Raw genomic sequence first — 230,991 nt, forward strand, 5'->3', positions numbered from 1 at the left:
CAAAGTGCGACCAGGAGCCAAATGCAGTCCTCTAGTTTTTACCAAAACTACCATGAATACAGCAGTGGGGAACGGTTCAAACCTGTTTAAATGCACACTGCTGAATGTTCCACTGCATTTACCACCAATCAATATCCCTGGTTTAGACAATGAATTAAATATGATTTTACGCTACGGGTATAAAAGACATACACAGATGTATTAAAATAAATTTAGCTAGCAATAGTTTCAATATTAAAGTGACTAAATGGATCTCTGTATTATGGTGCCAAAGAAGAAAACTCTGAGCATTGAGCTTTGCCCTGCCAGTTTCAGAGAGATCAGTCTGGCCCAGTTTAGAGTAAACATGCACTTCCACAAAGACCTTATTACATATTTTTACATCCGTTTACGATAGGCCTAATGTTTATTCTGCAATTGCTGTTTCACCAATTAGCAACAGAGCTGTTAAATAAATAAAATGGAGAATTCATTATTTCTGCTGCTTCACCAGGCGGCCCCTCTGTGCTCTTCCAGAATGGACATATTGCTAGTCCGCCCCTGGGTGAGTTCTACGTTTAAGACTCAGGAAATGGTCATGGCACACTTTGGTGTGTAATTATCTCAGTAAAACATTTTCAATAGCTACAAATGCTGTATTGCCTCTTGAGCTTCTTCAGTATAAACATCATCCCGTCCTGGCCATGTGCTAAAGCCTCCATCAAAGGCCATGCCCCGCTGGGAGCTCTTTTGCTTGTCACGTGAGAAGAAACTAAACCTAGAATAAAAGAGAATACAAGACTGTTAAATAGAGAACCGAAAAAACCTGCTGTTTTTTGTTGTTTTCATAGTTGTGATTCATATTTGTGCAGTAAAGATCAGTCAAATTAAGAGCCGGCAAATGTTGGAACGACAGATACACTAAATAATAGAGGCATCCATTGCACATTTCAGTTAGTATCAGCACAGATTTCACACAGTGTTAAGATTTCACATCGAACATGGAGTGATGTTAATAGATAGCTCAATCAACCAATTAAAATCCTATAAAGATAAATTACGACTAGCAATTAGAGTACATGCAGTTGAGAGACATAGGGACAGACAACCCAGTGAAATAAAGTCATACAAGAAGACTGAGACGCCTGACTGGTTGTAAAGTGGGGTCATCAGAGATCAGACCAGACGCTACCATTGGCATAATGGCTGTGAAGATCCTATTATATAGAGGCAAAGACAGACAAACAGAGAAGACATAGAGAAGAATGACTATAAAACTGAACGTAACAAATCATAACAAAACCACCATTAGACTTTTATTGTAGCTAATTGAAATATTGCTTTCAAGTGTTTGGTTTTCTATTATTTATCGAAGTTGGTGATCCAAACATGTTTTTAATGTGCTCTTAATAAGACTGAGATTAATGTGCACAAAACTATGAGAAATTCACAACTACGAACAGGGCATTATGAGCAAGAGTGTAGGAAGTCACATACAGCCGTTTAATTCCTGACTCTGGCGGGGCAGAAGAAATTGGGTGACTTCTCATTTCAGGAGAGGGAGTGTGTGTAGAATCAACAATCTCTTCTTCAGTCTCGTCACTGAGAAGTAAAACCAAGCCCAACTTTAAAAAACAAAACTATTCCGAACTCTATGTATACAAAATAGAATAATGCACACCTTTTATAGTAGGCGAGTTCCTCCTGTAGCATGAAGACTTTGGCCTTGAGCTCATTCCTCTCATGAAGGACGTCCCGTAACTCCTGCAAAGTGAACCGCGGTCGATTGGGGTCCTTTGGGTCCAGTTGACCATGTTCCTCTTCACATAGTGCCTCCTACGAAAACAGGTCCTTCACAAGATTAGAACGAAGAAACAAAAGGTGCAAGGAGATCAGAGTAACAGAGAGCACAGCAGGAGATTCAAATACCTTGGTAAAATATTGGAACACACCAGGCATATCTTCATTGTACATGGTCTCCTGGTGACAAAGATTGAGCGCAAGCCCAGTTCCAAAAGCTTTTCAGTGCACTTTTATCATATAAGCTGATCACGATACTTTATTTTCAAACCATATTTGCAACTATTTCACTCGAGCACACACTACAGCAAAAACAAGCTCCATACCATAACTTCTGTTGTTAGTGTAAAGATTCTTATTGAGATTTAAGGTTAAGGTGTTATTGTCCCTGCAGGGAAATATCTCGGCCAAAATACAAGGGGAAACTTAATATGCTGTTGCACTCAAGAATGCCTGGGTCTGTGAACAGCGCAGTCCTATTCACACTGTTAGGTCCCATGCAGATTAATATCACAACACGGCAGTCCACAAAACCATGTACCGGCACAGAGATACAGTCTGCCGTTAGTGACACAACAAACTGTTTTGCCATCCATGACGGTGACTTCACCATTACCCAAAATAACACTGCTTCTTCCTCCTCCTCCCCAGAATTGAGCCCTTCTGCAGATTCGGGGAAGGAGCTCGGGGCAGGGTCATTTCCTCCTGAGGGTATGTCTGAGGTTCCAACTCTGTCGGACCAGCCCTTAGCTTCTGTCACTGCGCAAGCTTTACTTAGCTGCAGGGTTAAGACACAGGTGGTTATCAAACTGGTCACGACCTCCTAATTCATTCATCCAAGTGCTCAGACGGACTGGGCTGTTTGTTTGAGTTGAGGAAGTCCAGAGATGATGACTGCTACTTTAATAATGTGTTGTTGCCGTAGAAATCCGCTACGGTTTAGGGTAGTAGCAAACATCCTCCACATTAGCTCAATTTAAAATGTACAAAGAAGAGCCATGGGAACATTTCCGTTAGCTGCTTGTCACTTCTGGTAAATATATCTAACAAACCGCAGTGTATTTATGTGTTTATTATCATGAAATTGACCAGACTTTTTTATTCCCTAATCAATTGACAGGGGCCAAGCCTATCCTTGGTTGGCCCAAACTCATGCCTTGCTATGTACAAAAAGTATTGTATAAGATGGTGGGTCCTTCCGAAAAGACATGTTTTTAAAATCCAAATAGACAATATTTTCTGTACCGTAAGTTTGGTATATTTTTTAACTGCTCTGTGCAATAATACTTCTCAAAATCATCTGGGGGCTGGGGGATATAATATAAAAAAACATAGGGATTTGGCCCCTGGGCCTGACATGCCCTACCCCAGCTATAATAGACAGTGGCTCAAATGGTCGATTACGTCGCCTGATAACCAGAGGGTTGGCTGTTGAATCCTGACTGCGCCTCCAGTGTTTGTGTTCACTGGTGTATGAATGAAACCATTAATGGGTTTCAGGTTCTGGTTCCTTGATGCAAAAGCACTTATACGTATTAATGAGGTGGAATGGCCCTTTATAAACCATTAAACGTAAGGGAAAATCCCGTATAGAGTCTGTAACAGCAAAGTTAATATCGCTAACTCTAGAAAAATAAAAAATAATTTTGTGGGCCTCTTTTTTTAACATAAAGATTGGTGTGACTGAATGACGGACACAAACTCACACACTTACCTTGACAGAATAAGTTTCTGTCTACTTCCTTGAAACACATTCTCATTCAATAGGCACACTGCGTAGCATTTTGGATTCTACTATTGCCATTACAGGACATTCTTCGAATGACCAGCAGTTTTGCCGTATCAAAGAATGGATTTGGATGAGGATCTAGCCTATTTAAATCTAATATTTGACAGTCCTAGTAAAAAAGGTTGCCAGTTTACCTTGATAACATTCAGTAAAAAAATCTAATCTTGTGTCTACTGTGAGTAAACAGTGATTAACACAGTGCAAACACATCCGGTGAGCTTTGACCTCCTGTAGTGTCAATGCAAACTGTCTATAGATTTCTGTAAAGACATTATGCCTTGTAAAATATATACTTCTTAAAGCCCATTACCTCTGCTGGTGAGGGAGGCAAACGTTTGGGCTCTTCCGGGTCCACAGCTGGAAGGCCTCTCTGTAGATGCTCCCTTAAGCGTGCAACTTCCTGTCGAAGGGCGCTGACCTCCTGTGACTGTGTCTGAGCTCTGGCCTCTAATTCCACCTTCTGTTCAATCATTGCTTTCCCTTGAGTCTCAACCACTGAGATTTTGTGCCGAAGATCATGGTTGATTTTCATAAGACGAGACTGTTGCTGCTGGAGCTGTAAAAAAAAAAAAAAATTGTTATTATTAGTTTTATTTTTTACAACATTTGAATCTTAAAGTTCCTTACTGCCTCAATGTCCTCATTTTTCAGTGTAACCTCTCGGTCTTTGGCACGAATCTCATCTCGCTGCTTATCTACTACATCTTTCAGCTTCTTCATGACCTGCCGCTCTCTTTCTGTCATGCCTTAAACATAAACAAAGTGCACATCCAAAGCGTTAAAGTAATATCCCTTTGCCTGTGTAAGATGTTCAGGTGTGTGTATGTGCAAAGAATCCAATCGGTTCTGCAGTCACTAAGTTGTCTATGGCGGCTCTGTGTGTGAAACTAGTGTTGAAGCCGAGGAGTCAGTCCAACACAGAGCGACCATTCTTTGAGCGTTCGGCCGGTGCGGTGCATAACAATTTAAAGTAAAAACAGAACATTTAAACAGACCTTTTACTATACTTTCATAATGCAGTATAATTAAGATATTGACATACATCATTTAAACGTCCACTTGACAACAGGTGTCTGAAAACTGTCATGCCCACCCTCATGTCTCTGCAAGTCCTCCTCACTCAGAGGGTCATTGTTGGAGAGGTTAGTGAGGAGTGTTTTGTTCTCTTCCTGCAGCTGAGCAATTTGGGAAAGCAGGTCTTGAGCCTCCCCTCTCCAGACATCCTCGACTAGCTCCAGTTCCTGTATAAGGCAGACACAAATCTCATCTTTATCAAAATGTGGTGCATTTGTAATTGACTCTGTGCATAACTTTAAATCATAACAACGCCGCCCAAGAAGTGACGTCCTGTTTCGATCCAGCACCCCAAAATAAAAGCACACGGCTCGTCTCGTTGATTAGTTCAGCGAGTACTTGCAACATGAAAAAGAACATAATTAAATACACACATTTTAAGTGTTTTGTCTGTTAATGGGCAGAAATAAAGTTGAACTAGAACGCTGTAATGCCATGTGAACAGCCTCATTACTTAATTATTTATTTACATTTTTTTTGTATCATTTCATTTTTTATTTCTGTCAATGTAATCCATGTAATCCATGTAATTTATTGCATAATTTGGGGAGGTGGTGGGTCTTATGGGGGAGCATACTTGTTGAGTTTTGTCTTATTTCTGTACTGTCTTTCTTTTTACATGTGTTGCGTGTTGTCATGTCTTGTGCATGTGTGGCTCTTGTTATTTTCAGTCAATGATTGAAAGGACCCCCTAAAAAATGAGATGGCAATGGACAACATAGGGAGGGAAAGGAGGGGTAAGTTGGCAGAACTTACAAATGCCCTAAAAAGACAAAACACACCTTCCCACATATTGACGCCATACCTGTCAACAAGACAAGACAACTTACCCCTCCTTTCCCTCCCTATGTTGTCCATTGTCATTTTGTCATTTTTGTTTGTGGAATGTATAAGTTTGTCTTTTATGTCTGTTATTGTCAAATAAAAAAATAAATAAAAAATATAATGAATAAGGTGGTGCTTTTATTTTGGCGTGCTCGATCGAAACAGGAAGTCACTTCGTGGGCGGCGTTGTTGTGATTTGAAGTTATGCACAGAGTCAATTACGTTCACAATATTGTTATTATTGTCTTGAACCAAATAGTGTGTGTTTTAAGTCAATAGAGCGGCAGTTTAGCCCTAATAGGCTGCGTTCATGTGACGTCACAACATTAGTTTAAAATTGAAAACTGAAAACTTCATGGCCGTAACTATGGTAACTGGCAAAATGCTGATTTTTTTTGTCTTCCTTTTTGGTTAATATCTCATACACTGCTCACAAAAACTTAGGGCACACTCAAAAAACACATCCTAGATGTAAATAAATTCGATTTTTCGGATGAAAATCTTTATTCATAGTGTAGGGCAATGTGTTGAGAACAAAATAACATAAGAATGATGAATGGAAATCAAATTCTCAGCCCCTGGAGGTCTGGATCCAAAATTATAGTCAAAATCAAAGTAACAAATCAGGTCACTGGTTGATCCAAATTCTGTAGAAATTCCTCAGAACGAGTCTGTATCATCCTCAGTCGTGTGTGTGGCCTCCACGTGCCTGAATGAACTCCCTACAACGCCTGGGCATGCTCCTGATGAGACCACGGATGTCCTCCTGAGGGATCTCCTCCCAGACCTGGATTAGAGCATCAGTCAGCTCCTGGACAGTCTGTGGTGCGACGTGGCGTTGATGGATGGACCGAGACATGATGTCCCAGATGTGCTCTATTGGATTTAAGTCTGGGGAACGGGCAGGCCAGTCCAGAACATCAATACCTTCATCATGCAGGAACTGCTGACACACTCTTGCCACATGTGGCCTGGCATTATCAGGCATCAGAAGGAACCCAGGGCCCACAGCACCAGCATATGGTCTTACAATAGGTCTGAGGATCTCATCCCGGTACCCAATGCCAGTCAGGGAACCTCTGGCTCGCACATGGAGGGCTGTGTGGCCCTCCAATGAAATGCCTCCCCAGACCATCACTGACCCACCACCAAACCGGTCATGCTGGATGATGTTGCAGCAGCAGAACGTTCTCCAGGGCGTCTCCAGACTCTGTCACGTCCGTCACATGTGCTCAGGGTGAACCTGCTCTCATCTGTGAAGAGCACAGGGCACCATTGGCCAATCTGCTAATCGCTGTGTTCTCGGGCAAATGCCTATCGTGCTGCACGGTGTTGGGCAGTAAGCACCGGCCCAACTTGTGGACGTCGGGCCCTCATACCACCCTCATGGAGTCGGTTTCTGACCGTTTGAGTATCAACATGCACATTTGTGGCCCTCTGGAGGTCATTTTGTAGGGCTCGGGCAGTGCTTCTCCTGTTTCTCCGTGCACAAATGAGCAGATAGCGGTCCTGCTGCTGGATTGTTGACCTCGGTCGGCCCCCCCCCAGGTCTCCTGGTGTACTGGCCTGTCTCCTGGTATCTCCTCCATGCTCTGGACACTGCGCTGGGAGACACAGCAAACCTTCTTGCCACAGCCTGAATGGACGTGCCATTTTGGATGAGCATCACTCCCTGAGCAGCTTCTGTGGGTTGTAGATGCTCCTCATGATGCCTCTAGTGGTGAGAACACTGGACAAATGCAAAAGTGTTCCAAAAATACGGTACAAAGGATGAAGACAGGGAAATGGTCTGTGGTCACCACCTGCAAAACCATTCCTCTTTTGGAGTGATCTTGCTAATTGCCTCTCATTTCCACCTGTTGTCTGTTTAATTTCCACAACACCAAGTGAAGTTGATTCACAATAAGCGTGGCTTCCTAACTGGACAGTCTGATATCCCAGAAATTTGACTGACTTGGAGTTACATTGTGTTTTTTGAGTGTGCCCTAAGTTTTTGTGAGCAGTGTATATATATATATATATATATATATATATATATATATATATATATATATATATATATATATATATATATATATATATATATATATATATATATATATATCTCATAACATATCATTACTGGGAGAATCTACATGAAACAAAACCTGTCTCAAAGTTCAACGTCTCCACATATGAACACATATGATATGAACTAACCAAAGTGGTGACAATGTTCAAAAACATGAGCGTGATGTTGTCCAGTAGAAAGGACTTTCAGACATAAGAAAAACGTGGCAGGTTTGTAAATCCAATCACCAACAAATACTGATAAGGGAAAATATTTGTCAATTTTCGTTTTGGAGATTTCTGTATTTGGTCCCATCCCTCCACCTGACATGACATTCTAGCTCGTGAACGCAACCTTTTGTTTTAGTTTAGACATTTGGAAGAACTATCACCGACACTAAAATATCCAAGAAGTCCACATCCTCATAGATGCCAGTAGACAGTGATGCAGATTCCGCGGGAGCCCACGGCTGCGTCGGCCACCACAGACATAAGCAGACTTTGTTAGTCACATGGCACAAGGTTAATCAGTCAACTGGCAACAAGTGCCGTCTCTGTCACGAGAGACTGACACATGCACTTCTTATAGTGGAGTTTGGGCTGACTAAGTGCACCACACTCAGGGGAAACTCAATGCTGTACGCATCGGTGCAGTCCCTATATATACTAGGCTATGTCTTCATCCTAAAATCTCCAGCTTTGACACTTTGTTTCAATATTGGCTAGTGATACATGTATTAAACCCACGGCCTAACGCATCCAAATGAATGCAAGTGTAAGGAGTGGACTGTTTAGACTGTTTCATCCAAGTGTGTCGGACCTTTCTGTGCTTCTTCTCCCTCTCCAGACGGTCCATCCTCTCCATTCTGAGTTTGTCCAGCTCCAGCCGCAGCTCCTCGGTTTCTGGGCTAATGCTATTGCGGCTCACCATCACCTCCAGGATCTCAAGAACACGCACAACTTTGGGCATGAGACGGGACAGCGCCTCGCACCCATACTGGTCAATGATCCGCTCGAACTCCTGTCCCACCACGGCCGCAATGTCATACACGTCCATTACCGTGAGGTCGCCCACATTTTTCTCTAGGGCTGACCCCGAGTCCTCCATGGCCACCCCGCGTCTGCGCTACTGGGGAAAACCTCTGTCCAAAGCAACTTACTTCCTCTGGGAGAGACTTATTTGCGGCAAGTTACACAGGTATAACTGCGCCTTTAAATCCTCCGTCCAAATATCGATTCATGACAAAAATGCGACTTTAGTGTGTCCATTAGAAGCGTTGTAAGTCCGCGTTGTTTATATGATAAATATCGACGACGTCCCATCAAAAGCGTATTTAGTTGGGCCCACTTTTGACCACTACAGCCATTCGCGACAAAAAGCGACACATTGTCACATAGTCCTTCCTGTCAGACCTTTCAAAGTGAATCGTGTTTTAAAGGCGTGCAGCTGCCCATGACTGATTTATTCCTCTTTGGTTCAGGTTGTGCAGCAAAATCTTCGTATGTCATCCAACAACAATACAAAACACCACAAAACACGTCACGCAGTGTGATTTAGCCCATTTAGGCCGCACTTGGGTTCCGGAGCGAACCCCTTTGAAAACCAATAAATAATACGTCACGTGCTCCGGTCTAAATTACATATGGCGTGTACTACAAATATACCAAACCAGTTTATCTAGAAAGCCCCCGTGTTCGCAACTTCTCTGATTTTCTCCAACTTGACTCTTTCCCCCCGGTCCGTGTGGTGACATCGCAGTTCGCATTGCGCATGACGCATCAAACAGACAGAGGAGGGCGCTGTACGCTGATTAATAACAACCTCTTCTTGGATGAGAGACAATTTATTTATTTGACTGTAGGTATGATAAAAAGCAATGCGAAACAAGATGTACATTCAATTACAAAAGCGCGTAACATTTGAATAGATCAATAAATACAAATAATCAAAAGGGGGAAAGTGAGTTCCTCTTTTATGAGTGATTGCCTGATGATTCCCCAGTTCCAGATTCACCTTTTTTAAACTGCAGGAGAAGAGAAGTGAGATATAATCACCGTCGAGTTAAAAAAGGGTAAATGTGCTGCATCAATTAGTATTAGGCTACAACAATACTTACTGCATTTTTCAGCAAGTTGCCTGATTTGGTGAAGATATTTGGTTTTCGAGGTCTCGCGCTTTCCTTGCTGTTCTGGACTGTGGTCTGAGACGGCTGTGCATGAGACTGTGGTTTTGGGGAGTGAGGTTGCGCTGAGCTGTAAATCTGAGAAGGTGTGTACAGCTGATCAGGCGTGTAGTGTTGTGACGGGGCGTACGGCTGCGATGGGACGTAGGGCTGCGATGGGACGTAGGGCAGGGAGGGGGTATAGGGTTGTGAGGGAGTGTAGACCTGAGAAGTGGAGTAAGTCTGGGCAGGGTTATATGCCTGTGTCGGCGTGTATGTTTGTGGGGGTGCGTATGACTGGGTGGCTGAAGGAGAGGGAGTCTGAGTGGTTGTAAAGGGATTTGTCGGAGTGCTCAGTTGTGGCTGAGTTGGAGCATGGGGCTGCAGAAATGCTGTGGAGTCCAGTAAAGTAGGAGGTGGTGGGGGTGGGAAGCTCTCCTCTGGTGTGTTCCCTTCTGCCTCAGTCCCACCAAGATTGTAGTGTCTTTTCCTGAGCTCCCCCAAACGCACCCGCTCCTGCTCCAACTCATTCTCAAGCTGCAAGACTTTGACCTGTCACCATTCACAAGGAAACGGCCATTTCAGAAACATTTTTTGACATTTACCAACATTATTCAAGACACTAAAGCTTCACTGCACCTGTGCCTCCATCTCCTCCTTCTTCAGCTTAATCAAAGACATGCCAGAGAAGTCCATTACACCTGAATATTGAAAACAATAAAGTATGACTTCGAATACTGATCCTATTATTTGCCTGCCTTAACTGTCCATACCTTTATCACTAATCTGATTTTGGCCGTGTTTGGTGGAGGTGACAACAACAGCTGCCATGTCATTCACGTGCCGTGATGCCTGCTGAAGTGTGTGGAGTTTCTTGTTGTTTCGGTCAGATTTTACCTGAAAATAATGTTCAGAGTTCAATTATAAAATCCACCTTGGAACAAAAGGAACAATGCTTATTTTTCCTCTGTGTTCATCGAATTTTTATGCAACAAGATAAGTGTATACTCTCAGTGGGACTTTCCTGGTTAAATGAAGGTATAATGATGATAATAAAAATGAACTGTGTTGGAAAAAGAAGATATGAAGATATGAAAATGCATTGTATATTTTTAAGTATAAAGGGTAATTTTCAGTTTATCTTTTCTAAATATACACACATGATATAGGTCTGTTATAATTTGCCCTTGTACACTGATACACACTGACCAATTATTGTTCTATAAAGATACAAGGCAAACATTTACCTCGTCAATATTTGATAAAACATATATATATAAATATAATGTACCTTTGAAGCAGCAACTAACTGAGCTGTGCTGGCAGCAATTTCATGTGACGAGGCAATGAGCTCTTCATAAGTACCGCTCTCTCCGACAACTCTGTCCGCTGACTCTCTGTAAGACAGAATCATTTTCTAATTAAACAAAATGACACCATGACTATGAAATCTTGAAATCAGTTGCTGTCATACTTACAGCAACTGAGTGGCTCCCCAGCCCACAGCCTTAGAGGCGGAAATAAGGCCCTCAGTCCAACGAGAATTTCTGGCGTAAAATTCCGGAACAGACGCGGCCCCCTTTAAAAAAAAAAACTAAATCAAAATCTGTTCTTTGATTGTAGGATTCGATGCTGTTTACACATAAAGACAATTAAACTAAAGTTAAATGAATGTGTTTAAAAAGTGGAACAATGTCAATATATGTACAAACAATGTGTTAATGACAATGAAAGAAAGTTATATATACTATAATATAAGTTATTACTTACCCGACCCCCTTCCACAATATCTTTTTGTAAATCTGTAGAAGCAGTCACCAGCATATGAACAGCCTGGGGAAAAAAGTCAAGTAAATAATTAAATATGAAAACATCACAAAGCATATAAAAAAGACTGAGCACTCACCCTCATTAAGTCCGAACAAGATCCGAGAATACTGTAATATTATAAAAGCCTGGTCAGAAACTTTAAAGTTACGAGACTTAACAGGACGTGACTTCTCTGTACCTCTGATTGACCTCCATTTTAATGCCGGAAGTATCTTTCTTGGCTTGCGAGAGTATTTCCTGAGACAGAGATTTTCACAGAGAAAGAGGTTTACATGGATTCAGGCAGTGCACTGTTAAAATCAGAGGGGGGGTCTTTACATCCATTCGTAGCACAGCTTCTTCAATCGCAGTCGATGTTGCAAGCATTTCTTTATCCACCAGGTTTCCAAGTTCTTCTTGTCCGATATCCTGCCCTTTTGGACGCAAATCCTAAACACAACACACAGTTGAAATTACATGCAGACGTTTACTTATTATTATTAGTTCATCTTACGTGTCCTATTTGAATAAGGCGCTGCACGATGTAGCGTATTGCTCCAGGGTCTGCTCTCGGAAGACTGGCCTGGCTCTTCATGTCTTTTAAAAAGTTAAGGCAGTGAGTTGCACATTCCCTACAGCTCTCATTTAGGTCTGCATGAGAAAAAGCAGTATTATTGGTTTGTAAACATGATTAGAATCCCACTGAATACAACAATGTATATTTTTTCCTATAGATGTTCTTACGATCAGCGTGGTCAGTGGGAGCAGAGTGAGACGTTGCTGCTCCATTTACTATAGTGTCAGCGGCAAGGTGTGAGAACTGTGTGACCGCTCTTAAGATCCCACTCGCATCTGAACACATAGAGCCACTGGATTACTTAAAAAGACACAGCTATATGCAGAAACTATTGCTATAAATATAATATTAGCTATAAACAATATTAACCATTTCTGTTTCCAAGGTAAACATGATGGCTCTGCTGCATCTTGTCAATGGCAGCCAGAGTGGTTTGAGCTCGGTTAATCAAGTAGTCTGTAAAAGAAAAATGATATTAAGGTGTTAAATTGCTTGTGACAAAGTTATGCTTTTAAGTTCTGTGAATATTATTTCACCAGGAGAGCTGATGCAGCGCACGTGTATGGGGTCGTCCACTTTGGCCATTGCATCTAATATGATGCCCTCAGCTTCCACCACGGCACATTGCAGCAAACCAAACTGTTCGTTTTGCAATTTCTGCGTCAGTTCACTTTCACGATAAGCCTGCACAAACAAGCTTGTTAGTCACTTGCCATAAAACGTACAGATTTGCTATTTGCAGTACCTGCTGCTGTATCTGTGCCTGAAGGCTGCTCAGCTCCGTGTTGTTTCGCTGCCTCTCCTGCTGCAGTGAGCTCTGATGGAGCTGTGATTGCTGTCTCAGTGAAGTTAACTCTGCGTCTTGTTCTCTAACAGAGCGGAGTAACACATCTTTTTCAGCTTGCAACCCTGCCAGTGTACCGCTCAGCTGGGTGCCGGTCTGCCATTTTAATAGGATAAGGTTACAGTATTTTATTTTCAACATAAATAAATGTGCTTTTGACCATTACCCTCTTATTACCATTTCTCTACTCTGCAGGGCAGTATTTGCTTGTGAAAGTTCTGCTCGTGTGGAGTCTAGTTCTCGTTTTAGTCTGTCAATCTCTAGTTTCTGCTGTGCATTAATGGAAAGCTACATAATGCAACAAAAGAAATTATTAAATACTTTCTCCATACGAAAATGCAAAGAAGAAGCATATTTCCTAACTACCTGTTGCTGGAGCTGAGCTTTCAGAGACTCGATCTCTCTTTTCAGACTGTCTCTCTCCAGGTCTACTGAGCTTTGCTGCCGTTGAGCATCTTGTCTCACAGAGAAAAGCTCTGAATCTTTCTCTCTCATTGACCGTAACAGGGCGTCACGCTCTGCCTGAAGAGCTGCCAAACTGCTGTTTACCTGAGAGCCTTCCTAAAGACAAGACAGCAGTGCAGTCAGTACAAAGCAGAGGAAAAAAAACACATTTTAACTTAAAGTAAATATTTAAGGTAATTTGACACTGAACCTTTTCTTTATTTTCAAGAGTGCTTCGTAGTAGAGCCAGCTCTGCTCTTTGCTCCAGCAGTTCTTTATTGAGATGGTCAACTTCCGCCTGTTGTTTACTCATCTGATGACCAGAAAATGTGAATTTGAATTTGTTTTTGTACAATACTGAAATAACTTTCTTTTACCGTAGTTCCTTTTTCTAATCGCAAATTTTCCACTTCATTTTCTAGATGTTCCTTGGTGTTCTTAATGTCATCATAGTCCCCTTTTGTACACGACAACACCCTCACTGTTTCTGCGTTCTGAATAATTAAAGAAATCACAATGAGTGCAGAGCTGAGTCAGACAGAATAAAATGATTGAAGCAAAAGTTAACCCTTTTCAGGAGCTCGGCGTGACTGGATACCAACTCGGCATGTCTTTCTTTAAGTTGAGCAAAACGATGCTCTGCTGCGTGAGCTCTGCCTGCATTGGAAAAAAAACATTACAACTGTGAACTAAACTTATTATTCAATCTAAAACCAACAACTGGTTTACCGTCTGCCTCTTTAAAGCCAATCTGTGCTCCAACATTAACCACATTAGCACTGCGCAAAGCCTCCACTTCCATCCGCAGGTGTTCATTTTCCACCATAGCCATCTGTTTCTGAGTGCGCTGCTCCTCCACATCAGATTCCAGATGATTTACTTGAGCCTTTAACTCAAGTACACACCTTTGGGCCTAAAATGACATATTAAGTGATTAGTAAACACCTAGCATGACAACGCATGTTCACACGGTGTGGAAAAGGTTTCACCTCAGACTTAATGAGCTGTAGCTCTGGTTTAAGAGCTTGTAGCTCTTTTTTCATCACGTCATTCTCTGTTTCCGTTTCTTCTGCTGGAGCTTCAGGTATTCCCATTTGGCTCAACAAATAGTACTAAAGATATTGTAAGAGTTACCAAAGGATCCGTAAAAGGCAGTGAGGTGAACCTTGTGCCTGTCTGGACACTGACCTGTGGCATCTCACTGTATTCAGGCTGCTGCTGCTGCTGCTGCTCCTCCTCCTCTGGACGGCTTTCACCAGGGGTCAACACAACAGGCTTCTTATACTCACCCAGAGAAGCTGCTCGGAGGAAGTTTGGGGGCTCCTGAAGGCAAGATTTAGAGTTTGTATTTGTGTAACAACAGGAGATCAACCCACTCTGTGTACTCCAGTTAGTGCTATATGATTTTCTACTCTCTCCACTAAACCTCCTCTCCTTCCCATAAACACTCCTCCTTAACATTCAGTCATCCAACATAACTAAACTACAGCACAATTAGTATAACTGTGCATTGTAAACATTTGAATATATACTCACATCAGGCAGATCTGGGATCTGAATAAAAGTTTTGAAGAACTCTATCTCTCTAGCTCTGTTGAAGAACGCCTTGAGGCTGCAGAAAACATGAGAAGAAAGATTTTAAGAGGAAATTGTTCATCAACAGCATCATAAGTATTTCCTTTTTGTCTGGGGTTGCCACAATAATTCCATGTCATCTTGATTTGGCAAATCTCAAACCTTACTTAACCAGCCATATCCCTGTCACGGGAGTGGATAACCGAGGTGAACAATGTCAGAGACAATGTCCGCCTTGAGTGAGTGTGGAACTGGCTTTAAAGGCAACTACAGTCCCAGCAGCTGCCTCGCTGTGTTAAAGCATCAACAATAATAATGTCAGTATTTACCTCATGAACAGATCACGGAATCGCTCTCTGTGTCCAAGAAGAATATCAGGAGCAATGCCTTCAAAGAAAAGCAAGAATGACTCAAACTTCATTATTACTTTACTTTACTTGAATCTGTCGAACATATTTTAAAGGCACTTACGGCTGTGAAGTTTAAACATTAGCAGAACAGAAAAGTGGTACAGAAAGCTGCAGTCCAAAATAAGAGGAATCAAAGGTGTCAATCTACATTGACCAGCAGCAGTAGTGGATTTGGCTCCATTTGCATCCATCTGACGCATGGCTTTAGATTGACAGGCAATTTTGGGTCATTATTTAGTATGGAAATGTCTTTACTTTTGGATGGATATTCATAGCTAAAATACTTACCAGTATCTGCCATTTTAAGAGCAGCATCCATGTAATCCAGCAGTTCATTTGTTATATCCAGCCTATGATTTAGAGCAGACTTGTGAGCATACAGCATAATAACTTCTAAATCAGGTGAATTCCAATCACACTTACACTTTAGTCATGTCAGTTCCTGATAGTCTGTCTAAGGTCTCGTCTGTGGCTTCGAAGTTTGCCGGAATCATTTTGTACTGTCGGGTTAAGTTCTGCATTAATACACATTTTTCGAAGAAAAATAAAAAAGTGTGGGGAATTATATTTCAGGGTTTACCTTTGTATGAAATTCAATTTTGTGGCACAGAAATTTGGCATATAATGCCACAATGTGACCATATCGATCATGCAAGTTTCCCTGAAAAACAGTTCTTGTTAAAAGTAATTTCATGTGTTTGCTGCCCCAGATCATTTCTCTTTCCACTCACCCAAAGCACACCCATGTCTTTCACTCCTCGGGTATGTCTGCCAGAGTCGATTACAGCCTGTAGACAAGAGAAACTGGCTTTACAAAAGCACATTTGTATTCTATTTTTCAATAATAAAAGATCCACATTCTTACATTTCTGTGTCCATCCCTGAGCACCTTGTGCAGCAGATAGCAAAACTTCCAGCTGATCATGGAGTTACTAGACAAAGGCAAGTTGGAGACGTAGGACCAGAAGGTTGTGGCTCCAGCCTCTTTATGAGATCCCAGAATTATGTCTTTACATTAGTCAAGATTCACCAACTTCATTTTACAAATTACACTCCTGTTAAAGCAACAGGAAGGGGTTCAGAGGGACACACATTTGTCCCGATAAAACACATATCACGATATGATACATATTGTGATACGATATATTCAAATGCACAAAGTTTTATTTACCACGAATGAATCGAAAAAGAAAGCGCAAGTTGAGTTTCCAAAAGTTAAATAGTAAATATACAGTGAGAACCATATGTTTACATATACTTCATAAAGACACAATTGCATGAACTTGTAGTTAATGAAAATGGTGCTGTCAATGGACCAGCAACACACACAGTTTCCTGTGCCACGAACTTTGTTTCTTTGCTGACTGCAGTGATGTATACTGTGGGAGCCTGAGTACTGTACTGTAGGTAAAAGCCCTTTTTGTGTGAATGAGTGTGAATGAGTGAGAATGAGTGTAAATGGGGGTGGAGGGAGGGAGGGAGGGTTTTTTGGGTTGGTGCACTACCTGTAAGTGTATCTTGTGCTTTTATGTTGAATGAATAATAAAAAATAAATAAATAAAAAAAAAAGTAAAAAAAAAAAAAGACACAATTGCATTTTTTTCTCACTATATAACATGAAACCAGAATTTACGTGTATTTTTTTTTAGGTCAATTAGAATTTTAAAAATGCGAGAGATGGAATTTTCTATACGGTTTTATATTACTTTTTACAAAACCAAAAGTTTACATACATTTCATTAATGTTTGGTAGAATTGCCTTTAAACTGTATACTTTTGGGTCAAAGGTTTTGAATTTCCTTCCACAAGCTTCACAATAGTTGGGAGGAATTTTGGTAATTTCCTCCAAACAGAGCTTGTGTAACTGAGACACATTTGTAGCCATCTTGCACATGCCTTTTCAGCTCTGCCCATTTTCAACTGGACTGAGATCAGGACTTTGTAATGACCACTTCAAAACATTGACGTTGTTTTCCTTAAGACACTTTGTAACCAGTTTTGGCCTCATGCTTTGGGTCATTGTCCAGTTGAAAGACCCATCTGCGCCCAAGCTTTAACTTCCTGGCTGATTTCTTGAGATGTTTCTTTTGGAGTAAGAGCTTCGTCCTGGCAGAGTTCCCTCTCAGCCCATGTCGGTACAGCACTTATTTCACTCTGGATAATGACAAACTCTTACCAGGTTCAGCATCTTCACCAGGTCTTTTGCATTTTTTCTTGGGTTGATATTCACATTTCAGACACAGCACGTTCATCTCTGGAACACAGATCTTTCTGATCTGTATGATGACTGGACATTTACATCAATGTTTGAACTAATGAACCTGAACCTTCAAGTGTCTTGAAACATCACCCAAGGATGAACCAGACTTGTGCTTCCAAGGACACGACATCGTCATCTGGGCTTTCCCAAAGTGTTTATGTCTCTGTATGCGGCCCGAATGTTTTTACACTCCATGATTCTGTCTCATATAGAGTATTGTATAACCACATGGTCACTTGCTGCTGGTATAAGACTCAAACCAATAGAGTCTCTTTTTTAAAAAGCCATAAAAATCTTGGACAAGAAACCATCCTTTCACCACTGCACTGTTTTAGAGAAGCATCATTTACTCAATTTTGATAACTTCATTAATTTTAAATATGGTTGCCTTGTATACAAAGCATGGACTTGCTCCGCCTCCATTGCAGGATTTCATCAAACCAAAGTCTGTTAGTGGGATGGGCACCAGGGCATCAGCTCGAGGAGACTGTGAGGTTCCACACAGGAGAACCTCCTTTGGACAGACTGTGCTCTCTGTAAAAGGCACCAAGTACTGGAATAGTCTCCCTTTATCAGTCAGAGACTCCAACTCTGGCCACTTTCAAAGCACGTTTTAAACTGTGGCTAAAGGAAAACCAGGCCTGTGAACACTTTTAGTTGTTATTGCATTTATTGTGATTTGTTGTCACATTTTGTTAATTGTAAATTGTAAATTGTGTATGTGCTGCCTGCCGAGGGACTACAGATGGAAACTAGCATCCCTGCTATTGTTATTTACAGTGCTCATGTGCAGCTGTTCATTAATATGCATTGTCCCTATCAAATAAATAAATAACTAAATAAATAAATAAATAAAGGCACAGTAGTCTTAGTGTATGTACTGAAAAAAAAAATTGTTGAAAATTCTAGAAATATAGAAATATCTTTTTAAATTCTAGTTGACCTAAAGAAAATAAAAGTTAATAGTGGCTTCATGTCAGACAGTGAGAAAAAAAAATGCAAATATGTCTTTTTATGAAGTGTATGTAAACATATGGTTCTCACTGTAAATCAGTCTGACAATGAGTAAAGCGTTTTGAAAAGTGCAAATGGCTGAAGCCTTTTAAAAGTCTGACTCTCTTGTTTAAACCAGCTCCAAAACTGGCATTAACAATATCAAATTTAAGTCAAAAGCATTTGCAGCCGACTATTTTTCTATAATTGAGTTGAGAATCAAAGAATATGTCATAGTTTCTGGTATGATGCACACATCACAAAGACATATTGTGATGCAAAACGATATTTTGTCCCATCCCCAGTGTTGCTGTTGTTGTTTTTTATGTGACAAACATGTTCCTTAATTTCTACACAGTTCATGACAATGCACATAAAGGATACTGCGCACATATTTCTCTTTAGGTGGTACTTCAGATGATGTGACAATTTTGGTGATGCTCTGGAGCTGGAACAGGAAAAGCAACACATTACTGTACAGTAATAGGCCTGCTATGGTGTCACTGTTTTCCCTGAACAACAGCCTGTGGATTATCATTTACTGAATAAATAAATAAATAATAGCCTAATAACAAATCAGAAATCTTTCCTACGGCTGTTGTTTTGTAAAGAGCCCAAATTTCACCGACCTGACCTTTTCTCTCTTTATCAATTTGGTTGTTCTCTAATGGATAACACACCTGGAGCCGCGTTTTACTAATTCATCCAAGTAAGAGGGTTAATTAAAAAAAAAAAAAAAAAGTCGCCTACTCCAATTTCTTGCAAGGCAGATAGCGCAATCTCTGGTTCAACATGTGTCCAGATGCAGGCTCAGAAAATAATAAATTGCCAACCAATGATATCTGATGTGTTGAAAAGTAACCTGATCTTCAAAAAGCCTGAATAATGATTTGTCCTACAGTGTCACTGGTGCCCATTAGGGTCAATTGGATTCAGATGTCTCTGAAGACCTACCTGTTGCTTGTTGAATTGTTCCTTCTCCGCGGCCAAAGCCTTTTCTGTCTTCTCTTTTTCGGGCTTGTTTTTGGCCTTACTCATGGTGACAGCGCCGGTTTGGCCTTAATTCAAGGACAATTAATTTTATTCCTTGAAGGGCTATGTCAAGAAACGACTAAATCCACAACAGCCAACAAACCCAGCAAAAAGATTTAACGTAACAAACTTCCTTCGTATCACGTCGCCAAGTGGTGAAACTGGAAAAACAATTGAAGGACAGTCAGCCCTGCCAGACAGGTTTCCTCCTTACTCACTCTGGGCGTTTGTATTAAGGCAGAGACGATGTAAAAGGTTAGGCTACTTTAAATGATGTTCGTCAATTTAATAATCTATTAAAGGCAATGAAGAAAAATTATAAATGAGAGATAAAAAGAAATCATGATTGCTCCATCTCCTACATATATATATATATATATATATATATATATATATATATATATATATATATATATATATATATGTATATATATATACACATACATACATACATACATACACACACACACATATATATATATATATATATATAGTTGTACTCATTTGAATGATTAATTTGCAAATATACATACACATTAGAATATTAGAATATTACATGAAATCGATCAAAATAAATAAATAAGAGAAATGTCAGTCCTCTGAAAACTATGATCATGCACATTAGTACTTAGTACATTAGTACAGCCTTAATGCGGTTGTGTGGCATGGAAGCTTTCAGCCTGTGGCACTGCTGAGGCGTTATGGAAGATCAGGATGCTTCAATAGCTCCTTCAGCTCTTCTGTATTGTTCGGTCTCATGTCTCTCATCTTTCTTTTGGCAATGCCTCAAAGATTCACTATGGGGTTCAGGTCAGGCGAGTTTGCTGGTCACAGTAATCCCATGGTCCCATGTCCAGGATCTGTCTGTGTGCGGAGGCTCTTGATGCTCTGACTCCAGCCTCAGTCCAGTCCTTGTGAAGGTCCCCTACACGTTTGAATGGCCTTTTCCTGACAATCCTCTCCAGACTGAGGTCATCCCTGCGGCCATACCGCCTTTGCTATGCCCAATCCCGTCAGATCTTGGAAGCTAAGCAGGGAAGGGCCTGGTCGGTACTTGGATGGGAGACCGTTTGGTAACACCAGGAAGCCTGGGGTGAATGTGGTGTGTGAGTGAGTGGTTGGTGGTGGTCGGAGGGGCCGATGGCGCAGACTGGTTGCCTCGCTTCCGTCAGTTTACCCCAGGGCAGCTGTGGCTACAACAGTAGCTTATCACCACCGAGTATGGAGTGAATGAATAATGACGACAATGTAGCGCTTTGAGAAACTTGTTAATACAGGCTTGTAAAGCGCATTACAAGTGTAAGGCATTATTATTATTATTATTATTCCACACTTTTCTCTTCCACTTAACTTTCTATGAATGTGCTTTGATACAGCACTTTGAGAATATCCAACTTCTTTTGCTATTACCTTTAGAGGCTTTCTCTCCTTATGGAGGATGTCAATGATGGTTTTCTCCACAACTGTCAGGTCAGTGTTATCCCCATGATGGTGAACTACTGAACCAGACTGAGAGACCATTTAAAGTCTCAGTGATCCTTTGCAGGTGTTTTGATTTATTAGCTGATGAAAGGGTGACACTTTGAGTTTACAATATAGTCCCTTTTTACAATACTAACATTTTCTGAGATTTTGAATTTGGGTTTTACAAGCTGTGATATGATATGATGTCTATATCATATATTAGTTTCACATTTTTGGTTGAATTACAGAAATAAATGAACTTTTGAACCATTTTCTAATTTTCCAAGTCTCACCTGTATATCAGTGGTGCCCGTGGTCGTTGGGGCAGATCCCAGGAAATACATCAGACATCTCGGTCCAGATAAGTGCAGTTCTAGGAACAGCAAAGATACTGCGTTGAACCTTCAAGCTCCCAGGCCTCTGGTAGAGGACCCGAGCTTGGAGGAAAAATAGACTTTTTTTCCCTCTTATATATGAATTTATTTATTCATCATTTTGACAGTCTTGGCAGGAGCAGAAATAAATCGTGGGTTAAGTGGCTACTGTGTAATCCACATGTGATGACATTAAATTACACTAAATGTTGCCCTTGGAACACCATGGAGGCAGTGCTCTTTAGTCTTTTAAGTCACACCCCAAACATCCTCTATTTTCTCTCACTTTGTTATTTAGTTGAATGGTGACTGTCAATATGAAAAGAAGCGGAGAATGAGTGCTTTTCTGTAGATGTCCATTGTTCAGAACTGGTTATGTCTGATCTGAGCTCCTTAATCAGAAGCAGAAGCAGAATGAGAAAAGTTCTTATTGCCATTGTTTGAGAACAGAATCACAAACTAGGATTTTCTTTTTGTACAATCGTGCAACATAAAACATATACCACAGATACAAAAAAGCAAAAAACTATCCCACTATAAACAAAGTATGAAGAGATATGCACAGGCCTTTCAGTGCCTCTGCTGTTCACACATTGATCTTGGCTGCAACAAAAAAATAAATATTATTATTACAATGGCAACAATATTGATGAGCAACTATTACATGTTGATATTATTTGTGCATTTTTTTTTTCAAACAAATAATAAGCTCAAGACTTTAACCTGCTTGGTATTTTGTGGGTAACACTTTCAAAGTTCAACTAGATGTCATTATGTCGATATTCACACCCATAAAACAAATATTTAAATGCATTAAATGGTACCAAATGCTGACAAGCTGCTATATACTATAATCAGTGTCACAGCTGCCTTGGACTAGGAAGTGAATGTGCGCCCCTCCAATCACCTCCACCCACTCACACAACACATTCATAAGCACTGGGTAAAGTCTTGCCTAAGGACACACCACAGTTTACACCGTCCAGCAGCTAACTTAGTCATGTAATGTGTTCATGCTATTCACTCCTGCATGACACAATCTAAATGACCCTGAACACACACACATTTGTTATTCCAGAAAGTATGTTGACAAACCAGAATGTCCCTTCTGCCCTCCACACAAGCTGCAGCAATGAGGATAAGGGAGTTCTGGAGTTGTTATACTGTCATAGAAATGGATATTGATTTTCTGGTGTCTCTGTGAACTTTTTTTTGTTCTCACTACCTTCTGCAGACAGACACAACAACTCTGCTAAGGTTTGCTCCTGTTATTGTGAGTAAGCAAGTTCAGGCCTCTCATCTTTCCACCTGCTGTCTCCCTCGCCTGGTGAACAACAACATTCCACTTTCCCCAAGAAGGTTGACAAGATTCATATAGTTTGTAAGTAAAATGTAAGTAAAATGCACTTCATTTCTCTTTTCAAACTGTGTAAATTCTTTTTTAGTGTAATCATGTACCTGAGGAAGATCTGTGGTAATCAGCAAAAGTGTCTTTATGAGGCAAATGATCTCTTTGTGCTTTGCAACAGACTCATGTTTGTAAAAAACACTGGGCCTCATTCATGAAAGGTTCTCAGGTACACGTTTGTTCTTAAGGCTGTGATTCTTTAATCTCATCCCCCATAATAGGCAAATCTCTGCACCTGTTTTCTTGGACCTGGTGAAGATGGGCAATAGCTGTGGTGTTTAGTTCCTTGTCTCGATTCTTTAGTTTCAACCAGCAGTTTCAACTATTTAATAAATCAATGGGTTGTTGATGCTCTCCTTGTATTTACAAAGAAGCCTATTGAATAAATGCATAATTTGCTTATTGGGCTGTTCAATCGCCAGATACACGCTCATGAGACATTATTAAAAATGTAGCATTTTGATAAGAGAAGAGAAGAGAAGAGAAGAGAAGAGAAGAGAAGAGAAGAGAAGAGAAGAGAAGAGAAGAGAAGAGAAGAGAAGAGAGCCTTTATTGATCTCACAATGGAGAAATTTACTTGTTACATTCAGCTCTTAGAAACACTCAGGGTGTGCAAATAGGCAGATAATGTTTGAAAAATAAACAAAACACAATTGTAAAATAGTGTTTTTTTATGTACAATGACTACCAAGGACTTTGTGGGGACTAAAGTATAAACAGTAAATAATTAAGTAAACAGACTATAACAAAAAATGTAAAATTCTCATCTTCAAAGGGCCAAAAATAAACTATGTTTGAAAAATGTCCAATAATTGACACAATTTAAATCTGTAAAATGTGGGGAATGAAGACTATTGATGACTATTGTCATTGGAGCGCTCAGACTCTGTCAGCGAGCTCACAGACCAAATCCCTAGAAACAGACCTAATGCACTTTCAGAAAATCAGTTTAATGGGAGCAGCGCATCATCACCACCAACAACATATTTTAATTGTTTTAGTCTTAGTCTTTTGACAAAAATGTAATTCAATTTCAGTCTAGTTTTAGTCAACTAAAATTTGCATTTATAATATTCATTTTAATCATATTTAATCAGGTCCTCTGCTTCATGGAGCTGCTCCCAAATGAACAAAGCTCAGAGCTGATCCTTTGGCAGTGAATTTACATGATATGAGGCTCTTTCAGACTGTCAATAGAAGTTTGGATGATTTTAGTCTCTCCTTTTCATTTTCATTTAGTCTTATTTTAGTCGACAAAAATATCAGGACATTTTAGTCTTAGTTTTAGTCTCATGAAAAACTTTTAATTTAGTTTTAGTCGTCAAAATGATCACTGCACCATCGTCATCATCTTTGACTGCACAGGACGTCGCTCCTCCCAACCACCAGGGGGGGTTTGACTTATCGTGAGCGCTCTCTCGCACTCACAAAAAAACTACAAGGCGTGCTCAGCCCAGTACGCCAACTACAGCGCCTACTGAGTCCATAAAATGAGCTTCTGATAGTGACTTTAACCATAATAATGCGAGAAGCTTCACTTCGCAATCAGCAGTTTTAGATCGGAGGTTTTGGGGTATGTAATCATTTATTTATATGGATGTATCTTTGGTTGGAAACCGTAGGCTACATTAGCTTGTTTATTAGCTGCCTTATGTGCTAATGCGCTAATGTGGGCTAATAGTGACAGCTGCTGACCGAGTTGACGAAACCTTTACAGAACCTCTACGAAATAATCATGAGTGCGAATTATGATGAAGAAATGACCAGGATTTTATTCTCTCAAGTGAATATTTACCTTGATTTAATCGTTGTAATACCTCCGCTTGCATTGATGTGTCATTCACTGTATAGATGTGCCAGAAATCCAGTATTGTTGTTATATAATGAATGAGCTGGCTACTCTTCAGATCCGTTGTTAATAAATATGCGTTTATTAATTTTGCTCAAGTTCCAGCGGTTGCGTGTGTACTTGTTACTGCCCGCAAGTATCATTCAGTGACTTACTGAAGGTTGATGAAGTCGTCATAAAAGGGTGTTCAGAATATGTTGCAGGGCTTCCAAATCTTCACTGTCTTTTCCCATGCTGAAAGGTAAAACTGTTTACGTCATGACATGCACCAATCCGCATTGAGGAGATGCGAGAATTTAGATTTTTGTAAGTGGTTTATACTTGGTAATCGATAGTCACATGGGCCAAAACCATTCATTTTCAAGGGAAGTGTGGTATTTCGGGCACAAAACACGGGACAAATGGGACAGAGAATGAGTAAAACCAAACGAGAGAAATCTATTGGAACATGGGTCCAAGGGCTGTAAACTGGGACTGTGCCGAGTAAACTGGGACTGTGCCCTGTAAACTGGGACTGTGCCGTGTAAACTGGGACTGTCCCGGGTAAACTGGGACTGTGCTGAGTAAACTGGGACTGTCCCCGGTAAACTGGGACTGTGCCGTGTAAACTGGGACTGTGCCGTGTAAACTGGGACTGTGCCGAGTAAACTGGGACTGTGCCGTGTAAACTGGGACTGTGCCGTGTAAACTGGGACTGTCCCGGGTAAACTGGGACTGTTCCGTGTAAACTGGGACTGTGCCGAGTAAACTGGGACTGTGCCGGGTAAACTGGGACTGTGCCCGGTAAACTGGGACGTCATAATCTATATCCAGTCTGTTTACAGTGACAATTGCATTATTTATCTATACGCCTCTATAATTTAACCGACTGTGAGATATCTCTTCTTTGTTTTCAGGTATTCTGTTATGGCTACTACTGAGATGGAATCTGGTTCTTTAGATAATAAATTGGAACACGGGCCATCAGACTTAAAGTATGACTCTGATTCAAAGTATCCACTGAAAGTGCTTTACTGTGGAGGTACAACACACACCCTAATTTTTGAAAATGACACAACTATACATCAAGCAGCGCAGAATATTAAACCTTTTTAACATGTGCTTTCCTACCATTACAGTGTGCTCGCTGCCTTCAGAGGTAAGTCATCGTGTTTCAGTAGACGTTATTTGAAAGTTCTGAACAGCAAACTGTCTTTCTTATGAATTCATATTTTTTCATGCCTATTTAGTACTGTGAGTATATGCCTGAGCCAGCCAAATGTAGACAGTGGCTTGAGAAGAACTTCCCTGATGTATTTGCCAGGATGACAGTTGGTAAGTGAAGTTTTTATTCCAGTTTAGTGGTTTTCATATAAGTGCAATGATGATGTGAAATAGTGCGGCATGAAACACACTAATCTTCAGTGCTAGGCAAAAGTTTGGAAACACTTTTTCAGCTTATCTTTATTTTCAACACTATTTACCTTGGTATTAAGGGCATTAAACTATGATTGAACACATGGGATTATGCAGGAAACAAAATTATTCGAAATTGGCACCCTTTATTCTTGACATTTTGGCAATGAACTTCATAAGGCAGTCGTCTGAAGGAGAAGAAGAAGATCTTTATTTATATAGCAGTCCTGTAAAGTGAAAACCATTTCGGGTGACTGTCAAAAGTTTGCAAAGCAGTAATCAAAGCAAAAGGCGGATAATTTGAAGAATCTATTTCACCTTTTTCTGTTTAAACATAATTCCATGTGTTCATTCATGAATGTGTTCATTCAATGAGAATTTGCAATGGAAATAGTCATGAAATAAAAGAAAAAACAATACACTAAAAATTCAGTTTGTTGAAAAAAAAAATGAACAAAAGCTCCCACACACCTTCTCACTCTTTAAGAAATGTATTACTGCTGCAACGTCTCGGTCAAGCTGACCATGACCAAGCAGACTTTGTTGGAAATGCGATGTGAAGTGATGCACTTAATTAGTAAGACATTATTTCATCTGCTTTGCAAACACATCCACAACGGCTGTCCCTTACCTTGGGGTCACTGCTTATCCCATTTTAACTTAGAAACTTAGAAGGCAGATAAACACACTGTCCACCGCCGTGTCCCGTGAGGACTCCTGCCTCAGCGATAGCAAATCCTCCTCGCTGACTTTCAAAAAACGATGCACATGGTCCTTATCTTTCTGTTTTGTGACATCCATAATTTAGCCTTGTACTCTGTTTGACAGAGGCAGAGCCATGTTGAGCCAGCTCTGGCAGAGGATGGTCACGCAAACACACCGCTACTCAAACGATTGCGCCGTGAATACATTGTTGTGTGCATCTTGAAAGCACTTAAAAAAATGGCCAATATGAAAAATGAGCAGCGGGCTGGATTAAATTGCTTGCGGGGCTGGTGTTTGCCCAGGTCTGCTCCAGCGTGTCCTGGTCTTCCCGGGGCCTCCTCTCAATGGAATATGCCCGGAACACCTCCCCAGGAAGGTGACCTGGAGACATCCAAAGCAGATGCACTGGTCAACCTCAGCTGTCGTCTCTTGGTGTGAAGGAGCAGCGGCTCTACTCCGAGCACCTCCTGGGTGACTGAGCTCCTCACCCTAGCTTACTCTCACCACCGACCTGGAGAGAGAAAGCCATCTTTTTCCGGTGTAGAACCATGGCCTCGGATTTGGAGGTGCAGATTTTCATCCCGGTTGCTTCACACTCTTCTGCAAACCGCCCCAGTGCAGCTGAAGGTCCTGATTTATTGAAGTGAACAGAACAACATCATCTGTGAACAGCAGAGATGAGATCCTGAGTTTCCCAAACAGAAATTGAGGAACAACATGCACCAGCTCTACGCTGGTCCAGCGTATAGAGCTCGTCCCGTATGCTGCGACTGGGGGCGTAAACCGCACTTGCTCCTCCTGAATCCCAAGTGCGACTATCGGTCGGATTCCTCACTACAGAACACCCGTATAGACCTTACCAGGGAGGCTGAGTAGTCTGATCGCATTCTTTAAAAAAGATTCCCAGTTTGTGAATCCTTTCACTGGCAATGGATGTAAAACTCCATCTGATTCTGACAATAAATATGGGTATAGTTATATTTTTACCCCTATTGTTTAAAATAAATTTGTTTTGTTTTCTGTTCTACAGGTTCCTCAGCAAATGCCCCCAAGCAGGAACATGGTACTGGGGATGTACCTCCGGCGGGTGAAGAGGAGGAGAAAAAGAAACAAAAAAGAGGTTCCCAATTTTTGTTGGTTATTGTGGCAAAAAGTATGTCTGTTAATAATCTGTTTATAAACAGCTCTTTTTTGTTAATATTTCTTTAGGTGGGAGAGGACAGATTAAACAAAAGAAGAAGACTGTACCTCAGAAAGTTACAATAGCTAGAATTCCTAGAGCTAAAAAGAAATTTGTCACACGGGTGTGTGGACTGGCGACATTTGGTAAGTGCTTAATTTTCTGTTTTAGATTTGTGAATGTTATTGTGGACATTATTTAGCCTGTATATAAACACTCTCTTCTAGATATTGACCTTAAAGAGGCTCAACGATTCTTTGCCCAGAAATTTTCTTGTGGTGCCTCAGTTACAGCAGAGGATGAAATTATAATTCAGGGAGATTTTACAGATGACATTATTGATGTAATTCAAGAAAAGTGGCCTGAGGTAAGTCACACTGTTAAAACTTTACATTTTAAGATATGTTAGTCCAACAAATTATATGTTTTCTTTGCGTCAAGCTATTACCAATTCCAATGATACGATGCAGTTTCAGAGAAGTGGCCATTTCCATTCACTAACAAATGCATTTTTGCAGGTGGATGACGACTGCATTGATGACCTTGGTGAAGTCAAAAAGTGAAGACCAAATATGCACTTTCACGAGGACGTGACCTGAAAACAGCAACAACCTGGCCAAATGTACACATTAACTCATTTTATGGCTTTTATTTTCTATACATAAATCAGGACATGGACTCTAAGTCGTTATTTTTTAGTTAATTCATAGCTGCTTTCTCTCTTTTGCCAAAGTTGTGGTATGATGTGAATCCCTTTCAAATGTTCACTCAAAACTCTAGGTTAATTCATTTAAATTTCCCTTACCCTCAAGTTTTATTTACATGAATGCCGTGTGATGCTTGTTTTTCCCGAAACTCTCAATATACCCATGAGTCCACTTGGTTTTCCAGAATAATAAAGTACGCTCCCAGTACAATTTACATTTACTCTTGTTTTTATTCACCTTACGGTTAGTGATTCTTCCCCACAGAATAATTATGATTGGGTGTGTTTGTCTGACATTGTTTGCATGTGTGTTATCACAGAATCCAGAGAGGTCACCTGATTCTGCCTATCTCTATTTACACTGTGCAAAGCATCATTTTACTGATGTACTTTAGTGCTATTGTTCTTTGCAGATTGAACGATGAACCACACACCGGCCGTAAAGTGCTGTGCTTTTGAAGCTCCTATTTTGGATCAAGTCCTTCCTCCTATACTGATCATAGAGTTCATGTTTGGACTCCTTGGAAATGTTGTTGCCTTGTGGATGTTCATCTTTCACATGGACATTTGGAGGCCTAACTCGGTGTACCTTACTCATCTTGCTGTTGCTGACTCGATAGTCCTTTTCTGCCTGCCTTTTAGAGCTGACTACTACAGGCGAGGAAAGAACTGGCTCTATGGTGATGCTCTGTGCCGTATCCTGCTTTTTCTGTTGGCAGCAAATCGAGCTGCAGGGATCTTCTTTCTCACAGCTGTGGCCGTTGATCGTTACTTCAAGATCGTCCACCCGTTGAATCCGATCAACCGAATGGGCCTGGGCTATGCTCTCTGGGTCTCTCTGGGTTTGTGGGGACTGATATTTCTTGCTACTGGATACCTCCTTGCTGATGAGCACTTCTTCTACAACAGCAATCGTACACAATGTGAAAGTTTCAACATCTGCATGGGTTTCAGTCCCCTCTCTACCTGGCACAATACCTTTTATGTCATTCAGTTTTTCTTGCCAACTTCAATTGTTGCCTTCTGTACCATACGCATAACATGGCAACTAAGAAACAGGGCTATTGACAAAAAAGGTAAAATCAAGCGGGCTGTTCAGTTCGTCATGGCTGTGGCTCTTATTTTTATAACTTGCTTCTTTCCCAGCACAGTATCTCGTATTGCTGTGTGGATCCTCAAGGTGTGGTATGATGACTGTGTGTACTTTAAAGAAGCTAATTTGGCATTTTACACATCTGTGTGTTTCACCTATTTTAATAGTGTTCTCAATCCTGTTGTGTACTACTTCTCCACTCCTGCATTTAGCGGTACTTTCAAAAAGGTTTTGTACAAAATACTGGGAAGGAAAGTCAAAGATGAAGAAATCTCAGCTGGCAATGAGATCTCTACAGTAGACGGTTGAAGGCGGGATATCCAATGGACAATGATGTCACTTTGTATAAAACACATTTTCTTCAGTTTTGTTTTGCTTAATAAATCCAGCTCTTGCTTGTTAAGGTGAAAAGAAACTTAATTGGGGACGTTATTATTTTTGTTTTTTGACTTGTACGTGTTAGTGTGCTCTGTGAAGAAGAAAGTCTTTAATTATTTTCATATTTTTCTGATATTTATTGATGAATAAGAACACACAAAAATCTTTTAAGTTTTTTTTTTTTTTTACTGATTATCAATTATTATTGTTATTATTATTGAAAATGATTATTGGTTTGATACTCTAGCATCTTGTGCCCGCTCCTTGGTCTAGTTTTGGACCACCATAATCTTGAATAGGTTGTGTTCATGATTTAGAATGTGATGTCATATTGTCAGATGGAGGGCAGGGCCAATACAACTCTATGGGAGAAATACAGAAAGTTTTTGTTAGAAATCTCCAAAACGAAGATTAAATGTTTTCCTCATCAGTATTTGACAGTGATTGGATTCACAAACCTGACATTATTTTTTTATGTCTGAAAGTCCTTTCTATTCGCCAACATCATGCTCATGTTTCCGAGTTCGTCACCACTTTTGGACGCCTTTATGAGGAAGTAATTGGACATTAGTTCTGTGCTGACAGAGGAGACAATGAACTTTGAAACCGTTTTTGTTTTATGCGGATTCTACCAGTAATGATTGAGATATTAACCAAAGAGGAAGACAAAAAAAAGTCTGCAATTCGCCAGTTACCATAGTTACCGTCATAGCATTTTCAGTTGCCCTCCACCTCAATTTTAAACCTTTACAATGTTGATGTCACGTGAACGCAACCTATTCATTGTGGATGTAATCATTTTATTAGGTATGCCAAATACGTAATTTAATGTTTATTGTTCAAGCTAACATGTTTACTTCACAAGCTGTCATTTCCACAGAACAATCCCCAAACATTAAGATTAATGTCACTGTTCAATGAAAGTTAATGTTTTGGTATATTTAGCTGTGAAGTTTTAGGAATATGTAGAGAACTTGACTTTTGTGTAAATAATAAAACAAGTGATGTATTACTGCAACGTGTCAAAATGTTTCTAAAATTACTTTTTTGATGTTCTTGGAAAATGGGCCAAATTTGCTCTTACTTGAAGAATCCCCGTAAACGAGTTATCCCGGTGCTCCTAAAGGCAGCATTTGTTTCCAAGGTGACGTCACTGGGCTGGGCAGAAAAACATGATGAAGCCAAACTAACGGAGGGAGATACTGCTACATGTTACGGATTCCCAGTCTCTGATATTACGAAAAGGGCGCAAAGTAAGGTTTCATAGTATATTTCAAATGTAATGTTTGGTATTTGTAATTTTGTGTCATGTCAGTATGCCTTCTCTTCATCCGCCCATCGACACTGTCGGTCCTGCTAATCCGCGGTTTGTTAGCTCGGGAAAGAGCGCATTCCTGTTTGTTTGGACCATTATTTCAATTGTATTTTCAATTTCAAAACATATTTTCATCATTCTTTTATAAACTATACGGTTAATAGAAGAAGGGCATAACAATATGTTGACATACATTTGTTGGTGAAAAGTATATTTTCTGGTGTGTGGACTGTAGTTAATTCAGTTTAATTGTATCCTCACGGTCGGACATCCGGGAATTTTAAACCCCCTTCACCTGGGCTATGAACATGGATCTATTAAAGGCGAGGGGGAGCATCTGGCTGCAGCTCATTTCAAATGTATTCTTCTGAAACACTGAAAAGGCACCAAGAGCCCCCCACACCTGCAGCGCAGTGGAGGCGTCACAAGACGAGCTACAGGAAACAAGGAAGGGGCAAACGAGGAAGTATCCGGACAAGACTCGCAGCTAAGCCACACATGCCTTCTATTGTTCTGGCTATTGGACGTTCACTGGAGAATAAAACAGATTAACTGCTCTTCTCAGAAGATGGTGTAAGACTGTAGTGGAGCGGAGGGAGCTGTGCAGGAAGAAGAGGAAGGTGAAAGAGCTGACGAGTGCAGGACACCACGCTCTGAAACGGGGACAAACCCAGGAGTTGCTGCTCCATTTCAGAGGATCAGAGGAGCACTGAAGGCAGCCAGCCAGATTTCTTATGGGAGCTATGGTTTCCTCTACCTCCAAAAACATGCTGGTGGTCAGGTTGGCCACAGAAGTGGCGCGGCTCAGTTGCAGCAGCTCAGGACTAACACCTGAACACAATTTCATTTTGCGGTTGTGCAATGACAAATAAAGCACTTACTTTCAAGACAAAAAAACACTACATCAGCATCACAACAAGACTAAAATTTAACTAAATTAGGAAACTTTAACTAGAACTTTTACAAATAAATATAAATAGTATAAATTCTGTGCATTTTTCAGTTTGCCAAAAAAGTGTCAATCTCAGTTCGATGAAGACTCTAGTGATGTTGCGATATAGTGTGACTTTTTGCGATACGGATATTGAATAACCTAATATCGCATTATGATAGTTTTTGCAATATATTGTGCAGCCCTAGTCAAAACGTCTATCTGTTGTCAGTTTTGGTCTTCACAAAACTGTAAATTATAAGGCAGTCGATATTTCAAGAGGATCTGAATGCAGCCGACGGAGAGTCACACAGGAAATTACTTCGACTTTACTGCGCGGATTTCGTTCATGAGTCTGATGGTGGAGGGGAAAAAACTGTTCTTATGGCGGGAGGTTTGAGTCTGTATGGATTGTAGCCTCCTGCCTGAGGGGAGAGGGATGAATAGTCCTTGTCCAGGGTGAGAAGGGTCAGCTGTGATCTGACCTACACGCCTCCGGGTCTTGGAGGTGTACAGGTCCTCGAGAGATTGGAGCCCACAGTCAGTAGGCGTCGCTTATCGTAGTGTAACAGTTATCCAAAGTGTTCCCCTCTCTGGTAGTGCATTTAATAAACTGTCTGTACTTGGGTAGTTCCTGTCTCAGGTTACCCTTGTTAAAGTCACTAAGCACGATAACAAGAGAGTCCGGGAAAGTCCGCTCCACATGCAGTACCTGCTCCGCGAGTGTGCGCTGAGCTACGTGCACGTCTGCGTCCGGTGGGATGTAAACGACAGCCAGAATGAATGAAGCAAACTCGTGTAGGGAGAAAAATAGTTAACAGTTAATGAATAGATATTCCAGAGCAGGAGAGCGGTGTTGGGAGATCACAGTCACATCAGAACACCAGCTGTTGTTGATGTAGAAACAGACCCCACCGCCTTTGTTTTTCCTGGAGAGTGGGTCCTTTCCGGTCACTCTTTTGGTTGATAGATCGACTAAATCCGCAGCTGACTTTAAAAAAACTGGTCCGTAGGGGTGATAGACCTGATGTTCAGTAGCTCTTCACAGGTGTAAGAGCGGACACACAATTAACGCACAAAAATAGAACAAAGCGCATGAGAGCACCAAGGCGCCATCTTGGAATGTCAAATAAGTTAAATGTCTGTTGTTAATTTTATACCACATATCGACAGTATGTATAGCCTACTTATCATAAACTATTTGGCAGTATATTTGTGTAGCTACTCCTCATAAAATCAAATAAGTGTAGTTGATAACTGACATGCAAAATCTTTGAGGATAATAATGGGCAATGTTTTCCCGTTTTGTCTTTTCAGGCTGGTATGGTGGATCAGCCAAGTCTTTATCAAGCCATGTAACTCATAATTCATGGAAAAACAGGAAGGACCAAGTGCCATTGGGAAACCCAGTGGGCTCAAACCCCCAAGTAAAATAGCTCGTCCGCCTGGGGCACCTACAAGGACATCTCCATCCTCTGGTCAGAGTTACTGTATTTTTATCTTGTTTTATGTAATTGCAAAAGTTTGCCTTTAAACATTCATGAAGACCTTTTTTTCCAGGTACATCTAAGCCAGGTCCCTCTGAGAAGTCCCCTGCTGGTTTGACGTCTCCAACTCAAGATGCCACAGTAGATTTTCAGATTGGGGAGAGGGTCTGGGTCAATGGTAATAAACCTGGTTATGTACGATTTATTGGAGGAACACAATTTGCCCCTGGTCAGTGGGCAGGTATTGAATTGGATGAGCCAATCGGGAAGAATAATGGTTCTGTGGCGGAGGTTGTGTATTTTAAGTGCGAGGATGGTCGAGGGATATTTACTCGACCTTCAAAGTTATCAAAGACTGCTCTCCCAGAGAAGGAGGCCAATGGGGGTCCCGCCAGCCCAGCACAAGCAGGCTCTGCTCCAAATGAACCAGTACCTTCTGGCACTTCCTCAACTGGTAACAACCACATGATGAAAAACATTGCAATGATTTCTGTGTATGCATATTATTGTGACACGCCTTTGTTTTCAGCTCAGGGATCTGGCATCAAGACGAGCAGCACACTAGCTCGAAAGTTTGTATCGAGTGAGTCTGTTTCCATTCTGTCAGATCCAGACTCCATAAAGAAGACCAAGCGGGAGCTGAGATTAGGAGACCGTGTGCTGGTGAAACATCTCAATATATCAAGCCTATACCTGATTCTTTTTTTTTTTCTTTTACAAACAATGAGAGGGGGAGCACATACATCCAAAATGGTTAGGAATGAGTTTGAACCACAACTAACTTTCCTGACACATTTCTAACGGTCTAGTACGTCACAGGAAAGGGTTTGACAACTTTCCGGGGGCAGTACTGTCATGGTAATGTAGTGGTACTAGTACTGGTCATGTTCAAACAAAAAATGTTTTGGATGTTTAGACTGAAGCAAAACACACATTTATTCCATTACTATATAAAAAAAAAAAATCTGGTATAAGGCCTTTAAATCTTTAGTGCTTTTGTAACTTCAAGTTCTCTTGTGATTATTATGTTTTCGTTATTGGTTTTGTTAAGGTTGGTGGAACTAAGACTGGTGTGGTGAGGTTTCTTGGTGAGACAGACTTTGCCAAAGGAGAGTGGTGTGGAGTGGAACTTGACGATCCTCTCGGTAAAAACGATGGAGCTGTGGCCGGGACCAGGTATAGAAACGGTCATTTGGATAAAGTTATGTACATTTTGTGTTAATAACCTGTGGTTATTTTAGGTTCTTCCAGTGTTTGCCTCGGTATGGTCTGTTTGCCCCTGTCCACAAAGTTACGAGAATTGGTTTTCCCTGTACAACTCCTATAAAGACAAAAGCACCACGACGGAAATCAGGTGTCATAAGGAGTCCCAGTGCCTCCTCTATCAGTTCAATCAGCTCTGCCACTTCCTCAATCAGCGGAAAGCCGAGCAGAGCTGGACTGGTAATTACTATTACTTAATTAATTAATGAAATCTTAACAGAAACCACCAGGTCAAAACTTTGTTCACATGTTTTAGCTGACAGAGACATCGGCACGGTACGCACGCAAGATTTCAGGTACTACGGCATTGCAGGAAGCTCTGAAGGAGAAGCAACAGCACATTGAACAGCTTTTAGCTGAGAGAGATCTGGAACGATGTGAAGTTGCAAAGGCCACAAGCCATGCAGGAGAGGTGCAGCAAGAGATGGTTCTACTGAGGAAGTGTCGAGACCAGGTTGGACTCAAGTTGCCACAATTTTAAGTTACCCTAATTTTGGAGTGCAGTAATCATAAGCATTCTTCACAATATCAAATGTTGTTTTATTTTTAGTATGCCATAGACATGGAAACAAAGCTGGATCAGCTGCGCTCATTGGTTGAAGCAGCGGACCGAGAGAAAGTAGAGCTGCTCAATCAGCTTGAAGAAGAGAAAAGGTAAGTTATCTGTCCATATTTCTCAATGAAATATGATGATCTGATATAAAAAATACTGTGTAATCTGTTGTACAAGGAAAAGCTATTGAAGGGAAAATCGTTGTGGTTGGTGGAACTAAGACTGGTGTATTGTTATTATTTCTCTGTTCTCGTGTCGGTGGGGCTGTTTAATTTGGGAACTTTTAACTAAGAACGGGGTAGGCGTTTATAAGAGTTGTTTTCATCCTACTCCCATTCTTCATTGCTTTTATTGTATTCGATAAATTGTAGCTTTCTTTGTTATGCATTACCATGAAACCCGAATGAATCAAATGAAATGGATTAAATGCATGTCTTTGACAGGAAAGTTGAGGATTTGCAATTTCGTGTTGAAGAAGCTTGCATTACCAAAGGGGACCTGGAGGTAAATCAAATTCTACCCTCAAAAATGTTTTTGCTACAAAGTCAAGCACATACGAGCGATCACCGAATGCTTTGGTGAAAGGTAGGCGAACAGCTGATGAATCCAGGCCTCTAACGGTGTTTTATAAAGTACCATTCTGTTACAGTGCAAGGAGAGCAATGCCCTGTTTGGGAACATTCACTACCAGCTCCCACAGTAGTTGCTCCCTTTCCAGATCATAAATAATTCACATATTGATACATATACATAGACTCAATCTTTAACCTCACAGAAAACTACATGCAATATATCATGGAACTATTATTATGAATTGCCCATCACAGTCATTGCGATCGTTCGTATGCTGTACTCTGTTAATGGTTTCCAAAATGTTTACTTCTTCAATCCTGTTTTGATGATTTCCATTTTACTCACATGTACCCTCACTGCATTCATTAATATCTCTTGTTTTAACTTCATCTGTCAATCTTTTTATTATTCCATATTTAACATTTAGGGCCCGATCTTACGTAAATACAGACTGTAGACTAGACTTTTGCACAGACGGGGCACACAGTGTTCATACCTGGCGCAGTAAGTGGGCTACACAGACTCCCTTGGCCATGTTGTGCACAGCAGTGGGCCCTCCCCAAGCACTACCTCCTACTAGACTGGAATATTTTCCGCTACTGTACATGCGGGTGTTTTGATCATGTTTTTGCCGTGTGTATTTACCCCACACTCTTTAATACCGGCGCTAGAGCAGAGGTCACAAAATGGTGGACCTCCTGAAACGTGCGCCAACCTGTCCTTAGATACAGACTTTGGACCTGACCGTAAATCTCCTCAGTCGAGCGGTCGCTTGGTCAGTCTCTCTCTTTCTCTCCATCTCCCTCTCCCTCCCTCTCTTTCTTTTAAAAATGTCTTTCTCTCCATCTCCCTCTCCCTCCCTCTCTTTCTTTTAAAAATGACTGAGGAAGACTGAAATACGGCTCACTAGACTTTTAGAACAGCAAAGACCCTAATTATCTGATTAAATATGCACGCGGGATTGTTAACTGCAAATAGCGCCAGTCGTTCCCAATCGTTTTCTATAAACAAAAATTAGCAGTGAGCAGGTCTGACCCTGGACTAAACCAGGTCTAAGCAGGGTTAGGGTAAAACACAGCACTGCATTGGCAACATTGTGTAAATAGTAAAAAATTGAACAGAATTGAATGAGAACAGTAATTATTATTGGATTTAATAAAGTCTTAAAAATCCCCATATAACTGTAAATTAACCCTGTATGTTCTGGACCTTTGCTTGCCTTAATTTTTTTTCCCATTTGGACCTCAATGACACTCGAGCCTGACCATCGATATATTCGGGAGCTGGACAGTGTTTAACTCACAGTGGGAGAAATAGCTTGTAGGTTGTCCTGTTTGTATTTATTCATTTATTTGATAGGGACATGTGTGAACAATAAACATGTATCACACTACAACATTTATAGCCAAGCCTAATTTGCAATGTCCGTCCCTAGAAGGGCTTTTCAAATTCCCACAGAAAGTACAAAAAATACATTTACAGTAACATTAATTAATTAATTCTGACATTGCACAAAGGAAGTGCATTGAGTGCAGACTAAAAATGATTGCATACCCCCCCAGATCTAAGTCCTGTTTCAGCTCAGGAGGCAAAGAGTTCCAAAGTTTAGCACCCTGGACAGTAAAAGCTGACTGTCCAAAGGTCTTTTTTCTAACGGGTACTTTCACATTTCCATTAGCAGCTCCTCGTGTGATGGAGCCCACTGATCGAAGTGGAACTATGAGCCGTCTGAGAACATCAGGGGCTTGGCTGTGCAGACATTTGTACATTAATTTTAAGTTACAGAATTTAATAAAATTTTCAAAGTTAAGAAAGTTTAACCTCTGCAATACTCCACAATGGTGCGTCCTGACAGATGTTTTATCTAAAAAATTTTAATGCTCTATTGTAAATCAGTCTTAAAGGCCTGATTGTTGTGGCTGTTGCCTGTGACCAAGAGGTTATGCAGTAACTAAGATGAGAGAAAATCATTGCATGCATAAATACACTTGCTGCATGAAATGGTAAACAGCCCCGTATGATTCTGAAACTGTACAGGTTTGATTTGGCTGTTCTTGTGATCTTTTTGACATGACTTTCAAATGTTAGATGGGAGTCCAAGATTAGGCCCAGATATTTAACTTCTTTAACCTGGGCAATGCCTTGACCGTTTATTGTCAGATGCAGTTCTTCCACGGGGTGTAATCTGGAAGCAAACAAACGGACACTGTCTTACTCAGATTTAGTGTTAGTCCTGAGTTTTGAAACCACACTGACACAGAGTTAAGGTGTTGCTGCAGCTGCGCAGTAATGGCTTCAACACTTTTGCCACTCACAAAGACCACTGTATCATCTGCATACATTTGGAAACCTGCGCCCGGACAGATATTTGGTAAATTATTTATGTACAGTGCAAAAAGGAGAGGCCCAAGAATTGATCCCTGGGGGACACCTGTTTTCAGTGTTTTGAAGGGTGACTTTTCATTATTAATTATTACACATTGTTGTCTATGTTCCAAATAAGTCTTGAACCACTGTAATGTTGTATTGTCAAAGTTCAACTGGGATAGTTTCTGTAAAAGTACATTATGATTGAGTATGTCAAAAGCTTTTTTTAAATAAAATAAAAAAAAAAACGCTCCAACTATTTGGCCTTTGTCAATTGCTTGTTTAAGTTGTTCAATAAAATAGCAATTGGCCGTTTCTGTCGAATATTGGGTCCGGAATCCGAATTGCAGAGGATGCAGTATGTCATTGATCTGTAAGAAAGACATTAGCTGATTGGCTACAATCTTTTCCAGCACCTTAGAAAAAATCGGCAAAATGCTAATTGGTCTATAATTGCATGCTAGATCTGCCTTTCCAAATTTATATATAGGTATAACCCTAGATTGTTTCCAGTCATTTGGAAATTGTCCCTTTTTAAAGGAAAGATTTAGCAGATGAGTGAAGGGTTTTGCCAGTATTTCTTTATTTCTTTTAAGAAAGGAAGTGTCAATGTTAAAAAGGTCTTTAGCGTGACTATTGTTTACTTTTTCTATGACAGCTAGCACCTCTCGCTCAGTTGTTTGTTCAAGAAAAAATGCATCAGTTAGATTATTTGGTTGCTGATACTCTACTCTGGTATTCAAATCAAAGCAATCCGACAACTCCTGAACCGATGATGTAAAATAGTTATTAAGTTCCTGGGCGATGCGCTTACTATCATTTACAAACTCTTCCCCGATTTTGAGTTCACACAGGTGGGACTGCTTTCCTTTGGGTTTCACAATGTTGTTAATTGTCTTCCACATTGCTGATGGATTTCCTCTTGCCTCAGTAATTGCCGTGATATAAAAGTTGCTTTTAGCAAGTCTCATATCCTTTATCACGCGATTTCTTCGGCTCTTATATAAAACCATGTCAGTGTTAAGCTTGCTTTTAATTCGTCAGCACACGTAGCACACCACGCCTCAGTCGACCCCATCCATCCATCCATTTTCTTCCGCTTTATCCGGGGCCGGGTCGCGGGGGCAGCAGTCTCAGCAGAGATGACTTCCCGATCCACACACACCTCCTCCAGCTGTTCTGGGAGCCTTGCCACCGAGGACCTTTCTCACCACCTCGGTGACTTCAGCCTGGGTGATGGACAAGCCCTCCTCCGAGTCCCCAGCCTCTGCTTCCTCATTGGAAGACGTGACGGCGGGATTGAGGAGATCCTCGAAGTACTCCTTCCACCGCCCGACAACATCCCCAGTCGAGGTCAGCAGCCCCCCACCCGCACTGTAAACAGTGTTGGTGAAGCACTGCTTCCCCCTCCTGAGGCGCCAGAATCTCCTCGAGGCCGATCGATAGTCCTCCTCCATGGCTTCTCCGAACTCCTCCCAGACACGAGACCTCTCAGCTGCCTCCGGAGTCCCACAAGCCAACAAGGCCAGGTAGGACTCCTTCTTTAGCTTCACGGCATCCCTTACTTCCGGGCGCCACCACCGGGTTCGGGGATTGCCGACGCGACAGGCACCAGAGACCTCACGGCTACAACTACGAGCAGCCTCATCGACAATGGAGGAGGAGAACAGGGTCCACTCGGACTCCATGTCCCCAACCTCCCTCGGAATCTGGGTGAAGATCTTCCGGAGGTGGGAGTTGAAGACCCCGCTGACAGGGATCCACCAGACGTTCCCACCAGACCCTCACAACACGCTTGGGCCTGCCAGGTCTGACCGGCTTCCTCCCCTGCCAGCGGATCCAGCTCACCACCAGGTGGTGATCAGTTGACAGCTCAGCCCCTCTCTTCACCCGAGTGTCCGAGACACGCGGCCGGAGATCAGATGACACAACTACAAAGTCGATCATCGACCTCCTGCCTAGGGTGTCCTGGTGCCACGTGCACTTGTGGACACCCTTGTGCTCGATCATGGTGTTCGTTATGGACAATCCGTGACCAGCACAGAAGTCCAATAACAGAACACCACTCGGGTTCAGATCGGGGAGGCCGTTCCTCCCAATCACTCCTGTCCAGATCTCACTGTCGTTACCCACGTGGGCGTTGAAGTCCCCCAGTAGAACAATGGAGTCCCCAGTCGGAGCACCATCTAGTGCCCCTCCCAGGGACTCCAACAAGGCCGGGTACTCTGCACCGATGTTGGGCCCGTAGGCCGAGACAACGGTGAGAGACCTGTCCCCAACCCGAAGGCGTAGGGACGTGACCCTCTCGTTCACCGGGGTGAACCCAACACGTGACGGCTGAGCTGGGGGGCTATGAGCAAACCCACAACATTGCTCCTCGGATCATTCGGGCACTCAAACAACCCCACCACGTTAAGGTAGCAGTTCACGGGGTTCAGTCGACCCCTTCTTTTCTAATCAATGCTCTCAGGCTTCCAGAGAAAGCACTACCGCACCGTTTCACGCAAGATACCAACTTCGTCTCGAACAACGTTGTCGTTGCGCCAGGCGTAAGATCGGGCCCTTAATATTGTGTCTCACTATTTTTCTAATTTTGTATGTGAGCTTATAATACACCATTTACATGTTTTGCATTGGATTAAATATTTGCCATTTTACTTCTTCTTTTTTTTCACCTTGTGACCTAATTACATAACAATTTAGACAAATGCTACAGGACTCTGGAGTGCTTTCTGATTCTCTTGTGTCATGTCTGTGGTTTGGCATGCAGGTGTTGCATTGGTGTCTGTTCTCCTTTCTTCCTGCTTTCTTTTTACTAACAGACGCAGACGAGACTGGAGCATGCCCACGTAAAGGAGCTAGAGCAGAGTCTGCTTTTTGAAAAAACCAAAGCTGAAAAACTCCAGAGGGATTTAGAGGATTCTAGGGTAATGTTGACAGTGTTACAGCAAGAATGTACTTCTCCAACACCAACATTATTTTTTACTAGCTGTAATTATTTTTGGTTTACTTTGAGTGAGTTTATAAGCATTTCTAAGACACATCACACAATATGATAACAACAAGTTTGTAAACTAATCAAAAGTACTTTCTAATACTTTGTTTGCTCTTACAAATGTGCAGAGAAACATAATAGATTATTGTTTATTAGATAATAAAAACAAATATCTAGAGTAGATAAGTGTTCGCTGAATCTGGAAAATGCACTATACTTAGTTTTTGAAGTGCAACTAAACTGCTCAAGCTTGTTCCTGGTATTATTGTGCAGGTGGCCACCGTGTCGGAGCGATCACGCATCATGGAGCTGGAGAGAGAGGTGGCCGATCTGCAGCTCAGGCTCAGGGCTGTTCAGCAGCAGGAGGACGCAGTGTCCCTTTCTCAACAACAGATATGTAGCCTCAAAACACAGGCACAAGCCCAAGAGAAAAAGGTCAATTCTAATGACAACATATGTAATTTATTAATGTATTATTAATTTATGATCAGAGAGACCTACCAAAGAATTTGAAATATTCTGTCCGTAAAGGAACAGGCTGCCGTTTTTCCACACTGAGATATGTTCTTACATGAGCTTAAGACGAGTTGATGTGTACCTGTCTGGTCTTTGTGCGTGCGCTCAGTCACGCAAAAACACCTAGCATGTTGTTAGCATTTAGCATCTCCTCCTCTCCTCGTGGATCCAAACATGGGTGAAGTTAGAAGCGACCAAGCTCTTCCACGTTTTCCCTATATAAATACAGTTGCATGAGTAGTTACACGATCCAAGTATAGCCACACAAAATTAAGCATGTCTAGGAGGATAAAAGGTACTACATTGTACGGCGTAATAACACCTTAGGAGCACATCGACGTCCGCGCAGTAAAGTGAAGATATTACTGCGCACAGTAAACAGGGAAAACGTGGAAGAGCTTGGTCGCTTCTAACTTCACCCCCGTTTGGCCCCATAGAGGAGTGGAGGAGACGCTAAATGCTAACAACATCTTTGGTCTTTTCGCGTGACTGAGCGCACACAAAAAGACCAGACAGATACGCATCTCAGCTCAGGTAAGAACATAGCTCAGTATGGAAAAACGGCAGCCTGTTCCTTTAAGAGAAGTGTTTAATTATGAAGTATATAAATAAACTAGTCGTTTCTTCTGAAATGCAGTTAAAAACGGTTTGGATGTGAGGAGAGATTTTTCAATGAGCGGCTTCCTGCTGGCATGTTGTTTTAGAAGGCAAATCGAGTGCTCTAGTGGATATTTTGAGTATTGCATCGTATGGTAGAGATGGCTGATAAAACCAGAATTAGAAACAGCACATGATTCAACGATTCACTCAAAGTGGAACAGCAGTAGAGTCATATTTGCATTTTTTACTCACGCATCATTGTTTTATTTACATATCAGATTTGGGACCCTTTAATGCAGGCAACATCAAATGGTAAATTAGGTGTCTTAAAAAACAGTTGAGGAAACTATTAAATGATTTGGGTGGTTCATCTGACATTATGGCCTTGTTGATTTAGTGTGTGTAAATGTGACGATTAAGCCTTTACTTTGCTGTGTGATTGTCAACAGATCAGTGAGCTCAGTGTTGACCTGGAGAGCAAACAAAAGGACCTTCAGTCCATGCTTCAAAATAAGAGTTCACTAGAGCAGCAATTAACCAGTTTGGTAAGAACCCATACCACAACAGACACATTGTCACTGCATCACAATAACCTGTAAATAACAATCCCTCACACTTTTTATGCTTTGTAGTACTATTTTGTGCAATACACTATTACATAAAACTGGATCTTCCAACACTGATAGTCACTGACTCCACACCTTTTGGGCTTATAATACATTGTTTTGTTTTGTCACATGGCATTGAGAAACTAGATTCATTTAAGAGGTTATTTTTTGAAGATGTCTCACATGTTTTGTAGATCCAATTATTAGCTCAAGGTAAAAGAATGTCTTGGTCTTCCTCAGAGTCACACAGATGTTTGTTCTTTTTCAGAGGAAAGAAGCTGAAGAAAACAGGAAGACAATGCAAGGTTAAGAGCGGTTTCATCTGGACTGGACATGTATTTGATTTTGTAGTCTATTGTCCTTCAAGTTTTTTGTCTTGGTGTTTTTTGTTACTCAGAGCTGGAGCACAGTGTCACTCAGACAAATAAAGACTACAAATCCTTGAAAGAGGAGAGCCAGCGCAGAGAGAGTGAGCATAAGATCCAGCTGACAGATGTGAGTACAAACATACGTTCATACATGTATCATAGATGTATGTATGCACTTTATGAAGTTAATTACAAGGTATCAATGTTTCTGTGATTTCTATGATGATATATCTTCATGAGGCGTGATGTGCAGAGTTCTCTCATTGTGCTAAAGATTGTGAAATTGTTGAAGCATTTTCAAGTCATTTCATTGGAAAGAAACATTTTTAAGTCTTAATTCAAAGTGATCTACACAAGGGCCCGATTGATTTTTGGGGTTATACTGATATATATATCCCGATATGAAGTCGGCTGGCTTGGCCGATTGCCGTTTTTTTTTAATCTCTTAAATCGACCAAACATTTATTATTGTAGTAAAGGTTTTGAATCATAGAAATATAGCTAATAGAGGTCACCTGATGTGGATTTTTTTAAAGGCTGATGCTGATGTGCACCGCTGATGCATTTTTATAAATGGTCTTGTCTATAATCCTGTGTATATGATGCTTCTTAATGTGTTGGTGCTGTATGAGGGGCATAGCGCTGACATTCATGTTTAATAGGTACTTCAGCTTGTTTGAAAGTCAAAAATCAGCAGATCTCTTATGGTTCCGAAATTATACGCAAAAGTCTGCAACATAAATATATAAGCTTATATAAACTACTTTTCACCACGATGTTTCCCTGCTCTCCTGAGGCTTAAAGGAATAGTTCACCGTTTTTACATACTGAGATATGTTCTTACCTGAGCTTAGATGAGTTTATACGTATATGTCTGGTCCTTATGCGTGCCTGTGGAAGAGCGTGGTCGCTTCTAACTTCACCCCGTTTGGAGCTATAGGAATACATTGGGAGAGGCCAAATGCTAACAACATCTTTGTTGTTTTGCGTGACTGAGGGCACGCACAAAGACCAGAAAGGTACGCATCAACTCGTCTAAGCTCAGGTAAGAACATATCTCAGTCAAAACGGTGAACTATTCCTTAAAGAGGTTGTGGGGACTAAATTAAAGCTCTGACTGAGCTCTTTCCAGTTCAATAAACGGTCACTTTGGTTCGGGAGATAAAAAAACATTTATCTACATGTGTACAGATTGCTGGTTTTCAAATCTTTTTGCACGACGGTGACTTCCCACTGATTGTTTTTTTTTACTTCAGATAAATGACAAATATTCCTGGGCTATCTTGCATGAACAGCGTGTTTGAGATCTCCCCACAGTGGTTCAATGATATTGAGGTCAGAAGACTGAGTTGGCCACTCCAGATCCTTCACTTTATTCTGCTGGAGCCAATGACAGGTCGACATGGCCTTGTGATTTGGATCGTTGTCATGTTGGAACGTCCAAGTGCTGATGAGCGTAAATTCTAGTATGTTTTGATAAGCTGCTGCATTCATCTTGCCATCAATTTTGACCATGTTTCCGTTGCCTTGGTAACTCACGCATCCCCAAAACATCTGCGAACCACCTCCATATCTCATATGGCCATCTCAGTCTCTTGACCTCAATATCACGGATCCACTGTGGGGAGATCTCAAACGTGCTGTTCATGCAAGACATAGCAGGAACTTATAGGAACTGGAGGCTTTTTGCCAAGAAGAATGGGCTGTTTTACCATTAGATTATATACAGAACCTTCTCCACAACTACCACAAAAGACTCTAAGCTGTCATTGATGCTTAAGGCGGCAATACACAGTGTTAGGAGCGGGGGTGTGTAAACTTTTCAACAGGGTCATTTTGGTATTTTATTTTGGTGATTTGAAAAAGAGTTCACAGATTTTCTTTTTTTTTTTTTTTTTTTTACAATAAATTGCTTCACAACATCACTGACCACGAGTGGAAAAAAAAGTGTTTCAGTCATATTCTTTGAGAAATGGCCTAAAAATCCACCAGGGTGTGTAAACGTAAAGACGGTTGAGAACCTCTGACAGACTGTGTGCACATTTAGCGGGAGGATGCTCTTACAGCTGCTGCCTCCTGCTGCCTCCTGCTGCCCCTGCGGCTCCAGGACGTGATGTAATTCTGCTCATGTCAAAATGTGCACTCTGTGTGCAATAATGTCTGGTGCACACATCACAGGATCTTTGTCCTGTTTTTTCTGACCTCTGTCAGATACACACTCAGTTTTTGACCCCATTACATTATCATCTTACAAATAGGGTATAAACAATAACAGGTTTAGCATTTTGATGCCAAATAGACATGTTTAGACTATCCATGTGTGTGACAAAACAAGACTGTGAGGTCGAGGTCTAGGAGGAGCTTATTCTGACTTACATAATGGAAGTGTCAGGCTGTTTTAACGTAAGCAGTGAGAGAGTCGACGCTCCACTTCTTTCACAGCTGTGTATGACGTTGGAGGAGAGCTAATGCTTTATTGATGCTCCACTTGTGGTAGCGAGCATGTTCTGCATCTGACATTAGAGAGACACTGCTGGTGTTTTAAAGGCACTGTGGATTGACTGACTGGAATCTGGCACAAGGGTGAGCTTTGGGTTATGGACGTAGCTCTGCATCAGGGTTACTCTGCAAACACTTTGCTCCATTACCAGGTAGGACACTCTTGCTTTAGTACTCAGTTCAACAAAGGTATATATTTGTGTTTAATGGTATGTTTTTTCCCCATGGGACTGAAGATGACAATTAGCTCTAAGCTAAATCTGGTATCTAGTTGCCTCTTCACAAATATGCTTTGACCATTCAGATAATCGGATAAATGTATAGAGAACGAGTTAAAATATAGAGCCTAACTGTTCGGTTACATTGAAGCTTGTGTTCATGAAGATTGTCTCCTGGAGAACGACCCCGGTAGTGGCTTTGCTCTGGGTTGTGTGTGGTTGTTGTGACAACTTTCATATATGTTGTAAGAAAGACTATGTTGATTGTAGGCTTCGCAAGTGTTTTTCTGTGTGCAAAATGAGGGCGATTGTTGACAGTGTGAGTAGAGTCCGATAAAACTGAGTACGGATAGATCTGTTGAATTGACTTGTCGCACACGTCAGTCATTGACGGGCTCTGCATGTCCCGTGCAGAGCCTGGAGCGCTCCAAAACAGAGCGACTCCTGGCACCGCGGCCTGTCCAGTGATATAAGCATGTGCCGCGAAACTGTCATGACATTACATAAAAATTAAAGTGAATCCACATTTGGTACAGATTAGGCCTTTTAAAGTTACTAGGAAGCGTTACTTCCAGTTCCTCTAGTTGCATAATAAGTTCTACTTTGAACCTCGTTAAGATCCAACCATGCAAAATGTGATTTGTTTTTTCATTTTTCAGCTGTTTTCAACGTTTGATCATTTTTTAGGCATAATTCTTGCATATGTAACCAATTTTCAGCCTACATAAAAAGGCTTTGTGCTATTTGTTTTTCAGCTCCATGTATATCCATGCATTTTCTCTTTGCAGCTTGAAGCTTTGAAGCAGCAGAATGCTAAATTTAAGGAGGAACTTGTTCTATCAAGGGAACGGAGCAACTCTGAAAACCAGCGCATCGGAGTGCTCAGCAAGGAAATGTAAGACCTCCCAATGAACAACGTGTATTTTCCGTGTGTTCGACTCACATGCGTCATGATGACAAAAGCATTTACTGTTTGCTGTAGTTTGAAAAATTATTCTATGAACTGGATTTCTATTAATGTGTTGTTGGACAAAATAGAATAATATATTTAATCTGGAGGAACACATATTCTATAATTATGTAATTCAGCTGTTCAACTCGGTCAAGTGCAATTCTATTTATTGTTCAAGTAGCAAAATTATACGCACATCACCAGGTGCAAAGCTACTACAGTGAACAGTGAAAAAAACAGCACACTTACTCCAAAATCTATTTATTCAAAGATAATAATTCCTAAAAATTGGAAAAAATACATGACATGTGTTGTTACTGCACCCAACAATTACTGTGAGGTTTCAACAGTAAAAACTGATCAAAATAGGATTAGCCCGAATGTGAGATATGTGTATTTGGATCGGTCTTCCTCATTGAGGCTATTTATAGCTCAGTGTGTAGCAGTGTGTATGAGAGTGTGTGTGCTTTGTCACACCCCTGAGTCACCAAAGCACTGCTGTTGTGGATATTTGATGTATCATTGCATTATGTCATCATTTCTCACAAATAGGCCCAGCAAAACGGTGTGCTTTGACGTCTGATTTATTTATGAACATGAGCAGCGTTGCTCCCTTACAGCAGCTCATCCATCCTCAAACTGTCCCTCCCGTTATGTAACGGATGTACCTCTCCTCCTTGGACCGCCTGGCTCCAACATGGCCGCCGCCTGCACAGTGACATCACACTAGTGTATGGCTCCCTTTGAGACTGACAGGACTTAGAGCTTAGCTTTGTTGTTGGAATCAATTGAGCTTTTGTGCACAGTGAGAGCTGTTTGCATTAGAACTAGCACCAAGTACAGTTTGGTTCTTTTTGTATTTGATATGCCTGTAGCATAAAACATTTAACAAACTGGTCATCGCAGTCTCTCATTAGAAAGTATTTAAATGCAAAATAACCCGAGAGGGAAATTCTCTACTGTATGCAGGATGTAGTTTAGATGTTAAAAAAAAATCCCCTGAACATTAATGTCCAAAATTCAACAACCATATAATGCAATATTTCACTCAAATTACCAGAATTACCAAGTTTCAGGCAGGCTATCATGACCCTGATTTGCTGATTGATTTGATCAATTTTGCAATTTCGCTTTTAACCTTTTTATAACCAGGGGCTTTGGGTGGAAACTAGCTATTAAGATACGTATAATCTGGTGCAGTGTCTCTGAGACACTCTGTCTCTGAGATAAATGTCAGAGATAAGGTTTATTTTTCTGAATGATATTTATTTACAATGGAATATGTTGTGAATTGTTGTAGCAGCAGAGGTAAGATGCCAGCCATATAGTACAGCAGAATATAGAGGTGTCAGTGCAACGGTGAAGTACTACGGCACTGACACCTCTGAGCCAAGTCAAGTTAGGGCTCAGAGTTGACTCTTCTGTAGCTGCACAGTCTTTGCCCTGAGGCAGTTGTAGCGCCGCCATGAGGGCAGCACGGAGTAGAGCGAGTGTCCGGAATGTGCTGAGGCTCACAGTAGAACTGATTTATTATTGCACAGATTATAATCTGTTTTAATTTTTAATCATTCTTTCTTGTCCAGTGAGGAGCTCAGGATGGCTTCCCGGAGTTTAAATGAGGTGATTATCAAATTGAATCAGCAAAGAAGATTTCTTACTGTGACAGTAGTTTTGCTTTCAATTTAAGTGTTTTATTCATCGTTTTAAATTAGCTTTTGTGTGTTTTAGCGCAATGAGGGCCAGGACAGAGAAAATGGAAAAACAGACAAAGACAGAGAACTGGAATCACTAAGAAATGAGGTAAACTCATTACTAACTTTTTAAAACTTTTTTTTTAAATTAACAGGTAGGTATTCAGTCAGTTTATTGATGAACTTAACTTCCACTTAAATCCCTAAACTGGTTCAGATTGCTGTGCTGCGTGGAGAGAACGCAGTGGCAAAGAACCTACAGTCAGCGGTGAAGGCTCTGGAGAAGGACAAAGCTGAGCTGCAAAGTCGGGTTTGCGGTTTGGAACAAAGGCTCAGGGGAAAACAGGCCCCAGAAGGAGAAGACCAAGATATCAGTGCAGGTCAGACACGAGCGCTATAATAATGTGCTTTGTAGAGCTTTTTGTCACCTTAATTATGTTTGTTCAGGTGATGCAGCTTTTCAGCTGCTGAAAGAGGAGAAGGAGTTTGCTGAGGGCCAGGTAAAAATCCAATAAAAACAAAATAGTGAATGGGGCTGTTTTTCTAACACATCTGCCTTTTGTCAGATTAATTTCCTAAACAGTGTCATCGTTGACCTTCAGCGGAAAAACGAGGAGTTGAAGATCAAACTGAAAAAGCTGGCTTTGTCCGAGTTTAATGGAAATGATGACACAGATGGGTATGTACATAATGTGTTTACTATGGAGTAAATATTTAAGTTTTAGAGCTGATATTGATTTGGCCACATGATAATTCAGCATAATTATAATTTATAAACCTATAACGTCTATGTTTTTTGGCAGAGGTTAGCGCTCCTGCTGGTCAGGGCCTTTCTGAATGGAGTTTCCTTGTGCCTTGTTTAGATTTCCTCTCATAAATACATGTGCTATAGGGATCCCTCTGGGGCCTTGTCTGCCATTTTTGGAAATCTTTATGGGACTTGTGGCCAGTTGTTAATGAATGGGGATTGTTAACTGATGAGTCTGAACCCAACACTGGGTCTCAGAGATTATTTCTTTCAAAATGTATCTCCCGAAAGGTTTCCTTTTGAAATGATCTGGTGAAAAAATATAAAAATTTTAATGTGGGTGTTAGCGTGTGATCCTAGGACGGGGGGCTCGTGAGCCGCCTGATTGGGTGCGTTTAATGCGTAAGAATTTTACATATTTCCCACAAACTCGCTCAAACAATCCAGTCCAATCCTACAGAGCCTGTTTCTCCTCTTTCTAAAACACGTGAGAGTCCATCTTCCATATCTCTCTCTCGGTCCTAAAGCTACACACAGGTTAAACAACAGTCAGGCAGATCGTGGCACTAGGAACAGTCTCTGTGCTCATCAACTTTCTGATCACACTTTACTTGATGAAATTTTGCCTCAGATTCACAAAAAAAGATATAAATTAAAGCCATTGCCTTTTTTTTTTCACTGTTGTTATTTATTTATTTGACAGGGACACTGTACATTAATTAACATTTCTGTAAATGCACCGTAAGTAGCCAAAAGGCTATTTTTCATCCACAGTCTCTGGACAGATGTAAATAGTCTCCCTAAAACAATAAAAACATTCAAGGTCAGTACAATAATATACAAAGTAGGACACAGTCACTACATGATACAGGTCAATACAAATAGTACAAACCGTGTCATATGATACATATGACATATACAGGCTGGGGTTAAAGACAGTTTGCATGTGGACAGCTCTCTGATGTTTGCTGGGATGGAGTTCCAGTCTTTGGCCGCAGTTATAGAAAAGGTTCTGACTAAAGGCACTTTGTCTTAAATGGGACTATGCAGTCTCCTCGAGCTGCCCCTCTGGTCACCCGCTGTGAAGATGTGATAAATGCAACAAAAAACTGAAGCTCAGATGGGGCAGACACTGAACAGAGCTACAGGCCAGGGGCAAATCAAACAAACGTACTCCAGCACTAAAAAAAATAATGGTTAATAAATGGATAAAATGCTGTCCCAGTCTGAGTCGAACAGCAAAATCAGTAAGCTACTACAACTTGTAAAACATTGTGCACACCAGACCCCCGTCTTTGTACAGTCATTTTACACGATATCAGGACCTTTTTGATTACAATGATTGAACGTGAATGAAAAAAATACATAAAGCCAGGCATTAAGTTACAGTTTATTATGATTAAATATAATACCTTGTAAATGGTCGGTGCATTTGAGACTCATCACAGGATCAAAACTGAAAACTTCAGCTCTTGGACTCTGACTAGTTAGTCACCCCTATAAACTATGTTTTTTGTTGTCTTAGGATATTGTTGTAAGAACAATAGTTTTACAAAGACAAAATACATCCAATGTAAGTGAAGAATATATCTGATCATTTAGATTTGATGCGGTCTCCAAGCGGGAGAAGAAGATAACGCCGCGTCTCTTCTGTGATATCTGTGACTGCTTTGACCTCCATGACACAGAGGACTGTCCTACTCAGGCCCAGAGCCCCGACTCTGTCCCGCACACCACGTACCATGGAAACCCCGGTGATGAGAGGCCCTACTGTGACATCTGTGAGGCTTTTGGCCACGCCACAGAGTCATGCAACGATGACCAGACCTTCTGAACTGCAACACCTCAGATGTTTTTTTTTTTACAATATTTATACATATCATCACTGTCAATAATCCTAATCCTAGTCTTTGCCGAGACTCTTATCATCTTACTGCACTTCTCCAAGCATTGGCGGTTTACCAAGCAGGATGCTTGTCCAAATACTTATTTGGTGCAATATTATATTTTTAACAAACGTGATCTGTCATTTGCACTTGTATAAATGTTTGTCAGAAACACTAGTATTACTGGTATATTTATTGTGTTTTGGGGTATATTTTTATAAGGATTAAAGAAAGCACTCGCGCTCCTTATGGCATAAAGGGAAAACGAACACTTAGAGACACTGCCATGAAGTGTGTACGTTTAACTAACTTTATTTAGAGTCAAAATTATAATTTAAATTTTTACCAGTGAAAAACTATGACCACAGAACTTGACAGACTTGTTTCATTGTGTCTTCATTAGACAAGATGCTACTGTAGCACAATGAAGATTTTTATTTACTCGCGCTGACTAACCAGGAACAGAATAAGCTAGAACTGCGGTACCATATGTAGACGGTCGAATGAAACTCACCAAGATCAACGAAACCTTGGTTTTGCACTGTCCACTTTAACTTCAATATCTTGGAAACATCCAGCGCTTTAATCAGTTCTAGATAAGAAGGTGCACATGACGCTACATTGTACAGCAAGTTATTTCCTAAGCACAATATTGGATCATATTGAATCTCATTTAATTTCAAATTAAGCAATTGTAAATTGTTTAAATATTTTGATGAACTTTTACACTGTGCCATAGAAAATAAACAGTTTATTTTATTTTTCTCACCTGATATTGTACTAATGACATTGTACTTTGTAAGTCTTATTGGCAATTTTGCTTGTGCGATGTTTTATATGTAACCATCTATAAATGGTTTGAAAATTGTAAAACATTCTGATGCTGACTTGTTTTGTATGTTTGTCTTATAAATAAAAAGAAAAATATTTGTGAAGTGGCCATATTTACAGTGTCCAAAAATAAAGCCTGACTTGAACCCATTCTGTATTTGCTGCCACATCTCGCTCTTCCACGTCCTGCTCTGTGACACAATGGAAAACACACATTTACTTTATCCTGACATTGCCCTGTGTGAATGTGGCTTAGAGAAACTGATCAATCTGCAGCGTGCTTGTGAGAAGGGGATCAATTACTCCGATTTGGTGTCCAAACTTTGTCACTCGAGGGCCGCGTATCAATATTTGCCAAAGATGGTGCTCAGTGTAGTTAAACATTCACCCGTGTGCATTTAAGAGGGTTAAATCGTTATTTAGGTGATCAACCATAATGCAACTGTCGTACAAAAAAAATGTGTGGAATTATAAAACTTACAGTAAAAAGCACCATCTCTGGAGATGTGTGCAGATTCAACAAAAAGCCTGAGGGTCACCCCAAATTTGCCCGAGGGCCACATTTGGACCCCGGGCTGCACTTTGGGCAGCCCAGCTCTTCTCTGCTGAATGAGCAGCTATTTACAGATGCATAAATGAAGATACATACTCTCAGCTCTTTTGTGAATTTTATTAAGAAAACAATTGGACATGATAAAAACAAACCACTATTGATGGAATAAATAAGTCAAACCAAACCATTATTCTGTACACAATCTAAACTGAAACAGTATGGTCCCATGAAAACACAAGATTTTATATCTCACAGCTCTTTTTAACACATTTATGAGCAAACGAGCAATTGGCTCAATCAGGTGAAAGCTACAACATAAGTCCTTTAAAGAGAGTACATAATGCTGTATATAACTGTTATGTCAATACGTAGCATTTTAAGTACCAGCACTGCTGGACTGGGAATGAGGTATATGCTAGTCCATCCTCTAAACCAAAACAGTTCTCTTATTAGTTCTTTTCTCTCCATCCATGTATGTAGATTTTCTGAGATCTGATCCGAAGAGGTTGTACATGCTATTCCTTACAAACTTCAAGTAACTTGCTCTTAATGTTAATGACAGATCCACAAGATGAGACATGTATTGATTCGGTCAGTAGACAGCACCTTAAGGAAGATTGTTAAAAGTTTGAGCTAAAAGACCGGATGCTTAAGTGAACAGACAGGTTTTGGTCAATTGGAGGTAAGTCGTGTACACAGAACCCTTTCAGTGATCTCTGTGTTAAACTGGTCATCGTTATCGCCAACAAGAAATGTCGGTTTCTACTTTAAAGAAGAGTTAAAAAAAAGTGCTGCTTTAAGTAGAAAAGGACCATGCATTAAGATGGTAAAAGTGGATCATGGTAATAGTGTTCAAAGTTTCATTCACATTAAATAAAACAAATGTAGTTGCATCATGAGCATTGTGTACAATTACTTAAGTGATTCAGATTATAAGGCAAAAATCATGGCACCAAAATGTACTTGTGTCAACCTGCTTGACCTAAAATGTATGTTTCTTCATAGCAACTCAAGGCACGACTTAGGACCTAGACTATCTATGCCTGACTTGACTACTTGTCCGATGTGTTGTGACCAGTGGCCTCATAGTCCTTATGTACAAACCACCAACTCAATAAGACAAATGACTGGAGAAAGATTCCATGGATAGAGAAAAAAGATACTACAGCAGCAAAAATCTGTGATCGATTGCGACTTACCATAACAGTGCATTAACCCTCCTGAGGGAAAAGAAAATTATAGAAAATAACCCTTAACATCTCCTAAACAGATAAGACTGGGGGTTCCCCACGCATAGATCTGTGACCAGGTTAGCCAGTATTTGAGCCATAAGCATCAAACTCTCTCGTCTCAGGGCATGGTCGGACTCACCCCTGCCCTAACCTCACTGATGCAGTCGCCCGTGTGGGATCCCCAGTGTTAGAGTCTTTGTATTTGCAGGTCATTGTTGGTCTGCGGTGCCTGGGCCAGCATTCAGAGCTTCTCTTGGCTTTGTGTGGAGGAGAACTGGAAGGAAGCACAGAGGGAACGGCAAGAAGAGGTAATATCCATTCTCCCTCTGGCAGAGGAGTGTCTATTTGTAAATGTGTGGGGAAATGTCCAGCCTGTATTTGAATTTGGGTTGAAGGGTGAGAACAAAAAGGACAGTGAGGAGAGCAGTAGTGTCCATTAGCCCTAAATTACCTCGGGTTAATGGAAAGAGGTACAGAAGAGGATCAAGACAACGTGAGCGCCCAAAATTTAACAATCCTCATAGTCTTGAGATGAGGAATCCAGTTTGGTTTTCTTGCTGGGTGGGATGTCGTCATCTAGGTCCTTGGAAAGAAGAGCACGAAAACATTGTTAAACACAGCTGCTACCACATCTTCTTCCACACAGAACAACAACTAATTATATCTTTCTCTTTCAATACCAGCTGCTGCCTTTACACCTATTGTTCTTTTACCAGTAAAAAAGACAAAGCCCAGATGAGCCATCATGAAAAAAATGATATGTCTTAAAGTGTTGATCTGTGGATATAGTAGCATTTGCCTATATAAATAACTGATAGAATTTGATAGGATACAAATTAATCTCAAATTATTGTGTAATGCCTTTCAAAAGAAATAAGCCAATATCTACATTATTTTCCATCCAAAAATGACTGTAGCCAATGTACTTTTCTGAATGATGGAAATCACACCAAAGACTCTCATTAGGTCAGTAAATACGATGAACCTGTAAAGTACATGTATTAAAAAAATACTAAAGTTCTGTAATTGAGAACAGTGATTTCAGGGCACAGTTTCCCCATGTTTACCTGAGTGGCTTTATTGTCTGAAGGGTCTTTATCCTCCGAGGACAAACTGTCCCTCTTAGCACTTTGTGCCCGGTCTATGTCTGAGATGGTCTTACCTGAAAATTAAATACTGAGTTATAAAAGACATTCTTACATTATGCACAAAGAGACAATAATAGTCCCTCAAACACAGCCCTGTGTCTTTGCTGACACTATGTGGTGTATTGAAGTAACTGCATATTGCATGCATATTGAAGTAGGCTGCACAATATCAAAACAAACTTGTGACACGCGATACAGGTGTGAAACATTATAAGGACATGTAGTAGTTGTAATTTTTCAAACTAATATAAAACTTAAAACAGAACTTTTGCACATATTTTTTGTTTTAGGCTGTAAAAACATGTGTCGACCTCAGTCACACAGAAGACTTTAGTGATTTTGTGATATATTGTGTCATCATTTTTGTAAAGTATTAAATGGAAGCATGTGGAAATGTCATGAAAGCATGTTAACATTTCGTAAAAGCTGCACATGTTAATGTAATTAACGTGTGTATGTAATGTACATTGAACTCGGAATAAACAATCAATCAATCTTGCAATAAGGCCATTGCATCGCCTAATATTGCGATACATTATGTTTTGCGATATATTGTGCAGCCCAAATTGAAGCCTGTAGACTGACCCCTCTTGCTGTCAGGGCTCTGGTCACTTTTAGTCTCTCCGTTGTCCCGATGAGACATGAGGGTAGACTCTGGGGCAGGACTGGTGCTACAACTGTTTTCCTGCTTCACTGGGGATGAGTCAGCGATGGAGCTCTGGTTGCTGTTGTCGTCTAAACACAAAGACCAATCGTATAAAACCTAGACCAGCATTAAAGAGTGCGTATAGTAGACGAAGGATTATCCACCATGCATGTCCATCATGCCAGGAGACGAGCTGTTCTCTGGAGTTGTCACCTCTGAGCCATACTTCTCATCTTTACCTTTTTTCTTATTTTTATTTTTCTAAAATGGAGAACAAAAAAGCAGTTAGCACACACATTTTGTAATCATTTTTTTCTAGCTGGAAACTCTTAGAGGTGGCAGCACTTACATCATCTGATTTGGGCTCTGTCACAGGTACCCACTTGTAGATGCGAAGCGACGTATCACCAACTGTCACCCATTTCTTTTCCCTGTGAAAACAAGGCAAGGAGTTCATTATAGTGTCTCTAGGTCGGCACGGTCTGTGTGGATTATGCATGTTCTCCCACTAAAAACATGTACAATAGGCACGGGGGGATGAGAGTGTGTTTGAGAGTGTGCGTGTGGCACAACAGCTGGAAATAGACCCTACAATCCGGTGTGGCGTGTTTACATGCATGAGTCCCGTGTGTGTTCATGAACATGCACTGTCCCGATCAAATAAAATAAGCATATCTATACATTTTCAAAGCACAGGCATTATAGGCGACATGAAAATCAAATCAGCACTTGAATTAGCTTTTATAGGGAAGAAAAACATTGATAATGAATTGCCCATAGTAGTAATTTCTGTTTTATAGGCTTAACAATTGTTAACGCCATCAAAAAATACAAATCACAAATGTTTCAGGACAAAAATATCGATAGAAAAAAAAAAAAACGATCCCCATAAACTATCTCGAACCTTACAAGATTTAGTTATAATTAATTGCTAAATGAGGTCTCGCCAACTTATCCCTTAACGCGCTGCTTCCCAAAGCGGGGTCCGGGGCCCACTGAGGGGCCTCAGAGGCAGCACTGCAGCCTGAAGCTCGTCTTCAATACAAGTTTATTGAAAAAGTAATAATAAAGTTTTAAAGGAAAATCGCATATACTGCTAAAATGTTAGCTTTAAATCAGTATTTAGCCTGTCGTCTTTTGAACTGGTTACATTATATTAGATTTTAAGCAATACAATCTCACACCTTCCTCTGAATAGAACACATTATTATGGTTATTATGGTGGTTGGGTGGGCGGGAACTGCTTTTAATCTGTAAAGCACTTTGTGTTACAACCTTGTATGAAAAGCGCTTTATAAATAAAGTTTTGATTGATTGATCTTTGGGGGCCTCGTTGGATCTTCGGTTCAATAAGGGGCCCCAATAATCCGAATATTGGCAACTTCAGCCTTAACAAAACAAAGGCTGCAACTTCATTTTTTGTAATTCTTTACAGGTTGGTCCCTCAACAGAAACTTATCTACAAGAAAGACACCACTTTACCAAACTTTTCTTTTTTTTACTTTTAACTTGTTCAACACAAATAAAGGCGCCATGGTAAACATACGGCCGTGTCTAATTCATCGTCCTTATGCTGTCAAACCATGTACAGAAGGGTCTTTAGAGTTAAAAGACAGTCAGTACTTGTTCAGCCAGCCATGCACTTCAGAGGCTCACTTCCCTCTCCCAACCCCCACCACGTAGTCCCTTTCAATTAGACCCACAGGGCGACTCAAAGCGCTTCATTTAAAACTCAGACGGACCGTACTACTCCGGCTCGAGAGCGCCGTCCTCAAATTGTCGAGAAAGTGGACGTTTCGGCGCGCACCAAAGCCGCCGCTGCCTTTGAGCTGAACAGCGCGCAGCAATGGCTTCATGTGACTGCATCGAAATGGCTTCTGGGTTCAACCCCGGCCGCTAGAATCTACAATAAAACCCGAAGTGTGAACTGGATGCACGGGCGGTATCAGACCGTCACATCACTTGGGTGCCCCGAGCGCACCTGAGCCGCGAGTACATCTGCCGTAATTTGCCCTCACAAATGTCCTTTCTTTAAATTCATCGCTCTCCTTCTCGCTCCTTCCCTCTCCTCCCCCAACAAGCAAGCCTTCTCGTGTTAGATATGCCCAGTTTTTGTCTATTTTCTTACCATTTTCGAACTTTCTCGATAGCTGCCATAACCCTCTTGATGTCATCCTTCGCCCTGCTCCGGGTCTCAGCTCGCACTGACCTGCCCGACATTGCCGCGGAGGGTATAATATTTTTAAAGCTCGCCGGCAGTTCAGACACAATGAAAACAGTAGAGCGCACGGAGCCGTCACTGCGCATGCGCGGGTGGAGAAGGAGGGGGTGGCGGTGGTGGCGAGGGGGGCGATGGGATGAGGGAGGAGAGGGACCCCGCTGCGTATGCGCTGTGACTGGAGAACAAAGAGCTGCAATAGAGCCACACTGGAAATGACTGTTCTCCATCAGTGCAAACTTTGCGTCCAAACCTTTTACGCCGTTTCGTAACTTAATGTGGAATGTGTGATCGGTCTAGCGACTACAGCCCATGAAAGTCCCCATTCTTCTATCCAGGAGCCTCACAACCTCTGCCCTTTGGAGCATCAACCAGCGTCTTACATTCGGATCAGTGTAATGGACAGAATAACGAGTGTGTTTCTGGGTTCAGATGCTATGTTAACATCTTAATTTGTTATAGGGTATTTAAAAAGCAGTACTAAGTAACGTGTTTACCTTAATAAATCCGTTCCGTAGTCCCTGTGGGGGTAATACAAGTGTTTATGGGATGATTGGAGGGTCTTTCATCTCCCCCTGGTGTCTCTGGCCAGAAAACCATGTTTGCAACTTGACTGCCACCGGTCCGGAGAAAGCAACACACACTAATGTAATCACGAAGAAGAAGCTAACATGCTAACGGGCAAAGCTAACTGCGAGCTAACGTCACTTTAAACAGTATTTACAGCCAGGTTTGAGTGAAAAAAAATATTTCCATTGTATAATTGGGTGCACAGTAACCCTCTCTCCCTTCGCCTTTCCTGTCTACTCTCCAAGACAATTAATAAGTTAAAAAATCGTAACTTGCTACTACACCTGCAGTTGCGCTTTTGGCCTCTAGGGGGAAGAGTTACTTAGTACTGCTTAGAGCACATTAGACTTTTCCCACCAGGAAAAAGTTAACACAAATCTATTTACGGTTTCACTTGCAACCATAATTATTACTGAAGGCTGCGCCCTGCATGATTTTCATTCTAATCTTGATAGAACCCACAGTGGTTGCTGTGACCAGGGCCGAATTTAAGTAAAATGGGTCCCAGGGCTAAAGTTTTTTCAGCCCCCCACCCCCCCATAATCAATCAATATTTACATACATAGCACCTTAACAACATCTGTACATACTGTATGTCTGTCTGTTGGATTTCTCTCTCTCTACAATGAACACGCAGAAGTAATTTCTTAAACATAGCACTAGTTTTAAAAAAAATGACAAATTTGTGAAGGAAAAAAAAAACAGTTTAACATAATGAGCCCAGTTTGAGCTCCGTGGCCCTCGCGGTAGAACCTTTGTGATGGGGGGACACATTCAAAAGGGGGGTCTGGGGGTCCTCCCACAGAGATGTTTTTTTATTTTAATGGTGCATAGACCTGGTTTATTCTCGGGTAAAAAATAATCTGATAAATGTGAGGGAGTCTGCAAAGAGAGAGGGAACTAGTTTACAGCCCGCACTGAGCTCACATGTTCCCCCTTCAACCTGCTGGGGCCCTGGGCTTAGCCCCTGTAAACCCCTTCATGAATCCGGCCTTGGCTGTGACATCATCTGCATGTCAGAACTTTTTCTCTTCCTGTGTTCAACCTGGGCCATTTAGTTCCCACCAACTTCGATAATGTTCTAATTTTCAATGTGGCCAATCGAATAGTGCAATAAAGTTATATTTATTTAGAGAATGAGATGATCTCCATATACTTGCGTACAATTTGCTTCTAGGCTATATCCTATTCTGGCCTGCACAATAGTCTTTATCGCCAAATTACTGTTAGGTGACACAGATGCAACAATTGGTATTTTTTAGGTCTTGTTTTCACACAATTCCATATAAAAACCGCGTACAATTTGAATTAAAAGTATTGCGTTGAAATTGTTAGTAAAATATCACAAGACCTTTGTTTTGATCAAACTTAATTCGTTTAACGCACTGCCCTCTTGTGGAAGGTTTCAGAATTGCAGACTGTAGAGAACAAAGTGTTCCTTTTGCTCTCTCGAAACACATTTACGGCTAAATCATATATACGTTTTACTTTTGTCAGCGTTATTGTACAAAACGAATATGTACAAAAACAAAACAATAAATAAATAAAAAATCGTGTGCGTCGCTTCTGCGTGATGGATCAAACGTCATCATTGTGTGACACGCGAACACGCAGCAGTTTGAGCTTCAATGTTTGAGCCATATTTCCCCTGGTAAATCTTTTAATACTCTCATGTGGTAAACACCCGGTTTGGTTTAAGTGAGTTAAATGTCTGTACCACCCGTACATTGAAATAAATCTTTATTTGAGGCGCTACAATGCTCTGTTGATTCAGTTTTATTTTCAATAGCTTCCAGCTACAGTGAGTGACCACACCTGAAGTTTGCAGTCACTTTACAAAATACTTACATAAAGTAGATCTTCAGAATGAACAAAGAAGGTGAGTCAACATCTGGATCTATTAGGTCAATTTCCTCCTCATGCTCTCCGTTTCACTGTTTTTGTTTATGTAAAATGTAAAGGATGAGTTTCTCTCACAGTGGGCCATTTTACGAATGTCAGTACATGATGTGTGTGATTTGCTTCATCCAGAGTTGGTGGGGTATTTTAAAGCCCAGATACTGAAAGACCCAGATATGGCCTCTGCAGTTGCTGCCATTCGGACCCTGTTGGAGTTCCTGAAGAGAGATAAAGGTGTGGTTTCTTCTTGTCTCTTAACATTGTCATTTGAACTTAATTGTTTAAATATGTAATTGCTGCCGTCCTCTCCAGGTGAAACTATCTTGGGTTTAAGAGAGAGCTTGACAGCTGCCACTGACTGCCTGACAGGAGTAGACTCTTCTGTCGCTGTGTCATCAGGAGGAGAGCTGTTTCTGCGCTTCATCAGTCTTACATCTCTGGAGCACCAAGTTAGTCTGTGACTAAACATGTCCATTTACAAAGAAACAAAGTCTGCTGTATTGTCAAATCTACAGCACTTAGAGTCGCCTTCATTTAAATAACAATGTCTACAAATCTTTTTTCTGTCAGGATCTCTCTCGATGTAAGAAAGTTATGGAGGAGAGAGGAGAACTTTTTCTGGAAAAGATCTCAATGTCCAGAGCAAAGGTTGCTAAACTGTGTCACACATTCATCAAAGATGGTGCAGTAAGTAACGCTCTATAACTTATGTGTTAATAATGCAATTTACCAGCCACGACTGGACTGGACTGTTTTTGTATTATGAAGCTGATTGTTTGTTGAGACTCCCAGCTCAAATGTTTCTTGTTCTTGTTAGAAAATTCTTACTCACTCCTACTCCAGAGTGGTCCTTCGGGTGCTGGAGAAAGCTGCAGCTGAGAAGAAACGTTTCTCTGTGTATGTCACTGAATCACAGCCTGATGCAGCAGGGTACGAGAACAAAAACTCTAGCTCCATCTTTGCTGTTACTACAATGTTTTCATTTATTTCTTTTTTTATCCTCTTTTTTTCAGACGACAGATGGCAGTAGAACTAAGAAAACTCAATGTCCCAGTAACGGAGGTCTTGGATGCAGCAGTAGGGTGAATTGCGTTATATATATTTGTTTAAGAGATTCAGATCAGTGTTCCTAAACTGTTTGATTGTTTTGATCGTAAGCCTTATGATCAATGCTTAAATCAACAGATCTGTGAGCAAATACTCTACATATAGTAAGATGGGGTCAAACTGCTACTTTGCTTAAATGTATACTTTTATTTGGGTCAAACAAAGCTTGTCATGATCTATGGAAGGTCCTGAAGCTAAAACGTGTGGAGCTGCTGATTTAGACATTTATTGTATTGTAACCAAAGCACGCTGTAGTAATTACATTTTGCTTTTGATAGATATGTATTGGAGAAGGTAGACCTCGTTATTGTTGGCGCTGAAGGTGTAGTTGAAAGTGGAGGAATAATCAACAAGGTATAACATTCAAACAATTGCATGTGTTTAGACAGTATCCCAACACGATACATTTTGTCTTTTTTTAGATTGGCACTTATCAGATGGCGCTGTGTTCCAAGGCTCACAATAAGCCCTTCTACGTTGTGGCAGAAAGTTTTAAATTTGTTCGTCTTTATCCACTAAATCAGCAGGATGTGCCAGATAGATTTAAGGTAAGGGCAAATTTGAACATGAACGCCTGAGTGTCAATGTCTTTCTAACATAGTCTTTATTCCAACAGTACAAAGCAGATACATTAAAGACTGTACAAAATCTGTCTGAGGAGCATCCAATGATCGACTATACTCCTCCTTCACTCATTACGCTCTTATTCACTGATCTGGGAGTGCTCACGCCATCAGCTGTCAGCGATGAACTTATTAAGCTCTATTTATAGTATCACAAGTTCTCCAAAATAAAAAACATTAAAAGTGCTTTGAGAGAATTTGTGTGAAATTAGTCTTCTTCGTCTGAGCTGCCACTTGACTGTTTTCTTTGGCTTTTTGACTTCGAGCGACCGGTAATCTGCTTCTCAAAGTCCTCTCCGGTGATTTGTCCTTTCTTCAGTTTTTTCAGGAGGCGTGTGTCATTTAAAAGTTCATTCATCTCTTCCTCATCAACATCCGAGCCCTGCAAAAAAAAAAAAAAAGACCTTGAAGCTTCCTTTTTCTTTTCAAAACGGTGTAAAATTGATGTACCTCATTATGCTTCCTCTTGGCTGCCTTCTTTTTCCTCCGATCAGTCTTGTTTTTCTGCTTTGACCAGGCTTGGTGTTTGACAAAGGTTCTCCTTGTCTTCACTTGGTTCTTTCGCTCTTCCATCATCTTCTGTCTCTGTTTTTCTCTGTTCTTATCTTTGTACTTTATGGTGTCTGTATCTATCTCTGTTGCAATGAAGTCAGGCAAGGTTTTCCCTCTCAACTCCGGCATTTTGGGCAGACGAAGAAGCGCAAAACCATGAGCTAGAGCTGTAAAATCCAGATCTAGAAAAGAGACCTGAGGTAAATATCACTACAACTACCAGGTTAATGTGCAGTATTTTACCTTTTACTCTGAAAATGAGACTACATTCATGTTTGGCATAGGCCTGAACATTGGAGACAAAGGCTCTCATGCCTCTTTCAAACATATCACGATCTGCTAGAGCCATGGTCTTTACTTTAGGAAGCACATCAACCACATCACTTATTGGAGGCATCTGTTCTAGGGGACACTAGAGTGGAAAATATATTACAAAATTGCAGTTTTAATCAGCACTTCTATTCAAGGTGACAAATTCAACAGATAGCCCAACGTACTTTTTGGTTGATGGATAGGAAACTGACATAGGACTCCTCCATTGGCAGGAGAAAGACCAATGCATTTCCCTGGTTCCCAATCCGTGCAGTACGTCCACACCGATGTACAAAAGCACTGGAATACAGTTGACAAAATAATGTCAAAAATTAAATCTGTATTCACGATGTTTTGTAGTGCACAAACTTAATGACAAAGTTTAAATACAACACCTGGCATTGCTGGGTGGGTCGTACTGAAGCACCCAGTTCACCTCCGGGATATCAATGCCTCTTGCCATGACATCTGTACAGACCAGGATCCCACTGACAAACCACGTACAAGAAAATAATTCATTGGCCACAGCGAACAGCACTTTGTCTTTTTACTAAACTCACCTTTTTAAATTCCGAAAGTTGGAAAATATTTTATTACGCTTGTTTTTCATTTTCCCATGGATGCACTGGACATCGACCTTTTTAATAAGAGTCTGCAATGCACGACTGTAGTAATCCACACAGGCACAAGTGCTGAAGAAGAAGTCATTACAATGAGCTCAACGCCAATGACAATATTTCCTTTGACAATCGTTAGGAGAGATATAGAAAAACACACCTAAAGAAGACCAGATTTTTTTCATGCTTGTGTTGCCTGAGGAAAGCCACCAGATGATTGAACTTCTCTTCTGGCCGACACACCTGCGAGACAAGATGTTTGCAAAAGGTTTCAGGCCAATAGACTTTTGCTTCTGTAAAATGAACTTACGGTGTAGTAGTTGGCCAATCGTGAAGGGGTTTTCTGTGTGTGTGAATCTGCTACGCCTTTTTCCTTGACGGTGATCCGTACAGGGTTCCTGAGACCTGCTCTCACCAGCTTCTCCACCTCCTGCGTCTGGGTAGCTGAAAACAAGCCAGTGCGCCGCTGTTTGGGTAAATAACTAAGAATAGTGTTCAGACTGGGAAACACAGAAAAGAGACAACGGTTACTTTTTGATATTCTTCCCAGATCAGCTTTAGCTATATTTCGATTACATAAAAAGTAAGTTTTGCTTTTTGTTTACCTTGTCTCAAATCCCATGTCAAGCAGCCGATCAGCCTCATCAAGGACAAGCACATCAAGAAACTTCATGTAGCTTGCCATGTCCAGGCCATCCCCCTTCCTCCTAAACATGTCCTCCAGACGCCCTGGAGTTGCTACCACAATGTTTGCCCTAAGAATAATAACTATTCATTAGCAGACCTTTGTGGTTCAATTAAATATGGCAACACTTCCTACCCATGCGCTTTGAATTTCTCCACATCTTCTATTGGGTTAGTACCACCAATGAGCAAGATCTGTCTGTAAAACAAAACCAAATAGTAGAACAAAACAATACAAAACCCAACAACCGAAAGGAAAGTTCTACCAAGTAGGCAAAACTTACGTAAATTGAGGAAAGCTCTTAAGGAATGTCTCCACCACTTCGCTGATCTGAAGAGCAAGTTCTCTTGTGGGAGTGATAATAAGAGCACCAACCTGAGGACAAACATTGACTGTAAATAGGACGACCGCAGGGGCCAACCTTTGCATTGAACGGAGGAGCATTTTTCAGCAGCAAGTTTCTCACTTAAAACTAAACAAATCACCAACTTTTCATTGTATGCATGTTTACCTTTAATTTCTTCATCTCTTTCTCAAATCAACGACAGAATTCACAACAGGCTATTTAATAGGATATACAGGTGCTCGTCATATAAGTAGAACATCATGAAAAAGTGCATGTACTGAGTTTATATCATGTATTAGTTTCACATTTTAAGTAAATGCAAAGTGACCTATGTCAAGCCTTTGTTTGTTATGTTGATAATTATGGCATTTTTAAAATATTCCCATTTTCTGAAATTTTTTATAGGCTGTGAGCAATAATAATCAAAATGATAACAGATAAAGACTACATATCTCACTTTGCAGGTAATTAGTCTATCATATTAGTTTCAGTTTAAGTTGAATAACTGTATAGGCTAAGTTGATAGATGAGATTCATGTTATGACATTAAGCATCATATTTGTCCACGACACACTCAGACACATACTTCCTTATACATGTATATACATTCACAGACACATACTTGCATTTTCTTTAGCTTTTCTTCACGCTTTAGGAGCAGCTCTATCATCGGAATGACAAAAGCGAGCGTTTTTCCACTTCCAGTCACCTGCAACATAACATCGTTGATCACTACGTTCTGTGCAATTGTTGACATACGGTGCTACGTAAAAATAAATTACCGCTTCTGCCGCCACATCTTTGTTTCTCATGAACAGGGGGATACAGGTAGCCTACAGCAGATATTGTTTAATTAAAGATAATGGTATGTCTAGTTCAATAACCACGTTACTTTGGAGTACCGACCTGTACGGGCGTCATGTGTGTAAAGTTGAGTTCCTTAAGTGTACGTAAAATGTTGTCGTTAAGTTTTACAGGTAAACTTTCCCATGTCCCGTCCGTTGTGTTTGACATTGTAAATTTTAAGCACAGATTTATGCTAAAAAAACTAAAAACCTCAATCCACGCTGTTTTGCTCCGTTGGTGCGCTGGTGTTTAGCGTCCGATGGAGCGTGATGAGCGTGGATGGTTCCTACTAGTGGAAAAAGTTAAATAATCATTTGCCTTCGTAAAATTATTAACTATTTTCTCACATTGTAATATCATATAGTGAATTCATTAAAAAAATATTTTTTTTAAAGGGTCGTAATCGTAAATATACATTAACCCCTTAGCCATATTTGGCTCCGCCCCCATTGTGTCTGCATCTCCGGGGCCATAACTTTCGCATACAAATACTGTCATATGTTTCACCTCTAAGCGTTCAGTGGACTCTCAGCAACACATTCATCCCCTCCAATTTCAAATCAACAGATCCTACCTCAAACAGCAAGCCACAATATGTCAATTTGTCATAATTTGTTGTACATATTTTGGTCAGTGACAAATAAATGCTATTGTGTAATGTTTTTGGAAAAAATGGTGTTCATTTTTAGACAGGGAATACAATTTTGTGACCCGATATGTCCCTATGACTAAAATACGTAATTTCTGTAAAAAAAAAAAAAAAAAAAGAAAAAGTAAAAAATTATTATTATTTTTTTTTAAATTTGGCACAATTTGACACAGTTAGATTCCGCCTGGACTTTTTTTTTTAATAAAGCATGTATAACTTTAGTGTTTTGACCTACTGATATTTTGTTGACTGCAGGGAGCACAGATTATATTGATTATTTCCATTTCTGTTCTTATTTGCTACAGCACAGACAGAGAAAGAGCATTTTTAGGTGCAAATATGTGTTTTTCATTCAGGCGGAATTTTGATTTTTCTGTTTCAATCTAATTTTTACTTTACTCATTTTTTTAAATTATTTTTCACTGAAACAAAAAGTCCCAAGGATAAAGTTTATTTTGGTACCAAGATTAGCCATCTACCCCTTGTAGAGGCTGAGTTAAACCCAAATAAACACATGTATAGCATTTTGGGGGAAAGGGCCCTAAACAAGAAAGGGTTAATAGTGCATAATAAGTGTATGTTTCGGATTGTTGTCTTGCTGGAAGGTGAACCTCCGCCCCAGTTTCAAGACATTTGTAGACTCAAATGTTTTCATCCAAGATTGCCCTGTATTTGCCCCCATCCATCTTCCCTGTCCCTGCTGAAGATAAGCCACCCCCAGAGCCTGATGCTACCACCATGTTGGGGATGACAGTGGGGATGGTGTGTTCAGGGTGATGTGCAATGTTACTTTTGCGCCAAACATAGCGTTTTTCCACATGTTTGCTGTATCCCCCATGTGGCTTCTGGCAAACAGCAAACAGGACTTCTTATGGTTTTCCCTTTAAAAAATGGCTTCTTCTAGCCACTCTTTCATAAAGGTCAGATTTGCGCAGTGTACGACAAATAGTCCTGTGTACAGTTTCCCCCACCTGAGCTGTAGCTCTCTGCAGTTCATCCAGGGTCATCATAGGCTTCTTGGTAACAGCTCTGGTCAGTGCTCTCCTTGTTAAGTTCAGGAGGACGGCCAGGTCTTGGTAGGTCACAAATGTATTTATGAAAATAATTGCTAATAAGTATTTATTTCAAAACAAATTAATTTGGAGTGTTTAATGCACCTGTCGTCCTTACAGTCATATTTGATAATCGTATTTGTGATATACACATATTGTTTATCCATATACATTTGCTTAATTTTAGCTCCAATGGGCTAAATTGGGGTAAATGTTATCCAATTGAAAAAAGAAAAAAAAAAACTCACCATGAGAGCAGTCTCTACTATTGCCATGAATTCCAGGGGTTGGAATATATATATATATATATATATATGAAATTTTAGCAAAATCTTTGTGACTCTGTTTTATTCTTTGTTAAAGGTGGGGACGCTAGAGTGGGTTGTCTCATGATCGTAAAGTCGCGGGTTCGAATCCCAGCTCCTGCAGGTGCATGCTTCACCCACATTGCCTCCAGTGTCTGCGCACATTGCTGTATGAATGAGATTGTGAATGGGCTCCTGGCTGTGCTGCGCTTTGGGCCTGATGAAGGTAGAAAAGTGCTCAAATCAAATAACTCGGCAAAATGACATGAGAATGGTATCTACATCCAACCATTCTGCTATACACAAAATATGTAACTGTCATACTTCTCTTACTTCATTCTAAAAGGCCAATAAAAAAATAACTCCATAATTACATAATATCGTCTTTATTATGAAACATGGGGCCTTTTCCCCGCAACCATTACACAGATCAGTTTATTGGACTGTTCTAGTCACACAAATTGGATGCCGTGACCTGAGTAGATAATTAACTCAAGTTCACTTTGGATTGTTAATACAAAACTGGAGCATATTTAATGAAATGTGTCATTACTTCCTTTGACGTTCACTTTTTCACTTCTAGACCTGTCAAAATGTTTACATGTCACTTAACATACTCCAGAAACAAATTTAAAATGTGTACATGAATAACAGAATTTAAAATTCCAAACCTCAACTAAAGAACTCAAATATAAGCAACAAAGCACACAGCAGTCATCAGGGATTTGGGATCATCTTCACCAGCCCTCATCAATCAACATGTAACATCTCAGCTCTGCTCCACTGTTGCGGCAAAAAAACAAACCCTCTCCCTCTGTTCCAAATCCAGTGTTGGGTCTTTTGTTTGGATTCCTACTGTTTGGTAGTAGGTTATATGGATGGAAATATTTGTTTTGACCTGACACAATTTTTTTCTGAACAAAGGAGACATAGATTTTCAACTTATAGCATTATTTCCCCCAGAACCAACAACAAAAAAACAACTCTTAGAAAAACCTCCTTTGAATTATCTTATACATTTACAAAGAGTGAAGAAAATTATGTGACCATTGCACAATCTGAACATTCAGCGTGGTAAAGAATCCAAACCATATAAATTATTCGTAGAACACTTAAAAAACAAAAAAACATCTGAAAGGATTTTGTTGACTATTGGGGCATTTTTAATCAACTTTGCTGACTTGTGCCTAAAATGTATTTATAGAACGAACTGGCTATAATTGATGTGAACTATACTTGCACACAAAAAAGAAAACAGCCTTTGAAAAACAAATTGACAACTGACCTCTATTTGCCTTTTTTTCTTTTTTTTTCTTCTCCTTTTTACAATTAAATGGCAATGACAAAATGGCAAGTTGGAGCAGCAGCCTTTACCGAAATTAACAGCCAGTCTTGTTTTGCAGAGAGTAAATAACAATCTTCATGTTGAAACACAGTCGGTGCAACATCCGTTTCATTACACCACTCGTCGAACTTCAAAAAATCTCTTCAGATAGTAAATCTGTCCAAGTGTCATTGCAACTAGAACAAGTGCTTCAAAGAAGGACCACAAGACCACTCTGCTGTTCGTGTTGTCATTGACTAGAGTAAAAGAAGAAAACAATTACAATGGAATCAATACGTCGCATGCATAGTTTCTCCCCAACTTACTTGCTCTGTGTATCCTCTCACGGACCTCCATGTACTCCTGCTCATGCTTTACCGCCGTCATGGCAACTGCTAACTCATTGATCATCTCCTCCAGCTTGTTTTGGTGAGCTGGAGAGAATTTATGTAAAAAAACAAAAGACAACACATCATCAGTAGGGTAAAACTAACTAATGATGGTCTAATCCCAGCCCACATTCCCTATTAGTAGGTGAACAATCCAAAAGCTTTCTGAATTCTGCTTCATTATCAGGAAGAACCGACATCTTTCTATCATTGTAAAGCAAAGATAGGAAGAGAAGACTTCGGTTCCAATCATAAATCTAAACGTGTAATAACGGCTTAAATGACATGCATGGAAAATTAAAAAATGCTGCAAGTATAAAAAAAATTGGAATCCGGTGCAATAAATGTGCAGTTTTCAAACTAGCTCTGCTAAATGATGAGAAAGCACACATGGTTAGACCAAGAAAGCAAGAAAACCAAGAAAACTTAACAGTCCATTCAAAATCTAAAATCAATCTCATAACACCAAGCCCTCACACCCTACCATCCCAGCTGTCGTCACCTATAAGGGATAAGGGATAAGAACACCCAGAGCAAAGTCAAGAAATAGTAGAAAGGAGAGAATTTGTGTGAGGAATGTGTGGTTTTAAAGTTTGTTTCATACCCTCTGTCTCCATATCCTGGCCTTTGGGGGCTTCCCCAATATCAATGGTGAACATGACTATCTTAGGGGTCATGGTGGACATCTTGTTGCTGAAGCAAAACTTGTAGGTCCCATCCATGTGTGCTGCCACAGAATATTTCCCACTTGACTCTCTGTCTCCTTTATAGATCTGCTTACCATCTGGCCCAGTTATCTGAACGAGAGAAAAATAAATATTAGTAAATATAGATCTATCTCAACGTTATTTATCAAACATTATAATAATTTAATATACATTTAGGAAATAAGCTACATATGTTACAGTTACGGCCTGTGATACATTAACATATGGTAACTGGAATTAAAGCCACTTCGTGCAGATATGCACGTATAAAACCACACGCCGACATGTTTTTAAACTCTTAATATTTCTCAAATGAAATAAATTAAATACTAGTTGACCATCGGCTGATAACTTAGATACACCTGTCACTTCCTGTATCTAGCATTAGCAACAACAGAGCGTTAAACTGTGTATTGGAAGTTACATATTTCTAATTTCATAATGATTTCTATAAAGCACAGCATTAATACTTTGTAAACTGTTTGTATGATTAAGCTAAATCACGAAACTGCATAACCAAGCTAAGTGTTGCGTAGACCTTACGTGGCTAAGCTAATACTAGCAACGGCCTTATAAAGCTCATTTGCGAATCTTTTCAAGATAATGCCCCATCGTTAACATTTTAAATCACATCTTTAAAACCCCTTACCTCAACATCAATATCTAGGAAACCTCCTTCGGCCACTTCAAACATCAGACCCATCTTGGTGCCAGAGTTGACCCGCTCGTAGAAACACTCTTCGGCATGGGCGTCTATGCTAACAAAGTAGCCCGATGCAGTAGCACACAGGACGGTCAATAAAATACACAATTCTGAAAGAGTAAACATGTTTAACGCGCGTTACGTTTCTGTACAGTGTAAATGAAGAAGTATCAGTGCCGCAGTAGATCCTGCAGACTAACAGGTTACGAATTGATGTGATAGAGTAAATGCAAAGGGCAGCCTCTCTGATCCGTGCTGCTCTGTGGCTATGCCACGTACGGAGTAAACGGCAGCTGGGGAGGGACAAAAAACACTAGTCAAAAATCAAGGGGAAAAAAACGATGGACAAACATCGAAAAGTATGAACTGTGAGGACACTGGAGATTAGAGATGAAAGGATGAAAATAAACCAGTTGTCAGTATCTTAAAACTGTAGTAGTAGCTTAATACAATTTAACCGAGGAAAGGGCTGGTTAAACAAGGCCTGTTCAGTTTCCCTTTCTTTACAGATGTAAATGTTTGTGTGCATTACCCGAGCGGTTGGGGCAGTTACTGACTATTATTTATGAATTTTCCTGCTGCCTGAGTCAACTCATGATCATAAAACAGTCTTACGTTTCAACACAATTTTACGAATTTCGAACACATAATTTTATCTTATTCGACTTAAGGCTAAATCAGAATAGAATTGTCGCATTAAAAATAAAATATATGAATAAAAAGTGCTGGAAAAGGAGCATGCGCGCAGTGAAAGTCAATGGCCAGTTTAATTCTTCTGCCTCGGTTCTTCGCAGCACCGAGCCTGTGCATTTGAGTGTCTGCGGCCCAAACCCCGACACCGGCGGCCGTGGCCGGTGTGAATATCTAAGACACCTCTTGTCGCATGTTTGGTGACGTCCAATAATCGACACGATCGACTCGCTCGGAAGTCTCCAGGGCCGAGGCCTTGAGACTTTTTGCAGCGCATGTTATTGCTTTTTTTTGTCGGTGCGCTCGTTTCGACCCGTTTGGCTCGGGTGTGGGCTGATGAAGCACTTCAGACTGTGATCAAATCTGAAACGCTTGGAAATAGCAAACCGCTAACGAAGCTAGCTGAAGTGTGTAGTAAAGCCAGCGAGCAAGTGAGCAGCAAAATGACATCCCGGAGGTAAAGAGACTGTATGAAAAGTGTCCACTGATATTAGCTGCTCGCGCTAACGCAACTTTCCTCAGCTGATTGGAGCTAAGCAAGGAGGCAAACAAAACAGCAATTCAGCTTCTTACAACGATGCGGCTATTTACAACCAGACCCACTTCACAGCTAATATTCCCCGGCAAACTCAATCGAGAGCTCCGCAAAATGTTTATTTTTGTATACAATACTTTGTACGATTCTTCCTCTTGAGAGCCACTAAATTATTGCACAAGTGTGGTTTGTTGGTAGAAGAGCGGCTGAACTCAACAGAAGATTTTACTGGCTCCATGTGTAGTGCTCTATGGTAGTGCTCTATGGTAGTACTCTATGGTAATGCTCTATGGTAGTACTCTATGGTAGTACTCCATAGTCTTGTCTGTTAACTATGTTTAGGGGGGGGGGAAACAATGCATGGTTATGTTCAGACTACTTAAAGCTGGGTTAGGGTTAGCCTGACTTTTTGTTGTTGTAGAGGAAATGTATTTGTTTCACCTCAGAGTATGTTGTAATCACAGCAGAACACAGACTTTGTTGCAAGGTCAAGTTTTATTGAAGATAGAAGTAGAATCTAAATTAGAGCCATTTATTTTGAGGGTGGTCCCCCTGCTTCACTTTGCCACTGCTCAGAGCTCTACACAGGCATGAAACGTGCATATAATTACATTCTTTGAACAATACAGACACAAAGGAGGGGTTGTGAGAGCAAGAAACACGTTTGGGCCAAAACAAAAATATGTGACTGAACAGGAGAAATCAGGTCCCCCAGCTTTAAGTAAATGTAATAATGTACTTGCAGAAATGTGTAAGTACCCTAAGATTTTTTACCTAAAAATGTGTTCTCTGTTAGATGGTTTCACCCAAACATCACAGGTGTAGAGGCGGAGAACCTCCTGCTAACTAGAGGGGTGGATGGGAGTTTCTTAGCCAGGCCCAGTAAGAGCAATCCCGGAGACTTCACCCTCTCTGTGCGGTAATTATTTCATGAGTTTTCAAGTTTTATATCGATGACTTCCCTGTTTGTTCAATAGATTTTTTTTTTATAGGAATAACTTAATTGTTGTTTTAGTCTAATCTGTTTCAACGTACAACTAACCAACTCCAAGTGAACCCATATATATTTTCCATGATTATTTCAGGCGAAATGGCGCGGTCACTCACATTAAAATACAGAATACTGGGGACTATTATGACTTGTATGGTGGAGAGAAATTTGCCACTCTGGCTGAGCTTGTACAGTACTATATGGAGCATCATGGGCAACTTAAGGAGAAAAATGGTGATGTCATTGAACTGAAATATCCTCTTAATTGTGCTGATCCCACATCTGAAAGGTAAGTGATAAAGAGTTTATTTATTTGTTAGTGGAAAGTGTATAAATGGCTGTGTTTTTCTGCCAGATGGTTCCATGGACATTTGTCTGGTCGAGAGGCTGAAAAGCTTCTAACTGAGAAAGGAAAGAACGGTAGCTTCCTCGTGAGGGAGAGCCAGAGCCACCCTGGAGACTTTGTTTTGTCAGTTCGAACTGGAGATGATAAAACAGACACCACTGATGGCAAACCCAAAGTTACACATGTCATGATCCGCTGTCAGGTGAGAACCACTTTTGTGTTGTTTTGTAAGGATTCTTGTTGTATCCTATCCATTTTATATTTCCCTCTTGCAATATCTCTAACCAATGTTATTTCACTTTTAGCAAGACTTGAAGTATGATGTAGGAGGAGGTGAGAAGTTTGATTCTCTCACAGATCTAGTAGAGCATTACAAGAAGAATCCAATGGTGGAAACGTTGGGCACTGTGTTGCAGCTAAAACAAGTACTGTACTTTTTATTTCAAGGCTTATACAGTGTAATCAAAACAACTGACTTTTTGCTTCCATTCTTCTAGCCGCTAAACACAACCCGAATTAATGCAGCAGAGATCGAAAGTCGTGTTAAAGAACTGAGCAAACTAGCAGAGGCGACTGACAAAGTCAAACAAGGGTTTTGGGAAGAATTTGAGGTGAGATAATACGGACAATTATAACTGCGATACTTGCCAGCGATTTAATGTTGATCAAAATGGTCTTTGTTTTTTCTTAAAAGACTTTGCAACAGCAAGAGTGCAAGCTGCTTTATAGTCGCAAAGAGGGTCAAAGACCAGAAAACAAAAACAAGAATAGATACAAGAACATTTTGCCATGTGAGTGCACAAGTCATTATTATTTTTATGATTATTGACTATTACAATTGAAACATCCAATGATTTCCACAATGTTGCTGTGTTATAGTTGACCACACGCGGGTGGTACTGACCGATGGGGACCCGAACGAGCCAGGCTCTGACTACATCAACGCTAATATAATTATGGTAGGTATGAAAACCCCCACAAAGCTTGTTATGTAATTAGGTCTGAATTTGCAACAAATGTGTCAATATACAGTAATCTCAAGTATCTGAAACCTGTTTGATTGTATTTTTAGCCAGAGCTGGACACGAAGTGCAACAGCAAAATGAAAAAGTGCTACATTGCCACTCAGGGCTGTTTGCAAAACACCATCAGTGACTTTTGGAGAATGGTGTTTCAAGAAAACTCTCGTGTTATTGTTATGACGACAAAAGAAGTAGAACGAGGAAAGGTGAGTCAGGAGACGCTGTTGGTGCTTTAATTTAGGAGAAAAACTGTATGTAATTTAAAGTGGTTTGGTCACTGGTGCAACTCGATATTGTTATTAACAGAGCAAGTGTGTAAAATACTGGCCAGAAATGTCAGCTCTCAAGGAATATGGTGCCATGCGTGTTCGTAATGTCAGAGAGACGTCTGCACATGACTACATCCTGAGGGAACTCAAATTGTCTAAAGTTGGACAGGTAACACAGACCGGTCTATAAAGCTTTGTCAAAGTATGTCCATATGAGCTAAAGTGCATCTGTGTGACGTTCAGGGCAATACGGAGCGCACCGTTTGGCAGTACCACTTCAGGGCCTGGCCTGACCATGGAGTTCCCACTGATCCAGGAGGTGTTTTGGATTTCCTGGAAGAAGTTAACATGAAACAGGAGAGCATAATGGATGCTGGACCTATAGCCGTACATTGCAGGTACATGGGCACACAGGAAGCGGAAATGTTTAGGCCTAAATACAGGTACAAATCACAGACATGTGCTTTATGTGGAACAGTGCTGGGATCGGGAGGACAGGAACATTCATAGTGATCGACATACTTATAGATGTCATCAGAGAAAAAGGTAAATTGGCAATAACTCAGTATTATACTTATTTTGTTCTCAACCAGAATGGACTTCATAAATCCTGCATGATTTTTTTCCTTTTAGTTAATTTCTTTGAAGTAAATCAATGTATGTAACAAATAAGGATCCTCTCTTGTTGTTCCAGGTGTAGATTGTGATATTGATGTCCCAAAAACCATCCAGATGGTTCGCTCACAGCGTTCAGGGATGGTACAGACTGAGGCTCAATACAGATTCATTTATATGGCTGTACAACACTACATAGAAACACTGCAGCGGCGCATAGAGGAGGAACAGGTGTGCAACAGAATCACGCTGCAGTGCATTTTTTTTAAATTATATTTTGCTGTTTATTTATCATCATCATGCATGTTAACATTTACAGAAAAGTAAGATTAAAGGGCGAGAATACACCAACATTAAGTACTCCTTGTCGGATCTGTCTGGAGGAGAACAGAGCCCTTTACCCCCTTGCACTCCAATACCAACACCGACTTGCACAGAGTAAGTTATATACACAGACACATTGAATATTGACAGGTGAAACTGTGTTTTTATTATATGTGTATTTTTGCAGAATGAGGGAGGACAGCTCAAGAGTGTATGAAAATGTTGGCTTGATGCAGCAGCAAAAGAGTTACAGATGAGATTTATACATTTGACGCTCATGCTCTTTCAATTCCAGGTACATATTGTGTTCTCATCATCACTCCATAATCTGGATTGGTTGTTAAAGAATTTAAGTATTGGGTTGTGTTAACTTGTTCTGTTACCTCGTTACTCTCCTGGAAAAAAACTAACACGTTACGTTCTGTGCTACTCTATTATAAGAGTAGTGCAATAGAGTAATTCCACAAAGCTAAGAATTTGTAAAGCTCAAACACACGGCTGTGCACGCACAAGTGTCTGCTCTGCAGTCGCCGCGGCCGTGCTGTCTGAGCTACTGGAGCAGGAGAAATGGTGAAATGGAAAATGAGATGAATAGGCGTTGCTATTTTTACAAAGTACTAGATTACTTGGCCACACAAAACTAATGCGTTACATTACTTTAAAGTTTAATCGAAATCGGAAACGTGTGTTCTCAAAGCATTAAAGTGCATTTCCCCTAACACTGAAGACCCCCCTAGTTTAGCCAACCACGCCTTGTAGACTGAGACTTGATACGTAAGACATGAAAACAATAATGGACAACACAGGACCAGGGACTCGCCTCATTTCACGTAAGCATTTATGTACGAATCTAATATAAACCACTGTGACTTTACAACAAGCCATGGAGGATCCCCTCAACTGCACTCTAGGCCTTTTTCTGTAAAATGTGCATCATCGGGGCTACAGACAGCATACACTAGTCGAGGATAAACTGACAACCTGTTTGCTCATCTCAATTTGTTTTGTTATTAACCAAAGGATAACTACTCAGATTGTTTATAGACCGAAGTGTGAACTTAAATTGTCTGTGCCAAAAACAGATTATGTAATCCATGATTTCAGCCATTTGGTCTCTATTTGGTCCTGTGAGCCTTTACTTTTGTGAGAGATCTTATTTACGGAGAGGATTTCACACACATACACATACACACACACTTATATATATATATATATATATTTTTCTTTTCATTTTAATAACTAAATGAAGTATTTGCATTGTTTTGCATATTAAGTGATATCTACTCATCGATTCCATTTTTGTTTTGCACAATTACATTCTCAAACGGACGTGAGACTGTTGCCATGTGAGGGTTTTGTTAGATGTGGCTTTCATCAGGATAGACAGTATCTGTTTGTGAACCATTCCTGAGCTCAAGCCGAATGTCCTTACTGCTGTGGACTACACTCTGCAGCATACATTTACAGCAACGCCTTGACCTGGTGGGTTTATAACAAATCTGCTCCGGGTACAAATGGAGGTATCCAGGAGGAGCACACTTTTACTGTATTGTGCATACCATTTTTTTTTTATGCTTGCACTCATTAGCCAGTACACGCCAAAACACATTTTTTGTGCATATTTTCATTAGTATTTTTGTTTTGTTTTTATCATTTGCCTTTTGTATGCTTATGTCTGTCTTGAGCACCACTTAAACTTCAAATCACTTGCTTTACCTGTGTACATTTTTATAGATTGAGGACTATGGGATGGCTTGACACAATAGTTGAGGTAGTGCATTATTACTGTTTTCCGACTAGACAACTTCCTTAGTATTTTAAGTTGTATGTCATTGTGGCCTGAGTGTAATTATCTTCTATTAAGCCTTCATTACTTCTGCACATGTATTTGTTATCACTACGCCTTGAAAAAGTGCAGTTTTGCGTCTTAACTTGCTGTTTTAGCGGTGGCTCAATCCCATAAACATGAAACATGATGGAGAAGCCACTCTTATCTGCCTTGAGGGACTTTTAGGATTGAATAGCACTATTCTTTAAAACAGTATTTTTCTGTCCAGCTTTCTCCTACTCCAAATGGTTGTCCCTCTAAATGCTCACCTGTAGAAGGAAGCTGGATTTGTTCCTGTCTATAGTGGAGTATTCCCTGTTGTCTTTCAGAGTGCGGCGGGTATTTGCTATACATTTTTTGGGTTTTTTACTAATTATTAAAATTGGTTTGCATTTACCTTGTAAGTAATTTAGACGTGTCGATGTACCTTCTATGCATTTGCTCATGTGACCGCTGTAACACTTTAATGTGAAACCTTTCATCACAACATCCTCAGTAGATAAAAGACAAATGGTGACCACGATGCATACAAACTCTATTTTTTAACTTGTATATTGTACCTGAGAACTTGGTAGGGACGAATGTACTTACTAAAACATATCTACTTGCCAATAAGATATACTGTATGTTTATTGCTACAGCTTACTCTCTGTGACTCAGAGATCACCTCTAAGTCTAAGAGGTTTATTGTAATACTTTCAATGCAGTTAACCATGTTAACTTCCTTTAAACCAATAAATGGCTAGTTCTTGCCAAAATCTAAATTGTATTCTTTTTTTGTTTTACTGTTGTATGGGCTTATTCATCCAAACTCAAACAATGGGATTGGAAAGTCATGCATGTAGGAAGTCAAGAATACAACATGAATGCACTTGCTGTAACATGGGAATTTTAAAATGACAGGGCAGCCTTTTATCAATTTAATAAATACCGTTAAAAGCATCTAACAATTCCTCCATTGTGAGATCAACAGAGGCTGTCTTATCTTAAACTTTCCATGTTTGGAAGAGCCCTGTCTCATTGAGGCTTACATTAAATGCCAAAGGTCAAAAGTCGGCCTATAATAAAGGTCTATAATAATATATTGAGGTAAAATTACTTTGTTTTTGCAGAAATCTTTGGACTTGTACAGGGAGTTCATGGACACAGCAGGGACTGATATTAATGATCATTTTTGTAATTCATACATTTTCTTTTTGGGTGCAACTTTAAAGTGTAATGTTAATAGGAAAAAGTGGCTCCTGCCTCCACAGGGTTCTGTGACATCATCGTTTTCTAGAACCTGCAACCCAGCAATGGGACACATGGCCTTGAGGAAATGCATTTACATGTGTCAGTACAACTACACAATATACATGTAAAGTTAAATTTAGTTTTTTAGTTTTGACAAAGACTAAAATGAAATTGACATTTTATTTTTATTTAGTTTAATTTATTTGAGCACCGACATTTTCCTAATTTACAAATTAACCAGTCACAGATGCTCAAAAGGAGTAGGCTGAGGCAAGAAGCTCATGAGCGCCTACCCCACATTCAGCATAAACATTTACAATTCACAGTAACACGTGAGGACGTATCCACAACCAAGAAGAAGTTTGCACACACAAAAATCTATTCCTAAGTAGACAAGTGTCCTCAAGGCATTAACATCAGAAGAACATGAGATTAAATGACTGGAACGCACGGACTCTGCTTACATTTCAAGTGCTACATAAATGTTTGGTCCACCCTTGACTCGTGCTAATATTTATCCATGATTTGTTTTTGTAAACTCAGTTTGGTGAAAGTCCTTCAGACACTGAGGGGCCACAAGGGGGCGACACATGCACTAGTTGCACAGGTTCTTTCATGTAGCTGGACATAACCCCCTGTGGACATTAACTTCAATGGGATAAAAGGATGCGGCTCCAAACAAAATGATGCTCGTTTTAATAGTTTATCAGAGACATGGACGTTTCTCATTCACTGGTCCGCGGTCTTCGGGATGCTACATTTAGTAAATAATAGAATTATATAATATATAGCACTTAATTGCCGAGCACAGCAATCCTCTTGAATCTGTATTGTATTACACATAATAAGTGCAGCTGTTTTGCTTAAGGCCAAATAAAGCACGATGCGCGTGAATGCGAGCGGTGAATAGTCGTGTTTTCAATCTCATGGAGGCAAATTTGCGCCAAGCCAGAGCGCCGTAGTGTAAATTCTAAATTGTAATCGCTGTTTAGCCCGACAGCAAAACCACCACAATAACATTACTGTATTTAGTTCGCCTGAAGATGTGGCATCACAGTTTTGTCTTGTGTTGATTAGATGAGAGTGGAAGGATTCAGTTTAAGTGGAAGAGAGAGGCGGGGGCGGAGCGAGGCTTTACTACAGCGCTGGAGCCGCGGTGCAAGAGTCCAGTGCAGGATGCTGAGGCACAGAGGCACACATCTGTCACTCTGAGGATCCACAGCCAAGCACGCATCTGCAGACTCCAGGTAAGACTTCTTTCTTTTCTCTAACATGCCAAGAAATTAAGCCTAAACTTATAGAGTCGAGTGCAAATGAAGTTTAGAAGCAGTTATGGACAAAAAAACAAAAATAAGTTGAATTCATTAATACACATAATGTATTGGCCTGCCCTTTGTTGTGTTATGCATGTCTATTCCATTTTACAAAACTGAATTGAAAAACAAAACAAAAACAAAAGCGTTTAATTTGATTTATGCAAAACGAATATGTATTGGCCAATTTACCAGGGTTCATAAGGGATAGATTTATTTACTACAAGGCTACTGTCAGTGCCCTGCACATACTGCGTACATATTGAATATTGAAATCACATTTTACATCATACGTTTCACCTCGTAGCATACCATACCAGCTTTAAGGAACTAACATTGGGCTCCAGGCTACCATGTTCACAAAATCTTGGAATACGCTACAATAAGATACAACTGCCATTAGTCCGACAATGCTTGGTCTACACATCCATGAGCATAAAACAACTGTAAGTGAATGTTTTTCAATCAAAGCATCCCATGAGGGAATGAATAGTCTAATAATTGCTAATTCAGGGCATCTTTCACTAATGACTGATTCTTTATCTTACTGTAGCAATAGATATAGTAGCAATAGTATGTAGGCTCCACACATCATGTTCATTCTAGTCTATGAAGAAGACTCTGGGCTAAATTAATAGCAGTGCGATCGATTTGCAACATGCACAAATAGGCCCATAGTGAGTTCTTGATTGGCTCTTTTATCCTTTGCCATAGAGTTATTGATTCCCACTTTTGGTTCCCACGCACCTTGTGAGGCGCACTAATTCTCTCCATGACCATTGGGTTAATCACTCTTATGGATGATGGTGCAATTCTTGGACAAAGATTGTTCAGTGTGTGGAGTGGTGCTGACTGATGTGGTTAATGTGATTGGGTTTTAAAAAAATTGCGCAAACTCCACACTCTTTGCTGCTGAACTCAGGGGGAAGCATATCTATTTTGAGAAAAGGATGCTATTAGAGATAGTCAATATTTGGCCTTAATTCAGATTTAGTTTCTAATCATTCTTTAAATCTTTTAGTTATGGGAAGACTGTTTGGATGTCAGCAGTTGCGTGAAGTAAATTGGTAGCCATAACCAAATCCTAAAAGGAAAATAATCACACGAAAGCCTTGTTTCCACCTTACCCTATAGGTCTGTGTCTGAAGTGTTTCCATCAGCCCACTTTACTGATAAATGGTACTTTTTATAGACCCTGCCCCTGTCCAGATCATTGTTGAGCCAAAAACAGCTTTAAGTTGCATTCAGACCTAGCGCGGCTCTCGTGGCAGGGGCGGGTAATCGCTGTGTACTGTCACTGTGAAAAGTGCACAGACGTGCGCTTAATTAGGCGGCCGTGCGTGTGGACTGTGGACTGTGCACGTCAACTGTTTAGAGCAGCTAAGGAGGAAGTGGAGTCCAACACACACAACAGGGATGGACACAGGAATTTGGAGAAACATAACCTTACCTCTACTACATCATAAAGAGTGAAACGGAAACACCGCCTGATAAGAGGAGGAACAGATTTATGACAATGCAGCAGCTGTTGTATGAAATGCCTTTCCCGAGCCCAGGCATTCGGATCAGAGGAACTTTGTGTTTCAATAAACGCATGAAGACTCGCGCACAATAAAGAGCGCTTCTGAAACACTGAAGAAGCACCAAGAGCCATCCACACCTGCAGCACATCATAAGAGGCGCAACAGGAAACTGCGTTGGAGGAAGAGGAGGTGGAGCTGACCAGTGCAGGACACCACGCTCTGAAACAGGGACAAACCCAGGAGGCGCTGCACCATTTCAGAGGATCAGAGGAGACTGAAGGCAGCCAGGTTTCTTCCGGGTGCTGCGGTTTCCCGGGCCTTCAAAAACATGCTGGTCAGGTTGGCCCACAGTGGTGGCGCGGCTCAGTTGCAGCGGCTCAGGACTAACACTTCAACACTAACGTTGTACAGTTGAACAATGACAAATAAAGCACTTTCTCACTTACTTAAATGGGATTTTATTATGACATGTCTGTTGGACAGACAGGTATTGCACATTCCAAACCACACCTACTGAAATAATGAGAGGCAGGAGGGATGACAGCGTGGTGAGGTCTGCGTGAAGTCTCATGTGTCAGAGGGAAGTAAAACTATTCCACTGTCTCCAAAGCACAAGCAAAGAATAAAGAAACCATTTTCATTCACAACTTAGTGCTCAGTAACAGCGTGTGCAAACCCAGAGTTTCTTTTCATAATCGCACAGCAGCAGTGGCTCCTCCTAAAGTGAACACATGCGAGCGACTGATTGCAACTGTTTCAAGCAACCAAGGTTTTATTTAAATAGCACTTTACAACAACACCAGGAAGACCAAAGTGCTTCACAGAAAGATAAAACAATTTAAAAACACAAAATTATTGCATCCTAGACAAATGGAAGCGGTAACACGATTCAACCAGTTTGGTGTGTACGCACCTTCACACCGTCCACAGAGACGAGCGTCACAGAAAACGATGACCTACAAGTGCAGACGCACGGCTTGTGTGGATTAGCCTGGTCTTAGCTCGTATACTTCCCACTTTCGGTCACTCCGCTTGTATTTGTATTTGATGTGTATGTGTGTGTATTTGTATGTGAAGATTTGAAGCATATCACAAACCCATGACGTTTCACACATTATTGCACACCTTATTTTTTTTTATTTTATTTATTTATTTACACAGCTTTGTCCCACTTGCAAATATATATGTTATGCACCCGTTCCTGTCAGAACAAGCGAATTGCGTCTCTATTTAAAAGATAGTGTCAGAGCATGAGGTCAATACTTTAACTAACCCAGGTTGAGAAAGATTGAGGATTTTTTTCTGTCACCCACAGCTTTCTGAGAGGATGTTTGCACATGAGCACCAATTTCAAATCAAAATGTACAGTGATTGTCTTCCTCCCTATTCATCCCTGCAGCTGAGGCACTGTGGCCCTCTGCACTCGGGAATTGTGGAGCAGATGTGCCAACACACCATGGTCACTGGAGCACCATTTACACACACGCACGCACGCACGCATGCACACACACACACACACACACACACACACACACACACACACACACACACACACACACACACACATCGCATCGCGATAAGCCAGAAGCCACAATATATCACTTAAGTCTTCATTTGACTGAGATGACACATTTTTTTGCAAACTTTGCCAAAAACAAACAATGCATTGAACTTATAAATGTGTAAAAGCTCACTTTTAGGGAAATGATTTTGTGAAATATCGCAATATATTGTTATCGCGATATTGCACAGCCGTATCCCATATCGCAACTTTCTTCAGTGTGGTTCAGCCCTCGTAGGTAGATAGACAGGTTTCCTCCAGCCCATACTCTGCACAGATGTTCCTGTACACTATACCAGCCACTTGGTTATGGCGCTCCATGTAAGCTTTCCCTGCCAGCATCTTACAGCCTGCAGTTATGTGCTGGATTGTCTCAGGGGCCTCTTTGCACAGTCTACACCTGGGGTCTTGTCTGGTGTGGTAGATCTGGGCCTCTATTGCTCTGGTGCTGAAGGCCTGCTCCTGTGCAGCCCCTTTCACTGTGTAGTTTCCAACCCTGTACCTCAATTATAGAATCGCTAAAGACATAAAAAATAAAAGATTCAAATTATAAGTATTGGAAATACATGGGAACTGGCTCAACCAAAGGCTCAAAACACGTGAGAGTATCAGCCTTAGAATAACTTTTTAATATAAATATATAAGCAGATTATTGTGATCAAATTACATGTGCACATGGCAGTGGTAGTGTGATAATAATGTAATGCACTTTCATAACATCCATCTAACTGCACTATAGCACTTAGACTGCACCCGCCTCCACTTTTATAGTAGCTTTACATCATGCTGTTTCCTGTTTCTGAGAAGATACTGATCTGCACCATGCTGATACAGATTCTTTAAAATAACTGCCTTTTGCTTTGATTACTGTTTTTCACCACCTCGTAATATATTTGACCTGCCATTTCCAATCATGTCAGGTTAAAAAAAGGAATAAATTATGTTACTGCAAGTTACTGCAAAACATGTCTTAACCAGAAAATATACCCAACAAAAATGCACTATTAAAGCATAAATAAATTAAATTACTTAAATATTAAACTCTATATAACCCAGAGTACCTTAAGACCCAAGTGCCACAGTTGGAGAACTGCTCTATTACATTAAAGCAGAAGCGACCTACCTACCTACCACTCCAACCTGTTCTTAGCATCGTCCTTTTCAGGAAAAGATCCACCTGAGGTCCTACGTATCCAGGAATTTCTGCCCTAACCCCTCAATCTCAGGCTAAGGTAGTCCTCTCATTGCAAAGTAAAAACACTCAGCATAGCTTTACTACAGCCACTCACTCCGAGCAGAGCGTTTTTTTTTCTCTTTATTGAAACAGCTGTGCAGGGGAGCAAGAGGAGGAGTGAGGGAGGAGCTTATAATCAGATCGCCTTGGACAGTGATGTAGCCTACCTGAACGCGTTCATTGAACGAAAGTTCATGAACGCGTTCATATTTTGGGCGAACGTGAACTGAACGCACCGGATTACTGCCTGATGAACGACACCATGAACGCGTTCATTCTGGTGTCCGTGAACGGCATTTCCCGTTCTATTTACGTTCGTTCATTATGGTGCCATATTTCTTATATCGGTGAATATAAAACCCCGCTGCGCCGTCAGAGTTTACCAGCGTCTAAACTCTGGCGGGTCCACGGTGTAGCTCGCGCTAGCTCCGCTCCGCCCCCGCGGCCACGGCCCGACTGTGTCCAGTTCTGTGGCGGTGTTTATGGCTCTGGCACAGGCCCTAGTACACCGGTAACCAGCGCGTCCGCACAGTGCCCGCAGCAGCCACAGTGTGAGGCTACGAAGCGAGTTTCCCTTTCCCTCTGCTCCGCGGTGCGCACTCATTTGCATAAAGCCACAATGTGGAGTTTTTTAACTACAAATTAGCTCCTAAAACAATTTTATTCACATGATTAGTTTACCAAATTAACACACATGCAATTCAATATTTGTAGCCTAATTTTCCACTAAGAATTTTCCAATTAAACTAAAAATAAAAATAATAATAATAATAATAATAAAATAAAATATGATTAGCAAAGATATCCAAAATCCACTCATAAAACAGTGACAGGCTGACATGAAAGAGCTGCATAACACTAAGTGAGGAGGCCATAATATTTTTGACTCATGGCTGAAGTCAACTTTCTCCAGCTCTCCCAAGGTTGGCAAAAATGCATCTCAAAATACTTAAGATCGTTGCTTTAAGGGGGAAATATACTTCTCACCGTTTTCACCCCGATCCGTTTTCATGCCTGAATAATAGCTTGCAAAAAAAGAACTATGAACTAGTTCATTTTTGGAACTATGAACGAACTATTTACTTTAAACAATTATGAACTATGAACGAACTAGTTCATTTTGAACCTTGTGAACTGAACTTTGAACTAGTTCATGTAGAAAATGAACTTTCCCAACACTGGCCTTGGACAATCAGGAAGTGAGTATGTTGATATTTTGTTTAAAGATGTCTTTGACATCATTACTAAATACCTGGATAATACCCACTCTTCAATAGAGTTTACATGATTAAACTTCCTGTCCTGAAGTGACAGTAGCTAATCCTTTAAACCCAGAGAAGTTCGAAACAAAGTAAACGGGAATGTACAGGTGAATATTAGAATCGTTCAAAAGTTCATTTATTTCTGTAATTCAACTTGAAACTTGAAACAATTTTTTATATATTTATTTATTTGTTTATTTGACAGGGATATTGCGGTTCAATATAGTACAAAACAAACTTGAAGCTAATGCGATTCAAAAGGAGTTTATAGCTAGGACTAATTTTCAACTCCAGTCCCTGGTGTTGAATAATAATAATATATGATATGAACTCATTAATGCAAAGTGACATATGTCAAGCCTTTGTTTGTTATGATTTTGATGATAATGGCTTAAAGTCCATTTTCAAAATATTCAAATTTTATGAGATTTTTAATTTGTTTTTTTTTTACAAGCTGAGCCATAACAATCAAAATTATAACAAATGAAGGCAATACATATCTAATTTTCAGAGTTTCACCTGTATGCAGGCGGCACATGGAACTGCAAATCAACTCTACTTGTTTAAATTTCAGTCTTCAGTCTGATTTATGTGTGTTCTAGTCTTTTCATGCGCCCTAGTAAGAGTGCTATAGAGCAGTGTTTCCCAACCAGGGTATGGGGATCTTTAGTAGGGGGTACTTGAAACTGTTTCAGATTGGAAAAAGAACATTAAACTGAATACCATAGATGATTATTATGAAAGGAAAAACCTGCTGTCGCAATAAAGTGGTTTTGAGAGTATTATGACTTTATTTTGAACGCACCACCTTGGCTTTTACTGATAGGTAGTAGATTCAAGTGATTCCTAAGTAATCTAACAGCAACACCCTTGAGGAACGCAAAGCACTGCAGGGTCCAAATGGTCCGAAATAAGACAAACATGGTTGGGAACCACTGCTATAGAGGGTGCTTTTCATTCTAAACAGGGCCCTCAACATTGACAGTTTAAAATTGCCATTCATTCAGCCTCTTTGCCATGCTCTTGCTATGCTCTGACATCACTTGCCTCTATTGTTGGTGGTCGTGCGCGCTTCTCTTCCATCACCAACCCCCGGAGGCTGTGTGTGGCCCCGGTGTGGTCCTCACACTGGCTGTAAACATGACGAGGATCAATACCAGGCCATGCCTGTGCTGATTTGTCATTATCTCATCAGTCCCTCCCCATTGACAATATCCCTTGAGTCACATCCCATCACTCACTCAGAAATAGCACAGAGACCACTGGATGAGTATGGTTTCAGTGCCTTGCCTGGAGTGCAGGAAAATGTGTTGGTGGGGTTTTTTTGCGCTTACTATAGGGGTATAGGCTCTTAGGCAGCTATTCTCAGATGGCAACAGCAGACACTTTTTAGACATTGCACTCCCACCTTTTTGCTAATCTTTGCATACTCTTTTCTAAGTGCAGCCTCTGTATTTGTGATTTGTCTATGGCATCGCATTGGTCTAAGTTTAGCCCATCTTTTGGCCTACATTTGAATCATCCTGATTTTTGTTCTTTCGACCACGTGCTTCATACTTTGTTGTTATAGTAGTCATGATCAGTCAAGGTTTTGCTAATTGTCATTTAAAGTCAACTTGAAAATTACATGTTCTGGGGTGTTTATTTATTTTTTGCCCTTTTATTAAAATGTTGAGGTACATATTTACGGGTTAATGCTCCCACAGAGTCATCAGACACAGGATAAAGGAGGTGGATATGCTTCTCGGCAGAACTAAGCCCATAAGCTGCTTCCTGACTGGAGTGCTAAGCCTTCATGGAGGGCCATAGAGACGTTTAGGAGGATGATGGAGCAGCGTGAACCCATGCTTATATGTGAATGGGTGAAAAGATGAAGCTTGTGATCGATGCGACGTAAGCAGGGAGTTCTCTCTCTTTGGCAGCTGCGGGGACACTGATGGTGAACAGAGAAAGAAGCAGTGGACATGAGTGTACATTTGTGCCTAATTCAGAAGGGAGCGTACAGCCTCCTCAGGGAATGTTCTGTGTACCGTAAATAACTGGGAAACTTGCTTTTGTTCAGTGGATGTAGCTTCCCAAAGTAGGTTTCCTGAGATGACTAACCACATTTTAAAGTCATGATGGCTGTTTGTCCAACGGGGTTGATAACACAACTTCACTTTAACTTGACCTATCGCATTCATATGGTTTGCAATTAAATATGATTTTGACACAGGACAAGAGGTGGAGCGATGGGTGACATGCCAAGAAAATCATATCACACTTTTCTTTGAGCCTCGGTCACAACTTATGTGCCCTTAGAGACTTTATATTGCATTGAAGAGGTAACCAAAGAGATCAACTGCTTCTGACAGTTCACACTTCACAGTATTTTATATATTGTATCTTTAAATCTGTGAAAAGCATATAGAGACTCTTGTTGCTTCTTACTGCGCAGTGATTTGCAACTAATTTTTAATGTAATTTAATTTATTTAACCAGGAAAGTTCCACTGAGATTAAGAATCTTTTTTTCAGGGGTCCTAGTCCCAGAGGGACTACCACATGTTTTAGTGGTAGGGGAAACCGGAGTACCCGGAGGAAACCTACGCAGACACAGGGAGCCTCCACACAGAAATGCCCCGTCCAGGTGGGAATCGAACCCGGGACCTTCTTGCTGTGAAGCACAAGCGCTAACTGCTGTGCTACCATGCCACTCGCATGAATGGTGTCAGAGCGGCGGAGAAGGAGGAGGAGGGAGCTGCGCATGAGGAAGGAGGAGGTGGAGGAGCTGACCAGTGCAGGACACCATGCTCTGAAACAGGTACAAACCCAGGAGGTGATGCTCCGTTTCAGAGGAGCACTGAAGGCAGCCAACCAGGCTGACCCACAATGGCGGCGCGCAGAATCAATGACAAATAAAACGCTTAGGCCTGCCTACCTACTTACCTACTTACCTACTTACTTACTTACTTACTTACTTACTTACTTACTTAATTACTTACTTACTTACTTACTTACTTACTTACTTACTTACTTCTTAAACTTATCATACTGTAACTCCATTTTGCTAACTTGGGCCTGGGAGAACCTCTGCCCATCCACTTTTTTCCGTGGCCCCCCCGGCGCTCTGCATCATTCAGTGTTCACTGAGTGAGAATGAACCTGTCCTCTGCCTCTAGCAGGACAGAAACTGTTGGGCGGCTTGCATCGTTGTCTGCAGCAGAACCTGCTGCACATCTGATCTGTCCAGACATGTATCTTGACCCTGACCCTTTGTGCACCCGTATGTGGTGAAACTTTTTCTTTGCCCAAAGTATCAGAAGTGAAGGTATTGGAGAGTTATAAAATTAGGAATGGGTTTCAGGAGCCAGGTGTGCGGCCATTACTCTCGGCCAATTCCACGTGACTCTCCGTAAAATGCATTTCTATAGGCCCATAAGAAGTATGCAGTCGTGCTCTTAGGCAGACCGCTTGGTCTCATGCAGCTAAAAAGCCTTTATGTCCTTTTAGTTCATGTCAATTTGCCATGCTGTTGCCGTTGACCATGTGTGACAGACCTCCTTTCAGCACTGGCTTTCGGGGGACATGTCATTTTAGATTAATGTTATTCATAGCACGTCAAAGCTTTTACTCAACACACATTGGTTTATTTAGCAGCAGAGTTAAAAGGTCTAGCTTTAAAATAGAAAATGTTCATAAAATGTGTGTCTTCCTGATAATACCTAGTGTGTGGTTGATCCATCTCTTCCACCCTCACACACGCACCTGCCCCCAGGGGTTATTCTGCCTCTGTCGCCGCACCATGAAGCGGTGAAGATGGAAGCACCATGATGCTTACACCTGTGACACTAGTGAAGGTCAGGGAGCGGTATTGTCTTGTGTGATCTTGTATGCGATGAATTAGATATCGAACATATGCAGCATATTGTAACTTTTTTCAGATAAACAATATGGTTGTAGTATTTTCACTGCACTGAAAACAATAATAATAGTGGTCACCAGACAAAGGGACATGCCTGACTGTTGTCATAAAGACACAAATACAGTAGTAAAACATCAACTTTTATTATGGTCCCTTCAAAACATGCACAATCTTCCAGCGAGTAAAAATAAAGTATAACCTTAACTTAAATGTCAGTAAAGGATAATTCCGCTGTCGCTCTAACTCACACATGGAAGAATAAATCCACAATGAACTGTCAGAATAACATGCTTGTGTATTAATTGGTGGAGGACGAGAGCAACATACTAGATAATAAATGCAAACATAACACTTGAAAGAGAATAAAATGAGTCTACACATGGTTTATTTGTGCCAATGGGAAAAAAATAGATTCTGCTGTAATCCAAAGCTATTAGTCAGTACCTACTCTGACCCTCTTAAGTACACAGAGCATCAACTATTCACACTCTTATATAACATGCAGTGGTTTACATGAGAAAGCTCTGCTGCCAACTCAGCGAAATGTCCATTGGATTGTACTCATTCAGTAATTACTTCAAGTCTCTGTTCTCTTTGCCTTAGTTCTTATGTTTCTACAATCAATACAACATCCTGTGTCCTGCAGCCACACCTCACATTTTCATTGAAGTCACACAATCCTGTTTATAGACACCGCTAACACAGTTGTGAATGCTGATAGTGTAATAAATTTAAACTGGTTATAATGCTGCGCGCCTTGACTTGCAGATTACCATAAAAAAGTGGTATATAGGGGATCGGCACACTGCAAGTTACACCCAAGGGAGTGAGAAAGAAGCCAACAGAAGGGGCCATGAGGTGAAAATGGGGTTAATGTTGGTATGGTGTGATTTGTAAGCAGGTGACTTTGAGAATCAGATAGTGTCATGTGCATTAATCTACTGTTAGGCAGCAATGCTGAAGTAACATCACAGCCACCACTGACCCCAACATGTACTTTACCGACATGTTGGGAGTCAGTGGTGGTTGACGGTCCGTAATCTTTATTGCTGCATTTATGCTTGTTTGTTTTTTATCCAGGGGTCTTTGGTTTGGGATTTTGGAATGCAAGGTTATTCATTGACTCACCAATATCCTTAGTCACAATCTCTGGTTACATGTTTACCTTTTTGTGGCCATAGATTTAAATATTGTTGAATGGACTGCTAAAAGAATAACTCAATCACTGCAATCGCCATAATATTGGTAAATGGTAAATTGTCTCAACTTATATAGTGCTTTTCTACCTTCATTAAGCCAAAAGTGCTTTACAGCAAGGAACCAGTCACCCATTCCCAGTCTCATTCATACACCAATGTACACAGACACTGGAGGCCATGTGGGGGAAGTGTCTTGCCCAAGGACATAACGATAGTGTGCATCTTCTGGAGCTGGGATTTTTAACCCCCGACCTTCCGATCATGAGACGACCCACACAACCATCTGCGCCACTGTGTGTGGTTTGCACTTCTCCCCGTGCCTGTGCAGGTTTCCTCCGGGTACCCCCAGTTTCCCCAAACACTGAAAACATGTACAAGGATCAGTGAGAGTGTAATTGCGAGTGCGAGTGGGGGACAAAGGATGGATATTAGCCCATGGCTACAATCCGGCGTGGCACGAGTCCCACGTGTGTTCATTACATGCAATGTTCCGACCAAATAAACCAACAAATATATATATTTATATATTTGTTCATTTATATATATAAATGAATAAATGAAACAAAAGCTGGGAGAGATACAGTTGGTCAAAGAGGCGAGAAAGATGATTGACAGAGACCTGTTAAAAATAATACCCACCCGCAGATACCCGCCATACTGCTACTTTTGCACTGACAACAAAACAGTGGCACCATCCTCTTGTTTCTTGCATGCTCCAGTTAAATCTGCAGAGAGATTTTAAGGTCTCAGCTCGCTCTAAATTGTGAGTTGTCAGCAGGAGCTAGTGCCTTCAAGTTAGAGGTGGAAAGCCAAGGTCAGGTCCTTTCCTTCTAGTCTTGTGTCAGAAGATAATGAGTGCAGTTCTTCACAGTGTCTTCAGGCACTTATGGAGCAGACCTGATTTCAATTAGTAGCCTTTTTCTATGGGCAGCTGTGTTACTCAAAAGCACTTGTTCATGACCAGCAGATGTTTTGGGGGCTGTATTGTCCAGCGGCAATGACACAGCAGAAGGTGTGGCTCAGCTGAAGCTATCATGGCTCAAATTAGCTCACATCAGTCATCTTTCCAAGCAGCATCTCCGCACTGCAGTTAGACGGACCTCACATTCCCTGTAGCCATGTTTTACAAGCAAGTGATGCACTGCTTTCAGCTCATGTGTGTGACTCTCTCTCATTGTGTTCACATGAGTTGACATTGAGGGTTAGCGTTTGCATCCGCTCACATTTCCATCAACGAACAATAAACAATGCAACATCAACGATCATGTAAAACGAGCTCATCTAAACCAGTATTTTCTACATGTTCTATATAGCCTCAAGGATCATAGCTCAAAGCGTTGGACAATTATGCATGAGGCAAATTTAATACCTCTGTGCAATCTTAGCATTTTCTGTGATTCTTTTAAGTAGAAACATCAAACAGATGCTTATACTGAAGTTCATGTTATGGACTTGTTTTTAAATGAACTCCTTTCATCATCTCGTAAATAAAGGTGAAAAATGCACCAAATTAATTAACGCATTGAAAGCAGTTTTACACAAGAAATAATTGGGGGAAAATCTTAAAGGAACAGGACACCGTTTTTCCATACTGAGATATGTCTGTGAAAGCTCTCAGTCGTACAGGTGTTGTCCATCCTCAGTGAAGGTCTTTGGGTCGTCTTCTGTACTCAGTAGTTGAAGTCTCGAACGTTTCACCTCTCATCCAAAAGGCTTCGTCAGCGAACTAAGGTTCAGTGCAGCCTGCAGCTTAGATAAAGACCACAGACATACTGAGATATGTTCTTACCTGAGCTTAGACGAGTTGACGCGTACCTGTCTGGTCTTTGTGTGTGTGCTCAGTCACGCAAAAAGACCAAAGATGCTGTTAGTATTATGCCTCTCCCAGCATATATTCCCTATTTAAATACGACTAAGCGAGTAGTGCATGATCCAAGTAGTTACACAAAATTAAGCATGTCGATTTTCTAAGCGGATAAAAATGGGTGCTATATTGTTACTATATTAGGAGCACTTCAATGTCCGTGCAGTAATATCTTCACTCCTACAGAATTCTGAAGATATTACTGCATGGATGTCGAAGTGCTCCTAAGGTGTTATTACGCCTTACAATATAGTACCCATTTTTATCCGCTTGAGACGCCTATGGCATGAGCCTTTGGACTGTGAGCTATGTGTGGCCCTTTGCATCGTGTTGACAGTATGAATTTTGGAGTAGCTGCATAAAGCTGCTCCACCTTTTCGGCAGTGGTTTCATTTCATCAGGTTCAAATTTCAAAATGATTTGGAAAATAAGCTACCATAGTGAATTATCACCAGCTGCCTCTTTTTCAAGTCAGCAAACTAAAATTCTCAGATCTCCCCTTTAATTGTTCTCCTGACCTCCATGGGAACTCCATGATCATCTTTTATTTATCGCGTTTTCCATCCTCATCACTGCATTATGTATTTTCCCATAGCTTTACATAATTGCAGTAATGCTGTTTTCTGTTTATGGCAGTGGCTGATGTCTCCAAATGTTAGAATCCCACTGTGCTTGACCTGTTACTGGAGATGGCAGGATTTTTGCATCTGTCTCTCACTCTGTGTGTGGCCTGTGTTTTGGCTCAGGTTTTGAAGATGATGAGTATGTCTGCCGGGCCCCCGGGGACAGACCTCACTGATGAGGAAAAGGAGATCATCAACAGTGTGTTGGCCCGCGCTGCCATGATGGAGGCCATGGAGCAACAGAGGATTGAGTAAGATAACATAAACTGAAGAGCCCTATCATAACAGTAAAACACAGGACTGCATCACAAAACAATCCTCAGGAATCAGAAAAGGTTCAATAAGTTTATTTGCTACACGTTTTACACAGAATGACCTCCCTGATGCTGACCTTTGGATTTCTGCTGGACATGAGCAGTCTGATTTGTGGATGGATTACTTACTCATTAATTCATGTGATTACACAATATAACTATAATATATATTCCAGCCTGTACTACTTTGTCACCATCTCACTTTGAACATAACTGCCTTTTTTCTTTACCACACACCACTTGTGAGTCCAGACATGTGTCAGGACTTATAATGATCAGCCTGTATTTGGCAGGCGTCTGTCCACCCGGCTTGATAACATTAAGAAGACGGCGTGTGGGGATGGCCAGTTGCACTGCCTCATGTGTGGAGCAGCATTCGGACCACAGGGAGTCACAGCCGTCCTCTGTGTGCACTGCAACAAAGTAGGTGTGCAGTCCCAACACATGCTCATTACAGCACATACAGTGAGCTCCACATGTCGAGGTTTCTATAGAGGTACAATCACATGCCAAGCCAACCATCAGTGAACTTCTTCTGACAGACTCTTTCAGGTCTTATGTTTCCCCTTCTGTCTAAGTAGTCGCTACATTGTAGTGTGTAACAAGGTCAAGGGTATTATTTTGTCAGGTGTAAAGATTATATAAATTAAAAATAATATACAGTATTCTAGAAATATTCTCACAATGTGCATTATCATATAAAACGTGCAGTGATTTGTACTTATCCATTCATTTTTCTCTTTTTCCAGCACATGTGTAGTAAATGTGGAATATACAACAACAGCCCAAGCTCAATGTGGTTGTGTCGAATCTGCACTGAGCACAAAGAGGTAAGAAAAATACCCCGTTTCACAATGGTGCTATTATTTTCTGAATGAAAACATTTTGAGTGTTGAGTTTCATTTGCTGTGTCGCATTTCACTGCTCATTTATCTGGAAAACGATCTTTGCGTTGATAGCTCTCATTGTCTTCCCTTATTTATAAAGTTGGCTTAGATCAGTGGTTCTAAAACTGCGGTGCATGAACTCCTGGTGCTTCTTCAGGTGGTACTCAGAGTGGTCTGCAAAATTCAACTTTATTCATTTTAAGATAATTTCAATTATGCTTTAGAAATTGATTTAAGTTGGGTGTTTTTCTGGTTTAGATGTGATTTATACCCAGTTTAGACGTAGTTTAGTCCAATTTATGATTGGACTGATTTTATCTTGATCTAAGTTCGGTGGCACCTGAAAGGTCAAATTTTTACTGAGATGGTACTTGGTGGGAAAGGTTGAGCCACTGGTTAAGATGAAGACCTAAGATGATATAAAATAAAAAAAATATCAATATCATGTTTTGGTAAAGTGGTAGTCATGTATTTATGATTTAAATTAGTAAAATGCTGATTCCCTAAAAGCTGAGAAGTGTGTGCACTTACAGTTGTGCTCAAAAGTTTACATACCCTGGCAGAATTTTAGATTTTTACTGTTTTTCAGAGAATATGAATAACAACACAAAAAGGGTTTTTCCACACATAGTTAGTGGTCGTGTGAAGCCATTTATGGTCAAACAACTGAGTTTACTCTTTTTAAATCATAATGAAAAAAGAAACTGAAATGACCCCGATGAAAAGTTTACATACCCTGGTGATCTTGGCCTGATAATAAACACACAAGTTGACACAAACAGAGTCTAATGGTTACTAAAGGTCACTTCACCTGTGACATTGTTTGTAATTATTGTGTGCATAAAAGGTCAGTGAGTTTTTGGGCTCCTGACAGACACTTGTATCTTTCATCCAGAGCTGCACTGGTGTTTCTGGTTTCTGAGTCTTAAGGAAAGCAAAAGAATTGTCACAGGATCTGCATGAACTGTATAAAATGTAAGGGTTATGAAAAAGATGTCCAAGGTACTGCGAGTATTAATCAGCTGTGTTCAAACTCTAATTAAGAAGTGTATGATGCGGGATTTTGTAGAAACCAAACCAGACAGGTCGACCAATTAAAAAAATTCAGTAACAACTGGCAGGAAAATTGTGGAGGTAAAGAAAAAACAGGTAGCTTCAGCTGAAATACAGGGCGAGAAAGAAAAATATTTGTAGCTGTTTCAAGACGCACAATAAGGAGGCACTTGAGGAAAAATGGGCTGAATGGCCAAGTCGCCAGAGGAAAGTCATAACTTCACAAATCCCACAAAATATCCGCTTACAATATGCCAAACAGCACAGAGACAAGCCTCAACATTTCTGAAACAAAGAACTGGGGTATGTAAACTTTTGATCAGGGTGATTTTGGTGGTTTCTTTTTTCATTATGATTTGAAAAGAGTAAGCTCAGTTGTTTGACCAGAAATGGCTTCACACAACCACTAACTATGAGTGAAAACAACGTTTTGTGTTATCATATTCATATTCTCTGAAAAATTTAAAATTCTGCCCGGTTATATAAACTTTTGAGCACAACTGTATATCAGGAGGGTATGTCAGATATCCTTGTTATTGTCTTCTAGGTGCAGAAACGCTCAGGTGCTTGGTTCTTCAAAGGTAGAGAACAGCATCCTCTCCCAAGCCCCCTCCCTCTGTCCAAACAACGAGAGTCCATGTCTGAGTCCAACTCGGCTCCAGCTGACGACCACAGACCACAGGAACAGACCGCTTATCATCAACAACCAAGTAATGCACTTCTTTCATCATTTAGTCAACGTGAAGATGCTTCAGCAGAGCTTGACACACTGTCACACAGACATTCAAAAACATGTCGTCCATGCTTCACTGCACCCGATCACACATAACACGCGAATGTCAAAAGTTTCATTGTTGTGGGCGCTGCCAAACTACAGCAAATGCCTGTCATTGTTTGTTGTTGCTCAATGCCAATCTGGGAACCAAAATCATGTCTTTTATTTTCATATAATGTTTGACAGTGACACAAACTGACACAGCAAACCAGAGATTCTTATGGTTTTTGGAAACTCTCATCTCTCAATGATTGTGTGCTGTTTTCCGCATTGACAAAAAGTTATTTTCAAACAGTCTGTAAGTATCTAATAAGTATTGGTTTGTGGAAATTGGCAGCTGACTATATTTTGAAATGAAGTTGCACTCTTTCTATTGATGACAATGACACATTTCAAAATGTTAATTTCCCCCGTGTGTTTCGGAAAGCAGGCGATGTGAGAGCTGGAAGCTGCATTATTGTGGGTCTATTGTGTCTCTCCATGCAGAGTCTGGTGCTGAGCCACTGACCACACAGTCCTCTGGATCAGAACAATGGGAGCAGACAGGAAGAACAACAGTTGACAGCAATAATGAGGGTCAGACCTGTCCAGCGGCGGTAATGAAGATAGAGGGACATGCATTAGCCTCCAAACCTCCGCGGGCTAATGCTCAACAGGCTCCCCACAGCTCAGGTATGTAGATACACTGTCCAACAACCAGCTGCAGCCTGAAACAGCACCAACACAATACAAATGTGAAAAGGATGATGTCAGCAGATGGAAATTAGATTGTAACAATAACATTCTCATGGCAGCAGGTGGACATGGGGCTACTTCTAGTTGTTGTTAAAAAAAAAAAAAAATGACATTCTCATAGTAGATACATTTGAAGTAACACTTTTTCTTAGAATTGGGCGTGGTTGGGATTTTGAACCAACAACTTTCTTACTTTTCATTGCTCTTAATACTAATCAAATATCTAAACACATTATTTCACATTATAAATACAGTGTATAAAATTAGATCAAATGCACGATTAAAAATATTTAATGTACAAATAAGTTTAGACTTCCAAATAAGATTTTAAATAATCTATACATTTGTAAATGTGTGAAATAAAAACAGAGACAGATACTTAATTGATGAATGAAACTGGAGTAGCTGAAGGAAACCTATGCAGAACATGCAAACTCCAGACAGAAAGGTCCCGTCCAGGTTGGAATCAAACCCGGGACCTTCTTGCTGTGAGGCACCAGCGCTAACCTCTTCTCTACCTTGCTGCCCATGAATGCCGTCTTGGACATTCAGAGGTTAATCCAAGAGAAAGACAGTTAGGTTCAGTGAAACAGTGAAAAGTCTTACTCTTTACTTTTTATATGAACATTGATGTTGTAGTTCCAGCTTAGATCTTCTTCCAGGTATTGAAATACTTCTTGTTGTGTTACAGATTTGGTAAACAAATGGTCACAGAGGGAAAACGTAGTGTCAGTTCCATCCATCCATCCATCCATTTTCTTCCGCTTTATCCGGGGCCGGGTCGCGGGGGCAGCAGTCTCAGCAGAGATGCCCAAACTTCCAGCTTAGATCTTCTTCCAGGTATTGAAATACTTCTTGTTCTGTTACAGATTTGGTAAACAAATGGTCACAGAGGGAAAATGTAGTGTCAGTTGTCGTGGAAAAAACACCGCAGACAGTGGCCGGCTCCATCTCATCCTACACTCCTGCATCCCAACTTACACCCGTGGCCAACATCCCCCCTGCACAGAAGCCTTCTGCAGAGACGACACAGGATGATGACAACGAGTATGACTCGGACGATTCCAGTGAGTAACATTATTGCTATGATGCATGGGAAATGAAAGTGTTCTCCTTGTAAAGGGGTAAAATATATATGCAAAATTACCATTATAGCAACAAAGGCTGTCTCAACCAACTGCTGCTGTCTGAATAGCAATAGCACGGCCACATTATCAGCTGATAACCTATTACTGACTTACTGCTGCTTTTGTTACAGCTACTGCTACTGTTACCGTCGTTATAATCACCAAACTATTATCATCAAACTGCATACGCCGCACACCCACTATTTGTTAATGACAGCTGTCACTAAAGAGATACACGTAAAATATGTTGTTATCCCTGTAAGATGTAAAAAAATCTCTCATGAGAATTCAAAGACATATTTCCTCCTCAGATGTGCTGTGTTGTGCTTTGTTTTGCAGCCACTTTGGGATCACTGGAGTTCAGCCTTCTGTATGAACAGGAAAGCCACTCATTGCAATGTTTTATCATCAAAGCTAAGGTAGTGTGCAGTAAGCAGTATAAAATGATGTGTGAAAGTTACTAATTTTTTAATTTATGAAACAGGGTTTGAAACCAATGGATTCAAATGGCCTCGCTGACCCCTATGTAAAGTTACATCTCTTGCCAGGAGCAAGTAAGGTAAAAACATACATTATTATATATGTTTATACTGTATCTGCCGTTGTTCTCCTGCCTCCATTTAGCTCTATATTAGGCAGTCTCTTTGGCATGGCAGCCCTATCCTCAGCATCCATCTGAGCATCTATTCAGTATTCCTTCTTGTGATTCGAGCTTCTATGACTTGATCTCCAAATACCTATTATACACATCACTAATTTTTGTGCTTCTAATCCATTCCATCGTGAGGAGAATGGATCAGCCTAATGTTTCCTATAATAATTCTCAAATTGTTTTCATTGCACTTGCTTGTTCCACCTGGCTGCCCCTGGACTTTTTAGATATTTGCCGATTATCTATCGGCAACCAGTTACATTAATAACATTTGAAAATATAGCCAAAAGCGGCAATTATCGGCGCTCGCTGACTGCCCTGCCCAAAGCAAGCAATTGTGCCCTTTGTCTCCTAAATGCAGAGCAACTTTTTACTGATACCCGTTTATTTAATTCGGATACCTTTTTTTGATACACTGGCGCTGTTACCGATTAATTGGCTACCGACTATACATTTTCCCATGGCCAAATAATACACAAATAATACACAAATAATACAGCCATAATTAAAGCTACGCCGTACGCCATACTGGTTGTCAGACATTTTGAAGGATACTCTGCAAAGCAGGAATGCGGCATTTTCTTCACGTCGTACAAAATTGATCTCTTCCTAGGGCGTTCATTGGAACAAGCTAATTTTGGAGGGATTATTAAAGTTCCAGTCCTAAACGCTTTCATTTGGGAAAATTCCAATTTTCCCAAAAATTCCAATCGAGATAGCGCCCCCTACAGGATTTTGCACATTTTCAGATGGCCAGTAAAAAAAAAAAGGTTTTTCAAATAAGATTCCATTTGGTCGTTCCGCTCAAAAAAAGTAAATCACACATATGCCATTTTTTCACAGTGTTGCCGTAGCGATGACCAAAACTCCCTATTTTCTCCTAATGGTATAATGTTGAAATCACATTATTCAACGCCTTGCACTTTTTCTGTCTATATATATTTTTTTTTTCCGCCGGTCGCCTGAGGAAAACTTAGGAAAAATAAAAGGGTCAGCTGAGGCGCGTGCTGCAAGCAGCACTGACTTCAACGGACGCTTGCTGTATTCCCTTTGCTCGATTTCCTCTTACATTAACTTCGCTCACAGCTTCACGCATGTTATTAAGATTTTGCAGGACAAACTACTTCTCACACTGTGAGGTTAACACTGTCCATGTAATGTCTAGCGCTAGTAAAGAGTGCGGGGCAAACCCCATGCCATAAAAACGTGATCAAAACACCAGTGCGTGCAAAACCCACCACTACCCTGTAACACCACAACCCACTGCTTCCGCAGTAATGGAACATATTCCAGTCTGGTACAGGAGGAAATACATGGGGAGGGGTCACATAACATCGCCATGGGAGTCTGTCCAGGCCACTTACCAGGTATGAAGCTGAAGACTGCACAGAGTGCCACCCAAATTCATACAAACTTTTCTCTACTCAGTCTCCTTTCTGAAAGCATTACCTTGAAGACACTGTGTGATGGGTGCTTAGGGTCCCTGGTGATTCTGAAGGCTTTGAAACGGGAGGAGTACATGTTCTTAATGGAGGGGAGAGGGGCTCCGTAGATCCTTTCCGCTGCTCTGCTGGTCAGTATGCTCTCTATAGTCTGTCGAAGTTGCACATAACGGAGGCTCTGAATCTTCTCAACTTGCGGAGAAAGTAGAGACACTGATTACATTTCATGACCAGTGATGTAGTGTGCATGGTCCAGGAGAGCTTCTCTGTGATGTGCACACCCAGGAACTTAGTGCTGGTGACCCTCTCCACTGCAGCACCGTTGATTGTTAGAGGAGCATGCTGGACCCGCGCTCTTCGAAAGTCCACAACAGTCTCTTTTGTCATCCACATTTAGAGAGAGATTGTTCTGTCTGCACCACATGGCCAGACTGCTCACCTCACTCCTGTAGTTTGACTCGTCTCTGTTGCTGATGAAGCCCACCATTGTTGTGTCGTTTGCAAACTTGATGAACAGGTTTGAGTCGTACTTTGGAGTGCAGTCACGTGTCAGCAGAGTGAACAGGAGGGGGCTCAGCACACAGCCTTGGGGAGCCCCCGTGCTCACTGTTATCCTTAAGCCACTTTGTAACCGGTATTGGCAGTTTGCTTTGGGAATTGTCCATTTGAAAGACTCATCTGCGCCCAAGCTTTAACTTCCTGGCTGATGTCTTGAGATGCTGCTCAAATATTTCCACATAGTGTTCTTTCTTCATGATGTCATCTATTTTGTGAAGTGCACCAGTCCCTCCCGCAGCAAAACAACCCCACAGCATGATGCTGCCCCTCGTATTATACAGTTGGGATGGTGTCCTCAGGCTGTAAGATTCTGCCTTTTTCCTCCAAACATGGTGATTTTTTTTTTTTTTGTCAGAACACAGGATGTGTCTCTTTTTCATGTTTAATTTAGTGTAAGAGCTTCTTCCTGGCAGAGTTCCCTCTCAGCCCATGTCGGTACAGGACTGGTTTCACTCTGGATAATGACAAACTCTTTCCAGGTTCAGCATCTTCACCAGGTCTTTTACATTTGTTCTTGGGTTGATATTCACATTTCACACACAGCACATTCAGCTCTTCGACACAGAACCCGCCTTCTTTCTGTATGATGGCTTGACATTTCCATCATTGTTTGAACGAGTGAAAGTGGCACCTTCAGGTGTCTTGAAATATCACCCAAGGATGAACCAGACTTGTGCTTCCAAGGTCATAACATCGTCGTCTGGGCTTTCCCAAACTGTTTAAAGGTATAGCGATCTTCTAAACTTCTGTTAACTTCTGACTTTATAAAATAAACAAAAACATTTCTAAAAATTCCATCTCTCATTCTTCTGGCATTTAGCATGGGCTGGGAGGTCAGCGAGGGCTGGTAAACGCAGTTTTGTGGCTATATTTATTGTTTTAAAACTGTACTTTGATTTTGTCCTTAGTCCAACAAGCTCCGCACCAAGACATTAAAGACCACTTTGAATCCAGTGTGGAATGAGACCTTGGTCTATCATGGGATTACTGACGAGGAAATGTCACGCAAAACCCTTCGGTAAAAAAAAAGATTTGTAATAGTTTTACTTCAATTTATTTAATAACCAAGTAACCTTTTCTTGTGACCACAATAGGCTTTCAGTGAATGACGAAGACACATTTGGACACAACGAATTCATTGGTGAAACACGTATAGCACTGAAGAAACTCAAGTTTAACCAAAAGAAACACTTCAATGTTTGTTTAGAGAGAGCAATACCGGTAATTCAGTTTTGGTGTGGCCTACCTTTATCCCCCAAATACCTGCTCATGCAATTGACTGTGTTTAGGTGAAGAAGGCGGTCGGTGGAGGCTCTTCTCGGGGAATGGCTCTGTATGAAGAGGATGTAAGTATACTGTATCTTGAGAAGGAAGTATACCCCTAACATTCCTGCAAATATTCCATAATATCTTTTCATGGGACAACACTGAAGAAATGAAATTTTTCTACAATATAAAGTAATCTGTGTTATTCCTTCGATAACTGGGCTACAGGGGCATACTCAAATATAACAACTCCAAAATCACCTCCAAGACGACAACGACTTTTAAGCATACAGGAAATAAAAGCACATCTAATTGTGTATAATCTGTAATGTCAGTTCCTGTAATTCCTTTTTTTCTTGAGTTGGCCCCCACTCTCATCAAGTAACCTGAAGCATCTGTCTTTCTAGATAATTGTTACTGATATTTTTCCTTAATCTCTTCAGTTGAATGAACGTGATGAATCAGAGGAGAGAGGTCGCATCCTGGTGTCATTAATGTACAACAGTCAGAAGAGCTGCCTGGTTGTCGGTGTGATCCGCTGTGCTCACCTGGCAGCTATGGACACCAATGGTTACTCTGATCCATTTGTCAAAGTGTATGTATTTACAATTGTTTATTTAATATTATTACATATTTAACATCTAATCTCAGCTACTTAATGAGCCAAGTATGTGATCTTTGCATCTCTTGGGTGTTGTAGTTGCCTTAAGCCTGATATGGGAAAGAAAGCGAAAAACAAAACCCAAACCAAAAAGAAATCTTTGAATCCAGAGTTCAATGAGGTCAGTTCCATAAAAGTGTTACTATTTTACTCTTTTGTTTTTAACTCTTGATGGACTCCAAGCTCATTGTTCTGTAGGAATTTTACTATGATATAAAACATGGGGAACTAGCCAAAAAAATTCTTGACATCTCAGTGTGGGACTATGACATGGGAAAATCCAATGATTTCATTGGTAAGTTTGTTGCAGCCTTGTCTAGTTATTGTACGATCTTGTCGTCTTCATAACCATATATGTTTTTCTTGACACAGGGGGGTGTCAGCTGGGTATCCAGGCAAAAGGGGAATGTCTGAAGCACTGGTATGAATGCCTGAAGAACAAAGATAAGAAGTTTGAGCGCTGGCATGTGCTGACCAATGACAGCTCAGTTCAGTTCGAGGATTGAGAAATCTTCTCCAAATGCAGTTTATTGTTTTCTGCCTTTTCCTGAAATGTGACAGATATAGGGCAATCCTCAGGCTTATATGGCTGCAATGAGTTCTGAAGCAACGTGTTAACAATATTTAACATCCAAACTATAAAACAGAGATTGATGTACTAGGCTGTAAATGACCATGCAGTATACCTACTGATCCTTATCTGGCTCTGGCTTGGTGTTATGCGTTTGTGAGGAATATGCTTCAACTCAGATCAATCAAGGGAATTCCCTCTGAACTCATTCCCTGTGTTGATTCTGTCGCTTAAGATCATGTCTGTGTTAGTATCAGCTGATATGACAACATGTAGTGCTTGCATCATTCATTCAACTTTTTTTATTTACTTTATGTGTATGTCTGTTAATTTTATGTTCAATGTGACAAGATGGATTTTGTTACAGAGGTTTACAGGGTTGATGATCATTGATCCTTGTGCATGTGTGCGCTCAACATGCAACTGCATGATATATATCATAATATAGAATGGAACTCATTTATGTGTGTTATAAATTCTAATATTGTGTTATTTATTAATTTAATACACACTCACGTTGAGTGAAAATGGGTGTGTGACATTTCCCATGATGTACCTCAGATCTATTAATAAACACATGGAGTACGTGATGATTTGTATTGAGACATGGCACAAACTTTGTCTCCATCAGGCGAGGTTTAGACCAATCATTACAGACCAACACGCAGCTGCCAACACTGTGAACTTTGACTTTTTAGTGATAAAAATGGTCTTTTCTCCAACTAGGTGAAAGTTTATGGACCTGTTCAACTATTTTTTTGCTATTCAACAAAGACCTAAAGCACTGCAAAACACTGCTTTGTTGGCTTGATATTTACAGTGCATTCGGCAAGTTTTCACACCGCTACACTTTTCCCATTTTGTTGTTACAGCCTCATTCCAACATTGATCGAATTTGTTTTTTCCCCCTCATCAATCACACACACAATACCTTATTAAAAAAAGTTTTTTTTTAAATGTTTTACAAACTGATTAAAAATAAAAATATTGAATGTGCGCAAGTATTCACACCCTTTGCTATGACACTCAAAACTGAGCTCAGGTGGATCCTTTTTCCAGGTCACACTTGTAAAAGAGAATGTAAATCTCAATGAATTTTTTCCCTGGTTAAATAAAGGTTAAATCCATTTAATAAATACATTTCCACTGATCGTCCTTGAGATGTTGCTACTACAACTGACCAGAGTCCACTTGTGGTAAATTCAATTGATTGGACTTGGTTTGGAAAGGCACACACCTATAAGGTCACACAGCTGACAGAGCATGTCAGAGCAGAAACTAAGCCCTGAAGTAAAAAGGAACCGTCTATAGACTCAGAGACAGGTTTGTATCGAGGCACAGTCAGCTGTGGGACCTTAGAGGGGTGTCTTTCAAAATCGAGTCCAATCTAACCAAACTAACCACAGGTGGACTCCAGTCAAGAAACATCTCAAGGACGATCAGTGGAAAAATGATGCTCCTGAGCTCAGATTTGAGTATCATAGCAAAGGATGTGAACACTTATGTACCTGTTTCAGAGTTTTTATTTGCAAAACATTCTACAAAAATATCCATACTGTGGGAAAAGTGTAGCAGTGTGAATACTTTCCAGATGCATTATGTCACCACAAAGACTTGGCCATAGTTTGTCTTTCACTATGCCAGCATGTGATAACAGTGGCTCAGATGGTTGAGCGGTTTGTCTTGTAACCAGCAAGTTGGCAGTTTGAAAGTCAACTCCTGCGGGTGCACACTGCCATTGTGTCATTGAGCAGGTCGCTTTATCCTCCTTGCCTAAAGATAAATCTTTGCTCCACCATCTGTGTACACTAGTGTATGAATGAAAGTGCCAAATAAATTGAGACCATATTTACCGTATTGAAGCAACTTTAGCTGAGATCATATTTTTAATTATCTTTCATTCATAAACTTTTTAATACAGAGCCTATATACAATCAAGTCCCGTCTTGAGCATTACGTTTCATGGATACTTTTGGTTACATGAATTAGCATGAGCCCTTTTGAAAAAAACAAAAAAATGAATAAAATAAAGATTGGATTTAAAAAGTAAAAATCTATTAAATGCAGTCAGTTTGACTGTGAATGTAGGCACATTGTAGATTGATTCCACGTGTCCAAACTGTTGCATTTAGAGTAGTTGATCTATCTGGCCGGAACTCCCTCCCACCCCTTTGTTTGAGGTAAATTGGTGGTGTGTCTGCCCACGTGCCAGCCTCTCTTCGCCGCAGGGACGGGGATTTAAGAGTCGCGTGGTCCTCTTGACCGCTGTCAGTCATCTGCGTCGCCAACTACACACTGCACGCGCAATGACGCACGTCTCTCCAGTGGTTGTTGTCGTTTTGACACTCCTCACTTTCGGCATTACAGATGCCTTCGTACTTTGCACATGGACCAAAGTTTTGCCAAACGGCGAAGTGCACTACAGCTTCCTGCGGAGCGACGGGTCGTCTCATCGGCTCTATCACAGCATCTGGTCGTCACCGCGCAAACTGCTGAGCTGCTCCTTCAGCGACAACAAGGCAATCATTCGGAAGTACATTAATCTGTGCCATGAAGATAAGCACACTTTTTCACAGCGCCTAGACGTGCATTCTGACCATGTGTTCAACGAGGAAGAGCTGTGCACCTCTGTGGACTTTCCGCAAACCGCTGCCCTGGATGACGACAGGGTCAAGAGGCTGGTCAGAAGCACCAGTCAAGATGGAGGGTCAGGGGTCAAAACTAAACTGCGCGTCAAGCGCGGCTTTATTGTACCCGGGACACTTTGGTGCGGTTCCGGTAACAAGGCACCATCATATTCAGATTTAGGTAGGTAGGATATTATGCTTTCTAAATCCTACTTTATTAAAATCATCATTTATTATTCTTCGATTTTAGAATTTATTCACATGGCCTTGCAGGTCACAATGACAAAAGACGTCTTATAGACTAACATAGGCTATTATGATTATGTGTAGTTCATTAATCTGATCCATGAAGAAAATGTAGTTACTCCGCCAAAACGATGCCTTTTGCGAAGAAAATAAACAGCCTCAAAATGGCAATCACAACCGTTGAGAGACAACCATTACATAACATTATTTAGATTTTTTTTAAATATTTAATAATTTTGAAAAAAATTCAACAACGTTATTTTTTAGAAAAAAGAGAATTCAAAAATCTAATTGTCATAAAAATGTTGTTTATGGCCTGACTGTCCCCGCCTGTATTTTTCATCTTTAAGAAGGTATAAAATGTGTAAATTGTAGCTAAACCTACAAAAGAATCACTTAATTACATTGTCCACTAAGATAACTCATTATTTTACTGTTTTTAAGTATTAAAAAATCTTATTTCTATTAAATTTTTGCAGTTTTATGTGTAGTTTTTGTAATTCATGTTACCGAACTACAAAAACTCCACATATTAATGGTTCAGTCCAATGATGTCGCAATCAAGAAGGTGTTACATTCAGAAGAGACTTTCCCACCATCTAAACCAATCAGTGACTCTCTCTCTTCCATATTTTACTCTATGAACTGTGGACATTTGGAGAAGGGGGGGCAAATATGTTACGTCATTCCTGTTACCAGTTTTTAATGACTAAATCCAAGTATGTTTCTGTTCTAACTTATTTAAATCGATATCTACAAGAATTGTTGGTTCAGTGGGTACAGCCTTCTGTGGCAAATGTTGTCATTCCTGTCACCGTCATTCCTGTTACTATTCTGAGGAAGAGAGATAGGAAAAATCCATTAAAAAGATTAAAAAGAGAGACTGAGATGGCCCCCATACATTTTGTACACCTAAACATATGCCAATCTAAAAAATTTAAAAAAGGCACCAATTTGGCGGAATGACCCATTTAGTGCATAGCCGATATGACATTAATGTTTTGATCGTTTCATTATTTCCAAGATTTGTGTCTGTGTTTCTCCAATTCTGGAGCAGTCTGAAATGGTCACTAAAATCATGTCCCTTTCTTATTTTGTTATAGGGATATTTTCAGAGACAGATAAATGTTGCCGTGAGCATGACCAATGCCAAGACACTATTCTGTCTTTTCACTCCAAGTTTGGAGTCTTAAACAGAAACATCTTTACTATGTCTCATTGTGATTGTGACAACAGGTAAAATCATATCGACATGTCGGCATCAATGTTGCATTATACATTTTTATATAATATTATTTTGTAGATTTCACCGTTGTCTAAAGGATGCCCAGAACAGTATTTCTGATGTGGTTGGCTACACTTTCTTTAACCTGCTCAAGATGCACTGCTTTGAGTTCGCCCATAAACTCAAATGTACAGAGAGAAACTGGTTTGGGATGTAAGTTTTTGCAAACCTCAATATCAGTTTCCAAAATAATGACAAGATGGCACTAAAACAAAGAGACATGCACATTTTTTTAATATACATGTTTTTCTTGCAGGTGCAAAGAGTCCAAAATGACTCTTTATGCAGCGGTTCATCCTCCCACCTTATATGTGACAGACATGGCAGAAGTAAATGATACCAGCCATGAGACCACTACCGCTACATCCATCCCTGTCCACAATACACAGCTACTTTTACCGGCCACCACAGAGTCAACTGCTGCCACACTTTCAACACAGTCGCCATTGATATTTCCAACCAGCATGAGCATGAACACACCAGTGATACCCACCACGTTACCTTCAGGAAGCCCTAACCAATCTCAGCCACTGCTGAATGCTGATATTTCTGGTAATCAATGATGAACATCTCCTTTTTATGTATCGAATTTCATTTTGGATACAGTTGCAATGAATCCTTCTTTGTATTCTCATCTTGCAGATCGGTGGTGTGCCATTTATAAGTATCTTGATGAATGCAGGAACAGGATCCTTCCTCTGCAAAGGAAATACGGCTTTCACAACAACGAGCCAAGGACAATGTACCACTGCAACTGCACAGACAGGTACAAGCTCATACCTATTCTTTTGTTTGGTACAACTGTTACTTATCTACAAAGTCAAAAGCAATGCAACTTTATTTATACCGCACATTTCGTACACAACGCAACTCAATGCCTATTTTTATGTAGTTCTTTATTGTTCAAGGTAAATGTTTACTCCTGATGACACTGATACTACACTTGTGAGTGGAGCATCAATCAGTAGACATAGTGTGATGCTTTGTAACACAGAACTTGGCCATACAAGTGATAGTCGGGAAATTAGAATGTCGTGGAAAAAGTACATTTATTTCTGTAATACAACTTAAAATGTGAAACTTATACTTATATATGTTATAGACTCGTGACATGCAAAGTGACATATGTCAAGCCTTTGTGTGTTATAATGGCCATTTTCAAAATATTCTAATTTTGTGAGCCATAATTATCAAAATTATAACAAATAAAGGATATATCTCACTTCGTATGATGATTTTTGGCTCACAGCTTGGAAAAAACAGATTCAAAATCTCAGAAAATTAGAATATTGTGAAAAGGGACTATATTGTATACTCAAAGTGTCACCCTTTCTGTAAAAAAAGGCCCCCTTGTGGCCGCTCAGACACGTTAATCACAATTTTTTAATCACAATTTGACGCAGGCTCGCGGCATGCTGGCATCATTCAGCACGAGACTTGCCAATAGTGTACGCTCGCAGCACCCATAACCCACCTTATACATACAACTGTCCTGTTATTCTGTGTGCGTCTTACAAAACCACAGACACACACACACTTACACATACAGTTGTAACTTCAATAAATCGAATCCAAAGAAACATCTGGTGTGATTCTGACCGATCACACACTGTGGGCTCTACTTAGCGATCCAACACAAATCTAAATCAAGGAAGCCAGTCTTCTTCCGCACAAAGTGGTCCTTCGAGCCGGATCCAGAGCTTGCAGTGGAGCAAGATGTTTACCACAACGGATAAAGAGTCCAGTGCACGATCCAGGAGGCAACGGTCCCTCCCCAACTACTTGCAAGATTACGACTTGTCTGATCTCCCGATCAGATCTCAAACCAAAAAGTCTTCTGAGTCACCGTCCAGAGAGCGACCAGACGAAGAGGACCACAACAGACCTGATTCACGCCCTGCATCCCCAGATGGTCAGCTGCACCGCAGCCCAGCGCAACGGTCAGTTACTGACACACGGGAATCTTGGAGTGGAGAAGGGAGTGCCAAATCCTAGAACGTGAAAGGGAAGATCTCTTAGCATCGATGGAGGAAATGAAAATACAGAACGAGCTGCTCAGAGCCAAAGCGGAGCCCAGTAGTTCCCGTCAAGAGCCACGTACTCTAACTGCCAGAGATAGACTTTACAGAGAAGGGCTGGATTACGGAGGTGCTCCATCCCGGTACAAATTGTCAGTCCACTTCCAGGACAGGGACACTGTATATAGAAGGGAGACACCACCACGACCGTCCTCTCACAGGTGTCATGACTACAGCAGAAAGACAAAGGGCCACAGGGAATCATCCAGATATGACTCTCCCTCACCTAAGCGCTCTCCTGAGTCAGCACGCACCAGGCACCATTCCCCGCGACGAAGCTATGAGTCCAGAGAGGGGCGCTATAGTTCTCACTATAATTATGAGCAGTCCAGCCATCGCCGTTCACCTGAGCGCCACGCCAGCTACAGAGACTCTCATTATTCCTCCAGAGAATACAGAGAACCATCACGCAGAGGTGACTATTCTCCTGCACGTCGCCGCAGCTACTCTCCAGACCGACGTGACAGACATAGTACTCCTTCACCTCGGCGCGAGCCCAGACGTCGACGCTCAGTGACTCCCCCTGGTGGACCCGAAAAGACTTACAGAGGGCCCACTCCTAAAATCCCGGACTTCAACCAGCCTAACCCAAGAGATTTTGCGATACTCCGCATCGCCCTGGACAATCTGCTTCCGAGGGATGCCACTGAATGTTTCAAGTTTCAAATATTAGTGGATCATCTGAAGCTGGAGGAAGCATTGCTGGTGGCAGATTCTTACAGCAATTCTGATTACCCCTTCACTGACACTATGACAGCCTTAAACCAGCAGTACGGGCAACCACACCAACTCGCCCTTCAGCGTATAGCTGAACTGATTGACGGCCCCAGCATCTAGAGTGGTGACATCAAGTCATTAAGGTTGTTCGCCCTGAACGTCAGATCCCTGGTGAGCATGTTGGAGCAGCTTGGTTTAAAGGGGCAAGTTGAGCTGGACTGTGGTTCTCATGTCACCCGTCTACTGGGCAAGCTACCACACGACCTGAGATCCAGTTTCAGGTGCTACATCCACCCGCTCCGCATTCCTATTCCCACTCTTCTGGACCTAGCAGATTGGTTGGAATACAAGCTCCATATCCAGGAGGATATAGCACAGTATCGCTTGAAAAAGACACTTGAGCTAAGCCGAAAGAAACCAAGAATACTGTCAAGTCGTCACCCACTCCTCCAACCAGTTTAGACCAAAAGAAGTTCTGCCCATTCTGTGACAACTACAAGCACACTCTGAATAATTGTGCAAATTTCAAACTGCTCAGCGCAACCCAGAAACGCAACTGGATACAAGAGAATCACCGATGTTGACGATGTGGCAGAGAACACAGATCAGCTGAATGTGATCTGAAGATGTGCTGTAAAACATGTAACAGCAGACACCTGCTCGCTCTGCACGATGTCAGCGAGAGAAGCCAAGCCAAGACTGGCAAAGCAGAGAGAGGACCTGAGCAGGTGAAATCCAGTGAAAGTAAACCTTTGGCCATAACAAGTGCAGACCAAGTGTACATTGGCAAGCCACCGCAGGGACATCGTGTGCTTCTAAAGGTCAGTAAAGTTATCCTCCGTCATGGTGACCAGACTCTAGAAACATATGCTGTGCTAGACGACGGCTCCGAACGCACCCTGCTTCTCCAACCGGCTGTCCAACAGCTGGGACTTGAAGGCCAGCCCGAGGATTTGCCGCTGCGTACAGTCAGACAGGAGCTGCAGACGCTTCACAGAGCGGCTGTCTCATTTACCATCTCTCCAGCCTGTTCCCCAGCAATAGTATACGACATCCAGGGAGCCTTCACTGCACCCAATCTTGGGCTAGGCCAGCACACCTTTCCCTTCAAAGCACTGCAGAGCAAATACAGACATCTGAAGAAGCTTTCTATCCCTTCATTCAAGGGCATTGTCCCGCTACTGCTAATTGGCTCAGACCACCCCCACTTGGTGACTCCAGTTGAGCCAGTCATCTTTGGTCCCCCCGGTGCACCAGTGGCTGTCCGCACCCGTCTCGGATGGACGCTGCAAGGTCCGACCAACAATCTAAAGCAGTACCTTATAGAACAACGCTGTCTTTTCACCACCTTCGGGGCACCTCCAGCCGACATCTACCATCACGTCGAGAGACTGTGGCAGCTGGACGTCCTCCCATGGCGCAGCGAAAAGGCCAGTATGAGGTCACGGCAGGACAAGGACGCTCTTGAATGCTTGAATAAACAGATTGTGCGAGTAGATGTTGATGGTGTTCACCGCTATGCCACCCCTCTCCTCCGCGTGAAGAACTTTCCCCAGCTCTGTGCACCAAAGGAGGCAGTACTTCCTCAGCTCCGGAATACGGAAAGGCGGCTGGCGAAGACCCCTGAGACGGCCCAAGTCTAAAACGCAGAGATCCAGAGACTCGAAAAGGCTGGCAATGTGGCGAAACTACCCCAAAGCACAGAGAACACCTCAAGCAGCTGGTACATCCCTCACCACCGTGTCGAGCACAACGGCAAGCACAGAGTGGTTTTTAACTGCTCCTTCCAGTACAATGGCGCTGACCTGAACAAACTCCTGCTCCCCGGTCCAACCCTCGGTCCACCTCTCCTTTCAGTTTTCCTGCGATTCAGAGAACATTGTGTGGCCTTCAGCAGTGACATATGGGGGATGTTTCACCAGGTCAGGCTCCTTCCAGAGGATGAGCCTCTCCTCCGCTTCCTCTGGAGGGAGCTCAAGCGTGAGGAACAACCCACAGTCTACCAGTGGAAGGTCCTTCCGTTCGGCACTACCTGTAGCCCCTGCTGCGCTACATACACCTTACAGAAGCATGTCACCGACCATACTCAGCCAGCTGACGCAGTGAGAGACTCCGGGCCAGATCTTGTGGTTCAGGCTGTAGAGAAGACGAGTACGCAGACGGGTGGTGCTCCTTGCAATCTTCAGTGTCATACCTGGCGCAAAAAGTGGGCAGGACAGAAGGGGGGGACAGACTCTCATTGCGATGTTGTGGTGCCGCCCCCTCCCCATGCTTTCCCCAGACCTGCGGAAGGCGGTGGGTTGCGAGGGGGGGGGGTTCTCTTGTACACGCGTAACATGCGTGATGCAACGCGCAATGTTTAATAAAGATTAAAGAAATAAAACTGTCGCTGCAGATCCAAGGTGAGCGGGCGGGGAAAGAGAGGCAGCAGCCTCGCGTTCGAATGCGCAAAGTTACGAAATGTACAGGATTTAATTGATCAGACACTGTCATATCGGCTGCGGAGGAGTTGCAGAGTTATGCAGTAGTTACAAGAAAACTGTAGCGTATTGGAACATTTGCGCTACAGCTGCAGGATTCTTGGAGTGGCTGAATTGGAAGAAAAAATGCGCTTCTTTCTTTTGGACTGAGCTGTGGTTACACAAGGAGCATCATCAGGAGGTAAACACTGACACACAATGGTTTTGTCACCTTAAAACTCAGATTAGACCTGGTGTTGTGGCACTTGAAGGCACCTGTGGTTTATTTATGGATAACTGTTGTTGTTTTGGTGTTAGGGGTGTGCGCGTTGATCTATCAAAGTAGTCCAACGCTCAACCGACACTCAACCGACGCTCAAACAGACTTTTCAAGGCAATTTCGCTTTTGTTTTCAATTGTGCTGCTTGTAATAAACCTCGCCTCAGTCGGCCTCTTTTTCTTAAATAACGCCCTCTCCTAGTGGCACAGCCTTTAGCGCAAAACCTGCGCCACATGCAAGATCGCGCGTGCACCATGTTGCGTTTAGAGTTGCGCACGGACTGCGCCAGTCACAAGATCTGGCCCTCCGTGTTAAGACATTTCTATGTTGATAACTGTTAACCAAGCCCATCATCGACAAGCTGCAGACTCTCCTGGCCGAGGGAGGCTTTGAACTACGCCAGTGGGCCAGTACCCACCCAGACACCATCCGTCACCTCCCTAATGAGGAGAGATCGGCTAGTGCTGAAAAGTGGATCGCCCAAGGTCACCCAGGTCAAGAAGAATCAGCCTTGGGCTTGCAGTGGGACTGTCGAGAGGACACCCTGTCCTTCAAGTGTCGAGAGGTTGCAGCCACTGAAGAAGTTGCCACTATGCACTCTATCTACAAAGTGGTGGCAAGCCAATATGACGCCCTTGGCTTTCTAGTACCTTTCACCTCCAGGGCCAAAGTTGTCATCCAACACCTGTGGGACAAAAAGTGCGACTGGGACGACCCTGCTCTACCAGACCACCTGCTTGCTGCTTGGAGAGAGTGGAAGGACGAGTTACCTCACCTACAAAACATAGCACTTCCGAGGTGCTACACTGACCGTGAGTTAGACTCTCCCACCTGTGATCGTGAGATCCACGTGTTCTGTGATGCCTCAGAGAAAGCTTATGGCTCTGTGGCATACCTCTGAACCGAGAACCCTCATGGTGTAGTCCAAGTAGCTTTCATCACCGCAAGATCCAGAGTTGCCCCAAAAAAGCAGCACTCAATCCCACTCCTGGATTTATGCGCCGCTCTGACCGGAGCACAAATGGCTCAGCTCCTCAAATCTGAACTCACACTGCCCATCCAGCGGGTTGTGCTCTGGTCGGACTCTACTACCGTGCTCACGTGGTTGCAGTCTGAATCATGCCGATTCAAAGTGTTCGTCGGCACACGTGTGGCAGAGATTCAAGATCTCACCAAGGACGACACATGGCGGTACGTGGACTCGGCACAGAACCCCGCTGACGACATAACACGTAGCAAACCTCTCAACACGTTGACACCCGACAGCCGCTGGGGTCAAGGCCCAACCTTCTTGTGGTGTGACCAAGACAGATGACCACAAAGTCGTACAGAATCAGATCAGGGTGAAGAGCTCAAGAAACCTCCATTCTGCGGCCTCACGACTACCACTCCAAGTCATCTCCCAGACGCTAAGCAGTTCTCTTCCTTCTTCTTCCGCACACTTTCATCAGCTAATGAATCAAAACACCTGCACAGGGTCTCAGGGAGACTTTAAATGGTCTCTCAGTCAGGTTCAGTAGAATTCACCATCATGGAGAAGACGCTGACCTGACAGTTGTGCAGAAAACCATCATTGACCTCTTCCATGAGGAGAAAATAGCAATAGCAAAAGAAGTTGGATGTTCTCAAAGTGCTGTATCAAAGCACATTAATATAAACTTAAGTGGAAGGACAAAGTGTGGAAGAAAAAGGTGCACAAGCCGCAGGGATGACCTCAGTCTGGAGAGGATTGTCAGGAAAAGGCCATTCAAAAGTGTGGGGGACCTTCACAAGGACTGGACTGAGGCTGGAGTCAGAGCATCAAGAGCCGCCACACACAGACAGATCCTGGACATGGGCTTCAAATGTCATATTCCTCTGGTTGAAGCATCCTGGTCTTCCATAACACCTCAGTAGTGCCACAGGCTGATAGCATCCAAACCAAGTACTAAATACATATGAATGATTATAGTTTTCAGAGGACTGACTTTTTTGTTTAAAATATAGAATTTTTCATTGATTTCATGTAACATTCTAATCTTCTGATATTTTGAATTTGGGGGTTTTACAAGCTGTAAACCATGATTTTCAAAATTAAAACAAATAAAGGCTTGACATAGGTCACTTGGAATGAGTCTATATCATATATCAGTTTCACATTTTAAGTTGAATTACAGAAATAAATTCACTTTTTGACAATATTCTACTTTTCTGGTACATCCACATTAGCTATGTATAGTATCTTAAGTTCATCAGTTTACACAGATTTGTATACTGACACAATCACGCTATTCCACAAGACTCTGTGGCTGCTTTCATGCATGTCGTTGATGTTCTGGTCTGGCTGTTCTTGAGAGCTGATGTTACAAGTTAATTTCTCCATTGTGAGATCAATAAAGTCCTATCTTATTGTATCTTAGGCTGATGAGGTTTTCTCTATGCATGCTGTATGTGTTTGTCCTGCAGATTGTTCCAGAGTTTGGTCGCCTACACTGTCCATTCTGAAGCGCAGACTCGTCTGTTGGACCACGTGTCTCCGGCCTGCTTTGTATTACAAGACTGTACGGCCCACCAAATGTCAGTGGACACTTTACACACACTTTTATACTTGCATGACACAGCTCCAGTCGCACATCCTCTAATCTCTCTATCTCTACGCTTGGTCTCACAGCTGTCGTGCGGTAGTGGTACAAACACAGTCCTCTCAGGCCGGCAGCAGTGCAAATGTGAACGAGCAGCGCCATCTACAGGTGAAGGGACTCAGACTCAGGAGACCATCTTCGAAAAGAGCCACAAATAACAGATCTCCCAAGCTTCACAGACTCTGCCTCAGAATGGTGCAGCGAAAAGTCCACAAAAACAGGAGACATCACACTAAGGAAACTGTAAGAAAGAAACCTGAATAAAATGTTTGATGTTACAAATGTTGTGGCTTAATTGGAATGAGTCACATGTGAACCAAAATCAAGTATAATACATCAACTTCGAAACTTAAAAATGGTTGACCTGCACTGCTTTGTAGATAGATATTGCAGTGACTTTAGGCCAAACATGTTATATTCTTTCTGCTCCTGCATGTATCCACCTCAAAAAGTAGTAAAAGTGGGTGAAGTTTTGCGATTTGGTGGGTTTTCTTTTGCTGGTTTTGCCTCTACACACCTCAGTCTATGCTACACACACAGGTTTTCAACAGGTCAGATCAAATGCCCAGAAAGTTGGGACACTCAATAAGAATGGCTAGAATTCTCAGTCTAATTCTGACGTGTTTACAAAATTGGTGGGACAGAGGGCACATGGCTTTTCAGTAGCTCAGACACAAAGGTGGGACAGGTGATCACCCTATATTGCTTCTGTGAATATTTGAGATGTAATTAGTTTTGTATGTCCTTTGTCACTGCTTGTACCCAATGAACTATGTAAATAGGTCTGTTATTACTGTGTCTAAATGTGAGCCTGGTGGTTCTCTGCATCATTCTGGTTGTTGTAAAGATGTTTCAATAATAGGTTTGACGCAGCATCATTACTAAAAGGCATTTTTTTCTTGACTAGAAACATATCTGTTACCAGTGCATAATATCTCTGTAATAAAGCGCGCAGGTAACTTTACTCCATGGTGAAGTCACGTGGAGTAAGTGACTCCTTGTTGAAGTCTGGGGGGAGCTGCGCAGGGCCCGCCTCTTGCTTTTAATCTGACCAACATTTCGCCACGGAGGGAAGTCCAGAGAGCTGGGAACAAGGCGACACGTAATCCCGGATCAACTTTCTGCAGGGAAAGCTTAACTTTTTGTTGGTTAATTAACCCAAACATCTCCAAAGCAGCAGTGTGGCGTTATAGCCAGCGGCGCAGCTATTGTCCCGGGTCTCGTAGCACAGCGTTTCCTTCCCAGCGTCCCTTTTCGTATGGGATGAAAGTTGGAGCGGCGATGGAGAAGCCAAAAACCAAGAAAGAAAAGGTAAACAGGCGCAAAAACTCGTCGGTGCCATTGCCCATCACTTTTCTACAGCGTATTTCGTATTCATCCTGCGCCCTTATCTTTAGAATCCTATAGCCTATTGTCATATATGGCTTAAAGTATGTTAAAATGTACATTAGTTGTGATTTAGCCACGTCTAATCACATACCATTTACTCTTACTTGTAACATGGACAATACTCCTAATATAATTTCTGCTGAAGTGTCAAAAGTGGGGGAAAAAAAAAAAAAATAGATGGGTCCAAGGCCGGATTTATGAAGGGGCTTACAGGGGCTAAGATCAGGGGCCCAGCAGGTTGAAGGGCCCATGGGCATAAGGAGAAATGTGCGTTCTCAGTGCGGGCTGTAAACTAGTTCCCTCTCTCTTTGCAGACTCCCTCACATTTATCAGATGATTTTTTTTTTTTTTTTTTACCAGAGAATAAACCTGGTCTACCCCAGAACTAGGGCCAGGTCTGAACCAGGACTACACCAAGTCTAAACCAGTTCTAAACCAGGTCTGAGCCATTTTCATTGAGTTCACACAAAAATATGTAGCTATTGGTCTGTTAAAATGCATCATTAAAATAAAAAAGATCTCTGTGTGAGGACCCCCAGACCCCCCTTTTAAATGTGTCCCGCCACCAGTCTGGCAGTAGCAAAGGTTCTTCCACGAGGGCCACGGAGCTCAAATTGGGGTCATTATATCAAACTGTTTTTTTTCCACAAATTTGTCTTTTTTTTAACTCGTCCTATGTTTAAGACGTTACATCTTCATGTTCAAATAAATAAATAAAAAATCATTAATTTATCCTTATCCTTTGTGCCACGCTGACCACATACAGCCGCTGGGTCACTACAAGGTAAACATTTTTCGCATTAAAAAGTTCCATTCTGCACCTTTAAAGTACATTAAAAGGATTGAGGATTTCTAAAGATTAGATTCGCTGGCTTGTAAACTGCAGAACAAGACTGTAGCGTATTTTCTCCAGTTTGGCTTTACCCAAATATAAAAGCTTATTGGAAAAAAAGCGTCAAAGTGATTAAAGCAAGACGAAAATGAGGATGAAAACGCAACAAAAATGTGATGAAAAAAGGCCACAAAACAGTTACAAAAAAACGACAAACACGTGATGTAAACACAACTAAAAAGCGACAAAAGAGTGACAAAAATGTGGCCAAACATGACAACAAAGCAAGGGAAAAAACAATGAAAAAGCAACAAAAACACGACAAAAACTCTTCCGAAATGAAACAAAAATGCAGCGACAACGGAACAAAAAAAGTTAGGAGGGGCTTAGCTTCAAATGAGGCATTACAATGTTGCTATCCAGTCGAGAAGCTTTTAAATTTGGACGAACTGGAGACTCGGTTAAGGCGGGGGGTAAGAGGTTAAAAGGTTTCTGTCCCTGGGATTAAAGATAAAGCAGGTAAACTAAGCAGACTGAGCAGAGTTGAACCTGAGTACTGACTTCATACATGTATTTTGAGTTTATTAGGAACCACTATGCTACTATTAGGAACTACGAGATCAATATCATTGCCAATTTTCAACTATTTTTTGTGTTTCCGTGATGTTTCTAAAGTAGGCTATTGGATAGAATCATTCATGAGATAATACTTATAAAACTAATCAAATCAAATAGAGGTGTTCCAGGTTATCTCATTAGAAATGTCATTTTCTGGTACTGAGCAGACCATGCAGTGTCTGACTACTTCAGGGTTAGCAATGAGGCAGGCGGGACACTGTCCCCACTACTCTTTAATATTTACATGGATGATCTTTCTGTACAGCTCAATCATTGTAATTCTGGATGTGTTGTAGGAGGTTCTGTTGTTACTCACCTTATATGCAGATGACCTGGTTGTGTTCTGCCCACACAGTGCTGGACTTCAGCATCTTTTGGATATCTGTTCACATTATGGTTTTCAAAATTTAATATAATGCAATGGAAAAGACATATATAGTTGAGAACTAATGGTTGATATGTCACAAATATTCCCTGAGTTCACTCTGTGTGGCATTGTTTAATGAGAAGAAGTACTTGGGCCATTATATTTCGAGTGACCTCACTGATGACAGGGCCATGCACTGACATGTTGGTCAGAAAGTGTCATGTGTGTCTGTGGATGTCAAAATGAACTTGCTTAAAGCACTTTGTTCTCTGTATACAGCACAACTGCAGCAAAGTTTTAAAAAGTCCAGCCTGCAGAGGCTCACAGTTGCATAATTATAACGACTCTATGAAGCTGCTGTTAAAGATGCGTAGACGCTGTAGTGCCAGCCAGATGTTTGCTAACTGTGGAGTGTGCTCTTGTCCTTCTGCATTTCTACATTATTTTAAATTATGTTGACGGAGCAACTCTCAGAATGCCATAATACGGACTTTGTTGTGTTCTGAGATCAGCTCAGTGAGATTCAGGTCAAAAATGTGGAATCATTGGCGCTCATGCCTTTATGTAACAGGCAGTTCAGAATAGCTGGTGCTTATCTGTTTACTGTAAACGTTGCTGTAATTCCGTGCAGTATTTTCATCATTTTCTACTTTCTTTTTTTTAGCTATTGATCATCATGTGTTAGCACATGTGTCCTTAATAAAGATTCATAATAATATGTTAAATATAGCTGGAAGAAGTGATTATCGGCCCTCACCGACCGCCCTTCACAGAGCAAGGGGGCACCATAGCAGCCTTTGTCTCCCTGAATTACGGTATTATTGCTCCTTCCCTTCGTTTATACACCGTTTACAAAAATCTCCACTTTGCAGAGCGTTAACAAAAATCTCAAAATAATGTCATTTATCTGGATGCAAGTGGCCACAAAGAGCAAGTGGCCACATGCAAGCACTAGCGCTATACGATGTTAAGAGCCCCTTCCCTGGTTGATCTGTACCCAGCCATACCTCAGCCTTACCTCAGCCTTACCTCAGCCTCACCTCAGCCTTATCTCAGCCTTATGTCCCTTGCGTCCATTGTTCTACCTTGAGTGTGTGTGATGTGCTTGTGTGGTGTGTCTCTGGGGAGGTGGAACAATGTGTTTGTATTTGTGGGAGAACGTGGGTGTGAGGGAATGTTTTTAAATCTGTAAAGCACTTTGTGTTACATGAAATGTATGAAAAGCGCTATATAATTAAAGATTGATTGATTGATTCACCAGCCCTGATGGCACTCTGCCCAGAGCAAGGGGGCGCTGTCACCTTTATCTCCCTCAATCTTAAAGAGACTAGATGCAAGTTGGTCATTTTACACTCACTACTGCCACCTCAGGACTTACGTGTAACTGCAGTCTGTATATTAAGCTTGTGCATGACAGCACTTCGGACATGAAAACTGTTTAATCGTTTTTTGGTTTATTTTCTCACATTTTCTGCCTATTTGCACACCCTGAGTGTTTCTAAGAGCTTTATGTAACAAGTACATTTCTCCATTGTGAGATCAATAAAGGCTATCTAATCTTAAGTGCCAGCTTTTTGAGTGCAGGATTTTCGAGGCAGTTGTGGTGAACAGGTCTGAGCTCATTCTACACAGCAGGACATGGCTGGAACATGTAAGGGGATGAAAATACTTAGTTTTAACATTTTTAAACTCTGTGTAGTCCCTTTAGGTTATTAGTGCTGCTGTCTTTGGATTTTTGTTGTTTTGCAGAGGTTCTTAGTTTGGGGATTTTGGAATAGAATATCTGTGTGTGAAATTGCATTACTCACAGGAATCTTTGCTGAATAGCTGGTATCAGGCTGTTGTTTTCTTGTTTTTTTATTTGATAAAATCAGAGTTTCCCAATTTTTAGGTCGTCTTTGTTTATTGTAGAAGCCTTTCTGCTTTAGCATTATAAACACACCTGGGTTTTCAATTCACATAGGAATGCTTTGTTTCTCTCTCTTTTTCCTATACATAGATTCGCTCCCATGGCGCTGTATGTATGTCAATGTTCAGTGGCATATGAGTGAGTGAGATGTCAGCTCATCCCAGTGCCTGTCTCTATCACCACCTCTGTCAGTGTTTATGCACATGAATGTAGAAAAATATGATTTAAACATTTACAGCAAGCACACTGCTGTTAACTATTATGTGACGTTCTGTATTTTGTTATAGGCTATAGCTTTTATGGAGAGCTGTGATCTCTTAGTAAAGTCTACTTACATTTTTAATTACTAATAAAAGCAGTGTGTGGCTGCATAAATGGAAGCCTGCAACTAATTTGTCGCTCCTGATCTGTGATTGTGCACGAACTCAGTTTGCTCACACTTTAGATTACAGAAAGTTAGCCAGTTATTAGTAAGATTATTAAAGTGCACATATGGGGATAAGTAAAATTTTGCCCATACATACTGATAATCTGGTTATAAACTTCTACCTTGCCGGCTTATATTCTTTATTTAGACTTACATAATCTTTTGGCAGTAGTGGGTTCTTAATATTACTGCAACTACCAAATCTGTTTTAACACAGGTTGTATTGATCAGTCCCAATGCCTGTTTCTTATCTCTTAGATCAGATGTCTTGGTTTTGATATTTTAGGTAAAAGCAAGTGTATTGGGGTTTGGTTTGGTTGAAGGTGGTTAAGTTGATACAGTTTGTTTGATACTAGTCAATTTTTTCTTAAATAATATTCCATAATGCGTTTGTGCTATCCTATTTCCATCTGGAATGAATGAGCCTCCGTCTTAGGGTAGAGGAACATTGAGCACGAGGGAGAGAGAAAGAGGCAATAATGAGAGATAATGAAGGCCTTGCATGCTCTGGTGAAAGGACAAATTTGGAAACACCAGATCTGGGAGGGTGCACCGTTGCACAGAACTGACCTCAACGTGGAGTTTGTGCGGGTGTGACGGAAACCAATGAGGAGAACAGGCTTCAGCCACATTTCTGTTTTCTCCCTCTAAAATAATTAAATATGTGCTTCGCGCTTTCACTAATGATAGTAATAATAGAACTAATAAGACCTGTCTGGAAAAACCGTAACGCAGATTTGCTTCTTCTATATGGAGCAGAGTCTGTTTCCTCCTGTTGAGCTGCAAACTGGACATTTTCACAATTTCAAATGGCTCAGATTACAACCCAAGTCGTGTTATTCTAATGAAAAATTGGGTCACTGATGCAGGTGTTCTGGTAGTTTCCAAAGTGAAGGAAAGTACCACCATCAGAGCCGTTGTGTTCTCACTTGTGTCCTTAATAAAGATTGAATGAATGAATAGTGCCATGGAAACCTCCCCATTTTTACAAATCCTTTATTTTGTGCCAATCAAAAAAAAAAAAGAAAAGTATAGGATCCACCACCTACTCCGTCTACCTTAAAAACTGCAGTTTGGAGGATTTTTAAGAAACTTTGCAAATAAATTCTCTATTACAAACATTTTGTATATTATGGGCGTGGCCAGGGTCTCACTGATGGCACATTATCCTTTATGACTATGCACTTGTCAGACCGAGTTGAATATTTAATCACCTATACTCTGAATGACACTTACCTTTGCTTAGATGAGTTGATTCGTACCTGTCTGGTCTTTGTGTGTGCACTCAGTCACGCAAATGTTATTAGCATTCAGCCTCTCCAAACTGGGGTGACGTTAGAAGTTGCCAAGCAGTTCAACGTTTTCCCAGATAAAGCAGATAAACAGGGGTACTATATTGTGAGGCATAATAACACCTGGAGTACTTCCAAGTCCGCGCAGTAATATCGTCGCTTAGAAAATCGACATGTTTAATTTTGTGTAACTAGATTTGGATCAATTAGATTTAAATAGGGGAAACCTCGAACAGCTTGGTAGCTTCTAACTTCACCCCGGTTTGGAGCTATACCTTTGCTGGGAGAGGGTGAACGCTAACAACATTTGCATGACTGAGCACACGCACAAAGACCAGACAGTTAAGCATCAACTCGTCGAAGCTAAGGTAAGAACACATCTCAGTGTGTAAAAACAGTGGCCTATTCCTTTAAGAGAGCATCGCTGGTGGTCGTTGTAATAAGCCTCATGTTTCCAAAGAGCGCACTTCACGGACAGGGCTCATTGCAAACTTTCAAGCAATAAACCCCCCAAAAAAGGATTTGAAGGTGAAGTTCTACTTGTCCTCCTAATAATTAGTATTTAATGTTTCTCTCTGCAGTTCCCTTTTTTTGGCTCCCGCTTGACCAGCAAGGCTGTCCAGTCTTCACCCTCGTCCTCCTCTTCCTCTCCCGTGCCTCCAGTCGCGGCAGTAAAAAAGGCCAATAACCAGCTTGTGTCAGAACCTGGCCTGAGCAAATCCAAATTCCTTGAGAGAGTACGCCGCAGTAACCAGGCCTGCCAACAGGGAGAGTATGCACTGGCTGTTCATTTATACAGCGAGGCCCTCTCAGCAGACCCCCAAAACTGCATCTTGTACAGCAACCGGTCGGCCGCCTACCTCCGCCTTGGGCAGTACGGCACTGCTCTGGACGATGCAATCAAAGCACGACTCATCAACCCCAAATGGCCGAAGGTAAGAGGCTCAGCTTCATCTGATCTTTTGTATCTGTAAATGGAAGGGTAATGAAAGTGGTATGTCCATTTGACACGTACCTGAAGTTAATGTGAATGTGTATGGGGCTGTAAAAGGCGGTGTAATCAATTTCAGAAACAGATAAACATAAATTGTTTCCAGAACCGATGCTAGCCTCTGGGGTCTTGGCTTAGTGTTAGCCAATCAGCTGGATTGTGGAAGGAGAGCTTTTCTACTGTGTTATTGAGTTGTTGGACTCACTAAATTGAGCTCCCGCACGCTGATTAAGTGTCATGCTTGATGCGTACTGTTTCATCAACTAGCCTGATGTATGAAATTAACTAAATGTGCAAAAGTGATGGAATTCTCTGAGAACACAATTCACACGCCACCAAAGACTGTCACCACACATCGTTTGAACTGACCTTTTTGTTGACATCACTCAGCTAGACACTTGTTATAAACATTTTACAGAGAGCATTAACATAAAGTGCATGTGTACTGTGCGGCTGTCGGGCTTGGTCTGGGGTTTGGGTCGCTTTGGGTCAAGGAAATCTGAGAAAACAAATAGTCGCCCTGCCCCCCTAGTAGGGCTGAAAGATATATCGTTATCGTATCAATATCGAGATATAAACATTCAAGATATTAATATCGAACAAGCAACAATATTCTGCTATCATACTGATATCAAGATATGAACATTCAAAACATTAAAATCGTAAAAAGCAAGATATAAACGACAGATTTTCATCAATACAACTGCACTCTTTATTATTATGTTTTTATCTTTCTGAAAAATGCTTGGTTTTCACCGAACCCATAGTAATATTGTATCATATCGATATCAAGATATCTGGCATGAATATCGAGATGTGAAATTTCATCCATATCATTCAGCCCTACCCCCTAGAGCGTTTGATTGGTGTGAATCCATCTTTACACGCTGTAGTCAAGAGAACCCCTGCTCATTTGCTTCTGTCAGACTGGTGATTCGGACCACACAAGATAAGCTATACCATCCATACATTTTGGACAAAATGTCCTGCTGTACCTTTAGAAAGTACTCGTTTCAAATACCTGAAATGTGGCTGGGACTGTCGGCTCATGCCTACTTGTTCTGCACAGGAGCGTACTACACAAGGCATAGCAGGCACAATGTAGGCATTTGATGGTAGTAACGTTTTTGTGCTACATATATTTATTTTCTTACCTCCAATAACATGAAGTCAGCAAATGAACTCATAGGGCTGACGGTCATTCAGTCTCATCCTAATCTCTGTTAGCTGTTGCTTTCTTTGTGTTTAATCTGATTAAAATTTATAAAACCTTATGCTCCTCTCCTTAGTTTGTTTGTGTAGCCTACAGCAGCACGTATGTTGACCACATACATTTTATTATATTTAGCAGGATCTTTTGCCAAAAGTTTTCAGCTTATTAACTATGGAGGACAAAGAGCTTGGCTTTTGTTGTACCCTCCAGTCTGCTCCCCGGTTCACTGTCACTCGTCAACATGCGTATAAACTAATGAACAGCCTCAAAGGCCTAAGCTCTCTGGTCCCTGACCCACAGTTTGGTAACCACTGTTTCAAAGCTAAGCGAAACCTGGTTATTTATTATCATTGAGACTCAGCCAGATGGTAATTAGTCTAAACCATGTACACTCAGAGAACAGGGAACTAACGACAAAGCCACTGTCCAGATTTGACTGTCCTGTGCTGGAGATACCTGTATAGAGTATGTTACAAATATAATTACTCTTGCAATATTTAGTGGGAAAAAAATATCATCAACAACACATTTTGTGTAATATTAGGTTAAATGTGAGCCTTTTTCTCACAACAGTAAAGGCTGCTCAGAGTCAACCGAGAAGGAAGTCCTTTTTTGTTCATTTCCTCTCTAACCTCCTGTCACATGCTTTGTTGTTTGTTTTTTGCTGTGACTGTGTTTTTTACCGGTGAGCAGCTTCTCAAAACAGGACTGATGGACACTTGTGTTTTATAGTGTAACAGTGTTGGAGTTGAAAGATGGACTAGGGTACAGAATATTTAAAGTAATTCAGAAGCAGTAGTTCGGCTTCACAGGGTTTCGACTGGGACGGCGCCGGTTCCATTGCACTTCCTCCCTCTGTGGAGGAGAATGGACGGAAGCACTGCCTGGGTGTGTATGAGTGTGTGAGCACATGAACTGCGCTTGGCTGTTATTTTGTTTTTCACGATGAGGCCTTGGCCCAAGTTTAGCATTTGAACACAACATCATTCCTGTGTGTGTGTTGGGAGTTGTATTGTGTGTGGTATCATAGCATTGGATTTGCTGTAGCATTTGTTTTGGGTCAAAGACGAGGCCAAATCTAATGAACTACTATAAGGCTCTGTGTGAGCAACACTTACTTGTGCTTGAGTGGTCTTTTTCTTCTTTTCATAACACTTGCTTTCACCACCCTTTTCGCTTTCCGTTTGGCCAATTGCCTCCACCATCAACTGCTTTAATGGCACAGGAGGCACTCACAGACGGTCTCCCACATAGATCAGTGCGGCTCGGTCATGGGAACAGCAATGGGATGGGATTTAGCGTCAATTGAGGCGTCTCTCTTTCTTGATGTAGTTGTGCTTTAACAACACAACTGTTGAAAATTGTGTGTAAAAAAAAATATATATATATAAAATATATATATATATATATATATATATACAGTATTTGTTTATTTATGAAATCAGCTGCTAATAGCTGTCCACTAGAGGGCAGCGTTGACACATTAGCAGAGATCTTTGTTTTCAGAAACATAAACTTGGTCTTCTTTTTTATGCTTTTTCTCCAATCCTCAGAACAATGAAGTCGCAAAAATCAATCAAACATTTCAGGATTTCAGGTTACCAGGGGCCTCGCTATAAAGTGATGGTATTTTTGCCTTTTTAATATATTTGTTGTGTGATACAGTATTTTTGTTACACTTCATTTTCAGGGAGTAATTTTGCATCATTTTAAACCCTTCAACTGATTTGTCTTTCTAATTATTATTATTATTTAATTATCTACATTATGTCTATATGTGACTCGTTTGGTGCATTAGACACTGTAGCTGTTTCCAATTGCTGTTCTGAGTTCAGAGGGACATTTTGTCAATAAGGAACAAACATCTATTACAGGTTTTACAGTTTTGATATTGTGGCCACCTACTTTCATTAGATCCATGTCATTAGGGAAAGCCATGTGTGAACCTATTTCATTTGTTTAGAGCAAGCAGATCCTTACAGCACTGAAAGTTCAGAGGAGTGTGAGCATTCATTTACCTTTACCTTCATCAGGGATCTCATTTATAAAGCTCACGTATGGGCAAAAGGAGGCCAAAACTTTCTGTATGAACTGTTCTGTGGTAATTATAGAAATCACGCTCATGCACGGACACTGGAGTGCTCTGCCGCTGGCTCCGAGCAAGAAGCATGAAGGATCCCAGCAGAACCACTAAGTGATTTTAACCATAGTCTGACCATAGTCTTTGTGTCAAAAATCGTGAACATATGCATTAAACTACAATGACTATACACATTAGTGACATTAGGCAATTAGTTATGATATAAAATAAAGTATTTAGAAAAATAGCCCACCGAGCCCATTGATACCAGCCGTCACTGCTGCTTCACAAACACGCTCATTTATTGCGCAGATTTACTTCTCGTAGTCGTAATGAACACAAACACCTGCTTAACAATATCATTAGTATTTTCTCCGCCTCAAATTTTGCCCTTTTACCAATTCACAAGGTTCCATGTGCTAAATGTGCGCTGTGGCCTTTGCTGTGATATAGAAACACAAATATCCACTGCACTTACTTTCTGTTCCTATTTAGTACTCTACCGTGTTTACACATGTCCAAACACTTAGTCAATGACCCCCTTAGATATCTGTGGTTCATTTAGAAGAATGATTGACATGGAGTGGCAGGGATAAACAACCTCCAACTTTGAATAAGCATTTTCTTAGCAGTTATTATTATCAATGGGAATTTACTGGCACCTGTGGCCAATTTGACTCAACTGTTTTAACCTCTTAACCCCCGCTTTAACAGAGCACATTTTCTCCAGTTTAGCTTTACCCAAATCTAAAAGCTTCTCGACTGGAGCTCACAGCCTTTAGGCCAGCGTAACGCCTCATTTGAACGCTAAGACCTACAAACTCATTTAAGTTGTAACTTTTTTCGTTGTATCTTTGCTGCGTTTGTGTTGCTCTTTTGACACTTTTTTTCAAGAAGCTTTGAGATTTGGTTAAAGTCCAACTGGAGAAAATGTGCTCGGTTAAGGCGGGAGTTAACAGGTTAAGAGATGTTTTAAATCTTACAGCTGCGTTACATCATGACACTGCTTGATCTGCAGCGTGCTCTGTGTTCCATCATGTCGAAGCACTAAGGGTCTGTTTTGAATTGTACATCTGTTTCAACAACAGAAACATGACTATTGTCATATAGCTGCATTATCGAACACTATGCTGAACATGCAATCCTGTCAGTGTGATTATTCCATCATTCAGATTAAGCCTTTATACTGTATGTCCCTAGTTCTTGTAAACACACTCAACAAAACAGAAATATCAATAAAATAGGCGGCGCTGCTAGCAGATCGATCTGATGAATGCTGTTGTTTCTTGGCGTGAACCTTGAAATTGACTACTTTGTGTGAGATATTCTCTGTTTGTGTTGTCTAAAGCATTGTGAAGGCTCCTGTGCCCCATGAGTCCCAATAATACACCAGCTCCAGTTTCAAGGAGCTCTGGTTGCCTCCTGACAGTTGAGATGCATTGAGAGGTATTGGGTAACAACACATAGCCTTTTTTCAGTTTATTTGTTACAAAGTGTAGGCCACCTATCAAACACTTTCATCACAAAAGAGAATTACTTTTTGTTTTCTACCTGTAGTTACAATCATGTTCTCCCTAAAAATCTGTCTTGAGGTCTTTATTTTTGGAACTTTTCTAAATCCAGTAATATTTTATGTTAATGTCACAAATATTTTTTTTTTTTTTTTATGTCATAAGACAGTGATTCAGCTCCAGCCCTTAATGAACTAACTGAGCCAGTGTATCAGTGAGTAGCAATGTTTTCTTAAGCTGTGTATGTGAGAGGGAGAGAGAAAGTGGGAAGGCACAAAGGAGCTGGAGGTGCAGAGCGATGTTGACTCGCGTGTAGCGGCTTATTGGTGCTGGCAATGCAAGGACGATACCTTTGCTGGCAGGAAGGATTTTACATATGTGACATGAACTGCCTCCGCTGGACTTCCATCTTCTGGAGTCATCACTAAAGCAAGGATATGTACGGCCTATGGAAGTGCAACATCAAGGATATTTTGTCTGCTCCATAATATAAGTTTTCTCTAACTGGTCTCACAGCTTGGACTCCCTTTAAGGCTTTTTACTGACTGCGCATACCTTACCTTTCATTCAAAAATGATGAAATGGCAGCCCCGGAAAAAGGTGAGTAACTCACTTTGAGATTGACCTGTTAAACAAAGCAATTATGTCTTGAGTCAAGATTAGGGCTGGGTACCGTTAAACAGTATGGTATCAGGAAAAACGTTTTGGTGCTACTGGTATCAAAAAATAAAAGGATCGAGAGCAGGTACTTAAGATCCAAGTTTTTATTCTGTTGGTCCTGGGACAGCATTTTAGGAATAATTGAAAAGGTTCATTCATACAAATACCAGCTCGGGGTAGAGTCGCTGCTCCATCACGTCGAGAGATGTCAGTTGAGGTGGAGCATCTGGGAAGACCCAGGACACGCATGAGGTCCCTAGAAAAGTTCTGAAATGTAACGGAGCAAGACCTAAACATGCTTTAAAAGTGATCAGTAAATTCTTAAAATCAATTATAAAATGCACAGGGAGCCAGGCTAAAATCGGGGTGATGTGCTGGCGTCTGTTAAAACCATTGAGAAGCCGAGTTGCATGCTTACATGTACATGTATATGCTTTGAACATATACATGTACTTAGTGTGTAGTTCATTCGAGTGAGTGTCTTCACTAAGTGACATGTTTTAATGTCTTTGAGTGGATTTTGCTTTTCCTGCAGGCCTACTTTCGCCAGGGGGTCGCCTTACAGTACCTGGGTCGCCACGCAGATGCTCTGGCAGCGTTTGCCTCTGGCTTGGCCCAGGACCCTAAAAGTCTCCAGCTGCTGGTTGGCATGGTAGAGGCAGCCATGAAATCGCCACTCAGAGGTAAGACCTTAACATGTCACTCTATAAAATCCTTTCAAAATAAAACTTTCTCTATGATTATTTTGATTATTATTTTGATTATTTTGATTATTTTATTCTTGTAGCAAGAAACTACTTCAGAAGTGGTTTAATGAAGATAAATTCTTCTTAAATTTCAGCAACACAAATTTTATGTTGTCTACAAATCAAATGTGCCCAGAAAATTTATAATTGACTTTAAATGGAATAAGTATTGAGACAAAGTCAGAATTTAGTTTTTAGGAGGACTCATTGATGAAAAATGTACATTTACTTTATAAAAGTGCATTTTTTTTCTCACTGTCTGACATGAAACCAGAATTAACTTTTACTTTTACATGTTGAAATGTTGGTGAATGCCGGGCTTATGGAAATCTTGGTTCTGCATTATTCTCTAAAGGAAGTTATATTTTAGGCTGCGCAGAGATATGGTGCAGTGCTGAAATGTTGGTGCAAGTGAACTTTGGACATTTTACACAAATCAATCGACTAAGCATCAGATATTAGCGGCGAATATTTTTGCTCGTTCTCGTGCAAAAGTGGGCGGGTCGGCATAAGGTGAATTGTGAGCAGCAGGAGCTTGTGGAAGGATATCCATAACATTTGACCCAAGTTACAAAGTTTAAATAACTTGGCTAAAGGCAAGGGGACCACCAATTCATTTTCTCGTAGGAGAGGTGTGGTTTTCGATCGTCCATAGTCGTTTATTGGGCGCTACAAATGTCTATCATATGTGTCTGCAGTAGCCACAGCCAATCGTATCATCGTATCTGACGACGTATGACGTACCCTCTATAAACTTTCGAGCTAAACTATTTAGAACACGGCCTAAAGCTTGATCGAAAAATAGCGTCGCGTCTGCTGCTGTCATGTTTGATCTGTAAATAAACTTTTTTTTAAATATATATACTTAAACAAACTACAAGCTTCCAATGTCGAATAGCGCGTCATCGTCTTGCCGTCCCTCCTCAGTCTGTGATTGGTTCCCAAATCCATGCAAACACTTCAGCCATGGTCCCCAGGCTGCTGTGCAGTTCGAAATAATTAGAGCGCACAGAGTTGTCTGGCATTAGCCAGGCTACAGTTTAAAGGCAATGCAACCAAATATTTTAATGAAATGACACTTTTGGTTTTGTAAAAAGTAATATAAAACCGTCATTCTTCTGGTGTTTAGTAAATAGAAATATTTGTTTTTTAATTCTAATTGACCAGACGTTAATTCTGTTTTTTATGTCAGTCAGTGGAGAAAAAATGCAAATGTATTTTTTTCATAAAGTGTATGTAAACATCTGGTTACCGCAGTATTTAAGTATGTGCCTCAGACGGACAGCAAATTTGCTCAATATTCACTCCCTTCATTTTACTGTGTAACTGACCATTACAGAGATCTCACTATTGATAATAAAAGTTATAGCTGTTTCCTGGGGTTCAGCAAACAGCCACTACAAGATCATTATTTATGCCATGCTGTGCTCCAATTACTCAACGTATACATTGCTTGGCTTTTCATATATATGTTTTATCTGTCGCATTCTTTCACATGCAGACACACTGGTGCCCACCTACCAGAAGCTTCAGAAAATGAAGTTGGACAAGAGCCCATTTGTGGTGGTGTCTGTCATCGGCCAGGAGCTGCTCACTCATGGTTTCCATGGGGCTTCTATTGTAGTTCTTGAAGCAGCACTGAAGATTGGCACTTGCTCACTGAAACTACGTGGATCAGTCTTCTCTGCACTAAGCTCTGCCTACTGGTCTCTAAACAACAAAGAACAAAGCATGGCATACATGGAGCAGGACCTGGAGGTCACCAAAACTTTAGGTGAGCTCAAAGTGAGAACATGCACTTCTCTGTTCATAAACCGTACTGAAAAGTAGCATCATTGCTCTTAGCTTTTTATGTCTTCTCAAGGTTTTTGGAAGAAAGAAAAAAAAAAGAATCAGATGCAACATTCTCCTTAGATAAACCCTTTTATCTAGTTTAGATTTTTCTCCAAATTGTTTTCCCCCTTAACTGTTTTCAAACATGACCATATATGGGCAATTCCAGAGACGCCGTCTGTATCTATTACGGTAGATATATTGATACTCTCTGCAGATCCAAGTTGATCTATGCCAAATCCAAGTTAAGACATATGATCCATCTCCACAATGATGAAAAGTGAACCAAGCACTAAAATGAGCATGGTTTCAGTTCATGCACATGTGATAAATGAGAGCTAGTATATATGAACGTGATTGTAAAGGTATGACTCTGATCTCACGCTTATTCTCAGGTGACCAGTCAGGTGAATGCCGTGCTTATGGAAATCTTGGTTCTGCATTATTCTCTAAAGGAAGTTATAGAGAAGCACTGGCAAACCATAGACATCAGCTAGTGCTGGCCATGAAGCTCAAGGACAGTCAAGTATGTATACATGTACCAACTCTTTAAGTTGCTTTAAATGGAGTTTGCTTTGGTGATCCATGCATGCATTGAGTGCCTAATGTAGGTGGAAAAGCCGCATAAGTTGAGACCATTTACCATTTTACCCCCTGGTAGCCGGGGTGACTCCAATATAAACGTTTTAAAGGAGACTACACCTCCTGAACACAGCTTAAAAGCTTCCATTAAAAGCACCGTTAAGCTTTCAGGGCTTTTCTATAGGGCCTGTTTTTTTATATATATATTTCTTTCAACTGTAAAATTTAAGTGTTGGCTCCCAGTCAACTTTCTTCAAGCGTGTGTTATTATTAATATATTTACTACAATTTTTTGCTACAATCACCAAACTCTACAAAACCTACTGAACTGTTGGACTCCCTGCACTACATCTCAAGAAGACACAGACACAGTTTGCACAAAGCTTTGTCGCAACAATTTTACAACCTTTTATCGATCACAAGATTCATCAAAGTATACACTATGCTATATTGTGTTTAGTGGGACACTTTGAAACCTCTTATCAAACACCTGAGTGTGTCTGGCCGTTGTATGTTTAGCTGTGAAGATGAACAAAGACAAGTGTTTATCCCGTTGACAGATGATTATTGAGCGTTATCTCCACAGGTGCACAGTCTCTGGCATCGCAAACACAGGCATCCAAACAAATCCATATCACCCCCTGTGTGTTTGTCTGGGTGTTGAGCATATATTGTTTCTGTTATGTTCAAGTTACTTTCTAGGGAAAAGAAATATCATAAGCAATGCCATTTTCTTTGAGGAAGAAAAATACATAAAAGGTTTGCAAAGAATAGATGGTCAGATATTCTTTTTCAGTCACAGGATGCTACCGCCATTCTCATGTTTGATGCAACATCAGCGAATGGGCTTTGCTTTACTTTTTTGTGATGTTGATTATAACTCTTTTCTTCTTTGCAGGCGGCATCTGATGCCCTGAGCCGCCTTGGTCATGTGTATACGGCTATTGGCGACTACCCCAATGCGCTGTCCAGCCATAAGCAGTGTGTCCTGTTAGCACAACAAATGCAGTGCCAAATCTCGGAGGCCCGTCAGCTGGGAAACATGGGTGCAGTCTACACAGCTTTGGGAGACTTCATTAATGCTGTTCAGTGCCATGAACAACACCTCGACATTGCAAAGGTGCAGTCTCATCTGTCAGTTTGGGTGGCACGGTGGCGCAGCGGTTAGCGCTTGACCTTTCTTTGTGGAGTTGGCATGGCCTCCCCGTGCATGCTTATGTTTCATCCGGGTACTCTGGTTTCCCCTACCACTAAAAACATGTACAATAGGCCAGGATGAATGAGTGTGAGAGTGCTAGTGTGAGGCAATGGATGTAAATTAGCCTGGGGCTACAATCCGGCATGGCCTGTTTACATGCATGCATCCATGTATGTACAACCATACAACGAAATTGTGTTCAAGTGTTAGTCCTGAGCCGCTGCGACTGAGCCACGGCACCACTGTGGGCCAACTTGACCAGCATGTTTTTGGATGTCGGGGAACCCGTAGCACCTGGGGTAAACCTGGCTGGCTGCCTTCAGTCTCCTCTGATCCTCTGAAACAGTGCAGCACCTCCTGGGTTTGTCCCTGTTCAGAGCGTGGTGTCCTGCACTGGTCAGCTCCTCCTTCTTCTTCCTCCCGCTCCACAACAGTCTTTCGACATCTTCTGGGAAGAACTTAGCAGTTACTCTGTTTTATTCTCAAGTGAATGTCCATTAGCCAGAACAATAGTTCAGAAGGCATGTGTGGCTTAGCTGCGAGTCTTGCCTGGATACCTCCTCGTTTGTCCCCTCCTTGTTTCCTGTAGCGCCTCTTGTGACGCCTCTACTGTGCTGCAGTTGTGGGGGGCTCTTGGTGCCTCTTCAGTGTTTCAGAAGAAGAAATATGTAGGTCTCAAATGGCTTTAGCTCATACGCTAGCTGTTTGTTTACTTTTAAAGGAACAGGCCTCCGTTTTTCCTTACTGAGATATGCTCTTACCTGAACTTAGACGAGTTGATATGTACCTGTTTGGTATTTGTGTGTGCGCTCAGTCACACACAAAGACCAAAGATGTTGTTAGCATTTAGCCTCTCCTCCTCTCCTCTATGGAGCCAAATGGAGGTGAAGTGAAGCGACCAAGCTCTTCCACGTTTTCCCTATTTTTGCGTGCCCAAAGGTTTGGGTTGGTGCTTGAACCTCGTCTATGACTTTTTTTTCTTCTGTTTGTTTTTCTTTTTGTTAGTTTTGGATTTGTGTCTTGCCATTCGTATGCTCCTCTGGCTGACAGAGCAAAACATCTGTGCTCACTGCACAAAACCTATACTTGCTTATACAACTTAACATACCATTCTGACCTATTTTTTAGCGTCCAGCTTTTAGTTATATTTATTTTTTTAAAGTCTCAGTAATTTGGCACAATTTATGTCGTGCAATTTCACCTTGCTTGGGCACTTAAAGCCTTTTTGTATATCGCCTTGAATTTTGTTCATGCAGTTACTATGTCCACAAATAACCTGTTATGATTTCAGGCATTAGAAAACAAATGTGAAGAAGCCCGTGCATACAGCAACCTGGGCAGTGCATACCACTCTCAACGTGACTTTGACAAGGCAATATCATACCATACCCGCGTTTTAGAGCTGGCACAAAAGCTGGACGACAAATCAATGGAAATGAGGGCTTACGCTGGCCTGGGACATGCTTCCCGCTGCATGCAAGTTGGTATAGTAACAAAAGTCTTGTTTAAAATCTGCAATTTTTTTATAATCTAAAACTAAACTTCTCCATAGGATTTGGAAAGGGCTCTCCGACACCACCAGCGGCAACTTGAAATCGCAGAGGAGTTGGGTGACAGATCTGCGGAGGGCAGAGCATCGTCCAATCTCGGTAAAGGCATATTGCAAAAGTATTGATTTTGTCTCCCATTTAAAGTTCTTCAGTGTTCAGTTAAGCATTTAAAACATCAGAAGTGTAGGCATCATAAAAAAGACAAGATTTAAGAGCTTGACAAGGAGTACAATTCTTAAGTAAACAACAAAATCCCATGCTATGTTGCTCCAAATATTTCATAAAGACAAAACTGTGCGATTTTTGATGATCTTTATTGAAACTGGAGCCTTCATTATGTTCTTCTCTTCACTATCACTGCTCAGGCTCCTCTCTGGCCACTCATCATTCATGTTTTATAAAGCTGGTTCTGGTTTCAGGCAACCACAGTGATAGCTAGGTGAATCTGACCCCAACCCTGAGTGGACACTTATTTTTTTCTCCATGTTTGCTGCATTGCACCTGTCACATGATCATGGCTCTACATTGTTCACAGCCAGGGCAGTTCTAGTGTTTGCTTTGCAACCGTTAACGGGCTTAATTTTAATGCATTGAACTGAGATGTGACACTTCATTGTTGATTGTTGCCGTCACCAAAGGAGAAGTGGGAAACATAGCTGCTTTGATGTGTGACTTATAGGCTCTTGCTGAAGTTGCTGACACTCTCCTGACAGTCAAGCTTTAGTTGGAGGCTCAGATCAATGGCTTGGGTCATTACTTATAGATGATTACTTTTCTAAAGGATTCACTGATGACTGCTTCTCAACTGCTTCTGTTTCCTTTCTCCTTCAGCAATGATGATAGATATTTATTGTCCCATGAAATGTGCTCCATAGACATGTTATGTCAACACCACAACATTTGACATTCAACACAGAGGGGTGCACAACAGCAGAGCTGGGTAGAGTAGCTTCAAAATTTACTCAAGTCGGAGTAACTTTTCTTTTAAATAATTTTGCTCACCAAAAATAATTAAGGGTAAGACAATGCCTGGGGAAAATGCTTCTTGAGTAATGTGAGTACTGAGTGACTGTTCAGTAGTGAGAAACATGAAATCTGTGTTTCCAAAGGAAATGCCAGAAAAATATACAAAAATATTTTTTCTGAAGAATGAAGTACATGAAACATCTAATTTATGTGTCAAGTTTAACATGAAGCTTTTGCCGCTCAAAGATTCACTCACAGTGGCACAAGTAAAAAAAAAAGTTCCATAAGTAAGAGTACGGATTCTTCATTATAATATTACTCGGATACAGTGCTTGATTTGTAAATAAGTAGTTTCAGGAACACTTTTGGTCTGAAGTGATGCATTCGGTGAACAGGCCAAAACAATTGCTGGGACACTCTCATTAAACACCATTATATCAGATCAAATCTTTGCCGGATCCTCGTAAATAATTCCCGGATCCTTTACCCTGAAAAACTGAAAGGTAACAGGGGATCAAATTAAGCACTGCTTGGGTATATGTAAGTACCATACAGTAAAACTACTCTAAGAAGACAAGTGCATGTACTTGAGGAAATGTACTACTCGCCTCTGCACAACAAAAATAGCATGAAATGAGGTATGACAAATAAATTAGTGTTGAGAATGGCGATGGCTGATGAAACAAAACTTCTGTTAAAACAGGTCCGATTAAAAGGAACCGTTTTTCCATACTGAGATATGTTCTTTCCTGAGCTTAGATGAGTTGATGCGTACCTGTCTGGTCTTTGTGTGTGCGCTCAGTCACGCAAAAAGACCAAAGCATACTCCTATGGACCTAAACAGGGTAAAGTTAGAAGCGACCAAGCTCTTCCACGTTTCCCCTATTTAAAGGATCTATATCATGCTATTTTAGCCATTCCAAAGTTAAGTATAGGCATGTATATGATATATTGTACCACTACCATTATGGAGCACTCATTTTTGTGATAAATATAAGTGTTTTCTGGAGGTATTTTTCACAGAGACACAACGCTTCGATTCAGTTAACTCCGCCCCCTCTCTCCGCACATACTTTACCGTAATATAAATAAACAACAAGTGAAGTGAAATTGCTTCACGATGCAGTTATACGGAGTTGACATCTGCAACACAGCTTCATAAATGGCTAACACACATGCTAATATGCTAACACACAAGCTAACCCGCGTTTGGACTGACACACCGCTCTGGTCCATCGCTGTTTACATTATGGGACTTGCGTTGGTTATAAAAGTGAATCCACTTTGATTCTGGCGAAGGTTCACCAAACATCCATCAGAGACAGTCACAGAAAAACACCATTTTGGTGACAGTCGCTGAATCCCGGAGAAAAAAACAGCTTCTGAGAGAAAGACCTCTTCTTGAAAAAGGTTGAATAAACTCCCGTCCTCGTAGCCAAACGCGCTTCTTTTTCTCCGTCCACATTATCGTTAGGTAAGAATGTCCAGAATAAGTTGCAACGAGCTCCATCTTCACTGCTGCAGCGCAAACATGACTGATCTGTTCAGACGCTCAGGGATGTGTTTGTTTTGGCCTCAGCTGACCTGGAAGCACCTCGGGCACATCCTTTTTTTTTTTTCCCTTCACTTTTTTTTTCTCTTTGTTTCTTACAACAGAAATAATTAAAAAGCTGTTTTACAAATTAAAATCCGTCCGTAAGCATAGAATTAAGACATTACATTACAGACGTCGAGCACTTCCGTTCCGCTGTTACGACACAACTGAACACTCAGTCGTTCACCAGGAGAGGGAGGAGCAGCTGCTCAGAGAGCAGGATTCAGGAGGATTACTGAGAGCTGCGTGAATGAAGCCACAAACCACTCTGTAGGTGTTTTTGATAAGGAAATAGCATAACAACATGGCTAAAAGCTCTAAAAAGTCGATTTTGCATGATATAGGACCTTTAAATAAAATGTTATACGGTTGTGCTTAATGCCATGAATGAATTTACTGCTTTGCCCAATAGCCTCTGCACATGACATTATTCTTTTTGGATTGTGTGTTTTCCTTGACTATATGCACCCCTGGGCTCTGAGTGTTTCTTGACCACTGATGTAAGAAGTGAATTTCTCCATCGTGAGATCAATAAAGTCCAATCTTTTCTCATATTTCTGTTTGGATTTTTTTCCATGTACTTTTATTGATTCTTTATTGATTCTAAAAACTAAAATGTTAAAATATATTAAAGAACTTTTGCTGTAATATTTATTTTATCAAGGAATTATCCACCAAATGAAAGGGGAGTTCGATGCAGCTATGAAGCTTCACAAAAACCACTTGTCTGTGGCCCAGGAGATGGGGGACTATGGTGCTCAAGGACGGGCCTATGGAAACATGGCTAATGCATATCATGCACTGGGGCTACATGATCAGGCCGTGCGCTACCACAGACAGGAGTTGGAGATTTCACTGCAGGTGACTACACTGTCCCCACTTTTTATATATTGCTTTAAATATATAGAACCACAACTTTCTTTTGTGTTTCAGGTTAATGACCGTCCATCTCAAGCATCTACTCATGGCAACTTGGCTGTTGCCTACCAGGCATTGGGCGCTCAAGATAAAGCTCTTCAGCACTACCTTCACCATTTAAGTATTGCACGAGAGCTCAGGGACATACAGAGTGAGGCCCGAGCGCTGGGTATGATAAATAACTCACAAACTGATCAGATTTCTACTTCTCACATTCAAAAATTAACTTCCATTGTTTATTCTGGCAGTAAATTTAGGTAACTTTCACAGCTGGAGAGGGGAATATGCTCAAGCCATGCCACATTACCAGCAGTATCTTGCTTTGGCCCCTAGTTTACAGGATCTGGAAGGAGAGGGAAAGATTTGCCACAACCTTGGCTATGCTTATTATTGCCTGGGCCAATACAGGGATGCTGTCAGGTCAGAAAGTTTTTTTTTTAGTTTTTTTTTTTACTTATATTGCATTTAAGTATGTGTCTGTGTGGGCTCTGTGTAGATCTATGTGTATTCCATTTATCTTACAGGTATTATGAGCAGGGCCTTGCTTTGGCAAAGGACCTTCATGACAAATTATCCCAGGCAAAAGCTTATTGCAACCTTGGACTAGCACACAAAGCACTGGGAGAGTACAATAAAGCAGAGGAGTGCCAGCGATACTTGCTGTCTCTAGCACAAGCGTTGGAAAACTCACAGGTGACGCCTATAGTGTTCACCAACACTATTTAGATTGTACTTGTGACGTTAATGACTGCTTTTGTCTCTATAGGCAGTGTTTAGGGCCTATGGAAACCTGGGTGATGTGTGTGTGAGTTGTGGGGATCTTGCTAGAGCAGTCCGGTTTTACCAACAGCAGTTAAGCCTTGCACAGAAGGTCAATGACCAGAAAATGGAGGCTGATGCTTACTCTTCTCTGGGCTCAGTTCACAGGTTTAATGAAAAAACTCAAAGCTGCTAGAGCTCATTGTTTCATTCATATGAAAGTGTTTCTGACAATTTCATCTTTTTTAGGCTTCTCCGCCAGTTGGACACCGCCTTGTCCTTTCACAGTCAAGAACTGACTGTCCGCAAGGACCTGAATGATAAGCAGGGGGAGTGCCTTGCTCTTGGACACCTGGCAGCAGTTCATATGGCCCGGGGAGATTATACCACAACGTTTCAATGCTATGAAACTCAGTTGGGCTTGGCCCAAGATCTCAGGGACGCACGGTTAGAAGCCCAGGTTCATGGCAACATGGGCATTACCAAAATTAATATGGAATTATTTGAGGAGGCTATAGGCTACTTTGAGCAGCAGCTAGCCATGCTACAACAACTGAGTGGGACAAAGAGTATGCTGGACAGAGGCAGAGCCTATGGGACTCTGGCAGACTGCTACAATGCATTAGGAGACTATGAGGAGGCAACTCAGTACTTTGAGAAATACCTGACAGTGGCTCAGAGCCTCAACCATGTCAAAGACCAGGAGAAGGCCTATAGAGGACTCGGCAATACTTACAGGTAAGGACACAGACTCACTGGAGAAGCAGGAGAGGTGAAAAAAAAGGTGAAGAAGAAACTTTATTTATATAGTAGCACCTTTCACAGATAAAATCACAAAGAGATTATTATACTGTAATTATTTTTTCTGAACTGTAGATCTTTTTGTGAAGCACTTTGGTCAACAACAACTCAGTATTCCAAAAGATTAACATAGAAACAATCATAGCCTTGTCAACGAAGAGCTTGTCTGAACAGCTATGTTTTCAGCAGCTTTTTAAAAGAATCAGGAGATTCGGCTACATGTAGTAACAGAGGAAGGTTACACATTACCAAAGTAACTGCAGTCCTTAAAATTTGCTAATTTGATACTACTGTGATTAATGTGTTTTGCTGTTTGCTAATTTTCGACGAAATTATTTTTATGTCGCATTCAATTTAGTTTATCCTCATGTACATTTTGAGACAATATTACTAATAAGCGCTGTGTTACTCAGGTCTATGGGCAGTTTGCAGCAGGCCCTGGTGTGCTTTGAGAAGCGGCTGGTGGTGGCACATGAGCTCGGTGGAGAGGGAGGAGATAAGGCTCAAGCTTATGGTGAGCTAGGCACTCTACACAGCCAATTAGGCAATTACGAACAGGCCCTTTCCTGTTTTGAACATCAGCTTGCCATAGCACGAACTGCAGGGGTAGGCGTGAATTTTCTTTACATTCATTTTATTTTTACCTGTATAGTGGAACGACTGGAGTTTGTTTCTTTTTACTATTGTAGGATAAATCCCTTGAAGCAGAAGCCAGTGATGCTCTTGGACATGTTTATCAGATGATGGCAGATAACAAGACAGCACTACAGGTTTGTTCGAGTTTTGAAAAGTGGATTCCAATTTCAGTCCAAAATATGACATGTGCTACTCTCCTTCTGCAGTGGCACCAAAGAGCTCTGGGCATCGCTGAACAAAATGGATGCATAAGAAGTCAAGCCAGAGCATATGGAAACCTGGGGGTCACCTATGAAGCCTTGGGTAACTATGAGAGGGCCGTCGTCTTCCAGGAGCAGCACCTCAGTGTAGCTGCACAAACCAATGATCTGACAGCCAAAACAGTTGCCTATGGCAGTCTGGGAAGGATACACCACGCTCTGCAAAACTACGCACAGGCCGTCATGTATCTCCAGGAAGGTAGGACATCAAGCCAACCCCTCTGTTCATTAATTTCTTTGCGGTCACTGCAGGAGCAACCATGTGCCATGTCTACTAAACATAGTTCCAGGAACAATCATCAAAAATGTTCTAGATTGTACAGTTTTGGATTTATAGGCTGCTAAAAATTGCATTTTTTTTAATCTTTTTTCGCCAAAATGTCAGGGGTCAAGGCTCTAGAAAAGAAGTGTATTTAGTGATCATCTTCACAATCTAGGTTTTAATTTATTAGGATAAACCTTGCTGCAGTAGAAGCAGGATGTCGATCGGATAAAGGGTCTTTGGGTTGTAGCTTCACAAAGATTGGTCCTACTCAGAAAAGCTAAATAATGGCCGTCTAAGCAGCAATTAACCACATAGTCAACTGCTGACTATGCAAAAAAACAAGTGCATTTCTAACCATCTATTCATTTTTAAAATAAAAAAGACATGGTTTTTAATTATAGAAATGCATATTTATGTACACAGACGAATATGAACAGAACATTTTGGTTTTACATGTATGTAGACACATTTATTTATCTCAAGAACGCTGCAGATTCGTCGTTCAGTTTGAATTCTCTCTAGCTTCATTGTACTGTCTAAAAGGAATATTCAATGCAAACATATTTCTTGAGATTACACATTTTTTAACATATCTGATTTTTTTAAATTCCTCCTCCTCAAAAAAAAAAAAAAGTTTCATCCAAATCTGTGAGGGTCCCCTGGGAGGCTTTGGGTGAAACCACACGGAATGACCCATAATCATAATAAGCACATCAATCAAATTGTACAAAAACATAATTCCATCTCACATACAAATCACTGCTCTGCTCTTGGCCTGAGTTAAAGAGATTCACTGAAATGGGGAGGAAGAGTTCTTATACATGTTTAGAGATCTCTTTTTGTTCTTAATTGGAACTCTACTGCGTCATCCAGATGGGAGCAGCTCATAATGGGAGTGCAGGACATGGGAGGGATCTGACATCGTTTTCCTTGCCTGTTTGATGACAAATATGTGCTGTAATGATGGATATTCTTGTACTTCCATTACCTTTTCTGCCGTGCACACCAATCTAGTCAGTTCTGATTTTGTTTTGACTGTCAGTTTAGCAAACCATGCAGACATGCTGTATCTGCTTACACTTTCAATAACAGCATGATTAAAAATAAGCATAATTTTCTGTCTACGTGGTCAATAGAGCGGGGTGTGGTCTCGCTCATGTTGTTAGATAATAAAATGAAATCATTATCATATTGAAGTCATGCTGTACAGTTGTACCATCTCTGTCATTTGTAACTGTGGCTCTCAGGCACTGAATGTTTTGGCTTGCGTATCAGTATGACGCACAACAGATGGTGTTCATCCCTCTTCATGTGGACGCATAGCCAGACTTGAATGGTCAGACTAGCGCAATGTCACAAGTTCATGTCTCCGGGTCCCGCACTGATGGCAAATAAACAAGACATTCAGACTCCCTATCTTTCATCTATCCTCTCGGACACCATTGTTTCTTCTCTAGCACATGCCCCCGGTGTGTACGCTGATGTATTCATGTTTGTGTCCATGGCAGTGTCATCAGAAAATTTGATGATGAGAGTGCTGCAATGACTGCTTGTGCAGTGGTGTGAAGGGTGAACAAGAACGGTGAGCTGACGCAGCCCTGTGGTGCACCGGTGCTGATGGTTTTTATGGGCCTGTAATCACTGTTTTCTTTAGGGAAAGAGGTTTTGGGGACTGGAATGATGGTTGCTGTTTCCACATAGATGGCACAGTGTTGAACACCGGTACCCAGGCCCACAACAATGAAGGCTGAAATACCATTAGGGACTGTGGCTTTATTTGTTTTGATCGTCCTAAAAAGCTTTGTGACTTTGTGCTCTCCGCTGTCTCCACTGTCACAGGGCAGATGTTTGTCCACCTCCTTTTCTTATTAAATTCGCTGGAAATAAATACAGTATGACCCACTTCTTTGTGTCGCCTACTTTTAATTTCCACTCGAGAGAATTATAAACAAGTTCAGGGAAACTCATACCCTGCAGCACTAAACTGTGTTGTGCCGACAGAGATCACATGACATTGTTGACCAATCGGGACACACACGTCTGTCCCATGCTCGCAAACAATGGCATATCTTTGCTAATCTGGGGTCAGGGTTTTTGGGGGGGGGTTCTCCTCCAAAAAGAGGGATCAAGCACGAGAGAGGATAGAGACGCTCTGCTGTATTATAATACATCAGCACCGGCTGTTTGACAGACTCATGTGTGTGCTCTTATGATTCTCGCTCGTTATGTGTTCTTCACATTCTTCCCAAAATCTTTCAAGACTGAAAAAATCGTGTAGTATGTGCTCAGCTTTATGCGATACAAACGCGAATCGAGTTATGACCCCCCCCTCCACTCTACGAGACACGATTCTCTGCGACTGCCTTTAACTCGCCACTACTCGGGAAAACTCACTGAAAATGATCAAAATCAATCAAAATTGGGCAAATTTGTTTATCATATATATAAATTGTTTGGAGGAGAGAAAAATACATTGAATACATCAAAGCAAAGGCTTGACAAAAAAATGTCTTATTTAGTCTTCTGTCTCTTTAATTCTTCAGGCCTTCGTCTCTCTGAACAGCTCGGCCACCGAGAAGAAGAAGCCAAGATACGTCACCGTCTGGGTCTGTCCCTATGGGCCAGTGGGAACTTGGAAGAGGCTCATCATCAGGTCTACAATTCTTACCGAACTGGACAATTGCCATAGATATATATACTGTTGTTATGGAGGGCGGGGGAATGAGATTGCCTGGTGCCTTGTCTAGTTAGAGGGTCAGGTCACAACATAATTTGAGCAAATAAATGTAAAAAAAAAAAAAAAAAAAAATCATTGCAACATTTGTTTTACTTTTAGCTAAAATAGAGAGGTACCCATAAGTCTAAATAGTTTGATAAATCACTACTGACTTTCTGCTGCCATCTGTTTTTGTTTTAGCTGTTCAGAGCATCCGTCCTGTTTGAGACACTCCGCCATGAGACTCAGCACAGTATGGACTACAAAATGTCTTTGTTTGATCTGCAAACCAGCTCATACCAGGCTCTTCAAAGAGTTCTCGTCAACCTGGGTAAATCAACGCACAAAAATAACTTATAAGATAACGGACTGATGTTGATAGTGTTTTAGCATTCTCTTTGTATCATTGAAATGTGTGTTTAAGACTTCTTCTTTCTTCTGTAAAGCTCCACTGCATTCATGTTGTTGTTTTTTTTTTTAAACATGACCACTTGTAGGTCGTCACGATGAGGCCCTAGCTATAGCAGAGCGGGGCCGTACTCGGGCTTTTGCTGATTTATTGGTGGAACGTCAGAAAGGAGCTCAGCAGGCATCACAAACTGACGCCTACACCCCAGTCACTGTAGAGCACATTCTGGACACTGTCAGTAGTCAGAAGGCCATGGTTCTCTACTACTCACTAGCGGGAGGCTTTTTGTTTAGCTGGTTAATCTCTCCAGGGTCAGGTACGCAACAATTTCTGAACTTAGTTGACTCATAAAAAATGTATATATTAAAACAAAAAACATGTGAAGCAGGCATTGTGAAGTTTCATGAGGTTTACCTTGGAGACACTCCAAGAGATTTCCAGGAGGGAGATGGGACTCCTAAAGGATTCGGTGCTGGTGTGGCGCCCTACACTTTAGAGCAATACATCGGCAATGCTAGAGAAGCTTTAGGAGTGGACACATACAATAGCAGGTAGGTACTGTACATACTTTCTATATTTGTATGAAAATACTTTTATGAATACAAAAACTTCTTTCTTCATTGTTATAATAGACACAAAATGTTCGATGGGTTGGAGTGAAACTGTTTCACTACATCTTGTTTTGTTACTGCATTGTTGATCTATAATTTCTCTTTTATCAAGCTAAGCATGCCCAGTTGATTTAGTTCATTGTTGTTTTAAAGTTAAAATGTTTTAGTGTTTAAAATGTGAATGCGTGGAAGTTCATTAAAGCTTTAATTATTATTGCCAATTTTGTTGTTGTTGTTGTTTTCTTTTTTAATGGCAGAGTGAGCTCCAACAGTGAGACTGAGAGTGAAGCAGGAGATCTGCTGGAGCAACAGTTTGAGGAGCTTAACAATAAATTCACACCATCCTCAGATCCAACTGGCTACCTCCGCATGGTGTCCAGAAATCACCTTTTCAGCAGGTAACTAAATTATGTTACTTACCTGTGGATATGAACTGTCTGTGCACCAGCTAAAATGACCAACTTCTTTTACCTCTAGCAGAAGTTATCAGAGCATGACAAGTTTGTGTAGTGCCACAATGTCTCCAGTGAAAGACCGGTGCTTGTCCTCTCCTCTGCAACCATCAAACACAGACAAACCGCCTCTGCGAGCACTCTACGATCTGCTCATAGCTCCAATGGAAGGGGTATGTGAAGTTCATGAATTCACCGCGCTGGTTTATGCCAACATTTTTACAGTTTTTGTTTGTTTTTCCTCTGTTTGTTTACAGGGTTTGATGCATAATAGCGGACCTGTGGGGAGACACAGACAGCTGATCTTGGTGCTTGAAGGAGAATTGTATTTGATTCCATTTGCCTTGCTGAAAGGCAGTTCCTCTAATGAATACCTTTATGAAAGGTTCAGTCTGATTGCTATGCCATCATTAACCAGTTTAGAAGACACAATGAAGGTATAAACATCCATTCTTTATGACAATGAATACATGTTTTGCATATTTGCAACAATTGTTCACGTTTTGAAGGTTCTCCCTCATTGTGGTGGACCTTTATTCTGCCCTGATGGAGGATCGGTTGCAGCAGTGGTGGGCGCTCCGCACCTTCCTCCCAAAGTGATGGACCGGTGGCTTTGGGGACCCTTGCCTTCAGCCCACGAAGAGGCTCTCTGGCTCGGGGATCAGCTAGGATGTCATCCCCTCACAGGGACTGATGCCACAAAAGAGCATGCACTGGCAGCATTAAATCAGGCAGAATGTGTGCATTTTGCAACTCATATATCCTGGAGGCTTGCTGCCCTGGTCTTGGCTCCCAGTCAGGAGCATGTTGGTGCAGAAAAAGCTAATAGGAGCAGTGCTGGTGAGATATTTCGTCAAAACAGAATTGCAAAGAGTCCGAGCACATCAGAAGACCTCAACAGAGCAGCTGATAGTGGCGGAGAAGAAAGCTTTTATGAAGTTGACAGCACGTGTGATAGCCCACCTCTTCAAGACTTTCTCCTCACTGCTGCTGACATATTGGATCTCAGTTTGAATGTAAAATTAGTGGTTTTAAGGTATTCTATTCATGTACACACACACACATACACAGCCTATGCTTAACTTACTAATGTTATATTGGTTTTCAGGTTGTACCCGGAGTCTAGCAGTAAGATCACAGCTGACGGTGTAGTGGGTCTTACCCGAGCCTTCCTGGCAGCAGGAGTGCAGTGCGTGTGTGTATCTTTGTGGCCTGTGCCAATAGCTGCCTCCAAACTCTTTACTCACACATTTTATAATACTCTTCTAAATGGGACAAAAGCAAGTGCTGCTCTGACAGAAGCCATGAGAGTTTTGCAGACCAGCAATCATTTCTCACATCCTTCAAACTGGGCAGGTATATGCACAGATTACACAGAGCTGATTTGCAGTTTTGAGGATATTTTTTTAACGACTGACTGTTTCTAGGATATGTTTTGATTGGAAGTGATGTAAATGTGAACAGTACAATGTCACTGGTTGGTCAAGCACTTACAGAAATCCTGCAGTATCCAGAAAAGGCCAGGGATGCCCTCAGAGTGATTTTGCACTTGGTATGATATGCACTGTATAATCATCCCTTATCTAGCACCTTTAAACAAAAAAATATTATGAAAACAAATGTTTTACATGTTCATACGCACATTTTTGCTATAGGTTGAGAAATCTTTGCAGCGCATTCATAGTGGACAGTGTAATCCAATGTACACTTCACAGCAGAGTGTTGAAAAGAAGGTAAATACGTAAATGAATATACAGTATGAATGTTGACATTGCCTAAGTAATGCCTTTTTGACCTCATTAGGTGGGAGGAGTACCTGGGTGGCAGCCACTGCTATCTGCTGTGGGTTTCCACATGGATTTCTCTGGTGGAGCAGGTCTTCCCGCCGCTGTTTTCTTCCCAACTTCAGACCCAGGGGACTGCCTTCAACAATGTAGTGCAACACTGCAGTCCCTTCTTGGTACAAAGCACTTAGAATCATACAACCATGTCTCATGGTATCAGCATGAAGTTTTCTGTTAAATCAATGCCTTTTGTGCATGCTTAGGTCTTTCTCCACCTGCTCTTCAAGCACTGTGCAAACTTGTGACAGTAAAAGAGGCTGGAGAACAGCTTATTCATAAGGTAATTATTTAATTAGTGATGCTTACCACATTTTTATTGAGGCCAGACCATTGTCATAAAAGTCTACACGGCACGCAGCTTTGATTAAATGAATGAAACCATAATAACATCACATTATGAAATAGCACATATTTCAGCCTTTACCACAGAAACCCTCATGACGCTGATTGCTTAACATATAAAAACATTTATTTATTATATTATATTTATTAGATTAAATGTTTTGTAATTATATAGAAAACAAGCCAGACATTGTTTTTTACTTATTAAGGAAAAATATTTTTTTATTAAGGAAAAAGAAAATCCCTTTATTAGAGGAAAGGAAAAACATTTTTTTCTTCCTTTCCTCTAATAATGTATACCTCAAAGGCTGTTATCACAGAGCACAAGCATCACAGGAATACTAAGACACTCAAGAATGGAGTGTGTCGTCTGAAGGAGATGCATGAAGGCATTATATTGTTTTATCATTCTTAAAAATGAAACATTAAATGGCTGAAGCTGTTTCTTTTTTTATTCTTTGTTGTATTTAGTTGCACCATGTCCTTGTGCAGTCGGCTGACAAAGACCAAGACTTTTCGCTGGCTCCAATACAAGTGTCAATTAGTGTTCAACTCTGGAGGTTGTCTGGCTGCCATGAGTTTCTTGCAGCTCTTGGTAAATGCATATCTCAGTTCAACTATTTTAATGTTGTTTTATGCCTGTAATGACATCCGGTATAGGTGTATGGAACAGGAAGCTGTTGTGTTCAATTAAGTAATTATCCATTAAGTACTAAGTAGTGAAAGGGGTGGGAAACACATAAAATCACACTTCCTCCCACTCATGTCAAGCATGTACTCTTCATCAACATTTGCAGACGGTATTTCACTCTGATGCTATTTATGTTGATATTGTATTGCAGATAATTCTTTGTTGTTGTTTTTGTTTTGTTCAGTCAAGAGCCATATGTTCGAAATAAATCTCTCTCTCCGGTGGTATTAAAAACATTCAAAGGTGTCTAAAGCCTATGTTTGGCTCTTTCAGGGTTTGATCTTTGTGAGGTGGGTCAAGAGGAGGTCGTTTTAAAAACAGGGAAGCAGGCGAGTCGTCGCTCTATGCATTTTGCCCTGCAGTCTCTTCTGGCGCTATTTGGTAAGTATTATGTTTTAGTCACTCTGCTTTTATTCCTTTGTACACACTTACTATCGATGCTTATTTGATTAGACTCAACAGAACTTCCAAAGCGGCTGAGCATGGACAGTTCCTCTTCTTTAGAGTCCCTGTCATCCTCCCAGTCCACGTCACAGCCACATTCTCTCCCTGTGTCTTTGGGCTGCTACCCACAGTCTACCCTCCTACCCCCAGTGTGTCAAGACAGCCTCTCCAGTGATGCCATCTCTGTCTACAGTTTCAGTTCTCTCGCCTCCTCCCTCAGTTTTCTCTCCCGTCCAGAGCCTGCAGGAAGTGACATCATCAGCCAGCGCTCACACCCTCCTTCCCAACGACTTGCAACTGCTCAGTCCCAGCGGCGACTGAACAGCAATGGTGGAGTGGCTCTGGGTGAAGGACAGGATGAGGAGTACCAGGGCTACTCTATCATCAGCAGTGAGCCTATAGGGCAGAGGGGGAGCGACTGGGATACTCTACCGTTACCTGCTGGACACCGATGTGGCAAAGGCTCTGCTGGTAGAGGAGTATCTTCTGCACATGGATGTCCAATCACAGGTTCCTCAAAGGGAAGCAAGAGCTCTCCTACATCTCCTATTAAAGCACCAGCACTGCCTGCAAGACCAGAGCTCAGACAGAGCAAGTCAGTATGATTTTTGTATTGGCTCTTAGTCGTCCAGGAAATGTCTATTGCTGTAGAGATCGAAATATTAAAATAATGTTCACTTGTTGGGTTGACTGTGCTAAGTACGTTTTGCTTCAATCTTCAGAAGCTTCTTCTTGCTCTTGTAGTCAAACGTAGACCAGTAATCACACACGTTACAGGTCGATTTAAACTGGCTTGAGATTCCAGTTTATTTTAGTTAAATAACAAAATACAAAATAGTACATTCTAAAGACAAGACACACAGACACAGCAATGTACAGAAGTATATTCAATTAAATGTAAGGAAGAGTGCAGTGAGCAGTACATAAGGGAAACAAAACATCCCCGTACCAGAGATTGGAGCTACATCGCTGTGCATCTCCATCTTAAGACGATGGTGTGTGAGAGGTGTTAAGGAGGAGGCTGTTTTTGACCCAGTTTGAACAAGGATAGTGTGCTTAGGCATTATTTGTCACCACATTACAGCTCCTCAAATCATAGGAGTCGCCGATAAAGATACCAATTATTTTTTGTTTTTATTCACCAAGAAATTGAAATTTGTGAGTGAGGGCTGGGGTGGACCACAGCTTTATTTATTAATCTGGATGCAGTGCTGAACAGTTGCATCATTCACTTGCATTACTGTTTCCATACACTGCAGGTGGTCTAGATCCTCTTTATTGTTCCTCTGTAGAAGGTGCACATGATGGGACAGGAGTCTGGCTCTGCTCAGTTTGTGGAGAAAGGAGAGACGCTGATGCCCATGCAAGGCCAATGATGCCGTGTTTATGGACCAGGATAGGTTCTCTGTGATGTGTGCACCTAGGAACTTGGTGCCAGAGTTTAGATAGACCTCTGGGCAGTGTGTTTTAGCAGTCTACGACTACAAGAGTGAGAAGAAGCTTCTGAAGATAGAACCAAAACTTCCTAAACTCAATCGACACAGTTCAGTCGATGACATTAAATTCTCTACCACTAAGGCAGGTCTTATGGGCTCCAGCACAATTACATGTATATTAAAGGAGCTAAGGTTCATTTTATTGAAGATGATAATAATTTATGGCTACAATTTTTACTAGTTCTCTGTATTTGACCCATAGCATTGTAGAGGTGGGCCGGGAGGTTTAATGAATTGAATGACCTTTTTTTTTTTTTACAAATACATTTTAAATATGACAAATTTGTCATATTTAAAGATTTGTCATATTTGTCCTTGGGTGTATACATTTCACTTTTTGGCCCACAAGATCATCTTTTTTGGGCACCTCTGATAGCATACAATATGACATTATATCTCCATAGCCGCTGCATTCTGCTTGCCTGGATTTATTGTTTTAGCTCATTTACTAAACTATTACTATTACTTGGAATTAAAAAAAAAAAACATTGTTTTTGAGTCATGTAAAGGAACAGGCCACAGTTTTTCCATTCTAAGATATGTTCTTACCTGAGCTTAGACTAGTTGATGTGTACCTGTCTGGTCTTTGTGCGTGCAACCACGCTCTACCACGGGCACAAAGACCAGACAGGTATGTATCAACTTGTCTAAGCTCAGGTAAGAACATATCTCAGAATGGAACAACTGTGGCCTGTTCCTTTAAGAATCTGTATTAATCAGTGTGATTTATATAAACATTATGATCACATTGATCTGTTTATAATATATATTTTTTCTGTTTTGCCAGTTTGCCTTCACGGAAGAATGGAAAGGGGAAGGCAAGTAGCTCCGAGTCAGACCAGTCCAGCACTGAAACGGACAGCACAGTGAAGTCCCAGGAAGAGAGGACAGGGCCTGCAGGGGCTCTGGACCCCCAGGAGCTTGCCAAGAAGATCTTACAGGAGACTGAAAGCCATATGCTGGCTGTAGAGAATGGCGGAAGCATATTACCACTAAAGAGGTCACAGGAAAATGGGACATCTTTTCTGCAGACTCCAGCCACCCCAATGATAATAACCTCCAAGAAACAGTTTAAACCGTCTGAGACCAGTGCATTCTCAAGACCCCCGAGCAGAACAAGTACAAAAACCTCAGTTGCTGTATCAACGCCCTCACCTAAACCAAAACGGCTGCTGCCCTCTTCATCAGCTCTCTCGGACGTGCATTCACAGTCCCATCAACACTACCCAAACTCTTCAGCACAAACCCGCTCCTGCAGAAGCATCTCCAGGTCTCCTGTGGGCTCTGCCCCATCCCCAACCCTTTCCTGTTCCTCCACTCACTCCATGTCTGCCTCCTCCAGTCCTGCCAATACCCCAGACAAAAAACAATCCAAACAGGGTAAAAAAAACTTTCACAACTTAAAAAACTTCTGGACCCGTGCAGCACAGAAACATGATGTGCCCTGTCCAGCTAGTTTACTCCAAGGTGGAAATAAGAAAATGAGTACAGTTCAAAAAGATGTTTTAGGTTTGCTTAATCTTTCACCTCAACACAAGACTTCCTCTAAAAGACCCGAGGAGCAGCAAATGCAAGGCACTAAGCCTCCCCCCGCATCACATGAGTCCACCTTCTCTAAAGACAGACACCTCTCTGCAAATGGAACCATGATTTTCTCACCTGGAAATGTTTTTCCATCTTCTAAATGCTGATTTTTAAAATGAGTTTTAATTCCTTTTTTTACAAACTGAATGGTCTCTTTTTGATATCTGTTTTAGAAATATCTACTGAATGGAAATATTAATTTCATTCTCTAAACAGCACACCTTGATTCTACATTGTAAACGCATTACTGTGGTTTAATAGTATTTAAACAATTGTAGGAAGTGAAACATTTTGTGCCTCTGCTTTTTTTTTAATTGCTCAAAAAGATGTATGAAGAAAAGGACTTATGCTTAGGTCTCCTATGCCTAGTGCTTAGGAGACGAGGGAGCAACCCAATTCATCGATCTGGAAAAACCCTGCACCAACACACAAATATATTTATTTAATAAGGACATTACATCAACTTTTCAGCACTATGGCCTTCATCAGGTAAAATCATTTTGTCTGATGACGGCATAACAGTGCTGTTACAGAGATGATTCTTATACAGGCTAATGTCTGGTGCTTTCTAAGGTTGTCATTTAGCAGTGTTGCAAACACTTGCATGTTCTGGAGCAAATGCTATCATTGGAGCTTGTGGCTCCATTCTGTGCGCAGTCTGCCTCATCTTAATACACAGAAGCTTGTTTAAAGGAATAGGCCACCGTTTTTACATACTGAGATATGTTCTTACCTAACCTTAGTCGAGTTAATATATCTCCGTCTGGTCTTTGTCCGTGCGCTCTGTCACGCAAACGGAGCACATACGCAGCCTCTCCCACATGTCATATAGCTCCAAAAAAGCTCACGATAGAAGCTACCAAGCTCTTCCACGTGTTCCCTATTTAAATAAAGTTACGTGAAGTGTTCTCATGCAAGTATATTTACACAGAAATGTAACATGTCGATTTTATAAGCAGATAAAAAGGGGTACTATATTGTGAGGCGTAATGATACGAGGAGCACAACATCCGCACAGTAACTACTAAAGGTTATTGACAGAAGTGAGCGGGGGGAAGTCTTTAGTCTTTAGTCCCACCTGGACTAAACAGCAACAGGACTGAGTCCCTGACAGGCAGGAAGTGTATCAGTGTGGAGAACAGGACAGGTGCCCCAATCACGTAGAAACAGCGCTGCTTGTGGTTGCTGTGGGGAGAGAGCATGAGAGACTGCATGCAGTGTCCCGGCACTCGAGAGGTGCCAGAACAGGCCCACTCTGAGCACTGAGCAGTGTCTTAAACTATCTTGGGACTGGTTTACGACACATTCGTGGGTAAAATGCTGTGCACAAACAAAAGCATTTTGGTACACAGGATGATAACCACTGACTAACTCCACCTTATCTCGTCTCGTGCCATCACTTAGAAACTTGAAAATGGAGCTTCTCTTTGACATTCAAAGAAACATTTTCCCCGTGGAGACATTTCAATAATCCAGAAATGAAAATGTATTAAGTATTAAGTCAGTGGCTTGTATTCCAATATGGATGTTTTTTGGTCTCTTTCTTCAATGTTTCATTCAATTGTCAGTTATATGATTTTAACATTCATTTTAGATTTGTATTTGACAATTGTCTTAATCTTTAATTTGAACTCGCAATCGTCTTTTCAATATATATATTCAAAATGCATTTTCCATTTCTAAAAGACCTTAATAGGAAGAATGGAGAGGGCAGAGCCCTGGTCCCCGGCCCCAGTACATGCACCAATCTGATAAGACACAAGTGCCCACTGGAGCTTCGGGAGGTTTAGCTTGCTGCTCTCTTATGTCTGAATGCTGGAGAGTAGGGTGTTTAAGTTGGCATTACAGGTAAACCGACGCCTACATTCTCTGCTAATATGATAATACTTCAGGCAACCATAGCATACTCTTTTTGCCTTAAGGGATTCTATTTCCTCGGAGTGAGATGGTTTGTCGAACCTTGGACATTTAAGCATGAAGTGAGGCTGTTTACAGAAAAGACATAGGGAGGGACCACTGGAAGGGTGTTGATGTAGCGATACTGCTCCCCTTGAAGCTGCCCATTGGTTTAACTTTATCTACAAACAAAGGATGGGAGAGAATCTTAACTTGACGCTCAAGAAAGTCAACTAGACCTGTAAATGTAGCTCTGAAGCCTCTCTGCTCCTGTATCTCGCAAGCCATTTTTCTCCATTTCTAATGATCACATCATGGCATTGCCTCATGTGGGATGGCGCATTAAGCTCCTCTATGGACTGTATCTCTGACATTGCATTGCAGCATCCCCTCAGGGACATCTTCTGATTTTATGACTGGGCAGTTACTTTCTCCATATATGCTGTTGCCATCTTGTGTTCATGCCCAAATGCTCCATTAAAAGTGCCTTTTGATAACCCTGCTGTGATGGCATGTGAATGCAGCTCCTTACCAGTACGTATTGCTCCAAAAAATACAAACAATCTTGATAGCTGCTTGTCCGCTGCTGAAATGCCCTCATGAAGAAAACACACTGCAGTGGGTTGCCATCAAAAATTGGGGTGTCCTGTTAAAGCAGAGTGACTGCCAGCTGTTGCTGCAAGAGCAATGATGTAATTTCATTCTGTCTTTGCATGATGAAGTAAATAGCATTATCAGGGACAATAGGAGTCTATGGCATGATGAATTGGTGTGATTTTGCACTTGAGGGATTGTGAAGCTGCAGGATGCATGGCATTTACTGTGTCTTTGAGGTAGCCATGTTTACTTTGTGACTCCGGTTTAAATGGGACTTTTTTATCGGTTCGCATAGGGTGCACCAGTTGTGTGTATGATTTGATGTCGCTGAATATCTTAGGTCTTACATCTAAAAAGCAGAGGATCAAATTTAACTGAGCAGGCTTGGGCAAACTCTTTGGCCTGTGGGTTGAACTTTGTTTTGTTTCTTTTAATCCTTTGCTCACATAAGAATTCATTCCATTGGTGCCAGATCTTCGTCCAACACTGCTCCTCTCCAACATAGTTACATGGGCTGCAGCGGCAGCTATTTCAGCATCCATCTCGATTTTTTCCTTTCAGCCTCCAATCTGTGTCTCTCCTCTTGTTCCTGTAATTCATGCTTTATTTTTAGGGCCTTTTCCATTAAAGCTGCTTGGCCAGCCTGCACGCACGGTAGCATAGCTAGAAGGTCCGGGTTCGATTCTCACACATGCAAACTGCACACAGAAAGGCCCCGTCCAGGTGGGAATCGAGCCTGGACCTTCTTGCTGTGAAGCACGAGCACTAACCTGCTGCGCCACCATGCCGTCCTATCAAGTAGCAATATTAAAGATGACTGCACTCACCAGTTGTGTTCATGTGAAGTCTCAGTAAATCCACAGCGCATAACACTGCTCAACTCTTGTAGGACTTAATTAAATTAGCAAAGAATGAGGACCTGAATAGGTCAGGTGTAAATCCATTCCTTCTACTTCAGGAACGACACTAAATGTTACACAGTGTGCCTTTAAGATTGACTTTATCATTAGGCCCCTGGCACTCCCTCCTCCTCCTCCTCCTCTTTCTCTCTTTCTATCGCCTACTGTTTTATTGCAAGTTTAAAGTATTTATTTTATACTTTGTTGTGTTGCTGCCAGTGTTTTGTTGAATTATTTATTTAATGTAAAAATAAAATCTGATTTCTTTTTTTTTTACAGTGTAACAAAACTTTTTCCGCTTTATCCAAAAATTGACTTTTAAATATCAAAGGAAATTGGGCAACTCATTTTGGAGGCACAGACTCGCCCAACAATTATGACTGACCACAAATCCATTGATATCACAGGAAAACAGTTTAAAACCACAGGAAACTCATGTTTGACAAACAAAGAACTTAATCGTTATCCATAAACCTAATATACAACACTGGTCTCTTGCAACAAAGAACAAGGAGTTTGGAAAATATTGGGAGTTGCTCAAATGAAATTAGAACATTTATAGTTCATGTTAGTAAGACGTTAAATCAAAGTAAAAAGCTTTTTTTTTTTACTTTGCTATTATGCTAATTTCAAACTTTTAATTACAAATATTATTTTTTTTGTTACTTGTGGGCTGTTTAAAAATGATTCCATTTAGGTCTTTAACCAAGAGCTAAAAAAAATTCTTGCTGATGTTACAACAGTTTTCTTAAAAGATTCAAAGGAAGTTCCCAAAGTCTGTTACAGGTTCAAATATCTCAGTCTTAAAACGTTTACCCATACATAATCCTGTTGCTACTGACATCTTTTGTTCCCTTTGCCAATCCGGGATCCATTACCTGTTCCTTTGATGAGGTGAATCTGCTGCTGCTGTGTCTACAATGAACTGATTTTTATAGTTTTTTATGTATTATGGCTTATTATATTTGCTGAGCAAATTAACATGAATGTGTGAGCAAGCCAAAGGCACATTGCTGCCATCACTGTATGGTAGACAATAAAGTCCTATTTCTAAATGGTAAATGGTCTCAACTTATATAGTGCTTTTTCACCTACATTTACAGCAAAGAACACCAGTGTCTGCAGACACATTTACCATCTGGCACTGAAGTGAAGGACTCAGTAACTTACCTATAGGTATTAAAATGTCAAAAGATGATAAAGACTTGGCTAATAGTAACATTTTATCTAGTCACTGATGCAATCAAAAAGAAATGTAATTGTTAAAGACTTATCTAGCTATATATAGCCTATGGTAGAGTAAAACAGTTGGCATATCAAGAGCTCTGACATTTGTTCAACACTAGATGGCCCCAAAACTCTCTGTTCCAGTCTTGACAAGATTTTGTTCAATTTCCTCTGGAAGAACAAATCTCATAAAATTTCAAAATCTCTTCTCTCAAACCAATTAGCTGACAGTGGACTCGATGTTTTATCTTTTGATCATATAATAAAAAAGAATTGGCTTAAAACTTAAGAACTTCAAAACATTTTTCAAAATCATTTCTTCAATAAGTTAGGTCTACATTTTTTGTTGCGATATCCTTTTTTATGTTGGGAATGGGAAACAATGGAGTATAGTTTACCTTATTCTCACTAATAAGGTCAAAGAGTGCTAATTCAAAATTATACATAGATATTACCCAGTATAATGTTTTATTGGCCATTTATAAAATAAGAGGGAGGAAACTTGGAAGGTGTAGGCCTATTATATAGACCAGGGGTCATCAGCCTTGTTTCAGCTGAGGGCTACTTTAAGAGCATTAAGTTGTTCGAGGGCTACCAGTTAAAAACAAATCCTAAAGACTTAAACGTACTGTTCACTTATAGGATATTGACCCCATATTATATTAAAATAGCTTTATTTTAAACTCATACCGAGTCACAAGAACCAAAATAACTGTAATTTTAAGAATTAGATTCAAGAAAATGAATCTTTAGAAAAAGTCCCACGGGCTACTGGACATGCCCCAAAGGGCCCCTGGGTGCCCACGGGCACCACGTTGGTGACCCCTGATATAGACACAACTTTATATTTCACTGCCCATTGATAATACCACCTTCACTTCAGGTGAAACACATAATCCATTTAATTAGGCAAAATAATTACCACAGAATTAAATGGAGCAGTAAACATACCATAAAATAATTAAGAATGTGAATAATAAAGAAACATTAAAGGCGCACTGCGTAACATTTTGGACTATACTGTTGCCATCAGTACAAAACATGCTCCAAATGACCAGCTCTACATTTAAAATGACTGCAGTGGGAAACCAAAGAAAGGATATTGATGAGAACCTAACTTTTTCCAATCTCAAATAAGTCTCCATCTCCATGGCGAAGAGCTGGAGACGTACCCTCTCCAGGTAAACTTACAGTCATGTCTTACGAAAGGTGAGACACTCACAGCAAAGGCACGTGTTTGTTTGTACATTTATGAGGTGATGAAAATATCTGTCATAAAATAAATGCTTGTATTTTCATTTTATTTATTGGGGGAAATTCTATGGTGTGGCTTTAAAAATTAGCAAAATCCATCAACATTCTCATAGCTTATTAGCAGACCCCTGTGTTGTTTAGTGTTTGATGGCTGTATATAACTTTAATATATGGTCGGATGTTGCACTGACGATTAAAAAATAAATAAATAAAATCGTCGAGCAGTTTGCGTGTCAGTCAACTGGGGCAGCGCCCCCTCTGGCCAGGGGCTGCCACTGCTCCTCCGGCAGTGGCTGAGGTCAGTGCGCAGCCGCAGCCGGGGTGACGAAGATGGTGCTCATCAAGGAATAGTGAGTCTGAACTGTTTGTAAAAAATCTCTGCTAAAATTCTTTATTTAGTATTATATTTCAGCAAATACGTATCGCTAAAAATAATTGTATATATTTTGTGTATTTCTCGGTGTCTTTCGCGCTGCGTTCCCCGCTGGTTGTCCACAATAGCCTGCTTTACTTGGGCGGATCAGGACGTGGTTAACGGAACACACCGGTCTTTTTAGGCGATGCTAACTCAAGCTAATGTTAATTGGCTTCTTAATGAGCCCGAAACATAAAAAATCAGAAGGCGCTCATATACGCAATAAGCACCAATTGTACCCTATCGATTTGTTGTAGATTTGTGCTACCCTGCCCTGTCGACCGCTTATTATATTCTAAAGTCGCGTAAGCTTTAGTCCCGTGAGTGACAGATTAAGGTTCCTTCTCCTACGGATTTAACATCAACGCTAGCTGTAGCGGTCGGCTAGTTGCTAGTAGTCTGTCAACAAAGCTACCATTATTTTCATTTAACTTGTATCTCATTTGACCACATGTCAAAATTAAATCCTTTTATGTTTGGGATTAGGAGTTATTGGAACTTCAAGAATCCGTTGTTTGTATCATTATGACTCCGTAAAAACAAAGCTAATCCGAGTTGTAACATCACTCGTTTATTTTATCTTTTCCCATTTGCCCTTTACCCACCGGAGGTAGACCGCACTTATATTTGTATGTTTGTTGCACAAGGGCCAAACATGCAGAAAACAGACATTACTATTTATGTTTTTGTCATGTTGTGTTGATAAAGCATTGACTTACTATTGTCTCTTTTGAAGCTGTGTCTCTTTTTGTCAATTTGTGCTTTAAGTATGAAACTGATTATTACCTACACTTTTATACTGTGGCTGTACGGATACATCTGTACATCTGTCTTAGTAATTATTTTCTGCTTTTGTGTCTCTTTGCTGTCTGTTGCACTTTGACTTCCCCAGTCGTGTAGTGTTACCAGTCTCAGTGGAAGAGGTGGGTATTAAAACTTGCTTACCACAACCATGCTGCATACTATTTGCTATTGTGCTTACCGTGTTTCGGATCAGTTCAGGAAGACTGGTGCCCCCTTTGGTCTCTTATGGCAAATGATTACCTTTGCCTTTTGTTATGATCAACACATATCGACTTTACAGACTGTTAAACAGTTAAAAAAGATACATTTGTTATAAGTTTCTGTAATTTACGTTTTTACTCCAGCAATTGATATATTTATTTAAATTGGGGATTGTATATGTCGCCATAATCTCAACTGAAACTGTAGGAAACACGGAGCGCTTACATTTGTTCATGTCATTGTTGCTTGATTTGTGAAGTGATTTGATTTGTTTTATAAGAATATTTACTCACGTTTCACTTATTCTTATATTATCTTTCACTCTTTGTACCAGTATCAAGTTGGACAGCTGTACTCTGTTGCTGAGGCTAGCAAAAATGAGACCGGAGGTGGAGAAGGCATCGAGGTGCTTAAGAATGAGCCCTATGAGGAGGATGGAGAAAAGGGACAGTATACCCATAAAATTTATCATTTAAAAAGGTACGTTAGCTTAATGTTGAGTCATTTTGATTTTAATTGACACAAATTGTCAGCACCCATTTCGAAAATGACAGCCAAAATAAAACCTTCCACGGCCTAAGTTACCTGACAATTTAATACGTCTGTGTCTTCCATCTTTCAGTAAAGTACCTTCTTATGTAAAGATGATTGCGCCAGAAGGTGCTCTAGTTTTTCATGAAAAAGCTTGGAATGCCTATCCATACTGTCGCACCAGTAAGTGTTTTGTCTTTTTACACATTGTCTTAATTATACTAAAGAACATTAATTATTTTGTGCCCCTTTTTTTCCTTACAGTTGTTACAGTAAGTTTGGTTCAGTTTGTTGTTAGTTAAACATCTAAAGTGACCAACAAAAAGAAAGATATATTGAAATGCTCTGTTTGTATCAATCTTATTTTCAGAATGAGTACATGAAAGATGACTTCATGATAAAGATTGAAACATGGCACAAACCAGACATGGGAACTCTAGAAAATGTATGTATTTAATTGTCACCTGTTAAATTGTGTCTAAATTAATCAACTAGAGGGATTTCTTTACGCTGTCCTGTTGTGTTGCCTTTGCTGCAGGTTCACAACTTGGATGAACAGGAATGGGGGACTGTAGAGGTGGTACCAATTGATATTGCAAATAATGAAGATGTTTCTTCAGGGGTAAGAGTTTTGCACCTTTCACATCTTTGCAGCGCATGTTTAGAGTCGTGGCAAATGGAAAACAAAGTATAATGTTTGATTAAGTGTTACCGATTCACTGGCACAAGCCTAAAATAACAGAGGTTTTGCGTGTGTCATAACATAGCAACAGCCTGACAATTAGCATCCCACCATGGCAACAGCAGATTGAGGGGACTTTCCACTCAATTTGCAATGTCAAAGATTATATTTCTGGCTTGCTATTTTCAAAAGCATTAACACCTGTCATATACACTTCAAAATGTGCATACCATCTATGGTCAATGGTATTTATTCAGTTTTCACTCTTGTTCCTTGGGACTTTGTGTTTCTCATTCTGTTGTTAATAATGACTTAAGTGGATCAGTGTTGAACTAGGGTTAATCTTAATGTCCCATCTGCTCCAGGTAGGCACCGCTGTTTCCCAGCAAATCTGATTTGTACTCTTGGTTTACTGGGCTGGGGGCTGTAGTGTGTTGGATAATTCTTTGGGTTTATGGGCAGTGTTTTAACCCTGATTATTGGTTAATAAATATCTTTTCAGCACCTGCACTTCTTGGTTGTTCTTTAAGATTCACATACCATATTAGGTGTGGTCTCTGGGATCACTTTGTTTTTGTCTTCTCTTCTTTGTAGGATTATAAGCCAGAAGAAGATCCTTCTAGTTTCCTGTCTGCTAAGACGGGCAGAGGACCTCTTGGCCCAGAATGGAAGGTACATACACGACACGTGCAGCAATAACACTAGTACGTGGGGAACTTTTTAGGTCATATTTTTGTGTCATATTTTGCAGAATGAACTGAAAGAAGGCTGCCCATACATGTGCGCATATAAACTGGTCACTGTCAAGTTTAGATGGTGGGGTCTGCAAACTAAAGTCGAGAACTTCATTCATAGGGTAATGGATTATTATTTTGTGTGTCCTATTTTCGTGCCCAACTTAAAAACATCACTTTACGTTGGCAGCAAGAAAAACGTATTTTCACCAATTTCCACCGTCAACTATTCTGCTGGATTGACAAATGGGTGGGTCTGACTATGGAGGACATCAGGCGGATGGAAGAGGAGACTCAGAAGGAGCTTGAAGAGGTAACTACGTACTGTATATTTCACTTGAGGACTTGGCAGGCTTTATTATTATTCACTGATGTATCATATTGTACCTGGAAAAGTGAAAGGATTTACAGAGTATCATTACTTGCTCCTGAATTTTATTAGATGCGTCAAAAAGGAGAAGTGAGAGGCACCTCTGCAACAGATGATTAAAAGGTCCACTAGGTCAGACTCTAGAAGCAGGCTGAGTAAGTCTATTAAGTCAAACTGGTGGCACTGCATGGACCATTCTTTCTTTTGTTTTCATGCTGTCATGCCATCGCTAAATAGTCTTGCCACTGCATCACAACTGTCGCCTGTGTGTTTCAAATCATTATCCTGACCTTTTATCCTTGTTTTGTTTCCTTCTGTCAATTAACTGCTTTCATAACAGCATATTAACAATTTTCACAGCTTAATCTTTCCGTTGGGAAATTGTTTTTGTTTAATTGGGTTGCATGGATAAAATTATTTTTTTCATGCATGAAGAATCAGATCATTGCTCTTATTCACAAAATGCTTATCTAATGTCTGTTCTCTTTACAGCTGCGTAAAACAGGTCCGATTCGTGGCACCAGTGCTGCTCATGAGCAATGAGGCAAAAACAACCAAATCCTGACATGATGATGTCATCAGAGACGCGTCCACAATGATGCGGAAGTGCTCCCTGACACTCTGCCTGTCTCACATGATTCATTGGGGTTTGACAGATAATGAATACTGTACAGATACTACTTCAACCACATGCCTCCACATCAGAATGTTGATTTTAGCTTTAGAAGTTCTCCATAAATGGGGGTAACAACATCACTTTTGATTAAATGATATTCATACCTTTACCTTCCCCTGTAAATTAACTGTTTGTAGATCAACCCCAATCTTTCTTTCTTTTTTAACAGGATAAATGTTAAGATCTATGTCTCTAGTTTTTCCTTTTTTTTCTGTTTCATACACAGAAAATGTGCATTATATTAACATTCTTTTTTCTTTATTTTAATGGCCGGTGTCAGTTCCAGCGCATATATTTATGCGTTGGATTTTATTTTGGCTGAACATTGATCCACATGGCCACATTGTCACCGGTGCATGTGGATACTGGCTCCTCTGTCATTGCATGCACATTATTTGTATCCCTGCAATGTAGCTTTGCTGAAATTCATTGGTTGAAATTTTATTTGTTTTGGAAAAGGTTTGGATCCCATTGAGGAGTTTGCGCAAAACAGCACTTTGTTTAAGTGTGTGTTTATTTGGGTTTTGTTCTGCCTTCACTCTTAGATTGTCATTCTGTGTTTGGATACAGTAAAGTTGGACTTGTACATTGAACAAGTGCTCCTACTCATGGTCAGCCTGTGGAACTTGCCTCATGCTGATGCTGCATGTCCTGTTGTCCTGGCTAGGGCTCTATCTGAAGGGCTCACAGCCTTCACAAAAGCTTCTCTTTTTTTACTAAAACAATTGAGAATTTGTGCATTGCTGTGTACATAAGCCTGGGAACTACCAAATCTTCTCTGAACTAACATCTAATGGTTCGACTCCAGAGAAGAGTAATCTGCAATGTTTTTGCGGGTGTGGACATTTGTGTGTAGTAGTATTATTATTTTCACTATGTTAATAATTAAGATTGCATTTCATATCCTGTTACTACCAGACAATGTTACATGTTCAAATTTAGGTTAAGAAAGATTAAGTAAAACAGCAAAATATACTGTACTTTTATAGTAACGGTAATCTAAAAATAACACAGTATATTTTTTTTGCTTCATTGTTTTCTAACTAGATTGTGTTCAGGTTTGATTTAGTTTCTGTTGTGTTGACTCCAAGCCAATTCAGACTGTAATGGCAGGTAACACTTTGTAATACTTTGTATGATTATGGCACAACTTAGTGCAGGTATGAAAAGTTTGTTTCATGTAACCTCTATGGTTAGGCAAATTTAATAAGTGTACTTTTTGATAGGCCCACTACATAGGTGTATGTACCGCTTACTTGAATTACATAGTCATAGTTACATGCGAACACTTTTTCATTACTGTAGCGTTTAAGGTTATTGCAATGTACAGTATGCTATTAAGTACAGTATGTAAAAAGGATAAGCATACTGCCCATTGTTTTCATGCCATAGTTCCACTGTACCTCATCCACGCCTATGAATGTACAGCTTTTTATTTCGATGAAGACAGATGTCATTGTCACAACTGAAATGCAGATACAGAAGTGTTATACACATGTACAAGCATGACATGAACTCTTTATGCCACTGGTATTTAATGTTAAATAAATTCCAAATATTACTTTTCCATAATTTGAACTTTATTATAAACTCCACTGCATGGTAGATAGATAGCATTGTGCATTTTGTAAATTGTGTCTTAGTTTAAGCACAGGAATTATATTTGAAATTCATAAGCGTTAATGTAGTGCTATTTGAGACACTAGCTTATATTGTTGATTCCCTCAGAAGGTCAAGTCAATAGGGGAAAATTAATGTGAAAAGCTAACAAAATACCTTTTGTGTTAACATAGACGTACAAGTTGCTGTGCGAAAAAAAGGAATATTTTATATTAATTTAATATGCTCCAGCAGCACGTTATATGATACATGTATTTTTAAAATATTGGTATAAACTGGGTTGGTTTCCTTCTGGCTTGGCCGTAAGAGGCCAACTGTCTTCAAATCTCAAACTGATGGTATTGCGCATGCGCGAACTCGGCGGCAGGTAAACTACCATGGCGGCGGCGAGAGGCCATGTGCAAGATCCGAACGACAGACGACTTAGACCCATTTACGGTAAGCATGATTATTTATGGAACTTCTGAAGGATATCAACATTAAGCGTGTTGCTACTTGACAAGTAATATGTACAGGATTCGGAGGACAGCAGCGCGGCCCACAGCTCCAACCTCGGACTGCGCTGGCTTGACTGTCCAATGACAGTGCACCTCACCCGCTTAGCCATTGAGACACTAGCTTAGAAGGAACCATCTACTAAATAGCCCAAAATAAAGCGCTGCATTTGCAGTTTCGTGTCTACGGTGCAAATATGTTTTAGTCTTCAAAATCGTTTCTATTCTATTCCTGTGTCCTATTAAAGGCCATTTAAATGTGTTGTGTGACAGCTAGCTTGTCATTTCAATGTCTTTAGACACACTGCAATATATAAAATAAAATACTTTGCGTCTATGTGTTTACGGTACAGTTATGCATGACGTCGCTATAAGATAATGTCTACTTTTGCACCATCATTCCCGGTGAATGGATTGATTTCATCTTGTCCCATTGGGGTTTAGTTAAGCACAGAGACAATGCTTTGAGCTAGCTAGCTTAGCTTGCTAATTTGGTAGCATCCAGCTGTCAGTGCAATGTTTAGAATAGACTTGATTTCAAGCCTTGGTGGAAAACTACATACCTTTATTTTTGCAGTCGACAATGAATGCTTTACGCTTACATACTGAGTTTATACATACGATCAAACGTTTGAGACCAGCTGAAAGATGGCAAAAAGAAATCACCCTTTGCATGGTTGGACCTTAACAAGTAGAACTTCAATATGCAACAAGAAGAAATGGGAGTGAGACAAACAGTTTTGAATAAACTTTGTATTGAAAACAACAATTAAACTGAAATAGGCTGTTTTGGAGCTGATCAAAAGTTTAGGACAATATATCTATATCAATCTATATACTTATATATACTTATGTATATGTATGCTCATTTTCTTTCAGATTATCTTGACAATGGCAACAATAAAATGGCAATTCAACAAGCAGACAAGCTGCTTAAGAAGCATAAAGAACTACATTGCGCAAAGGTGGGTACACAACCTCAGTGTTATAATAGCTATGGTCAAGTACTTAGTTTCACGACCAACTGGAGGCTCATTGAACAGAACATAGAATAATGTAAAAGTATAATAATGTGAAATTAAGTTTTTTGTTCATAACATAGTAATAATTTAACACAGCTGCAAGTTTCCTACAGAGCATTGCGTTTGTTTTTAGGTCCTCAAAGCTATTGGCCTGCAAAGAACTGGGAAGCAAGACGAAGCTTTCACTCTAGCCCAGGAAGTTGCCACACTAGAGCCCACCGATGACAACTCACTGCAAGCCCTGACTATATTGTATAGGGAGATGCATCGGCGTATGTACCATTACCCAGTCCCTATCACCTACTCTGTTTAATACATATGTAACTATATCGATGTTCTCTTTGCACATAGCTGAGCTGGTTACAAAGTTGTACGAAGCTGCGGTAAAGAAGGTTCCTCTGAGTGAGGAGTATCATTCTCACCTCTTCATGGCATATGCACGAGTTGGGGAGTACAAAAAGATGCAGCAGGTGAGTCAATTTAGCATTCACCTTTCTTTTTCACATTTGGTGATACTGTCGAAGCATCTGTGGTGTTTGCTTTTCTCAAACAGGCAGGAATGGCCCTGTATAAAATTGTCCCTAAAAATCCATATTACTTTTGGTCTGTTATGAGTTTGGTAATGCAGGTAAGATTTTTAGATTGAAATCACTTTCTCGAACCTGAGCAAATAATCATTGACTTTATGACCGTCAGGCGATATCAGCTGAAGATGAGAAGCTGGCTCTCACCATGTACTTGCCTCTTGCTGAACGCATGGTAGAGAAAATGGTCAAAGAGGAAAAGATCGAAGCTGAAGCAGAGGTAATTTTACACCTGTCTGATTGTGTTTCAAAATGTTTAACACCATGTTACACTTGTAGGTGCAGCTGTATTATATGATCCTAGAGCGTTTGGGAAAATGTGAAGAGGCTCTTAAAGTCATTCGGGGACCGCTTGGAGGTAATTTAGTTTATTTTGCATCAGTACTGACCCCAGGAGGAGTAGCCGTCAAGTTTATAACAGTTGATGAAAACTGCTCTTCCTAAAAGACCAGTAAAATACAAATGAGTTCAGTAATTATTATTATTAATGTTAATATTTAATGTGTATTTTAGAGAAACTAACCAGTGAACTGCAGAGTCGAGAGAACAAGTGTATGACGATCTATCAACGACTGCAGCGTTGGCCTGAGTGCAATGCCCTAGCACATAAGCTGTTACTCAAAAAGTAAGTGAAAACATGTGCATTACGTTGCTTGCAGTTCAAGAGCTTTTTCTTACTTGTTCTCTTCCTGCTAGCCCTGATGAATGGCAATATTATGGATTTTACTTCAGTTCTCTTTTCCACATATTGGACCAGTCCTGGTGTCCACCAGAGGAAGGAGAAGAGTATGTTGTGTCATTTAAATACACTTCCATTGTTTTTGAAGTGTGTGCATGTGCGCTCAGGGTTTCAAATCATTAACGACAAATGTTTATCACAATCAGCTGTTTAGAGGGGCCAGTTCATCACACTGTGGATAAAGTGGTAAGGTTTGTGGAGGAGAGAGTCAAAGGCGAGGAAAACAAAGAGAGCCATGCGTTGAGAGGCCCCTATTTGGCTCGTCTAGAGTTACTGCACAGATTAAGAGAACGAGGCTCTTCAGAAGAAAATTTATTGGGTAATTTTTTGTGAATATTTTGTGAATGTTTTCTCAATAAGTTATGATAGAGTTGTTTGCCTTTAATAGGTGAGCCGTTAGAGTTGATGGTGCAGTTTTTTGCAAAGTTTGGGGACAAACCCTGTTGCATTACAGATTTGAAAATATATCTACATCTCTTGTCCCCTGAGCAACATGTTCAGGTAAAATAATATACAGGACAATACATTCATTATAATGCTATATTAAAACATTCCAACTTCTCTTTTGTATCTTTGTAGTTTATTAATCGCTTGAGTGAAGCTGTCCCATTGGCAGAGCCTGGTGAAGAGTTTGCATTTCCAGAGGATACCAAAGCTCTTCAGAGGCATCTGTGCCTTTGTCAACTAAGTCGTGCACTTGGCCTGCATCACTCTCTGGATGTGGATGCAAAACTGAAGCTCATCTCCGAGTTAAAAGCTCGATATCATCATGGACTCAAATTTGGTTAGGCTGTATTTTGTTTGTATTTTTTATCATGAGAAATGTCATAAATAGGTAAAGGACTCTGGTGAATAGACTTAAGATAATCATGATATTTTATGATCATGTGCAAGCGCTCTGATGTTTGTATTTATTAATATTGATATGTTCCTCTTTGGAAACAGGAAAGAATGCTCTGAAGACAGAACTGCAATTTTCTGACATGTATTGTCTCATGGCAGCTCATGTATACATAGATCTATGGGTTGAAACTGGTATGTACCAACATGTTCTGATAATTGTGTTCACAGACTAAATTTCTCTTTCTTCTGTAGAAGATGAGAACATGGTGTGGCGCTGTTTAGGTCTTCTCCAGGAAGGCCTGTCTCACAGTTCTTCTAATGCACAATTTAAGTTACTGCTGCTGCTCCTTTACTGTCGCTTGGGAGCGTTTGAACCCGTAGTGGACCTTTACTCCGGTCTGGATGCCAAGCATGTACAGCACGACACAATAGGGTAAGACTTGTGTAGTTCAGTTGTACTTTGTGTGTTCTCTCCTGCTGATTGTGTCTTAGTGTTGCTGACATGCAGCCAACATGGTTACATTATTTTTGCTGTTCAGGTATTTGTTGACGCGCTATGCTGAGTCTTTGGGTCAGTTTGCTGCTGCCTCTCAAGCCTGTAACTTCTCCCTCAGGTTTTACCACTCTAATCAGAAAGATGTAAGATTCATTATTCTACAATGCATTTAATACAGTTGATGCAAAACTGCAACTCTTAATCTATTTTCTTGACTCTAGACCTCAGAATATATTATTCAGGCTTACAAATATGGAGCTTTTGAGAAGATCCCAGAGTTCATTGCTCTCAGGAACAGGTTAAACCAATCACTGCACTTCGCACAAGTTCGAACGGAGAAGATGTTTCTGGATCTCTTCTTGGAGGCCGACATGTGAGGTTTCAAAACAAGTTATTGATTGCTGTAAGTCTTTTTGTCTAATGAGTTTTATTTGTTAAGTGTGTTGAGCCTGGAGGAAAGTGTGAAGGCCATGTCTTTGACTGCAGAGGAAGATGACATCCCTTGGAAAAATTTAAGGGATAACAGAGACCTATTGGTTTTCACTTGCTGGGATCCTAAGGAACGGTATGCATTTACTACATGTAGCTTTTGTGTTTTCTGCACATTTATTTTTATATGGTAAATGGTCTCAACTTATACAGCGCTTTTCCACCGACATTAGGCACTCAAAGCGCTTTACAGCAAGGATCCACTCACCCATTCATACTCTCATTCATACACCAATGTACACAGACACTGGGGGCAATGTGGGTGAAGTGTCTTGCAAGGACACAACGACAGTGTGTGGGATTCGAACCCCCGACCTTTCGATCATGAGACGACCCGCTTTACCATCTGCGCCCCTAATATTTTACTCCTCTTCATGTGGAGTAAGATATAAGCTACGCCGGGCTCAAATTGACTACTGAACGGCATCTGCATGTACTCCATTTTCTTGTAAACTGTGACTCACATTAAGTACAGTTTTGTGCACAGCGAGGAGCTCTCACATATCACAATTCCACGACTTCATGAGGTTTCATGCGATCACAACATTGTACATAAAGAAATACATGTAAATAGCGCATTATTGTGGAAAAAAGACGGATCAACCGTACAAATGACTGAATACAAGCTGCCTACTCCTTTCTGGATATCTGCTCAGAAATCCATATGATTGAAATAATGTGATAGTTGTTAGTCCAAGGGGAAACGTATTGTTCCTGTGCACAAATATATCCTCCGTGATCCTGTCTGCTCCTCCGTGGCCGTGCGTGTCTGTTTTTCCGTACTGTTAAGTTAGCTTGTAGCTATTTTTATCCTGAAATTCACTGGATTCTCTTCCCTGGCGGGGGAATGACTTCCTGTTTGATTCCCTGGGCTTGGCCAGAAAGTGCTGCGGCCCTCTGCAGCGTCCGTCAAAAATAGACATCTTGTGGATTCAATGTGAGCCGGGGGTTAAAACAGGGCAATAAACATTTGTTCATAATGTCCCAAAAATATTCCACAGTTTCCTATTAAATTTTCTATCCACGCAATTAAACAGAAACTGCTTAAATTTGAGTTCAGTCAGATTACACAAACACTTAAAGGGTGTGTAAACAGTGTAAAATGGTGCACATTTATTAAGACAAGAATAGTCTGCAAAAGCTTTGAACCACATCCACACACAAGAACACGGACGCAGATGACAATTTTGAGACTCGTCAGTACACGGCTTGTCACTTTTTGCAGTCAAAATGCAAACATGAATCATTTAATGGAAAGAATCACTTCAGCGTTTGCCATTAAAAATATCATTGGCCAAGTGTTTGGAGTCTCAATAGCAAATACTGTGTCTGCGGCTGTGTGCTCCTGACAGACTGATCGCATCATTACAGAGAAACAGGTTATCACCTGGTTAACTCACCTGGTTAACTTCTCCTCCCTGGGTCAGAGCAGTCCAAGCTACACCATTAGACAATAGAAAACATCCGAGTGTAAAATACCTGCACGACAATGCAGCTTATTTAAACTAAATGTTTTCAGAATCCTTCCATGTTCTGCACATCGCCAATTCTTTAGGGAGCTCTTTGACAGACAGCAGAAACAAGCGTTGAGATGATGAGTTCAGTCACGCTTCTTAATTGCAGATGTCAACAAAAAAAGTATCATCACGTTTCGGCCTTGAACCCGTGCGCTTCTCTTAACTTGGACACAAATGCGGCATCATAATGTTTCCAAAAGCTTGTAACACGGCCCCGGACTAACATTTCAGATAAACAGGATACAATTGAGAAGATAAAGTCTGCCAATACTTTTTATTTCATTTTAGTATAATTAAAAATTAATAATAGTATAATATCTATTGCTATTGTCCAGTTAATCTTCCATAAGCATATACGTGATGTTATTATTTCAAAAATCAAAATAATACAAGAAAAATATACATAATTTAACATTACACAGCTGTAAAGGAGCAGAATGTCAGGAGGAGTTCATATTCTTTAGGCAGGGGCATCTGTGTTTTGTAATAAAGACATAGAATTACTGTATAAAGTTTAATTCAAGTAAACGTGCTTTGAACGTTGTACTAAAATATAATGCAAAAGTGGTGTTTTTGAGGCACCACTTGTGCTGTGGTGCCTCAAAAACACATGAGCTCGCACATAAATAACCAGTAAGAATTTCTTCCACAGACAATTAAGTGAGGAGAACCGGCACCAGTCCTTGGAGGAAGAATCCATTTGGCTGAAGATGCGGTCGTTAGCGCTCCGCCTTATAGCCTCTTTATCTTCCCTGGGACACGCACCTGCCACACAAAACTCTGCACTGACCAGTGAAAATGGTATTGGTGACAAAACCTCATCTTTGAGTACCCTGCTTTCCCAACTCGATCACACACTACAGACAGCGACTCAGCTGGCAGAAAAACACATACAGGCAAGTTCTTTAAGCAAAATTACTTTCTATGACCCTATACTGCGACAGAATTCAGTATTATGTTTTGAACACAGTATCCGCTGTTGGGGCCGCCCTCTACTCGACTTGCGCGGGCCCTGTCTTGTGGAAGCTGTCAGTGCCAGGCGGCTGCTCTTCAGCTCGCTGTGCACTTACTGGAGCTCGAGTCTGTCGGACTTGGTAAGCACACGTTGCATCAAAGCAGAGGGGAAAATAAGTTACAAATTAACTTGTTTCTTATTGAAATAGATGAATCCACAGAGCTTCAAGCACAGATTTGTAATGGTTTCCAGACTTTAACAGTTCAACTTCAAGGTAAATGACAACATTATGAATAAACTGTTTTGAATATAATATTGACACGGAAAGTCTTGTTTATTTTCCCCTTTTCTTCCCATAGAAATGCTAAATAAATGTGAAGGGGATTTATTGGAGATGAAAGGGACCAGGCTAAAAACCAGACCATCCCTACTGGAAAATATTGTTTTCTTTGTTGAGGTAAACAATATAGTGCACTTAAGGACTTTGAGTATAGCAGTAATACTGTGGTTGCTCCTCAGACTGTGAGCATTGTGTTATGGGTGGCTAGCTACTGTGCGAAGATCCTTCGACCACTAAAGACAAGTCTACAGAAGAAGAAGAAGAAAAAAAAGGATGTCAGCACTGCTCTGGTATGGTACCCCATTATTCATTATGTAAATGTGTTCTGTTAGTTTGTAACTTGTCACTTCTGGTGTTGTTGTAGCCAGTGGTGATGCATGGTTTCCAAGAGCTGACCGGGAGCTTTCTGGACCTATTTACCCACGCTTCGGAGTATATTAAAGAACAAGAATTAAAACTGACAACCCTTAAACTTGCCAGTTTAAACTTGGAAGGGTGCACACAGGTGAGATGGCAAGACTCAGTCTTCATTAGTTCATTATGGCAAATGTTGTGAAGGAATTTTCTCTGACGCAATGAATTGCACTATGCATCAGACAAATATCATAATTTACCATTTCTAAACAAAGTAGATTGTTATAATACTGGACATGACAAGTCCCGATATATGGTAATAAATGTAAAATAATTCTTTCCTCTTCAACATAACACCTGTGCTGCTCATAATTAACAGCACCTGGTGTTCTTCGTCCGGACACAAGGCGTAATAACCGGACTGTCCGGACGAAACCCCCTTGTGGACTGTTCAGGTGATCGTTCCACTGGTGCTGCTTGTTGTTAGTGGTGCTTTACCTGCATTTTAAATATTGTATGGACTTCCTCATGAATTGTCAGCGCTCTGTAAACACAGTCATGAAAATGGGCCTGTAGCCATCTGGCCATGGAAACACATTAGCTGTGCAATGTCCCTGTCAAATAAGTAAAGCAAATATTTGTTCCATAAAAATGCAAGATCTTTACACTGTTGTTGCTTTTGGTTAGAGTTCTCTGGAATCTCATTTGTTCCTTTTGTTTTTATTCTTTTAGGAGGAAGAATCGTTTACCATGTCTACTATGGACAAAGTGCAGAGTAGTTACCTCCGCTCACTACAAGAAGTGGGAGATTTACTGAAAAAGAGAACAGAAACTGTAAAGAACCTTAAGATCTGAAATTCATCATGATTCATGGACTGTTCTATCTGAAGTCCCTGCTCCACCATCTGCTGTCAGGTCATCCACTGAGTGTTGGTTTCACAAAAGTCTATGCTCATCCTTTGCAAACTGAACTACTTATTTTGGGGGTTGGAAATTCTCAAGTAGAGAACATTTCGCACAATGCTTACTGAATTTGGGCAAATACTGTGTTGTCAGTCAGGTTTAATCAAATCCAAGTTGACAATATTTCTCTCTGTAGAAATATTGCTAATTGGGACGTTGCAAACACTGACATTTTAGGTTAATAAATCAAGTAAATTATTGACAAAATTTTCCCTTCAACATTATACATCTATTGTATGTCTTTTTGGTCACTCCAATAAATATTGTGGTCCACATGAGGGCAATTTATTCTACCCTACAGCCACAGCTGCTCTTTTAACTTCATGAAAATGGACCTCAGTGCCACAAAACAGCCAACAGCAAAATGTTTATTTTTCACACCTATTCCCTTTATTCTCCTTGTGTTCTTTTGTCACTTGATGTTACAGTAATATTCAAAAAACCCAGCATAAAGAATTTAGCTTTTTAAAGATCTGATCTATTTACTGAACGGCTCTACTTGGCGAGAACGTGGTTTTAAACGAGTAATTGAGAGCTATAATTTGAGCAAAAGCAAACGGGGAAACCACCCAAAGCGTTTTGGCTATAACGACTGGACTGATTGTATTATCACTGACCATGTGTGGTTATAGAATGTTTGTCTTTTTTACTCAGATTTGTTCTTGAAGGCTGCAATCATGAAATCTATTTGTAGCAATGTGACAAATGTAACATATGCAACCACTTCTGTAAAACAGTTTGAATATAGCCATATGTAGAGAACACAAGTAATTTTTGAGCTCAAAAACAATAAATGCACATTTAAAATATATTCATGCAATTCTGAAGTAGTAAGACCTGCTTGGATTGTTCTTTGCATCCATTTTAATCATTGGACCTAATTGTAAATAATTGTTGCTGCAAAAGATACTGTGCACAGGGCTGTGGGTTTTACAGTTGCTTCACTAGTTTGTACATCTGAAATGTTTGTTCCTGTTAAGACAAAACCTACCAAATTTTTTAACCAAAATTTTTATTTAACTATTTGAAGTATTTCAGGCTGTATCAAGGTTTCTTTGAAAAGCAAAAAAGATGTTCTGTAGTTTTGCTATATAAAAAAACAAGCACTGAAAGACGACTGCTGGCACTGCAGTTTATGTGCAGTTTTAACTTTTTCTTTTCTATTCTGTGCAATCTTTTATTTCCTTTTTTGAAAGACTGAAGTGTAATGTGGATAGGCCTAAATGATGATGAAACCCCTGTTAGTGTTGTGTAAACATACAATCACATCCATATTTGCAAATAAAGGCTTTTAAATAAAAATGTGTGCGAGTGTCTAAGCATTAGATTTATTGATAATAGTGCAGGGATGGGCAATGTCAGGCCCGGGAGCCAAAACCGGCCCTCCATGATGGAACCTCTGACCCTCAAGATTTTTAAATGTATCTATTTATGTCAGCAAAGGGCATCAATGTAAATATGCCGGAGTTAGCAATGCAGCTAATTTTCATCCGTTGTCCTAAGGCAGGTAAGATCAGCAAACATTAACTTAGACAATATACAGAAGAAATACATACACAATACATATAGACATTACAAGTACAACCCACAACCAGCCTCAAAGATGCCCCCAATGCTCCAAAAAAGGGATAATCTACCTGTGTGTGCATGTCTGGTTAGTTTTCAACCAATGTTTCAGAGCCCTGTTAAAAGTAAAATAAGTGCCACAGTTCCTGACTTGTGGTGGCAGTGTGTTCCATGACTTTTAGATGACTTTTAGGATCTTACACAAATCATAGATCAAATGCCTGTTAAAGTCCTCTAGAAAACAATATTGTCAATTCCTTTACAATTTCTTAGAAGATCCATTTAAAGGCCATATTTGACGTACAGCAGTGGCATTTGTAGAAAGTGATGCATTCGGCCCTTGGTCACTGCAGGGCCCTTGTCTACAGCCCCTGCAGTGGCCTCTGATACCCATAGGTGGCAGTATAACACCTGCTCTGTGTGTGTCTTTTGACGAGGAAGAATCATGTTATGAACATTGTCCAGGTTAGCTCCATGGATCATCATGACCAGCGCTAGCATTAAACCTTTAGTTTCGGGTTCAGTGGATCAGAAAATGCCAAAAGGACTAATTTAACCTTCTTGACAAAGACTTGTTATGCGCCAGCTCTTGTGTTCAGCGGGTTGTTGTGTGTATCGCTCAGCTAGCTGTAGTTAGCTGTTTGTTGTTCGCTGGAGCAGGCTGTTCTGTCATGAGTGTTTCCCTGGTGGTCATCCGTCTGGAAGTTGCCGACCAGTCACCCTATCCACGGGGTTTCCAGTATTCTGCCGGCAAGTGTTAATTTATCAGCCCTGCTATCTGCAAATAAAACTCTTTTTTTGTCACAGTGAATGATGTGACGCAGTAATTGTTATCTTATGACTACAGCCGAGAGCATGTCAGAAGAGGAACAAGAGGAGAAGGCTTTGGGCTTGGCCAAACTGGCACTTAGTGGGAAGACCGATCTAGAAAGAACAGCAATATTACACCAACACATAGGAAGTAGAGCTATGGGTGACATGGTGATAGAAACCTTTGAACCCTGCACAGGTAAGGAGCAGTGAAACTGAAAGTCCTTGTTTAGCTGCCATAATGGGTATGTTCTGTGTGGCTCTAGACAAAGGTGGGAGTGAAGAGAGAGATTGTCCAAAAGAAGACAACAGTGAACTAACAGCTGTAAAGGCAGAAGTGGACATCTCTGTGGACTCACAAGACAACAGTGCCACTCGAACCATGGCACCAGACTCCCCCTCCAAACAGCTGCCAGACCAGATCTCCTTTTTCAGTGGAAACCCTTCTGTAGAGATAATACATGGCATCATGCATCTTTACAAGACAAAGTAAGTCAGATGTCAACAATTAGCATATTAAAACTTGTGCAACACTGGAATATGCCTGGATGACTGAGCGCTTTCACTGATACATGAGTTATTATTGCGTTATTCTTCTATCTCTATTAAACCCACTACATATGTTCCTTACAGCAAGATGACGTCTCTAACTGAAGATGAGCGACGCAGTGCAATGGTGTGCATCCTCACTGTGCCTGCCGCCATGACGAGCCATGATCTTATGAAGCTTATGGCTCCTTTTAATGACGTCATGGAGCACATGAAGATTATACGAGACTCCACACCAAACCAATACATGGTTTTGATTAAGTTCTGTTCACAGGTACAGTATCATGTATTCATAAAAAGTTGAATGTTTTTTCATTTTCTCTTCGATGGAGCATTTGTCAAAATGTCAGCTGAATTTATTTAAAGCCATTAGGCTCATTTTGTCATGTTTACATTTTTATGTACATTAACTAAATAAATGTAATGCATAAGGTTGAGTGGCTTTCTGCACAGCCCATCCTGAAGGGTGCGCACAATTTTTAATAATCTAATTCCAATTTTCCTGGCAAGTTCGTAATGGCAGTTAGATTTGTGATTTGTTTTAAAATCAATATTTAGTTTTATGCACATTTTAAACATGCATTAATATTTGAAATATGAATTGCTAAACTAATACAAGAACCAAATGCGTTTTAGAATAAAGGAGTGAACTACAGGGTTAGCTTACCCCATAGAGACAGGAAATTCAGTGGTTTGCATATTAAATATTCTACCGAGAAAATAACTGCAGCCTTTGCAATTTCTTAATTTCTGTCATTTAAACTGTGATTTAGTTTTTATTGCGATCTGTGCAGTCCAAGCATTGGATGTGCTGGAGCAGAGTGGAGTTTGACGTGTCAGAGAATTTGGTGCTAAGCAGCGTGTGTAATACAGAAAGTTACTGATTAAATAAACCTTTTACAGTATGTCAGCAAGTGGCTCTATAAGCAACATTTTAATCTTTTCTGATGCAAGTCGCCCATGGCTTCAAGCGGATGTGGCGTGTTTGCAAATATGAGTCCCATGTGTGTTCATTAACATGTACTGACTTATGAAACAAATATATATATATAAATGTATTTTTATTTCACTGTAATGCGCTGATAAATGTAGTTGATTATTTAAACTGCAAGATTTCGCTGTAAATGAGTTACATTGAAATTATTTGTTTTATAACATTTGTGTTAAAGTTTCTTAATTAAGGCTTTGTTTTGTATGTTAATCAGGCTGATGCAGACAGTTTTTACACTGCTTGTAATGGTCGTCAGTTCAACTCTATAGAAGAGGCAGTGTGTCAGCTGGTCTACGTTGAGCGAGCGGAGGTCATTAAATCTGAGAATGTAAGTATCAGCTCAGCATGTACACGACACATCAGATACTTGACATCATTTGCTTTAGCGGTTCTGCTGTTATTCAGGGGGCCAGCCTGCCGGTGATGGAGTTGATTGAACTGCCCAAGTGCACAGTGTGCCTGGAGAGAATGGATGAGTCCGTGAATGGTGTCCTCACAACACTCTGTAACCACAGCTTTCACAGTTTGTGTCTTCAGCGCTGGGAGGACGTCTCGTAAGTGAAATAATGATATGTGACACATGACATTGGAGATAAGAGAGTTGTATCACACTTTCTTCAGAGTATTTCAGGTTTAAAAATGTAGCTGTACCATCTATTTACTATTCACTCACTACGCAACTGTTTTTTTTTCTACATGGTTCATGTAAAAAAAAGCTTTTTGTTTCTGGTTTATTCTTATTTCAAAACGGGACAATACGTGCCTTTGTGTGTGTAGGTGCCCAGTATGCAGGTATTGCCAAACACCGGAGCCAGTGGAAGAGAACAAGTGCTTTGAATGTGGAGTACAGGAGGTAACTATCAATCTTTGCATTTTTAACTTGAAATATATCTATATATTTTTTTATTTCTGTATTTATTTATTTATAATATACATTTTCCTTCGCCAATGATTGTTTTGTTGTAGAACCTATGGATTTGTTTGATCTGTGGACATATTGGTTGTGGTCGCTACGTTAGTCGTCACGCTTACAAACACTTTGAAGAAACACAGCACACTTATGCGATGCAGCTCACCAACCACAGAGTCTGGGACTACGCTGGAGGTACTGTGTTCCCTGTAAATATACATCAAAAGAGCAAAATGTTGCCAAGCTCATGTGTGTATAGACAGACTGTTAAGGAAATGATGTGACTATAAGTGTTACGTCTATGTTGCTAACGAAGTGTATTTTTCTGATGTAGATAATTATGTGCACCGTTTGGTTGCCAGTAAAACGGATGGGAAGATGGTCCAGTATGAATGTGAAGGCGATACCTGTCATGCGGAGAAAATTGATGGACTTCAACTTGAAGTAAGTCGGCTACTACTGTTAAATAACTCTAAGAACTACTTCCAACAGTGAGCAGGATTTCAAATAATAACGTATTTACCTGCAGTACTCATACCTACTGACAAGTCAACTGGAATCACAAAGAATTTACTGGGAGAATAAAATTACTCATTTGGAAAAAGAAACTGCAGAAGAGGTACTACAAACATTTAGAGCATTCAACATTTGCTGTGTATTCAACCGTATTGTTAATCTTTATTGCTTTTATAATTACACAAATGTATGATTTTTAGATAAACAACATGAAGTCTAAATTTAAGGAAACACTGGAGCGCTGTGATAACTTGGAGCGGCGATTAGGAGAGTTGTCAAAAGATAAACAGGCCATGGAGAAAAAGTAAGTTTTCATTTAGTTGTTTTTGATCCTGGTTTACATGTATTTATTATGTGTTTCAGTTTTGATGAGGTTCAACCAGATCCAGCTATTGCATGGATCTAAACAAATGTGATGTTGGTTTCAGATCTTAATACATGCTCAATCTTCTTTTTGCTTAACAAGGTGCACCCAGCTCAATAGCAAAGTAGTCAAACTTGGCCAAGAGCTGAAGGAGGAACAAGAGATGAATCGCTGCTTGAGAGCCAACCAGACTCAACTACAGTCACAGCTGGCTGAGGAAGAACGAAAATCTAAAGAGAGTGGTGAGTAGACGCGTATGCAGAAATCAAAGCAAAAATCTGTATTAATAAGTGTGTACCGTATTTTCTGGACTATAGACCCTTTAATTGTTCGTAAACATTCCGGGCTTAGCTGGAGGCAGGAAGCTAGATTCCTATCTATTTCCATTGTAGCTGTTGTCATAGTAACGATAAACAAATGTCTAACTGTTGGAAATATCTGATACACCTTGTTTTATCGTCTCAAATGTCATTCCTCTTGTTCCATAGCAGTGTCGGGCAAGTTGCTTTAAAATTGTAATATATTCTGTATTGGTAGTTTCAGTTCTTTGGTTTGTGAAAGAGCTCTTGGATGCTCCACAGCACTACTGGAGAAATATTCTGTGGACTGATACAAATACATGGCAGGGTCGTCACAAGAGGGTGGCATAGAGTTCAATGATGTTTTTGTAACGGCCAAATTTTAAGTTGTGAGCGGAATAAATGAAATGAGGGTATTTCCCTGATTGTAGTTGGAAGGCTGTTCCACTCTTGAAGCCCTGACTGAATGTTGTGATACTTTCAAGACTATGGTTAGACATATGCGCGTATCTCGATACCTCGTGCCTCAATACCATATGTGTATTGTCGCGTACTCAGTCGTGATATATTGCAGATATGATATATTGAACACCACCCGGACAAGAACAGAGTCTCCTGCTTTGTTTTTTTTTTGGAACATGCACTATAGCCGGAGACCGATCTGCCATCTTGGATTATCCCTCAACTGTTGTGAACGTGAATGCAGAGGAGTGAGGAATAGACGTTTATTATTTCTATGTCTATATGCCTAACATTGTAATTATTTAGCTAATTATTCTATAGATCAGATCATATAAGACAAGCCTGTATTGTCTCTGAGATGGAGAAATGTATATAAGACATCAGGCAAACGTTCCAAACCTCTATAATAATCCATATCTTAAAACTATCCTTTATTTTTCAGTGGAGCGTAAAGAGACGACCATTACGGAGCTACAGGAGCAACTTCGAGACGTCATGTTTTATTTGGAGACACAGCAGCAGATTGAGCACCTTTCTCCAGAGGCACGCAGTGAAATCCAAGAAGGACAGATCAACATCGGGGCCAGTCCCTCAGACAGTGCTTTGAACTCCGACGGAGCTGGACCCTCCTCTAAAGGAAGGAGGGGCCGGGGCCGGAAAAGGAAGTAACAGTCAAGCGTCACATTTGTTTGAGCATGCTAAAAAACTGCTGGTGGACACAAATGACTGAGCACCTTTGCTTTGTTGAACATGTGTCTTATGTTAGTAAAGAGTGCTTCTCTATATACAACAGTCTGTGGGTGGTGAGTTTATCTGACTCTCGATCAGAAGAACACAATTGCTTTAACAGACAAAACACACATTTAATCCTTAATAGACAGAAAGCCCAAAGGATTCTCACAGGTCCCCACAAGTTTTTTAAGGAACTGCAACTGTTTCAAGAGACAAATAGAAGCGAGTAACTTGCTGCTGATTCGATCATGAACACCACAAATCCGTTCAAGGTTTTGTTTTGGAAAAACAGTTATATCTTTTTGTGTTATGTGTGGCAGCATGGGGCCATGGGGCTTTTTGCCATCGCTGCATTGTTAATTAGTATCTTTTTTGCTTGAACCAATTTTGGTCTGGTTCTGAACGGTGAAGGCGGGGGTAGAATTCAGGTAACTTTCATGGTAACGTTTCGAGTGCACGCACACGCAGCTTAACTCTGCAACTTTCCTGCAAGCAAAGTGCAATTTCTGATCAGGTAAATCCGTTTTACTGTCTGTTTTCATTCTTGGATTTTTGTAGGTTGCACAGGGTTTTCTTTGTTTGAAAGAAACTGCAGTGATAGTATACGGACTGCTGCACCTGGATCAGTGGGGTAGGCCAACTCTTAGTTTGAAATAGGCTCTGTGGTCACTGCAGGGTGTTTTGTATACATACATGGTCAGGTTGGGTCAGAACTTCAAACACGATAGGTCTAAACACACAGTTTCTGTCCAGCAGCATTGTTTTCCTGAGGTTGTAGTCTTAACAAAATGTTGAGAGTAATGTAACATATTGAGAGTGACAGATTATAAATCTTTCTATTTATTTAACATTTTATCTTTATATCTCTGTCTATACATATTAATAAGAGGGGAGGAAAAACCTTCTACCTCTTAAACTTAAAATCTAAATCATTTTTTTCCATTGGTTTGCAAATCATTAAATAAAAATCTGACCTTTCATAAAACCCTGTCCCAAAACATTCATTGTCCAATCATAACTCATACCAATCGTTGCAATCCGTCATTCCCTGAATCTCCTGCCATAAAAAAAACTGTGCAAAGCCCAAAAGCAACAGCCGCACCTGCTAAGACTTGATCACCCATCCATCTTACCGTTTGCCGAGAGTTTCATCTTGAGGTGTCTGGGACATCTATGAACAGTGGAAGTAACAAAAATGATTTCATAGGGAATGTGAATTTGATAAATGTGAAGTACGTCTGACCTAAAAACTGACACTTGCAGTTATTTTGATAAAAAATATTTGTGAATTGATTAAGTCAGTGTTTTTTATCAGTTCAAGTCTTCTTTAACAAATGAGTTTATCAAGTGACGTTCTGACAGATGTTGGTTACTTCCGAGGCCTTGGGTGGGGGTGGGTGTAACTGCCTATAATTTATGAAATCCATTAAATTATTCAAAATAAACAGTTTAAATACCTATTAAGCTGATTTTAAAATGTTTTTCGCCCTAAGAGACAATAACAATGGGGTCCCGAGTTGTTTATGTGTTAATTTTTGGGGTCCCAGCAAAAAAAGGAAAATAACACCTTAGGAGCACTTCGACGTCCGTGCATGTGGAAGTGCTCCAAAGGTGTTATTACGCCTCACAATATAGTTCCCCTTTCATCCGCTTAGAAAATCAACATGTTAACGACATGTAATTTTGTGTAACTATACTTGGATTGTGTATTTACTCACATAACTGTGTTTAAAGGGGCTAGATGCAAGTTGGCCATGTTGTGCTCACCACTGCCACCTCAGGTCTTATGTGTAACTGCAGGTTCTATATCAAGCTCGTGCATGACTTCACTTCAGACCCGAAGTAACAACTTTTTGAGTGACAGTGCAGGATTTTTGTGACAGTTGTGGTGAACAGGTCTGAGCTCATTCTACACATTAGGACATGGCTGGAAACTGTAGGGGAAAGAAAATACTTAATTTTAATATTTTTAAACTCTGTATAGTCCCTTTAAATAGGGAAAATGTGGAAGAGCTTGGTCACTTGTAACTCCCCCGTTTGGCCCCATAGAGAAGAGGAGAGGCTCAATGCTAACAACATCTTTGGTCTTTTTGCGTGACTGAGCGCACGCACAAAGACCAGACAGTTACACATCAACTCGTCTAAGCTCAGGTAAGAACATACCGGTATCTCAGCATAGAAAAACGGTGGCCTGTTCCTTTAAGAGGAAGTACAACACAGTGTCACTAAGCATCAGTGCACTGGCCTACCGTATTAGCGGTAAAAGTTGCGCATAACAAACAGCGTTGCGGCTGGCTTGACCGGCATTTTGCGGATGACGGGTCCCTTGAGTCGACTGCAGTACTTCAGTCTGTAAAACAGGTTGCGGAACAGGTCCACTGCTGCAGCTGGAGGGTGTGGGGGCTTTACAAGCCTGTGACCTGTTACCAAGTTTCTGAAAGCGCTACACTGTAGTCATTATTTATACTGTCCAGTGCAAAAGCCATTCTCTTTTGTGACTTCATCCAACAATAGAGTAGCGTTTATTTGAAACAGCTCCAGTTTATTTAAATTATGTGTACTTTTGGCCACACCCATTAGCTATTTAGCCATGTCTTCTTTATTATGCTTCTCTTTGGATTGTGTTATAAAGTGAGATATGTCATTCTCTTGTACAATTTGACATAAGGCCAAAACCTTTGCCATTTCATCTGAATCCCCTTTAAACAAAGATGGCTCTTTAACTGCACGGCTATGGCCTGAATCACATTTATCTTTTTTGTTCTACTTCAAAAGTGTGTTTCATTCACAGCCTGTATCTAACTGAACATTGAGTAGGCAAATTAGAGAAAAGAGGAAGAGAGAGGAGGGGCTATTAGATGGCTGAGTTGAGAGCCAAGATAGCCGGATAAGAGAGCTCTTCCTGAGTTGCACTGTTGCTCTTTGTACACTGTAGCCTTCTTGTTTTCTATAGAGACCCATCAAAATGAACTAAAGCTACGTTTGTTATTCTTAGGAATCAAGACACAACTAAGGTAAACATTTTATGAACATTTTGTTTCTCTGTCCCACTTTTCTTTTTTTTTGGTTTGCAAGCAGACTTTGTGTGCGTGTACTTTTGGGTGTGAGCTGGTGTCTGTGTCCCCTTTGTGAGGAGGCAAAAACTCAACTTTTAGGTATTATTTACGCACCAAGTGTCGTTAAGTTGTGAAATGTTATAGTGCAGTAAAACCTTGCAGCTGAATGCAACAAGTAGCCTGACTTGCACATTTTTTGCATTTCTATCATTCAGGTGTGCTTACTTTCCTTACCCAGCTGTACAGGACACTAGAATAGGACCCAACCCGGATCACACCAATACAAATTTCCCTTTACCTCAAACTTTAGTCACTAATTGTTTTGTAGACATTGCTTTTGTTAAGGGGACTGTTAAAAAAAGAAGAAGAGTCTAATAGTAACCAGTGGTGGGTTGACTTGCCAAAAATATATACTCCAAGAGTGCCTTTTAAAATACATTTAGTTTAGTTTTGAAGTTTATTTTAAAGTACTGGTCTGAGTATTGTATCTTAGTATTGAAGTAATCTGAAAAAGAATTGAGAAAACTTTGCCATTTCAGTATTTGATGGGATATAAAAATAAAGTAGTAAACATTTTGTTTATTATACAGGTACCAAACCTTCTATTCTATATATATGTTGAGAAACCTTTTTGCTCTGACTCATATTTGAAGGACTAATCAAGTAAAATTATTGTTCCTTCTGGGGGGGAAAAGCCCAGGAAGGAGGAAAGCATTGAAGAGTAAATATTTCACACACTTTAAGCAACCACCCTCTCACCCGGACACTCTTTACACAGTTTCTACACATTCTCGAACAGTGCTTCCCAAATTGTGGTACTTGAGATGACCCAATACGAAGACACCAAAGTTTTAATGTTAATTTAATTCCATTATGTTTGCTTTAGTTGTGCATTTAAGCTTGAGCTCTTCTTTGTTTAGATTACAGTGTAGTCACGATTTAGTCCAGATTTATCTCAATTTCAGCCCATTTTTAGTCTTTATTTGGTCCTTGTCTAGTCCTGGTGGTATTTTTAAAGGCAATTATTTAAGGTGGTATTTAATTTGAGAAGTATGGTTCTCGACTGTGGGCAGTATCTTTGCTTACTGTATACAGCAATACAAATACTGGTTTGAGAGGATGGGCGTTTTTCCTATGTGTGGATTTCTAATTCAATCTTTTCTCACTGTGGTCAAATGTAGATACTTCCAACTGTGTCTTTTAGCGAAAGTCAAACCCTTTCATTGCGTAGTGACCTGGAAACAGTCAAACATGCTTTTATCAGTTTGGGCATCACACAGTCCTCACCACATTGCCTTTAGCTGCTCCCACATACCCCAATCTTCTCCTCCCTCCACTGGCACCCGGCTCTTCATTCACATGCTCCCTCACATCAGTCCGAGCTTCTGTGCAGCCACTGCCCATGCACAGCCCTGCACCCCTCCTCTCAGACGCTGGATGTGGTCCTAGGCGGTGCTTCTGCAGTGGCAGCGGCTAAACTGTGGAACTCGCTTCCAGTCGAGCTGCGAGTCATCACTGACCTGACACTAATGTCTGACTAAAGAATCTCTAATTTAAACTGCTCTATTTTGTTTGGTTTGGTTTGTGTTTTTAAATGTCATTCAGTGTTTCCTTTTGTGCTTTTATGTAAAGCACTTTTGTATTGTCTGCTAAGTGCTGTAAAAACTCAGAAAGAAACGTTGATTGATTGATCTTCTGTTTGCAGATGAGTGATCATGACAGCAGTGGATCAACCTCCCAAGTAGGAGACTTTGAAGATGACACAAATGGAGACACTAACAGTGACTTAGAAGTGGACAGGAGTGATGGACACAGAGACAAACATGCTTCCAGTCTGTCTAGTTTCTCATCCTCGTTACATGCAGTTATACGCATCAAACAGAAATACCAAGCCATGAAGAAGCGGCGACAGAACCTGGCCCTCAGCCTTAATGCGGCAGGGACTCAGACAGGGGCCCCAGTTAGGACCAGCCCAAAAATCTTTACATTTGATCCGCTGAACCTCTCTGGCCACTCTTCATTAGATAACCATATTCCTCAGAAGAAAAAGAGGAGAAGGAGGAGAAGAGTGATGTTTCCTCAGAGTGGAGGGCGCAGGGCCCCTCCAAAGCAGGAGCGCAGCCGAGCCAAAGGCTGCCTTTACCTACTGTGTGGCATTGTCTTTCTTCAGGTAATCATCTTTTTGTTATATAATACTGTAATACTGTCAGTACTTTAGTATTAATTACTATTTACTTTACTGTAATTCTCCAGGTGTACAATGCCATTGAAAATCTTGACGACCATGTTCTCAAATACGACTTGGAGGGCTTGGAGAAAACTCTGCGGAGAGAAGTATTCGGGCAGCAAGGGGCAGTGGAGAGCCTGCTGTCCCACTTGCAGGAATACTTGTCCACGTATGTCCACAACAAGCCTCTGGTTCTTTCTGTGCATGGCCCAACTGGGGTTGGTAAAAGCCACCTGGGTCGTCTCCTGGCTGGACACTTTCGATCAGTGATTGGGGATGCTCTGGTCCTCCAGCATTACGTCCTGCACCACTGTCCCCAAGAGGCCGATGCCATCCTGTGCGCTCAGAAACTATGTACTCTCATCTCTGAGATGGTAGAGCAAGCTGAGGAAGAGGAGAAGATCCCATTATTCATTTTTGATGAGGTTGAGCACATGCATAAGGAGATCTTGGATGCACTGTGGCAGCTTGTGGCTACCAAACAGTCTAACGAATACCTGAATGCAATCTACCTATTTCTGAGCAACCTGGGTCATGGGCAGATCACCAAGTATATGCTGCACAACTCCAGTAGCTCTATAACAGCCTCAGATCATGGTCACCTAACGAAAGAGCTCTCTCCAATTCTATGTAACATTCTGGAGAAACTACATCCGCTGTGGGCAGAGGCGGAGATTTTACCTATGGGCCTCCTAGAAAAAGTTCATGTGATGGAGTGCTTTCTGGAAGAAATTACTCGAGAAGGTTTCTATCCAGATCACACCAACATAGAGCACCTTGCTGGAGATATTGAATATTTTCCCACTGCAGGTGGACATGAGTACTCCCAGACTGGCTGCAAGCAGGTGGTGGCCAAAGTCAATCTACTCTGAAATGTGAATGCTCTGGGCAAACGCCTAAATTCTTTTGCTAATGAAGACATAATCATCTATATAAACCAAAAAACTCACCCTCCCCGACCGGGGTCTTGTCTTCCAAGCTCGGGAGGCTCAACTGGCCTGCAAGATGTCAGATGTTTTTCCTGGGATCTGCAGTAGCCACTCTTCCAGTTTGGGGGTTACTCCAATGAATATGAATATGAATATGAATATATCAAAATGAAATAGGGGTGAGACAAAAAAATAATAGTAAAGCTTTTATTGAAAACAATTACAGTGAAATAGAATAGAAAGGTCAAATCTGGATTCAGTTACTGGAGCCGACTGCAGCCCAAGAACCAGTGGTTCCCACACAGATGAGGCCCTCAGTCAGGAGGGATGCTCTCTGTAGCATCTGCACAGAGCCAGCTGCCATTTGACACCCTGACCCATCTGAAGCTCCATTGTTCCACTGAAGGAAAAAACATCCTGATCATTATGGTGGATCTGCTTGTTATGCCAGTAACACTGGAAACTATCAGGCCAATCAAAGTTAGTTTGATTTTAGGCGTGTGGTCCTATCGATTGACTTTTGAACAGTCTTTGTTTCCAATAATAGCTTTACTCATGTTTATTTTTTGTCTTACTCCTATTTCTTCTTGTTGAATATTGGAAGTTCTACCAACCACACCAAATGTGAATTGCAGTTTGTCTTTTGATCGGGACAATATATGTGTACACATATGCACTTGTGTATATACATATTTATAGAAAATGTTGTGACGTTTTTTTTTTTGCTTACCAAACCATAAGCTTATCTTTGTCAAATGAAGGACTTTCAATCATCCTTATTAATGTATATTATAAATCTATCTTAACTGTTAATGATTCAAATATCAATTTCAACATTTTTTAAAATAAAACCATTAAACCCAGGCAAAACACATGATTTTTTTTAATTATCATTAAATATTATGTGGACACTGGAAAAAGCAAGGTACTGTGTCTAACTCAGTCATGTCTCTTCTGAAATATGAAACCAAAAGACAATTTAACATTGAATATATGACCAAAGGAGTGTTCTCCACATGATCATCTCAAACATTATCACTTAAAATAAACTGAACATAAATATGCACAAAAAAGGAACATTTGACTAGTGACAGCAAGAATGAAGTCCTGAAACTATCTGGGGTAGCACAGTATTGTAGAAAATGGGTCATGTATTCTCTTGGTATCCCTAACACTGATTTTTCCGGCTGGGGTAAAGCTATGGTTGCCAAATGATGTGTTTAAGTGATTAAAACATTCAATAGCCCATGACAAACTGACATCTTGCAACAGAACATTTAAACAAATGCCAAACACAAAGTAAAAAAGACACACAGCACCTGTTTAACCCGGCAACATATCTTAAAACTTTCCTTCATATTTTCATTCTCACATGCTTCAAAGTAGGGAGGAACAACTGAATACACAAGCTTTACTGAGCTACACAAACTTCTTTTTCTAAGACCTATGAAGAAATAAATATTGCCCCATTGTACATACAGTGTACATTGTCGCCTTTAAGACGAGAACATAGGTCCTGCAGACACTACTATTATTACTGTCAAATATGCTCTGAACTGTGCTTAGGGACAGCTCACGGTATGAGCAGGAAGTGTTAAAAAGAACAGGCTGCAGGAAAATTGGACTGGGACAAGTGAGGCGTGATTTTTGATTTTTAAGTTTCACAAATGCGCTCCACTTTATGCCTCGAGCTCAAACCCCATGCCAACTTTGTGTCCGCCGGCGTTGAAGTTCTTCCCATCAATCAGGGCAGAGAGAGTTACTTTAACACCTGTAATTAGATAGAGTATAATGAAAGTCTGTACATAATCCTTATATTTGCAGTTTAAAAGATGATATAGTGTGTACCTGGCCTAAGACTCTGAGTGTAACCTACTCCAATCAAACTGGCATTGTTTACTTTAGCCTGTGGGGACAAAGTGTACGTCAGAGAGAATATTCAAAACAGACAATGACAAACATATGGCAATTACATGATCACATGCACTTACAGACAGTGATGCATCTTTGTCCAGCTTGTATTTAGCAGCAATACCAAAGCGAGTGTTGTTGCTGCCCGCAGTCCAAGCCAGAGTAACTGCCGTCTCTAGCTCATCGTTCACTTTCTGGTAAATGGATCCCCCAAACTCTGTCCCATCATTACTATGAGAGAGACATAATTAGCTCATATGCTGTCTGTGTGGATCACTGACAATGGCATTGTGACTGGAAAGGACTGTTTTGGTCATATAAACAAACATGCTTACACATTAGTGTGTAGCTGGAAGTCCCCAGCTCTATATCCCAGGGCAAAATTGTTCTGGGTTAGTTTAGACTTGGCTGTGTCGAAAGCCATTTGGTAACCAGCCAGCCAGCCCTCATAGCCCAGCACAGCAGCCGCGTGGACGATGGGACCCTCAAAGTCCACATCACAGCCCAAGTTCACATAGTCACGCTTGTAACCAGTCTTCAACTTGCCATTTTTCTTCCTGCAAAAAACACCAAAATAATAGCATTGCCTCCATTGTGGATTTCTGTTGTGGATTTATTTCCACTTACCCAGTGTTTGGTACAAAAGAAGTATCCAATGCCAACTTGAGTCCTTGGGCGAGCTACAGGCAAAAAACACACGTTTATCCCTCAGACCCTCTTTTTAAAAAAAATGTCCTCGCCCTCTTACAGCCCTACATAAAAGATGCCCTTTACACATATTGGTATTGGACGCATGTTTCTTTTACACAACAATGCACATCCTATTGTCTGACAGCCTCACTGAAAACTCTGCATCTCCCTCATGTGAACAGGAGGATATGAACTCTCCTATCTCAACAATGATTGGCTAAACTTACAATTGCATTATATTGTGTTGTGAAGCTTTTTGTATTAATATTTAATCATGTACACTAGAAAGGCTGGCATACAAAGCAATGTGCATTTAAAGGTGTGTGTTAAGAACACAGCTACACTTTCTATGGTTTTGTTGACGTCTCATCGTTTCCATATAAAAGCAAAGGAAAAGAGACCCTACAAAGTGACCCTGCAAGTTGTGCCCATGAACTCATCCCTGTGAAGAATTGGGATGCTACAAATGTGTTAAGAAAGTCAGGAATGATTAGGGACGAAAACTAACATTTTAGTTTACAGTTTTTCTTCTTACATTGTCAAAGATTCAGGTATAGGGTCTTCAATATAAATTTCAAATGGCACATCTTTGTCAAATCATCAGGCTAGCACAAGAAACACCAAAGTCACAACAAAAACGTACCTCTAAAAACCAAAGAGGGCCTGAGGGTTCATTTACAGTTTCATATTAATCCTTAATGTACCTGGTCCTCCACAGTGACTTCAGTGGCCAGAGTATTGTCGGTGTTCCACTTCTGGTTGATGCTGAGGCCCAGCTCTTTCATCTTGTATTTAGTCTCCAGGTTTCCTGCTGCCTTCCCTGTGTCCGTGTTACTGGAACCTGAGGTGTTGAACTCCTAAGAGGTACAACATGAGGCATTAGGAACTGACCAAAAATTATAAAATAACTTTCTATGCCACATTAAAATATCTTCATGCAACATAAGACATTAAGAAAAATGGATGATGGAAACGAGATGAAAAAATATATATATAAATCAATAGAACGACATAATCTGATGACACAAATGTGAATGTGCACAATGATCTATACACAATGTGAGCGAATGGACATGCATGAACTTCTGCTGTATTCGATAATAAACAGAAATAGATGAAATTAGTGAATGATGCATAATGGGATTAGGATGAATGCGTCGATGAGAAAAGCAAACACCTGTAGTTTCAGACGTAAATCTTACCATCTACATTTGAGAACAAGCGTCCAGAAAAGCGGAATAGGAAAGAACAGGAGTTACGGTGTGCTGAGGGAAATGCAGGCCAAAACAGAGTTGACAGTTTTTCCTTAGCATACCCTTCTAGTCCATAAAACATGTATTGTGCAATGTTTTTATTCTAATATTATTGAATTTAATAATGTTGTAGAGATGGCTGGAAATTATTATGTGTGAAAGCAAACTAGTGAACGAAGTAAAGCATTGAACAGAAATTGGAGGCAGATGTCCTCACCACACCACTTTGAGATTTGGTCTTCAGGTCCAGCTTTACGAGGCCAAACCCTGTGTGATTGAGGAGACTGGTTAGACAATCGATCGATGGAAAGATGCAGCACTACTACAGTCCGTGATGTAAAGGTAAAACTTAAACTAAAAGGGTAGTAGCAAATTAGAAAATAGCTATGGAAGAAATCCATCTACTGGTAAATCCATCAAATAAACTGTCGACTTGTGTCCACGCTCGTGTGAATGATTATTCAGAGTATTCTACATTTTAAGAACTCAACAGGTTTAATATTACAGAAAGCTCTGGGAATACCAGAAGGTATACAGAGCCCTGCGCTCTATTGAAGTTAAAAAGCTAATGCAGAATGAAATATATAATCAAAAGGCACTCACCATATCCCTTGCTGAATATATCCTTGGCAGCTTTGCCCAGGTCAGTATAAGAAGGGGGGACAGCCATTGTTCTGTAATGAAACAAAAGACAGGAGTAGTTCATAAACAATAAGATAAATACATTGCACTTCATGCTTCTTTATTAATCATAAAAAACAAGCCATAAGGGGGTTGGGATGTGACAGTGAGACTTGGCTGATCAGCTAAACAAAACAACGCACACTTTATTTAAATTCTAATGTCCCTCCTGTTCCCCCTGAATTAAATCCCGTGTATCAAAGTATCATTGCATAATAAGCTAGCACATTGTCTTTCGCTAAATCGCATACCATGCTAGCTAGCTAGCTGGCTTTAAGGGCTAACATCGGATACTGTTATATATATAGATAATACATATAACGGGACTTCGAGGGATTGAGGTACTGAAGATACGTATAACACATCGAGATGCCTCTTACCCGCTCAAAAATGTCTATAAAGAACAGGCTGCAACCCTTTGAACGTACCAAGTGTGACTAGGGCACAATGAAGGAGACACGAGGCGCATGCGCGGTAGTGAGGTCCACGCGCCAGAAAGGGTCGAGAGAAAGCGTCACTTTATTGTATTTTGAACATTTGCGGTACATTGTCAAATTTTGCATTTATTTGGTCTTTTGTTTTGTATTGTATTAATTTAGTTGCTTAATTCTCGATGCCTCGAATGTCGAAATGAATGACCTTGTACACAGTGTAGGTAATATTATGTAAACGAATATATTATTAGTATTAGTATTAGTATTAGTATTAGTATTAGTATTAGTATTAGTATTAGTATTATTATATCGGAAACTACTTTTTAAAATTATAAGAATTTAAGTAAAACACATGCTTTATAACCGGAGTTAGGTTATGTATAGTATCAACGAAAACTGTCGTCCAGTTCCCCTCGTGGACATATTAATAATGGCTCCATGGTTCATGGTTATTAAATCTATGGTTCTACCTTAAGGTTTTCATGACACGCATGGCGTTTTTCCTCCGCACAAGCGAAAGTGTGGTCGTGCCCCTTAAGCCCCTCCCTGAGCGCCCTCTGACTCGATGTTATCCTAGCTGTGTGCAGTGAGGAAACTTGTCATAAGTACACATTCATTATTATCAACTTTAGGTCAGTACTAAGTCCAATGGTCACTACGGACTGGCTTTTGAATCTGTGCAGCTTCATTAGGCACGAAGCACACAGGCTGCACCAGGTCTGCTCACAGATCTTTAGACACACGTCCGTGTTGTGATTGAAACTCGAGGGTCAATCGCAGTCATGTCCGGACAGCCTGGTTTTATGAGTCCTTTTAACAGACCGCAGTGCTTGGCAGCTGCTGCTCCTGGTGGAAAAGCCAGTTTTACTCACCCTGGTAAAGCCATCCTAGCTGGTAAGTAACTTGTGCAGATCTTAGACACTTTTTAAAGTTTTTTTAAAAAACTTTTTCCACAACTTGTGTTTACGGTGTTTATCCTTGTAAACGTATAGTAAAGGAATTGACGTTGTTTCCCCTCTGTCAGAGTCCTACTAGTTAATTTATAAATGTAAAGTTGAACTTATTGGATAAAACAGTGTTAAGCTTATCACGCTGCTAGAATGTAAAGTGTCTCTCAGGCGGAACCATTGACATTATACTGTCAATGAGGCGAACCCTGTCAGGCTGTTCCAGTCACTTCTCATTCTCTTTGAACCTAAAACCCGCATCCCGGGGTTAATGACTGACAGACGCTCAAACTTCAAGGTTCATAGTCATTAGGTCAGCAGATATGTATTAGGCCAATAGAGCTTTTCTTTCATTCTCATGACTCAGTGACCCTGGAGGTTCAGAGTTCTTACACCAGTCCATGGAGATGATGTGATGTCAAAGATCATGTCACCCTCTTTATAAGATAGATCTGTTTCACACTCACATGTAATCAGTAATAGCAGTAGTAAAATAGTTACTACATGTGACAGGAGTTTGTAACACTGGAGTGGACCTGGTATAGGCACCGTGTTCAAAACTTGTGAAGAACTTGTGAAGAATTTAAAGATACTGTTACTGTTGTATATATTTATTTACTGTTACACAGTTAACAACTATGAGTAATGCATTTGTTCAGTATTAGCTGATGCAGAATTAGATTTTGGCAATGCACAGTTATGTTCCTCAGTTACGTTTAGTAGTAAAATCAGTCTAGCCATACAACTTTCTCACTAAGGAGATTGCTTCTGGTTACTCAGGAATTATCTGTTGATAAACTGGTTGTATATTGTTTCTTTCTTTTTTTTGTTCTTTATTTCAGCCTCAATTACAGGACATAAGGTAACCCATGAATGGGGCTGACCTCAGAAAAACAAATAACCTGTGTTTTTAAAACCAGTTGAATCTATGTTTCTTGGTGTAGTGCCAGTCCTGTAGGGAATGCTTGTGTGTCACAACTGCCATGGTCACTACACCCACCTGTTTAGTCAAAACCAGACCATGCTAGTAGTCCTGTATAACGTATGTCCTGTTCATGCATGAACAGTCCGGTCTGGTTTGTACGTCAAGAGTGCAGACAGTGAATGTATGTTGGACTTTGCATGACATTTTTAAAGGTATTGCATGACCTGAAGCCTGTTCGCTTTTTTAAAATTTGAAGTGCAGTTTTTGAGGTTTGCCTCACTGTGAGCTTGCTTTAAAATGTAGTGAGATGAACAGTTTGTGCTTTAAAGAAACACACCCCCATGAGCTGGATCCAGGCCAAAGGGAGTATCATAGGCAGAATCATACGGGACTAAGCCGAGCCAATCAGCTGCACAGTCTGAGTGGGCTGTTTAACAGCAGAGTGACAGCCTTTTAAGGTGGAATGGTCCTGTTGTCTCACCATGTACAGTTTAAAGTAGAGGGGGAATAAATGTAAATACATTTATAATCTATTTCAGGAGGTTAGGTTGATAAGTTAATATTAAGTGATAATATTGTCCTTCCATCATGTTCGGCTGTGGTTTCTGTGTTTTTTCAGGTGGGATAGCAGGGGGAATCGAGATCTGTATCACCTTCCCTACTGAGTATGTTAAGACCCAGCTGCAGCTCGATGAAAGAGCCAATCCCCCTAAATACAAAGGCGTTGGTGAGTTGTTATAGAAAACATTTTCAATATCACTTTAAATTCCAAATGTACTTGTATATTTCTTTCACAACAAATTTGAATATTTGTCAACATTCATGTCACTAGCTACACTCCTTTATCAAAAAAAACAAAAAAACTGTTTTGGAGTTCAGCATCTGCTCTTTCTATTGACACTGCTGGTTAGAGGATGACTGTGGTACTACTTGTTGAACTATGTTTTTGCATCAAAATCTTGCATTCTTTGTCTTTTACAGTTGACTGCGTTAAGCAGACTGTCAACCATCATGGTGTTCGAGGTCTTTACAGAGGTCTAAGTTCTCTTGTATATGGATCTATACCCAAAGCTGCAGTCAGGTACACTTTTATCACCTGTCTACTACACTGTTTGACTCATGTTTACTTGTAAAATAAAATAATAAAACGTTTTCTGTGTTTTGCTTTAGATTTGGCGTGTTTGAGTTTCTCAGTAATAAGATGCGTGATGAGAGCGGTAAACTGGACAGCAAGCGAGGATTCTTGTGTGGCCTTGGTGCTGGAGTTGCAGAGGCTGTGTTTGTGGTGTGTCCTATGGAGACAGTAAAGGTAAATATCATCACATTCAAACAACAATAACAGCATTTTCACCACTTGCTAAGTTGCTATTGCTATTTAACCGGCTTTTATTGTTTTGATAGGTGAAATTCATCCACGACCAGACTTCGGCAAATCCAAAGTACCGAGGTTTTTTTCATGGAGTCAGAGAAATTGTCAGAACTCAAGGTACAATAATAGATTATACTGTGTACTGTATGTTATATGTGGCTCTAGACAATAGTGCAGGGAGACTTTAACGTCAAAATAGATCATGAGGATTGTTGTAATTATTGTTATATATATTAATGAATGTTGATTTATAGAGCTGTTTACAACACTCTGTGTGACCAAAGTTTAATTGTTTTTTTCTCAGTTGTAAACAGCTGCTGGAGGGGATTAAATTGATTGTTTATTCTTTTTCCTTTTTTCCCCCTTTTTATTTATTATTCATATAAACATTTAAAAAAATAAGCAATGTTTGAATAAGATTTTACCCCTTGCATAGTTGACAATATTTCACTAAAGAATAAGAATAATAGTAATAATAAAAAAATCTATAGTCTGTATAGGGTGAATAACTAATGCCTGAATTTGTGTAGTACCTTAAAGCTGCATTATGCAACTTTTTATTCTAAAAAAAAAAAGTTGATATTTGTGTGTATTTGACCTTGTAGTGACCCAGCGACTGTATGAGTGGTCAGTGTGGCGCCTTTACTTTTGATCACGGTGGTCCCTACAACGCTCCCGGATCAATTGTTTAGTAGGTTTTCTGGTGAGAGGGTCCGTCAACCGTGAAATCCTTCCAAACAATCGATCCTGGAGCGTCCTAGAGACCACTGTGACGGAAAGTAAAGTCGCCATGCGGACCACTCATACACCCACTAGGTCACTACAGGGTAAAATGCGCACAAATATCAACTTTTTTTTCTCCACACAAAAAGTTGCATAACGCAGCTTTAAACAGCAATGCATTATGATCATTACTATGTTGTCGGCTGAACTCTCACATCTTTTCAAGGACTGAAAGGCACTTATCAAGGACTAACCGCCACTGTGCTGAAGCAGGGCTCAAATCAGGCTATCCGTTTTTATGTCATGACCTCTCTGAGAAACTGGTATAAAGGTCTGTGTATGAATAACACCAAATATGCCATTCCCCCCAACTAGTAAAATAAGAGCAACTGAGAACATCTACTTTCAACTCCACAGGCGATAACCCCAACAAAGCCATTAACCCTCTGATAACTGGACTTTTTGGTGCTGTTGCTGGTGCTGCTAGCGTTTTTGGGAACACTCCTCTAGATGTCATCAAAACTAGAATGCAGGTCGGTACCACACATTGAGAAAGTACATGAAAACTGTTGTCTTTGATTAACTTCAATCTGTGTTTTGTCCTGCAGGGTCTTGAAGCTCACAAATACAAAAGCACAATGGACTGCGCTGTAAAGATAATGAAGCATGAAGGCCCGGCGGCGTAAGTTAGCAGTATATAGTAATAGTAATAATAATGGTATAATTGTATGTTTTTTGTTGTCTTAGTGAAATAATGTAAGGCAGCCCTGCATTCTGATTCAGTGTTCTGTTCTGTTGCAGTTTCTACAAAGGTACTGTTCCTCGTCTGGGTCGCGTCTGCATGGATGTGGCCATAGTCTTCATTATCTATGAAGAAGTGGTCAAGGTCCTGAACGTAGTTTGGAAGACAGACTGAAATTACTTCCAGGTTTTAATATCTACCTCTGGTCTGAGTGCAAAGAATGGGAGAATGATGTGTTTTGAAACCAGAAGAAAAGCTTGCAGATCAGCTGGTCTTGAAGAAGTGAGGGCTCAGGGAAACGAACTGGAGACCTGTGAGAAATAGGAATGAAATAGCAACAGTGTTGGATTTATTTGTGCAGGAATAGGAATTACACTCTAACATTACACTTACTGTTTTTTTTTGTTTTGTTTTTTTTTCAAATCAAAAGGTATTTTAAATTAAGAAAAAAAAAGATGAACACGTTTTCTTTTATCTAGGGACTTTAGTTGTGTCAGAAACAAATGCCTTAGAAAAAACCCTTAAAAACATATTGTGATGCCTTTCAAAAAGAGATAAATTAGTGTGTTCCAACAAACACTGCTTTGTAGAGTGGTTTCACTTTGTGCGCATATATTTTAAATGAAGCTACTAAAATATAAAGTGCCTAAATGTTTTGGTATTTTGAGACTGGAAATCTAAATGTTCAGAAAAGTGTTAAATTACAGTTTTGTGTTGCTTTTAATAAGTTTAAGTATCTTATGAGTACATCGTCTCATATATTTACTGTGCCTTCAGTCTCATTAAACTGAGTCAAGCAATTTTCAGAGGTCTTCAATGTTATGTTTTGCATTTGTAGATGGCATTTACAAAAGCTTTTTACATTGTATTTAACTTTTGGCGGCTCTGGTCTGGTGCCAACTGTTGCTTTATTTTTAATTATGTTTCATATTGTTGGATTAATTTCTTGTTTACATTTTTGTAAATGAATTAACAATGAACTGCCTTTGAAGAAATAAGTGTCTTTGTAAATAATTTTCCTTGTAATTGAATTGAGATATATTCCATATCAACCAAGGGAATTTTCCCTTTTGTGCCTTGAAATAATATGAATGTTCAGAAATAAACATAGTGGTGTCACTACTTACAATAAAAACTCGTCCACATTTCTCTGTGTGTGTTTTATCGCTATGCACATTCTACATAATCAGAAATGTGACACATAAACAAATGCATCAGATTAGTTGTTTGCACGTAGTTGTATTTTTTTTTTTCTGCTTTTGACCTTTGTTCGCTCAATTTGGACATTGCGGTTTCCGTAGTTTACTGTATGCTCAGGACAAATGAAAGAACAAGATGCCTCTGACTGTTTAGCGGTGTTTTGATATTTTAATCATGTCTCTGAATGGAGGAGGAAGCAGAGGATTTTATTTCAACACGGTTTTATCTTTAGCACGGTCGCTGGCAGCTCATCGACAAGCCCCCATAGAGAAGGTAACGCAGCTAGCTTGAGCTAAAGCCAAACCTGTTTAACCACAGGCCCGTCTTAACTTCTATCACTGTTGACATGTCTTTGTTTAACTTCAATTCATTTGTACGATTTGAGTGTGTGACTTTAAGATCAAATCCTGTCTGAGGCGTTTTAGAAGTATGGTGTAACTTGCTAATAGAGTGACTAGCTCGGGCTAACCTTGGAACAGCCGCATCAGGAAACGATTGTCGGATCAGTCAAAGCTCACCTCAGTATTATTGGCATTTGTGAAAGATTCTATGAATAATGTTCGGCAAACCGTAATGACATGCCTTTATAAAGACACCACTATGTCATGATTGATGGGAAACTCGAACACAAATGTCCTGAATGAGAAAATACGCAAATGACTCAGTAAAAGAGGAACCATGTGATGGAGCTGTGGCATATTGATGTCCCTTTCTAGCTTGTCACACACGAGTCAAGTCTCCTGTCAAACAATAGGCTTCAGAACTTAAGGGGAATGATTTGCAAAGAGCTCTGTATGAGAATTTAATGTTTATTTCATATCGCATGTGCCATACACTGACTGAGATTGTTAGGAAAGTGCTACTAAATTTAAAATACACTCCAAGTAAAATCAAATAAGGTTGACAATCTAAACTGTGTAAACTGTAGAATATAACTATCTTTACATGGCTGATGTGCCTCTTTAAAGTTAAGACCAGTGCTGTAGCATTAAGCCAATTCATGGCAGAGGCAGGAATGTTGGCTCAATTTCTGCTACACATTTAGGCTATAGAAAACCCTTACAGCTAATAGAGCCATGCACACTCTGTCTGCTTAATCACACAGTGCTAATCCGGCTTCGTTTAAAGGGCTTGTTTTGTGTGTTTGTTTTTTGTTTAGGTGCAGAAGTTACAATGCATGTGTCCTGTCGATTTTCGAGGGGTCTATCAGTTGGACGAGAGGAGGAGAGATGCCGTCATTGCACTGGGAGTCTTTCTCGTTGAGTCAAACCTGCAGGTATATTTACATTATGCTCCACTATGAGTGTTTGAGACATTTGTACCCATTATTAACACGCTCTTAATCTCTTGGAACAGCACAAAGACTCCATTGTTCCATACCTCCTGGGCTTACTGAAAGGCCTTCCCAAAGTTCAGTGGATTGCGGAAAGCTCCCTACGTAAAGGACAAGGTAAAAGTCATGCATTGGAAACTGTTTGTTTTTCCATTCAGTTTTAAATATGTTTTTAACGATTTTGTTTATGCGTTTCCATTTTATTTTCAAGAAATTCTTCCCGTTGCTGAAAACTTTAGCTTTAGTCTTGTAACACTGCTCTCAGACGTTGCCCAGAGAGATGAGGCCTTACGAGGGCAGGTAAAATACTTTGTGTCTATCTCAAAACAATAAATTGTTTATGTTCATCTACTATAACAGTATTTGTAGCCAATTTAAAAAAAAATGTTTTCACAAAAATGCATTTCCAGATTCTCGAGGCTGTCATGGACCTCATGCAGGTGCTACAAGACATCTGCAAGAACCCAGGCGCTCACGACAAAGGTAATACCATCAGTGTTCTAATCCATCCCTTATAACTTTACCACAATAACTAAACATTCATTTTCTTTCTTTTCTCAGAGTACTTCTGTAGGTACACTGTGCCAACTCTGTTGGGGGTGGCCCGAGCCTTTGGACGATACAGTAACACAGATGAGCCTTTACTGTCCAAATTATTTCCTCGGCCAGTGGCGCCAGTGCTGCCTACAAATGAAGAAACTGATTCTGTGCATAGACGATCATTTAACGATTTCCGTTCAATAATGCCCAGCTCTTTGCTTTCTGCGTATCAGAGTGACACTCTGAAGCGCAAAGGCTCGTCTGTGTCCAGTGTCTCACAGCAGGTATGTGTAATGAAATAAAACTGGTATGCTAATTATAAATGCTGATAGTTGAGTAACCACAGCACTCTGTAGGCCAGTCCTGAAAAAGCAGGTCTGACTCCCAGCTCCCCTGCTGATCCGTCTGCTCAGTATTTTGAGGGTGAGTTACTGCACCTGAAATTTGCCCCCAACATTCTATTCAATGAAAGCTACATAGACGTTTCCGACTTTCTTCTCAGGCTCGTACCTTCCTGATGGCAGTGCTGTGGACCCAGAATACTACTTCTCCACCATCAGCTCCAGCTTCTCTGTTTCCCCTCTATTCACTGGAAGCAACACTGGAGAGTTTTATGTCCCTATTGATACATTGAGACAGCTACTTCACATGGTCTGAAAAGACACAAAAAACACATTTTAGGGGTTGAACAGAAAAAAAATCTAATGATTATCTGTGTTTACAGGTTGACCACTTTGTCTCTGAATCATTTCTGAAATCACTAGATGACTCATTGGCTGAACATTTAGAGGTATGATTCTTGAAACATTCTGATGAGTATTTACGTTTAATGGATACCTATTTTCTTTTTGTAGGCACACCCAAATATTCACCTGTACTACAAAACATTTAGTGATCCTCTATATGTAGCCATTTTTAAAATGCTGCGGGATACTCTGTACAATATTAAGGGTAAGCTTTGGTTTTATTTTTTATTTTTGTTTGGTGCTACGTTGACACATATGCATCTGTACAACCCAGACCTCCAGACAGACTTCGTCAAAGAGGTTCATGACTTTGTCCTGGAGCAGTTTAGCAGCAGTCAGTCGGAGCTGCAGAGGATATTGCATGATGTGGAGTATTTACAAAGTGAGCTGAGCCCACTCAAACTGCGCTGCCAGGCCAATGCTGCTTGTGTCGACCTTATGGTGTGGGCTGTGACGGAGGAACAAGGTGCGTGTGTCACTTGTACGATTATGTCAGACCAGTGACTTCATTGTAATAGTATGTGTTTTCTAGGTGCTGAAAACCTCTGCACTAAACTGTCTGAGAAGCTTCAGTCAAAGACATCCAGTAAAGTTATTATTGCTCACATGCCACTTCTCATTTGCTGCCTTCAGGTAAATGTTTTATTTGTTTTATTACACATCGACTAATACCAGTGCCAGTCCAATTAGTTCAATTCTTTGTATCAATTCATTTTTCAATGATATCACTGACCATAAACCATATCTTTGATGTGATGGTGCATAACCCCCATTATCTGTGATTTATTCAATAATCAAGATGCTTTGTGTGAGTTTTGTTTTGTATTTTGTGCATTTATTCAGGGTTTGGGGCGTTTGTGTGAGCGCTTTCCAGTGGTTGCCCACTCTGTTACCATGTCTTTAAGAGACTTCTTGGTGGTTCCTTCTCCTGTTTTGGTGAAGCTGTACAAATACCACAGCCAATACACAGCAGGTAGAAACATGTGAACATGCAAACAACAATTGCTAATTGATAATCATATTATTATATTTTGCTTTGTATTTCAGGAGGGAATGAAATAAAAATACATGTAACCAATGAACATTCCCAGTCGACACTGAGCACCAGTTCAAGCAAGAAGAGCCAGGCGTCTATGTATGAACAGCTGAGGGACATCTCTATAGATAACATTTGCAGGTAAGTAAAAAAAAAATCCTTTACATTCACATTCTGAGCCATAATGGTTCGATGTCCTTATGCTTCTCAGGTGTCTCAAAGCAGGACTCACCATGGACAATGTAATTGTGGAAGCATTTCTTGCAAGTCTTTCTAATCGTCTTTACATCTATCAGGAGAATGATAAGTGAGGACATGGGTACAGAAAGTGCTAATGGGACAGATGAAGCACAAGACTAACCAGTGTTGTTTGTTTTTTATAAACAGAGATGCTAATTTGATCCCTGATCACACCATCAGGGCTTTGGGTCACATTTCTGTGGCTTTACGAGACACTCCGAGAGTAATGGAGCCCATCCTCCAAATCCTACAGCAAAAGTTCTGTCAGCCTCCGTCTCAGCTTGATGTCCTTATTATAGATCAACTTGGCTGCATGGTCATCACTGGCAATGTACACACGCTCTCCAAATACTGTATAAATCTGAGCTATCTTATTCTTTCTTTTGCTTTAATTTCAATGAATGTTCTTGCAGCAATATATCTACCAGGAAGTATGGAATTTATTTCAGCAGATCAGTGTGAAGGCCAGTTCCATGGTTTACTCCACTAAAGACTATAAAGACCATGGATACAGGTGATCTAGAGACACTGCAGCACCTTTCACATGGCTTTATTAGTATCATTACTAACTACTCTTATTTGCTTAGGCATTGCTCCCTTGCAGTAATAAATGCCCTGGGTAACATCGCAGCAAATCTTCAAAATGAACTGATGGTGGATGAGCTACTCGTTAACCTTTTGGAACTTTTTGTTCAACTTGGCCTTGAAGGCAAAAGAGCAAGTGAAAGAGCCCCAGACAAAGGCCCAGCTTTAAAGGTGTGTATATTGACAATGAAGTATTATCTGCAGTAGACTAATCCGCTCGTGCCTGAGAGCTTTTTCCATACCAATTACAGTTGGGTGTGATTTTTTGAATATTATATATTAAATATTTTGATCCCTGTAGTCGTCTGTAGCGACATGAGCTGCGAGTCATCACTGACACGACTCACTTACTTAGACAGGCCTTCTAAACAGATAGTACTGAGTTTGTTTTGTGTGACAGTGTATTTATATTTTGTGTGCTATAGAGTGCTATAGAGATAAACTTTGATTAATTGAACATTTATACAATGGCGGGTTCTTCTGTCTCTCTAGGCCTCAAGCAGTGCCGGAAATCTTGGCGTCTTAATCCCGGTGATTGCAGTGGTATGTTAATTATCATGGGATATCTTTAACTTTACACATAAATTGTCTCGTAAAAAGGATGGCTGCATGTTAGTTGATTGTTTCTGTTTTAGCTAACGAGGAGACTGCCACCAATTAAAGAAGCCAAGCCACGTTTGCAAAAGCTTTTCAGAGACTTCTGGCTCTACTCTGTCGTCATGGGATTTGCAGTAGAGGGTTCAGGTTTGAGACATTACTTTTTGACATTTAATCCTAAGAACTTTTGCAGATCGGTATGAGCTGTAATTCTGTCTTTGTTCTCCAGGTCTATGGCCGGAGGAGTGGTATGAAGGAGTTTGTGAGATCGCAACAAAATCACCATTGCTCACGTTTCCCAGTGGAGAACCCTTGCGCTCTGAGCTACAGTACAACTCTGCTCTCAAGAATGACACCGTCACACCTGTAAGTAAAAACAATCACAACATCTAATGCATTAAAATGCTTTGTAATGAATGAAAACTTCATTACAGACTGAGCTGAATGATCTGCGGAGTACTATCATCAACCTGCTGGACCCGCCTCCCGATGTGGCTGTTCTGATCAACAAACTGGACTTCGCCATGTCCACTTACCTCTTGTCAGTTTACAGATTGGAATATATGAGGTAAAGTCATTTCATGAATGTTTTTCAGCAACATCCTGAAATGACACTGAACTATGGTCTTGTTAGGATGCTGCGGGCTTTGGACTCGGATCGTTTTCAAGTCATGTTTCGTTATTTCGAGGATAGAGCCATTCAAAAAGATAAATCTGGTAACGGCCATATTAAAGCCAGTATTTGAACATGTGTAAGCCAGTAGTTTAACCCCTGCACATCATTTCCAGGTATGATGCAGTGTGTGATTGCTGTGAGCGACAAGGTTTTCGAGGTCTTTCTGCAAATGATGGCTGAGAAAGTAAGCCGATGGTCACTCATCTTCATTAGATAACGTTTAATTACAAACGCATTACACACACATGCCTTGGTTTTCAGGCAAAAACCAAATCTCACGAGGAGGAGCTCGAGCGCCACGCTCAATTTCTCCTTGTCAACTTTAATCACATTCATAAAAGAATTCGGAGAGTGGCTGATAAATATTTATCTGGACTTGCCGAGACGTGAGTATTCTCTGAGTACAAACTTTGGTTTAACCTCATTTATGGAATAACCCTGTTCTTTTAGTTTTCCTCATCTGTTGTGGAGTGGTCGTGTGCTCAAGACAATGTTGGATATCCTGCAGACGCTCTCCCTTTCACTCAGTGCAGTAAGAGATCATCCAAATGCCCAACTGTAAAACTGATTCCTTCGTGTTTTCATATTGTAGCACATATTTTCAAAGTACCTCCTCAACTCGAACAATGCAAACAAGAAAACGGTAAGACCGAGCACACAAATACATGTTTTTAATGCATCGTTTTTCTGCAGGACATCCACAAAGACCAACCCTATTACGACATTCCGGACACGCCCTACAGGGTCACTGTCCCAGACACATATGAAGCGAGAGAGGTTTGTTGATCCATTTATTATGTGTTTATTATTTTCACCAAATGAAGATTGTCCAAAATACTCCGGTAAAACAATAATGATAAGATTGCTCATTGTAATTGCTCATTGTAGAGTATAGTGAAGGACTTTGCTGCACGCTGCGGAGAGATTCTTAAAGAGGCAATGAAGTGGGCACCGTCCGTGACCAAATCTCATCTACAGGTTTGTCGAACATGGCGTATACATTCACACACTCGGATAGCTAATCTGTGCTTTCTTTTCCCCCAGGAATATCTGAACAAGCACCAAAACTGGGTGTCAGGACTGTCTCAGCACACAGGCTTAGCTATGGCCACAGAGAGCATCCTGCATTTTGCTGGCTACAACCGACAGAGTACCACACTGGGGGTGGGTGGTGACACTTCAACTTCTCGGTTTTTTCGTGCACTGTTCTAAAAATGTATCTGCTGTGTTAAAAGGTCAGGGAGGAAGTGTTTGCATGAAGCTTGTACAGAAGGTTCCCTGTTGAAAATGCATAATGACAACATATCATTATTTAAAGGAACAGGCCACCGTTTTTGCATACTGAGATATGTTCTTACCTGAGCATAGACGAGTTGATGCGTACCTGTCTGGTCTCAGTCACGCAAATGTTGTTAGCATTAAGCATTAGCATTCTCTCTTTCTCTCTATGGAGCCAAACAGGGGTGAGGTTAGAAGTGACAAAGCTCTTCCACGATCCAATTATAGTTAGTTACGCATCAACTCGTCTAAGTTCAGGTAAGGACATATCTCAGTATGCAAAAACGCAAGCTCTTCAACCTTTTAGCCCTCACCTGAACATTTTCTCTAAAAGCTTAAGCATAAAAAATAGCGATGAAAACGAGGATGCAAACACACGATGACAGTTAATGTGCTTTCATACTGAATTACAGACTACTCAACTGAGCGAAAGGCCTGCCTGTGTCAAGAAGGACTACTCCAACTTCATGGCATCTCTGAACCTCAGAAACCGATATGCTGGAGAGGTCAGAACTCTTCAAGAATAATGACAGTTAATAGTACACTGTGTAAAACTGGTATAAAACATATTGCTCTTTATATTTACTTAAGGTGTCAGGCATGATCCACTTTGCAAAAGCAGTTAAAGGACAGTCGGATTTGAGCCGACTGATGATCAAACAGATGGGGGAGGCTTTGGACTCTGCTCAGCCCGAGGGATTCACAGAGGCCATGTTCAAACTGGCTGCATTGATCATCAGCACCAAGGGTCGGGTTTTCAAACACTGTACCGTATTTTCCGGACTATAAGTCGCTCCGGAGTATAAGTCGCACCAGCCTTGACAACTACCTGGGCCTGGAGGCGTAACTGAACCGTTTTACAAGCCTCTCCCGGCAGCACGTTGTTCAAGCACCCATTTGCGGACTCTTTCCTCTAGCTGTGGCCATCTAGCTTTTAGCCCATGATTAGCTTTTATAGTTTTCTTCATTGCAGTATGAGTAGTCCCTCACAAGTTTCTCACTCACTCCACACTTTCTTTCTGCTGCTCAATTACCGTTTTTTAAATCTTCAGCGGTATAGGAGTAGCAGATACTGGTACACATGCCTAGAGCGCCCTCTAGTGGCTGTCAGTGTAAAAAAATAACATGTGAAATTATACATTTTGATGTATAAGTCGAACCCCCAGCCAAACTATGAAAAAAAGTGTGATTGAAAGTCTGGAAAATACGGTATTCACTTTATTGTTTTGATGCCTTCTGTGTTTTACTTATTGGGTCAAACCTTCTTCTTCAGATTGTGACCCTCAGCTGCTGCATCATCTCTGCTGGTCTCCTCTTAAGATGTTCACCGAGCACGGCATGGAGACTGCTATTGCCTGCTGGGAGTGGCTGCTGGCGGCCAGGGCTGGAATTGAAGTCCCGGTATTAAAGATGACAACCGTGTTTCCGTTTTTTCCCCCCTTGCAGACGTATTCGTGCATTTCTTTGTTTTTTTCGTTGTCTAGTTTATGCGGGAGATGGCTGGAGCTTGGCAGATGACCGTAGAGTTGAAGATGGGCCTTTTTTCAGACGCTCAGGTTGAAGCAGACCCTCTGGCTGCATCAGAGGAAAGTCAGCCTGTCCCCTGTCCCCCAGATGTGACTCCTCACCACATCTGGATAGAGGTTTGATTTACGCTTTGGTCCTGAAGTCTCTGAGTTCGTGAAGTAACTTACAGTTGTTTTTGTCACATTTCCATAGTTTCTCGTCCAGAGGTTTGAAATCGCTAAGTATTCAAGTGCAGATCAAGTGGAAATCTTCGGAAGCCTGCTACAACGATCTCTGTCTCTAAATGTTGGTGGTAATCAAAGTAGTCTCAACCGTCATGTAGCCGCTATAGGACCTCGTTTCAGGTATTTTTACTTTTTGAACTATATAGAGTTACATTAGTGTGTATGTGTGCATATGTTACGCGTCCATGTCATGTGTTTCAGATTGCTAACTTTGGGCCTGGCTTTGCTTCACTCTGATGTGGTCACAAATGCCACTGTTAGAAATGTCCTGCGTGAAAAAATCTACTCCACTGCTTTTGACTACTTTAGGTAACTTCACCAGTGGGATCTATTTATTGGCCCTGATGAGTGAAATCACATTGTACATATTAAAACTGTTAAAACTCTGCTTTAGTGGGACCCCAAAGTTCCCCACTCAGTGTGACAAGCGACTGCGGGAAGACATCAGTGTAATGATCCGTTTCTACGCGAGCATCCTTTCTGACAAGAAATACCTAGCTGCGTGTCAGTTGGTTCCACCCGGTGAGCTTGGTACTACCCCTGTCCCGAGCACCCTCTCTGCCGGAATTTTTGGATCGCTAATTGTGTCCAGCACTTCTCCGATATCTCTCTTGAGTAAGCCTAAAGTGGTGGAGCTTGGTCTGCACTGCAGCAGGGGCATGCCGTTACGCATGTCAAATTTGCCACTGGATATTCTCACATTGCTCCTGTTTCGTGTATTGCTCATAACAAATTTTTATGGTTTCTTTTTTTCTGCATATTATTTGTTTTTCTCATAATCCTTGAAACCTTTTCTGGTTTCTGTTCCAACATTTTATTACTCATTCTTTTCAAAAACTTTCCTAAATTTCCATCTTTGATCTAAGGCAACTGTGAGAAAAAGTGCAAATTTGTCATCTGCGTTAAGATGCATGATTATTCATCAGCCCCTACACCTGTCCCCCTTCACAATGTTCTAAATTCGTCATAATTATGACCAAAAAAAAAATACATCAAATTTTAAAAAGTCTCAGTTATCCTGTCCTTTTCATCCCAAATGACCCAGACAAATGATTTCATTGCCATGTTTTCATTTACTAAAGTTAACTTTAACCACAAATCCTGGGCCAGATTTATTATATATACGATAACCTGCCATGTCCATGTGACCCAGGATTAGTGGCATTATCTCCTGCTGGTGTTCCATGCATGACCATGACAGCAGCAGAGCACGTAGAGTTCATTATTTCCACGTAGCTCACCTTTACCTCTTTATCCACCCATGTTTTCCAGACTCACCAAGTTCTGAGCGGCAGAACATGTGTTTAAATGTTTTCTTCTGTAAACAGACAATCAAGATGCATCTTTGAACAGTCTGTCAGTGATGAACGCTGCCGACCTCCGAAGCAACATTGACTCGAGCACTCGCTCTCAGCAGAGTGGTCAGGGATGGATTAACACGTATCCACTTTCCAGTGGCATGTCCACAGCGTCAAAAAAGTCAGGTACATTTAATTACAACAGCGATGATGAAAATAAATAAAAGTACCTCAGGTATGAATCATCCTTTTTGTTTTGTCCTTCCTTAAAGGCACATCTAAAAAGAGCAATAGAGGAACCCAACTTCATAAGTACTATACAAAACGCAGAACTCTGCTTCTGGCACTGCTGGTGGGATTTCTGAGAATGGATATATTTATAGACTTGTATAAACCAGTAAAAACTTCTGAAATGCTGTACATTTGACAACAATCAATTTAACTCTTGTTTTTTCAGGCCAGTGAGATTGAGCGACTGACGACATGGTACAATCCCCTTTCCACTCAGGAATTAGCCATCACCACTGAACAGTCAGTGGAAACTAGTATCTCCAACTGGAGGTCCAAATACATCAGCCTCAATGAGAAACAGTGGAAGGACAATGTCAATTTGGCCTGGAGTATTGCTCCATATTTAGCAATGCAGCTACCAGCAAGGTGGACTTTATTTGATTTGCATTTGCTTTAGTTTCAACGTCTCGTCTATAACATACTAACTCTTTAATTGGCAGGTTCAAAAATGATGCAATTGTAGCTGAAGTGACTCGTCTAGTGAGACTTGACCCAGGAGCTGTCAGTGATGTCCCAGAAGCTGTAAAAGTAAATTTGTTGTTGGTTGTTGTTGGTTATTAGTGTTGCTGTTGTTTTTAATTTATATATTGTTTATAGTTTTTAGTGACCTGGCACACGATTGATGCTGACTCTCCTGAGCTGAGCCATATCTTGTGTTGGGCCCCAGCTGACCCTCCCACTGGCCTGTCCTATTTTAGCAGCATGTATCCACCTCATCCTCTCACCGCACAGTATGGAGTCAAGGTCTTGCGTTCTTTTCCACCGGTAAATTATATTTATTTTACGTCTCACTGTTTAGTGTACTGTATGCTAGTGTAATTTTCACTTTTGTGTTCTGAAACCATCTAAAACTGTGAGTGCACTACCCGACATGGCCAAAACGGTGACCAGCAATTTGGCATTTTATTTTGTATTGTGGAAGTCTCTGTAAAAGTCTAGCTCCACGTCATGACCCCGCGGCGATCTGATAAGCGGATCATTTCCCATTCACGACCTGACCACGCACAGCGGACAAGGAAGTGTAGGCTTTCAGCATTACATCCACACAACATCAGGCAAGTGTGTTGTTAGCACTCACCTCACCTGGGAGCGGCGTGACAACGTTCTGTGTTTATCTGATGGGGTATACGCTGTTCCTCGTGGCACCGACGCATCTAAAACACAAATACATGACAAAACACAACTTCAGGTATACTTGTCATTTAAGAACAAGGTATTACTCAATGAATAAAATAAAAGTAGATTTAGCTGACGATGATTTATTATTATTACATATTTGTTGACAATGTTTTTTTTGTGTGTTTTTTTTAGGATGCCATTCTGTTTTACATCCCACAGATTGTACAAGCCTTACGGTATGATAAGGTAAATAGCTTATAAACTTCCATTTACTTCTTTCAAGAACTGCACAGGCTGCTGTTTCCTGGTTGTGACCTCTTTTACTTGTTTCTACTCAGATGGGTTATGTGCGAGAGTACATCCTTTGGGCAGCTCAAACATCGCAGCTACTTGCACATCAGTTTATCTGGAACATGAAGACCAACATCTATCTCGACGAGGAGGGGCATCAGAAAGACCGTAAGCTCACGTTTTATCACGTTTTATCAAATCATTTGATGTGTAACATGTATGACACTGTTTAGCTGACATTGGGGAGCTACTGGAGCAAATGGTTGAAGAGATCATCAACTCTCTGTCAGGGCCAGCAAAGGATTTCTACCAGAGAGAATTTGACTTTTTTAACAAGATCACCAACGTGTCTGCCATTATCAAGTAAAGCAGTTACCATTGACATTACGATCAGAATATTAGTACATGCACACAGTCTAAACCTTTTTCTTTTTTTTAGACCTGTCCCAAAGGGTGAAGAAAGAAAACGGGCTTGTCTGAAAGCTTTATCTGACATTAAAGTTCAAGCAGGTATGCGGCTCTATAATGTTTGCAGAAGTTATTTAGCAGAACAACACTGGTCTGAACTGTGGCGCTCATGTCATGTCTCCAGGATGCTACTTACCCAGTAATCCAGAGGCAATCGTTCTGGACATCGATTACAAATCTGGAACACCGATGCAGAGGTGTGACTTTGTAGATTTCTTTTTCTTTTTTTCTTTTTTATTCAAATAATGTTATTTTTCTTTCTTCCACCACAGTGCCGCTAAAGCCCCCTACCTGGCAAAGTTCAAAGTGAAGCGTTGTGGTGTGAGTGAGCTGGAGAGGGAAGGCCTGCGCTGCCCATCAGACTCTGTTGAAGATGGAGAGGAAAATCCTGATGGACCACGTAAAGTTTGCTGGCAGGCAGCTATTTTCAAAGTGGGAGATGACTGCAGACAGGTGCTACAACTAGCTTGACCTAAATGTGTTGTACAGTACACTGTTGATTGAAAACTAAAGTTGTCGCTGTGTGTGTTGGCCTTTTATAGGACATGCTTGCCCTACAAATTATTGGACTTTTTAAGAATATTTTCCAGCTGGTTGGTTTGGATCTGTTTGTCTTTCCATATAGAGTGGTAGCCACGGCTCCCGGGGTAAACCTAATTTATGTCATTATTCATATTATGTAGTGCCTTTTGGACACCTGTGCTTAGCATGTTTTCATGTCTTCAGTGTGGTGTAATTGAGTGCATCCCTGACTGCAAGTCCCGTGACCAACTTGGAAGACAGACAGACTTTGGAATGTATGATTACTTCCGTAACCAATATGGAGATGAGTCTACCTTAGCTTTCCAGAAGGTGCAGTAACTTTCATTATATCCATGTAAAATTAATACAGATGTACAATTTATACTTTTGGTCTTTACAGGCTCGGTATAATTTCATCCGGAGCATGGCCGCCTACAGTCTTCTACTGTTTCTGCTACAGATCAAAGACAGGCATAATGGCAACATCATGCTGGACAGCAAGGGCCATCTCATCCACATCGGTACAACATACAAGGCCTCTAAAAGTTGGTCCATATTTATAGACTTGTTTTAAATATGAACCGTATTTTCTTTAGACTTTGGCTTCATGTTTGAGAGCTCCCCTGGGGGTAACCTTGGCTGGGAGCCGGACATCAAACTGACTGATGAAATGGTCATGATTATGGGAGGCAAGATGGAAGCCACGCCGTTCAAGTGGTTCATGGAGATGTGTGTCCGAGGATACCTGGCTGTGCGGTAAGGCTTACTTCTGTCTACTAGGCAGGAAATTAAAAGGCTGGAATTTATATTGGTATGGTAATGGTAATTTGTTCTTTCAATAAAGACCCTACATGGATGCAGTGGTATCGTTAGTGACTCTGATGCTGGACACTGGACTGCCATGTTTCAGAGGGCAAACCATTAAGCTATTAAAGTAAGGCTGCCCTTTTTCTTTTGTATTTTTGTTATAAATGAACATTTTGTACCGTTCTCTCTCTATCTCTCTCTATATCTATCTCTCTATATCTAGCTCTAACTCGCTAACGCTAACCCCTAACTAGGGATGTCCCGATCAGTCTTTTTGCCCTCGAGTCCGAGTCATTTGATTTTGAGAATTGCCCGATACCGAGTCCCGATCCGATACCTAATACATTGTTTTAAAAATTAAGAAAAAAAACTATATTATTCAACTTGTTTTCATTTATGGTTTTGGATATAGAGAGTAACTCTACTAAGTCTGTTTTTTCTCAAGTAAGCTAGACTATTAGTCTTTACAGTGTAATATAGTTTTACACAGAGAGGGTGATCTAAAATCCCATTCTTTATTAAATGTGTTTGTTGTTGCAATGAAAACAAAACTTGGGCAATACATTTTTTATGCACTGCAATGTAAAAAACTGTCTGGCAGCACAGAAAAAAAACACAGCAGTAATGTGGCCAAACAGTTAAATAACACAATATATTTGGCCAAAAGCTAAATGTGCCATGTTAACTTGATTACAGTCTCTTTAATAAGTAGATATAGGGTGACCACATTTCCCAGCCTGAAAACCGGGACAGGGTCAAGGTCCGTGCGCGCAGTGCACCGCCCACCGAGCTGTGCACGCGTCGTTCACCTACTGTGGGCATTTACAGAGTGCGTGTGTTTTACTAAAGGCTTAAGACAACCAGGAGTGACAACAAGTGCTTCAATTCACCTCCTGAACATAGCGCGGGGATAAGCGAAGAGAAGAGGCGGTGGTTATCAGGTTATAGAGACGAAGTTTCCCCTCGTCTTTCAGCGTTTGCGCACGTATGAGCGCAGCGGGCCATCACGGACTTTTAAACATCTCCGCAGAAATGCGAGGAGGGTTTCTCTGCTCAGTGCGGGCCTGAGTAGGCATGGTTTAATCACATGTAGCAGGGTAATGGCGATAAAAACAGCTGTTTGCTACTTCTTACCGCTCTGTGCCCGCCCTGTCTTCCCGTCCGTTCTCACTCCTCTCTCCTCGCTTAGCCTACAGTAAACTCTGCACGGGTTATCGGAGATGTTGTTATTGTTCTCCTGCGCTGGCACTTGTGTGGATTTGGGGATTTCTCAGACGAAGGGGGGGCACGGACTGAGCAATGGTACGAGTGGTTTGACGCAGCAGATGGAGTGAGTGACAGAGGCGCAGGGCCAGGGGGAGAGGACAGAAAGTGGTTCGCGGTAGCTCGAAATCTGATCAAAAGCAACGAAAATGGACACGCATAAATATCCGAGTCCTGATCGGGAGGTATTGTCCGATTCCGATCGAGTCTGTAACCACATGATCGGGCCCGATTTCCGATCACGTGATCGGATCGGGACATCCCTACCCCTAACCCTATCTTTCTCTATATCTGTCTCTATATTTCTCTCTATATCTCTCTCTATATATATCTATCTCAGTATATCTATCTCTCTATATCTATCTCTCTCTATCTATCTCTATCTCTCTATATATATCTCTCTATCTCTCTCTATCTCTCTATATATCTATATCTATCTCTAACCCTAACCCCTAACCCTATCTTTCTCTATATCTATCTCTATATTTCTCTCTATCTCTCTCTATATATATATCTATCTCTCTATATTTTATATTTTGTTTTGGTTATACACAGAGGACGATTTAATCCACAAATGAGTGAAAAAGATGCTGCAGCGTTCATGATTAAGATCATTCAGAGCTGTTTCCTTAGTAGCAGGTGAGTCATAATTCATTCTGTTTAATTGGTCACAGCTTTATTCAATACTTCTAACCCACTTTCTATATTTCTTTTCCTTACTGCAGGAGCAAGACTTACGATATGCTGCAGTACTATCAGAACCAAATCCCATACTAAAAGGTCTATATGGATGTCAACTTGAAAGCAATGAAAGCCTCTTCTTAGTTACTTTTAAAAAGATCGTAGGTCGTCTAGATGTTGTTAAGATATCTGTCTGTTTTTATAGGGGTCTTTTGCTTTTGAAGACAATTTTTGATTTTATAGTTTTAATGTCCTTTGCTGTCGGGGTATACGGTGGGCAGCTAGATTTTAAATGCCGGCTCAGCAAGAGCGAAGAAATAATTTAATCAGAGGAATTTCCCTTTACGCGTTTTCTTCTCAATGCTGGTATTTGTTACAATATCTTGAGGTCTCAAATCGAGATGACCTAAGGAGAGCCATATTTTATGTATAGTGTTTGTCAAAGCAGATGTGTTATTTTATCATTATGCTGGTATTTACTTAATGCTGGTATGCACTTTATAGATCACTGTACTTAATTGACTTCACCTGGTGAGGGGTGCATTCGAAAAAGATAAATCTGTATATTAACTATATTAACTGTATATACAATCAGTAAGGTCTGAAATCAACATGAAGAAAGAATGGTTTGCTCATTACAGCACAGTAGTAACATGGTAATAAGATAGAAATGGCCATTGGGGATAACAATGGGTGAAGCATTTTGCTGCACTGTTTCCGTTACATTGTTTCCTAATAATTGACAGCTTTAGTGCTAGGATTAGTCGTATTACCATTTAATGAATTATACATGTGTCCGTTACCGTGGTTACCACATTTCACTTTTAGTTACCATGCTATGCTACTGTATTGTAAAGTACTAACCTGATTTGTACTTAGTGATGTGCAATGTATCAACGATGATTCATTGATTGAGTCTAAATCTGTTGATTGATCTGGCTGTGCTTCTTTTAGGGCAGAAAATATTTCAGACTTTTAGACATTCCCAAGTGTGGCATCCTTGAAAATAGCAGTAAATGTTTGTCACAGTGTGTAAACATGTCTTTATTGTTTTTGCCTTTACTTTAGGGAGCAGGAGTGTATGCAATTCTCTTTTGAATATTACTTTCTTATTCACACATGTACTTTTTGAGCTGTGCAGTGGCTGATGACTCAATGCTATCCCAACACTTAAAAAGCCATTTGCCATGTTAGTACAGACACTGCTGTTGTAATACTTGATGATTAAACTTATGCAATATAATGACACTGTATTTATTTAGAAGCGTTGTTGTAACTAACATCTATCCTCAGTTGCGCCTATAATCAAGTGTGAATGCAGATTAAGGGTCATTGTCTAATGCTGAAAGTGCAGTAAAATGTTATGCTGGTTGTAAATTCAAGAGCTGGTACTTCTGGTGTCATTACTTTTTAAACAAGCCATTGCCCTCACCATGTCCCTGTGTGTCTTGGTCATGTGGAGCCGCCCTGGTTCAGACACCTTCTGTTTTTGTTTGGTGTGCAAAGTCATGCTCAGTTCAGTGCTGTTCCGATGACAATCACCTGTGTCTCTGATTTTGTGGAATTATGGGATCAAATTGATATTACACAATATGTCGTTGTTGATGTTTCAGATATGACTCAAGCACAAGTCTGTTCTGTCAGAAAAGCATTCAGGAGCCGTCTGGTGATTTAACAATAAAAATATAGGCCTATTGGAATTTCATTCTTTCAATCTATTTTTGAAATATACAAGCTAAAGACAATCACATACTGAAACTACAGACACTTTGTTGGCAACTTGCACAGTACAATGTCTTCATGTACATGGTTGTATCAAACACAGGTGAGTTGCTCATTTCCAAACACTACCTCGCACCAGCAGCGTCACGGGGAAGGGCAGGTCACGTGGTACGTCCGAGGAAACCTGGGTTAACATTACTGAAATGGGAGAAAGAAGAGCAAAGGCAGGGCTGGGAACGAGGTAAGAAACTAAACTCATCATATTTCTGCACTTCGTACCCTAAACATGAAGGCGCGTTTCTGAGCGCCCTACCAAATAAGTTGTAAAGTTTTCTTAAACGTCAGAGAACCTATGCGTAGCGTTGAAGGAAAGTTTAACCTCATCGAGCGAGCGCCGCCGCTGCTTGTAAACAGTTCTCAGGTTTTAGCCAAGCATCTATAAACTCTAAGACTTTACTGACTTGTAGAAATAGCCCAGTTAAATGTGTACTCTGCAAAAAATGTCTTCTGTCTAATTGTTAGCCTTATGGTCGTGTCAACGGACGGTGCCAATTACGCACAACAGGTTCAATATAGGCCTCTGGTTGTCCGCTGATCCAAGCATGTCTACTGTATAATACTCACCTGTGAACCGTTCGTCTGGAAATAGTCTTGATCTCCAGTGTATTAACACAACGCTCAATGTACTTTTATACGCTCAAGGGCAGTATCGTCTGGGCCCATAGGGAACAGAACAGACTCTTTCATAGGTCTGTAGCCCGTGTTATTAAGGAATGAATTGTATGTATTAAATTGACCTTATAAATGTCTCTGTTTCAGATCATTCATCTCTAAATGTTCATAAAATGGTTTGCATTGTGACCTGCAAGCCAATGTAAGTCGTATTGAGTGACTGCGTGTGAAAGAGGTAGTTAAGCTCAGTCATAACCATTATTTACCACTGAAGATCACTACTAAAAGAATTGGGAGTGTATTTTTGTACTGTCAGCAACAATTGTTGGTAAGTAAAAAACAAAAAACAACAACATGAATCATAGTCTAATGGTCCTCTAATGGCTGCCAAAAATCAAGTCAAAAATACATTCTGGACTTGATGTGCATGGAGGTCAGCTCAAACTGTGGTGAGGGCTTCTCTTGGGAGTGTAGTGATAAACATTGGTGAAGGGCTGTTATATCTTTCATGGAGCTATTTCACTCTACTTGGCCTTGCTTTGATTCTTAAACTGTCTTCACATCACTTGTCTTCTAGTTTGAATATACCTTTAGAGATAGGCTAATAGATGAACTGGACTGACAACTTTTTTTTATTTCTTAGGGATCACCAGTTTCCCCATGTCCCATGGCGGAGGTTTTACTGGACGCACTGAGCGAGACCGCCAGGCGCCCTATTACGATCAGGTCCCCGATGACCCCTTACCTCGAGACGTTCATCCGCTGATGAGCCTGGCTCAAAGTTCAGACCCTCTCCCACCACCTCCTCTGCCCGGCCAGCCCCCTGTGGGCCTGCAGTTTGACCCCAGTGGCAGCGAAGACGAAGCAGATGCTGATATTGACCCTGCCATTGACATAAAACCTGTGCATCGCTTTATACCCGACTCCTGGAAAAACTTCTTCAGAGGGAGTAATCGCAGCACTAACAGCAAGCCTTGGTCCATGCCGGGATCTTCATACGACAACAATAACGGCACCACCGAAGGAGTGCCCTGCTCTCCCCCAAGTTCTCCTGTCCCCGGATCCTATCGTGATCCTTATGGAGGCTCAGGGGGCAGCTACAACTCCCGTAAGGAGCTTCTGGGAGTACAGGAGACTCATGAATCAGTTTCGGGACGCACTTACCACACAGCTTTAACCTACAGCGAGCGAGTGGAGCAGTACCATCAGCGCTACGCCTACATGAAGTCCTGGGCTGGACTGCTGAGGATTCTGGGCTGTGTGGAGCTCCTGCTTGGGGCCGCGGTGTTTGCCTGTGTCTGTGCATATATTCATAAAGACAACGAGTGGTTCAATATGTTTGGTTACTCTTCTCCAGGAGGGGCGTATGGAGCATATGGTGCTTATGGGGCAGGTACAGGTGGGGCCTATTACAGTGGTCCCAAGACACCATTTGTGCTGGTGGTGGCGGGACTGGCCTGGCTGGTCACGGTTATCCTGCTGGTACTGGGGATGACGATGTACTACCGCACTATCCTCCTGGACTCAAATTGGTGGCCTCTGACAGAATTCACTCTAAACTTGGCTCTGGCTGTGCTTTACTTAGCTGCTGGTAAGTAGAGCACAACGCAAAATACACAGAATGCAAATGACTTCTGAGATTTGGAACACAAGCGTACAATCAGTGTATAAAGAAAACTGTGAGAATAAAAATGTTGCGTCATAACATTATGTTGTTTTGTCAGGTATTATTTATGTCCGTGACACAACACGAGGTGGGCTCTGCTCCTATCCAGTCTTCAACAATGGCATTAATGGAGCTTTCTGCCGGACAGAGGCTGGACAGACGGCTGCCATCATTTTCCTGTTTGTTACTATGGTGGTGTATCTGATTGGGGCTATGGTGTGTCTTAAGCTCTGGAGACACGAAGCAGCTCGCAGGTACAGGGAGCGCTATGGACAAGAGGTGGGTTTTGATCACAGATATTTTTTGTTGACAGAATTTACATGAGCAGTGACTTCCTTGTGGTAAAGGCTACATCATTTGCATGGTGGCCAGTCAAGTTCCTACATGTTCATCCTTTATTGTCCTAGCTGTTCTGGTATCTGTAACTTTTGTCGAACATCATGTTCTCTCCTTTTCTTCACATAGATGCAGGCTGCTCCAGTGCGGGGATCCCAGGCCTTGGTAAGTTTTTCTCGATTCCTTAAGGCTAAAATCCTTCAGAAATAATAAACTTCAGTCTACAATAAGAGATGGCTTCTCACTGTGTTTCAGCAGCTTGCTCCAGAAACAGCTACGGTGCGCAAACTTCCCGAACAGGTCCAGGGCTCCTCAGTTGTTCCGATTCAGGCCAGTCCTAAAGCAACCTTTAAAAAGGTTTTACATGGAGCCATACCCTCTGGATACATCCCAAAGCCTGTTATTGTGCCTGATTACATTGGGTAAGTAAGTTAACATAAAATGTTAGTGTTTGAAAATGTATTTAATATTGAACAAAAAATGTGTCCTTGTCTATTTTTTCCTTGATTGTGATTGTACTTATACTATAGTTAATCACATTGGATGGTATCACAGCGTTTTAGAGCCACATAAAACAAAAACTAGACCTCTACAAGAATACAGTTAAACTCATCATTATATGGGAATAAATATGTATTAGTATGAGAATAATCAAGTGAGATCAGTCATGATGTTGATTAAAGTATATGAGAATAAGTCTGTAATCCTCTACTATATTCTCAAAAAGGTGCCATTTTTTGTGAGACGATATTAGAGGATGTACAGTAGTTAGCCAGTAATGCTGTCACACGTTCTGGTGAACTGCTATGGATGTGGTTGACTGGAGCTGCAGGTTGTGTCCTGAGTGTCTCATTTTGGAAGTTCAGTTTAGTCAAGAGTCTGAAACTGTCGCTGCAGGCACGGAGAAGTTATTGTGTGTGTGTGTGTGTGACTGACTGGGTGGTATCGACTCTGTGTTTTTGATTTTATCCGTCCATTTGGAGGCGGCAGCAGCACTCACACTCCATTTATTACAGCAATCTGGCAATGTAAAACAAAAAGGCACATAACTCCCAAACTGTAGTCCTGTCCTAAATAAAAGGACAATAAACATGAATGATCAGTATCAACACAGACATTACTTGGACAACACTTACCTTCTAAAATGGTAATAAAATACAAATACAAACAAACGATGGCAATGGATACAATGGGTGTGTTTAAGATGAACCAGGCGCCGGTGGCTCTTTCTTCTGTAAGAGCGGGTCTGTAAATACGATGCGAGTTGGTGTGCTGCAGTTAATAATAATATCAGGCAAAAATAATAACCCTGAATAAATCTGTCCTTGGATAATCGCACAACATGCTCTAAATTCTCTGTAATTGCTTTGACTTCATTTTTGACTTGTTTTTCTTGCAATGTTTAGTTTTATAATATCACGTTACATTACAGTAAGTATCCAGCTATCCGATCAGATGAGGAGCGGGACCAGTACCGAGCTGTCTTCAATGACCAGTATGCCGAGTACAAGGAGCTGCATTTGGACGTCCAGGCCACACTCAAGAAGTTTGACGAAATGGATGCCATGATGCGCACTCTACCACAACACCCGACCAGCCAGATGGTACGTTCTCAACTCATTTTATTATGATTTAGTTTTCAGTTTTGTTACGATTATGTAGTAAGTATGATTCCGATTTTAAGTGATTTTATTGGATATAAACTTAAGGGTCTGCTGATCCTTCACTGCTCAGAGCCCATTTAGATTTAGATCCATTACACAATAATAATTAAAAAAAAAAGATTCTGGTTTAAATATGCCTTGTCTGCTCTTACAAGTAAAACTTCATAAAAAGCCATGGAGTTTTATCCTCAAGCCTCGAGCTCTGCTGTGATTGACAGCCGTCTCCATGGAGACACTCACAAAGAGTAAAGGGTGTAATGCGCCGCCTCGGGTACATGGACGGGAGAGGAGCCGAGAATCAGACCGGGGAAAACCAAACTGTTTAAGCGCACTCCAAAAACACAACACTTTTGTGAAGCGGCAGAGATCGTTAAAAAGTCGTTTTCCACTAGTGTTGTTTCAGAAAACGGTCACTCCGGCGCGGTCTGAGAAGCTGCTAAATTGGCTGCACGTGCACTTAGAATGGATAGAGTGACGGATCTGCTTTAATGATTTAACAATTTTCCACCTTGTCTGTTTTTCTGATTTATCGCCCCGGCCTACTATTATGATTACTATTTTTTTGTTTTTTTTTGTTTAAATGGGTTGCATCTTTTTTGCGATTTGTAAGCTAATTGTAGCTCATGTAGAGATAAGAAAAATCATACATAGAATAAACAATGAAAAATTTTGGAGGCTTTCTTTACTCTGTATTTACACATGCACACACGCCCTGGGGCTTCATAATTTATCATTAATAACTTGCAATATCCATGTCACAGAAAGCCACTACAAACACACCCATATTTACTTATACACACATAAAATACACACATTTTTTTATTGGTTTATTTGGTCGGGACAGTGCCTGTTAATGAGCACACATAGGTCTCATGCATGTAAACACGCCACACCGGATTGTGGGCTTATTTCCATCCGTCGCCCCACATGCGCACTCTCAAACACACTCACTCAAACTGGCCTAGTGTACATGTTTTAGTGGTAGGGGAAACCGGAGTACCCGGAGGAAACCTACATAAACACGGGGAGAACATGCAAACTCCACACAGAAAGGCCCCAGTCCCAGTGGGAAACGAACCCGGGACATTCTAGCTGTGAAGCATGAGTGCTAACCACTGTACTAACATGCCGCATACAGTGCCTCTCAAGCTTAAAAATGTTAAAGTTGTGTATTTTCCTTCCCCGACATGTTCCAGCCATGTCCTAATGTGTCGAATGAGCCCAGACCTGTTCACCACAACTGCCTCTAAAATCCTGCACTGTCACAAAGTTATTACCTTGGTCTGAAGTGCTGTCATGCACGAGCTAAATATAGAAGGTGCAGTTACACGAATGACCTGAGGTGGCAGTAGTGAGTATAAATGGCCAACTTGCATCTAGCCCCTTTAAGGTTGCCACTAGAAGCATTCTCACCTGTAATTGTAGATTTCATGTGAATTATATAAGTCTTATTTTTATTTTGATATATTTATTCATAAAATAAAAAAAAAAATAGACTTGAACTGTCCAACAGACTGAGAGGACCTGACAGACAGACTTACATACTCAGGGCGCTGCCACAGAGAAGGCTCTATCCCCTCTCGCTTTTTGCCTCGTTTTAGGAACATCCAACAGGAGCTGGTCGGCTGACCTCAGGGCTCTGGGCAGAGAGTAAAGTCACACCAGCCAAAGAGTGCAGACATTTAAAAGAATCAACAAAATCTTAAATTGAACACAAAGGCTGACAGGGAGCCAGTGTAAGGTGCACAAAACAGGGGTGATGTACTCACGTCTCTTTGTGTTAGTCAGGAGGCGGGCTTTTCAAGGCATGAATGTGTGCAGGACCATGATTCTGAGCCACACTAATTGAGCAGTTTCACCAATTTAGTGCCAAACTGGCACTAGCTGTGCCAAGCCTCAAGTGTGAAGTTTTTTTTTCTGAAGTTACATAAATTTTGATCTGAAAGCATCTCTTTCTTTCCAGGAAGTGGAGCGAATAAACAGGATCCTTCAGGAATATCAGAGAAAGAAAAATGTAAGCCTAATATTAATTTAGTTTCATTTGAGTCAAATTATGGCACATTTCTTCACTATCTGTAACTTTTACAGGACCCCACCTTCACTGAAAAGAAAGAGCGTTGTGAATACCTGAAGAACAAACTGTCACATATCAAACAGAAGATCCATGAGTACGATAAGGTCATGGAGTGGAACGATGGCTTCAGTGAAGACTAGATGTCATTGTTCTAATAGCTATAGCTTGTGAAAATGAAACTTTATTTCTGGAGTGGCCTGTAGTTCTGTGTGTAAATGTATGGTTTTATACTTTTTATACTTAAGATGGTCGTAATATGCACTCTAATTAAGGAAAAACTACTTTGCTTAGTTTGACACTGTGACTGCCTTTGCACAAGAGAATTACCACTTGTTTCAGATTCTGGCATCTACATCTGTGTATTTAGGCTCTAAATATATGACATCTCAAGTGTCTTTCAAGTATTTTTTTATTATTATTGATTTTATTTTATGCAGTGGTTCTCTAATGGTATGGCTTCGGGACCCACCATTACTCTCGGATGACAAACCACAACCCAAATAGAAGTGTCATTTGATCATATATCGTATAAAATATTGTATTTCCCACACAGAACAAACAGTACAAGCAGATATGCCTTTAAGACTGAAGTTATTATCAAAACAACTCAATACAAATCATTTTAACAGACGCCAATAATGTTTCCATGCCATTTCAGATGGAAAATAATAATAATAAAAAAGGTTCCCTGGAATTGGCTCACGACCCATTGAACATGGGTCCACGTCGCACTTTTGGGGCCTGACCCACCAGTTGAGAATCACTGCTCTAATGTAACCTTTACTTTGACTGATCTTTGAAAAGAAAAACTTTTTAACTGCTGTGATAAGTGCTTCAGAAATGTAAACAAACCCTCTACTGTATAAGCTGTGTTTAAAGAATATTTTGTAACTCATTTTAATAATGATTCCACTAAGGTTCACATAGTTTCATAAATGTACACTTGGACTGGAAACATGCTGGGCACAATAACAAACCTGTGGACCCAGGTGACCACCAAGTTATATGCGGAATTTTGATGTATATTGTGAGTCCATAATTTCACATTGTATGTATTTTTTTATTTGTTGTTTTATTAATACAGTTATGCTTTTGCACACAAATGATTTGCCTGTTTCTTTATGGAATCTCTCTAAAAAAGAAAAAGAAAAACCCATATATAGATATAGATATAGATTTTCTTTTTTTTTTGCTGGATGTTTTGCTGTGTGGTAAGCAACAGCTGATGCTTCCAGACACCTTTAACCTCTAACCCCCGCCTTAACCAAGTGAATTTCTCCAGTTCGGCTTTACCCAAATCTTAAAGCTTCCCGACTGCAGCTTATAGGCGTTCATTTGAAAGCTAAGACCTACAAAACCAATCTATAATGTTTGTTTTCCTCACTTTGTCGTCACGCTTTGACATTTTTTCCATCGCCTTTTTTGTTGGGTTTTCGTCACTTTTCGGTCACTCTTTTTTTGTTGCTCTTTTGTTGCGTTTTCGTCACACATTTTTGTCACTTTTTCATCGCCTTTTTTGTCATGTTTTTGTCGCTCTTTTGTTGCGTTTTCATCCTCGTTTTTTCGTCTCATTTTTGTTGCTATTTTGTTTCTTTTTCCAAGACGCTTTGAATTAGATGTGGGTAAAGCCAAACAGGAGTTAATGTGCTCGGTTCAGCCGGGAGTTAAGAGGTTAATAAAATTACCGGAAGTGGCGACGTCGCAAAAATCCCGCCCCCTCGCGTTTTTTTGTGTCGTAATTTGACCCCGGTGAGCGGGGCGGGGCGGGGCTTACCTGGCCGAGAGAGGAGCTAGGTGTGTCCCGCATTGTTTGTGAGCTGCACAGTTTCAGTCCAGACACTTAACCAGATAGGAAGCAACAGGTAAGTTCGCAATTAGGGTTAAGCCCAAGTGATGTCTCTTTGTGGGTACATTTTGTGACCTGATATAGTCTATGTGCCCGCGGATGTGACTGTAGCGCGTTTGAAATACTTCACTTTGAGCTTGTTTCCTTTTAGATTGTAAAGCTAGGCCTAATGTTGCTTTTTTCCATTTAAAATTCTGCTGTTTTTTCTTATTGTGTAAGAACATATCTAGGATAGAGCTCTAATGTGTTTAAACCAGGTTTGCTCATTTATTTAAGTTGTGTGTCATTTGCAGATCAGCTCTGGCACAATGTCGTCCAGGCCAAATGGGAGTCCACCTCCCTATGAGTCTGAAAATGGATAGTAAGTGTTGTTTATTCAGTTTGCCGCATGGTTTAATGTATGTGTGGATGTGTGCATGTTTTTTATTGAGTTTAAATACACATCCATTCATCTCTATAGTTGTGAATTTGTTTTGACAGTCTGTTTTTTTATTTTCAGTCATGTCCCACCTCAGCCAGCCTACTCCTACTATCCCGATGATGAATTTCAGCATTTCTACCGTTGGACTTCGCCTCCAGGCATCATCAAAATCATGGCCATCATTTGTATTGTGTTGTGTGTGGCCACTTTTGCCTGTGTTGCCTCCACGCTTGCTTGGGACAGCCAGGGAGCTCTAGGCGGTTTTGGCTATGGAGGAGGCGGTTATGGGGGGGGCGGCTATGGAGGGGGGGGCTATGGGGGAGGTTATTCTGGTGGGTCATACGGGAGCTATGGAAGTGGCGGCGCTTACGGAGCTGGAAACAACTATGGCTATGGTGGAATTGGGGGAAACTACAATGATCCCAGGAGTGGCAAAGGGTTTCTCATCGCCATGGCAGCAATAGTCTTCATCTTCTGCCTGGTCATCTTCATCATCATCGTCTCCCACCAGAGTCTTTGTCAGAGCAGACGCTTCTACCTGGCTTTGATCATCATCTGTGCCTTCCTTGCCCTGCTCATGCTCATCGCTACCATAGTGTACCTCGTGGCAGTGAACCCCATGTCCCAGTCCTCTAACTCGGCGTACGGAAGTCAGATCGCTGGCTTGTGTGCCCAGTATCAGCAACCACAGGCCACAGGAGTGTTTGTCAATCAGTATCTCTACCACTATTGTGTTGTGGAACCACAGGAGGTAATGTAAACATGAAATGTATCATTGTTCATGGCGCTGTAAGAAGAACCTTCACCGTTGTTTTTTTTTTTATCAGGCCATTGCCATTGTTTTTGGCTTCCTTGTTGTTGCCGCTTTGATCATCATCCTAGTCTTTGCCCTTAAGACTCGACAAAAGATCCAGCGCTTTGGAAAAAGCAACATCTTGTGGAAAAAGGTGAAGGTTGTAGATGAGATGGCTCCTCCCCAGGACGTGGAGGCATGGGTAAGGTTGTGTTTTGAAAAGTAACTTGACCGGTTTGGCTGCGGTCGCCTGTTTATCAGGGAAAAGAGCAGAGCTCAAATCTTCTCTCTAGGTGTGGCATCTGAATAAATGCTTTCATTGCAAGTTATTTTTCAAATGAATAATAATAATCATACGTCAAACTTGTATAGTGTTCTTGGACACTCAAAGACTCTTTACATGGGGAATAAAACAACAATGAAACGAAGTCCTCCTTGGTTTAGATCTGGTGATATTGACAATTTGTAGTTTCACAATGTTATAACATTTCCACCAATCCAGTTATATTTATTTTTATATCTATCACCATTTGCTTGCAGGATTCATTGTTTCATAGAAGCTGATGTGTTTGACATTATGAAAGTTTTGGCCAATCTTTCTGCATAATCAGAAGAGGAAAACCAGTTAGGGAGGTTTTCCACTATAATGCCATAACACCTGCATGCAACTCGATTCTGCAGCGTCTCTGTAAAGATTGTGAGAACTTTGCGAAAACAGCTGAGACAGGATTTGTTTTTCAGTGTGTGTTTAAGGTGGATCAGTCACATACTTCTCAGAGCATGTCCGTGCAGGCTCCCCATACCTAACCCGGAAAAGAATCTGAAGCTGTTCCATGTGTGCAGTTTATTATTGTTTGTGTAAAATAGTTGTTTGTTTATTTTACAGGTCAACAATGTGCCTTCTGTCCCAGGGGAAATCCCAATTGCTGATTATCCCGAGAAGCTGCGAAGCTCTAGGAGTCAACTGGATGATAACAGCTCCAACTATGACAAGCCTCCCTACAACTACACCCCACAGTAAGTGCACTCTTGAATGTAATTGGTCACGCACACATTTTGTTTTTTTCTTTATTAGTGTGGCATAAAAAGGATTTAAGTCATGTAAAGCTTTCTTATATATCTTATAACAATATATATATATTGAAATATATATTGTTTTTGCATTCTTACAATTATGCTTCTATGACCTTTTTAAATTATATATATAATTATATGTGACCTTTACATACAAGAATGGAAGTCTGTTTAGAAAACTTCAGTGGGAACTCTGAATAGCATAACATTTGGTTCGTGCAGAAACGTGAGAAGTGACATGTTTTTAGTTGGCCATTTCTGAAAACCTTCCAAAAACTTTACTTTTGTAACTTTCGACATGTGTCCAGGGTCTGGACTTATTATGGTTAGTAATTGCTCTTAAAAATGTAAAACATGAGCACAGTTTGTATATTTACTGGCAGAGCTGATCAATAAATCCATCATTTTGCCATTTTATTTACATTTTAGTAATATTGTTTAAATAATTATTGATTCAGTCAGAGATATTAAGAATATAGAGAGGATGAAAAGGCTTTGGGGTCCAGACTCAAGTCTCTGGGGGTCCGGACCTGGACCCAGGTGCGCCAGGTGGGACCCCTGCTCTAAACTGTAAGGCTTCTAGATATATGGACAGTTCACAAAACTGTTTGTTTGGTTTTTTACTTATCAAATGAGATAATTCACCATTGACAATAGTATTGTTAAATATGTTTTAGTCACAAATTGTGTTTTTTCTTTCAGACCTGTCACTGAAGAAGCAGTTCCCCTGAATGCTAGTGTTCCTTACAGTAACTCCGAGGCAGAAAGCTCTGTAGGACGTCCTAAACCGAGGAGAGCAGGTCGGCCACGGCGCACAGATGGCTATGACACCGATTATGCCTCTTCAGGAGATGAGCTCGATGACGACAACTTCAGCGGGTGTGAAACATAACCTTTAACATTTAATGATACGTTACTGGCTTCTGTGATGTAGTTACTGGGGTCACTTCTATTTCAGTGAATTTCCTCCCATTCGAGATGATCAGCAGCGAAATAACTACAAGCGTGAGTTTGACAGAGAACACCAAGAGTATAAGGATCTGCAGGCTGAACTGGACGCCATCAACAAAAACCTGTCTGAGGTGGACCGAGAGCTGGATGACCTGGAGGAGGGCAGCCCGCAGTATCTGGTGAGAGCGCTCTGAAGATTGTGCATACTCTTGATGATTATTATTTCTCAGTGACTAATATTATTGCTTTGTCTCACATTTTGAAATGACTTCACATCCTCGGGCTGATTTATTAATATTATCACAATTTTATTATTATTGCTGTTATTATATTTAAATGTTTTGTTTTTTTTTTTATCTCAAAAGGATGCATTAGATGAGTACAACAGGATAAAGAACATTAAAAAGGTATTGTTTTATACAAATACATTAATGACAAAAGCTTGAAGTGGAGGTGTTTTTCATAAAGCAAATGTAATGTGTGCCTTTACAGTCAGCCGATTATAAGATAAAGAAGCGCCGGTGCAAATACCTGAAGCCCAAACTGAACCACATCAAGCAGATGGTGAGTAACTATGACCGCAGTGGCTGAGTAAGAGCAACACGCCCGGGTGCGGAGCGGCGGACACTGTCCAAAATGGCACTGTGCATAGATTTTGGTCATTAGCAGGCGAAGCTTTGTGTCGACATTGAGCCCTGCAGTGTCCGGATGAACTGAAGTTACTGTTGGTGAAATGCTGTTTGTGCTTTTAGTGAAAAGTCACTCACTATTATGTGTTTTTACCACAGTGTATTTTAAACCAGTCATGATTTTTGTATTTATTTCAGCTGCTGATGTAACTGTTCAGGGCTTTGGATATTACTATCCCATGTGAAATGTAGAAAAACTGTGTGGTATCTGTTTAGTTTTGTACTGATTAGAAAGAAAAAAAATGTCTTATTGATTCAGTTTTTATTATTTGTGCTGTAAATATGTTGAGAAGAGGAAGTTCATGTTCCGCTTCTCAGAAATGTGACATGTTTTTGATAGACAGATCAAACAGGTTAGACTAAACATACATACATTTGTGAATTTTACAATGGTTTGACATTTTTTAAATAAATTCATGAATTACACATTGTGCTTTTCCTTGAGTCCTTGAAGCTAGATTTCACAGACAGACAGTAACACATTGGCCAAGTGCTCACAGTGACTTCCCAATATTTTAAATGGCTTTTATAATATGAATATGAATTCATTTTCTTTCACACAAAGTATTTCACAAAGACTGTAAATAGCAGCACTATTCACACTAAAGCAGGTTGTTTTTTGTGCACCTCAGACAATAACAACAGTGTGGAAAGTGAAATAGTTTCAGTAATAACTTTTCACCCTGATACAAACCTTACCCATAAAAAAAATGGGTAAATTGATCATATTTCTACCTACATTTGGCACACAAAGCGGTTTACATTAAAGAGCCACTCACTCATTCACACACCAGTGTCAGACACTGGAGGAAAGGTGGGTGAGAAGTGTCTTTCCCAGGACAGACACAGTGCACGTGTGGGATTTCAAACTGCCGATCCCCCGGTCACCAGGCGACCCGCTCGACTATCTGTGCCACTGCCACACCCATATCACTCCACAGTGCTTGTGTGATGTGCACCTGAAACTGCCTTGACACTTTATGCAGTGGTTTTGTATTCGGTTTGCATTGAATGTCTCCTTAGCAGCATGCGCCTGGTCAGCTCCTTCGGGGCCCCGGGAGGTGCTGAGGGAATCATAGTTCTCTGATTACACTCTTTCTCGCTCACGCTGTTGGAGCTGAGGTTATAGACTCCAAGCACAGATGTCTTTGAGCAGTTGGCACTCAGGGGCGGCAGCATGTTGGGCCTGTTGTATTTTGAGAGGTGATCCAGAAGAAAGGCCCCCGACCCTCTGCGCTCATACCGGGACAGCACTCTTCGGTTCAGGCTTTGGGTGGGCAGAGGGTCCCTGGAACCTAATGTACTGGAGCAGCGTATTGGGACTAGCTTATTTCCCTCTAGTGTCTGACAACCACTTTCCTCTGGCTCCTCAGGGATATTCTTAGTATTCATGGCTATCTGTGGATCAGAGCTATAGATGTCTGCTCCTAAGTTACGCTTTTGAATAATAGTATAGAGACTTGATGAGCCCACATTGTTACATGAAGAGCCGAGTGTCATCCTATTGGGAAATGAGGCTGATGTGCTCATTGAATCTCCTCCTAGATTTTCAGAGTGCAGGTTGGGGTGTGAGGCTGAGTGGTTTGAAAACAGACAGGGAAGGGATATCTTGTGACCAAAGTGCTTAACTCCTACTTTTTTCTCTTTTGATAAGCTGTCTTCAAACATCCGCAAACTTTCATTAGTTGAGTTCTTGTTCTCTCCATGTTTTAGTCCCGTTTTATAATGGTTAAGATCTGGAGCTTGTTCTGTGTAGGGATGTAGCTGCTGATTCAAAATAGACGCAGGGATTTTCAGCCATGGCTCTGAGTTCAGCCTGAGCAGGGGCTGTTGAAGGCTGAGGACACTTTGACCCACAGCCCGAAGTCGTGAGGGAGAGCAAGGATGGGAGCAGACTCCAGTGACCCCACTATCTGGAGTCTCTTTGAAGGAGAACGTCTGCTGTGATGATTCAGAAGCACTACACTGGGGAGAAGTGATGAGTTGGACTTCAGAAGGAGATGCAGGACCAGCGGATGATGTTTTGTCTGTGGGACTAGGAGGTGGCACACTGAGGTACTGCTTTGCCTGTAGTTTACCGGATGGCAGTTTATCTGCAGTTATAATGATGACTTCTTTTCCATTGGCCTTACAGGTATCTAGCAACAGCCTGACCACCTTCCAGTCTCCAGCAGTGACAGCATAGACCAGCGCTGATGTCCCTGTTTGGTCCTCTAAACTGATCTCTGCTCCGTTGGACAGCAGCAGGGACACCACCTCTGAGCCTGCAAGCTCCCTGCAGGCATGCATGAGGGCAGAGCACCCTGCCTTGTCCTGGATGTTGGGGTCTGCTCCTTTTTCCAGGAGGAACTGCACCAGTTTGACCCTGCTGGCACTCTGGGCATCGGAGTGCTGAGTTCTGCAGGCCACCATGAGGGGAGTGTGGCCGCTGCTGTCACTCTCATTCACATACGCGCCCCCGTCCAAAAGCAGCCGGGTGAGACGCAGGCGGCGCAGGAACACGGCTCTGAGCAGAGGGTTAGCCGTGTCCAGAGGGACATCCGCAACACCAGCTGCTCCCTCCATCACTCGAGTTTGAGATCTGAAAGGATAGAGGGTTGCAAAATAAAACAATCAATTCATGTTTGGTTGGATCTACTTCATTCTTAAATGAAGGTTAAGTGTCTTTGCACACAACTTCACACCAAGCAACACTGTCAAATTTCCTGAAAACTATGAGGACAAAATAGCACAGCAAGAGCCAGACCCCCCCAAAAAACTAAGTGATCAATGTGACGACCCTTCACCAAAAATCACTACTGCTTCACTCGTATGTTGCAATCTCTTAATCTGCTGCACCTTTGCGGCTTCAAAAGCTGCAGCTTTCTGTTGCTCTTTGTATTATTTGTCCTTGGCTCAGTCAGGCAGTTATGAATGTCTCAGACACGTTTTCTGTCACATACGTATAAAAGGAAAGAAAAACTAGAAAAATGATAAAAGCTGTATTAGTGTATGATTGTAATATTGTGTGTGCAGCCAGAGCTTTGCTTATTACATCATAAGCTGCATTATGATTCTTTTGCATGTATCTTCTTGTCATTTTAAATACAGGATTTATCAAAATGTTCCATCAGATGCTCTCATCTCCTTGTGTCTACCTGTACTGTACTATGCTGCTAATGGCAACGGTCCAGTTTGTACAGACCTCCTTTGATTGAACAGATTTCAAAAGAAAGAGTAAAAAAAAAAAGTGCAAATGGATACCTTTAGAAAATGATGTTGCTGAGCATTTTCTTAGCCTCATAGTTGCACATCAAATTTTGTGGGATTATTTCTCAATCACCTGGAAATAATTGTAAAAGGGGGCATGTTTTTGGTCAAAAGGTTGTTGTTAGATCTCATTCTAAGCAGGCAGCACAAGTGTTTTTCTCTTCATTCATTCTGCCGCTGCCGTCACTATGACATCATTACTGGATATGACAATACTTGTACCACAGGCAGCAGTTTGTCATATCATAAGAACATTTCTTTTTAAATTATAATTACAGCATTATCTTAACATTAATGTTTCTTTTTACGGTTTCTCCTAAAATGTCTTAAAACTCACAGATCCTCCGACACTGATCATGAAGCTGTCGTTCTACCACAATAACCTGTCCAATCTATTCAAGGTCCTTTCGTTTGACTTGACTTAAACTTATACGTGACTTGGTCAAAATGGCTAAACATCAGAGCTTGATGAGACACTGCTTTGTGAAATGCGTAATCATTCGGATACATTCAGTGTTCTTCAATAAAGAGTCCAAAAAGAACAAAGTAAACATGATAGAGAAATGTTGATTTGAATTTCAAATATTACTTACATAAAGCAGTTAATTCTCTCTTGAAGGCATCTGCTCTAGGTGGCAGGGCATTGTGTGGGGTTGACAGAAACTCCTCTCCAGCCAGTTTACTCCTCGAACTAAGTGTGAGATTAGAGACATAGTGACAGGCGAGTGCTGATGGTTGTGGTGGGCAGCTCGAAGAAATGGTTAATCCATCTCTCTGTCGCAGCAACCACAGCTTGGGTGCTCTGAGAATTAGAGGGAGGACAGTTTTGAAAGCACTGAACCTGCAAGGTAAAGCTCTATGGCAACACATTTGTTTTTTTTTGTTTTAATTGTGTCTAAGGCTGGTTTTCAGAAAGCATGGGTGAGTGTGAAAGTCTAAAAAATAAATAAATGAGAGAGGGGGGGTGAGAGAGAGAGACGAGAGGGCGAGAGAGAGAGAGAGAGAGAGAGAGAGGGGGGTGAGAGAGAAAGAAGGGAGAAAGAGAGAGAGGTGTGAAGAGAGGGAGAGAGAGAGAGAGAGAAAGAGAGAGAGAAGGGAGAAAGAGAGAAGGGGGAGAAGAGAGAGAGAGAGAGAGAGGGGAGAGAGAGAGAAGGGGGGAGAAGAGAGGGTGAGAGAGAGAGCGAGAGAGGGGAGAGAGAAAGAGAGAGAGAGAGAGAGAGAGAGAGAGCACACGCATTGTCTTGCTTATCAATGACATCTCCATGACAACCCTGAAGGAGAAAGAACTGCTGCACAAGTTGTAATTGTAAATGTGTGGGAGTAGGATGTGTGTGCGCCATGAAAAGGTAACACCCTTTACCATGATTAAAACATTTACATTGTTGGAAATAAGTCAATAGACGACTTTTCTTGTGGTCAAACAATGAAAATGAGCATAAACCTGCTGAATTTTCTCCGTGAGTTGAGGGCAATCTCTTGTCTATGATGTGCTCAGACTATTAGCAGCTGATGTTCAGTCTGGAGACTTTATTGTAGCCATAGAAACTGGTTGCTATCGGCCGTTCCTCTCATCACCACTAGAGGTCAGTAT

General features: G+C 40.8%; 23 protein-coding genes across 32 annotated transcripts; 16 read left to right on the plus strand and 7 right to left on the minus strand.

The window, feature by feature from the left end:
- Positions 1-312: 312 nt before the first annotated feature.
- Positions 313-8,901, minus strand: rilpl1 (Rab interacting lysosomal protein-like 1). The gene is made up of 7 exons (XM_079551825.1): positions 8,337-8,901; positions 4,662-4,809; positions 4,196-4,314; positions 3,879-4,124; positions 1,661-1,815; positions 1,477-1,581; positions 313-757 (listed from the first exon to the last, which is right to left on the minus strand). Exons 1-7 carry the CDS (start codon positions 8,622-8,624, stop codon positions 625-627), a joined length of 1,194 nt encoding a protein of 397 aa, XP_079407951.1. The 5' UTR covers positions 8,625-8,901; the 3' UTR covers positions 313-624.
- A 427-nt stretch (positions 8,902-9,328) lies between these two features.
- On the minus strand, positions 9,329-19,628 carry hip1r (huntingtin interacting protein 1 related; the record flags this gene model as incomplete). Its single annotated transcript, XM_079551887.1, has 33 exons — positions 9,329-9,540; positions 9,634-10,230; positions 10,318-10,379; positions 10,452-10,575; positions 10,970-11,075; positions 11,157-11,257; positions 11,449-11,511; positions 11,585-11,615; positions 11,687-11,745; positions 11,827-11,937; positions 12,002-12,138; positions 12,232-12,339; positions 12,434-12,520; positions 12,601-12,748; positions 12,810-13,004; positions 13,086-13,196; positions 13,275-13,469; positions 13,564-13,665; positions 13,730-13,846; positions 13,921-14,009; positions 14,082-14,265; positions 14,342-14,464; positions 14,541-14,675; positions 14,889-14,964; positions 15,257-15,314; positions 15,399-15,539; positions 15,626-15,687; positions 15,761-15,837; positions 15,918-15,998; positions 16,069-16,125; positions 16,203-16,345; positions 18,975-19,038; positions 19,545-19,628. The coding sequence occupies 33 exons, from the start codon at positions 19,626-19,628 to the stop codon at positions 9,490-9,492; spliced, it is 3,879 nt and encodes a 1,292-aa protein (XP_079408013.1). The 3' UTR covers positions 9,329-9,489.
- A 4,674-nt stretch (positions 19,629-24,302) lies between these two features.
- On the plus strand, positions 24,303-28,707 carry denr (density-regulated protein). Of its 3 annotated transcripts, none has more exons than XM_079551468.1 (8): positions 24,303-24,441; positions 25,614-25,738; positions 25,836-25,855; positions 25,947-26,031; positions 27,848-27,937; positions 28,027-28,143; positions 28,225-28,364; positions 28,516-28,707. In XM_079551468.1, the coding sequence occupies exons 2-8, from the start codon at positions 25,624-25,626 to the stop codon at positions 28,558-28,560; spliced, it is 612 nt and encodes a 203-aa protein (XP_079407594.1). In that variant the 5' UTR covers positions 24,303-24,441; positions 25,614-25,623; the 3' UTR covers positions 28,561-28,707. The 3 variants fall into 3 exon arrangements, with proteins under 3 accessions (XP_079407594.1, XP_079407595.1, XP_079407596.1); XM_079551469.1 differs by having other exon boundaries at positions 27,854-27,937; XM_079551470.1 differs by having other exon boundaries at positions 27,857-27,937.
- Positions 28,708-28,898: 191 nt separating this feature from the next.
- LOC306959378 (hydroxycarboxylic acid receptor 3-like) lies at positions 28,899-30,105 on the plus strand (the record flags this gene model as incomplete). The annotated part of the gene is made up of 1 exon (XM_079551467.1): positions 28,899-30,105. The coding sequence occupies exon 1, from the start codon at positions 29,125-29,127 to the stop codon at positions 30,103-30,105; it is 981 nt and encodes a 326-aa protein (XP_079407593.1). The 5' UTR covers positions 28,899-29,124.
- A 3,620-nt stretch (positions 30,106-33,725) lies between these two features.
- clip1b (CAP-GLY domain containing linker protein 1b) lies at positions 33,726-52,145 on the plus strand. Its single transcript, XM_079551551.1, has 20 exons — positions 33,726-33,898; positions 33,981-34,361; positions 34,437-34,570; positions 34,959-35,083; positions 35,149-35,350; positions 35,427-35,624; positions 35,721-35,824; positions 36,167-36,227; positions 41,486-41,590; positions 41,932-42,093; positions 43,224-43,319; positions 43,651-43,687; positions 43,780-43,877; positions 47,256-47,362; positions 49,003-49,039; positions 49,148-49,219; positions 49,328-49,490; positions 49,558-49,610; positions 49,677-49,789; positions 51,461-52,145. Exons 1-20 carry the CDS (start codon positions 33,790-33,792, stop codon positions 51,690-51,692), a joined length of 2,589 nt encoding a protein of 862 aa, XP_079407677.1. The 5' UTR covers positions 33,726-33,789; the 3' UTR covers positions 51,693-52,145.
- Positions 52,146-53,272: 1,127 nt separating this feature from the next.
- bcl7a (BAF chromatin remodeling complex subunit BCL7A) lies at positions 53,273-58,458 on the minus strand. The gene is made up of 6 exons (XM_079551743.1): positions 58,283-58,458; positions 56,504-56,585; positions 56,319-56,415; positions 56,094-56,243; positions 55,428-55,522; positions 53,273-54,943 (listed from the first exon to the last, which is right to left on the minus strand). The coding sequence occupies exons 1-6, from the start codon at positions 58,372-58,374 to the stop codon at positions 54,869-54,871; spliced, it is 591 nt and encodes a 196-aa protein (XP_079407869.1). The 5' UTR covers positions 58,375-58,458; the 3' UTR covers positions 53,273-54,868.
- A 2,094-nt stretch (positions 58,459-60,552) lies between these two features.
- On the plus strand, positions 60,553-62,720 carry eif2b1 (eukaryotic translation initiation factor 2B, subunit 1 alpha; the record flags this gene model as incomplete). The annotated part of the gene is made up of 10 exons (XM_079551553.1): positions 60,553-60,593; positions 60,732-60,821; positions 60,974-61,075; positions 61,154-61,290; positions 61,412-61,528; positions 61,659-61,771; positions 61,855-61,923; positions 62,227-62,302; positions 62,371-62,496; positions 62,565-62,720. Exons 2-10 carry the CDS (start codon positions 60,809-60,811, stop codon positions 62,718-62,720), a joined length of 909 nt encoding a protein of 302 aa, XP_079407679.1. The 5' UTR covers positions 60,553-60,593; positions 60,732-60,808.
- Positions 62,721-62,779: 59 nt separating this feature from the next.
- Positions 62,780-66,182, minus strand: ddx55 (DEAD (Asp-Glu-Ala-Asp) box polypeptide 55; the record flags this gene model as incomplete). The annotated part of the gene is made up of 14 exons (XM_079551552.1): positions 65,990-66,182; positions 65,866-65,916; positions 65,706-65,792; positions 65,021-65,112; positions 64,873-64,935; positions 64,658-64,807; positions 64,363-64,552; positions 64,213-64,295; positions 63,996-64,127; positions 63,831-63,923; positions 63,621-63,735; positions 63,367-63,535; positions 63,022-63,305; positions 62,780-62,953 (listed from the first exon to the last, which is right to left on the minus strand). The coding sequence occupies exons 1-14, from the start codon at positions 66,095-66,097 to the stop codon at positions 62,780-62,782; spliced, it is 1,791 nt and encodes a 596-aa protein (XP_079407678.1). The 5' UTR covers positions 66,098-66,182.
- A 2,123-nt stretch (positions 66,183-68,305) lies between these two features.
- Positions 68,306-71,351, minus strand: tmed2 (transmembrane p24 trafficking protein 2). The gene is made up of 4 exons (XM_079582824.1): positions 71,005-71,351; positions 70,253-70,445; positions 69,586-69,693; positions 68,306-69,516 (listed from the first exon to the last, which is right to left on the minus strand). Exons 1-4 carry the CDS (start codon positions 71,182-71,184, stop codon positions 69,392-69,394), a joined length of 606 nt encoding a protein of 201 aa, XP_079438950.1. The 5' UTR covers positions 71,185-71,351; the 3' UTR covers positions 68,306-69,391.
- Positions 71,352-71,834: 483 nt separating this feature from the next.
- Positions 71,835-78,406, plus strand: ptpn11a (protein tyrosine phosphatase non-receptor type 11a). Its single transcript, XM_079552302.1, has 15 exons — positions 71,835-72,205; positions 73,080-73,202; positions 73,369-73,563; positions 73,630-73,822; positions 73,926-74,045; positions 74,118-74,231; positions 74,315-74,411; positions 74,500-74,579; positions 74,693-74,848; positions 74,949-75,080; positions 75,155-75,309; positions 75,390-75,457; positions 75,606-75,757; positions 75,846-75,964; positions 76,038-78,406. The coding sequence occupies exons 1-15, from the start codon at positions 72,024-72,026 to the stop codon at positions 76,105-76,107; spliced, it is 1,956 nt and encodes a 651-aa protein (XP_079408428.1). The 5' UTR covers positions 71,835-72,023; the 3' UTR covers positions 76,108-78,406.
- A 15,113-nt stretch (positions 78,407-93,519) lies between these two features.
- On the plus strand, positions 93,520-104,180 carry rph3aa (rabphilin 3A homolog (mouse), a). The gene is made up of 15 exons (XM_079582820.1): positions 93,520-93,644; positions 94,001-94,130; positions 94,457-94,537; positions 96,195-96,357; positions 96,909-97,094; positions 98,027-98,224; positions 98,624-98,703; positions 98,769-98,843; positions 101,845-101,954; positions 102,031-102,157; positions 102,226-102,282; positions 102,646-102,797; positions 102,903-102,984; positions 103,062-103,158; positions 103,236-104,180. The coding sequence occupies exons 1-15, from the start codon at positions 93,526-93,528 to the stop codon at positions 103,367-103,369; spliced, it is 1,791 nt and encodes a 596-aa protein (XP_079438946.1). The 5' UTR covers positions 93,520-93,525; the 3' UTR covers positions 103,370-104,180.
- Positions 104,181-105,674: 1,494 nt separating this feature from the next.
- pla2g3 (phospholipase A2 group III) lies at positions 105,675-116,039 on the plus strand. The gene is made up of 7 exons (XM_079582843.1): positions 105,675-106,242; positions 107,411-107,543; positions 107,611-107,745; positions 107,849-108,144; positions 108,235-108,358; positions 115,572-115,682; positions 115,777-116,039. The coding sequence occupies exons 1-7, from the start codon at positions 105,741-105,743 to the stop codon at positions 116,009-116,011; spliced, it is 1,536 nt and encodes a 511-aa protein (XP_079438969.1). The 5' UTR covers positions 105,675-105,740; the 3' UTR covers positions 116,012-116,039.
- A 781-nt stretch (positions 116,040-116,820) lies between these two features.
- Positions 116,821-151,963, plus strand: ttc28 (tetratricopeptide repeat domain 28). Of its 3 annotated transcripts, none has more exons than XM_079551379.1 (34): positions 116,821-117,058; positions 123,163-123,516; positions 129,572-129,719; positions 131,284-131,556; positions 132,011-132,141; positions 133,096-133,317; positions 134,687-134,875; positions 134,948-135,044; positions 138,170-138,366; positions 138,439-138,592; positions 138,672-138,843; positions 138,948-139,116; positions 139,190-139,350; positions 139,432-139,920; positions 140,397-140,589; positions 140,673-140,753; positions 140,826-141,078; positions 143,688-143,797; positions 144,062-144,191; positions 144,358-144,585; positions 144,658-144,820; positions 145,138-145,278; positions 145,358-145,505; positions 145,590-145,769; positions 145,842-146,368; positions 146,441-146,688; positions 146,760-146,884; positions 146,988-147,065; positions 147,136-147,292; positions 147,380-147,456; positions 147,990-148,113; positions 148,483-148,590; positions 148,663-149,248; positions 150,937-151,963. In XM_079551379.1, the coding sequence occupies exons 1-34, from the start codon at positions 117,011-117,013 to the stop codon at positions 151,838-151,840; spliced, it is 7,365 nt and encodes a 2,454-aa protein (XP_079407505.1). In that variant the 5' UTR covers positions 116,821-117,010; the 3' UTR covers positions 151,841-151,963. The 3 variants fall into 3 exon arrangements, with proteins under 3 accessions (XP_079407505.1, XP_079407506.1, XP_079407507.1); XM_079551380.1 differs by having other exon boundaries at positions 145,361-145,505; XM_079551381.1 differs by lacking the exons at positions 116,821-117,058; positions 123,163-123,516; positions 129,572-129,719; ... (1 more) ...; positions 132,011-132,141; positions 133,096-133,317 and having other exon boundaries at positions 134,725-134,879; positions 150,937-151,959.
- A 5,920-nt stretch (positions 151,964-157,883) lies between these two features.
- pitpnb (phosphatidylinositol transfer protein, beta) lies at positions 157,884-162,177 on the plus strand. The gene is made up of 12 exons (XM_079552046.1): positions 157,884-157,956; positions 158,914-158,944; positions 159,361-159,506; positions 159,649-159,740; positions 159,822-159,829; positions 159,928-160,002; positions 160,096-160,179; positions 160,834-160,911; positions 160,991-161,095; positions 161,164-161,286; positions 161,416-161,498; positions 161,836-162,177. Exons 1-11 carry the CDS (start codon positions 157,937-157,939, stop codon positions 161,461-161,463), a joined length of 810 nt encoding a protein of 269 aa, XP_079408172.1. The 5' UTR covers positions 157,884-157,936; the 3' UTR covers positions 161,464-161,498; positions 161,836-162,177.
- A 1,796-nt stretch (positions 162,178-163,973) lies between these two features.
- Positions 163,974-172,648, plus strand: naa25 (N-alpha-acetyltransferase 25, NatB auxiliary subunit). Of its 2 annotated transcripts, XM_079551808.1 has the most exons (24): positions 163,974-164,077; positions 165,013-165,098; positions 165,289-165,427; positions 165,507-165,625; positions 165,709-165,783; positions 165,852-165,959; positions 166,019-166,097; positions 166,253-166,364; positions 166,436-166,525; positions 166,625-166,797; positions 166,867-166,979; positions 167,058-167,262; positions 167,424-167,513; positions 167,574-167,754; positions 167,861-167,960; positions 168,039-168,190; positions 168,257-168,382; positions 170,476-170,719; positions 170,794-170,917; positions 170,987-171,052; positions 171,138-171,235; positions 171,298-171,408; positions 171,483-171,623; positions 172,205-172,648. In XM_079551808.1, exons 1-24 carry the CDS (start codon positions 164,017-164,019, stop codon positions 172,325-172,327), a joined length of 2,916 nt encoding a protein of 971 aa, XP_079407934.1. In that variant the 5' UTR covers positions 163,974-164,016; the 3' UTR covers positions 172,328-172,648. The 2 variants fall into 2 exon arrangements, 1 of the variants encoding a protein (XP_079407934.1); XR_013792631.1 differs by lacking the exons at positions 171,483-171,623; positions 172,205-172,648 and having other exon boundaries at positions 167,577-167,754; positions 170,476-170,917; positions 171,298-171,338.
- Positions 172,649-174,451: 1,803 nt separating this feature from the next.
- On the plus strand, positions 174,452-179,765 carry brap (BRCA1 associated protein). The gene is made up of 13 exons (XM_079551809.1): positions 174,452-174,751; positions 174,849-175,010; positions 175,078-175,300; positions 175,445-175,634; positions 176,566-176,679; positions 176,757-176,905; positions 177,129-177,204; positions 177,318-177,456; positions 177,596-177,705; positions 177,791-177,880; positions 177,978-178,081; positions 178,244-178,383; positions 179,345-179,765. Exons 1-13 carry the CDS (start codon positions 174,673-174,675, stop codon positions 179,569-179,571), a joined length of 1,803 nt encoding a protein of 600 aa, XP_079407935.1. The 5' UTR covers positions 174,452-174,672; the 3' UTR covers positions 179,572-179,765.
- A 2,641-nt stretch (positions 179,766-182,406) lies between these two features.
- Positions 182,407-185,840, plus strand: tor4aa (torsin family 4, member Aa). Its single transcript, XM_079551755.1, has 3 exons — positions 182,407-182,648; positions 184,396-184,860; positions 184,944-185,840. The coding sequence occupies exons 2-3, from the start codon at positions 184,396-184,398 to the stop codon at positions 185,787-185,789; spliced, it is 1,311 nt and encodes a 436-aa protein (XP_079407881.1). The 5' UTR covers positions 182,407-182,648; the 3' UTR covers positions 185,790-185,840.
- A 913-nt stretch (positions 185,841-186,753) lies between these two features.
- On the minus strand, positions 186,754-190,890 carry LOC306959293 (non-selective voltage-gated ion channel VDAC2). 2 transcript variants are annotated; one of them, XM_079551382.1, is made up of 9 exons: positions 190,762-190,890; positions 190,304-190,374; positions 189,918-189,967; positions 189,152-189,304; positions 188,385-188,437; positions 188,093-188,314; positions 187,838-187,988; positions 187,695-187,752; positions 186,754-187,617 (listed from the first exon to the last, which is right to left on the minus strand). In XM_079551382.1, the coding sequence occupies exons 2-9, from the start codon at positions 190,368-190,370 to the stop codon at positions 187,526-187,528; spliced, it is 846 nt and encodes a 281-aa protein (XP_079407508.1). In that variant the 5' UTR covers positions 190,371-190,374; positions 190,762-190,890; the 3' UTR covers positions 186,754-187,525. The 2 variants fall into 2 exon arrangements, with proteins under 2 accessions (XP_079407508.1, XP_079407509.1); XM_079551383.1 differs by lacking the exons at positions 189,918-189,967; positions 190,304-190,374; positions 190,762-190,890 and adding an exon at positions 189,650-189,671.
- A 462-nt stretch (positions 190,891-191,352) lies between these two features.
- slc25a1b (slc25a1 solute carrier family 25 member 1b) lies at positions 191,353-196,640 on the plus strand. Its single transcript, XM_079551739.1, has 9 exons — positions 191,353-191,709; positions 193,307-193,414; positions 193,669-193,768; positions 193,858-193,996; positions 194,089-194,173; positions 195,006-195,110; positions 195,197-195,312; positions 195,388-195,461; positions 195,581-196,640. The coding sequence occupies exons 1-9, from the start codon at positions 191,598-191,600 to the stop codon at positions 195,693-195,695; spliced, it is 954 nt and encodes a 317-aa protein (XP_079407865.1). The 5' UTR covers positions 191,353-191,597; the 3' UTR covers positions 195,696-196,640.
- Positions 196,641-196,804: 164 nt separating this feature from the next.
- On the plus strand, positions 196,805-212,339 carry pi4kaa (phosphatidylinositol 4-kinase, catalytic, alpha a; the record flags this gene model as incomplete). 2 transcript variants are annotated; one of them, XM_079582684.1, is made up of 54 exons in its annotated part: positions 196,805-196,994; positions 197,881-197,997; positions 198,078-198,171; positions 198,266-198,354; positions 198,465-198,537; positions 198,616-198,878; positions 198,951-199,017; positions 199,097-199,245; positions 199,319-199,384; positions 199,449-199,545; positions 199,615-199,806; positions 199,873-199,973; positions 200,184-200,313; positions 200,388-200,517; positions 200,588-200,683; positions 200,764-200,947; positions 201,030-201,130; positions 201,204-201,372; positions 201,694-201,744; positions 201,837-201,945; positions 202,028-202,164; positions 202,233-202,366; positions 202,433-202,515; positions 202,588-202,658; positions 202,736-202,860; positions 202,925-203,006; positions 203,168-203,251; positions 203,363-203,452; positions 203,519-203,638; positions 204,166-204,258; positions 204,344-204,500; positions 205,026-205,153; positions 205,237-205,395; positions 205,472-205,623; positions 205,705-205,812; positions 205,898-206,118; positions 206,832-206,987; positions 207,074-207,153; positions 207,259-207,458; positions 207,533-207,620; positions 207,690-207,857; positions 208,404-208,457; positions 208,550-208,670; positions 208,736-208,865; positions 208,942-209,012; positions 209,095-209,167; positions 209,243-209,423; positions 209,513-209,617; positions 209,697-209,822; positions 209,893-210,013; positions 210,089-210,248; positions 210,337-210,426; positions 212,118-212,201; positions 212,288-212,339. In XM_079582684.1, exons 1-54 carry the CDS (start codon positions 196,896-196,898, stop codon positions 212,337-212,339), a joined length of 6,381 nt encoding a protein of 2,126 aa, XP_079438810.1. In that variant the 5' UTR covers positions 196,805-196,895. The 2 variants fall into 2 exon arrangements, with proteins under 2 accessions (XP_079438810.1, XP_079438811.1); XM_079582685.1 differs by having other exon boundaries at positions 205,898-206,025.
- A 1,698-nt stretch (positions 212,340-214,037) lies between these two features.
- On the plus strand, positions 214,038-221,082 carry marveld2a (MARVEL domain containing 2a). Of its 3 annotated transcripts, none has more exons than XM_079552293.1 (9): positions 214,038-214,206; positions 214,785-214,839; positions 215,281-216,228; positions 216,362-216,582; positions 216,769-216,804; positions 216,895-217,061; positions 218,072-218,243; positions 220,267-220,317; positions 220,392-221,082. In XM_079552293.1, the coding sequence occupies exons 3-9, from the start codon at positions 215,298-215,300 to the stop codon at positions 220,515-220,517; spliced, it is 1,704 nt and encodes a 567-aa protein (XP_079408419.1). In that variant the 5' UTR covers positions 214,038-214,206; positions 214,785-214,839; positions 215,281-215,297; the 3' UTR covers positions 220,518-221,082. The 3 variants fall into 3 exon arrangements, with proteins under 3 accessions (XP_079408419.1, XP_079408421.1, XP_079408420.1); XM_079552295.1 differs by having other exon boundaries at positions 214,040-214,206; positions 216,898-217,061; positions 220,392-221,081; XM_079552294.1 differs by lacking the exon at positions 214,038-214,206 and having other exon boundaries at positions 214,827-214,965.
- Positions 221,083-222,214: 1,132 nt separating this feature from the next.
- On the plus strand, positions 222,215-226,987 carry oclna (occludin a). Its single transcript, XM_079551782.1, has 9 exons — positions 222,215-222,239; positions 222,517-222,584; positions 222,723-223,395; positions 223,472-223,639; positions 224,324-224,454; positions 225,214-225,390; positions 225,470-225,641; positions 225,828-225,869; positions 225,955-226,987. Exons 2-9 carry the CDS (start codon positions 222,532-222,534, stop codon positions 226,051-226,053), a joined length of 1,515 nt encoding a protein of 504 aa, XP_079407908.1. The 5' UTR covers positions 222,215-222,239; positions 222,517-222,531; the 3' UTR covers positions 226,054-226,987.
- A 33-nt stretch (positions 226,988-227,020) lies between these two features.
- ankrd34ba (ankyrin repeat domain 34Ba) lies at positions 227,021-230,307 on the minus strand. The gene is made up of 2 exons (XM_079551717.1): positions 229,994-230,307; positions 227,021-228,732 (listed from the first exon to the last, which is right to left on the minus strand). Exon 2 carries the CDS (start codon positions 228,714-228,716, stop codon positions 227,130-227,132), a length of 1,587 nt encoding a protein of 528 aa, XP_079407843.1. The 5' UTR covers positions 228,717-228,732; positions 229,994-230,307; the 3' UTR covers positions 227,021-227,129.
- Positions 230,308-230,991: the final 684 nt, after the last annotated feature.

The sequence above is a fragment of the Gobius niger genome (genome assembly GCF_951799975.1).
Source record: "Gobius niger genome assembly, chromosome: 2".
In the NCBI taxonomy this organism is placed as follows: domain Eukaryota; kingdom Metazoa; phylum Chordata; class Actinopteri; order Gobiiformes; family Gobiidae; genus Gobius; species Gobius niger.

Bases quoted from the DNA above. Each gene is read 5' to 3' on its own strand.
- rilpl1 (XM_079551825.1), bottom strand. From the start codon at position 8,624: ATGGAGGACTCGGGGTCAGCCCTAGAGAAAAATGTGGGCGACCTCACG. The intron at 1,816-3,878 runs GTAATGGGCTTT...CTGTTTTCGTAG, and splicing joins TGCCTCCCTCACCAGCAGAG to GAGGCACTATGTGAAGAGGA. The intron at 1,582-1,660 runs GTGTGCATTATT...TTTACTTCTCAG, and splicing joins GAACTCGCCTACTATAAAAG to TGACGAGACTGAAGAAGAGA.
- denr (XM_079551468.1), top strand. From the start codon at position 25,624: ATGGCTACTACTGAGATGGAATCTGGTTCTTTAGATAATAAATTGGAA. The intron at 25,739-25,835 runs GTACAACACACA...CTACCATTACAG, and splicing joins GAAAGTGCTTTACTGTGGAG to TGTGCTCGCTGCCTTCAGAG. The intron at 26,032-27,847 runs GTAAGTGAAGTT...TCTGTTCTACAG, and splicing joins ATTTGCCAGGATGACAGTTG to GTTCCTCAGCAAATGCCCCC.
- clip1b (XM_079551551.1), top strand. From the start codon at position 33,790: ATGGAAAAACAGGAAGGACCAAGTGCCATTGGGAAACCCAGTGGGCTC. The intron at 49,220-49,327 runs GTAAACTCATTA...AAACTGGTTCAG, and splicing joins TGGAATCACTAAGAAATGAG to ATTGCTGTGCTGCGTGGAGA. The intron at 49,491-49,557 runs GTCAGACACGAG...ATGTTTGTTCAG, and splicing joins AGACCAAGATATCAGTGCAG to GTGATGCAGCTTTTCAGCTG.
- bcl7a (XM_079551743.1), bottom strand. From the start codon at position 58,374: ATGTCGGGCAGGTCAGTGCGAGCTGAGACCCGGAGCAGGGCGAAGGAT. The intron at 55,523-56,093 runs GTCAGTCTACAG...TTTAATTTTCAG, and splicing joins GAGCCCTGACAGCAAGAGGG to GTAAGACCATCTCAGACATA. The intron at 54,944-55,427 runs GTAAACATGGGG...CTTCTTTCCAAG, and splicing joins CAGACAATAAAGCCACTCAG to GACCTAGATGACGACATCCC.
- tmed2 (XM_079582824.1), bottom strand. From the start codon at position 71,184: ATGTTTACTCTTTCAGAATTGTGTATTTTATTGACCGTCCTGTGTGCT. The intron at 70,446-71,004 runs GTAAGGGGTTTT...TCTCTCGTTCAG, and splicing joins TCCTAGATATTGATGTTGAG to ATAACTGGGCCAGATGGTAA. The intron at 69,694-70,252 runs GTATGAAACAAA...AATTCTCTCCAG, and splicing joins CCAGGATATGGAGACAGAGG to CTCACCAAAACAAGCTGGAG.
- ptpn11a (XM_079552302.1), top strand. From the start codon at position 72,024: ATGTTATTGCTTTTTTTTGTCGGTGCGCTCGTTTCGACCCGTTTGGCT. The intron at 73,203-73,368 runs GTAATTATTTCA...TGATTATTTCAG, and splicing joins GACTTCACCCTCTCTGTGCG to GCGAAATGGCGCGGTCACTC. The intron at 75,458-75,605 runs GTAAATTGGCAA...TTGTTGTTCCAG, and splicing joins AGATGTCATCAGAGAAAAAG to GTGTAGATTGTGATATTGAT.
- rph3aa (XM_079582820.1), top strand. From the start codon at position 93,526: ATGATGAGTATGTCTGCCGGGCCCCCGGGGACAGACCTCACTGATGAG. The intron at 93,645-94,000 runs GTAAGATAACAT...TGTATTTGGCAG, and splicing joins ATGGAGCAACAGAGGATTGA to GCGTCTGTCCACCCGGCTTG. The intron at 102,283-102,645 runs GTAAGTATACTG...TAATCTCTTCAG, and splicing joins TGGCTCTGTATGAAGAGGAT to TTGAATGAACGTGATGAATC.
- pla2g3 (XM_079582843.1), top strand. From the start codon at position 105,741: ATGACGCACGTCTCTCCAGTGGTTGTTGTCGTTTTGACACTCCTCACT. The intron at 108,145-108,234 runs GTAATCAATGAT...CTCATCTTGCAG, and splicing joins GCTGAATGCTGATATTTCTG to ATCGGTGGTGTGCCATTTAT. The intron at 115,683-115,776 runs GTCAGTGGACAC...TTGGTCTCACAG, and splicing joins GACTGTACGGCCCACCAAAT to CTGTCGTGCGGTAGTGGTAC.
- ttc28 (XM_079551379.1), top strand. From the start codon at position 117,011: ATGAAAGTTGGAGCGGCGATGGAGAAGCCAAAAACCAAGAAAGAAAAG. The intron at 140,590-140,672 runs GTAGGCGTGAAT...TTACTATTGTAG, and splicing joins CCATAGCACGAACTGCAGGG to GATAAATCCCTTGAAGCAGA. The intron at 144,586-144,657 runs GTACGCAACAAT...CATGTGAAGCAG, and splicing joins GTTAATCTCTCCAGGGTCAG to GCATTGTGAAGTTTCATGAG.
- pitpnb (XM_079552046.1), top strand. From the start codon at position 157,937: ATGGTGCTCATCAAGGAATA. The intron at 157,957-158,913 runs GTGAGTCTGAAC...TGACTTCCCCAG, and splicing joins ATGGTGCTCATCAAGGAATA to TCGTGTAGTGTTACCAGTCT. The intron at 160,912-160,990 runs GTACATACACGA...CATATTTTGCAG, and splicing joins CTCTTGGCCCAGAATGGAAG to AATGAACTGAAAGAAGGCTG.
- naa25 (XM_079551808.1), top strand. From the start codon at position 164,017: ATGGCGGCGGCGAGAGGCCATGTGCAAGATCCGAACGACAGACGACTT. The intron at 166,798-166,866 runs GTAATTTTTTGT...TGCCTTTAATAG, and splicing joins TTCAGAAGAAAATTTATTGG to GTGAGCCGTTAGAGTTGATG. The intron at 171,624-172,204 runs GTGAGATGGCAA...TTATTCTTTTAG, and splicing joins ACTTGGAAGGGTGCACACAG to GAGGAAGAATCGTTTACCAT.
- brap (XM_079551809.1), top strand. From the start codon at position 174,673: ATGAGTGTTTCCCTGGTGGTCATCCGTCTGGAAGTTGCCGACCAGTCA. The intron at 175,301-175,444 runs GTAAGTCAGATG...TGTTCCTTACAG, and splicing joins ATGCATCTTTACAAGACAAA to CAAGATGACGTCTCTAACTG. The intron at 178,384-179,344 runs GTGAGTAGACGC...TTTATTTTTCAG, and splicing joins ACGAAAATCTAAAGAGAGTG to TGGAGCGTAAAGAGACGACC.
- tor4aa (XM_079551755.1), top strand. From the start codon at position 184,396: ATGAGTGATCATGACAGCAGTGGATCAACCTCCCAAGTAGGAGACTTT. The intron at 184,861-184,943 runs GTAATCATCTTT...GTAATTCTCCAG, and splicing joins GTGGCATTGTCTTTCTTCAG to GTGTACAATGCCATTGAAAA.
- LOC306959293 (XM_079551382.1), bottom strand. From the start codon at position 190,370: ATGGCTGTCCCCCCTTCTTATACTGACCTGGGCAAAGCTGCCAAGGAT. The intron at 189,305-189,917 runs GTGAGGACATCT...TGTACCTCTTAG, and splicing joins CCAAATCTCAAAGTGGTGTG to GAGTTCAACACCTCAGGTTC. The intron at 187,618-187,694 runs GTACACACTATA...ATCTAATTACAG, and splicing joins CACTCAGAGTCTTAGGCCAG to GTGTTAAAGTAACTCTCTCT.
- slc25a1b (XM_079551739.1), top strand. From the start codon at position 191,598: ATGTCCGGACAGCCTGGTTTTATGAGTCCTTTTAACAGACCGCAGTGC. The intron at 193,415-193,668 runs GTGAGTTGTTAT...TGTCTTTTACAG, and splicing joins CCCTAAATACAAAGGCGTTG to TTGACTGCGTTAAGCAGACT. The intron at 195,313-195,387 runs GTCGGTACCACA...TTTGTCCTGCAG, and splicing joins TCATCAAAACTAGAATGCAG to GGTCTTGAAGCTCACAAATA.
- marveld2a (XM_079552293.1), top strand. From the start codon at position 215,298: ATGTCCCATGGCGGAGGTTTTACTGGACGCACTGAGCGAGACCGCCAG. The intron at 216,583-216,768 runs GTGGGTTTTGAT...TTCTTCACATAG, and splicing joins GGGAGCGCTATGGACAAGAG to ATGCAGGCTGCTCCAGTGCG. The intron at 218,244-220,266 runs GTACGTTCTCAA...CTTTCTTTCCAG, and splicing joins AACACCCGACCAGCCAGATG to GAAGTGGAGCGAATAAACAG.
- oclna (XM_079551782.1), top strand. From the start codon at position 222,532: ATGTCGTCCAGGCCAAATGGGAGTCCACCTCCCTATGAGTCTGAAAAT. The intron at 222,585-222,722 runs GTAAGTGTTGTT...TTTTATTTTCAG, and splicing joins TATGAGTCTGAAAATGGATA to TCATGTCCCACCTCAGCCAG. The intron at 224,455-225,213 runs GTAAGTGCACTC...TTTTTCTTTCAG, and splicing joins CCCTACAACTACACCCCACA to ACCTGTCACTGAAGAAGCAG.
- ankrd34ba (XM_079551717.1), bottom strand. From the start codon at position 228,716: ATGGAGGGAGCAGCTGGTGTTGCGGATGTCCCTCTGGACACGGCTAAC.